Raw genomic sequence first — 258,196 nt, forward strand, 5'->3', positions numbered from 1 at the left:
TGAAATATGACTGACAGCTGCTGAATAGTTCCATTACAGCAGCGCAGGAAGGGAAATACAGTATTTTGTTAAGCGCTCAGAGCCTGAGCACACATATTAAAGAAAAAAAAACCTCTCAGCATTAATAATTTATCTCATTTTATAAGGCAATTTAGCAGTCACTTGAAGTTGCTATGGTGACAGGGGGGTATTTTGAGACAACTAATGACCTATGCAAAACCCACTCACTGTAAACTTCACTCAAGCTAAATGAGATTGCTGTCTGTACTGTGTGTGATACATGGCTGAGAACTTAATCCCCACGCTATGCTTGGCCTTTTTCTGCACAGGACAAATTAAGGTTGTTAATATCAATGTAAAACATCTGTGGGCTGTTTACTGTACAGGGAATATGAGCCAAGTAGCAACCAGGGGCCAGCCCAGCGCTGCATAATAGTCTTTTGTTTTGATTGCTAATGCAGAATTCATAACAGTTGTCAGGTTAAGGTCAGAAAAAAGAAATCTAGCGAGTGAAAGGAAAATTAATACCCATGATATGGTTTGAACGTAACTCAATATGTTTCACACTAAATCCCCTTCAATATCTCTTTATTTCTCAGCTTACGTCAAAGATTCCACATTGGAAAAGCTTTGAAGACTCGCTCTGTTCTGAGGCGAATCATATTTGTCCAATAACTGCTTGGCCTGTTGCAGCTGTCGGGGCTGAGACAGAATGAGTCATGTGTTACCCATTTAAGTCCAATTTCTCCAATGCAAATGCCTGACATGTGTGACTCTGCAGGGCTCAGAGCTGAAACAGTATTTTTGACACGAGGGGGAGAGAATCAAGGCCGGAGCTGTATGACCATTTAGCCACCTGCTTCACCCATGACCTGTACTGTTTTAAAAAGGAAAAAAAAAAAAGTTTATATTTGGGAAACAATCCACTCGTGTTGTTTCTGATATGGCTTTTAAAGCACGAGCAGCTGCCATGAAATTAAATGAATAAACAAAGGAGGACTGGAATTCAGTGGTTTTTCCTTAAAAGGAGTCCTCTTTTGGAAAATATGAGTTACATTCACTGAACTGTGGTAACTGTGTGATGGTGAAACAAAACATTTTTCATTCCTAAAAATAGATCAGCACACACACGGAGCAATGGCTGCTAATTTTATTAACACCTCTTCAGTCTCTCTCTCACCCCCCCTCCTCTTCCTCTGTACCTTGTGTGCTGAGCCTTTTGTCCATTAGCACAAATGTCAGGTTGACTAATAAAGGTGTGACTGCCAGTGATATATAATTGTCTCTGCTCATGAAGCTGTGGTGTTGAGTGCCACCTGTTGGGACACAACAGTAACAACATGGAGCCGGTGACAGTTGAATTACACAGGATAACAGAGGGTAATTTACTGTGTAACATAATAGCCTAGTTATTAATTAGCCAGTCTTGAGAGAGGTGTGGCTGTTGGTCACAAACTGCTGATAAAAGCTGCGCTGTTTCTTTCCGCACTCATAAATATGAATTAACCTGGTTGCATGTTTGAATACAACATGAAAGAAACAGAAGTTTAGCACAAGTTTTCGATTGCTGTTGTATTCTGCTGAAGCCTGGTCTTATTTTAAATACCATGAGCTAGCAGGGATTCAGTGTTTCTACTTGAATTTTCTTCTCATCAGGGTGAACCCCCCCCCCTCTTAAACAGCTGCTCTAGCATGCAACCCTTAAAATATCTGTTGAAACCCAAACAAATTAAAGTCTCTGAGGGTTAGCAGGTTTGTACTGTTAAGACAAGACCTTTTCAACCGCAGACTACTTTTAACCAACAGCCAATTTGTAGAAATATATACTATGAAGGGATAAAAATGCAAAAATATCTTCCTTTTTGTTCCTTAAACACTTGCAGTTATAGGATTAAAACAGACACGTAGCATATGAAGAATAAAGAAAAGTGATGCACCAGTTCTGTACACTGGTTCATTATTGACACTAGTTATTACATGGATCAGGTATCAGCCAGACATGAATGACTGATTTTTGTCACTGTGATAACAAAAATTGTGGCCACTCAAAATAAACCTTCAACTAAAATGTGCACAGTTTATGCATGAACGCTATCAAAATTAAAAGGCATTGCACAACTCCTCTCCAGTATCAGGATTTATCCACCAAACATTTTCAGCTTTCTGGCCTTAATTGGGGTAGCGCTTGAGGCTGTTGCCCTCAGACACCAACCTCAACAATCTCAGACGCCAGAATAATGAAGGCGAGATAGCGAAAACTGGAAAAGAGATGTGTGATGTGCAATGGTCTGCACCTTGCTGTGTGTGCATTGTTGAAATGAATAAATTCAAAGTCAAACCAACCAAAACTCAGAGTTTATTGAGAAAGGGGAAAGTTATAATTGCACATCCCTAATATGGGACTGCAAGATCTTTCTTGATACATAAGTTTCACTGAAGCGGGTTTGATTACATTTTCGCCTCCCTGAGCACATTTAATGGATTTTAATTTTCAGTTCTATTTTATATCTAATAGTCTTCCTTCTTTGTAATTTGTAGGCACTCATAACCAACAATATTTCAAACACTGATCTCATAGTTGATATAGATTATTGCTCAAATGTGGTCTATTTTATTCCCTTTTTTTTTTTTTGCTGACACTGCAAACAGTGAGCGTTATAGCAGTGCTAAGTGAAGCAGCTGCATAGAGAGAATCAACGTTCTGTGATCAGCGATCAGAGCCCCTCGGCCATCTCTGTCACTCTCATCTCCAAACAGCTGAGAGCCAAGTCTTGAACAGAGTCACTGGGTAACACCAGGTCTGGGGTATGATGTTGGATGGCCTCTCTGTCTCAGACAACAGAGGAAGGTTTGTTTCCCTTTATGACTGACTGACTGACTGACCGTCTCTCCCTCTTTGAACAAGTAAGCGTAAGGGGGAACACTCTCTTCTAAAATTGGTTTGATTTTTGTGTCAGAGCCACTTTTTTGTTTACAGTTTATTCTAGACTTAAAGAGCTTAGAAACCAGGAAATGGGATAAACACCAGGGGCATGTTTCACAAATAGTGCTTTAAAAAAACTCAACCCACAATGTTTTCTAATGTAGGATGTAACCAAACTCTTTTTTTTCCCTGCATGCAGCTGGATACTATCTACCCTACTGTACTTCTTTCCCTGTCTGAAATACTCATTGTGATATCACATGATGCAAACCGAACGACGATGATAGACAATTTGGAACAAAGACAGGAAAAGTCTGTCTCCTTTCCAAGGTCACAAGCTTTTCTACTGTTTCCTCTTCTGCACTGGCTGGCTGGCTGGCCAGATTGATTTGAATAGAAATCAACCCAGCATGCAGCCAAGTAGGGCAAAATTACTCCATTCTGTGTGTGTGTGTGTGTGTGTGTGTGTGTGTGTGTGTGTGTGTGTGTGTGTGTGTGTGTGTGTGTGTGTAAGCCTATGAGCATGTTTGTGTGTTTTAGACTTAGAAAGCCATGGTGGACTTGGTCTGACATGTTATTTCCTGCGTGGGGAGATAATAAGATATGTGATTAGAATACATTATAGTGGTTTTAAACTGAATAAATCCTGACTGAGGAGTTTATATTTCCATATTTTATTATAACATATCCATTGTTAAAATTAAAACTCCTAAATTTACAAAAACATAAATGACTGTATAGATATGTTGGTTAAAATTAACACATGACATTGTGCAAACTGCTTTTTGTGTTGTTTTTGGGTTTTTTTACACTGCTCTTGTTTTTGTATGTGTGTATATGTGTGTATATGTTCTTTTTTTTTTAATGTTTGCATGGTTTTACATCTATATGAACATAATCCAGGTGCAAATCTAAAAGAAATCTTTATGCATCCAGAATTACAGTATAATAATGTATCCACCTTTTACACACATAAAGTAGATCATAGGAAAAAAAGTATATGATAGGAAAACTTGAAAAAGAAATAAACATTTTAAAAACTAAATAATAAATAATATTCTAATGAAAATATAATAATAATGATAATATAATGATATAATAACAATTATTCTCACCCTATTTTGTGTGTAATTCCCCCAGTAAAATCCTTTGTCCCAACAGTGGAAGAACTGTAAATTTACCTTTTATTACAGTAACTAAGTATAAGTTAGAGAAAATATTATAATATAAATATAAGAAAATATTGTACTTCCTACTTGGCACTTTTCAGATTGTACAATCTTTTACCTGTAAAATCGTTAAATTAAAAGTAATTAAGTATTTAGTATAATTAACAGCAACAACATCAAAATGCTGCTTGAAGTGAATCATAATCCAATAATATGATGTAATAAACTTAAGTTGGATAATTTTAGTGCATTTTACTGATGTTGTTTCTGTGCTTTTACTCATTTAAGATGTTTAATTCAGGACGTTGGCTCTATTTTCTAAGGGATATTTTTACCTTGTTGTATTTTACTGTTTGTTTATTTTACTATTTAAAGGACTCGGATACCTCCACTTCCACTATGGCGCCATAACTGCACTGACAAAATCAGCACTGCAGTAGCAATGTAACCGTGCAGTCCATTAATCACCCTGCACCGCTGTTTACTCAGAGCTTGTAAATTACAGTTTTCTGGAATGAAAACAGCAGGAGAAGTGCGCCTCACGATGCTGATGTATCCACTGACTCACAAATGATGTGATGCTGCCCTCTCCTGTACATTCCCAGGGAAGAGGAAGAGGAGGTCTGTGATGGACTCATGATGCCCTCCATAATTAATGAATAATTCTGAATGAGTTCTCTGAAGAAGCTTTGACACGTATTCAACGGCAGCCAGATTCGTGCAGCAGCGCCATTACTCATTATCTGATCCCCTGTCAGGAAAACAGCTGGATGTGACTCTTTTTCGAGGCGGAGCTTAAACTTTGTGGACTTTGTTCTTCATCCAGTAGTTTTTGGTTTTTTTCTAATCTGTGAGAGCTGCAGTCGCCGGTTGTGTGGGAACTTAACTAATAACGGGAGAGCTTTAGTGGTGCACAGTAGTGACCTCCTGCAAACAGCCAGCGTGATGATCCTGTTCAAGTTTATAAATGCGATCATTACCAGAGCGTTATTTCTCCTCGTCTCTCTGGTTGGGGTCTGGAGGGTGACATGGGAGAAAAAGGACAGCAATTACTGGTTTCTGACTTTCCTCTTTCTGCCGCTTGTCGCTGAAATGATAATTACACTGAGGAGGCGAAAGGGACAAGATTACAAATGGTAAGATGAGGTGCTTGCATGCAGTGTTTGTACTGTGAATGTATTATATTTTATTTGTTATGCAGTATGTTATACAGTAAGCTATGTTGATGATAAACACTTGATCTATTTATTTTTTGTGTAAAACTAATCCCAGCTGTCTGAATTGTACTGTTTTCTCTGCTGAGTAGATTTACAATATGTAGTACTTAAATTTAAATTATTTTTGTCTCCCCTGTCTGCATCCCTTCCCCCACCTCCCTAAATGCTCTGCATCCTGCTTGTTCCCCCGTTGCTTTTGTTTTACTGATATCTGGGGACAGTGAGGATGGGGTGGAACGCCCTTACTGTTATCCCAGTTATGTATCTGCCCCAAATAGTCTTCCTTCATGTCTAAACTGAACCTGCAAACAATGTTCTGTGGTTCATTGTCTTTATACGAGTAGTTATTTAAAGACAACAATGACTGCATATATCATATTTGACATATACTAAAAACTAGAAATACCGCCTCACGGTTGTATGCCTCCATCAACCAATCAAGTTGCAGTTTACATCCATGTCTGTCCAGACTCATAAGTCAGTTATCACTTTATTGACATGTATGATTCCAGGGAATAATTTTCAGTGAGAAACACGCTGTCTTCACTTGGAGACTATTCCCACAGAGGATTGATAGAGAGCTTCCTCATATGGTGCAATGATAATCACCTAAAGCTCTGTATCAGCAAAAGCAATGAGCTTGTGGTGAACCACCGGAGGATCAGGACGCCCCCTCTCTTGGTTGTCATCCAGGGAAAGGAAGTGAAGAGGATGGACTCATACAAGTACCATGGGAAAGCAAAGTGCAAAGAAGCTACAAATTTTAAAACATGGATGATTCACACACATCTTCAACCTGGCAGCACAGAAGATCAATATAATCACCAAAGTTTCAAGGTGGACAACCAAGATTAGTGTTACCGATTCAGTATCTGACCAAATGTGCCCTTCTGTCCCTGAGTTAAGATGTTGAATAATGGTCAGAAAAGTGTTTTTTGCAGAACATTATGATGTCACAGTGAAGTTGACCATTGACATTTTGGATTTAAAATGTCATAACTTCATCATTTTATCCTATTAGACATTTGTATGAAACTTTGTCATAATTAGCGTATGAATTCTTTAGTTATGGCCAAAAATGTGTTTTATGAGTTCACAATGACCTTTGACGGTTAACCACCAAAATCTAATCAGTTCAGCCCTGAGTACAAGTGGACATTTGTGCCAAATTTGAAGACATTGCCTCAAGGCGTTCCTGAGATATCATGTTCATGAGAATGGAACAAACGGACAGACAAACCGAAAACATAGTGCTTCCACATCAAAGGTGCAACGTGTCAGATTGTAAAATTGTGAAGAAGAGGAACATCCACCCCTTCAGCTCCCTCTCTCCACACTCAGAGATGATGAAAAACATGTGTTTTGTTATTGTGTAAGTCTTACAAGAAGCAGTGGCGTGGGTGGGGGTATTTTGATAAAGTAAACTGAAAGCAGATTGTAAAGATACACAATTGTAAGGCTGCAACTAAAAATTATTTTTATTATTAATTAATCAGTCCAATCTTTTCCTTGAGTACTTGTGTGGCCTATATAGTTCACAAAATAATGAAAAAAGCCAAGATGATGTTCTCAAATGTCTTCTGTCACACCAACAGTCAACAATACAAATATATTTTATTTTTTTATCATATACAACAAAGAAAAGCAGCAGATTTTCACATATGAAAAGCACATTTTTAGCATTTTTGCTTGAAATGTGGTTGAAACAATTATTTTATCATAATCAAATTTATCAGAATCAAATTGTTGCAGATGAATTTACTGTCAGTTGACTATTTGATTAATCAACTACTTGTTTCAGCTGTACAAAACTGTAATATTCACTAATCAATACTAAATGGGAACTCAAGGTTTGTGTTAAATCGTTCTTTCCCAAGCATCTTTATGAAGTTGTGTTGATGAAGTGCTGTTGGTCTCTCTTACAGGTTTTCTCCGCCAATCTTTCTGTTTCTCATCAGTATCATTCCCTCCATCTGGATCCTGGAGCTCCACCACCAGCAGAACTCAGTCAAAGATCGTCAGGTACTCCGTGCATGCACACTAGACACAAAACCACACTGTCAGTGTTTAAATGCTCAATAAAACAGCCTTCATGCATATCATCTAATGACAGATGTTGGCAGGTGGGAGAGGATTGCAAAACTCTTTGCAACTAAAGCTACAGTTCACTGTTATAAATGCCATCAAGTACTGCATTTGCCTTTAAACTCGAAGCTTTATAAAGTTTGAACTATATTGAAAAGTACAGGTTGTCTGTGAAAAGCCTCTCAACTCTTTTCAGTGCAAAAAGCTTGACTCTTGGGAAAATGTGCGTAAATTGGTCACTCTGAACGAGACCCTGCACAACATGACGAACCCGAACTACCTGAAGGTAAGAGTAGCAGACTGATAAATCTATTTCTCTTCTGTTGCCTCTTATCGTAGAACATATTGTCTCTTATGATATGTCTACAAAGAACAAAAATGAACAAGGATGAGAAAGATGATTCAAGGGTTTTTAAATGATGGATTTCTTGGAAACATCTGACTGTGCAATATGGACAGACGATATGTAGGGTAGTGAAACTAGCCAGGAACTACAAAATCAAGATTCAACAGAACTGCTCATATTTCTCCAGAAACTGTTTCATCAGCACATATGATTATTCTAAAAATGACAATGGCAAGATACTGAACCTCATGATGTTTACTGTTTAACTGACAGAGTTAGTCCTTTTTTCAGTATACCAGTATTTTTCTATGTGTACATAAGGTATGGATTTTTGCAATACCACCATTAAGGGACGGATTCACACTTTTTAAGTTTTTCTTAAAACAATAGTCAGGTGCCCAAATATAGGTTACAAAATAGGTTTTTCTTGCCAAAATGTATATAAAAGTTTATCTGAAGCTAATATGAAGCTTCATCCATCCAAATTAGACAAATCAAGTCGATATCTTTCAACATTACAGTCTTTTTAGTGCCAAAGTCCCTCTTTTTAAGACTGTAAATGTAGCAGATATCCACTTGTTATGACTAACTCAGACTGCTTTTGCCTCCTATAAGCTTCAAATAAACTTTTAAATAAATTTTTGCACACACTGTGCATATTGGCCCCCATCACTTACATTGAAAGCACATTTGAGGTTGATCTTTTAATAGCCAGTATGAACAAGAGGAATGATTACAGCGAGGAAAAATCTGTGTTTTAATATGGGTGCCTGACTGTTGTTTTAAGATAGACTTGAAAAACTGTGGACTTATCCCTTAAGGGCACTCTGGGTTTTCAAGTTTTTCCTGGGAAACTGTTGTAGAACCAATTTCGTGTGGTAATTGCATTTATGATAAGGATAGCTGATACAGAACAGTGCATCATAATAATACATTGTGTTGGGAGCTTCCAGCCTCTCATGTTACCAAACAAAACAGTAAATGTCAGTCTATTCAATCATTCAATTCATTTGCTTGATTCTGGTTTTCTGCAAGATATTCAGGTTTATTTATTTTAACTGTTGAGTAAACAAGAGTCAACAGTCTTAATGGATTGGTAAACTAATTTACTGATGCTCTTGAATGATGTCTGTAGAAAACAAAATATTGTAAAATGTCTGCATGCTCATTCTAAGCTACACCTACTCCTTTTTTTTCTATATCCACATAGCTATGTGCTTATTTCACTGTGTATTTCTGTATGAGGTCACATGTGAACTCAGGGCCAAACTGTTGTTTAGTTCTTCAGTTTTGTTTTTTAACCTTTATTTATTCAGGGACGTTTCACTGAGAGGAAGCCTCTCTTTTGCAGGATTGCCCTGCCACATTCACACAGTTACACACATTCACACCCGGAGGCTGCCCAGTACAACCACAATCTGATTTGCCAGCCCTTGAGCAGCTCCACTGGAGCAGTTTTGGGTTAAGGGCCTTGCTCAAGGGCACTTCAGTGGTGGCAATGAGGTAATGCTTTTTCACTCCCCGTCCAGAATGATCCTGCCAGTCCGGGGATTGAACCGAAGAAGAACTTAAAATTCACTCCTAAATCGGATTAGAAGCCAGTACTGAGCTAATAAGAGATCCCTGGTGAGACTTACTTTACTTCGTAATCGAGCTGCAGAATTCTCAGTGTAGAGAGAATGCAGAAGAGAAAAACATGAACATCAGAAAGTTTGGAAAGCTTGATGCTGCCCACAGGTGTTAGAGTTTAGAGAGAACCCACCAGTGGGAGAGACAAAGCGTCTTCCCAAAAATACAGGCCTGGACTCTGGAAAGGAACGTTACACAATCTCTCTTATGGAGATTTTGAGACAAGATTAAGAGAACTAAAACAGTCAGTGGATTGTGTTAATGACAGGCAAAAAGCCAGGAAGAACATCAAACCAAATAATCAAAGATGCATTTGTTGATAATTGCTTGATTTGTTCAAACATCCTCCTCTTTTGCATATGAAATAGGCAATACCCTTTAAGACATTTTAGTTTCATCAGATTTCTCTGTGTTGTTCATTTGCCCATTATAATGATATACAATGGAAATAAACATCCTCATTCAGTGACCCTTAGGACCCATTACTTCTGCCATTTCTTGGCTTATTTACATGTTTATATGCTTCAAACAATCAGAGGCAGAGACAATGGCTTCAGTTTTGTTGTGAGACTGAAGAAAGCTGAGTCATCCAGGAATTAAATTCAACAAGTCAATTATGCAAAGTAGAAAGAATTGAGAGGCTATGAGGCTTTGCAAATATCAAAATTGAATATCAACAGCGCAGGAATGATACAAGATGGATAAAATGCCCTAAAAGCAACATGTAGCAGGAGAATAAAAGTGGTCCAATGATTGACCCTTGAGGAACTCCACAGGTCAGAAAAGCATAATGAAACAGCCTGTCAGGAAAAAAGTACAAATAACCTGCTAATGGGCAGTGGGAGCCTAAAGGTTAGAGAAGCAAGCTTGTGAAGGTCTGGCAGGATAAATATGGGTGGGTAAAGTGAAAAAGCAGCACTTATCCCTCCCTCATTACCACGACTGAGGTGCCCTTGAGCCGCCAAATCACACTGTGGTTGTACTGGGCAGCTTCCAGGTATGAATGTGTGTAACTGTGTGAATGTGATCAGGGCGCTCCTGCAATAGAGATGCTTCCTCTCAGTGAAACTTCCTTGAATAAATAAAGTTAAAAAATACGAAGAAAACCACTCACTGTATCAGATTCCAGACCATCTATTAAAATAATATGATCTACAATATCAAAAGCAGCACAAGAGGAAAAGCCCTATTTTTACTTTGCAGACAGACCTAAGAATAAACCAGTAATGATTATCAGATTAGTTTACAAAGTTATTGAATTGAGAGGACAGAGACTTGTACTACAAAAAGCAAATAAATGAAGCAACTGATGTGTTAAAATGAAAATACAATTACAGACAGTAGCACCTTGATATGAATGAAGTTTAGCTTTGGGGATGGTAGATAACAGACAACAGGTATACTTTCTGCTATTAATAACAAACCTGCAAAGTCTGAGGTCAACCACAATAAAAGGAAACCATTTAAAATAGTTTAGATTTTAACAATAGCATGACCACCACACCCATTAAGCTTCAGGGAATTGAAGAGTAAAAATTTGGTGGTCAAACCTCCCAAAGCTGGCTGCATTCCCCAGCCCTTTACTGTGTTTCAGTTCAGATTCAACATTTAGCAGATCAAATATTACTTGAGCTATAGGAGAAGTCTTAGGTGAGGTGTGTACAGCAAGCACTGCCAGGTTAGAGTCATCTCTACAAACTGCTTTAGAATAACATTTGAGTGGTCCATTTGCAATTATAAAAGAGATATTGAATCTAAAGTGCTGTAATAATATCAACAAGGAACTGGTAGCATTCGATGAGTCAAGAGCTAGCTGCACATTAAGGGATAACATGGTTCCTGAGTGAATAACTCCTGCGAACATCCTGGAAAACTATGAAATAACTTTCGATTTTTCTCCTTTTGCCAGAGTATTGAACAAGCTCTTTCAGTTGTCTGCTCCAATGACTGGATCCTAGCTCTTCATCAGATCCTGCTCATCCTCCTCATCCTGGGGAAGTGGCTCCTTCCTTTGGGAGGCGGAGTCACAAGAGACGAGCTCTCTCAACTTCTCCTGATTTTTGTTGGCACAGCGGCAGACATCCTTGAATTTACCAGTGAGACGCTGTCAGATGTCAAGTGGGTGGCCAATCAGTTTTAGTTTTATCTGTCTACACTCAGTCCTGTACATGTATATAAGCATCCTCACACTTAAAACGCATATATGTATGTGTACAATCCAAGCGCTTTTAAAGTAACGTTGCCTATGTTTTTACTGTATTTTCTGTGTCTTCTGCAGAGAGAACAGTCCTGCTCTGGTCTACATCATCTTAGCTGTATGGACCTGGAGCATGTTGCAGTTCCCCCTACATCTAGCTGGTCAGTTTGTTTTTCAGTTAAACCAATAGCTTTGGTGCTCAAGCAGTTACAGATGTGAGACCTCTCCACTGTGAGGGGGATAATGTGTTTAGAAATTGGCAAAGACATTAGTAATGTCAGCAGTGTCCCTGCCAGTGGTGTAAGCAAACAACGAAAAGTAGTTCAGCTGAAATCTTTGCTCTTCTATCTCCAGCTTTGTCAAATTATTAACCCAAAAATCTGTTTTCACTTCCGGAGCCTTGAATCAACCGCAAAGGCTGTGTCAGAGACATGGGAATGTCCCAACTTTCATAACTATAGTCTTTCAAAGCAAGCTAAACACGAAATTAAGTAGCAGGAAGGATGTATTTAAGGAGTCTGTATAAATGTTTATAATCTTGAAGAAAATCAAGCGCTACATTTAGGCTTTTACATAAATGATGTTGACAAACTATCCAGCGAAAAGCCTATCCGATTCAAGTGGACTGATAAGTGGGAGCCGTTATCAGGCAAGGCTCAACAAGCTGATGTCTTTAACTTATTACATTGAGCACAGAAAAGAATGTAAACCCACCTCTGAAGAACAAGGATAGGGTTTCAACAAAGAAAGAAAAGAAAGGAAGACCATCACAGTGTGATTAGAAACAGCACAACTTTGTTCTCGGAAAGTAAGAATAATTCATAACACAATCTTTAATAATTTACAAGTAGGCATTAAGACTCTTTATAATGATATTTTCATGTGTCTCTTTACCGTCATAATGCATTAAGAGCACTTATCTTGAATGCACAGCACTCGGTTGTGTTTATAATTGAAGCTATTTTTCCTCCGGTGTGTGCAGTATGTGTTTGTGTCCGCTCACGTGGGTGTGTCTTCCTGTTAGTGTCAACATGCGGTCATGTCCAGTATGTTTAAATGCCTTGCAAACACAGAGAGTGTTGGCATATACATGCAATATGTTCATAAATATGAGGTTCAAAGTTCATTCTTGGATCTTGGAAACAATCTCATCACTAGGTCCATTTAGAATCTGCTCTGCAGCTTTCGATCATGATCCTCATCAGCTGATGGGGTTTTCTCAGTTGTCATGGAATTATAAGTATTCAAACTTTTTTTTTTTTCCTGAGCAGTTTAAAGGATACGTTCACAATTTTTCAAGTGAGCCAGGTGCCCATATTAACACTCAAAGAGGTTTTCCTTGCTGTAATCATTCCTCCTTTTCATACTGGCTATTAAAAGATCCCCTTCAAATGTGCTTTTAATGTACCTGATTTTATGCAAAAATGTATTTAAAAGTTGATCTGAAGCTTATATGAGGCTTCAGCAGTCTGAGTTAGTCTTATCAAGTGGATATCTGCCACATTTACAGTCTTTTTAGCATCAAATTCCCTCTTTGTGTTTCCTCGGACAGTGTTTCTCTGTTCTCTGGCAAAGTATAGTAACAAAAAGAGGGACTTTGTCTGTTTGGACTAGTGTTGGAAGATGTTTAGTTGATTTGAATAATTTGGACGGCTGAAGCTTCACGTTGGCCTCAGATAAACTTTTGAATACATTTTTGCACAGAGGGAGGCTTGTGGTTTTTGGCCCCCATCACTTCCGTTGTAAGTGCATTATGAAGGGACCTTCCAACAGTCAGTATAAACAGGATGAATGATTACAACAAGAAAAACCTATTTCAATGTTCATCTGTGCTCCTGACTATCATTTTGAGACTGATGACTTGAAAAACTGTGAACCCCAATTGTGAACGTTTCACCCATGTTGGCTTAAAAACTGAGGTTCAAAGTTCATCCTTGAGCTTGGAAACAGCTGGTGAGAAAAAAAGTTTCATCTGCTGATGATGATCATATGATATATTCGAAAGCAGAATAGCTACTAACGGACTATGTGATGAGATTGTGTTCGCGAATGTTTGCGGGTGCATGGATATTTATGTCAGATAAACTTCTTCAATAAAAAAGCTGTTGTAAGGATTTGAATATAAGAAAGCAGGTCATGGAAAATTGATTCAATTAAAGTTTTTTAAACATGATTTATGGGTCAGTTCATCCAAATCACAAATACCCCTAGTTGTATCTAGTTTTGCAGATAGTTTTGGATTTACAGTGTCATTTAGCCAACTCACATGGAAAGGATTATTTTGTGAATGTAGCATATGTACAGTGTTGATAGTTGGCATTGAGAATCTTTTTAGTCCCTAAGTCTTTAATTTACTTTACAAGGTAATGAGTAAATCTTGAGATGCACTCAAAAAGGGCTGAAACATGTTCAAAAGAGCAAACTTCAGACACTCATGCATAGAGGAGCAGGAGCAGGATTTGAAACCCTGACATTTACTCAGTATGATAAGATCAAGAAAGATTTTTATCTTGAATTAAGGAAATGAAAAATACATAAACATGAATTACAAGAATTCCTTGCATAAAACATGTCAGCTGTGTCACCAAGTGCTTGTTTTTTGTCTCTTTATTTTCAATAGTGGTGAACAACAACTCAGACAATGAGGGTGAGCAGGGTGCTCAGGAGGTATCCCTCTGCGTTATAAACAGCACGGACATATGGAATATTGTGGAGGCCTTGTTTATCCAGGACGGGCCTTTCCTGGTGGTCAGGCTCACCGTCATGACCCACTACAACGTCTTCCACCAGATGCTCGGTTTCTTCGCCATCAAGAACCTCCTGGTTGTCATATTGAACTTGTACAGGTTGTTTGTTATATGCCAGGACTTCAGAGCTTCCAGGAGTAGCAACAGGAGCAGCAGTGCCGTCCCATGAGATGAGTGGGACAAGTCAGTTCAGGGGAAAAGGGGAATCAGGGAAAATGGTGAGATGTCACACCCAAAGTTTGTTTACAATAGACTGATAAAAACTGCAGTTTTCTCACAATGTCCTTAAACTCTGTGGAATCAATTAGTTGTGAATAATTAGCGATGTATATTGCAGAAATCTGTGAGCAACTATTTTCTTACACTTGCAAGTTGCCAAGTCCACATTCCACACTTGACTTCCTAAAATCCAACCCATGTCAAAGCTTGTACTTCCCCTCATTGTCATTTCAGTTCATTTTAAGCCAACCTTGGTTAGCTCGGTTAAAATACCAAAGAATTTATTCAGTCGCCTACTAAAATCTTACTCAGCTCAATTACAAAGTGGCCTTACTGTTCAGCTTAAAGAATGCTGCTGGTTTGACTGAATAACTGATGTGACATTACAAACAGCAGGCAGGGGACACAGAGGAAAAGACGGAAGCAGAGCAGAACAGGAAAAAGGTGTAGGGGGTCCCGGTGAAAAATATTCTGATATGATATACAGATGATGCACATTACTAAGCATGTCAGCACAATACGAAACTAATGAAAATATCCGAGAAGCACAATCTCGGCCTTGTCAACACAGCGGTAGCTGAAACCAGGATACTGTTTGGATAGGGATGGGAAGAGTTTCTACCCGCGTGCTGCCTGGCGTCTTGTTTAGCGGAAGTGAGGGCAGGGAGGACAGGAAGACAGGAAGTCAGAGAGAGATAAGAGAGAGAAGTGTTGAGAGAGGCTGAGATCGAAGAGGAGCGATTTTCCTGTCTGAGCCCACGCGGGAAGTTAGAACAGACTGTGAAAATATCCTGGTGATAGTTGGCTGTTTGATTAAACCCCTATATCAACACTGGACAAGTATTTCTTGTTGTATTGAAGGAGATTATAAATTCTGTTTTTTCTGACATTTGAATATGCAAGAAATCAAGAGGGCAAGAAGGAAATAATCCCTCCTCCAAATTATGATTCATGTGTTGTATCTCTTGGATAAATTGCCTATTTAAAAAAAAGGAGAAGTGTAAAATAAGGTCATGAAATCATTGTATTTGTCATCTCATATTCTATTCTTACTGTCACTGTCATCAGACAGACTGTAACTGACTTTTTTTAGACTTTTTGGTATGCTAATTGAGTAATATCATGAGAAGAAACAGAGGCTGAAGACATAAAACTGCACTCAGATAATCAACTCACTTTGACTTGTGTGTGTCGCACACCCTTTAAACAAAAGAGCAAATAAGTACCCGCTCACTGCTACCAGTGTTCCCAGTTCTTGTTTAATTCCACATGGAACGAAATATTGTCACTTTTATGTGGATTTAAATAAGAACTTATAACAATTCAGCAGTGTGTGGTGTAGACCTTTTTGTTACCCAGCAGCTACAAAAATGTATGGAGTCCACTGATGATTGCATACCCTTTAAAACTATGAATTATTGTAAGATTTATAACGTCAAAGAATCAGTATTATGACTCCCTAGTTTATGTGAAAATATTTAGTAGACAACTTATTAAACTGCATTTTAAATCTTCAAGAGACAAAAAGTCAGATTGGAGAAATGCTACATGTACTGTATGTATTTCTGTTTTGTCATGTTACCTTTTTTTATTTTTTTTTACCCCATAATGTCCTCAAAGTTGCATTAAACCCAGACCTGTATTTAATGTTTTACCATAATCATATAATAATTGTAATGATAATGTGAATGACGCAGACCAATCAAAATAATCAATAGCATTGCAATGTCTTGAAAGTTTATTGTTCTTTTTTTTTTTTTTAAAGTATTTGCAATATTACTTTTTCACAAGAGGTGGTTAAAAGAGGGGTATCAATACTTTATGATTAAATGTGCAACATATCCTACACAGCAGCTTTAATTGTTCAACCTGTATTGTCACTAATTGTGTTGTAATTGTGTGCGTATTTTGTTTTAATCTCCTCTTGTTACTGAATTTCTGATTTTAATAAAATGGCATGAAGAGGTTGGACCTTACTATAGCAACTACAAAAAAAATGAAATACATATACATTGTGCTGTCGTACAAACATAGATGTCTGTCTCCCCACTGTGGACATCAGAGTATTAACACTTGAATTGATGACGACATCTGGTGACAGCTCATGAATCAGTAGCCAGACTTTGTTGGCTCACACAGTTTTTGTGTGAAATACTGCGTCAGAATCTTATTTTATTTGAGCGTCGAGAGGCTTACAGCTGTGAAAGTAAAATAAACCAGAGCTGCTGTCAAAGTGTCTTGACGGTTAGTCTGTTTTCTCCGTCTATTAGGCACCAGAGATCGTCTCTAGATGTCACTATCAGTATTTTCTTCTCTCTCTCTGCTGTTCAACTTTAAAGGCATAGTCTGTGGTTCCTGTATAAAAATAATAAAGTGCCCTAACACTAAAATCCAAAACAGAACAGGAAATCTGCTATCACCACATTGATCAACGGTTTTTAAACAAAGAGATGATTACATTTTAATGTTTTATGATGCCGTTGAATGTCTGATTACATTTTAATACTTGTAACACAGAAGAAGAACAGACAAACAATAAAAAAGTGTATTACAGATGTTGAGCCTCTGTGAGCTGCCAGAAAAGCTTCAGTGCTGCTTGGCAAAGAGACTCGATTGGAGGGATGAACACTATTCTTCCAAAATATATTCCCTTATTTCCTGTTTCGTTGTGACAGGTCACTCCATAATCTCACTGCTACATGTACTGTATATATTTCTGTTTTGTCATGTGACCTTTTTTATTTTTTATCCCATAATGTCCCCAAAGTTGCATTAAATCCAGACGTGTATTTGATGTTTTACCATAATCATATAATAATTGTTATGATACTGTGAATAACACAGACCAATTAAAATAATCCATAGCATTGCAATGTCTTGATGTTTATCATTCATTATTTAAAAGATCTGGTGACTGTGAAGATCATTACGTATGATTCACATATGATTCACACCGTTAAAAAACAATTTAGTTTCCCCATGCAAGGAAATTCAGGTTCATCACAGCAGAAGTACAAGAACAGACACATGGATAAGAAACAAAAACAACAATACTATATATGTTCTTTACAAATAAAGCATGTAAAAATAAAAAAGGATACTAAATACTATATACACCAACATAACTATTAAGTGTACTGAGACAAAAATAGTCACAATTTTTTAAAATCAATTCAACACAGAAATTGCACTTGAGGGAATTAATTTGGTGATGGTGTAAGTGTCTTATGTCTAGCAGTGTTAACAGTATAAAACACAGTTATAGTACCAGAAGCAGCAAAACCAAAGTGTTTAAGTGTGCGTCTTGCATTACAAGACGCACACTTAAACACTTTGGTAGTGCAAAACGTTATTCAGGTTTTTCCTTTAATTTGTCTCATGTCTGTACTTTAAATATATGTGTATGGGCCTTTAAAGAAAGGGAACAGTGTACTACTGGAGATACTGGAGATATTTAAAGTCCGACTCCACTCAGAAATGTATTTTGCTTGTTGTTACTTCACATGAATGCTTGAGCTTCACTGTGCAGAATGATTTATGTGCAGAGTTTGACACTAGAAGACCGTTTTCACATTCACCTGCGAAAAGTGGAATGTTTTTTTGTGCTTGCTGAAAATCTTGAGTTTAAGGAGAGCATGATTTGTGACATTGCAGCTAGTTTGGAAGCCAATCGTGGTCCAAAATGCAACTTATACAAGTGTGATGTAGGAATTTGAATTCTCCAGTGCACATACACTGAGAATGGACTTTAACTAAACTTTCTTTAAATGGAAAAAACATATCAGACACAAATTATTATTCAAAGCAGAGTAATTTTATGTCTTAAAACACATTTGGAGGCAAATGTCTTTAAAGGGTATGTTCACACTTTTCCCAGTCTGTCTTAAAACAACAGTCAGGTGCCCATATGAACATTGAAAGATGATTTGCTTTCTGTAATCATTCCTCTATACTGGCCATTAAAAGATCCCACCCTAATGTGTTTACAATTTAAGTGATGGAGGACAAAATCCACATTCTTCATTTTGTGCAAAAATGTATTTATGAAATGTATTTCATCTGAAGGTAATATGCCGTCTGAGTAAGTCAAATAAAGTGAATATCTCCCACAGTTACAGTCTTTTTTAGTAAAGTCTTCAACAGACAGTGTTTTCTGTTTCAGCTGCAGTATAAGGATTGTAACAAAGAGGGAATTTGGCACTAAAAGACTAACTTTGAAAGATATTAGATGACTAATTTGGACAGCTGAAGCTTCATATTAGCTTCAAACATTTGACATTTTTGCACAGGAAGGCTGTAGATTTTGTACTTATGAGTGGGCTGCCTTCTTGTGGCAACATAATGTACTGCATCACCCTCCCTCTCACTCTCTTTTTATCTGTTTTTCTACCTTTCCTTCCTCTCACTCCCCCACCCACTCTCAGCCCAGTCCAGCTACCTGTTGCAATCCCTTATTTAATAACCGCCTTATTTCCTATCAAAAACACATCTCTGGGACTCATGACTCAGCCGCTCCAACTGTTCCCTCCTGAGTGTAATATGACACATTGAATGGGGCTGGGCTTGAGTCAGCTTTAAGCGAGACAAGCAGCAACTCCGGAGCATTACATACTCGGGTGGGGCATTTTTTTTATTTGGTATCCACACCCACTGACACTCTGTGCGCAAAGACGCACAAGTCACTGTTGAACCAGACGGACTGCGAAGCATTCTGCCGGTGTTTGTCCTCCTCTCTTCCCCGCTCCACACACTCTGATCGTCGGTCATGTTTCGCTGTGGGATCGCCTACCCCCGCTGCAGGTGGATCGTGCCCCTGCTCCTGCTCTTCGCCATTATTTTTGACATTATCGCCATCGCCGCTACCTCGGGATGGGTCGAGGACGAGGACGCAAAGTCTCACTACGCCAGTATGTGGGACCAGTGCCGGGGCAGGAATGAACACTGGGACTGCAAGTCGCTTATGGAGTTCTGTAAGTGCCAATTACACCACACATGAAACACGATAGGCGGCTCAGAACAATAACACCACAGTGAATGGCATAAAAATAGAGAATTACACGACTTCCTGAAGCTGATAGGATGAGCTGATTTCAGTGTTGTTGTTGGGGTGTAAAATTCAACAGTCACATATTGTAACCTGAAGGACTCGAGCTCTGATAACAAACAGAAACTCCAGGCTGAAGGGAGGAGGGAGGCCTACAGGACTCAGGAAGGCAGGCAGACTGAACTTTGGTCTTCATTGACTTTAACTGGCTCTTTATCACCTCCAGCTCTGAGCAAACACAACAGAAAGAAGGAGGGAGGTTTAACCCAGGTGGTGTCTAACAACCCTTAACAGCCTCTTTAGTAAAAAAAACTTTGAATATTTCCTGATAGGAGAAATATATTTTGAATTAGGGCTGTAACTAACTATTTTCACGATTAATTGATCAGTGATTTGTTCATTAAAACATTAGAAAATGGTCACAACGTCCCAGAGACAAAGGTTACGTCCTCAAATGCCTTATGTTGTCTGCATCTAACAATTATTTTAATGATCGATTAATCTGTGGGTTATTTTCTCGATTAGTTGTTTGGTTGATAAAATGTTGATCACTGTTTCCCAAAGCTCAAGGTGATGTCCTCAAATGTCACACAGTTCACAACCCAAAGATATTCAGTTTACTGTCATACACGACTAAATAAACCAGAAAATATTCACATTTGAGAAGCTGGAATCAGAGAATTTGGACATAAAAAAGCTCAAAACAATAAATCAATTATAGTTTTGATCGACTAATTGATTAATCTGCTCATCATTGCAGCTTTACTTGTCCTACCAAAACCCAAAATATTATATTTACAGTAGGCTAATTCAAGACAACTTTTAGATTATCAAGATAGATGCTGATTAATTTTCTGTCAATCAACTTAACAATTAATCAACTAATAGTTATTGCTTTACTTGAAATGTCTTTTTTTAAAGTCAGGTTTATTTGTTCAGCCCAGTATCACATACAATGTTTCAATGGGCATTATGGTAGGAAGAAACTTTTCAAAGAGAGGTACCTGCTCCTCAATGACCTGCTGTGGTACATTGTAAGAGAAATTCATACACAGAGATGTGGTTGTTATAACTCCACTAATAATATATGTATATATATATATATGTATATATATGTATATATATATGATGTATATATATGTATATATATATGATGTGTATGTTTTTCTTCTCAAACATGATACTACTTTATGTTTTTATCTTACTGCCGCCAATACTGCACTATACCAGTACTACCTTCACTACAGTAACTACTTCTAATACCACTGACAATAATAAAACATCTGACCTCTGTGTGTACTCATAAATGAATCATCAGAGGACTATAATTAAAAGTAGCTTTGAGTTTTAAAATAACCTCATTCTTGCAAAATTGCTCACAGAGTTTAGTCTGTTGGAGTCAGTTTGCTCGCTGGGAGCAAAAATTCTGTAGTTTTTAAACCATAAATCCACAAAACACCTCAGGCCGATTTTTAAATATTTGAAATAGTTTTTGACCTTCAGTACACTCCAGAAAAAGGGGATGAGAAGCAGATTTTAAGATGGCTGACTGGATGTCAGACATGTCAACACAGATACGGCTATTTATAGACAAACTGCTAATGAGTTTCTCCTTCATCACGTAAACTTGCTGACACTCTCTCAGATATGTTGAACAGTAACTCCTGAACAGAACAGACTCACTCTGTTGTTGCACTGATGTTCTCAGGCTCTATTTGTGTTACACACCCACAGTCACCAACAATGAAAGTGTTGTTGCCTTATCAGGTTCTGTGGAAGTCTCCTAGCCCAGCGAATGGCTCACGGCTCCTGTTGGGATCTAAAAACACACGTGTTCTTTGAGGAAATGTGTCTCTACTTCTTAAACTTTAGCTTTTATCAGTCATTTTGACCAGTTTGCACACTGACTGCAGGTTATCTTTCTCTTGCCAAAGGCACACACAGATATCAAAAGTAACTGGTTTATATTCTATAAACAGATGTTCCTGATAGTTGGGAATATTTTAGGGTTCCTTTTAACATTTGCTACAAACTCGGCACTGTTTTCTTAGCTATTGTAAGTCATTACTACATAACCTGAGTGTGAACTTCAAGTCCTGATCAAAGGCTGATTACAGTGAGCCTTTGTTAACATCATACAAGCTCTGGTACATTTATTTATTTTATGTAATAAGATTAACTGTCGGCTATATATCAGTAACAGGATTATAATAGTAATTGTTGTCGGTTACATAAAATCTTCTTATAGTGAAATGACCCATCTTACCTAGATGTTAATTCCAAAATATGAATCTTGTTATTTTTGTGTTTCAGCATTAACATGTGTTCCTGTGTGTTTGTTATTGTTCAAATTACAGCCAAAATGATTAGATAACTGATCGATTAGTCGATCAACTGAGAATTCACTCATGAAATGACCACAATTTTTTGAAATACCAAACATTCTCTGGTTCCAGTTTCTAATTGAAAATTAATCACTTTCAGTTTTGGACTGTCAGTCAGACAAAATAAGACATTTAAAGACATCTTCTGGGGCTCTTAGAATATATGATGGTAGGTCAGTGAGTAGAAACTTGTTTTTTTTTTTTTTTCTGGTCTCATTTGAAGTTTTAGATTTTGTTCTTTTGTGTGAACTGTGCACTGCTACTGTTTGTTATTGTTTGTTTTTCTTCTTAAGTTGAGGGGAGGTCTGTTGTATAAGCTAGTGGCTTCTGTTCCTGTCACATCTTTTATTTTTATTATCTGGATTTTATGCAGTCTAATGTGTGTGCAAATAAAAATAATCTCCTATTTTTTGACATTATGTAGACTTTTTATCAATCAATGAACTGAGAAAATAACCACCGGATTAATTGATAATGAAAACTATTATTATATATTACTATATATTATTATTTATATAAATGTTCAATGTGAACTTATTTGGCAGCAGCTGTAGAGACCCATAAAAGAGACGATTATCAGTGTGAACTAACACAGTTAAACACAGATGGTTTTTTATCTAGTTCCCAGAAGTTAAACTGGAATGAAATGTGCCAAAGATCAGGTCAGTGAGTGTTGAAGACAATAGGCTGCTGTATTTTTTTAGGTATTTTCTGGTCTCATTTGAAGTTTTAGATTTTGTTCTTTGTCCATGCTATGCACTGATGCTGTTCTGGCCGGATCTTCTTTTGACTAAGCAGGACTGACGTAGTTAAACAAAAGACGGACACAGCTGCCAGAAGACTGCTGGCTGGATCTAGGACACATTTTTGCCCTGCAGTTCCTCTGAGCATTTTTGGCTATCGTGACTCAGGCGTAAATACTGGTGGGGATATCATGGTGAACTGAAAACTACAGAAACAAGCACAGATAATGTGTGTGTGTGGGTGAATTGAAGGATGTAGTGAATATTGGCATCAGACCAAACAGACTCCCTTTCATGGTTGCTAGGCCGCTCCCTTTGCTGCAAGCTGCATTTCCAGGAACTGCCATTTCCATTTGAAAAACAGGAATAAACATGTTTAGGCGTGTATCATTAACAAAAAGTATGACAAGTAGATAATCCCAGCTTCAATGTGATGCAATGCTTGAGGGTTGGGCGATATGACGATACATATCGTGAGACAGATGGTAGCGATACCTTTTAATATTTCTGAATGTGCTGTAATTGGTCAATAAGCGTAATGTTGTAAAGTTGAACAGGACTTCTTTGTGGCAACATGGGAGTTTTAGTTTTCTTGCATCATTCTGATGAAATACTTTGATTGGTTAGGTTTTTAATTTCCTGGATTAGCCAAAAACAGACATCCCAGTTTGACTATTTTATCCATAAATAGCTTCTCAATTGATTTTCCTGAAGATTTATTACATTATCATATACAGTATAGGGTTGCAACTAAAGATTATTTTCATTATCAATTAATCTGCTGATTATTTTGTCTACAAAATAGAGAAAAATGTTATAATTTGTTAAAGCTCAAAGAAATGTCTTCAAATATCCTGTTTTGTCTGATCAGCAGTCCAAAATCCAAAGATATAAAGTTTACTATCATGTATGATGGTAGGAACCACTTAATATTTGGCATATTTGAAAAATGACTGACTGACAATTATTTGTTCATCAAAATAGTTGCAGATTCATTTTCTGTCGATCGACTGATCAATTAATCGACTACTCGCCGCCACTCTAAGTAAACAGTATATTGATATCAGAATCCAAATGTTGCTCATTATTACATGAATAAACAAACAAGTCATGAAGCTTAGTAACGCCTCTATCATTGACTTACAGCCAATTGATAAGAAACTGAAAGATTTTCATTTTTCAACAAGCAAGTATTCTACAGTATGAGTAAAAACACAGGCGTGAATGTTCCCAGCATCAAGATCTGCTGGCTGGGCAGGTGTCCCATTAAAATCTTTTCAAGGAAAGCACTGCAGGGTGTCAAGTTGATCCCTGCTGCTTGTATGAAAGCCTTTTTCTAAGAGGTTTGATGGATATTATCCTTGACTGTAAGACCAGGGCTCCTCTAAAATCAAGCTTTCAAAAAACCTCCCCAGTTGTAGAACACATTTGTCAGTGCCACGGCTTTATGCAATGAACGTGGGAGAGTCGGAGCATGTTTCAGTCTGAGTGTTTAGTAACTTGTGGAATTCATAGGGGCACATTGATTAAAAAAAAAAAACCCACAGACAAGAACATGTTGATGTGTTCATGTAGTCAAAGTGTAAAAGTGCAGTTAAATATCTGTAGTTGTGACCAGAAGAAGAAAACAGATGTTAGTAAGAAGTGATATGGACGGGCAGTTGTAGCGCTGTTGAGTGACACACTGGCACACACCCAGAAATGTTAACAATACAATACATTCCCCAACTTAAACCTGAAACACACACACACGGCATGAGAACACAAAACAACAAGCTGTAGTGTACACATTTTGCATGTTAAGTATGCATGTTGAGGAAGGCGTCGGTGTGTGTAAATGGACACCTTAATAAAAAGAAAAATGTAAGGAGGAAATTGACTTTTGCCCCTGGCTCATAGTAACCGAAAGGCCTCCAAGAGATTTGATATGAAGGCAACAAGTGGAGATTATTCCTTTTTTTGTTTTGCTCATAAGCATGAACAACCTGACTGGCTTGTCAGTAAAGTCTGCAGTAGGAATCCAAATGCTCACATGTCCACTTTAAATGGAGTCGATCATTGTTCATTCTTTCAGCTATACCTTTTCTGAATTACAGTATTTTTTAATTCACCACAGTGCGGATGATGAATTATCACTGCGTCACAAAACTACAGAGTGCTCGAATGCTAAGCTAATTATGTTCAGTTACTTTTGAGAGAAAAAAAGCTTCTTACGTTTAAATCTTTAAACAGTTTAAATCTTTCAACAGTCTAGCAAGCTGATTTCTGCCGTTGCAGGATTGCTTTTCAAACTGTTAAGTGGTTTTCATGTATTGCTGGAAGAGTCTTGAGAGTCTTCCAAGCATGCCTGATATCATTCACATGCCATGCTATCTAATCTGGAAGGGATAATTAAAACAGTCAATCACAGAGGCTGCAGTTCCTCACATTATGGTGTTTGTGCAGGGCTGTGCCTTACTGCTGAAGCTCAGAATGAGTCTGGTCTGTGTTTTAACAATCTACTATGAAATAAAGAACAACACTGTGTCGTTAGGGAGCTCGAATGCCTCTTAACATCATAATGGGAGAAAATTTAACCTGTCGAACTAGTTAGGTGTGTGCGTGCATGTTGGAAAAAACGCCTCAGGTTGAGGTGGGTAAGGCACTGCTTTAACACACACACACACAAACATACGGGTGATAATAATTTAGGGTGTGGGCTGAATTGGGTGTGGCAGTGTCTTGTTAATCTTTACATTGGGTTTGGCTGTAATCTTAACACACAGTATATAAAAATGTGAGGATTATCTGCATTACTTGTTGTCTGATCATCATTTTGTAAGTTGAAATTTGACCTGTGCTGGATGTTTCCATGGCGATCAATGCAAAGGGAGGGATTTTTTTACACACAGAACACTTAAAAAAAATGTGTTGCCAAGGCATGAGATGTTTCCTAACAGAGATTATTTTGCACTGTAAACGCTTCCCTATATACAGCGGGAACTTCCCCACTGAAACACAATATCTCACATCTCATATGGTGGTTTGTACAAAGAGTGCTGTACACTTAAAATCTGTCAAGTATTTCATATGGTTTTGAGGCCAAAGATCTAAAACAACATATGGTGGGAAGTTGCCTGTTTTAGCCTGTATCAGTGCTTCACGTTCCTTTATAATTACAGAGGCCTCATCCAGCGAGTGTCACAGAGTGACAAAGAAAGAGAAAGTGTTGTTAAGGGTGTGGCAGGTATGTATGAGTGGTAACTTGTGTCCCTCACTTGATATCACAGAGGTTGTCTACTAACTGGAAGATCGGCGGTTCGATCCCCAGCTCCACCAGCCTGCATGTCGAAGTGTCAAATATCGATATTGACATTGAAGGCTGTGCCATCGGTTTGTGTGTGAGTGTGTGTGTGTTTGTCAATGAGCTTTTGAAACTCCTCCTGATGAGCAGGTTGGCACCTTGCATGGCAGCCTCTGCTATCAGTATATGAATGTGTGTGTGAAAGGATGAATGTTGGCATGTAGTGTAAGGCATTTTGAGTGGTCAGAAGACTAGAAAGGTGCTATATAAATGCAACCTGTTTTACTAACCTTGTGCAATGTGTTCACGGTGTGAGTGTAACAATTAGTAAAGGCCATGCAGACACACCTGTTGCACAATAGATGGCTCATTTAGTTCCAGAGAAAAAGTTTTTCTAACACAGAATGATTATAACCATCAGACAGAAATAATAATATTTTTACAAATATCAGAGTTATAACACATAATACATCATACATAAAATATAATATAACAAGCGTTTTTACAAGAGCAGTGTCACTGTTGTGTAAAACATATTGTGTCTGTTATATTTTTGGAGAGAGAACCATTATTGTTACAGAGGACCAAAAATTATTATTTTTTGTCAGGTTTTTATTAGTGTTTCTGTCTGCTAACTCTTTTTTTTCTGTTTGTGTGTTGGACTTTAGCTTGGGCCCAGGCAGTGGCTGCTCTGATGATCATCGGCCTCCTAATTCTTATCGTCGCCTTCATCATCTCCTGCGTGGCTCTGTGCTGCACACTCAACATCACCCTGCTGCCCTTCATTGGATTGCTGTTGATTGTTGTCGGTAAGATACCCACACACATGCATAAACACGCAGAGACGCTTAAAGCAGCGTCAGGAGGACTTGGCAACAGACCATGAAAGTTACTAGTTTATACTTTTTAGAAGAACAAAGTTTAAAGCAGATCAAGTGCAGGACTTCCAAATCATCATGTTTCAGTTGTACTTCCTTAAAAAATGAAATGAGCTCTTATTACACAAAGAACAGTACTCAACCATAAATAAGTCAGTAACATCAATAAGTAATAATTGCTACTGATAACAAAAACACCTCTGGTGTTACCTGTACAGTTCGTGATATTCCATCCGTAAAGAACGTGTTTACGCCTGCATGTGTAGACTTTAAAACCTGAAAAGTGAATTAACTGCAGTGTCAATGAGCAGCCTCAAGAAATGTCTGGTTGGCTTAGTCCCTATAAATGTTTTCACAGTGAGGATTATCTTTATGCGCCAAGTCATTGTTTCCTGAAGGACACAGGCTGTTCAGTTATTCAAAAGAGAAATAAATTCCATTCACCTTCATTATTATAACCAAACTATCTGCATGGCTAGATACCGCTGGTTGTAAATAGGACTGAGTATTGTTTGCTGCACTGACGCCATTATAATATATGAGTTTCGGTACTGAGGCCAAAATGATACCTTGCTTTGATGAATATAAATATGTTTTTCTACAAAAGAAGCCAAATTTATCAAATGTTAATTGTTATCTAAACATAAGCAGCCAAGAATTTTACATGCAATACAGTACAAAATTGCCAAATTAATATTATAATCAGATAGGACTGCAACTGACGATTATTTTCATTATCATATTAATCTGTTGATTATTTTCTTGATTAGTCAACTAGTCGTTTGGTCTATGAAATGTCAGAAAATGGTGAAAAATGTCAATCACTTATTCCTGAAGCCCAAGATGTCACCTAAAATGTCTTGTTTTGCTCTGTCAGTTAGTTCACAACCCAAAAATATTCAGTTCACTAACATAAGGGACTAAAGAAAACTGAAATTATTCACATTTAAGAAGCTGGAACAAAAGAATTTGGAGGAATTTTTTTTTTTAATGACTCAAAAAGATTGATTATCAAAATAGTTGGTGATTAATTTTTTTGTCGATTGTTGCAGCTCTAAAATCAGTAAATATGATGTTGAAAGGCCAAGTTACAAAATTTTGAATCACACAAGGCATGATGCCAACTTTCAGTACTTTCAATAATAATCCTACAGAAACATTTCAGTCGGCACCAAAAAAAGTATTACTACTGTATGTTCATTTGTGATTCGTTGAGCCAAACCATTAAATTTATTGACTTTACAAGACTATGTGGAAGATAGTTTTGCGTTATGCTGATTTTCATTCATTTAAGTTCATCATTTGTGTTTTGGGAACATGAAATTCCAACAATCTGCGAGGGAGTGTGAGACAGCAGAGGTAGAGGTTAACAGTTCATGTAAAAGCAGAGGAGTAGGAAGGAAGTAGGAGGTGGAAACCAGGACATTCAACATTGTGGCTTTCTTTAGAAGGGATGGACGTTAAGTGGGAGTGATCGATGGATGAAAAACGTAACCTGAACTCCAAAGAAAAAGGGTGATGTATGTGGGATTGACGTAAAAAGTACAGCAGAGAGAGGGAGGGAGGTAGAGAGGGAGTGAAGAAAGTAGAAAGTGAATTACTGCGAAAAAAGGGAAGGTTGGGGATTTTTGGTGTGACAGTACCATGGAAACAGCTGGTTTAGTCTGTTTATCTGACTGACTCACGCCACAGAGAGTCTGAGAACATGGGACAGAGCCAAACATTGTCACACACACCACACACAATTGTATAGCTTTTGATTGCGAAACTGTGAGTTTAAACAGCCACTTATAATTTAGTTCTATTATCGCTACCCTTACAGTAGCTCTCCTTACTGATTCATCGTAACAGCACAGCAGTTAGTAGTTGAAAACAATACTCATGTGTTTGATCTGTGGCTCATATGAATCACCTTGTACCCCACCTATGTTAATTTGATATGTGCAGTACTATGCTTTTACCAAAAAAAGTATATTTTTATTTCCCCGTAAGTAGCCTTAAGAATAGAAAAATCAAATTATCCCCAAAATCATTTATATTATGTATCAGCTTAGTCCAGCTCAAACCCAAGACTTTATGTTTTAATGGCCAAAGCAATCTTTTTAGAGTTAACATACAATAATGCTCCAACTAATGATTATTTGCATCAGTGATCTGCCGAGGATTTTCTTAGTTTATTAATCTTTGGGTACAGAAAATGTTAAATGTCCATCTCAAGTTTCCAGAGCCCAATGTGATGTGAAAACCAAATATATTCAATTTAAAACAAGGAAGAATTCACATTTTAGTGGATAGAACCTGAAAATTTTACGCACTTTTGTTTAAGAAATTACTTAAATGAGTAGTCGATTATCAATATTGCTGCCAATTACCTTTCTGAAGATCCACAAATCAAGCAAGTTTCAGCTTTAAGATATAGCATTAATATATAACAAGAAGAGCTGACCACTAATCACTAGTGAGATCCACAGCTCGGTATTTTTTGTGGCCTTTCAAATATTTAAGTGATTAAAAAGAAGGAAAAATCTAGAAGTGTTTTTGCTAAAAAGGTGCTCTTGGAGTCAACAGCCGAGACAACTGCAAACAAGAGTGAAAAATCTAAGGCACTCTGAGTCTTGAGTATAATAAAAAGCCTTTAATATTACACGGCTGACATCACCGTGTTTCGGCTGAAACAATAAAGACACTTATGTTGATGCATACCTCTCTCAGGTACATTTAAGTCTCAGCAGGTTGCTTTTCATATACTTATAATTAACTGTGAGGAATGGTTACCTGGCAGGCAGGAAAATGCAATCAATAGTTTTAAACTATATGGTCTACTTTGAAATGTAACAAACTTTTTCTAATGTAATAAAACAGAAATTTTAAAGGGAGTCTTTACAGTTAAGTTGTGAGTCGATGATTAGTACAACAGTTGGGGTTGGGATGAAGTATCGCACCTTATTCACCGCCTGCCCTGCCTTTGCTTGAAGGCGTTAAGAGCTATGCAAAGTCATTCTTAAATGATTGTTCCAGCAAAGTGAATCACGGGAAAAGTCAATGCCACACCTTTCTCGAGAATAACTGTATAGAAACTGTGACAGGCGTCATTCAGAGCAGATCTGGTCTCTGTCTGAAAATACTGACTCATCCGATGTCACAGATGTTGATATGCTGATGCAACTCTTACACACTCATGTGAAGGTATTTTCTTCACCCTGATGTTAATGCCGGAGTAGCTTATTTTTCCTACTGGGTGCATAACTGTAAGTTTTTTGTTTGTTTGTTTTTTCTTCGTTTCCTTGTTTTGTCTAATCGTGTGTCGTATCGACTGACTTTTCTATCACTGTTTAGATTTGGGAATCAAACTGTTCAGAGCGCACTGATGAAATACTTATCTGTGTTTCTTAACGTCAATCACTTTTTGGCTCTTTCTCTCTATTGTGATTGGCAATAATTCAATACATCAATTTGTCATCTTTCAAGCTGACTATTACTTAAAAACTTATTTTGATAAACAGATACAGAAAATTGTTACAGATCTATGAAATTGGAGAATAAATTATCAAATGTATTAACAAGTTACCATTATCACACTTTGCCACAAATTTGTTGTACAATTAAATGCAATTAACCTACATTTTTTGCAATTGTTACACAGAGCATCATATACAGTACATACATTTTAATGTAAAATTATATGTAAACATCTTCTATACTGTTCATTGTCCACTAAGTAGTACAGTAAGTACAACTTTAACTTTGAGTATTATTTATTTAGTCATGAATATTTACAGTGTGGAGATAATATAATGTGGAGAAATACTTAAGTTTTCAGGGCTTTTAAATTTCTCCCGTGTTGACGGCTGCTGCAACAAAATGAACGTAAAGCAAAGTCTGTCGTTTCGCAACTCTCTTTCCTTGCTCACTGAGCTGTGCAAAGAAGTGTGTTCTTAACTTTTCTCATCTTTCTCTCTCTGCAGTGATCCTCCAGATCATCGCTCTAATCATCTACCCCGTCAAGTTCAACGAGCTGATCTTCGAGGGTCACTATTACTACACCTGGGCTTACGGCTTTGGCTGGGGCGCCACCATCGTCTGCATCGGCTGTGCCGTCCTCTTCTGCTGCCTGCCACGCTACGAGGATGAGCTGACCGGCCTGGCCAAGACCAAATACATCTATTCCTCCGCTTAAAGACAAAACTACACACCCACCTAGGGCTGGGCGATATGGACAGAACCAAATATCAAATACCTTGATATCGATGCTACAACAATATTCTAAGGATGACTATTGGTGCTTTCGCAACATATTTACGCAATGAGATTTTTGATAAATAATCAACAGTAATGTAGAAAAAAGTAGGTAAAGACAAATAATAGAACAGTCTGGTAGGTTCAGAAAATTACATAATTTTACTGTAATGCAGCCTTTAAAACCAGGAAAAGACACTTATGCCATATCATGATATTACGATATCCAAAATCTAAGACGATTTCTAGTCTCATATCACAATATTGATATAATATCAATTTATTGCCCAGCCCTACACCTACCCAGTTACAGCCATTCCCACTTTTCACTCTGAGCTGGATCTGTGCTGGCCATTGAACATTTTGACACTTTACCATTTCACCAAAGATCCATGATGGCCCCTCCTCTACCATTCAAGAGTGAAGTTAGAAGCAAAGGGCGATGCTTCCTGGAAGTGGACTGTGATTGGAGGTCACGTCAGCTTAAATGTAAAGACCTCTATTTTAGATAAAGTCATAAAAAAAAAAATCATATTCTTCATATTCCTGATTTTATCTGTACTTGTACCTGTACTTCTCAATGCAAGATCACCCAAGTGCACTTAACCTAAGGGATGTCATCATATTTAAGGCATTGCTTTATCTTACTGTAGATCTCATTAAGCCTCATTTGCTGTAAAAGCAGTCCAGAGTAAAATCTTTGCACAGGATGCAAAAGGAATCACTAATCATGGTTTTATTTAGTCCTGTGTGTTATAATTAGTTTTTGAATCCTTCAATATGTGTCTTTCATTCTGCGTGTTGTTGCTGTTTATAATGTAAACATTAGGCTGGATTCAGAATCTGAATGTAATCTCTACACATGGGAATGAACATCTAGTTTAATGGTCGTGTTTGCACCTTTTTTATGCATTTTTTTTTGATAATTCTTATCTGCTGTTTGCCTCCAGACTTTTTTATTTACTTATTACCAAAGGGGTATAACTGTGGGAGTTTGCTGTGCTGTCGTTGTATTTTTTTCTGAACACTACTAATAATACACTTTAACAAGTAGACACAGCGTTGTGATGTTTGATATGATATTAAGGAAGAAGACATGTTTGAATTCCCTGATTTGGCTGCAACTGTTGTTTCTCCATCACTCTAAACTAAAAGCTAATCTTGATTAATTTCTGTTGCAGCAGATTTATAAAACAGTCCCAATTTAATAAATATTCACTTCTAGAGAATTGAGAACTGGCTAAAATAGCAAAAACAATAGATGTGCAACAATCTTCTGTGGAAAAATCTATCCTCACAAGAATATTTCAACATTTTTTAAACAGTCTAAACTCATGTGAACTGCCTTGTTTAATTAAGTCACGTGTTGACATGTTGGTTTAAAGGGAACATTATAAAGTCAGAAGTTCATTATGTGCATTCCAAGTGTTAAAGTCAGTGCCTCTTAGAGAAAGCATTCAGTGTGTAGTTTAGATTAACTGGAATAATTGTTTCTTTTAGTGTTTTTTACACATGACTGGATGCTTGGATATCAAAGAAGAAGGAAGGGAAAATCTATATATATTCTTGGCAATCTAAGTGACCAAGAGTTTCAATGATGATCCTTTGGTTAACCACCTTCTGGTTTGATGATACACTGTACAATCCTCTGATATACTCTGTGTAACACTCGTGCCTTACCTTCTTCAGTGTTGTGTTGTTGGTCTTTGAATGTCCCACGAAACTGCGCCATCTGGTTTTACTGACTCACACTTAATCTCACACATCAGTCAGATTTCCGATCATGCCAGGATTTGTGCTCAAACAAGTTAGTTTTATAACATGAGAGAGTAGTGTGGAAAGATCAGACCACTGAAGGAAATAAAAGATTTATCTTAGATTAGTAGTCAAATATATTAGTCAAAGAACAGGACAACTCTTGTGGTGTTGTTTCCTCGTGTGTCGATACTGATTTTCAAACAGCGCTGTCATTTTTTAAATTCCTTGTAGGTTTAATTTGCATAATCAAGCTGCTTCTTTAGATGTGGTGGAAATACAAACAGGAATGCACAACAGGGACAAGCTCAGTTCCTGAGACTAGTTCCTAGAACCTTTTGGTAGAAAGAGGGCTAAAGTCTACAACCCAATTCATGTAAGAATGTGGCTTTTATCATGAAACTTTGAGGACCCAAGTTGTTGAGACAACAAATTGATTCATGAATAATACTAAACAAAACCTAAAACAATAACACACTATAACTATAATTGAAAAGATGATATAATTTTATAATTTGGTGGATGTTTTATCTGAGAATCAGGACAGATTCGTGCAGGTTTACACTCAAAAAACCTGCCCCCAGCTGTCTTCAGGGTGAGGTGATGAAAATGTTACTGATAAGCATGAAGCTGTTTGCAACATAATTTTTTCCAGTCATTGTTAGTCACTGTATGGGTATAAACTGTTTTACAGAGAATGTCTTATTAACATTCATCCACTTCTGGATGTCACCTAGATGTTTTTCTGCTGTAGTATGAATTGATTATTTTTGGTCGGCTGTGTATTTTTATGCAATAAAGAGTTTCCTTGATGAAGATGTTACCTTTTTTAGACTAATTCTTAAAACATCCATGACCCCAAAAATCATGGATGTCGAATTAACATGTTTATGTTTTGAGGGATAAAGCAGGTTAGAGAGGAACAGGAAGCTACTGTAGAACAAAGACACACAAGGAGAAGAGCGTGTGTGTGTATGTGCATATATAATGTATCAAATATTTTATGATATCTGTCTCCAGTTTAGTTTCTCAAGGGCCATTGCAGACAAACAGCAATAAAAATATCATATAAACGACCAAAATGTACTTAAACATCAAAACTGATCCAAATCGACATACAAGTTTGAGTTTTTGGAGTGTCCCTGTCTTCCTGGCTGTACTCACACACCTGCACATACACACAAATGCAGCCACACAAACACAGAGGAACAAAGCTGATAAACAACACATAGATCCACAGAGGTGAGTCATGAATTATGACATGCACACACCCAGAGAGCCCCACCCTGAGACCGACGAGAGTGAAATCAAACTTTGCCCAGCATGTCCTGACAGCTCTGGTTTCCCTGAGAAAGGGTTGGAGAGAAAAAGAGAGTGGATAAATAAGGGAAGGGAAAGAGAAAACATGACATGAGGGTGAGAAATACAGGGAGGGATAGACGAGAAACAGTAAGAGACTGCTGGAGGGAGAGAGAGAGAAGAAGCTGGTAGTTTAAAGAGGAAAATAAAACAAGCAAGAACAAGATAAACACTGAAGCAACAAGAGAAAGAATGTAAAATAATGCAGATCTAAGAGAACATTTAAATACTTGGAGTCTCTAAACTAACTCACTGTGCTTGCTCTCCCATCGTACATACTCTTTTAACAGTGTGGAAAACTGCCCCTCCAGTGCTCTCTGTGTCGATTGAAATGTTCGAGTGTGTTGCACCTCAAGCCACAATACAGGATACAATATCTCCCTCTATTAGACACTTGAGCCAAAAGCAAATAAACCCCCTAAAAAAACTAAACAAAAAAAAGGCCAACAACCGAGGGAGACATATTCTGCAAACCCAATTCAGTTCAGACTGCACATAAAACTCAAAAAAGGTGATATTTATTTATTAATTTATCTATTGCTTATGTAGGCAGTGGACTAATGTTATTAACTTCTGCTCTGTTTGATATTGATCCATCTTTTTGCTCTGTTTCATTGACTCATATTTGGGATCTTAATGATTATATCGGGACAGGGACTCTACAAAGGTGGGTTATGACTAAATATGTGTCAGACGGTTTTGTCCTATAGCGTTTTCCCTTTAAAGGGGATTAAAAATGAGAAAGAAAATACTTTTCTTTATGGTTTTCAATGTTTGTATTCTATTGTCGTCAATAAAAACAAACAAAAAAAAACTTATAACTAAACATCAGACAACCAAAAATGAAAAAAACAACAACTCAACTATTAAAACATAGTATCAATCTATTACTATACCTGTAACAATCAAACAGCAAAGCAAACACTTCTCCCAGATATCTAGATGACAGCAAGAGGAGCAGAAACTAGCAGACACCAACAGCACCCACAAGTGGATCTTGGAGAGAGCAACAGTCATTAATTAGTTAATTTCTTTTCTGTTTTTTCTTGTATTTGTTGTTGTGAGGGGACTTTCTTTAGACTCTGAAAGTAATTGTGCTGTTAATGGAATTATATGGTTACTTTTTCCATAAACATACAGTGCTGTAAAGGTCGGTAAGGTTGAGTAAGTGTTGTCGTTCAGCTTTACGGGCGTTGCTGTTAATCAGAGTTTTTAAGTGTTCAGGGTTTTTTAATGATTGTTGCTTCTAGAATAAATCAAGATTACATTTTAGTTTTCATTTCTCATTTTAGTGACACTACTCATGTGAAATTAGGGCTGCAACTAACAATTGTTTTTTTTAGTGTTGATTAATCTGTCAATTATTTTCTCTCAATAATCAATTGTTTGATCTATAAAATGTCAGAAAAAGGGCAATCACAATTTCTAAAGCTTGATGTAATGTCCTCAGATTGCTTGTTTGTCAGACCAACAGTCAAAGTATTTAATCTTATATCATAAAAGACAAAGATAAGCAGCAAATCTTACAGTAAAAAAACTGTAAATAGAGTATGTTTGAAATTATTGCCGAAAAGCAACTGAAAACAATCAATTGATTATCAGAATAGTTGCTGATTCATTTTCCTATAATTAATTATCATTTCAGCTGTATGTAAAATGTGTCTTTTTTGTTTTCAGCCTGATGTTGGAAATGCTTGTCAGTGTGAAATACTCGGTTGCTTCTCTGGAATTTCTACAAGAGATGTTTCAATCTCCAATATTGATTGTTAAAGCCACTGAAAAAGTAAAACACAGCATTTGAAGGAAGAGAGAATCTGTAAGTTTAAGACACAGGAGGGACCACCTACAGTTTGTACTGGAGTCAATGAGAGATGGACAGCGTTTTCTCTATCAATCAAAGGTTTAGATCCCAAACTATAACTCATATGGGAAATATATTTACATTTTGAGACAAAGGAGGCTTGTGACAACATTTTGAAGTATGATATGTGCTTGAAGAGTTAAAACTGTGGGAATGAGACATGTTTAGGCTTTTTTATCTGCTGTCTGTTTCAGTCTGTACCTGATGACATCACACACAGATAAGATGTTGTAAAAGCCCTCACTTTGGAATTAAATTGCTCTAAAAGTACAAAAGGTATCACAACACAGAATACAACTTTGAATATTGAAAGTTTGCTGAACATTTTAAAGTTTGAACAGATATTTGGCCCCCTAACGAAAGCTGAAGCGTCCCCTTTTATAGATTACATCAAATCTTTTACATGACTATCCATAAATCTACAGTACATAACAATGTAAACACAAGACTCACATAAATCCCAATGAATATGACATTGTAACATTTTATAAATTTACAAGATGAATAAAACCTACTGACCCGACAGATTTGTCTAATTTAACAGCACTTTGCTTGAACCATTAATTAAGCAGGTCACTGTGTACTGTGTGTGGAGTTATTATCATTAAACTAAAAAAACTAGGAAGGAAATAAAATAAAATGTAAAATAAATTGAACAAAACAAAAAAACAAACACTAGTATATTAAGAATATAAACCCAGTACAACAATAATAATGATAATATTTTACTGACTGTTCCCAATCGTTTAATAAAAAGTGAAATGTAAGAAGGTATGTGAGTGCTCACCTGTTTGTTTTTTCAGTGTGTCTGTACAACATTGACGGAATAATAAACTGAGCTGAAAAAACTGGCCCAAGGCTGATATAGAGTAACATAAAATATATATGATATATGGTCAAAATAGCATTGATTCAAGTATTCAGTCATCTGTCTTTCATGTCCTCTTATTGGACATGATAAGAGGACAATATGAGACAATATTGGGACAATATGAGAAAATAGCCACCTCCATATTACAGTGTGATTATCACCATCCTATGTTTAGATGGTTGAATGTTTGCTTTTTATTTATGTGTTTCTACATAAATGCCACTAGGGGTCAGGCTTGTTCAGTAAATAAGCTGTTGTGACTCTTTCATCTTCCACCTCTCCAAACCACATTGCTCTCTCTTTCTCTCTCCAGGGTAACTTAAGTTTTTAGATGTTTCTGTCCAGTTGTGGCTCCCCTCCCCCCCCCCCCAAAAAAAATTATGAATGACAATTAAAACAATGTGAACTTAATGTCATCCTTTAACCTCCCCACACATACACACAAAGCTGTGTCAAGTGATTTTAAGTGGGGGTTGGTTTCGATCCGCCTTCGCAGGTGCTTTCCACTGAGAAGAAGAGCCAGAAGAGCATTGAGATGTTCCCCTTCACAGTTCTCCTCAGGGTTCTCCCCGCTGTTCTGCCACCTCATACCAGGATGGGGCCCCGAGGCTTTTGGGGCTCTGATGGAACGATCTGGGTTCAGAAGTCACTCTGAGGGACTGGCCACACTGTCAGAACACAAGAGACGTATGACTCTGGAGGACATATATAGGTAAGTATTCTGAGGCTTATAGATTAATGTAAAATACCTGGTAGTAGATATCCATGTAAATGACCAATATGTCCGTAATGATCATAAACAGAAATAGTATCCACCTGTTGTGCTGTGCCTTTTTTTAAAAAGAAGATGGCAGTATACTGCACCAATGTAAGATATTATAAAAATCAAATAGATATTAAGTAGACTAAAGCAATTTATCAAAAGCTTAGTAACATTTTTTAGTTGTTTTTGATACTACACAGTAAAGAAAGAGACAGGAAAAACAGGGGGAGGATAGAGGAAGACATGACGAACATCCCATGCTTCATTCAAGCAAAGGTGCAACTTTTTTGGATACATGTGCTGTGTAAAGAGGTATGACAGCCACTCATGAACCAAAGTCACTTTTTTTTTTTTTTCTCTTAACCACAGTTGTAGTGTCAATGACTCAGGCTCCTCTTTTAGCATGTTTGTGAACATCTTGCTGCAACCTCTACTTCCTTTCCTTGAGAATGGAGTCATGTTACATCTATGTAAAAGAGGAAGGGCCCTCTTTGCAGACTCTCTAGCAGGCAATGCATATCAAGAACATTTTGTTTTTTTATCTTAGTAACACTTTACTTTAAGTCTCCCCTATTTAGCATTTATAAGCAGTATACAACAATTTAATAAATGGTGTGTAACACATTATAATGTAGTTGTTTGCAGATATAAGGGTTTGTTAATGTATTTGTCAACAACCAGAACTCTGGAGGCTGGTGTATAATGGAGATGATGAATGACAACATGGTAAAATACAGTTGAAATGATATAAAATATGTCTTCACACGCCTTATAATTATAGTTATAATTGCTGACAAATATATTAATAAACACTTAAAATGTCCTGGCTTATAACTACATTATAATGTATAGAAACCATTTATTAAATGTTTGTGTATGGCTTATAAATGCTTAATAGGTTAAAATAAAGTGTTCCATATCAACAAAAGCACAATATTGTGTAAAAACAGGTCGACGTATCAACATAGATTTTATGTTTTGACAGCTTTCTTACTATGGGATCAAAGTATACATCAATGTCCAGCTTTTAAAATGTTGTAACTGTTGTTAAGTTGTTAAACGTAGCTTGACAATAAGTTAGAATTCTTCTTTCAAATTAGTCTTGTTAATTAAAAAATAATAACCTACATTTGCACACTTTCGCTATTACTTCAGTGGACTTAAGTGTGAATTCAACTTTATTTACTCTTGTGGTGAAACTGGTGAGTTCTTAAGAAAGTCCTTCAGACTCGGAAACAACGGGTCTTTTTTTCCACATGAGACATTTTGACATGTCACAGTAGGAAAATCACAGGTGTAAACAATACAACTAATGATGGCTGAATTCCACTTAGCCACTTCAGTTTCGAGTTCCTGGTATTGTGCATATTGGCTCACTGTTACGGCTTCCTGGGGCACTTCAATAGAACAGAGACATTGTTAAAGTGATTAGTAACACCTGTGCTTTTCCTATTATGACGAGTTAAAACGTCTTCTGTGAAAAAGGTCATTTCAGTGGTGATTTTGTTGTTTTTTTTACTCTCCTCAGCACGTATTGGGTCTGACCTTCTCATGTAGTGTGGTGAGACATTTGGACAGTGAGGAATTTAGTGGATTGCTCATGTTATATCACCTGGTGATTCGGAACAACAGGGTGTCTATTCTGGGGTTTTCCATGTGCAGATGACGCTTATGTTTTGCTTTCATCTCTTTCACAACCAGCTACAATTGATTATCCCAACCTGTGACTCATCCGACATGTGAGGATGAAGTTTGGAGAGTTATATCATCAACATCATTTATTAGCCTCTACACTAGTTGGAAATAAAGCATCATAACTATTTAAAAGTGTCCAAAGACCTCTGCAGATGCTGGAGACAGCTGTGGTTAATTGGAAAAATTAGTGAAATTAGTTAACAGAGATATTAGGATATTGTATATCCATTCCATTTAACATATTGGCTAAAGGCCACTTTAAAAGGCACGGCTGATTCAGTGAGCTCATTCTTCATGAATCAACACCATCAGGTGATTATTAGAGTTTCTGTTCCCTGCATGAGTAGGTAGGAAAGGAGCTGTGGTTTCCAGTGTCTGGGCACAACACAGACAAATGACTCCTTCCACAGGGAAGAGAAAAGAAAATAGAAAGTGATGAGCGAAACAGCACATGGGGTTAGTACGTTTTAGTAGGATAATAACAGGTAGATGAGATAAAACGTTCTACCTTGACAGCAGTAAATCTGGATATTTGGTTACAGTGAGAATAGAGATAAAAGTTTTACATCTGATGTACTTCACAGCTAAGTCAGCCTTCCTCCCGTTTCCTTTTGTATATCATTCTCAAAGATTAGATTCTTGGTAAATCCACTTTGACACACTTTGAGTCTGGCCAGATTATACTTGTTTTTTCAATAATCCCACAGTCATATTATGTGAAATGTGATACTAGGAAAGCCAGGGTGGTCTGTCTGATGGTAACATTTTGAATTAATGCAGCATTATTCAGTTTGATTAATCAATTTAAACATTCATATAAGTTATTAATCAAGCAAAAATACCAAATATTTGCAGGTTTTAGATTCTCAGATGGGAGGATTTGCTGCTTTTGTCAATTTCATATCATAGTAAAGTAAACATTCTGAAATTTTACAGACTAAACAAGTAATTACTTATTTGAAAAACACTGAGAATAGTCATTTGTTTCAGTCTTCAACTGAATAATTTGCAAAATATGTTAGTATAGACACAAACAAGGACTAGAAGTATAAATATATACTGAAGCTATATTTCTGTTTCTCTATCACACACACACACACACACACACACACACACACACACACACACACACACACACCTTACACTTATCAAACACAAAGGTATTTTGGTATTTTCCCATTCATACCACCTAGATGCATCATGTCTTAATGATGTCTCACACTATCACGCTTTTACATGCAACAGCAGCAAGTAAAATGTGACAGTTGGGAGCAAAGTGCGCACTTTTCTAACCTCTATATTGGTTAAACCACAGTAAAACAGTTGCTGCACTTCGCCTCATACGATTGGCACCGTCACCAATAATACACCTTGTTAACCACCTATATGTGCGCTTGTGATTCGTCAAGAGCTCCATTGTTTCAACTACCCTGACAGTCACAGATAGACTGGGTACTGGATGTTGTAAAGTATATTTCCTCATGATTGGTTGATGATTGATGAATTACGGTCATATTACAGCTTTGCTCAGGTACATTGCCATTAGCTATAGAAACAGGAAGGTTTAGTGGTCACCCTGAGGAAACCCTGAAGTAGGTGAGGTTGAAACTCCATATTTACATTTATTTATTGACATTTATCAACAGAAAAAAGAACTGTAAATGAGACAGAGTTAACCTAAAAAGCTAAATTTCATATGTCGTCCCTGGACAGATGTTGAAAAAGCAATAGAAAATTAGAATAAATATGTTTTAGATGATGTTTGGAATATGTTTAATATCTTATTATATCATGATTTAAGGGTTCACTCTTTGGTAACATGTCCTTAATTTCTGATGAGTTCTTCTTATTGGCTGCTTATTTTAAAAAAAACAAAAAACTTTTTGGTTTAGTTTTGTAAGAAGGGGACTTTTTGTGGCAGATTACAGAGAATGGGACGTGAAGTTTTCTTTGCATTGTTATGTTATATATTGTCTCACACTGATATCATTGGTGTCATATGAATGAACACCAGTCCCTCCAGTCAATATATGAACAGTCTGTTCTCAGGTAAGCATCAGGGAATACTGTCTGATCCATCTCATATTCTCCACACCGAGTATGAGCTCTTACCCTCTAGCAGACGATATATAGAGGACCCCAATGTAAACTCAAATGTTCTAAAAACTCAACTGTACCTACCACAGTTGCTTGTTGCTTGTAGTATCATAATGTTGCTTAAGGCTGCAGGGTTGTGCAATAGATTCATAGAATGATGCGAGCGGTTGTGTAATATGTTGCTTGTTCTTATCACCGGCTGTGTGAAATATGTGCAGTATGTGTGATTTGTGGTTGTGATGTGCTACAGTATGGGTTGTTTTGTTTATATGTTGTTTGCTTTTTATTATTACTACAATGGAGGCAGCTATATGATAAGACAAAATATTGTGTCATGTGTGCAGCATTTGAGTCCAGTTTGAGTTCCCTATGGTGACAATAAGTATATGGTGTTGTATATAAGTCTAAGCAACACAATAAATAACAGAACTAAATTACTAACTAACAAATGTAAGACAGAGAGGGGGAGAAACACAGAATAGTTGAATAAAGCATCTACAGTCATGCATGCATGGACTAAAAAGCCCATGTGCTTTTGAAGTGTCCTTGAGCAAGACATTAAATCCCTCTAAGCACCAGAAAGTCTTTTTCACAACCTGCAACCTCCTCAAACAGAATTTTCCTCACAGTCAAAACAGCATCACCTCATCATTGCATTACCTATGCATAAATACACAAATGCATATGCAAATATACTACATTCATTCAGCTAATCGGTCCAAGTCTGCTTATGATAAAGTGTAGAATTTTTCTCTCGTCTTCCTGACTCATTTGCTGAGGCTGGTCTCATTGCAGGCTAATGATATATTTCTAAGGCTCTCATGAAATAGAATATGACGCGACCTGTCTGTCTCTCTCAGTGACGCTCCTTTGTGCACAGTAGGTGGGATATGCTTTTCAGTATTGAGTCAGACAGATAGATCCCCCTGGCGGCAGCGAGCTGTAACTAACCCCAGGTTGTGACTGAGAGAGAGAGGAAAATGGGTGGACGGAAAGTCCCCGTGTGGAAATCCCCTTAACTTGGGCTTTTTCCTTTTTTTTAAAACTATCGTTAGCGGACGTGTGTACTCTTTTGAAAGGCTTCGCAAACTGCCAGGGCTCCCAAATAGATCTGACACTAAAGGAAAGAGAAGGTTGAATGGCGCCGAGGACCGCTGCGGTGAGGCTGAGTGAAGTGGCTGAGAGAGGACTAGCCTGAGCATCCGGGAGGGCTTTGTTATTACCCCGACATATTACACAGGTAAGACACCCGTCCTACCTCCTTGTGCCTCCCCATGTGGACAACATTTCTTATCCGGAGAGGGGGATAGACTTTGTAGCCACATCACGTTTGGGCCTTGAGTAAATGTATGGTCGTGTTTCTGGGGACATGGAGGAAGCTTGAAGCCTGCTCACGACAGTGGCTTTGACAGCCATTGTTTACAAAGACGTCACCCTCAAGCGGATAACAGGGCATTTAAACAACCAAATGTAGCATCGGTGCGGCTACAATGTATCAATACTCGAGCTGTGAGACCAGATTGAACGCTACATTGTTTCAAAGGTAGTTGTCATTGGAATTACGTAAGCCTTTAACGTCAGCAAAGTCTCCTGTTATTGTGTTTTGGTGTAGCCAGCCATCCTAAACCGCAGCGTCCACCACTGTGCCTCTATCTGTCTGCCTAAAGTCTGCCAGCGGTGCCAACACACCAAACAGCGATTAATGATTCCTGTCAACACGGTCACTGACATCCAGGTGTCTGTTGACTAGTCCCTCATGTGACTGACCAGCCGTTTAGCATGGCCTAGTGTGTTGTTGCACCTGCTGCTGTTTTGGGGTAGCACAGCCACACAGGCCACTATATAAGAAGAGTGTAAAGGTGTTTGTAAGTGAGCAACTATAACAGTTTTCACCGAGTGCCAGCTGCTAATCACTTGACGTGAGGTTGTTGCTGGAAGTTAGAAAGTCAGCAAAACTCTGGGCCTACTTGCTGACCAACACTTTTAACTTCCTGTGAGCTGAGAATGTGCTGACACTTTCTGCATTTTGGGTGAAATATTCCTTTAAAATCCCTCAGCGTTGTACACTCATGTAAACACTTGATTCTTGGTCAGGGTTGGGTATTAAACCTTAATACTAAAGTAAGTCTGTGTGGTATTAAATATCAAAACTGACAGGTACTGAAAGTTGGCATTGACTGTTTGGTCATGTGTTTAGGTTTGTTTATTTATTCTTCTATTCTTCTACCAGAAATCAGGAAACTTTTCTAACTACAGATTGTATTTTTGTTTAGGAAAAGTTCTTACACATCTGTTTGTGTTAAGACATCGATAAATAGGGATATAATTAGAAGTTAGTATGTATCTCTGGAATAAAAAAAGATTTTTGGAGAAAATTAAGTATAAAAACAGTATCTTTTTGGTATTGTTGTCAAAATTCGCTTATCGTTTTGGCACCAGTGTTGAAAGATTTCCAATCATTCTCAACCTTACTTCTGTGACTTAATGTAAGTCGACTGTTTTGCCCTCCAGAGTTAGGTGAAGGCGAGGGAGGAGTCCTTCGGGCAGTCAGTGTGACCTTCCCAGCAGCCTGGGAAGCCCTGGGTGGCCTTCATTTCAAGTCTGGAAAACACCAGTTTATTGTTGGAAGGCTTTGAGCTCAGTGGGACACTGGGACGCCCTGTTGGGGGGGGGGGGGGACTCTCCAAAACCGTCAAGACAAAAAGGAGAATTAAAAGAACAAACGAGAACACAAAGGGTTCTTTGTTTGTTTATTCTATTTGGCCCACCAGAATCTCCAGTGAAAAAGCACCAAGCAGCCTTTACAGCGGGATGATCCTGTGTCTTGGGTGGTTTCCCGAACAAACTGTAAATTAAGTTGTATCTGAGTCTCAATTAATAAGGAAAGGGAATCTCCGCTGAAAATTTCCCACCAGTCCCACCAGACTGTTCTACTCTATCCTACTGTGAAATAACATATCCACTCCCCTTCTCTCCATCCAGTTTCCACATTGTTCGATCATCGGCGGTTGGTGCCTCCTCCTCCTCCTCCTCCTTTCCTCCTCCTTGTTCCTCTTCCTCCCCACCTTCCATCCACCTGGCCACCCATCCGCCATGTCGCAAGGTCAGAACTTCCTCCCCAAATTCCTCTTTGTCTCCAACCTGCTGAAGGCGGTGAAGATCCGTCAGCGAGTGCCCAATGACGTGGTGAAGCCGGCTGCCAGCGGCGGCCTGATGCACCACCTAAGGGGTATGCACAGATACACGCTGGAGATGATCGCCATGAACCACTTCCCGCAGGCCTTCAGGGAGGTGGTGCAAGCCGCCATCCTAGACCGAGCCATGCAGGCCTCCTTGGAGCAGGAGAAGAAGCTCAACTGGTGTCGGGAGGTGAAGAAGATGGTGCCCTTACGCACAAATGGTAAGAAAGCTAGTGCTGATGTTTAGGAGCTATAATGGAAACCTTAAACCAGTTTCTATGATTTTTCCGATTCTTGGGTGTAAGTTTGGAGTAATTTGAGATGTTAAATCACAGGAAGGGAGTTTAAAGTTGTGGTTTAGTGGTTGTGTATGTTTGGACCAAAAAGAATAAATGCTGTTGGAGCAGGAGGATCTGGAGACACTTGACACAAAGCTAGACAACTGGAACATTTCAACAGATTGAGCTGATGTGAAATTTTCTGTTCCTTGAATTCAGGAACAGAAGCAATCTTGATCACTCGGTGGGGAGGGGGGAGGGGGGGGGTGGGCGTGTTTTGCTTTTGTTTCATTTTCTATGATATAGGAGGTGCGTATTTATGAGTCAGGCCCATTTGATATGTAAATTCTGAGATGTCATTACTCACAAGCAGGGTTACTGTAAATGACAACAATTGATGGATACAGCTTCCGCTTTCATATACACTCATTTAGCAGCCCCCTTTTTGGTTTTTACTGTGCCGAGCTGAGCGCTTGAGTCCAGTCAACCCAATGCTACGTCATGTTTTCTATTACGTGGATGTCGTAACACGGGAACATCCCAGGCTACACAAACATACAGACATGGGCCTCATTACTTATGATCATAGCTCTGTACTGGGAAATTCTCTGGCGTCACATGCAGGAGTATTATTTACTGTTGATGGTGCCTCAGACCCGACTATTTCCACAGTCTTTCATATACAACCTTAGGGGTATGTCCCCTCTTTTTCTGTGTAGGTGTATGTAAGGAGTGTGAATGTCAGTGGATCTTAAAACTTCTTAAATAATTTTAGTTCCCCACCTGCCTGACTGACGTAGGTTTATGTCTTTGTGACTGTCTGATGTGTCAGAGCTCACTGGGCCTTATTAAATCAAATGTGTAAAAAATCCAAGTCTGTGTCACTGTTGCTGCTGGCCTATATTGTATTAATTTAAACACATCTGGTATGTACATCAGACTCTATTTTTAGATGAGGGGAAAAAACAGTCTTTGAAGGGAAACATCAGCCATGGCATTAACAACAGAAGAAGGAAGCGGAAATCAAGCTGGGTAACAAGTTTGTCTTAGACATGTGAGTTTCCAGGGGAAATAGTTTCTTTCTTTCTCACAGGAAGCAATAAACACTTGGCAGTGAGAAAATCCTAAAACAATCTCATTTCAGAATTTACTTTGAACACTTACTGGATGATGTGTGTTATATCCTCATGTTGTTTTTTTTTGTAAATAGTGAAACTTTTCACAAAGGGCCCTGGTGATTACGAAATGAGTTAGTAATGACTAAAGGAATTACTGTAACACTCAGAAATACACACATACAGTTCCTCTTCAGAAAGACCCCTGAATAGATGAAAAAGTTTTCTGCCTTTTTGCTACCAGTAACTTGGATGGAATTTCCTGGTTTGCGAAGATGATGTCATTAAGATGAGACAGAATTTGGAGCTGGAGCGTCTAACTCTGAAGGACCCAGACGTGACTTTGAGCAGAGGACGGACAACACACACACACACACACACACACACACACACACAGAGGACTGACTGACTGCTGCTGAGTCACTGGAGCTCAGCAGACACACATACAGAGAACGTGAGAAAGCAAAAGTCCGTCAGTGAATGACCAGTCAAGGCGGGTCATATTAAGCTTCTCAGAGTCAGCACACTGTTATAAGATCAGTCTCCACTTTGCGTGAATTTACCCGTTAGCCCAAAATCTTTTTCTGAGGTCATCATCTACTGTATGTGAATATACTGAAGATTAGAACCTCTCAACTCATTTCAATCTTCCCAAAACCTTCCCAGGATAGACTAAGAAATACAGCTGACCGGCATAAAAGCCAAACATAAGACGTTCACTCCCCGGCACTTAAAATTAATAGGCCAATATCCGTTTTCCTGGTTCGTGCAACTTTTCCGCCCAGTGAAGAAATGCGTTATTGAAATTCAGTGCGTCTTCTGTCTTGAATGTCTCGGACGCATCCGAGGGTTTTTCCCAAACAGCATCCCATGTCTGTCATGTGTCCCCAACAGGCAGGATTTGTTCAGCTACAATACACTGACGCCACATAAGAGCAGAGAGGACACACACACACACACACACACACACTGCCACAGTGTTCTGTTTTTATAAGCACATATATCAAGTTTTTCTTGTAAATGTGGTATCCTGATTATTTGATATTGAACATACTGCTGTTTAATATTCTCCATATCTTCAGTTCTTATCAAAGCAGAAGCTAAAATGGTCTTGTGCAGGGCTTGTTTTGTCAGACTAACCTCAATAAACAGCTTGCAGACAAAGAGTGGGATAGAGAATGATTGTGACACAGACCTAGAGCGTCATTGGAAAGCACAACATTGCAAACTTGTGGCAAGTGTCACCTGGATGGCTACCAGATGAGGATTAAGCCTGATCCTACGCTGGTGTGTTTTCAGGAAGTGTCGCAGCTTGCCACAGAGGAAGTATCTATATTTAGACTGATGGGACCAACAGACCATCTTTCATCTTCAGTTGTCAGGCAGCTCAATCCAGGGTCAAAAGTCTGCGTGTTTTTGTGCACAAGAGGAACTGATTATACATGTGTGTTTGTGCCTATTCTTGTATGCCTCTGTATGGATCTCTGTGAGGATGCCTATTCTCACTAGAGAGCTGTGCATTTTATGTTTTTGTTGAGCATGATGCAAGAGTGCCGAAATGCAACACCAGCTAGCTAGTCTGAAATAGAAGCGGATGTTTTTTTGGTTTTTTTTCCTCAACGTACAGTGGGATGTTCCTTTTGGTTGACAGAAAACAACGGAATCTGACATTACAGTCATCTCACTGTACACATAGTTATTTTTTGAAATCTGATCACAGTTCGGCCTATGGTGCAACACTTACTACAGAGTTTTTGTATGGTAGGCTGGCTAATCTCTCTAATGCACATAGGCTCGCTCTCAAAATGTGAACAACTCTCTGAAAGGTATACAGCAGCAGCATTATACAGATAAAGGTGTGTTTGCTCATTTCATTGTGTGAACCATTTCCAGGTAAGCATTAGTGAACAGAGGACAGATCATGATCATAAGCATTAATCACAGCCCTCATCGGGTGTTGATAGCAGTTGTTAAAAAAGATAACATTCCATCCTGTCCAAGCCACACCCCTGTGGAAAGTCCAGGACCAGCTGAGTTGCATTGATGAGTTGGGATCATAGGAGGGGAACACGCACACACATATACACACAAAAGGCAGAAGTTAGCGCAGGGAAATTCCTGTGTTTAGTGTGGCAACAGGGTTTTTCAGAGCTACACACATTGACTAACATGGCTGGGCTCTCCTGTTTCACAATGAGAAAAAGACCCAGCTCCGCCATAGGAGACTAAATAAAATTCCAGGATTTTAAGTTGTTCGTGCTTTTACACACACAAATGCGTTCAGAGAAACCAGCTCTTTATCTCTCCAGACGGTTAGTAGAATATAAAGGACGCAGTTTTCTTTGATATGAAATGAGACAAACAATTTGCTGGAGATTTTCCAGGTATCAAGGAGTTAAAAAAAATAGCTTTTAATTTTGCAAACATGTATTTCAGGTGAATTAAGGGATGTTATTCTCAGGCCAGCTGGGTAGAAGCCGAGCTTTGTCTGTAGAATGTGCGTACTTGCAGACATGTGAGGGTCATATAATAGTCTAGACACCAGATAGTGCGACAACCGGCCTGACAGCTTGGAAATCCCCAGACTCCTGTTACGCATGTGTGTGTGTACAATGCAGTTATGTGTGTGCAGTTGTGCATACTGCGTGTGTTCGTGCATGTGTCTCTGCACAGTTTTAGAAGTCGTGTGTCCCGTGTTCAAAATCAACCACCTTTAGTACTAATATTGTGTGTGTTTCTCTGCCTTCTTTGTTGTTTCTATAGGAGATGGGAATTGTTTGCTCCATGCAGCCTCTCAGTACATGCTGGGCGTTCAGGATACAGACCTGGTGCTTCGGAAGGCCCTCCATGGTGTTTTGAAAGAGACAGACACTGGTGTCTTTAGGGCCCGCTTCCAGGCAGAGCTGCTCCAGTCTCAGGAGTTCACGCAGACCGGACTCCGATACACCACCATGGTATGAAGATTAGCATAGCTCTACACTAAAAGCCTTTTTCATTACTTTGTATTCACATTTTGGCTAGGAGCAAGTGTTTTGCAGAAGCCTGAGCTAAAAAAAAATACAACCTTTGTGCTAGTTGGATAGTAAGATTTCAATCCTTGTCTTTGTCTTTTGCATCCTGTAAATAAATGTCTTGTTTTTATAGAGTGCTCTTTCTTAGTTTAAGCAAGAGTATGAGCAAAAGTCTTTCTCCTCTTTCTCCTAGCTACAATACATTTTATGAAAATATAATCCGTCACACAAGTTTACACAAATTCATGTCCCAACTCTTTGTGTGTGTATGTGTGTCTGCTGTCCCAGAACTGGGAAGAGGAGTGGGAAAAGATTGTGAAGATGGCGTCTCCAGTCTCCAGTAGCAACGGCCTCCAGTTTGACTCTCTGGAGGACATTCACATTTTTGTCCTCTCCAACATTCTCCGCAGACCCATCATCGTCATTGCAGGTACACACATTAGATCATCTTAAAGTTTATTGCTCCTTGTTAGCCATCAAAGGCTCACTGGTCTTGCATGAACATGTCTTTCAGCGATAGAGGAGATGAAGGTGTCTCCTCAGCCACATTGCTCAACATTTTACTGTTGTTTTGAAGTCTTTGTAGTGTTAGATTTCACTGTATCACCTCCCATCTATCTTTGTGAGCAGATGTAGAATGGATATTGTGCTTTATAAACTCATTTTTTCCAAGGTCTTGTTCCAGTACACTTAATAAAATGGCAAAATCAATTTTAAAGGGGTGATCAGGCATTAAGAAGTCCTTTGTTTTTCCAGAAAATGTCTACTAAAAACATATTTAACGTGTTTTTGGATGATTATTTTTTAAATCAGTAGTAACTCTACCTTAAATCGCTGTTCTTTCAACAGACCAGGTGGTCAGGAGTATGAAATCTGGCTCCTCCATCTCTCCTCTGAATGTGGGTGGGATTTATCTACCGCTACACTGGCCACCCACTGAGTGCTACAAATACCCAATAGTGCTCGGCTATGACTCCCAGCACTTTGCACCCCTCATTACCATCAAAGACAGTGGTCCAGGTATGAAACACTAACAGATAGGTTTTATGTAGTAAGAGAGTCAGAGAGAGGACTGATATGAAGTTGCTCAAAGTTTTTATAATTGTGTAACTTCTTGGTCTGAATTTCCCAGAGATCCGAGCAGTACCGCTGATTAACCCAGGGCGTGGGGGCTTTGAGGAGCTGAAGGTTCACTTCCTGATGGAGAAGGAACAGTCGCAGAAAGAGAGGCTTCTCAAAGAGTACCTGCTGCTTATAGAGATCCCCGTTATAGGCTTGGGCTACGATGCTACACGGATCATCAACGCTGCACGGTACTTACAGACAATAACTTCTGTGTCCTAAATATGAAGTAGACAAAGTGGAAAAGAAAAATGAAAAGACTGAGATCACAGTTATTAGACTTGTCTACGATGCTAAATGCAATTTTGCATGTTGCAACTTAGGAATGATGAAGTTGATGATCACATCAACCCTAAAATGAATCACTCTTATGAGGACCTAACACTAATGACACATGACATTAATGATGTTAAAGGCATACTATGTAGGATTTGTTGGTTGCTGTTTGTAAGCGCAACATTCAAAGTTGGTCCCTCCTCCCCGGCTCAACAACACCAGACCGAGCTGAGAGCGCGAGAGAGATAGAGAGAGCAGCGGTGGCCGAGCGAGCTAGAGAGTGAGTGAAGAGAGGGAGTGGCAGTAGCGAGAACAAAGCCGTGAATCAGAGAAATAAAACGTTATTTCTGATTATTTCATGGTGGTTACATTCTAAAGCACAAATAAACACGCCCACACCTCTGCACAACCCTGCGGGAAGGTGCCGCATTGCTGGGTGTGGTGTGAATGCAGCCAAAACGCAGGCTTCATCCTGTCCGTTGTGGCCTCTCTGCTCTGCGTGTGTGTGTGCGTGTGTGTGTGTGGAGCTCAGCCCTGCCCTCAGTCAAACAGACACAGACAGAGAGCAGAGGAGAGAGACAGAGAAGCAAACATCCCATTTCAACAGTGGTGCTGTGCCACTATTGACAACATTTAGAGGAAACACTGAAGCACATAAAAAAACACAGTGATGTAAACTGGTCGCTAAATTTTTGTAGAGTCCCTATCTCACACCCTGCGATCTGTTATTAGCTGCCGAAAGACTGACACCCACAAACATCCTGAAAACAGCAAAATAACAAGAAAATAAGAAAATACAGGTAGAGAGCAGGGTGTCTATAGATACATATACTCCCACACACTTGATGATTGAGGGGGATTATTTTTATATGAGTCTATAAATTGTTTTTTATGAAAATCCTACATAGTATGCCTTTAACTTTAAATTCAGCAAAAGGTATACAATTACAAAACGTGCTGTTGAGTTAAGAACCACATTGTATGTCTCTCTCAAGGTTGGATGAGGGCAACCTCCCTGAAGACATGAACCTGATGGAGGACTACCTACAGCTGGTCAACCATGAGTACCAGCGCTGGCAGGAGGATAAGGAGCAGGCATGGGCCGCTCAGCCGCAGCGCCCGCCGCCCTTCTCCGTCTCCCAGCTCTCCCTCATTGAAATCCGTTGTGCCACACCACGATGCACCTTCTACGTCTCTGTGGACACGCAGCCTCATTGTCATGAGTGCTTTGAGAAGAGACAGGCTACTACTGGTGGAGGAGCGAGGATAGAAGGGGTGGTGCAGACCAAGGGAGGAGGGGTACAAGGTGGGGTAGGAGTGATAGGGGGATCAGAGACTGAGGTGAGCTCCAGGGGAGCCCGAAGCAGCAGCCCCCCATCCTCCTCGTCCGGGAGAGGGGTGGTGTTATCCAGCCCCCGCTCCGCCCCACCCACCGCTCCCAGCCTCAGCCTGTACAGTGAAACTCATGCCATGAAGTGCAAGACACCCGGCTGCCTCTTCACCCTTAGTGTGGAACATGATGGACTTTGCGAGCGCTGTTTCAACTCCAGGCAGAACCATGGACCCCCTGGAGCTGGAACGGCTGCTACAGGACTCCCAGGCCCCAATGGGGGGCCTATAGCTCCCCATCCGGCCCAGGGCTCCGGCTGGACCCAGTGGGGTGGCTGCGAGACAGAGACAGAGCGCTGTAGTATGTGCAGACAGGAGGCGTTCAGGATATTCAATGGCCTGTGTCCACCCTGCATGCAAAGACAGCAGGCTCCAGAGAGGGGAGAGCCACAGCAAAACAACCCTAGGACTGAGGCCACATCTTCAGCTTGGAGCCAGACAAGGGACCCTGAACGGCCGTGCCTCACCCTAACCCCAGGACACACCTCAGCCTGGCAGGCCCCTCTGGCCCGGCCTTGTAAAAGATCTGGCTGCCAGTTCTTTGGGACGCCAGAGAAGTTGGGTTTCTGCACTATTTGCTACGTAGACTATCAGACCAACCACCGTAAGTCCTGAAACTATATTGGATAGCTTCTGACTGTTATGTTGCTTATGTTGTTGTCTTGCTTGTAGGAATTGTTGTGTAATGTTTAATTGGATTTTCTATCTTTCTTATCTTTTATTTTTTAATTGAACATTGTCTGCCTGCTTCTATCATGTTAACACTGTTTAAGAACTATTTTTACTCAAATTTCAAACATATGGGACATTACTTATGTTGGCCAATCTGGTGTTTGTTCCAGACCTGACCCCTCCCCCTGCCCCGGTCCAGAGCCGGCATGGTTTGGAGGCAGGCTTCCAAAATCCCTCACGGTGTCGTGGGCCTGGGTGTGGTGCAGTTGGCAAGGCAATGCTGGAGGGCTACTGCGACAAGTGCTACGTCAAAGAGCAAAGCACACGGCTTAACCAAGTGGCACATCGCACACCACACTCCCCTCCACTGGTCATGGTAGGTGTCTGGCGTACCTTCTTAAAGGTGCAGTGTGTAGGATTTAGCGGTGTCTAGCGGTGAAGTTGCAGATTGCAACAAACTGAGTACCCTTCCCCGTCCCCTTTCAAGCATGTAGGAGAACTTACGGTGGCTACTGTAGAAACATGGCGGTGCAACAAGCTCCGTGGCAGGGGTCCTGCTCTCTATGTAGATATAAAGGGCTAATTAAAACATACTTATGAATATTATATTCCATTTCTGCAAGTCCGTTGCACTAGATGCCACTAAATTCTACACACTGCACTTTTAACTCCTTTTCCCTCGCTGTACTTCGTTATCTGTTGTTTGTGTCCTTTTTTTGCCTTTATTTTTCTTTGATCCTTGCTGCCTGTCTTCTCAACTCTTGCAATATGCTGCTGGTCCACAGTTTCAGTCACCAATTGAACTTTCTCCTCTTTCTCTTTGCTCCCTTTGTACAAAAAGCGTGACCGAGCAGCTAAACCCAGATCTTCACAGCAATCCCAGACCCAGACCCAGATTCAGTGCCGGCGGAGTGGCTGCAGTAATGTGTCCCCGGGTTGCACAGACCTCTGCCCAGAGTGCCACACGCGTGGCCAAGGCAGAGAGGCGGGCAGGAGGGCGCAGGCGCCCAAGGAGAAGTCTAAGCAGCGGTGCCGGACGCAGGGCTGCGACCACTACGCGAACCAAGAGAAACAGGGCTACTGCAACGAGTGTGACCACTTCAAACAGATTTACCGCGGCTGACCACATACGCACCCATGCATCGATGATGATGACACATCGCTAGCACGCTAGAGCCGCTGCCCTGCCATGGGCGCCCCATGCCAGTCAATGCACCTCTGATACTAACTAACCAACTAACTAACTAGCTAGTGACTAACTAGTAACCTTATGGCCTGAAAATCAAACCCCCCATGTAGAATGTGAAGAGAGAGTGTGTGTACATGGGGGGGAGTAAGTGAGTGTGTGTGTGTGTTTGTCTGTTTGTGTGTGTGTGTTTGTGTGTGTGTGTGTGTGTGTGTGTGTGTGTGTGTGTTCGCAGTAGACATGGCCTCCAGAATACCTCTTTGTGCAATTATTATCATCTGATGTGCTGTGTACACTTACACGGTGAGAGGTTTGGCTACATGTCAGAGCAACTGACTTAACTCTTGTGTACAATATGTATTTAGAGGTACGCAGTGAATCGTGCCGGACAAAATGATTGTATGTTGACATAACGAGAAGCATCTGACATTGCTTTCTAGACCACAGCCAAGGATTTATACCCCTGTCTGTCTCTCTGTCTGTCTGTCTGACTGTCTGTCTGTCTGTTTATCTGTCTTAACCCATCTGTGTATCTGTCTGCCTGTCTGTCTAGCATTTGCTCTGTAGAGAGAGGAATGCAGTAGTTGGGGATGTCCAGCAACAAATGTGTGGAAGTAGTAAGCAGAAGTGAGCCAAAACTGGGCCAAAGCAAAGCAAATGAAGTGCTTGAAATAAAATGAAATGGTAACCACTGTTGTTTAGTTTAGCTCTCCAAAATCACTCTTATGTCCTCTAAAAATTGACAAAGATTTGCCAAAAAAGGCTTTTGCAATCAATACTATAAAATGATCAAGAATTAATTTTCTTCCATTAGTCAATTGCAGTGTTATATTTTAAGGCAAATTAACTTTAGTATTCTTATCTGTTTATATGAAGTTAACATTGTGAATTGCTTGATATGGAAACAGTGCAAGACAGACAGGGCAGGCCCCTGCTAGTTTTGGTGCTACATGTACAGAAATACAAGCCTCTGCATTGTAGCCAACATGCTGGCGGTGTCAGCGGACAGAAGGCAGAGAACACAGTAGAGACAAGACTCATTCTTTTTCTATTCCTCCCGTCCTTCCTCTTATTTCCCCTCTTCTCCTCCAAAACAGATCTGTTGCCTTGGACGTTGTTTTCCTGTTTACTGACCACTTAAGCACCTAGAAACTCATACGCAGATACATGCGCACACATACCTACACATGCGCACACAAATGTAGTAGCTCCAGTCCTGTCAGAAGGGGATTGCCAACAATAGAGAGAACTGAGAACATAATGACGGATGCAGTCTGACTGGAACATTATCCACCTTAGCACCACACATACACACACACACATGCACACGCAAACGCAAACACAGCTCTGTGAGATTGTATGCGCCCCACCCCAGCCTGAGGTGATGTGTAGGTAAACAAACCCATAAAGAAATGCATTCCTCTCTGCTCCACCCCACTGGATGTGCCAAGGCGACAATTTCCAAACATCAGAGAGCAATCCCATTGCCTGCTTTGGCCAATCTTGTTTATCTGAATGTGTTTTGTGCTGCCGCTACAACAGCACAGTATTGGGGCTGATCCTCGATAAGTTTTGCCTTTAAGTAGTGATTGAAATTTTATGGACCAGAGGAGCCTGATCAGTGATCCTGGATCAGTGCTCCCACCTATAAAATGCTTTTGTGAATATGGATCTTGGTCCATATTATAGGACCTTCCAACCCGATGCCTCATCTCCAACACACACACACACAACGCACATGTGTGCGTCTGGAATACGCAAAACTGACATTCCTGTTTTCTTATTTTAATTTGTTTTGGGATTTTTTAATGTATTTTAATATATTTGGTTTTGTTTCTGCCAAAAAAAAAAAAAATACACGTGCCATCAATCACCAAACAGTTGTTGTTACCTCCTTAAAAATGGCCAGCCTGGACCATTCTAAACTAACTAGAGTGCCACAGATAGACATCTCCAATTGTGTGTAGCTGCAGAATAGCGCTTATCAAGTGCTTTCATGTTGAAAATCCCCTAAATAGGCACCATCTTTCCATGAGTGTTTATTTTATCCTCATACGAAGAAATGTTTATCTGCAGAGCATATCTCAAGCGTAAAACATTTATCAAACTAACTCAAATGTGATATCAACTGGAACAGTTATTTCCCTTATAGTTCTGCTGAAGATTTCAACTGCTGTAGGCAGATGTCCATCTGTGGCTCTTGTTAGACAAGCATAGACAAACAGGCTCTCGGTCTGCCTTTTCATTCAACTGTATCTAAAGCTGTCAGGCCAGCCCACGTGTTGACGGCCTGTACGTAGATCTCTGTGTGCTTTAATCACCTCTAGACAAACCTTAATCAATTAAAGGCCAATTAGTGGTCAGCTCATCAAGATCTCCTTAACATGATTTTGGGAGGTCTGACTGAGTTTGACTGGGAGGAGATCACATAAGTTGCACATGACTTGTCTAAGCTGCTGAGGCATTTAGGAATGGTACTCCGACTCGCTTAGGGACATTCCAACAGTAGGAAGAGCATCCGCTTAAGAGCAGAAGGTGTAACAAAACATGCAAACAGTGTGGAAGTTTCTTTGTGTGACCTTTCGACAATAGGGTATTGTATGAAAAAAAAGCCTGGTTTTATTTGTTAAGTATTTATTCATATCAAGATATCTGTATTGTGTGATTCAATAATTATTTATATGTCGTCCTGAAATGAATTATTTTTATTAAGAAATCTGAAATCTGTCTCATGTGTTTTCTTGTCTCTGTAATTATTGTGTGTGTGTGTGGCTGGTTGGGAGGGAGGGAAAAAAGTGTGTGTGCTTGCACTATCACAGAATATGTGTATGCGACACAAACATGCACTATCCTACATGCACTTGCACATACAGAGTGCTTGTGTGTGCTTTTCAAGATTTCAACATTGCACTCTTATTACACCATTGCCCCTCTTTACTGTGCAGTGTATTGCCCAACACTGTTTCTGCTGAAAAGCAGTTGCTCACTATTGGCTGTGAATCCATCTTCAGTGTAGGAAGCACAGTGGGTGCTGCAAAAGCCATCAGATAACTGATGCCTGGTTTAGATGTGGCAGAGTGTACCATTTTCCAGTGCCTAACTGGGTTAGCTCATTTTCTCTTCTTCTTCTTTCCACATCCGTTGCTCTTATTTCTTTTCTCATTTTTACACATTTCCATACAAAAAAAGTTCAAATGGTGAGGTTTCTTCTAGGTGCTTTTTTGTAATCAGTATTCAGTTTTTTCCAGCCTCATGTAAGGGCGTCATTCTTTTAAAAAAAATAAAATAAAGGGAACTCCCACCCTCATAAAAACAGTTCACTCAGGAGGAGTGGATCATGCAGTGGGAGGGGGGAGTTTGGAGCGAGGCGAGATATGGCAGTGACAGGTGGGGAATTGGTAATAATTATATATGGTAGGCCAGAGGTGACATTTAACATGTGTGGGGCTGCAGAGTTGTGCGTGGGCTTTCTCATCAAACTACAGCCTCTACCACAGTCAGATTGGTAGGCTGATGTGGTTTCCTGGAAATACCCCGGCATGCAAACACTCCCTTGTGTAACTGTTCCTTTGCAGACGAGTGCTGTTTCACTTGTGTGAATACTTCACTGACGTTGTGCACCTTCCCATGCAGAGTCTATAAAAGTTATTTAATGAAGCAAACATGTTTGTGACAAGATAGGAATGGAAATGTAATGGAGGTGCACCCCATATTGCCTTTTTTATCACCACATATCTGTGGTTAAATGATGCTGACAGAGAGTTCACACAGCAACAGTGCTGTCACAAGAAATGTTGTTCATTCAAATTACAGATACTTAACTGTGTCTCCATTAAAAGATGCATTGCCTATAAAGCTGGATGATATGATTAGAATGAATATCAAGACATTAATAAGAATATTTTTCAGATTTTTGCTGTATGCACAAACACAGTCTCTAGTTAAGAGAATTGTACAAAACAACAATAAAAATACAGACATGGGGGCGGGTAGGGGGAGACAAAGCAAAACAAAAAAATCTATAGAAAATATAAAATGACAAAAACAATCACATATACAATATAGAAAATGCATGCAAACTTACATATAAAACAATCAACTTTATGTTCAATGAAATTAACTGTGTTCCACTATACTGGATGAGATCTGACAAAACTCTTCACAAAACAAAAACATCAGTACTTCATTTCTTAAATTCAGTTTGTTTGGAATAAGTAATTTGGACTGAAGAGGTCAAAATTCCAGAAATACTTGGAGTATAAAGAACGACTTTATTATTCTTGTAAAATGTATTGTTCTTATAAAGTTGTTTTTGCTCGTGTTGCTGGAGTTTTTAACTCTTCAGACTACTTCCCTTTTCTGTGCATCTTTGAACTCGGTGAAGTTGTGGACAACAGAATCTTGCAAACAAATCATTATATATGATTAAATGACCATGATAGGATTCTGCTGAAGATTGATAAATGGTAAACCCAACCCTATCACTTACAATATATAGTAACATATGAAAGTAATCATTTGGGACTAGAAACTAGATAGATTAGATTAGATGGATTAGTTGTTTATGCAAAAGGATACATGTCTAAAAACTGTATTTATGGCTCGATTAACCTGTATGACAAAAAACTGCTGTTGGGCCCATACTGACCCCCAAAACAACCACTCTGTGCATTGTGTATGTACCTGCCAGTACTCAGACTGTATACTGGAGTGATCCTACCTACCTCCAAGGTTTATGTGCAGTAGTGAGTTTGTGGCTATTTCATATAACACAACTTTATTATTATGCACCACATGAGTGCAGTATAAACCACAATAAGAAGGTCTTCAATCTAGATTGTCACAAGACAGCGTCTCAACATGAGATAACAATGTAGGACCTGCCTTTGTTGATATTGTCTTCTAGTGGTACAAATTCCTTAAAGAATTAACAGTTAAAAACCTTTTTCAGGGCAAAAACACTGCACTACTCACATTTACACAACAATTGCACCTCTGATTTTAAATCCATATGTCCTAAACTCTGTGTTTAAGCTGTCACAATAAACTGTCAATGAAAATGTCAAATCTAGATCGCAGCACAATGTCTATTAATGAATGAAGCTGCCAAAGTCTGACTCACTGCATCTTCTTTTGAAAACTTAAATGTTGCAAAAATCAAAAGTACAGCTGAGGCTCATTCAACAGGAAGTTATCTGTTATTGTGAAATAGGAAGAGCGTGTATCCATGGTTACCTTTGTTCTGACCCTTTCATAAGCAGCAACAAACAGAGAGCTGAGATACATTATTCCACCAAGGCAGTAATGTGCACACACACAAACTCAAAATCATTATATTTGTAACATTTATAACTATGTCATTTGAAAGTCCCCCCAGTCTGTGTCATTTTTGCCAGGAACTTGAAGCAATTTCCACATTTAGGTTATAAAGGATCCGGTGAGGAAATACACCCTATGTGTCACTCTCAGCTCTTTGCTTGTTAACATCATTGCTCAAACTTGTATACTGTGTATTTTCAAGTACTTGACACAACTTTTGTCCAGTTTATTCCTTTTTTACATACAACAGCATGGAACGTGACTTGTGTCAGCTTCCACCACTTCATTTCTTCATGTGAAATGTCCAAAATTTCACAACCAGATGCTCTAATTACAATTTAAAAGTATTTCTGAGTAATAACAAGCAGTCACACAGTTTTTCACCTATTATCAGCAATCTAATCTCTCTCTCTGTGTGTGTCTGTCTTAATGTGCAAGTTGGTGTATGCATGTGGGAGGGCTCAAAGGTGACTCACCAAGATAAGATGGGAGAAGTGAAAGTGACATGGAGCGAAGCACATCGGGGCTGAACACTGAACCAGGACACCAGGTGATCTTTAACCCTGTAGCTGCAGCACTTTCAGCTTTCATTGTTTTGTAGTCTTGTTCTCAAGCTGTTTCTCTGTTTTAGTTATTGCAATCACTTCTCTCTAGACGCTCACGCTCGAATCTGCTGCAGCAGCAATTTCCACACTGGGGATCATTAAAGTTTTAACATGTCAAATCTAATTAACAGAGGAGATGTGTAGACTCAAAATTACCCAGTTGTCCAGAGAACTGTAAAATAATTATTCATATTCTGAATGTTTTTCTTAAAGCTGCAGTAAGCGATTTCTGACCACTAGGGGGCAGAGAGACTACAAAATGAGATACCATGAGGCAAGTTGTTAGGGTTAATGTGTTTATTTTTTGATACCAATACCTACGATACCTTTGAGTTTCAGTGTTTATGCCAAAGCAATACCGTTTTTTTCTTGTTTTTCTGACACCTTACTTTGAGGAATATAAAAATATTTTTCTCTTTTTTAAAAAAAATATTTTGACAAAATAAGGAAAACTTCTCAAATGCATCAGTATTTAATTTTGTCTTAATGAAAAGCAGCCATACAAGAACTTCCCTGCAGTCAAATATTAGTTTTTTCTCCTTGTTCCTTCAGCTGGATGTTTGAGCTTCACTGTGCAGAATGATGTACAGTATGTGCAGAGTTTGACAATAGAAGGCTGCTTTCACATTCATGTGTTGAAGAGGGAAAGTTTTTTTTCACCTTATTTCTAACAAGTTTTTGAGTTTAGTGTTGAAGCAAGAGATACCTTGTGTCCAGCAGTTAAATATCTGAAATAAAAAACATTTACATAATCATAGATTCTCAATTTTTCAATAAGAGAGAAGGAAGAGGTGCAATTTCAAGGATTTTTTGGGAGGTTACTTTTTTTGATGAAAAAAAAAACATATCAGACAAGTATTTTGTATTCAAGCATGTCTGAAGGGGATCTTTAAAAAAATATGAATGACATACAGTCTACAATTTTCTATTAAGTTATGATTTAAATCAGGAAATATTTGAATCTGAATCAAAGCATTTGTTATCTTTTGATACTTTTGATACACATTTATTTGGTGGTTCTGACACATTTCAGTCTGTTTCCCAAAAGTATTGAGCTTAGATACTCAACCTGAGTGTTTGCAATTAACTGACTACTTACACATCTAGTAGACACAGAGCAACATGAGCAGAGTGGCATTTCCGGCCACCTGACAAATGTAAGCTCAACATTAACTGGCATTTTAGCTCTGGTTTGGTCCATGAACTTTCTTTTTTACATTAGATAGGATATTCGGTGAGACTGTTAAACCTGGAATTAATAAAGTAAATTAAAGTGGAAAAAAACTGCAAAAGCTGCAGAGTTAAGGTGTCATTTCTCTGTGAGTTCTGCATTCTAATGATGAGGAACGGCATTTTCAGGTAGGCTTTTGAAGTATTTTTTAAATTTAAATCCACACATTTAGCTTTACAGCTTCGTAGACTTTACATTATAAGAATAACACCTCATTATCACCTGTAATAGTGATGCCTTATTTAGAGTATGTTAAGTTGCAATACACTATATTCACCACAGGGTCGCAAACATAAAAATAGTAATTGAGACTACAAATAAGGACTACAACTCCCAGCATCTGCCTGAGTTTACGGAAGTGGCAGCCGTTGGCAGATGGTTGGCTCGTTTTATTGTTCACGGTACGCGCTGAGTTCCGCGCCGGGCGGTACGTCATATCACAATAACAAAAAGTGAACACCGCCTTCCGGACACGCGGGTTTAGTAAAACAAATACACTATCGTTGCGAATCGATGACCGTTACGACGTGTGTGATATGATGGTTGATGTTGTAGTTGTTATGCATAGCCTAGCATGTTTAGTTCGTAACATGGTGTAATATAACAACGATTTTAAATCAATGAAACCGTTAGATTCAGACGAGGAGGAAGCGGAGCAGCTGGGTGCTTACCAAAAGGAGCTGAGGCGTAAGTTAACATTTTAACTCGCGAAATTTGCTAACTTACTTCACGTAATGAGCAGCTAGTTAAACTGAGAGGAGTTCGTGACACAGTTTAGCACATTACGGTGCTACAGCTGGGTGTCTTAAAAGGTGCTCTGTACAACATTAATAAGTTATAGCCGTATTGATATAGTAGTGTCACTGATATTACTGTTGTTTAAATGATGGGGCCGTTAAAGTCACATCACTGCCACCTGTTGCTCTTTGGAGAGACTGATGCCAAGCACTCTGGTAGAAATTAATGTTAGGTTAATGCTTCAGTTTCAGATAAGCTTGCTAGTTACTTCCAAAGACGTCCAAAACCTCCAAAATTGTCCTTTTCCAGAATTGCTATACATGAGCTAATCCATCTAGCCAGAAGTGGAGACATTTTAACTTTGTGAGGAAAGCACAAGTGTTACTAATACCATTAAAGATTCCCTCCAGACATGTTTTAAGATGTTTATAAAATACTCTGCCTTGAATAATTTATGTCTGATATGTTTTTTCCACAAAAAAGTTCTTGTCAAAATCCTTAGAAATGGCATCTCCTTTTTGCTCATTAAGAAAAACCCACTCTATGAATATGTAAATATTTTTCATTTCAGAAGTTTAACTGTTGGACACAAGATGTCTCCTGTCTCACTGTAAAGTCCATTCTCAGTGTGTGTGCACTGGAAGTTTCAATTTTCCATATCAAACTTAGTTGTAAGTTGAATATTGAATCACAATTGGCTCAATGAGCTCAGAGAAACTTTCCGCTTTCAGCAGATGAATGTGAAAACAACCTTATGGTGTCAAACTCTGCACATACATCATTCTACACAGTGAAGCTCAAACATCCAACTGTAGGAACAAGAAGAAAAACACATTTTTGAGTGGAAAGGGACTTTAATGAGCCAGCATGCACGATACCAGGATGCTGAAACCAAAGTAGCTAAATGGAATGCAGCCATCAGTAATTAATGCCATTTAGAGCTGATTAGTTGATTAATTGATAAGTTCACAGACAGAAAATAAATCTGAAATTATTTTGATAATGGACTAATTGTTTCAGAAATTTTTTAAGCAAAAATGCCAAATATTCTCTGGTTTCAGCTTCGCAAATGTTTGGATTTGCTGCTTGTCTTTGTCATATGTGTGAGTAAATTCAAAATATTGAGCTTTTGGTCTGCTGGTCAGACAACACCAGCAAATTGCGCCATTTTTCACAGCAGAAGAGATCAGTTGATTATGAAGATAATTGTTAGTTGCAACCGTAATGTAATTAATTACACCTGTGCTTTTCCTATTGTGAAATGTCAAAATAGCTGCCGTGAGAAAGACCTATTTGTGTTGTCACTGGAATAAACCTGGAACTTCCCTCTAGAAAGGAAGTGAGGAACTGTTTGTTTACCAGAAATGGTTTTGTGAGTTCCTGCACCTAGATGAGGTTTAGATTCTGGTCCATTCAGCAGCACTAGAATGAACTATAGGATTCATTACAGTGTGAAAACTTATGGCATCACCAATCCAGTTCTCTCTGCAGTTTGGGTGATGAGTAAGTCTTTTGCCTGTGGCTCTCTCTCTAATTTATAAGTTAAACTGTCATGGGGTACAGAAATAATATACTGTGTGTGTTTATATTGTTTTCAGAGCGCGCCAACCAGAGCATCCAGCAGCTGAGTAGTGCTCTGGAGCAGCTGAACCCTGATGGAGAAGAGGTGGAGGAAGTCAGAGGCAGTGATGGCAGCCTCTTCACTGCCATGGCTGAAGAGGACACGGCTGCATGGAGCCAAAAGACACAGAGCGAAGCAGGTGACATTTAGTAGGCTGTGTCCGAAATCACTCCCTCATTCACTCATTCACTACTCGCTGTGTAATAGACACTCAGCAGTTTACTCTATAGTGAGCAATAAATTGAGATTTTAGACACTTACTAATCATCATCATTTTGCATCATCACTGACAGGTGTAGAGTCACAAGACTGTAATTTTTGCATCTATAAAATGTGGTACATTACATTAGTATTTAGTACTTTTTTCAATTTTATTGTGGATATTTTAGAGCACTATATATATAGTGGATACTCTGCGGTTAGTTGTGGCACGATTGTCTGACTGGAGATTTTCCTGCTCATAATCTTGTTGTCAGACAGTCCACAAAGTTAAAATAAAATGCTTTTGGTTGTGTGTGTGTGTGTGTCTGTTTCGGTGTCTGTTGTAGTCAACCAGCTGAAGAGCCTTCTGCTGAAGCAGTGCAGAGAAATGCCCGCTCCTCTCTCTCCTCCAAAGAAACACACTCCATCCAAGGTAGAGTGTGCAGCTTTGCATGGCTCAACATTTAAATATGTCAGGCCTAGGGAAAGCCTATTACAGAAATATTTGTCAGGCTAGGATACATTCTCCATAGCTCAATGTGGTGAATGTGGTGCCTTATTTCTGATTTTCACACTTCTTTTCAGAGAGTGCAGCAAGAGGGAAAGTCCAGTTTGCCTGGCATTCAGGATTTGGTCCCAATGATTCACAACCAGTCAGAGTACATCCAACATCTGGAAGCTGAGGTCAAATTCTGCAAGGTATGCACCGTAATGTTTGTGTTTTTATATTTGCAGACATTTTTACTAGTGTGCTTATTTAGTTGAGTTTTGATTCATTTATCTGCGTGCATGACTTCAGGAGGAGCTGCAGGGGATGAAACAGCGTGTCAGAGTGGTCGTGGTGGAGAATGAGAAGCTGCATTCACAACTCAAATCAAAAGTGGATGAATCTCTGAAGGATTACACATTTCAAAACTCTACGGTAATGTGTGTGAAAATCATGTGTATGATTTCTGTTCTTGTGATATATGATGTGAAATATATGTTCATTTTTACTGCCATCTATATAAGGGTGCATACATTGTAATATATCAAATAAATTATAAAATACTTTGGTTTCCTCTGTCCTTGACATTACTCTGCAAAAAATCAGAAGATATCAGCTATCTTCAGGAGATTCCAAATGTGAAGTCATTACATCCAGCATGGCTTGCACAGTGATTACCATCATCTTGAGAAAAGTACTCATCCTCTTAAAACTGTTCATCCTGTCCTGCTGTTACTCAGGTGAATGAAGGTATCTCAGCCAGCAACCACATAGCCTCCAATACAGGACACCGAGAGCTGCAGAGAGCAGAACTCACAGCATGGAAAAATGAGCTGGTAGGGAAGATTAATCCGTTCTCTCCTGTCCTCTAGTTACTGCTTAGTTCTCATCCTCCCATCTCAATCCCACGTTATTCTCAGCAGTCATGAAATTTCTGCAATATCATAGATTTGTGTGCTTTGTATTCAAGACGAGAGTAGTTGGGATAATTCTCTGAGGAAGCCTGAAAATATCAAAGCCTTTGAAGAATATGAATATATTGAATTTCAGTTGTCAGTTGTATAAACTGAAAAACAACCAGTAAACCAGAATGTCCTACAGATTACTAGTGCAGTGTACAGTTGTTCATCAAAATCATAACCCCATCCCATCCTGTTTAATCCCATACATAGATTCAACGTTGTGTTTCAAAGATACAAACATTTTGCTCTGAAATCATTTGTGTTCATCAGGAACAATTGAGAGTGATCCACCAGGCCCAGATTGAAAGCTTGGAGGCTCAGGTCATCTCTCTCAGGTCAGTGTACTGGTCTAGCTGTGAAGCCAGTGTAGCCAGTAACTATAGCTTTTTCTTATCTTTGTTATTTCTTAAACAATAAAAGACCAATACTCATCTCCTTTCCTGCCCCCTTTCTATCTCTGTTTCCATCATCAGGAAGGATCTGTCAGTCAGTCAGAAGGAGTGTGAGGAGGTGAAGGTTCGTCTGAGACACAGGGAGAAACAGGCTGCGGATGCACTGAGGGCGGATGGAGCGCCCCGTGTGGCAGGATTGTGTCTTCAGTGTGCACAGCACGAAGCGGTCTTGGCTGGGACTCACACAAATCTGCATGTCCAGGCTATTGACAGGCTTACCAAGTCAGTGGGGAAACACACAGACACATTCATACTTTGCAGTTTTTTGTTTGTCTTAACTATGTGATGGTTTTTATGCCTGTCCATCCTTAAAGGGAACGTGATGAGTTGCTGGTGGCTCTACGTGCTGTGCGGGCTAGTCAGCAGGAGGCGCAACATCGGGAGTGGTCAGCCTGTCTTCAGGTCAAACAGGCTGTGGAGATGGCTGAAGAAGCAAATCTTCACAAAGCTAGGGTTAGAGAAACATAAACACAACCACCAAACCTTTCCAAATGTGCTGTGTGTTTGCTTTAACATCCTTTTTTTATTTGTGAAGGTCATTCACTCAGCTAAGAGATTCCTCCTAAGTTGCTGTTTGTATGCATGCAGGTGGAGGTGCAGTGTGAGCAGTTCTCAAGGGAGCTGGCTCGACAGAGAGAACAGCTAGAACGACAAGCCCAGGCCTTGCAGGAGAGACTGGCTGAGGCCAGAGAGGAGGGCCGGACTGAGGCCCGCAAACAGAAAGAGGAGCTGGCACATACAGTAAATCTCACTTATTAACTTTTTGTGTTTATAGAGAACTCATTGGTTGATCTATAGTTTTGTTTAAAGGTATGTACTGCATGTAGTTCTTATCCCAGTTCCGGTTGCTTTGAAATACTTAAATATTAACGAACAAACGGAAAAGCACCATTCATACCTCTATGGTGTTTAACAACCACAAGGGGAACTATTTAAATTGTTTAGCAAAATTATGAACTCAAATTATTAATATTCTTATTTGTGAGGATGTTTTTCTTGTTTTGTTTTCAATGAAATCACAAAGGAAAAATTGTGTGTTTGTATCAGGTGTCCAGCCTCTCTCAGCGTGTAGCTGAGTTGGAAGGGCAGCTAGACAGAGCTCACAGAGACAAGAGCTCACTGACCAATCAGCTGGAAGACACTCTTCACAGACTTACCAGTCAGGAACAAGACAATACCAAGGTACACTGTGTGCAGTGTGGAAGAACACCTTATGTCAACATGTATTGTTACTTGACTGGTGCTTACATCGATCATAGTTTGCACTTAGGAGTTTGAATCTGCATGATTAAAGACAACTGGAGACTCTTTTAGCTTTGGGAGGTCAAACTTAAAAAGATAGTTGTAACTTTGAAGGAACAGAGGTAGAGAGCACACAGATGCAGTCTGTACTGTCTACTTGTAATGCTCCTGTAAATCCACTGGATGGCAGCAAAGGTTTATCTATTTCAGTATTTATTTTCTGGCTGTTGTTGGAAGGGTATATTCAATGTGAGTACATAAATAAATTAAGGGTCAGTTCAATAAGCAAGCTTCATTTGAAGAAGCTTAGATAAGGTTTTGATAATTCTTGTATTGTAAAATTACAGGAGTATATGTACAGTTCTCATTCACGCGAATGTGAGGGTGTGTCCAAACTTTCGATTGGTACTGTACATGTAAACTGTAGCAAAGCAGCAACAGAATTGTCTAGTGGGCTGCAGATTTGGCTTAAATTGGAAGACTTTAGTTCAAGCATTGAACATCAACAAATATTCGCCCTGCTAAAATGTCTTGAAGACACTGAATTCATATCAACCCAGTTTCTGTTTGGTAGTGGTACTGGATGAGGGCAGATGAGAACTATTTTCAGTGTCACATTTTTACATAATTACAATTGTATATTTTGATAGATTATTCTAATAGATATTATAACCAACAAATGAAAACGATAAAAATGATAGTAGCCCATAGTGTAGCAAATTTAAACATGAATGACATAGTATTAGTGAACTTATAAAGAGTAGATTGTGATTTTTTTTTTAGCAAAATAGGTCAGTATTACAACATATTTAGATCAGTGAGCTTTAGCCTGGAAATAAATGCAGATGGTTGGATGACTATTGAAACGTAGAACCTTTTAAGATAAGGGTAAGATGATGAAAAGAAAATCAGAAAAAACAGTAAATGAAGAAGCAACGGACATTAAGTAATATTTGTTAAGGGCTGGCAGTTTTTAATCAGTCTTTGTCATCTGTAGGTGTGTGTGGATCTGCGATATAAGCTCAGCCAGGCCCAACTAAAGAAAGAGGAGGCAGAGAGAGAGCTCCGAGAGCTCAACTCCAAGACCAAGAGGCAGATGGAAAAGGCTTCACAGGTACGTTTGCATTCAACCCATTGATTAGTTTAGATTTATTAGATTAGTTAATTAATTTTTAAGTCAGCCAATGATCGGTTAGTTGGGTCAGTAATTTGTAAGCATTTACCATTTTTTGAGGAGGCTGTATCGAGGTAAGAAGTAAAATCAACAGCTCCTCAAATATTTATTTTCAAATCATGTCGAAACACAACAAAGATTTTTTTTATTGGAATGCCTCATAAAAAATATGAATTTCTCTGATATTTTATGATACTGTAAACAAGACAATTTTACTGTTTTTTAAGCAATTAATTTTTAATTTTAGATGATTAAACCTAAAATGATTTCCATGTCGTGCTCAACCTTTACATGAGGTTGTAGTCAGCCTTAAACGTCGTGTTTGTCTGAGGGCATAAGGTGGGTTGTTGTGAAAGATTTCCTCACCTCCTCTTCCCTCTCTCCTTCCATCTCTGCGGGACAGGAAGTGGAAAGGCTGAGCTCAGAGCTGGTTGGCTGTCGGCAGCATCTGGAGGCGGTCCAAAAGGACGGGAGCCAATGGCAGGCCGAAGCCCTGAGCCTAGCAGAACAGCTGGCAAATGCCCAGCGCCAACTGCACCTCACCAGGTAGTACCTAATCCTATTATACATGCCACCACACTCACACTCACACACACACACATATACATATACACACAGCGCTCCCCTCTGCCCAGCTCCTGCCCAGCTCGGCCCAGTCCAGTCCAGTTCAGACCAGCACACCAACTGTACCGCACCAGGTAACAGCTAATCCTATTATACAACCCACACACACATAAACACACATGCGCACCGCTGTGCCATGGTCCCAGTACCAACTGGACCTCACCAGGTCACCTCTAATCCTGTTAAGCATGCCACAACATAATGCAACACACACACTTATATACAAACACACACACACACACACACAAACACACACTGCCCGCTCTGTGCCACCAGGCCAGTGCCCAGCCCAGCAACAGCTCCAGCAGAGCCAAAATGGCGCCTGAGCCTTTCTTCTGTCCCTGGCGCACGCACACACACACACAGAGAACAGTGCGGCTGATGGTCACTGGACAGCCTGGCCTAAGTGCCACCTGCCAGTGCCCTGCACCCGTTCTCACAACAGGCGCTACCGGCCCCCCCTCCCTCTTACCTCTATCTTCTATCTTCTCTCATCATATCTATTTCTGCATCTTTCTATCCCATTTTTTCCTGCCCTCCTGTATCACTCCCTCAGTTAAATTTTTTTTATCGTTCATACCTCCAGCTGTCCTGGTGTCCTTAGCTCTTCTTCCTTGACATCTTCTATCCTTGAAGCAATTTCTTTTCTTTTCTTTATTCTTTTCTCCCGTTGATTTTTTTTTTTTCCTTTCCTTTCCTCCTGCATTCCTCCCTTCTCCTTTCCTTCCCTCTGTCTATCCTGTTATCCGCTGGCTGCTGTTCCCTTCCACACCATCCACTGCCAGGGCCATGCCAGCCCATGCCAGCCGCCCAGGGCACTCTCTCACCCCCGCTGCCCACAGCCGAGGTGTCTGAGATGGGCACAGATGTGGCGGTGGTGCCCTGTGGCGCTGGAGGCTGCGGGATGCAAGTTTGTGTAATCTGTGTGAGTGCGTGTGTGTGTGTGTGTGTGTGTGTGTGTGCGCCTGTATATTTGTGTTTGTATCTGTCAGCCTGGCTGTGTGTGTATGTGTGTGTGTGTCTGTCCACTGCTGCTCTCGGCTCTGATCTGTGTTTAAGTGTGTTTGTCTGTCAGCTGGCCAGCGCTAACACACTGGCCGCATGGCGGGCTGTCTTGTGTTTAAGGGATGAAGCAGGAAGTGTGTGTGTGTGTGTGTGTGTGTGTGTGTGTGTGTGTGTGCGTGTGTGTTTGTGTGTGTGTGTATTTTGCAGCCAGCTGTGGAGAATGACATGCATATTAATGTGGCAACATGATGACTTTGACCTGTACTAGAGGAGCTACTGGACAAAACCATTTCACTGCCATGTGTGCGGGTGTATGTGCATGACAGAGTTTATAGTTTTATCTGTCCGCAGATGCATACTAGATGTTTGACAGCTGTTGACTTGGCTGAACATGTAGCCATTCAAATTCAATTTTGGTCATTAGCAGTGAAAGCCACTTCTGATACTGATTTAATATAGATATCTTTTATTTTTTCTTCAGTAGTACATGAGAAGCATGTCCATATTCAGTATCACAATAAAAAAAATGGCTTGACAGAAACATTGCTGTTGAACAAACCAACATAAGAGTTCACAGTGTGTGGAGACTATTCTGTATTTTAAAAAAAATGGAGGTGGGGATTATTCTCTTTCAAGCCTTTATTAGATGGCAACAGAGATGACAGAAAACAAGGGGAGAGAGAGACAAGGGAAGTGAACCAAACTACGGAAGCTGCAGTTATGTGGTATGTGTCCTGACCAGTAGGCTACTGGGGCACGCCAGGGACTTTTTATTTTGAACCACTTCATCTTCTACGCAGCTGTCTGTGTACAGGTGCACAAAGATCACTTCTGCATAGTAAATATCACAAAATCACATGTAGCATTGAGTGCTAGAGCTTTTAAAAAGCAGGGCTGTCATCAAGTAATTCACAGAAAACACAGTATAGAGTATAGATAATAAGTCATTAAAATGATCAATCAATATAGTGATATTTGAAAGCAAAAGCCGTCAATGAAGCTAAATAGCAGGGATGGAACAGCTTATAAAGACTGCATGTTTGTGTCTGTGTGAGAGCCCCAAATGTTGTCACAAGGTAGAATGATTACAAAAATAGCTTTACTTTTTTAAGGACTTAAAACTTAACTTCACTTTTTTAAGGAGCTCATGTTGATTAAAGCTTAAATTGGATTTAAGATTAGATAAATAGATGCTTTATTGTCATTGCATGTTAAACACAATGAAACCTGCTTTGGTGGCAATCCACTCACTTAACAGCATAAATATATAAAATATATACAGTATATAATACACAGTATATAATAATAATAATAATAATAATAATAATAATAATAATAATAAGGTTAAGCATGTAGTGTTGAGAGTTGAGATTAGGATTAGGGGTTATGAAAGACATTTTACCAAACAATGCTGGTCATCCCAAACTGTATGTATATTTGATCATGTTCTGCTATGACTTAAAGTGCAAAACATTGGTAATAAGTAATTATGACCTACTGTGTACGTATCAATAATCATCCACTTGATTCTAGCAGTTGGTTAATTGTTTCTTTGCATTTAGTATCGTCTAACGAAATAGACTGGTCCAGCTGGTCAGGCTACCAGTCTTCAGGCAGTGGTCTGCTAGGAAAAAACTAATTTGTACTATAAGTCAACTGATCATGTCTGAAGGCAAAACTAACTCCAGCCTGCTGTCATAAGGAAGGGTGATACGTGACAGTTGTTCAGAACATATTCAAAGCTTAAGAGGGAAAGTTCAAACCTGGCTTATTTTCTCACAGTCCACCTCAACAGTCGCCACGTTAAGTCACCGTGCTTGTTGGATTGTCAGTTTTGGAAAGTTACACAAATTGTTGGACTCTGGAAAGGTGTGGGCAGAGCGGGTTTTAGATGCTGTCGGACTATCCGACAAGCACTTTGGTTGAAGTGTACTGACGCCTTCAAATACATAAAATACATAAAATTTAAAATTACTTTTTTATGTCGCTTAGCAGTATGAATGCTGAAACAAGGAAGGTCTACTGAGGGCACACAGAGAAGATTTCAGTTTCTATTCTCAATGTTCAGCAGGTTATTGTGCCCAAACTTGGTGTTTTTAAAAATGGAGTTATATAGTTGAGATATGTGCAGATGAACGAGGGCATTTAGCAAAGCAGGGTAGCCGGAAGCTTTTGGAGCAGTGTAGAAAGCAAGCATCAAACACAGATACACGGTCACACACACACATCCACATGTCACATACACACACCTGCTGAAATTTGGTCAGAGCTTGGTTTGTTTTTTTCCCCTTTTTTCCCCTCATTTCTCTATTGTTTTTTTCTCATGCCTTTCCAAACTAAACAAATAAACCTCAAGCGATTGTCCCTCCCTCCACCCCCCGTACCTTTGTCTCTTTCTGTCCATCTGCGGGCCTTCTGGGGTTATACAGAACGACATGCAGTTCATTCGTAGTCGTGCTTCCGTTTGCCCTCTCTTGTTCACTACAGAGCCATGCATGAGTCTTTGTAGCTGTGGTGGGCTGGTTTGTGTAACTGTGTTTGCTGTATGTGTGTTCTTTGAGAGTTAGAGTGTGAGATTCACAGTAGTGAGGCTGAGAGGCATTTGTATGACCAGCCTTCGAAGGCAGCTCTTTGATTCTATCTGTGCAACTTGCTCGCTCCCCTCTTTCATTCTGTCCTCCTCTCGTGGCCCAAATGATCACAGCCCGCCTTCAAACGGGGGACATGAAGCACAGACAGCCTCTGTTTGATTTCCGATAGCCCTACCTTCCTTTCTGACTAACACACACACACATATTTGTTTGTACAACTGCACGCTTGCAAATGTGCACACTGAAACGCACGTCATTCGTATAACCGCATGCCTGTACACACAGACGCAATCACACACACACACCCTCACTCACACACAGATGCATGCACGTATCCGGGGGTCCCATGGCGGCTGGTGCGCTGCGCTGCGCTCCAGGATTGGATCATCAGCCAGCTGTGAGTTGGACAGCCCAGGATCTGTCCTAATCCCCGTCACTCTGTTCACATCGCCTCACATACACACACACACGCTCCAGTCCCAGCCCCAGCCCAGCAGAGGGCTTTACTAAGTTTGTTTTGTTTGTTTGTTCCTGTCTTTCTTCACTTTTTCTTTTCTTTCCTTGTCTCCAACCGGCCCTCTCGCTTCCCGTGTTGTGATCACAGATCCCAAAGGCCACAGTAAAAACTGCCCAGCATAACTTCTGTTTCAACACATGCCAGATAACCATGAATGGGTAGATGTGTGTTTGCATGCGTTAGTGTACCCGTGGTTAGCTGAGACCTGTGTGCATGCTTTGTGTTTTGGACGAGTGGAAAGTCTGCAAGGCCCCAAATCTTCCAGTTTTGTTATCCCCATGAAATCAAGCATCCATGTTCATGAGGGTGCTTGCTTAGAGCTGTCGATGGACCTGGAGCTGAAAATACTTCAGTGAATAAGTTAACTTTCTCACCTAGAACTTGTCTAACTTGTGGATTCTTGGGACAGGAAATATCTGAACATGACCGTTCATATAATCTGATCTGTGGCTGTATGACATGGACACTTAGTTGAAGAAAGTAGTAGAGCTTTCAGATAAAACTTCCGGGTAGTGAATCAGATCAGGAGGCGTGGAGGCTGCTGGACCCAGTGCAACGAAACTTGCAGTGAGGGTCAACTGTGAATGGCTGCTATAGGTTTCTGACAGCAAAGTCTCCAACTCCTACATCTGGAAAAGGTTTCCTGCATCATGATGTTTGGGGACATTGGATTTAATAAGGCCACAGTCAAAGCCTTGATTGCAGAGGCAGCTGGTTTGAGTTGTGACCAGAAGGTCATGGGTGCCTGCAGTGGCTGCACCACAAGAACTTGCGGGTGGACATTGAAGGAATTAATGTAGAGCTGGTTAACCCAAAGTGAAGAACTTGGCAGGCGATTGGGATGTCTTACACAGGAATTTATTGAAGCTCGATTGAGGAGAACAGAGTTACAGTACAAGTGAAAACACTTTGCAATGCCGCTCAATTCTGCCGTCTACTTCCAGACAAGAGTATTTAAACCCTTCACTAAATCCTTACTCTTACTACCTCCAAATATGGTTATTCCTCACACATCTATGCCTTTATTGGTTATTGAACTATAACGTAAACAAGACAATATGCTGATTAAAGTTAACTGAAGTCACGTAGTCTGTACACTTGCTATCCATTCTACAAGGAGATCAGCCTGACTGTCTGCACAAAGCACAGCATATCTCCACCTGACCTTGGTTACCATGGGATACAGCCAGCCTTATCGAGACAGCTGCTTACCCCTGCCAACCTCAGTAGACAGAGAGATAAACCACTCTGAAAGAGACAGTTCATGACCTACTGCTCCCTGTGAGCTGAAGGAGGCCTTTTGGGCTTGAAGCTTCTGTGACCTTTAGAGTAAAATCTTTGTTGTGGGAGGAGTATGGAGAGGCAGTTGGGAATGACTCTCAAAGAGTGTGTAGCAAACTATGAGATGACTCAGGAAAAAGAACCAGGGCTTTCCCCGGACTACTTTCATCAAGGGGGGAACTTCTAACCTTGACTTAAGATGTCGGCCTTGGGACACTGAGGAACTTCTAAACCTGAGACAGCATGAAGAGCTGAGTAGAACTGCTGCTCCTTTCAATTGAAAGAAGTGAAGTGTTTCAGGCATGTAATCAAGATGCCTCCTGGATGTTTATGGGTGTATTCTGGGTGCATCCAATGGGATGAAGACACTCCAGAAAGTCCAGAACTTGGAGGGATTATATGTCCAACCTATGCCACAGTGACCTAAGTGGCAGCAAATGGAATGGATATCGACTAGGGCTGAAATTAATGCTTATTTTCATGATCGATTAATCTGCTGATTATTTTCTTTATTAATCATTTAATGGTTTGTTCTCTGACATGTTAAAAAGAAATGTGAAAAAATGCTATTCACAATATCTTAGAGCCTATGGTGATGCCTTCAGTTTGATTGTTTTGTTTCACCAACAGTCCAGAACCAAAAAATATTCAAATGACTGTTTTTATATGTCGAAGAAAAACAGCAAATCCTCACATTTAAGAAACTGGGGACAGAGAATGTTGAATTAATTTTTTCTGTCAAATGAATAATCAACAAATGTTGCAGCTCTAATATATACAAAACTCTGTAATACATGAGAAAAGACCAATTGGAGCAAGGTGGACAAAGGCTGGTTATACTAGAAAGGGTTTGGAGCTGCTCAGATATTAAAGTTGTAAGTTGAAATCTTTTTGACTGGATGTTTGTAGTACCAGCACTTGTGCTTTCACTGTAGTGCCATTTCATAGCTTTCTAAAACGCTTTTCTTGTAAATGAGGTGTCAGAAGATAGAAACATGCACACCAAGACAATACAAGATGAGGCCATCACTTATATTAATAGTTATATTAATAGTGTGAGAACAGTGGGTGAAACAGACAGGCAGGAGAGCAGGTAGACAGAGAGTTTTAAGGCCACAATCTCCTTTCTGTGACCCTGAAATCAGAAGATGGATGCTGAGACTGAGAGGCGGAGAGATATTCAGACAAAGCTCCAGACCAACCGCTGAGACTCTTATATACAAAGTTCCCCAAACTCTATTAAACATGTCACGCTGCTGCTCTCTCTCTGTACCTCTACCTAGTTGTCTTTTTTTTTTTCCCCCCTCTCCCCTCAGTTGTACATCGTGATAGCAAGGTCTGGAAAGGCGGTGAACAGAACTGCGTGTGTGTGTGTGAGGGCGGAGAAGTGTAAATGAGGAAGGTGAGGCAGCAGATGCCGCGTCCCGCCAGAGGCTCGCTTTGAGCAGCGAGTGAAATCTGGGCGCGACAAAACTGCTGCAAACCAACTCGGCGGGAGGCCCTTGTCCAATCACGGCCCGGAATAAAAGGGCCGGGGCGCCACGCGGGCTGCAGACGCTCAGGAGAGGTGGGGGCCATAATGAACCTTCAAATGCTGCCAGCGAGCGCACACACACTTGAGCACAGCATCTTTCTTTCTACCTGGCAATAGCAATGCCTAAGCACCGTCACCACACACACACACACACACACACACACACACACACACACAACCTCTACAGCAACTGCGTGTGTGACTTTTTGTATGTGCGGTTGAACACATGCTCGAAGAATCCTCGCTTCATGATGTGTGTTGACTCATATTTGTGAGCGTGCAATTACACGAGTCTGCGTGCATGCCTTTGTGCGAACGTTAAGTGTTGATACCTTTGGGCTACACCTGTGTCTGTGAAGTTTGATGTGTGTGTCTGTGTGTGACAGCAGCGGGGCAGTGCCAGGTATAAGGCTTGCTGTGTGCTTTTGTGTGTCTGCGTGTGTGTTTGTGTGTGCTTGTCTGGTCGGCAGCCATGTTGTTGGGTAGCAGATGGCACCATGGTTGGCAGGGGAGGGGCTGCTTAGCACAACTAATCAGACAGTTACGGATAGGGCAGCTGGGAGGGCCGTCGGCCAGCCGTGTGTGTGTGTGTGCGTATGTGTGTGTGTGTGTGTGTGTACCACAGAGTGCCATGATGTTGACAGTGGTGGGCCCGTTGGCCTGGTGACGAGACCTTGCCACGTTCTTCTCTCCTCGCTGTCGGAGTGCCCTCTCTGCCATCCTGCCTTCTCACCTCTCTCGTACTTGCACTCTCGCCGTCTCTCTCGCTCAATCTGTTGAGACCGACTTGGTCCTTAATCGTTCTTTCAGTTTCTTTGACTTTCCATCTTCTTTTGTCTTTTCTGTCACACCGTCTTACTCTCTGCTGCATCTTTCTTTCTCTGGTCTTTAATTGTGAGTTTATCTAGTTGATGTGACTAATTAAAACAGAATGTGTATTTCTGTCAAGCTGGGTACTAACTAATGCATATGGAAACCAGTGGAAACATTTTAATACAGTTTAGTAAAAAGCAGTACACAACATTTAAAAATGTTCTTGAGCAGGAACGTTTCTCCTTTCAAAATAAAGCCTCCGACTTTAGCTGCAACCCTTGATCTAAACAAATGTTTCCTCTCATTGTTGTTTCTATCCTCCTGCTTATGATTCTTGTCTTTCACTATCACTTTCACCTTGTCTTAGTGTTACCAGTGTTACATCAAATACACTACGCATCTAAGACATCTTGACAGCCAGGTCTAGATCTAAGCTGGTTGTCAGCTGATTTCTTGTAGCTCGTGCATCTGCGTAGCTTCTCCAATTCACCTTCGGCACTAAGCTTTGTATGCAACATGAGTGCTTTTTACCAAGTCGAACGTGATCTCTGAAAAAGACCAAAATTCAAGATTGTCTTTTTTAAATTATTAATTATTTCAGTTTGAGTGCTTGGATTACATTTGATATTGATTTTATACAACTAGAATATTGAAACAGTTATGGATATAAATTTAAATCCATTTCAAGACTAATACAAGGATGGATAGTTTCATCTGGGAAACAGTTGCTAATACGACAAACACACCCAACAAATGGCTTTCTTCCTTGTTCCTCTGTACTTCTTACTCTTACTTTTACTTCTGCATTATTCTTCTTCTACCATTTGCTAATACAGGTATCTCTCAGAGGATAAATGATACAATGGGAACCTGTAAAGCAAGCTTAGCTAACTCTGGTATTGCATGAACTACTGGAGACATCATGAAGTGAAACATGTAGATTCATATGTAGAAACATAAATACAGCAGTGGAAAATCACACTACAAGTACTAGGGTTATTAAGCAGAGCTGTAATCTGTCTATCCTGTGGGGCTGGGAATGGATAGAATAGACAGATCGCTGACTGGGAGACCTCAGGCAAGATGGAGGCAAATCTGTCGGCTACAACTGTTGCCACCCCAGCCAAGTGTGCCCTGGGACACTGGCCTACATACACACTACTGCTGGAGGACAGAGAACGAAAGGGAGAGCACCAGCCCTGTGCCATCCATCCACCATCCATTCTTCACCTCATTCCATGCTCCTCTTTTCTTGCCCGTCCTCTCTTACACTGCATACACGAGGCCACCGCTTAACCTATATATATCTGATGGTTTATAGAGTATCTTGAAATGCCCTGAAAATGTTTAGAAGTACCTGAGTAATTTAGGAGGCGTTTCCTGAAAGGGTTTATTAGGAGTTCAGCGGTAGTTGTCGACATTTTAGAGGATGTACTGCTTTTTGCCGTGTTGCGGCCGTGGTGTGCATCGATCTTGTGCACGCTGAATGAATTTGTGTAGTTGTGTGTGTCATCTGGTCAACTTTGTGCCTTCACATGCCCCCGCTGTGAGGATGGCACCATCAGTGACTACACTGTGCCCACTGCCCAGTAGACAGAGCTTTCATCCAACATGACAGAACCTCTCTCTGCTCCTCATTTCCCCTCCTTTCTCTCTTTTACCTCTGTCACTCTTTTACCTGATTGATCTATCCTTTTATCTTTTTCATCCTCTTAATTTTTTATCCTTCATATAGCTGCCCTTTGTTCTCTCTCTTTTTTTTTTTTTTCTCCTACTGTCAATTCATCTCTTTTTCTCTGCTGCCCTTTGTGGGCACAGCAGTGCCAAACGGTGCCTCGTGGGTAGCAGGGCAGCGCCCCCATCGGCAGATTGTATCAGGAGATGATCACAAAGACAGAAGCAAGAGATTGGAAGGAAGAGGATAGGATAGGTTCAAGGTTGCAGCTGAGTGGAGATATATTCTGGAAGGACATATGGAGGAATACTGGAAGGGAGGAGAGTGGTGATGAGTTATGGAGTGTGTTGTATAAGGGAGGTGAAGGACCAGAGAGTGCTCCCTCAAACTCCTCCATAGGCACTTTTGAAATCAACCACAGCTCCTCCTCTGCTCCTTTTCTTGCATGTAATTTGAAAGAAACCGCAACATAAATAAATAATTGCAGAGATGAAGTTTTTATGGCTGGCATATATGTACATTTTCACATTTAGTCGATAATTATTACCATAAGAAGTCCTAAATAAAGGAAATCCACATAGATTGTGATGTTTAATATAAACAAAGGCTTGTACATCTTTCGAAGAGATTAACATACTTCCAGAGATCTGTTGCTACGTTCAGCTTTTGCTTATATTGAAGCACAGTGTAAAATGCCAAAAATACCAAAGCTATATTTATGCATATTGATGTGCTCCTTGTTCTAAACAAAGCTCTGCGTGAACCAGGTTGAAAGACACAACCTTGACTGTGACGCTGTTCAGTGCAGTTTGTTAGCAAGGAGATACAGGCAAAGACACAGGCGACTAAAAATGGAGGAGATGACACTGGAAATGAGTCTGGAAATGGAAAGGAGGACAAATAGATAAAGCTAGCTGTGGATGAGAATGAAAAGGAAGTAGATATGGAAATTGTGTGGAGAAGAGGGTTTAGGATAATACAGAGGAAGTTTTAAATGTAGAGAGAAGTGGGTGGATGGCATAGAGGAAGCAGAGGGGAGCAGAGGAGAGGTTGGCGATGGTTTGTACATGATGGCAGGCACCGGGTGGGCACATGCCCCCCTACGGTGCCATCTCCAGCCCTAGTTCCCCCCACTGAGTTTAAAAAAGCCTCTCTTTGTTTTCCACCTCAATGGCCGCCTCTCCCTCACTAGGCATCTGATCTAATGGCCCAGGAGCAGAGAAACCGAGGAGAGAAGAGGCGAGGAAAGGAGTTTGCATAGGTAAGGTGAGGAAAAGAGGTGAAGAAGTAAAAAGATAATAGAAGAACTCGCTGATGATTATTTAGGTGGGTAAGGAGAGAGAGATGGCACGTGTGCCAGCCTGCCAGCTGCCCCCAAGTTTATAACCGGGTAGGAGGGATGAGGGGCGTTTGAAACGACATCAGGTATGTCTCAGGTGTGAAGTGAATTCCAACACTGGTGGATTGTGCTCACACCAGGCGAGAACACTCCATGTGGTTCAAACATTTAGTTTGCTCACCTTTCTCTCTCACTGCTCTATTTTTTTTCCTCATCTGAAACTTTCTTTGTCATCTCTCATTTTTTTTGTCTTTTAGATAAATATATGTTTAATGCATGCATGCTGAATATTTAACATTAATTAGAAATGTACACTTGTAAACATAGTAAAATATTCTATCATTTGGTTAATTTTCTCTTCCCCAATCTGACTTTTATGTTAATATATTTGACATTTATACAATAATATGCATGTAACATATGTTACAAATGCTACAAATGCCTAATGAGAAGTAACTTGAAGCCGGTAACCTGGTTTCCTAAAATTAATTATTTTAATAATTTACCTTCTCAGCTGAAATTGATTTGACCTGCAGCCCTGCTGCATATGCTACTCACAACTATTTCTGTAGGACACAGATTTGACACTGACGTTGAATCCTGGGTTTCTGGATCGGGTCAGTATGGGAGCATATTGTACGTATGCTGTGTGTTTATTTTTAAAAATCACAGATGCCTGCGCTGCCAGTCCGCTCTTCCTGTGTTAAAACCATCAGTCATCTGTGCCAATTAAGACTTTTAAACTTCTCTCACTTTAGTGCAGATAGATGACAGAGGCCAATCAGCAGCTAATTACTTCAATCTAGAGCTGGGTTTTTTTCTTGAGGGGATGTGTGCTGTAACAGCAAATGTTTATTTCTTTGAGGGTCTTGTGAATTCATCACTGTCTTGTGTGAAGAGTGAAAGACAGCTTTTAAATTGTGTACATTTCAAGAGAGTAACTGTCCATAATTATATGCTTGTGTGTGCTGGAGGACAAGAGGGAGATTTTATTTTTTTTTTTGCTAATGTAACAGTTGCAGTTTTCTCTTTTTCGGGCACGATTGGCTCACCACTGACCTTGGTGGTGGTGGGGGGGCTTTACCGCTCCTTGAAGAAGAAAAGAGGCTCGGGCCGCCCGCTGTAAACAAAGTTGACTTGCCGACAGATGGATTGAATGACAGAGAGGCTAACTGAGCCAGGAACGGGCCTGGCAGCATCGCACTGAGCAGAGAGAGAGGGAGGGAGAGAGAGAGAGAGAAAAAGAGAGAGATAAAGGGGGGGGGGGGGGGGAGAGGGGAGAGGGGAGAAGAGAGAAGAGGTGGCCAACAGGAGAGGAGGTGTGAACAGGTGCAGGGCCGCTGAAGGAAGAACCAGCAGATGGAGAGAGACACAGCCAGTTTAGTTACAGGAAAAAAAAAGGGTGGGAGGGAAAAGAGGAGGGAGGAGGGAGAGATGGAAGCGGGAGAGAAAAAAAAAAAGGATCGGAGCAGAGATGAGAACGCTCTGGACGGATAGATGGACAGATAGATGGAGATATGGGCCGAACTGGGTGTTTAACGGCGATGCTGCATCAGGCTGCCTCTCTGTTTGATGCGTTTGTTTCATAAAGGTAAAGCGGCGGCGCGGAGGGAGGGGTGTCGAAAGACAAACATGTGGGAGCAGAGTGATTGACTCGCATCAGTCCGAGGTTTGATAAAAATGTGCTAAAAACACATTGAGGTGCGTGCGAGAGAAAATTGTGACACTGCGTGCTGTCTGCTACACAAAACAATTCAGATGTTTATTGTTTGCAGCATCAATAAATAACAAGCAGCACAGAAAAATGTTCAATATGTCACTTTATTTTCTCCGCAGTGCACTCGACCATCGTTGGCAAGTATCCGTTAGACGGGCCTACACGAGGCCTCCGTCTCACCGTCTCTCAGTCACACACGTAGAAACGAGAGCACTCACACACCAGCAGAAATCATCTTTGTAGTTCTGTGTATCAAACTGTTGAATATTAATGTCGTCTGATTGATGAAGTCCATCATAAATAGCTGTGGATCTGCTGGAATTCCTCCACAAAAATGATTCATCACAAGTGTCACCGTTTTTTTTTTTTGAGCAAGATACAAGCAAATAGTTAACAGTTGTAATTTGATAGTACAGTATCAGTTCATAGCAGTAAAATCAATATCAATATTCAATATTTTCTCAATATTTAAGGGTAGTCTCACCAAATAATTGTTTGAGCTTTTGGTGCATCAGTTTAAATAACTAATTTAAATTGAAATGTAATAGATTTTCATATTTTTCAGTTTCATATTATATAGTTAAAGGGATGCCTTTAATTTAGAAGCTAGAAGAATAATTTAGAAGTTAGATTGTAGTTATATATAATAGAATGTCTGATTATAAATTTTATATTTAAAACAACACTCATATCAAATGTCTCATAATTAAAATGTTTGGAAAATAGTGGATTTATGAAGTCAAACGGTGCACTGAGTGTAGCTATTAGTATTAGTACAGATGGTCCTCTGTGATAGAAATAGTATTACTCATCTTCCACTTGATTCTCCATCTCCTCCTCTACTCTTTTCAGGGATCAGCGATGTCTTGCAACAATCAGTCGTCTTTGTTGCGAACAAAGCTCGTATGTTTGCATGTTTGTGCTATAGGCTGGGTTCACAATCTGTTCACCTGTATGTTAATTTCACACCTGTTATTTTGCAACACAGGAGCATTGCGGAGCGAAGATATGAATATGCATCGATTTGAGGAATTGTTCTCTTTAGTTTTCCATCAGTAACTATATAGATCGTTTATATAAATATTTGTTTTTACTCTCTGAAAAAAAGGAGCAAATCATCCAAATCATGTGCTTGATTTTGGTAAATGCTTCCAAAAAGTTACTGAAGTTTGAAGAGAATAAATAAATCATGTGGATGATTCTTAGTCATTTGAATATTTTGTGTATTTTACATGTATATTATATACATTGATATCCTTTAATATGTTTATGTGTGTGTTCATACACTGTATGTATGACTTTAAATTGTATGTATTTGTGTCTGAGTGATAATGTATTTATTAGGAGAGTATAGTCTTTTACTTTAGCCCAAACAGCGGTCAGTGGTGTCTGGCGTTGGCGAATGTCTCCAATTCCTCCAAGTCCACCGTCTGACTCCAATTTGTGCTCGTTCTCTGATAAACCGCGGCATTTGGTGGTTCTGGCGTGGGATGCCGGCTGCACCACAGGGTGCTGCAAACTCCGCGCTTGGTCAGGCCCTGGCACCCCACATCTAATGGGCAACAGCTTGAATAGTGCCCACTTAGGCAGGCAGTGTGGACTGGGCCCCCTCTTCTTCCTCGCCGCTCAAGCCAGCTAGCTAGCCAGCCACCGCCTCTGCCACCTCCCACTTACCCAGCAGCCACTGTACCTGGCCGCAGCCCCAGAGCCATTCCAGCCTACCTTAGGCCCCTGGCCCATGCAGCTCTCGCCATACTTATCAAGCTGTCCTACAGTGCATCAGGCCAGGCATATACAAACAGGCCCAGCTATCTCCTAACTGAACATTCAGTCTATTGCCTCCTAGGCCCAAACAAGAGTTCCTGCCACAGGCAGCAACCCAGAGCCCATTCACCAATTAGCTGGAAGGCAGATCATTGTCCAGGGAGAATTATCCAGCTCCAGCCCCACATATCTGCCTCTGCTCTTCTCATCGTCCTTAACCAGTCCTTATCCAGGGCCTGGCTCTCCGCTGACATCTCTCCTTTGCTTTCTCTTTTTTTATGCTTTAATTTGACAGTACTCATCATCAGCCATTTTGTGACAGCATTTTTGCGAGTAAACATGGTGCATTTGATCGGGGATACAAAATGGCACCCTGAAAAGAGCCCCACAACCTATCCCCGACTTCCCAGCTTTGATTTGATCCTTGATGAGGTACATAAAGTTTCACTCTTCGTCAGTGTTTTAGGCTCTTGTCTCAGGGATTTGAACACTCGGGCCCTACTTCTTTGAAATCCTTGCGTTTGTTTGTTCTGTTAAGTTGTGTACAACTTTATGGGGTTAAACTGAAACTGAATGTTGGTTCAGTAGATCAGCAGGACCAAACAGATGCCAAATGAGTATCTCTCTGTCTTTTTGCTTTTCTATCATCTTCTGTTTTTTCTTCGCCCTCCTCTTCCTCATCACCACTCTATTGCTGACTGCTGGAACTTTTTGGCGGCCTGTCTGATGCTAATTGGTGGGTAAACAGGTCTGGTGTGAGTCCCTCCCCCCCCCCCCCCCCCCCCCCCCCCCCCCACCATCACACACAAACACACACACACAGACATACACAAATACACACGGCCCCCTGGAACCTCTTACAGGACCAAATGGCTGGCAATGCCTGCCCGCCATCTCCCGCTGAGCCCTGGTGTGCGCTTTGGTGGCTCAGGCTGCTGTTCAAGCCCAGCGGGGGTTCATTCACTCTCTCACACACACACACACACACATACGCACACACAGTCATACGCGTACAGACACACACACAGTCTCCTTGTGTCCCCTGCACACCCGCCACCCGCTTTCACACCCCAGACAGCAGGACAGCAGGAGAACACACACACACACACACGAAGGAACAGACAGACGCGGTCACTTTAGAGATGCAGGCCAAGCGCTGTAGGGGAGAAAAGTTTTCACTTAAACTGGAGAATTCTCTCTTCATTAGCGCCTTTGGACTTCAGGAAGAGTTCTGTTTATTTGTTCGGGTTTTTTTTTTTTTTTCCTGTCTTTGTAGTTTTTGTTTTCTTTCCTTCTTTGTCTGTTCCTCTGTTGTTTGGGTACGTTTGGACTTAGTTGAGTTAGAAAGTTTGGTTGAAACAGAAGTAAAATGCAGTTTTGTTCACAGCCCGCAAGGATAAGCACCTCTTTTTTGTTTTTCTGTATCTTACCTGCTCAATTTTGATATCGAGACAAGTAGAGATTAAAGTGATTCGATCGCTATCAAATATGTCTATGCTAGTAGGCATAATGTGTCGCTACTGAGTCATGCAGTTAAGCAAAGTAATATTACAAAGCAGAACAATATCTTTTTTTTTTTAGCATTTTTTTCAACTGAACTAAAGTCCTGTTCAGAACTTAATCTTTGACTTTTCAAAATCTTGGATAAAGCTTTTCTTCTTGACCAGCCTGTAGCGGACTAATGTATTTGTGTGTGTGTATGTGTGTGTTGTGGACAGCTGCAGTATCACTCAGGGGTCTTCAAACTGACAGTGACCTGACACCTTTTTACCCTTCTACCCCCCCCCCCCCCCCGGAGTCTTTTCTGTCATTCTCCTCTCTGTCCTCAGTGTCTTTCCCCTCATCACTTGTTCTTTATCTTGTTGTAGAGTGTGTGTTCTCCTCTCACTTTCTTCCTCACTTGTGTTTGTCTACCTGTCTGTCTTTTCCACATGATCTCCTTCATGCATGTGCAGAAACCTTTTAAGTATGATAGAATTCATTAGGAGTGCACACATCAATCAGCTGATCCTGATATATTCTGGTAAAAGGTCGCTGGTATTTGGCTGGTAACTTTTTTAATTTAGTACTCTGTATAATTAGAGGCCACTTAAAGGCACAATCTGTGATCCACAAGTAATCTAAAGGGCAGCCCTACCACAAAAACACAAAACTGGAACATGTTTGTCTTTAATGCACAGATGTAACAGTGATTAAGTTGTTTACTTCGGTCTTGTTGGTACAGGTCCATATTTTCAGGCACAGTCAGCTGAAAAACACATCAGACTTTATATTTATGTATCTCTTCCTCAGAATCACATGGTAAAAAAAAATATTGTACGTGCCTTCAATGTATGAGACATAAGTCATAGCCTTTTGCAGAAAATGTTTTTCATGCGCCGTCACGAACAGAAGACGAGTCATCAAGCAGAGAAAACCATTTAAGCTGAGATGATAACGCACTTCTGTCTGTTTGTTTGTTTGTTTTAATGTCCCTTATCATCCTGTCCTTTTTCTCCAGACAGGACAGAGAGAATGCAGAACGAGCTCACGAGGAGGAAATGACGTCTGCGACTCAGGCGTCACGGGAACGGGAGAGAGAGCTGACCGTGCTGCTGGAGCAAACAGAGGCACAATACCAGCAGAGAGGTCAGTGTTTCCACCACCTGCACTTCAACAGTGAACACAAATACTGCCTATTTGTTCTCCTTTCCACCTCTCTTAGCTGACTTAATCAAATATTTCTGACCTGTATCAAAGATGATTAAGTGTCCGCTAGGTGGACACTTGTGTCAGGTCCTCAAAAGCTCCCTCATGTCATGTTTTCACTGCATGCGGCTGCACAGCTCTGTCATGGTTCAAATGTCCACTGGAAACATTTCAGAAGTGGAGCGTCTGTCCTTCAGCAGACAAATTTTTGTTTAGAGTTATTTTGCCAACATTGTTTGTGTTACAAACATATTGAATATATATTTACAGCTTATTTGTGATCGATGTGATAACAAATACATCTTCATTTTGTACCTGTACTGTATGTCAAGAATAGTGAGCATTAGCAGAAGAAAAATGAATAGCAATCCCTCTCCCGACCTTTAGAGGAGAAGATACATGCACAAACCAGAAATAGCATTTCATAACAGTAGCAAAATAAATAATAATAGTTATAGTAAAGGTGATAAATAGTAGTAAAAAGACCTGGCGCATGAAGACAGCAGAGTGGTTAAAATAGCATCATATTGTCTCCAGCAGCTGTGATCGAGCTGGAAAGTGACGCAGATGTGTTCGGTGAACGTTGGGGGTCAGACCTCTCAAAGAGTAGCGTTAAAAAGTTTTCAATGAAGAGCCTCACTTCGGTGAATATCTCCATGTTTTGTATTGTCAGCGGGTTTACTGTTGACCACTGATGATACACAGGCATATAGGCTGTCTCATGCAGAGGGGAAGGTGATGTGGGGGGGAACAGAACAAAGCAGAACTGGATGAAATGGAGCACACAAAGTCAGAATGTCTAGAAATGCAAGAAGCAAAACAGCAGAGTTGATCAGGGTCTGCCACAGAATCACAGCCCTTGAGCTGGGAGGGTTTCAGTGTCTTCATCAAGGACACTTCAGCAGGGTGGATGTACACTGTCTTAAACCTGCATCCTCCAGTTGAAGGATGGTTTATCTTCTCGCTGTGCCACCTTGCTCCCCACCAGCACAACATGGCCAGAGCGGGGAGGGGACGGACATAAAGACAACTCATGTGAGATGACTGAGACTGAGCTGAAGTGACCTCAAAAGAGCAGAACAGAGCAAAAAGAGCAAAACAGAAGCCATAATAGGAGAACAGAGAATAGCAGGGCAAAGCAGAGGGAAGGTGATGGGAGCAGAGCGGAGAGACCCAGCACAGAGCTCCCTGTCTGTCTGCACAGCAGAGCTGCTGCTGCTAGCACATCTGTTGCACCATCTGGAACCCCCTCCTCCCCCCCCCCCCCCACACCCACCACCCACCCTCAGCCACTCTCTCTCCCTCATACCCTCCCTTTTCCTATCTTTTTATTTACCTGTGGTTCCCTTCAACAACTAGGGAGCCTGCTGGTACGCAGAACAAAGATAGAGGGGTATAGAGGGAGGAATGGATGGAGGGAGGGGAGGAGAGGAAGGGGAGGGGGGGGGGTAAACAAAGGGTTTGTTTCTGGCGCGTGTCGGCAGCACACATGTTGTCTAAAGAGAGCTGACATCAGAGCACAGCAGGAAACTGTGGATAGGGAGGGGATGGAGGGGTGGACGTCCTTTAGTAGCTCGCATCACTTCCTCTCCCCGTGCAACCCAACAGACGAGCTGGATAATTAGCTTTCTTGCTCTCCAAATCCCGCCTCTCTGTCCATCCGTTTGTCCTTCCATCCATCCGTCCCCCTCTCTCCCTTCTTCTCCGCTCCCTCCTCCCACCTTTTTTTTTTTTTTTTTTTTAGATTTTTTTTTTCATGTTTCTTTTTTGAGTAAATGCGTACAGAGCAGCCTCTAGATGATATCAGATATTTGTTTCTCTCCGTCCCTCCCTCCCTGCCACGCTTCTTCCCTCCATCCCTCCCTCCCTCATTTTTCCTCTGTTTGTTTCCAGTGCCAGTTCTGCTGTGTTTCTGTGTCCCAGGGTTCTTTTTGGCCTACGCATGGCCAGACGTATTCAAAGCCTGTTCAGCTAATTAGCATTCTTCATGCAACTTTTCCAGCACTGACCAAACTTTGTTGAGTGTACGTATGTGTGCACGTCTGCGAGGTTGTATGGTTTAGTTTCATGCTCTGTAGCATCCAATTTCTGCCCTCTGTGCATTATCTATGGCAGTGATGTGGGGACTTTGAGTGGAATAAGTGGTCTCGTGACGCCAGTAAAAACTTAATATGTTACGTTCCAAAGTAGGAGTGAAATATCTTCGGGTGAGTTGGCCTTTACACCTCTCTCTCACCTCTCCTCCTTTATATTTACATGGCATTTATAAGGCACAGAGAGAGAGAGAGAATAATAGAGAAGTCAAATTTCAGGCTGCAGATAAAACGTATGTGTTATACCATAGAGATCTACCATCATGGCTTTTCCTCTACTTTCCTTTTTTTTGCTATCTCTCTCTCTCCCCCCAATATCTACTGTATGCAAAAAAAAAACAACTCTTCACAAGTCTGAGCTACTTTTCAAAGACTGTGAGTCCTTGGTGTTTTTGGTTTCGGTCGACTGTAACAGAATGCCGGAGCAGGTGGATCATTCCCTCCATCCAAACGGCAGCCATTGTTATTTTAAAAGAGCAGACATATGTTGGAGAGCGGAACGTGGATCATTTCAAAGGAATGATGAAAGCCCAGTGTTGGATTGTTCAGAAAGAGGCCCCCATGAGTGGATGAGGACGTGGCAGGAAGGGGTGGAAAGGAGAAAGAAAAGAGCTTTCAAACAACAATCCCCTCTCTTTCTCCGTCTCGTTTCACCCTTCTCACACTTTATCTTTCCATTCTGCACTTCTGTTTTTCTCTGTACATCCCCCCCACCCCGGTTGTTTGAACACATTTCTTGTGATTCTAATGTGAACGTCAACAAAAGCATTTTTTGGGAATACATTCAATGAGACATATGTATCTCGCTTTTGCTGCGGCCCATAGATTTAATCTTCGCTCTGTACGTAATGTTGATGTTGTTTTCTGGTATGTGAGACTCATTTGGTTGGCAGACTTTTGCAAATTGACTTAATGTGTTGTTGTCTAAGCACTGTGAAACATTTATTTCACATTTAAATGGTTTTTCCCCCCCTGAATTTAAATGAAAGTATGACCAAAATTAAATCCTGGGTCAACAAAGTAACTTGAAATTTTGAAATGTATTCAACAATTTATTATTCTTAATTCAGACACATATTCTGCGTTTTACACTGAAACAAAGAGGTTAGCTGGATTGCTTTTCCTCTATAATGTGCACAGATTAGAAAGGATCATTTAAAATCCTTTAAAAGCTTGATGCTGCAGTTTGACCACTTGTGTTGCAAAGTAGACATTATCTTCAGCCCTGTGTAACCGACAGCACTTTTAAGGCATTAAGTCACTTTGCTGGGACTTAAAGGTGCAACATACGACTTTCAGCCCCACTAGATGTTGGACCAGAGCACCAGCATCTCAGACCAAAACAAATGCGTGCGTTGTTTACTTGATAAAGTTGGAAAAGAAAAAAAAGAAAAAGAAAGCTACATCTGTACACAGCTCATGAAACTCAGATCAAACTGTCAAACTAGGCAGCGCTGATCAAATATGGATCAAGATTCTGTTACTGCATCGCCTATTTCTCACCTCATATCTTTTCAGATATCAGCTGCCATGTTGAAAATGGACACGGGGAGCACGGGGGGGGGGGGGACTCACATGCACTAACACGCACGCGTGGCCGGACCAGCTTCCAAAACAAAGAGCAGAGAAGCTCGTATAACAACGCACACAGTGGGAGTGTAACTTCATTCTCTGCTCAGGACGCCATTACTGCGCTATATCTTTACATAGCAAATAGTTGTTTGCTGACATCTGGTGGAGCTGAATGTCGTATATTGCACCTTTTTAAGGTTTTGTTGTGCTTTTCCTTGAGAACAGTCAGCCACCAATATTGTCTGGTGGTTTTCTTGATTGAGGTAGTGGTGAATTTTGTTTAGATATTGCGTTATACATGGTTAGTTTTACATGAGGACTGGCTCATTTTTGTTTGTTTCAGAGTGAGGATTTATTAGAGACAGACGGATATAGATATACTAGATACTATATACTGTACTGCACATGTGGCATGCATTTCAAAATGGTTAGGGAGAGTATAAACTGGACATATACAGTGTCTATATAATGCTGTGTTATTAAACATGGTTTGGTTATTAGAAAGAAGAGGAGGTGGGTGATGGCGGTGTCCAGTGACAGCAGATACTCGATGCACTGTTTCGAGTTTGACAGCTTCTGAACTTCTGTGTAGGCGTGCGGGCTGAGAAGTAAAAGTGTCTAACTGAAGTGAGAATTCGCTTGAACCCCTTATCTGTTTCTGTGCAGCCAGGATTTCTGACAGCTCCTCAGAGTGCATGAAATCACCACAGTGGTTATCCCCAGAGTAACCGACAGGGCTCCTGTGATCCCTTTGCAGTTGGAGAGTTGGATGGTCTGCTGAGCTCCCAGAATGCCCTGATCAGGAAGCTGAAGGAGGAGTGCTGCACACTGGGGGTCAAACTGGAAGAGCTGACAGAAAACAGCAGGTCATTATTTCCTTTTTTTATTAACCATGTTTCATGTTTCCATTTTCTTTCAGTCCTTCTAACTCAGTGGCTTTCATCCTAACTTATTCATCATCTATTTTCCCATGAAGACATTCACATATAGTTTACAGTTAAATTTACTTGTTTAGATATACACAACTTCTCTCCTCCAGTTGTTTATTCACTCACTCGGTTGGCTATTCCCTGTCGGACATTCATGTCATCATTTCACGAAGCATCATCCATCCAGGCTGTTTGGAGAGATTGTGTCAACATACTACACACTGCTTTCCAGTCTGACCTGTTTTCTTGTTAACCTGATGCTACAGTAGTCACAGCAGGCCTGCCCAGCTCTCCATCTGGGCTGCCTGTGTGTGTCTGTTTGTGTGCTCGAGTGTGTGTGTGTGTGTGTGTGTGTGTGTGTGTGTGTGTGTGTCTGTATGTGTATGAGAGTGACCCTGGGCCCAGTGTCCTGTCAGCTGTTGGAGCTGTGCTGCACATTAGTCACATGACAGCCCCCAATCTGGCCCTGCCAGACCGCACTGGCCTCACCAGCCATAGGACACGTGCCCACAATACAGACACACACATAAGTACACTGTGTATTTGCTTATGGATGTATATTAAAAGACAAAAAGACATAAAAGACGGTAATAACTACCAAATACCTTGAATGTGTTTTTATTGGTAAGGTTTCACACACAAGTACATGCTGACACACTGGCATGCACTCGTACCCTGCATCTGCTGTATGTGTGTGTTATGTAGTTTAGCAGCAGTGTGGTGTTGGTGTGTTTTGTGCCTCGGGCTGTTTGAGCTCCTGGAGTCCAAGCCCAGTGTAGCGGTTAAAGTCCTGCTGGACAGCCTCAGTCAGGCTAAGTGAGGTTACACCGAGACAGTTGCAGTAAGATAAATAAGGAAACTCTGACAAATTGTTTTTCAGTTGTTAGTCGCACAGGCTGTGAGGATTATGAGGCCTACTGCTGCTGATTGAGTTTGTGAAGCTGAAAATGGAGTTTGGGGGGCGTCCGGTGGCCTGAATGGTCAGACGCAGATCGTATAGTTGCAACATCTCAGGTTCGATTGCAGCAGGGGACCTTTATCGCAAGTCATATCGGTCTCTTTCTTCTTGCATTTCCTGTCTGTGTCTCTACTGTTGCAATCAAATAAGAAATCTCTATCTTTAAAAAGTAAAGGGGGTTAGTAAAGAATGCCATTTCAAATTTTACATTTACATTTTGTCAGTTGGCAGTCGCTTTTATCCAAAGCGACTTAGAAATGAGGTGAAACAATCAAACGTTAGAGGACAGCTACTTAACGAGAGCCGTTGTACTAATTCTCAAGTAGCTGATCAGGTACAAGTGCGATGATAAAGAGCGCTAGACAGAAGGCTTTTTATTGTTGTTTTTTTATTTAAATTATTAAAATAAGGAAGTAGACAAGTGCAAAAGAAATACTATAAACTTTATACCATAAAAGTACTACTCATCCTTTGACAGCAGATTGAATGGTCTCAGTATATGACATGACATCACCTGTAATAACCTTTTATGCATAATAATATTTACATAATCAATTATATATTTAGAAAATATTTCTAAACAAAATGTATTGTATGTAATTATATCCACAGTGTTACCACAAGACAAACATTTTTTTTTTAATTATTCACTATTCAGCATCTATAAGGTACATTTTCAATTGTGCGTGTGCAGGAGTGAGCTGGAGCAGCTGGGCCTGGAGAAGCAACACCTAGAGGAGGCGGTGAAGAGTCTGAGAGCTCGCTGCTCCAACATGGAGGAACAGTGTGTCCAGCACGGCCGCATGCACCAGCGCATGAAGGACAGGTACGCAAACACACAGAATACACACACACTACCACACGTACTGTACAAACACCGGAATAAATAGACATTTTCTAACATTTTGGTGCTTTTTAGACAATTTTTGTTTTGTTTACTAACAAAAAAACACAACACAAATGTGTACAACTATAATTTCCTCGATCAAAAAGATTGTTTTTGAACATTCGTACCTTTGCCACCTTGATCTAATGAACTTATTTGAATGAAAAACTTGTATCACACATCAAAATATTTTTTTTATTATTGTTGTTGGAGTTTAGTTTTAATTTCTTTCCATTTGTGGACTCTGGCAGCAGTTTTCTTCACAGTCTGTCCCCAACCAGTCCATCTTCTGCACATCTCATGTTTGATTATTTTAATTTTTGTTGACACAGTGGTTTTTGTGTCATCAGCAGTTTATTCTCCTGCTGTCTTTGTAGAGGCAACATTTTCTACTTAATCAGGCTGCATACTCACACTCTCCTCTGATCAAAAAACACATATATAACGCTCTGGAAAGAATAAACTAGTTCCAGACTTCTATGAATCACTTGCGGTGGTCCACAGAGGACATTAACCGCATTCATGTGTAAATATCTAACAGCTCGATAAATACTGTATAACAAGCACCGGGTGAAATGCAGAAAAAGGGTTAGAAGTTGTGTGTTTACATATCAGATTAATCATTAGTGGCTGTGTTGATTGTTGAAATAGACAAACTTGATAAATTAGCGGTGACAACACTCCTTCATTCGTTGTTTCCTACATAATAGACAATTCACTCTGTAATGAGCAGCAAATAGAAATGTCAGACACTGATGAATTATCGTCATTTTGCACCATCACCTACAGGTGACGGTAAACAGTCATTTACAAGTCTATCAAACTCTAAGCATTGATTTGTAGGTTTTTTTTTTTAAATAAAGTAGTGAACATGCTGTGGGCACTGCATTTTTCACTCTGTTGTAGTAATCTTTGAGGGCGACGCAGTACATAATGCATACATTTTACACTCAGAATTGGGAAACTCAACTACAATGGCGGAAAGTAAAAATCATCCTCTACGTAGCATATAAAGACTGATTTTTGGAAACATCGACTTATAAAAGCCGCAGCTAAAAGTGGTTCTACTTTGGTTTATGCTACAGTATCTGTATGTGTGTGTGTGTGTGTGTGTGTTTGTGAGAGTGAGTGAGTACATGTGTGTGTGATGCGGGGGTCTCTTCCTCCCTAAGTGTGGAGCCCAGTTGGTGTGTGTCTCCACAGGGCGCCTGGCATACAGCCTGGCTCTGCCAATGTGGGCTAGGGTGTGTGGGTGTTGTTGCCCCACTCTGCAGGATCTCTACCCCAGTGCCCCCCCCCCCCCGCCCCCCACACCCTCCCTCTCATACCCAACTAAACACACACACACACACACACACACACACACACACACACTTTTCTCCTGCTCCATCACTGACACTACATATTGTCTACCACCCACCGGTGTTAACCTGTCGACAGTTAGACGCTGCCAAAAAACAAAGTTTACCCGAGTCACAGCTGTCTCCTGGTTGTGTGCGACTCTTTTTGTGTGTTTCATAGACAGAAAAACAATCTAAGTTCTCGAGGAGTGTGAAGTATGAATATTCTGTATGTTTCCGCGCATATGTTATGGTGGTATTTTTATGTGTGTGTGTGTGTGTGTGTGTATGGGTTGCTATTGCGTGTTCTCAGGAGGTTTAGCAGAGTAGGAATCTGGCTGCCAAAAGTGGATTGGCTGGGAAGTTGGCACCTAACTTCTCTCTTCTCCCAACTGAACCACGATAATCACTCTTGGCATTTAGTGAGTTTTATTTTCTGCTTTGACAGAAAATATGATGAATCCTCCTGATATTTAAAAAATCTCTCGAGTTCAGTTCTACATGAGGTCACTTTTGGACTGTTAAGCCACTTGACCACATTTTTGTATTACATTTTGAGAGATATTTCATTTGATAGAGAATGTGTTTGATCGGGACTGCATTTGTTAGTTTTGAATATTTCTTTTAGGTGATTTATTGTAAGGAGGTGCAGCGCAGAGACGAGGGAGAGACAGGGGAGGCGAGAGAGGTATGATTCATGTTTGATTGGTGGCATGGTAAAGCACCTCGGTATTATGATACACTGTGTCGCTCTACTTGATTTTTCTTTATGTGGTTGTATTTCTATGAGCCTACTCAGGAGGCGAAAGTGGAAAAGTGGATCAAAAAACTTGTTTCTTGCCACAAATATATTCTTATCGTATTGGTTTTGGCTTAAACAAGCAATAAAAGAAAGTACACGCAGTATTTTTAGGGCTTTTTATCGCAGCCATGATAATTTTGCAGTTGTGATATCTGACTTAAGCTGTAAGGGCAGGAATGAACTGTAGATGTGTGTGTGCGTGCATATTCGTGTGTAATCAGGTACGCAAGTCTCTCTACATATGGTACTTTTCTCGTACTGAATTACACGCATGTTCTCATAATCCCCAGTGTGTATGTGTGTGTGACTGCGTTTGTGTGTATGTGTGTCCATACATTAGCTTTACATTAGATGGTCCCTGCAGGCCCTGAGCGCTCAGTGGGCGCCCTGCCGTGCCGCTCGGGGGTTAAGGTGTACGTGTTAACAAGCTGGTGTAAGTGGGTTCAATATCCAGCGCCCCGCCCCTCCCCACAGCCTCTCCATCGGCCCGCAATCTGTGCTGCGAAGAACGGCAACAGCGCACCACGCACAAAACATTTGGAAAATCAGCTTGATTTATTTTTACATGGGCGAGCTGATTGCCAAACTACACAGGGGTTTTAGCACACAATGTTTTGCTGCACCAATTAATTATTTATTTCACTATTTTTGTGGGTTTTTTTTTTTTTTGTTTGTTTTTGCATGGAAATGAAGGGATAGAACGGAGGGGTGGAGAGCGGAGCGATGGAGAACAGCAAGTTAGGGAAGATACAAAGCCAGCTACTGTAAACCATTAATTTGAAGGTTAGATGTCGTTTTTATGAGCTTTCTGACTCAAGAAATAAACCAACATATTTTCTTTTATTAAGCATTTAAGCAAATTTCTTTTATACCTGAGGAAACAAGAACTAAATAATCAATCTCTTTTCACTTGATAGTTTAAATTCATGATAGCTCATGTCTCAGTGAGAGCAGGTTATGTTTGTCAGAAAGCTCAGAATTAACATACAAGCAACGTAATTACAGATGCAAAAAGAAAAAATGCAGGAGATGTGATTTATGCATCTTTACAATTTATTTAAAGTTAAATATCTTAATAGCAAAGCCAATAAACCTGTTTTGTTATTTTCAAATGAATTTGACAAATCATTGTCATGTAAATGACACTGTGATACAATTCTGGCAAAACAAAAAGCTTTAACATAAAACATCTAAATGAGTGCAGATCAGTTAAGAGGAAACATGTCAAATCTTAGTGAGAATCAACTGTGAAGAAAATTCAATTATGAATATTTTCGATGTCTGTGCAGGCTGTTACAGCTCTGAAGATATTTCCTGCTAATGTACAGTTTTTAGTGAACTTGAATAACAATAATAATAATAATAAATGATATTATAAATATCCAGGTGGCATCAGCAGCTCTTTTTGATGCAGCCAAATTATTGAGATAAGTAATGAAACAAGAGCGGGCCACAGTCAGAGTAAATGTACAGCTGTCTGTGACACTGTAGTTCACCTTTCTGTATATTTTACACTGAAAATCACTTTTAGAAAAGAAATCAATAATAAAAAAAGTATCTCTATATAATGAGAAAGAAATAGTGTTGAAAGTCTACACCCTGTTTATTTGTTAGTGAGAAGTAGTTTGCCGTGACTTCTCTGCTGTTTTAACTGTTCATCTTTAGGATTTGTATCCACTGTTTCTCCCCTGCCCTCTTTTTATCTCCTCCTTTCTTTTCTTTTTTACCTCATCCTCTTCTTCTCCTCTCCTTTTGTCATTTCACTTTCCTCTCCTCTTTGCCCTTCTGATAATGTCCAACTCCTCTCCTCTCCTCTCCTCTCCTCTCCTCTCCTCTCCTCTCCTCTCCTCTCCTCTCCTCTCCTCTCCTCTCCTCTCCTCTCCTCTCTGCTTTCTGTACCAAACACCACACAACCTTTTCTCACCCCACAGCTGTTCGCAGGCTGTTTCACCAATTATCACTACGCATGTACGCACTTAGGTCACATACACAGACGCGCACACACACGTACGACAGACCAACATAACACCGACTTTTTCTTAACCACACATAGTGACAGTAGAGTGTGTGCGTGTGTGTGCGTGTGTGTGTGCATGGACTGTATGGTTGTGTGAGTGTTTATGTGAGCACACAGCTCACTCTGCAGCCCTTTAAGGAAAGCAGCAACATATACGCAGATGTGCCTGTAGATCCACAGGCTTCACTGGGCCATATGGCCTCCATGAAGAAAGATGGTGCGTGCGTCTGGAGGAGAGCAGAGGAGGGAGGGAGGGATGGAGCGAAGGATGGAGGGCCATGTGTGGCATGAGCTGTGCAAGCAGTTGTTGAAGTATGTACGCCTGTGGATGTGTGTGTGTGTGTGTGTGTGTGTTTGCACCAGAGGCTCCAGGAGATTGGTTAATGGAACAAATGGTCGCGGCGGGCCGGGGAAGAAGGAACAGGCTTGCTGCTACCGCGGGCGGACAGCGAGCCCCGGGCGAGGGCTGCTTCATCTGGGCTCTTGCCACACAAACACACACACACACACACACACACACACACACACACACAGGCATACACACACCCTCTGTCAAAACCCTCATCTCTCCTCACCCCTCCCACCCTCAAACACACAGTGTGCTGCCATGCCCCAGAAGCAAAAGGACGCTCCTCGCAAAACTTTTCATTTGCAAATTAAGTTGGCAGAGGCTGGTTAGAAGAAAACAGGACAGCTTTCATTTGTCTCTGTGCATGTGTGCGCGCACACACACACACACACACACACACACACAAGCGCGCGGAGTATGTGTGTGCGTGTGTGTTAATGTATCTTAGTGTATGATGAGTTGAATCTGTCAGATCTGAGAGGTACCAGGAGATAGAAGGACGATAAAAGAGTGAGATGTGTTGGGGATGAGGACAATGAAGAAGGCGGGCGTCGAAGCGTTCACACACTTCACACTTCACATTAATACACTTCAGACTGTTAAATATTGACTGCGCTGATATCACCTCTTTACATTTCACAAATACATTTTTACACATCACATATGCACTGGAATCTTCTTTTCATAGGTTTTTCAAAATCAGACAGTTTTTTTTTTTTTAATGTTTTCACACAACAGCACTTCCTCCACTTCATCTTGTTTTTGTTTTTTTCACTTTAAGTTATTAGTAGATTTAAGTGTGTTAGAGAAACGGCAGAAAAAAGGTTCAGACATGATACGATCACACAGGCGATTCAGAGGTATCTGTGAATTTGTTAACTCTTAAAACACAAACATTTTCTGAGCATTCTGTCAAAAAAATAGATGTTGAACTTGGATAAAAAAGTTCAGATTTATTTGCTATATTTTTATATATATATATGTATATATTGATGCATTTGATTTACTATTTAGGGACACAAATGATTTTCAGATGAGAGCTACTGAACAACTGTATTAAGAAAGAAGAGGAACAGTTTAGTTCACTGCATCTCTTTTTTTTTTGTTTCTCTCTCACGCTTGTGTATTTTACCTCTGGATGGCGCTGATCAGTCGTCCTCTTCTTCCACTTCATCTTCCTCTCCTTCACTTCTCATCGTTTCTATCTCTGCATTGCCCAGCTGGCTTCTGTAGCCGAGAGCAACCGCGGGGCGGCCTGCTGAAAGAGCATTGTCAAACGGTGGCTTTACAGCTCTATCACACACACACACACACAACACACACACACAGATGCACAGATTTGCAGCTCAGATGTCGGGCTATAGCCAGAGGCTTGCAAGCTGGAGCGTTAACTGTGCAAAGCGTCACATCTCAAGCCCCAGTCAGTGACACTCGCTAACACTGCTTCATAAAACTACAACTAGAAAAGTCGCGCAGAAACACCTGCCCCTTCTTTAGAAAAAATGTTAAAAGTAACAACAGCAGAAACACTTTAATGCCAGAAAAGCAAAACACTCAAACAGAGGAGTTGAAAGGAGTCAGCAGGCCTCATGGCAGCAAACACTTTGACATTGAATAGATGATGATAACAGCCTGCAGCAACACTGAAACCTCTGTTAATACAGTGATGAAATGAAAGCAGAGACAACTTCTGTGCTCATCCAGAGCTGCTTTCCTGCTTTGTTTCAGATCAGGGGATGAATCTATTTTCTGACGTCCCTCATTTATACTTTCCAAATTTGTTTTACTGTAAAGTCTTGTCATAATGTTTTTTTTTTCTCTTTTTGACTTTGTTTGGGTTCGTGTTGAACTTCTGCACGCTGACGTTTGTGCAGAATTCAAGACAGTGAAACTAATACTGGGCTTCTGAATGAATGCAGGTTTGTAACCGTCATCCCAACGACTAATTTTAATCTTGTTTTATTCCACCATAAAAGCTTTCACATGTAGAGAAGACATTTGGAACAAAGTAGTAAAAAAAAAGTATAATTTTTTTTTTTAAACTTCTCTCACCTTGAATATTTCTTTTATTTATTTCCTGTTGGAAGAAAAGGATCCAGTTTGATGGTGTAAAGTCTGACTTGTGGGTGAATACAGGAAGAAATCGTGTCAAACAGATTATAAAAGAGAGAGCAGCAGTTGGAAGTTTTTAAAGGGGTTTCTGATCATAAGCACATGCTGCTGCATTTTTCATCAATCTCATTTGTTTCTCATATTTTTAAATGTGCACAAAAAATTTTTTACACAGCATTTGTGCTTTATACTGTCACGACACAACTATTAAACAACGGATGAGTCTTAAGGGCCTACACAAGTGTTTGGTTCTTGTAGCTTATATATAAGGAATCCTGTAGAAATGCTTAACATTGTTTAAAATGATACCACAGAGCTTTCGATTTCTAAATATTTTCCTAAGGTCCAAGTTTCAGCTGGTTTCATATGTGATCTTTTAGTCATTTTTATCATCAAGTGCAGACTTCTTCCACCTACATTCCCACATAGCAACCGTTTAACTCACAACAGTAAAAGCACAAATTTATTATGATGGATTTAGTTTCAAATCTCTGTAAGTTAATGTTCAGTTCAATCTGGCTTTTTGATTAAAAAAATTAAAAACGTAATATAAAAATATAGCAGTAATGTAAAAAATATGGGATTTGTATTAATGGGAACACTGGTATGGTTGTCTTTAAAGTTTAGATTTCTTAAAGACTTTAGTAAATTGATGATTTCTTACAAAGTTGTCTGGGTTCTTCTGTATGTTAAAATGTTTTTTTTTAGCTTTCACTCAGCGTAGACTCTGTTCAAACATGCAGGACTGATGCAGATGAGCTGCAATGTTCATCTTCAGCGCTACTGGAGAACAGTGGTGATAATTCTCACACAGGCTGCATCACAGATGAGTTTTAAAATTGATTCAGCAGTTATGGCATGTTTTGCTGCTCTGGTGCAGCGTTGCGGGGTCACTCGACCCAACTTCAGTAACCCTACATTTGTCTAAGCACCAGTATATTTTTTTCATGAATTGAATCATGCATTAGAAATGTCTGATTGCTTTTACACAGAACCCAGGTCACTCTAGTTAAAAAAGTACAATATATCAAACCTAAACTTTGACTGTAATTTAATTTAATCTGCTCACATGGTATTGATTGTTTAGTGTTTTACTGAATTTTCATCTTTTTCTAAGCAGTGGATGTGTGGAGCATGTGAATGTTAAGGAGGACTTGGCTGATGATCAGATGAATGGGATTTTTTTCTTTTTAATGTTCGCAAAAAAAAAATTATAATTAAAACACATCTTTAAAAATACCCATTAAATGGATTTTATTTCCTTGTGCATTAGATTTAATAATTAAATGTGACATTTATTACAGTCTTGCACTGTCTTAATGCGCCGTAATACACTTATTTCATATATATATATATTTAATATATACCTGTATATTCAGACATTTACATAAGTGATCTCATATGTGTCTCCTTTGAATTCACACATTACAGAAATGTTTCCTCAGTAGGCAGATTGTGACTTTTAACATAAATGGACTCTGAGTCTTTTCCGACATGATGCTGACATGTTAAATTGCCCGAACACGTAACGAGTTAAATGCATGTCTGAAAGGAGCAAGTCAGTCAAAACTGAAAACTAACGGGCGACAGTAAATGAATGTACAACATAAAGAGAAGAAAATCACATCAAATACAGAGAGAGAACTGGATTTAGGCATGTTTGTCTCATCCAGATCAAAACCCATAGTGTCACCAATCGTGTTCCCATGTCAAATATGCATGTTAGCAAGAGCAACAACTGGCATGACAGGTTGGTGGAGAGGGAGAGGGGCATGGCCTTCAGGCACACACACACACACACACACACACACACACACACATTCTTGAGTGCAGTTGTGTGCCAGCCAAGATTTAGCTCGAGCGCTGGCGTGTGAGGGTGGTGATGGTGGGTATGGGATTGGGCGAAATATGGTTTTGTGTGTGTGTGTGTGTGTGTATGTGTGTGTATGGCAGCTGCAGCCTTCATGCCCCTGGCGGTGTTGTTGTAACCAGGCAAGCCAAGGCCGTCTGCCTGCATTCTTACCCCCCCCTCCGGCCCCCGCCTGCTACATGCACACACACACATGCACGCACGCAGGTTGAGTTAGCCAAAGGTTAGTGTGTTCAGGGTTCAGATTTTTAGATTATTTTTAAGGGTTTGAGTTTCTAGCAGAGTCCTGTTTCATTTTCCTGATTTTTTCCTTTTTGTGCAAGTGTGTTCAGATGTGTGTGCGTGCATGTGTGTGTGTGTGTGCGTGTTGTCCTGCATCTCTCTTGTTGCAGATCTCGTTACAGGAACACAGCTGAAAGTTGCTCTTTAATTATAGCCGACGTTTATTTTCACACTTAATATTTCCTCCCTTCATTTTCCACAGATGAAGTAAATTTTTTTGTACTTAAATGTTAAGTACATTGTGCTGTAATGTTCCTCAATATAATCAATGCTGAGTAGTTATTTTTGGAAACATACAGAATATACAGTAAGACGTTAGTTTACTCTGATCGTGTATTTGCTATCCATTAAATATTTTCTTAAAGTGACACGCTCCACTAGCTGATTTGTGGAGTAATAAAAACTCACACACTCATACGGGACTGTTGAATGACAGACCTTCACGTCGCTTCCAGATCTTCTGTTTTCTATTACCGTCTCTCTGTTTCTCTAACATGACGTTAGCACTTTCCCTTTGGACCGTGCCTTTAGGACATATGCTCCCACCTGTAAATAAATATGCAAACACAGACAAAAACACACACACACACACACACACACGACAGAGTTTAGACGTTAGCTGTGGGCTACGACTGATGTATACCACAGAGAGGTGACTGTGTTTGTGTGTGTTGTAATTAATCTCCTTAGTAGCAGCAGTCAATAGAGAGTGCGGTGGTTCGAGGTGCAGATTGTGAGCAGAGTTTGATTATCGGGCTGTCAGGGGAAATTACTGCAAACTGCCTCCCAGCAAAACCTGCTTTTATTTTGTGTGCTGGAGAGAAAAACACACACTTACTACCAAGACTGCTCTGGAAACGGTTTCAGGTATTTTTCCTGAGGATAATTAAGGAATTATTAAAGTGTAGGTGTTTGTCTTTCGTGTGTGTGTGTGTGTGTGTGTGTCAGTTAACCGTGGGATCCAGCAGGTGGTGTCCTTTCACCAGGTCAGCGGGGAGGCTACCCTCTTCTAACCCTCCTCCACAACCCTCCTATCAGCCATCAGCCAGGCCAGCAGCAGGCGGCAGGGAGGTGACGGCTGGAGCTGGATCCTTCAGCCTCTTTGTTTCTCCGTCCCTCCTTTGCTCCACTCCTGCACCTCGCTGACACCACAAACTGTCAACCCTTGTTTTTGTTTTTTTTCAGCGACTGCAGATCCTCTCCACCTAAACATCTATTTATCTGTCTCGCTATCAATCCATCCACGGATCCATCCAAGCTTCCTTCTCTCCTCACCAGTTCCAGGCAGTGGGCAGAGGCGAGCCAGCCTGCTGTGTGTGTGTGTGCGCGTGTGTGTGTGCGCGTGTGTGTTGGTGTAGGGCAGTGCCCGAGCATTAAGCCGTATTAAGCCCTAATTAATGAGTGTGCCAGTCGATAGAGGCCAGTTATTGGATTTGCTGCTTTAGCTGCTGGAAGGAGCGCTACCTTAATCACACACACACACATCCCCCTCTGAGGCAGGGTATGCAAGGTGAGACAAGCGGTGGATTAGAGAGAGAGTGTGTGTTGTATAAGGCCAGAGGTTGGCGGCTCTCTGGCCAGACAAACTGTGTGTGTGTGTGTGTGTGTGGTTGTTGATATGTGTGCCAGGGTCAAAGCTTTACTTACTGCATTACATAAACCTTCAGCTTACAACCTGCAGCAGCTTTAAACATCTCAGACCACGACCTGAGCGACTGATTTACTGGCTGCCTGTTCAGCTGACTTTCTGTCAGACTGGCATGTGTGAAAGGCTGCTGGCATGTTGCGGCATCCACGCCGCAGTGTCTGAACCTCAGCTAAAGAAATTTGTTTCACCAGCAGTGTTGCAGTTGTTGCCTTTTCTCCTAAATAACTGGATTTAGGATGTTTTACAACATAGTGTCTCAAAGTTTCTCTACAAATGGAAAACCAGTGTTGCAAATAAAATGACATCACTTTGACATCATGAGGGTTATTTCAGCTTGGAGACTAAAAATTTGAACAGAAAGCCTGTGTGACAAACTGGGTGTGTGAAGTTTGAAAGATGCTATCAAGGTGCATTATGGGAAATGTGGGATCCAGTATTTGTTGAGCTTGACTCATACTAGGGACTCAAAGTCGGGATATCTCAGCCTCTGCTGCATCGATTCGGATCATTCTTGTTTAAATCATTCTCTCTTAAACTTTTCCTCACGTGCCTCTTGTCGTATCTGACCATACCAATAATTTTGGATTTATTCGCCCAGGTTTCAGGGCTGTAACTAATGCTTATTTTTATTATTGATTAATCTGCAGATTATTTCCTTGATTAATCAATTAATTATTTTGTTGTAAAATAATGTATGACAAAGAAAAGCATGAAATCATCACATTTGAGAAGCTGAAAATTTTTGGCATTTTTGCTTAAAAAAACAAACAATGAATTGATTATAAAAATAGTTGCCAATTAATTTTGTGCAATCGACTAATCGTTGAATTTCAACTAAGTTCATCTACTATGATGTTCTGCTGCTGAAATTTTCAAAACTCACCTCCCTGTTTAGTGGAGGCTGAAAATTCTGAGACTGATTTCTAGAAAACGTAGCCACGTAAAACAAAAACTGTCAGCGCTGCTAGATATATCTGGAGGTATTTGAGAAATCCTTTACCCTTTAAAGTCAGTATAAGATCAGATCATGAATGTGCAGTATGATTCCTCAGTGAAGGTTGATTCCATTTAGTTTATATTATCAGGACGTCATGTCAGCAGGTCAACAGACTGAATCAATAAGTGAATAAATCTTCTCTACAACGTCGTAGTCAGCTCTCTTAAAAGTGTCAAACTCTTCTTGGTGAACGTTGTTGAGGCAACCCTGAACTCAGAACCGGGGAGTCATTACTGAGACTCCTCCAGATTATTTAACAGGAGAAAACTGTTTTAATGTGTTTGGTGCATCTTTATTCACCAACATCAGTGGTTGTGATTGGATAAAGATGGTGGTGTGGAGCTGAAGGCCTTCAGTCGACACGTTCTCAACACTTAGCTCATCAAACATTTACAGATCAGAACGACAGGCTCTGTTCCTGACCTTTAGGTTCTCCGCTCTGTGTGTGTGTGTGTGTGTGTTTGTGTGTTTGTGTAGCCGATATCTCCTGCGCTCAGTTGTGTCTGTGTCTTGTGCCTTCACTCACAGCGGGGCTCTTTCTGTGTGTGTGTGTTATTGTGTGACGTGGCAGGGCCCTGCTGTGTGGTGCTGTGCCGTGCTGTGTGATGGCGTAGGAAGGAGGGAGAATGAGAACGGGAGCAGGGAGAGACGGGGTGGCTGGTCAGGACAGCTTGGCAGCCAGCTGTAGTTGCACCAGGCGGCGAGGGAAGTCATCGCCCTCAGCCTCCAGGACTGGACAGAGCCTCCAGGTCTCGGATAAACCGCCCAGTGGGCCTTCAGTCTGGGTGGAAGATGGTGGAGACGGAAAAGGAGGGCAGGGTATAAGCAGGGAGTACTGATGGTGATGAAAAAGGGTGCTGAGAAAACTTGAGGCCCCGAGGAAGAGGGACAGGCAGAAGCAGGATTAAACCCTGCGGTGGAAGACGACACGGTGCGGGGCAGAGTGAGGACAAGCGGGGCAGAATGTGGGGGGAGAGCAGGGAGCAGATTGTGGGGGAGAGTTGGGATGTTCGCCTCCCCCGTCTGTCACACACAGGCAGCCCTGCCACTGCCAACATGACCAGCAGGGCAGGGGCATCTGTCTCCCCCCCAGCTACCTCTCTCTGTCTCTCTGTGCCCCAAGCCACAAACTCTATTCATCATCCTCCTCCTCCTCCTCCTCCTCCTCTTCTTTATCCCACGCCTCATTCCTGCCTTTCTTGTTGCCTTCTGAACCTGTTGAAACAGTGAAAGACAAAGTCAAAGATGATTACTTTGAAGAATATTTCATATAAAAACACAGTGCAGCCTTTTTGGCTTCACAGCCGAGCAAAGTCTACTCAAGACCCTTCATCACAGGCTGCATGTGTCTGAGTTCTGAACAGAGTTCCCTTCTCACATTGTCGTCAAACTCTTAAGAAGGGAAGACTTGACACATCAGAGTAAAACTGCAGTTATATATGTATGTTTCTTTTCTTTCTTAATCATCTCATAACTCCTCAGATTGAATCTTGTGACCCTTTGAGGGTCCGGACGTCCAGGTTGGAAACTGCTGACATACTGGATTGTACTGTAATGTGTTTGTGTGACAGCATCAAAGTATTACTTTGTACAACTTAACCATCTTGTAGGATGTTGTGTTGAGTGACTACTGTTAGAGGAATATGGATGAATATGGATGGCTGGTTGAGTTGCAGATGTGGATTCCAGTGCTGGAGGGTAGGAGTATGTGTGGGGGCATGACTTAAACCACTTTCAGGGGCACACACCAGATTTTAGACCACTTAATTGGGGATGGCTTACGCACTTGGGGACAAAAGCCGTGTCCCCAGTTGGTAAAACGCTGATTTTTGGGTCAGTGGTTATGGTTAGGGTAGGTCTCCAGGAAATGAGACAAAATTAGAGAAAAAGTCCATGTAGATACTCCAAAAGTGACTTAAATAAGCCGTGTGTGTGTGTGTGTGCATGTTTTTATTACCTTATTGGGACCTTTCTGGTATAAACACCAACCTTGTCGGGACCAGTAGTCCTCATGGGGACCAAAGCCTGATCCTAATGAGGCAAAACTTCATTTCTGAGGTCCTGGTTAACAAATTGATGTTAGGTTAGGGTTAGGCATGAGTTGGTTATGTTTGGGATTAAGTTAGGCTGTCTGCAGGGAATGGAAGTCAATGCAACATCCTAACAAGGATAGCTGCACAAATGTGTGTGTGTGCTGCACTAGAGGAGGGATGACTGACTGAATGGATGAAATAATGGGCTGCTGGTGGGAAATATCTTAACAGACATTCCATCTCCACCCCCCAAAACACACTCAACACACACACTATTCATACACTCAAAACCCAGCTGGAAAACACCACCTCCCTCCCTCCCTCACACACATACACACAGACACACACAATATTGACTGAAACTGTGAGAGAGGAAAGTACCCTCTTGGCTGACATAAAACCAAATGTTGTAAATATTGAAAGAGAGCTTTTAATATCACTGGACTTTGTGTTGATCAAATAATCAACAGAGTTTACATGGACGTGACAGCAGAAGAAGTTTAATACTGTGTTTGCAGACGAGGAGGCGATGCAGTAATGTGATCTGACCAAAACCGATCTTAATGAATGACTGGATATCAATCAGATGTGAACATCTGTTGTTGTTCCTGATGTTAAAACCCTCTAAAAGGAATATTCTAATATAATAAACATTTGCAAAAAAGGCGTTTGGTGAATGAACGTTTCCTCTTCTATACAGAATAAGGTGTGTCCAAACTTTTGACTGGTATTGTACGTTTTGATAAAAAATCTGAAAAAAAATAATCAGGTTTAAGTTTAAGTGTTCGTTATCAGGATAGAAAAAGTCACAGAACTGGTTGAATTCTGGCAAAATAGTGATTGTCCAAAGACGACCATCACAAGCACTGTGACCCGGATCCAAACTAATAATATAAAGTATAAAATACACACTAACAGGGGGTGGTGATGGACATCAAACAAACTGAGACTTGTCACTATTACCCATCTTAAAATTGTAATAATAACTTTTTTTTTTAATAGGATTCAGAGCTTTATGTCACTTTGTTTTATCAGGTTTTAGTTTTAGTTCATTGTATTGTAGAACAACAGTTTCAAATGACACAAAACTCAAAATTTAAGTGATTTTAATTCACATCAGTGTCCCTTTTACCCTTGATAATCCACAGATTTGATAGTTTTCATTTGATCTTCTTAATACTGAAAAAATGGAGACTCCTGACTGGCATCAGCTGATGCAAAGTATATGAGGGAATTTAAAATTAAAATGTAGTCTATTCACCTCCGTTATATTGGAGTGGAGGCAAAAATCTCTTTGAGTGAACTGAACCTTTAAGTTTACCGCACTGTTTGTGTTTGTTCCTGATTGGCTCAGGAAAGACATCATTCATCATCCCGAGCAGAAGATGTTGACTGTCTTGAGAGCCTGTTGAGAACAGCTGGGTTTATTTTCACTGCATGAGTGTGTCTGGACAGTCAATCAATCAAAATCTTTTATCTATCAGCCATATGACGGTTTTCTCCTCAGTTGATTTTATCACTGTGTTGTCAATCCTGTAGCTCTTGTCAAATAGTCAAACAGTCTGGTGAGAAAGATGTGTGTGTGTGTGCAGTTATGAAGCAAAGTGTTGATCATTACTGGGACGTCCCAATTAGTTTGTCCCCTCGAACACAGCCGCTCCTGTAGACAATGAACTCTTTCACTGCACACCGGGATTAGTCACCGTGTGTGTGTATGTGTGTGTGTGTTGCAGGCTGCAGCAGTTGGACCGTCACTGTCAGAGCAGCGCCCAGCAGGTGTGTGAGCTGCTGGCCAAACAGAACCAGCTGATGGAGGAGAGAAACACACTCACTGAGGAGATGCAGAACCTACGCATAGAGGTACACACACACACACAGAGGAGTGTGTGACTCACTCGCTCTGTTACTAATTTAATTTGTGACGGTGTCTTTTCTCCTCCGGAGCATGTTCTAGTTGTCAGTTTACTAAAATAAAATCAGTAAGATGACTTTTGTCTCTTCATGACTAATGATTCTGTCTGTGAAACAGTTTTGGATTTGCTGAAACATGTTGACTATAGATTCCTTGATGCAGGTTTTTATTGAATGTCGTGTGTGTGTGTGTGTGTGTCTTCCTAGCTCCCCAACACAAGACGAGTCAACACTCTGTCCACATGAGTCTGTCCTGCCTGTCTCCTCTTCCTCGTCATCACCACTGCTCTGCTCGGATATTTTCAGTGTCAGAAATCTCCTGTTAACCAGAACATAAACTGTTACTTATCTTGTTTAAATGGGTGACGTGCAGGAAGACTGATACATGTACAGTATGTGTTTTCATTTTATATTAAGGTGCAGTGTATACACTTGAAAAACTTTATTACTAAAATGTTTACAACATTTTTTTGTTATCAGAACTGAAAATCAGGTTTCTATTTTATATTTTGCAACAGACTGTTACTGCAGTATATAGAGCAGTTAGAGGCATTAGGATGATGTTTAATGTTTTTAAATAAAACATTTTTTGAGATTTATTTGCACTGTTACACCAATGAGCTTTTGGAATGGCCTAAATTATTAGTTAAATACAGGTGTCTAGATTTTCTTTTGATAAATCTTATAACTAATACAGTATATTTGTTTCACGTGTTTTCTTTGTACATAATGTTTCATTTTTATTCTTAATTTTCTCATTTTAACCAAACTGAAAGGCAGTAAAAACATTTTTTTTTAGCAACAAAGCAAACAAAAAAGCCCACACCATCACAGCAGATTGACATAGTGCTTTATTGAAGCTGTCTGTAAGAAGGAAAATAATGTGCATCCCTATCATATACATTTTATGTGTAAAAATACTAAGGATGTACAGTGTAAAAAACAGCTTCATGTTGATGGTAATCTGTTGTTTTCACATCCTCGTGGCCTCACTGGCCAGCATCCTGACAGCATGAGGGACAGAAAAAGGCTGTTTGATCTGCTTTTCTCTGAATCTTTCTGGATCTGCTGGGTTTCCTGACACTGTCTCAGAGTCGACATCAGCTCTGCTCCGCTGTCATGTCACGGAGCAGAGCTGACTTCAGTATTACAGTGCTTCAGGGAAACGTGGCCCACTCAGAAATGTCTCACACAGCTGTAAAGCTACAGTAGATGGACATGGACATGAAATTAAAACTCAGTTACACTTTGTAATATTTGTACATGTTTGCCATTTTTTGTTTGCTGTTTATAAATAAATGCATTTCATGCTTGTTCATGTTAATAATCAAGATGATAGTAGACTAGTACCAGAGAGAGAAGAGAGGGGAGGGATTCTGTCGCGGACATGAGGTCAAATACTATCAGAAATCCTTCCAAACACTTGAGCCGTTTACTTATTATCTGCATTAAACGCCAGGCGGAGCATGGTTTGTGATTTTTTTTGGCTGCCACCGTCGGTTCATTAACAACGTGCAAGATCAATACGGAGCAGCTGAAGTCTTTGAAAGGATTTTACATATTATTCAAATACTATTGGAGTCAGATCTGTTGTGTGATAGATGTACAGTACAAACAGCAGCAGCTTAAGAGTGAACACTGTCAGTGCAGCGTCAGATATCTCACATACTGTAGATTCACACCAGTCAGGGGCACCAGTAAAGCTGTGCGGAGGCTGAAACTGAATTTCAGCATCCAGTTGAAAAACCTCTGTTTGGTGATAACAGCTGAGACAAAGTTAAATTACATGTGCCCACAACTGATTCATAGTTATTAAGGGAAAACTCACATTGATGAAGAGGATTACTAAGCTCCACATTCTCCACTTACAGAAGTAGGAGGAAAATATTTCTTTTTTCTTGTGTTTTTTTTTTTATGATCTCTGACCCTTAGAATCAGCCTCTGGCTTTGTTGCTGCCAGTAAATGAACTTGAATCAGTAGAAGATTGAACAAGGAGAGTTAGAGGGCTCACCAGAGGGAAAACTTTTTAAAACAGATGAGGAGGAGGAGTCAGTGAAGATGCGATGATCGCTCAGTGGATTTTTCCCAAACACTTTAGTTTATAAAGACTGACCAATTTACTGAAAATTCCCACTGATTGACTGCACTGACTTGTCTGTTTTTGCCCCAGCTAGGACATCTCTGGCATGAGGGACACGATCACCCAGGTTTTGCCAACTCTAGACATCAGAGCAACATCAAAGATATCGGTCGTATGTGGAGGGGAGATGTGCTTTCAAATCCTCATTTTCTTAAAAACATAAAAAAGCTAAAAATCTTCCTTTAAAGCAGGGCTGAATCAGATTCCTCTGAATCATATAAAAAGTGGTGGATGTGAAAGTGCTGTGGCCAAAGCAACAAAGCGGTATTTTATGAACTCTGGTTTCTAATGGTTTTGGCGTTAAGCGTGCACATACAGCTATAACTCCTCAGTCGCTCGCAGACCTGGGTCAAATCAAAGCTGAAATCCTTCCAAATACTTGGGAGCGTTTGCTTGAGCCTGTCGAGAGTGCCAGCTGGGTGGGATTTGTACTCATTTTGAACTATTCGGCTGCCTCAGCTGTGCCAGACAGGCTCAATCGATCACAGAAAAGTATTTTTCATAAGACTTCTAAGTGCCACTTTGACTCAGGACTGGTAGTGCGGACAGAGGAGGACTACAGCATGCAGGCCAGCGCCATCCTTTTATACTTTCTGCCATAAAGCGCCTTTGCTAGCTATTAGCAATTAAATGGATGTGCAAGAGTAAAGCATATGGACTTAAGAGCAGCGGAAAAACAGGTAATGTGTCGTGTAAGAGATATCTGTAAAGAAAAGAAAAAAAAAGAGGAGGCATTTATTTTTAGAACAAAGTCTCTGAAGACTTAAACTGCAGAATGAAACACAACTACACCCCCTTACAACTAAACTCCAAAACAAAATGACATCAAATAAATTAATTAGAAAAGAAATTCAAGTTATCCATCGATGATAATAATAAAAACATTCAAATAAATAGATGGAGTACATTTGTCTATACCTAATAAGAGCACATCCCCTGGTGCTCTCACTTGAATCTGTGTCATCCAGATACTGAAGGTGACGTCTTCCTCAATAAAAAATGCACGTGAACACAAATGTTTGGTTTTTTTTTTTAGATACAGTTGAGCATATTTTTAAAAATATATGTCCTCACAACTGGCGAATTGGTTCTGAAGTGCTGGATGTCAAAGTTTTTGACTTATTTAGAGCTAAACCGTAAGGCTTACCCGGCGTTTGAAGACCGAGAAAAATCGAGGGGATTTGAAATCTTGTTGGTCAGACTGGAAGACATGACGACTCAACAACCACAAACAAAAGTCCAGACCGGAGAAATGACAGCACACGGTAAAGACAGAGAGACATGCGGGGATGGTGCAGTGGTCGGGACCCAACTCTCATCATCTCCACTCTTTAAATAAAAGGTAAATTGGGGGAAATGCTCTTTCTCATCTAAAATCCTAATAACTAACAGGAAAACACAGACAGACCTTATTACACTCCCTTCCCTACATATCACATTTCATATCCAAACACTATTGTACCACTCTTTCGACTTTTTTCCACTACTCTGCTCTCGACACACTTACAGTAGCAATTACAGTTCAGTATTGAGTCTTTTTCCATCCTTACCGTTTTACATTCAGACTTCTGTGCTGCACTTGTTCTCTTTCTGCTCAACTTCCACTTCGCCTTTCTTTCTGAACTCTGCCTCAGCCTTCACCAACACACACCTGTGGTAAGATCAAATATGGGGAACATTTGTGTCAATATCCAATCAGGTAAGACGAGTCTTGATTTGGATTACGTTTGGGAAAGAAACTGAATTAGAGAAATAGATTCCTGGCTCTCTATCCCCATCCCAAACTCTTTTTTCCCCCTCAATAAGTTCACAGTAAACTATCATCTGTCTTCAGTGTGTCCTGTCACTTCTCCGCTGTCACATTTTGGTCACAAAACAACACAAAAAATGTCATTTAAATAAACAATGGAGCAGGAAGGCTATCTGCTTTCCCTCCTACATTCTTCAGCCATTTTTGTTTCTTGAGGTGCCTTTTTTTCCTCTCAGCCCTAAGAAATAACAATATTTTTTTCTATAATAATGTAATAACAATAGAAAAAGTTAAATATAAAACCGATGAGTAGAACAATAAATAGAACATATATATATTATAGCCATTGCTGTGATTGGTGTAAACCCATAACTGTTGATGCATACCTCCACACAGACCATAATGTCTTTTTTAAACATCCTTCATAAGAAACTCACAGGAAAACAGCTGCTATCTCGCTCATCAATACATCATAACTTATCATAAATATTTCATATCGTATCATTCTTGGAGCTTTTCACCTGTACTCTCTCTCTCATCTCATCTCAGCCAATGCCCAACCCTGCCTTCCCGGATTTCTCTTTTTCACTCTGCGGTGAATCTGTTCCTGCTGCAGTTTCACTTTCCTGCACAAAGACAGAGAGGTACAGCCGTGTGGTTCCCAAAGCCATGATAACAATATGTCACAGTAAAGCTTTCCATCATCGACACAAAGTACCGTTTCGTTTTTGTTTTTTCCCTTTTGGGACAGTAGATTTAAAACTCACGAGGGACTTAACATTAAAAAAAAAAAAAAAAAAAAAAAACCTCTGGGGAGAACATTCAAGTCAACCGTTTTCCTCTCATTTTCACCTCTGCGTTGACAGATAAATCAACCACCTTGCACTGCATTATGGGTAACGTAGTAAAGCTCAGGGTTTGGGAGCTTCAGCCCTCTGAACTGCTGTGCTTTGAGGTGCGTTCTTTAAACACAAACCCATAATAATACCTTGCACTTGCTCTCTCTCACACACACACACACACACACACACACACACACAAACATGACATCCTTTTATCTTCTTAATCTATTGAGTTGATGTGTAATAGCTGTACATTAGGAGCAGTAGCGACACCTGTTCTGCAGCTGTACAAGCATAGACGATGTGTTGCTGGCGCCTGTGTAATGACCTGCAGCATTAAGCTAATAGTGTAGCACCGGGTTTTAGTAGTAGCAGTAGTAGTATAGTTATAGTAGGAGTGGTAGTACCTGTAGTAGGAGTGGTAGTAGTTGAAATAGCAGCAACAACAATAATGAATTGCACTGAGCAAAACCTGAGTCAAATCCTGCTCGAGTCTGTCTACAACATGAGGTGCGTGGGATTCTGCTCACTGTTGACGACTGCGTTCTTAACGTCAGGCAGCCTCAGTCAATCCCAGAATTATCAATGTGAGGATTTGAAATCAGACCCGAGTGACTGTGTGAGTCTGAGTATCTGTCTGTTTGCAAAAGCCTGAGATACAACCAGTTATGGCAGTTTGGATTTAAATGACTTAAAATGCTGTATCTCCATCGTACAGATAAGAAGCGACAAAACGTCTCTTTAAAAATGCATCAACTGTTGTCTATCTTGATCAGAAGTGTCTGGTTAGTTTGTTTCTTTTTTTTTTTTTAGACGTGGGTTTGACGGGACCCTCAAAGCACAGCAGGCCATCGGTGATGCTCCTTTCATTAAAGGGACATTACACAGTAACTGATCCCATCACAGTTCAGATCACCTAGAGTTGCAGTGCAGGATTAGAGGGTAATTTTGCTTGGAAGTTTGTACCTGTGAGAAAGCATCTCTCTAAAAAGGGATTCACAAAAATGTAAAAAAAAAAAAAAAAAAAAAAGAAAAATACAAGAGAGTAACATTGGAGAGGTGAAAAAGAGAGGAGGAGAAGATGGGCAAAATCCTTCAAGTCAGGGTTGTTCTGGGTTGGTCCAAAGCTGTGGGTCTTTTTGTCCCACACTGATGACCTCAGAGACCAGCTGTGATGACGTCAACATTATGGACAGTTCATTCCCGCCCACTGGCAGAGTAGGAGAACTGTGGGAAGTGCGGTCTTCTCTCGTTGTCCAGACAGTCCATCCCGTCCTCGTCAACTAAGAAGAGAGAAAAGTGGATTCTCAGATAATTAATGACTGGATTCATCCCTGCTTTTAACATTAAATGTCACTTTTTCAGGTAATATAAATACATAAAATCAAAACATGCAATCTATAAGCTGCCAGGTTTTAAAATTTCTGTATGATTAAACATTACAAAGTGTCGTGTTTGCGATACGTTTTTGTCCTGTAGATTTAAACTGAACATGCTTCCATTAACAAGTGTGTCTTTGATGTGCCAATCTCCCGTTAACTAACTGATGTGTGACCTACAAAACAAGTGGAACCTCACATTAGTGCAGAGAAGCACATCGGTTCAACTCATGCATAATTCAGTGCCGAAGGATTCTGAAACCTGTATCTTTATTTCAAAAGCCTGTGAAGAAATGCATGTGGCCCGAGGACTATTACAGAGACACTTGAATAAACAGAAAATGGCACTTTTGAGTGTTTGTTCCCCCAGTTAATTCAAGAGGAAATGTCTCACCTCAAGAAAGAAATGGCAGCGCATATACACACACAAACAAAATATAACTTGTTACTAAGAAATTGTGTAAAACTGTGATTGTTACAGTAAAAAATGTGAGTAAAAAAGCTCAATTTGATCACTATCGGCAATGTTATTAACATCATGGTCATTTAGAGAAATTAATTCAAGTATAAAACTGATTTTTTTGGGATGTCAGGTGCTGGTTTGCTTTTTTAACAGTAATATATAACGTAACTTATATTTGATTGTTGATAAACACACACACACACTCCAAACCAGTGAATTAATGTTTTCTGTCACTCTGCTTATTTCTACACTTGTCTCCCCTGAGAATATCTGCATAAACAAAAATGAAAGTGAGATTTTATCAAGTTTTAATGCGGGCATATGTTTGTGCATACATGTGTGAGTGTGAGAGACAGTTATAGAAGATACTCACATTTCTCTGGTGGAGTTATTGTGATGGTCTGGGCTGTGAACTCCTCGTCAAAGTATCTGGTGTCTGTCTCAGACGTCACCTGAGGCTTGAACGGAGGAACCAGCTGGGACAAAGAGGTGAGGAGGACACACAGAAAGGGAGGATTAGATTTTTACAACAACACAGGCGACAGCAAACTGTTTTAAACCACAGAGCAGCTGCTTAAATGAAATCAAACTTCACAAAACTTCCTGCAGTTGATCAGAAATTGTAATAGTGGGTGCAAAGGCTCAGAGACAGCAGGGTCTGCGCCTTAACTCATTATCAAAGTAGCTTTCATCTTAAAAATACTTAAATCTCTACTGTATGTTTCCTAGCCTCCTCCTCAGATTCAGAACCACTTGTCTGTGCTTTTGGCCGCATTTACATTGCCTGGTACAAGTGACCCAATTCTGATTTTTTTAACTCACATGTGGCACAGATCGGATATGTATTATGAACGTGTAAACAGGAAAAAAGCACATGGAATCGGATATTCTCAGATCCGTTTTGGGCCTCAATCATATGTGGAAATAAATCTGATAGTAATCGGATATCTGCCAATACGACATCACTAAATAGATTCACACGTCATTGACAATGCAACCATCTCATACTTTTTCGCATTTTAATGACGTGACGTTATTTTCACACGCACAGCTGGCACAACTACTATCCACTGGAAAAAACAAAAACAAATTTTTTACTTCCGTTTCGGTAACCAAACCCTCATTTATGCATGTGGGTTGTTTCAAGTGTTAAGCAAGTGTGAACACAGGTATTGGATATCAGTCACTTGTAAAAGTAGATCTAAACAGGCGGTCAGAAAAATCAGATATAGGCAGGAAAATCGGAACTGGGCATCAAGACATGCAGTGTAAATGCAGCCTTTGTCATCAGAAGACTTGATTACAGTACAGATATAGATTGTCAAACATGAACAGGAGGAGAGGATGTGAAGAAAAGAGGCAGACACATCCAGAAAGGAGAGGAGAGAGCAAAGTGAAGAAAGGAAGCTCAGTACCTGTGTAACATGCTATAGGTGTTGTCACACAGGACTTGAGTCACACTTGGTGGTGTTATATGAGCAAACACATGCACATGAAACTGCGAGACCTTCAGGATACAACGTCACACCTCTCCATAATGCCCTGCGCTTTATACGTCTGCCTGTCTGTTCTGATGCACTCATCATGTGTGTTCATGTGTGATATATGCACACTTCCATGAGTTAACCCTGATCCTCTGTATAAATAAAATTCATCATAAAAATTAAAATTCAAAAAGTTTTAACTTATGAAAACACAGGAAGTTAAATAACTTAACTACAGATCTTTATGTTGAGATATTGGCACAGCACAGAGTGCAAACATATGACTGAACCGTCATGCTGCTCCACACCTTTTTATCATAGACATCCTGCCAGTCAATTCCAGAGAAGAAACTGTGTCTCATAATTTCTTTTGCATCATCTGGTCCTCCACCAAGCCTAGAAGAGAAGAGTGAGGAATGTTAATTATTATAAAACAATATTGAGAACAGAAGAAGCAACATTTGATTTGAACCAATAAGATAAACAGAAAGTGATCAAACTTAGATGTTTCCGTCTTCATCGAGTATATTTTCAAGTATCACAACAGCTTCATTCATATAAATAGATGCTGGATAAATTATCCAATCAGAGGGCCACAAATATTACGTAAATTGGTGAATGAAACACCAAAAGAAACACATTGTAAAGAAGGCATTTTTTCCTCATATCATCAAAACATTTGAAATTCTGTGTGTATATGCTGTATATATGGAACAGTTGTGATGTTTGTTCATATCCCAGATGAAAATAAATATACCAGAAGGAAGCAAGACAGTGTATCTAACATTTTTCATTTTTATTTTTTTTATTTGCTTCCCCATTGTTCAAGGACATTTGACAAAATCACTACAATTAATCCCTCTGTGTGTCCAAAGTGATTTTAAATGTAAGGGACAAAAACTCTCTGTGTGTATCTGCGTGAAACACACGCACAATTACCCACATTAACCCTTGACACACACCGTTTGTTGGGGTCTTTAATGAGCAGGCCGGACAGAAGGGACTTGGCGTCGGCAGACAGAGTGCGCGGGAACTTGATGTCCTCCATGAGGATGAGTTCAAACAGCTTCTCGTGGTCCTGGTTGTAGAAGGGCAGTCGGCCACACATCATCTCGTACGTCACCACCCCCAGACCCCACCAGTCTACCGCCCGGCCGTAGTCGTTGTCCTCCAGGACCTGAGGAGGATACAGAGACAGACACTTAGAGTTTCTTTAATTTCTGCTTCTTTTTTAACGGGGCCATTTGTTTTATTGGACATCTGCTTTTATTCTGCATTTCTGCATTTATTTTATTAGACATTACAGACTGCCCAAGGTATTCAGTTAAGACACAGACAGATGAGCAAGGAAATACGGCAAAGGAGAGTCAATATGCCATTTTGCTCAAGGCATAAATAAAAGAAACAGTAAAAGCTGAAATGAATAGAAGTGGATGCAGAGATAACAAGGACTGAGGTGTATATCGGAGTCTCCTCTTTCAATGCACACACACATACACACGCACACAAACAGAGGCAAACATCATGGGATGGCAGGTCTTCAGAGGCCACTGTTACAGTAAGGGAGTCAGTGTGCTGGCGTGGCCCACCAGATGCCCCCTCTGGTCCCTGCCAGCTCTCTTTGGCACACTGATCCTTTCCTGGCAGGAACAGACAGGAACGTCCCTGGACGGAAAAGGCAGGAACAGCCCTCCACAGTCCAGCCTCCAAGCTGGCGAACACAGGTACTGTACTGTGAGACGTGTGCGTTTGTGGAGGAGAAAGACGACCCTCCTGTATCAAAGTCTTATACCTGGGCTGCCTTCCTATTTCTATTCCCTGCCTGCTCTCCTTGTGCTGTCCTCTCCATCCGGTCTTATCCTGCCTTCTCCGTCCTCTAATCATGTCACTTGTTCCTTCTCTTTCATCCTTTCAGGTGCGTGTTTGCTCACCTCTGGAAGAGTGAGGAAGGCAGGAGGAGGAGGGAGGCAGACGCAAGAAGAGAGGTATTTCAGGTGCTGTTGAGGCCCACATTAACATAATAAGCTTATTAACATGTAACACCATGATGAGTGTAGATGTGTGCATGCGTGTGTGTTGTGTGTATGTCTGTGTGTGTGTGTGTGTGACTGACAGACAAACAGGCAGGGCTGGAGAGCAGCCAGAACAGCATATGTTGTACATCTCGCCAATAATAATAACATCTTCTCACTGTTAATAATGGACCAGGCAGGGTGGACATGAGCACAAGATAACAGACACAAATACACAAACATACACACACAAAATGTTTTTGACACAACCATTATAAAATCACATGATAAATATATATAGCGAGTGTTAAAATATCAATAGATTTGAAAATATACTGTACACAGAGGTAATATCTGCCATTAGCAACAGCAGAAGTACATACAAGGCTTTGCTTGAATAGAGACTTGTTTTTATCCAAACTGCAGACTGAAAATACATCACCAGAAAACACAAAAACACTCAAATGTAATGAAAAATGTACTGTTTTCTGAAATACAATCTAATATTTTAGTACTTGTGCTCCGATGTTCCAGATTTCAGGCACATGAACATTTCAATAGTTGTGTCAAAAGATGAGAAGGAGTTGGTTTGAGGTTATAAAACTTTTAAGTCGATCACTTTTAAACTGACACTTTTATAGTGATGGATATCCATGAGTATGAAATTTAAAAATGAATCTGTGGGATATAACTTCTAATAAATCAATCTGATATAATGTAAGTAATATTGTCAGCAAAGATTCAGCAAACCATTAATAATAATTTTAAAAACTATTTCATGTTATCTTTATACTGTAGATGAGGGACCCTGAATCTTTCAGCTGACAATTCTGTGGGAGACTTGCTATAATATACCTAACAGTCAACACACAAAGATGAGGGGTTCTTAAGGTAGAGAGATCATTTTACTTGGCAGAAAATGATAATAAAATGCCAGATGAGGGTTCAGATGAGGTTCTGTTGTACACCCACAATTGTAAATCATGTTAAATGTAATGCACTGAGCCCAGGTGAGAAGAATCGCCAAACAGCTGCCTGCGAGTTTCCACAGCAGCTCAACATGACAGAAAGCTCGTCATTAACTGACTGAACTCACACACTCGACACTAAACTGCTAATGATGCAGGCGGCTGCTGCAGTGCCTGCAAGTCAACATGTTCGTGGAAATGAATAAGAGAGTTATGAGTGCTATTTTATGTGTGAATGTGTGTGTGTGTGTGTGTGTGTGTGTGCATTAAGCTGGTCACCCTGTTGGCATCTGCAGAGAAGAGCTGGGGGAACGAAGTCTGCCGCCAGCTCCAGATATACTATTGATTGGTACGGCTGGAGGGATAACACTGGCTTAGACTGCTGGGAGACTGTCAGAGACACACACACACACACACACACACACACACACACACACACACACACACACACACACACACACACACACACACACACACACACACAGCAGATGGAATATTTATCCGTCCTCATCAAATTCATAAAGTTTTGAGAGTGCAGCAAACTAGGAGATGTTTGGTGTTGTTTCAGTCCCTGCAGCTAGAGGAGGGACACACGAACACACACACACACACACACACACTGTGTGCAGTTTATGAAATTCAGAGGAGCTTACAAGGCTGTTTTCGATGCTGATCTACACGGCTGTGTGCGCTGTGTGCCGAGTCTTTGTACAAAAAAGGTACAGAAATGTATACAAATGCAAGCTGTCCAGTTGGATATGTATATGTATGCGCATGCAAGCGTGTGTGTGTGTCCTGGGACAGAAGAAAGTGGTGGCAGCTCGGTTGCAGGCAGGGAGCAGATTAATCCACACAGAGCCAGAATGCTGCCCCACAGCCTTAGGCATGGACGCATGGGAGTGTGTGTATGTGTGTGTGTATATTTTATAAAAAAGACAGGACAAATAAATAGGACAAGACAGAAGAAGTAACAAATGAAAATCAGCAGGAGGGAAGAGGAGAGAAGAGAAGAGAAGAGAAGAGAAGAGAAGAGAAGAGAAGAGAAGAGAAGAGAAGAGAAGAGAAGAGAAGAGAAGAGAAGAGAAGAGAAGAGCTCAAATTAAAAGCAGCCATGAGGGATAAGGTCTTGTCCTGTCCTGGTCCCTGTTGGGGCAGCCATGTGGCAGCTCGATGCTGCTCACAGGACGGGGGCTTTGGCAGCCTGGACAGGACTAGATGGGACGGGCACACACAGCCTGTGGCTGTATCAGCCCAGATACCCAGCAGGCTACAGGGAACACAAACACACACATCTAACACACTGGGCACAGTGAACATACATTCACATATTGTTGGTGTCAAGCAGAGACCTTCTATCTCCAGTGTCATCATTTTGGAATTTGATTTATGCTGATATTTTTGCAGTGTTTTACTAATGGCTGACTGTGCCGCTATGTTTGTGAAATATTTACAGTTACAGTAAAAAAAAAAAAATCACAATGCCCAACATATACAACATTCAAACAAAATAAAAGCAAACACATACAAATAAATGGAAAAAGCCCAAATCTATCCCCGTCAACACTTTTAACAAAAAAATAGCCACAAGGAAATGTGTCAAACACAAAAAATAACACTCCCCATGTGTTCTCTGATCCTGCTCCATCCCTTCACAAGGACCTACACTGCTTATTGTTCATTAATCTCATGTTAATCTTTTTTTATTTTTGACTATCCTTGACACAAACAGTAACACCTCAATCTTATTCTTTACAGGTTCAGCTGAAGAATTATTCACTTTACAGCGTTGTGTTGCTGAAGCATCTATGTACGAGTTCCTTCAGGCACAGAGCAGACACAAACCCTCTTTATTCACTTCTTATCTGCCCTTTTCACTGACGGCAAACACAGGAACTGTCTGAATTTCACTCCTGTAACCCTGAAATATTTTCTCTCCCTTCTCATCTTCCTCTGTCTTCAACTCCCACCCCCCCCCCCCCTTTCTCTTTTTAATCCCGGCTACTTTGCATCTCTGTAACTTGGCTCCGAGCAAACTGTGTTATTTTTACACGCGGACGGGCGAGCAGAGCGTGCGGGCGGGCGAGTGGCGGCGGCGGTGGTGTAGATTTCCAGGTTTTTTCCGAGCACCTTCCTCCAACCTCGCCCATCTGCCGCCATCTGCCTCGCTTTAGCCCGCACTTTCTACTGCAATCACACACACAGCACACACGCGCGCGCACGCACACATACACATAAATGCACACAGACGCACATCCTGTGAAAAATAACCAACAGCCTCCAATCAGCTTTTGGCACGCAAAGGAAGGGACTCTAAAAAAAAGCACAAAATGCTGCGCCAAATTGTCCTCCATACTTTTTCAAGTGGGATATACACTATGCCTCTCCCCTCCTGCCTTCATCTCCACATCTCCATCGCTCTGTCTCCACCACCCACAGTCCTGCACCATTCTTGCCAGTTGATCTACTGGCCTTCGAGTGAAGCAGCGCTGATGGCTGGACAGCGGATGGCTGCAAAAAACTATTACAAGAATGTAGTTGTGTGTATGTGTTTGTCTAATTCAACCAACACCACCTTCATGCGCATAAGCCCCATATTTATTGTTCACCACACTGTTCGCCTGTGAAATCTGCAAATGAAAATATACATGCATTAATTAAATGCAGATATTATAGGCACAGGCTTGTGAGAGAGTGCCTGGATCATCACTTCATGATTCAAAGGTACGGGTATACTGAATGTGGTTTGTCTAGCGTTGAATGCAGCTCCTTCATCAAACTACCCAGAGTATGCCCATTTATCAAAGATCATTAATAATCCCAGTTGTTAAACTAATCAGCCGGAGCTGTTGTTAGATAAACAGGCGCTGTGCATTGGGAAACATGAGTCCCACAGTTCACAGGGGCTGTCCTAGTGGAACCCTGAGCGGTGCAAAAAATGCTGCCTAATGGATAGGCCGCCTGTGGATCCCACAGATGCTTTTATGTACTACAAAGCCTTAGTCAATCTGCTCATTTACAGAACTTAACATACAGTCCCTGAGATTCAATTCAATTGATGAATGCAATTTATAAAAGAGTCTGCATTCTGTTGGGGATTTTGTCGATTATATAAGTAGAGCTGAATGCCATATACGCAACATATCTATGCAGGTTCATGTTATTGTTGTACTATTTCACATCATTTTTGTTTTTTTGATTGACTAATATTTAGGTGATTGTCTAATGCTTTATAACTTACTAAACTGAAGATACATAGTACTATATTTACCTGATGTATGGAACTATACTGTATTAAGAATTAAAGGTTATTCTATTGTTGCAGCTGTAACTTACTGCATATTTGGGCTACATAGTGTGGAGATCAAAGGAAAAAGACTGAAGGTGTGAAAATGAGGTAGAAAAACAGTTACTGTAAATTATTTTACAATGACTGAAACAAACATTGTGGAAGATGAAGACAAAGAATAAGAAAAGAATGAGGGTGCAGAGGTTCATGGCAGGAAAAACAGAGAAAAAAAAAGTAAAAATGAAAGAAATAAGACAAAAGACAAGAAGAAAACAGAAATGTTACCTCAGGTGCGAGGTACTCTGGCGTGCCACAGAAGGTCTTCATGGTAGCAGCGTCTGTGATGCCCTCTTTGCAGAGGCCAAAATCAGTGATCTTGATATGGCCATCTTTATCCAGCATCAGGTTCTCCAACTGGAGGATAAAAAATACACAGCAATTCATACAATGTAACTTTCACCATCTGAATCTCAATAATCTGGTGAAATAAAAGAGAAAACTGTAATGCTGAGAATGCAGTTACATAAAGATGGGAACTGGCCTGAATTAATCACAAGAGCCTTTTGTCAGAGGTGCTGAATAATATTTAATTCTTATAATTTGTGACTGAGAATCAACACAATACTTGACTACTTTGTTAACTGACTAAAATACTGATTGTGTACTGTGGAGTCAAGGTTTTGCCACTGATGAGGAGAACAGAGGTAGAGTGATAAGGAAAACCAGGCTGTATTACCCCACGTAGTGACAGGACACACTCTCAGACACACAAACTCTAAGCAGAGGAGGGAAATAAACTTCAGGCATATAGTGGAGCCACTCAACCTTTTAATTTTAATGGCTGAAGTGTTTTTCTCGCTCTCTGTCTGCTTTTTCTCCTTTCAGTTTTCTTGGCTGCTGTGAGCAGGGCTGGGGCCAAGGCTGCCAGGCAGACGCTCAGACAGAGCCATCTACCTCTCCTACCTCTGTGGCATCAGCACCCCCCTCCCCCTCTCCCTTGCCTGCCACTGCCTCCCGCACTACTCTTCTTCTACTGTTTTATGTCTGTGTGAGCTTGTTCCTGTCCCTCTCTTTAATTACCACACATCCTGAGCCACTTGTCTCCTCGGAGAATGGATGAAAAAAAAATATTTTAAAAACTGTGGAAACACAAAAGGTGGGGGGGCTAAAAAAAAAAAAAAAGTTTTCTAATCACTCTCATCCATGCCCTCCAACCAGCCTCCCCTCTCTGTTTCTGTTTACCTTGAGGTCCCGGTACACAATCTTGGCTGAATGCAGGTAGTCGAGAGCCGAGACGATCTCGGCACCGTAGAAGCGCGTGCGCTCCTCTGAGAACACCCGCTCTCTGGACAAATGGAAAAACAGCTGCGGGAGGAGGGAGGGAGGGAGAGAGAGAGAGAGAGAGAGAGAGAGCAGAGGAGAGGGTGAGTGGAAGAGGGAGAGAGAGAGAGAGAGAGAAGGAGAGAGAGGGCGGGGGAGAGAGAGGAGGGGGAGACAGCAGGGACGGCACAGCAATAATTACTGATTTATTGGAGGAAATTAGCACAACACAAACTGGCTGCCCGCACCATATTGAGATGATAGATAGCGGAGGGGAGGGTGAGCGTGGGGTGTGTGTGTGTGAGGGGTATGCGTGGAGAGGGGTGGGGTGGGGGAGTCTCGGAGGAGGGCGGGTGGAGGCACTCAGCAGCTGGCGCCTCATCTAGCAGCCCCCCTCACCACACACACACACACACACACACACACACACACAAACTCACACACACATACCTCTTCCACGTTACCCTCTGGGCTAGGTTGGCACAGTGCTGGCGTGGAGTTCGGCGACGGGGGCCAAATCAAGGGTTTAATCAATACACCAGTCTAGTTAAAGACAGGCCGACCGCTGCTGCCGCCGTCGCCAACACTACTCCCCCCCTCCCATCCCAACTGCCTCCAGTGCAACACTCATTAGTGGCCTAACTGGCCTTGCCCCCTGAGTCTCCGTCTTCATTTACTTCATTCTCACATCCATCCCTTTCTGTTTTTGGCAAGAAACTCATTTTTATCCTTTAAAGAGTACACAACTCGTTTTTCTTTCTTAGGTGGCATGACCTCCCGTTTCTCCTCAGTCTTGCTTTTTTAAATCGCTCACCTCACATTTCTTCCATCTCTCCCTCTCTCTCTAACTCTCTCCCTTGCCATCAGTTGTCAAGTTGTCACTGCCACACAGCTACACATGTGGCACCAAAATGACACCAGCCTGCTGTGCCGCACCAGTCAAGTCGTACAAATTACCCATGAGGCCAAAGGGCACACATCTCCCCATTAATTGTTCAGGGAGGTTTGCATATGGCCGCTGGAGTGATGCTCACAGACCACCTTGCTCAAATGGTGTCCGTGTGTAACGTGTGTGTGTGTGGGGGGGGGGGGGTGGTGGTGTGGTGAGAGGGGGTAACACGACAGGTGGGCCTTCATCAGTGTACTGGCAGCTGTGACTGTGGCAGGTTTGTAATGGGTTGTGTGTGTGTGTGCGCGTGTGGCATGTGTGGTCACAATTTGTCCGTTGAGGTAAAAATTTGCTGTGTGTGTTTGTCTAAGTATGTGTGTGTTTGCTGGTGTTTTCTGTGCATGCGTGTGTCTGTGTGTGTGTTTGCTCAGGCCTGGCGTTGGCTGAACTGCCTAACTAACTGGGAGGGGAGCAGGTGACAGTTACACTGAGGGAATGAACCAAGATTGCAAAAACGGCCCGATTAAAAATCTGAGAAATGGAAAAGTGGGGGAATCCAAACTCATTTCGTCTCCGACTGTCATTCTGGCTATATCTGCCCCATAGGTGTGTTCATAAATAGACACAAGCAGGAGAGGGATGGAACGGAAAAGAGAGATGAGGAGGCAAGCGAGAGGCCAGTTGGTTGGCAAATTAACTGTGTTAGAAAGCTATTGAACAGTCTAACTTTAGTCACTTATTGAGTGTTTGCACGTTTTATCATTCCTCTGCTGCATTCCTGCCGTTGATTTCACTGCTCCAATTAGACTATTTTACATCAATGACACTTCTTTATGTAAAATATTGTGCATTCAGCTGTGAGAGACAGTTATAAACCAACAAATGCTTTGCAGAAAAGCTTTGAAATAGTATTCAAAACAACAATTTTACATTTTGAATCAAGTATAGTTTTGTTTTGCTTAAGGCCTGCATCTGCAGCAAAGGAAAGAGATACATTATCATATAAAACACGTGTAACAATCCTGATATTTAACTTTTATTTAAATTAATATTTGAAGGATTTTTTGAAAGAAGATCCTAGGAATGTAAATTATGAAATACTGTAAATGTGTAACTATACCCAAGCTTCAACACATCTTTGAGCTGACAGTAGAATAAGTGGAGTGCCTAATCGCTGTCAGTTACTGTGGTAGACTTTTGGTTTAACTGGCTGTTGAAAGCAGTCACACAAAAATAGGTAACCACATATAGCACATCAATCATGAAAGTATACGTGTGTGTGTGTGTGTGCGTGCGTGCGTGTGTCTTACCTCTCCTCCATTCACATACTCCATGACAAAACAGAGGCGGTCTTTAGTCTGGAATGAATACTTCAATGACTGAAACAAGAATCACACACACACACAATGAGTGCACATACAAAAACACAGACACACCTTATGTACATAACTTAATGTATTCATGATCAAACATGATACCACTTTGTGGACAATTTGGCACTGGCAATATCAGTACTGTGTCTACATTGGAAAACTAATTTTTCATGATATAGTGCACTATTTTGTCCAGTTGTCCTGACTCAAATTACACAACAAAAGTAGTGTACAAATGATCGTTACCAATCGAGTGCTAACTACCATGACATGTTTTCTGACACAACAGCTTCCTGTATTTCTGTTGCATTTTTTTTATTTTGCCAAATGATACATTATGCACTAGTCTTTTACATGCACTACCTATATAGCGGACAGTGAACGAGTTAACAGTTTTGTACACAGCAAGAGTCTGGTCTCATTCTAGCTAAAACAGCAGAAGCAACAAAACGTGATCCTTCATAGCTTCAAACAGTTTATGTCTGTATTTGCTTATTCAAAGCAAGTGTGTGTGTGTGTGTGTGTGTGTGTGTGTGTGTGTGTGTGTGTGTGTGTGTGTGTGTCTTCTTTTGACTGAAAAAGCAGCTAAACAAAAGAACAGTTGGTCTGAGCCTCTTTGTGGCTGCAGATGTGACAGGTGTAAACTCAGATGTGAACTGTAATTGCTCTCACAACAGTGTGTGTGTGAACATACATATACAGTGTGTGTGTGTGTGTGTCTGTTTCCAGGGAATGGTAGCATAAGGAGTGTGATAGAAATGAGCAGTGGCTGATGTGTAAATGTGTACATCAAAGAGAAAGTGCAAAGCTAACAGATGTGGCTGTTAATGTACAACAATTTGGTGTGTAACTCATAATTAGCCTCGAGAGACTCAGGTGTGTATGTATAGGATCAATATGCCATGTGCACACATGTGACATACACTCTTATAGATAATAGTACATTTCCATATGCACACATGTCTGAATCCAAACCATTTGTGCTTTGTGTGTGTAAGATACTTACGGTGAGAAAGGGGTGTCTGGTGTTTTTCAGTACTCTGCTTTCTGTGAGTGTGTGAGCCACTTCATCCTGTATATACAGCGATACGGCAAAAATATTTGAAATCAAACAACTCAATAAGAAGGCAGCTGAAGAGCACTCCATGAAATGCATTAAAATCTTCAGAAAGTGATAGCTGATGATTCAAAAAATTAAATGGCCAGAAAAAAAGGCTTTAATGCCACAAACTTACGTATTATTTGGTCCATTTCAAATACAGTTAAAAGGCACAAAGATTAACCAACAGATAAGCAGTCTGTGCCAGACTAACCTTGGCTATGATGACTTCTTTTTTAAGAATTTTCATGGCGTAGTATTTCCCGCTGGCCTTCTCTCGGACTAGAATCACTTTACCAAAGGTTCCCTTACCCAGTAGCTTCAGGTAGTCGAAGTCACTCATTGTCTGTGGGGGAGGGAAACAGGAAACATAAATATATTTAGCTCCGTTTGCCTCAAGTTGAATGGCTGATTGGTTATGGCCTCTAGAAGTTTTGTTGTCCTACGTTACTAGCAGTGTAAGGGTGGGTATCGTTTGAAATACAATAGCTGAGCTTCAGTGCTTATAGCAAAACAATATCATTTTCCATACTGCTTTAAGGAATATAAAAAATATTTTCTATAAGACCCTTTATTCATTTAACAAAAGACGCCAAACTTATCTAAAGTCTAAACACAAGCAGCCATGAACTTAAATAAGATTCGTTTGCAAATAATGCCATCGATTCTAACTTTCTGTTTCTGACATGAATACCCTAAAGCAAAATTACACCCCACATTACCTTTATATCATGGGGTGTAATAAACAGTGGAGCGTCCAGGAGCCTCTAGCTGCACTATAAACCAGTTGTTCCCTACCTTTTTTGCTTTTGACCCTTTAAAATGAAGCAAACTCTACCTTGGATCTCTCGTCACACATTGCATTGTCTACCAGTTGTGACCAATTAAATAAAAAAGGATTTATTTTCCTTCTTTTATTTTAAAAACATTTAGAGGCTTGAGGAGAAAAAAATCTGCAGTAATTCAGAAGAAATAAAACAAAAATTTGAGGAAACCCAGGTTGGGAACCACTGTTATTGATAGCTTTGTTCAGTACATGTGTCTTCTATAAATTGTATCTAAGTCTAGCATTTGTGTTTGATACTACACAAACCAACCATTATAAACCTATTCTGCATGACTATTTTTACTTACTAGAGCACTGTAATTTGGAAAAAAACAATTTACACCCATGTTGTTTACAGGAGCTATTTCACAAATCTGTGTGTGAGGACGGTTTTGTTTTTGTTTTTTAAAATGCGAGCAGTCCAAGGTAATAACCCATTACATGGCAATGAACAGTAATAGTACAGCTGCAACCATTTTTGAATTGTGTGTGTGAGATTGAGTGTGTTCATATTTCCGTGTGCGTGCTTGCCTGTTGTTGTTCTGTGTTACCTTGCGTTTGTGGTGTGTGGTGGAGATGTCCATCTCCTCCTCGACCATGTTGTCAATGTTGGAGGTGGGGCTGCACTGAATCCTTTCCTCCTCTTGTCTCTGCAGCTTGTCAGCCACCATCTGGATGGCCTCTGTCCATTCATCTCTGGGTTTTCAACATACATACAAGATAAAGTTTAGGGACTCAGGTATAAGCTGATATCAAATTCTAGCCACTGCACCTGACACATGAAAACGACTGAGACATGATCCTTCATTTCCATTCCATGAAATTTAATATTCATGTTGTTTGCCTTTAACTAACTGAATCCATGCAGAAATTGAACATTTGAAGGTTAAAAACAAAGGTATCAAGGGACTATTGTATTACAGTAGATTATATTCTTGTTATTGCGCCCCTGTGCTGTCCATGTGGCTTTAAGTGCTGCCTAGTTTTGGTGAAACTTGAAATGCTGATCTGATGGAACAGCATAATACATACAGTACAGTACATATGGTACAGTAGATACAGGACGGTAATAGCACACTACACAGGTGTAAAATATGATACTGGTCACAGATTCTCCAATAAGATAACTAATGTACTTATTTAAATTGTTTTTTTAAGGCACTAAAATGTTTTCAATTAACATAAACACCTATTTGTTCAACAGAGAGGAAACATGGTCAACTAGAGAATTAACCAAATGAGCAATGATCATGGAGCAGAACTAATGCCTACCAGTCTGTGTATGTGTATGTGTGTGTGTGTGTGTGCGTGTGAGAGAGTGAACGAGTGTGTGCCTAAACGCACACCCATGCATTAGGGGAAACAATGCATTGTTGTTCGCTAACATTGTTCCTCCCCATTGACTTTCCATTAGCGGTGTTGTTCAACATCTGCTGAGAGAAACTGTGTGAGTTTGATTTTGTGTGTGTGTATGTGTGAGATCATCATCAGTAGCAGAAGGCCAGCCATGCATCAGGATGTGAAGACATGTTACTGTGTTTAACGATGATGAATATAATGGTTCATACACAGGGCCGAGCTTCCCTCTGCTCTGATAAACAAGAGAGGAGGTAGAAGAAGGAGAAGAAGAAGAACATAAGAAGGGAAAAGAACTAGAGGACCAAAAGATTAGACTACATTAGAGTAGAACAGAGCTTAAACTTATACATATTTATTGTACAGAGCTTATACAACTACTTATTTATATTGTAAATTTGGTTAATTTCGTATTTATAATCAAGTTATTTATCTATAATATTTCTGCTTTTAAATGTAAAATGAAAATACGGTTTCCTCAGGACTAAACTGTATACAGGAACAATTCTCCTTTGAATTTTTTTCTCACTGATCTTCATTCAAACAGTGTTAATCCTGAGCCACATGCAGGGGTTACAGGATAGCAGAAAACACTGAAGAGCCCAAACAGAAGACTCTGGTGAAGCAAGTTGGGATTTACGAGTGTGCACTTTCAAATACACTTACCCAGTGTAAGCGGTGAGGAGATCATAATAATGAAACCTGTGTGACTCCCAAACGATCACCCCCGTAACTTTTGTTTTGTTTTGAGTTAGATGCCCATATGTTTCCTAGAGGGATCTGGAAGAACATCTATCTGAACCTAAACAGAGCAGTGTGTTTTTAAGATCTGAATCCCTTTCTACTGCAAAGACTTCTGAGCGTACCCTACACACTCCAAAACAAGGGCAAACTCAAGTTACACTCCATCTACAACAATGGAGCACTCAATTTGTGGCATCCATGATGTGTATGTGTGTGTGTGTGTGTGTGTATGTGTTTGCGTGTGTGAGTGTGCGTGTAGCTACATGAAAAGCAATGGGAACTCTCTCAAGGTCAGGCAGCAGATAAATGCTCTCTCTCTTTGTTAGAGTGTTTTGAGTATAATGAGTTTTTTTTGCTAATGAGAGATAATGGGCCTGCCTACAGTCGGGCGCCATGCCAACACGTGCCACCCTCTCTTCTCACGGCTGGGGCTGTGGTAGCTGGAGCCCTGCCAGCACTGGTACAGTACAACAGATACAGTAACACACACACACACACACAAACACACACAGGCAGAGACAGACAGTTGTGGCGCACACACCTAAACTTCAATGGTGCACACTCTTGTGTATGGTGACACAACTTGTGCACACTTTTACCATAAAACATACACACATCTGGAGCTCACAGTTGTCTACCTATACACTTGAATATTGTTTATACTTGACTTTATAAAATGATCAATGGAAAGTTATTCTTTTGTGTTAACTCTGAAATGTTTATTTGATTATCTGGACGCAAAACTCTTAGAAAGAAACATATAAGGCTGACAAAGTTGGACAGACAGCTGCAACACACACACGTACACACACACACACGCACAAACTCAAAGGATGCACAGAAGCATCTGTGGTCTTCTGGGCAAAGCTGTTCATTTTCTGGAGATAAACACCTCAGCTCCTCAGAAAGGAACTGAGCAGCTGGAGAATTTATGCCGATGCTACTTGAAAGGTCTCCTTTCCACTCTGTCTCTCCTCTCCCTTTCCCACACACACACACACACACACAAAACACAGTCGTTTTACAGTAGATACCCCCCTCAGACATACCTCTGCCCTTGATGATACTTTTACCCACATCATTTTAAATCAATGTTTAGTCTGGTGTCATTGTCATTTAAAAGCTTTTAAGTCAAGTTTGGCACATTTATTTGTTTTTCTTTCTTTTACTTGAATAGAACTGGTTCATAATCTTTTGTTATTTTTCTTGCAGGTATTAAGTTTTTAATTTGAGCTGAAATGGAAATACAGTAACTTTAACAACCTCCAACTAAAGTGTGATTTCAAAAATGCCTCCTGAAGTATTTGACTTGTCATAACTGTCAGCTTTTAACTGAGTTTAAATGCAAATTTTTCAATCAAACTGCTGCTGTAAGAGAAATGTCAGATGATCTACAGTAATAAAAGCAATATGCATTCAAAAACCTGTTTTGTCTGGGGTCTATTTGTCCAGGAGCATCACAGCTCTAAGAAGCTACATAAAAAGTTTCTTTCTCACATCTGGCTTTAAAGAAAGCTCCAGCTGTACAATATTAGAAGTATCTAACTTTGAATAAAGCCAGATTCAACCTGATATATTTGACTAGAGCTTTCATTAGATGGATTCAGGTAGCCACTTTCACAAAGGAAGACACTGCTAGACATCCTCTTTGTCCTTTGACCAACAACAACTGCAGGATGCTGTAAAAAAGTGAGTTTTTGGGGAATTCGAGTGCAGGCTGACCTCTCATCAGGCGTGTCCACGTGGAAGGTCCTCTCGATGACCGTGGTCCACTGGAGGCAGCGTATAATGAAGGTGTTTGGCTTCGGCCTCTCCGTCTTCATCAACTGACATTCTGCAACAGACAGTCAGAGGGACAATGCTGTCTTTTCAGTACAGTTAAACAAGTATAGATGTCTGTGCATTGAACAGCAAAGAATTGGAAAAAAAACATAACTAGGAAGAGTTTTTAACTATACATAGATTAAGATTAAGATCTGGTAAGAGTGCATTTAGTTACTTTAGTTACTTGTTTTTTTCTCTTCTTTTGTTATTTGTTTTATTGCATTGTACTTTTTTTCCTTGCTCTTGTTCTGTATTTATAAAAATCTTCTCTACATGCTGTATGCATTTTAATGTAAATATAAATAAAATGATCATGTCCTGTCTTGGGCAAAGATGCACAACTTCTATTTGAAAAAATCTGAGCAAACGCAATTAATTCCCCTCAAACTATAGCAACAATAGGAAAATAATGCAGGCCACTACATATTGAAAGTTAAATATTTTTAGATACAGTTGTTTGGAGGTGAAGAAACCAGAGAAATTCATGTTGAATATCAAGTTGCTGTTAACTGAATCATTTAAAAAAAAGATACAGCTGGCCTTTGAATTTGGTTGTTTAAAAACAGGTAAAAACTTCAGCCACGCATGATTCAAATAAAGGTGCTTTCCTGTGCCAAGGGATATTATGTGTTGCAGCACATACGCATCTGGCAGAATATCCGAAGAGACACATTTCTGTGAAAATGGGCAATACAGTAGGCCATTATTACACAAATGCGTAATACAGTACACAAGCGCAGAAACGTACGCACACATAGCCAGATGGGGCTGTGAGCTCGCTGTGGGAAAGAATGCATCTTCATTGTCCCTCAGCAGTCTCAGTGGTTATTGGGGACAAGAGCTGATGTAAAAGAGCATAATGATCCATCTTCTGTCCTCTCATCTCCCCTACTATCTCCTCTTCCTCTTTATACTACATATATCACCCTCCATTTACCTCTCCTGTTTTCCCTTCCCCTCCCTTTTGTCTGCTGTCATTCTCTCCTCACCTTCTCTCCTGCCCTCATCTCTCCTCGACTCCTTCCTTCTCCTCTGCCTTCCTCTCCTTTCCTCCCACTGTCTCACCTCCCATCCTCAGCTATCCCTTACTCCAATTACGTTCTGTTTAAGTGTGGCACAGCACAGCACGTCATGGCTCAGCCTAAATATAGACAGGAAGGTTAATGACAATAGCACTCAGGTCGTACACACACAGTTTCAATGTAAATTCACACACACAGACACACACACACACATTCACACAAAGAAGTTACTACCTGACTCGTGAACATGGCCTGCTGTGCTGCCAGAAAACAAGGTCATGCTATGTTCGATGCCAAAAAACACTCACGCCCTCGCATGGACAGACACTCACACACACCTACACATGCGCATGTAAAAAGTGATATTGAAGTTTGAATGTTAGCTGAAATTGGGTTGTTTGCCACAGCAGGCAATTGTGAAATCTGTGTAGCAGTTTAGTGGGTGTATGTGAGTGCATGCATCAGTGTGTGTGTGTGCGTGCATGCGTCTGGCGTGCGTGCGTGCGTGCATGTGTGACAGCCTTGTATGTATGAGTCCCTCTGCAGGGAACAGGCCTGTACCATCTCTGTTCCATCTGACCACTTCTGTTGTTCACGCACACACATAAACACACGCACGGGCACACACAAATAAACAAACATGTACACACACACACACACACACACACACACGCCACCTGGCCTCCCAGCTTTGGGCAACAGATGTGGCAGTGCCAGTGCTGTGCCAAGCAGCCGGGGCCGGATGTATGGCCTGGCTTGTCCTCCTCACAAACTCTTTTCCTCTCCCCCTTTTCCTCGTTCTCCAATCCAGTCTTCGTCTCCTCCTCCCTGTCTGTTCAGAGCTGATGGTCCTCCTTTCCTCCCTCATCTTCCCTTCCACTCCCCCGTATCCATCCACAAAAGCCTCAACCTCCAATCCCTCTATCTCTCTCTCCATCTCTCATCCGTTGCTCTGCACCCTAATCATCCTTCCATCTCTGTCCTCTCTCTTCTTCCTCTCTCCTCCCCACGTCTCCAATTTTCTCTTCCTCTGCCCCCACCGATCGACTCCCATCGCTCATTCCCTGTACTTGTCCTCCCTTCCGGACTTCTATCTTTCTTTCTCCTCCTTCTTCCTTCAATGTACCATTCTTTATCATTTTCTCGGAGGTATCAGCTTGTATTCTACCATTCGTCATCATTTTCTTTTCAGTTTCATCCTCATCTCGCATCTATTTTCCTGTACTGTCCTCTGCCTCTCCTATCGTCTCGTCCATCGCCAGTCCCCACTTCTCTGCTCTGCAGATATTTCACATTGTGCTCCTCCAAACCCTTTTCAACTGAAAGACCTGATGAGATTTAACTGACTAAACCTATAAAATTTAATTTTTTATTATACATTAAACAGAAGACAACGGTTAATAGCATGTGATTAATCTGATATCCTGTGGAGTAGTAACAGTGGTTTCCATAGATACTGGACATGCATATACATGTCATCTGCATCAGGCCTTGTGCCAAGAAGTGAAACACCAGCTTAGCACCTATCAGATTATGTTAAATGTCCACTGATCTATGAACATGAAATAATGAGTAAACAACTACTGTACATTAACATGCATCCATTTATTTATTATGACATTAGACATCATTAGACATATGCTGCATATATGTAAAATGTTTTATCTGTTTAATCCTGTGGCAACTGTGGATCCACCAATAATCTGGTTGTATTTTTGCTTTAATCTTTCTAGAAAACCAATAACTAGATAATCCTGTGTCATTCACCAAAGTAATATTTCCATAATTAAGCACTTTAAAAAATGTCTTTATCTCATTTTAACTTGTTTATTGTAATTGGTCTGGTCTAACCCAAAAACAATCTCCTGCCTCCTGCTGCTGATTTTAGGCTTCTAACTACTGTAACTCTAAGTGACCAGACCACATTATACTCTGTCTTTTATTGATTATATTTAAAGCAAAACTATTTTGTTGTATGCTTTTATTTTCTTCTTGTCTTTCATCCTTTGTTTGCTTGTTTGTTTTACTCTTATTTTATTTTATCTGATATAATGTACTTTTTAAAATTGTTTTTATTAAAGAAGAAATGTTAAAGAAATTTATTATCTGATTGACATGTTTACCCAATACTAGAAGAGACAGTATCATACTTTTTAAGAGTAATAATCACCAGTGTGAATACTACACGTAAACACATTCATTTTATAAATCATTTCTAAATAGCAAAAAATACAACTGTGATGTACTGGCTCGACCAGCTTTACTGTCTTTAATGTAATGAGTAATAATTGATTATAATTGAAAAGGTTTAGTGTCTTAACCTTTGTCAAGGTAAAAGTGATTGTGTAAATTAGTAGTAAGCCAATTTTCACTTCTGTCTACTGCCAGATTATGGGACACAGGGAATCTAGGTGAAACGTCAGGGCCAATGTGACAACAGACTCTACTGTAAAGCTAAAATACCTGGAAAGCAGGCACAAAGTTTGACTACCATTCTGCATTTACTGTATGAACAATGGGAGGTGATGTGGTGGTAATGAGAATGAGAGACATTAAAATCAATCTTGTTAACTCTTTAGCTGGGTAATTACACATGTCAACAACGCTGTGGAGCTTGTTAACCAGGTGCAGACAGATGATTTACTGATAAATGGTTAATTAGGTCCCTCAGTGAATTGTGTAAAGCATAGCAACGCTGTGAAGACTGATGAGTGACTGACTGACTGATGTTTTGACGCACCATGAGTGATACTGATGCAATAACTGTTGTACCATTTCACTATTGCGCTGTACTGTATGATGAAACCACAAGAACATTTCAGCAACACCTCATAGCAATTTACATGACATAGGTGATTGGCATTTAAAAAATATTGAAACACAAATCAATTAGAGAATATTGGTTACTATGGTTACTATATGGCATAGTGTGAGGAGACTGTCCTTCAACTGGAGGACTTGCTGATGTGTTCTTTAGCTAGATTGATTACAGATCACCTCTAGGGGTGCTGTTCTAAACTGTTTTAGGGAGAAATGTTCCCTACAGGAGTTATTTAGGTATCACTGTATTATAATATTAGTTATGAGCCAACAGTCAGATGTGCAGGGTTGATAACGTACTTAAAATGTAATGACTACATAGGAAAAATATCCTTGTTCTTAGACACACTGCTTCCACTCTTTCTGTATACCTGTTGGGATGGATACAGTAGGTGCTTTGCATTATATGTCATGCCTGTTTGGTACATCAGAAATTTAAAAAATGCATCCTTCAGATAGGATTTGATATTTGTATGATAGGTAACATACTTGCTACAGAGAAGTTATTTAGGGGGTAGGGAAGGTCTGCGTCCTGAGGTTTCTCTTTGTAGCCGATGAAAGAGCCGTCTGTCTTCAACAGGAAGTAACGCGGTCGCCAGTTCTTTATGTATTCACCTGGAGTGGAAGATGGACACAAAGAGAGAAAGAAGGAGAACATTTGAGTAAAAGATGTTAAATTATACACTTGATACAGACACAACTAAATTCAGAGGTCAACAGTGATGATGATGGCAATATTGCACTTGGGGGTAAAGATGATTATGATGATCAAGATAATATACAGAAAGTATTAATAGCAATAATGATTATGGTGATGATTTTAAATACAGATTTTATTCCCTAGACAGATAAGAGCCTGTCTGTTCAGCCTGACTGACTCTGACTCTCATCTGTCCAAATGATATCATACACATATACACACTATATACACACACACGCACACACACATACACTGCATCTCTATGACTCCCACATTGCCTGCCAGATTCAGATCAGATTATCATGTAAAAAATGACAAAAACATGTTTACCAGCACAACACTCAAACTAACCATGCCAGAAACATCATCTGGCTGATACATGGGCAGGTGTCGAGGTGATGACCCCTCTACCAAACACACATACTCACACACACACACGCAAGTATACTGCACACACATATACACACAAACACACATATGAACCCACAATTTAAACACACACATATACACAAACCACCGGTCGCCATCAAAGAAGGAAGAGGAGCTGAGGGATGAGATGAGATGAGACGAAATGATGAGATGAGACAAAATAAGATTACACATGGAGAATAACCCTTCTTAGACTGAAGCAACAAATAACAACATCTGCTGAGCAGCTGGTGGCAGAGTATTACCCAACTGGCTGGCACAGACTGGCACTAAGGTGGCACCACAGCTTTATCAGATGACCCGCTGCAGGATTACACGAGTGTCAAACATTTCCACACCACAGAGGAGGATAACACTTACTGGAAACAGCATGGATACGCACATGGATTTAAGTACACACGTGTGCAGAATCAGATTCACACATAGTTGGACAAGTACAATGAGTATGAATACGGGGAGGGAACCGCGCGCACACATGCACGAGCGCACAGAATACACGGCTAAAGAAATACTGACACTCCGCTCTGATGAAAGAAAGTGACAATCTCGACACTTTCCGAAGCGAGGAGCTGTGTAGACATTTCACTTTCTCTTTTCAAACAACAGAAATAAAAACTACAGAGATATACAAATGTTCCCTGCTTCTCAACCCATTTTAGTCATTCCTTGACATGCACACATGTGAGCACACACACACACACACATATACACACACTTACACTCCATGAAGACTAATAGACAAAGATGTAATTTGTGCACACACTCACAAACAAACTCATACACAACACATATCACACGAAGCTCGGTAACAACTTTGATTACCTTTTTTAGGCTAATTCGTTGGGAGAGAAGAATAGGCAGCATGTGTATGTGTGTGTGTGTGTGTGTTCTATTTGTGACATCCATTTAAAGCTGAAATGACAGCAGGCCGTGCTCGTTAACACGTCGCAGAAAAACACCTGCTCCGCCGAAGGGACCATGCGACTCTGGGCCCTGCCAGTACCTCTGGGTGCTGCTGGTGGTGGAGGTGTGTGTGTGTGTGTGTGTGTGTATGTGTGTGTGTGGTGTGGGGGTAGCGGCTGATTTGAACCACCGCACAGGGACACAGAGAGACACAGATATAGACAGATAAGAAAATGCTGTTGGGTGCCAGTGCGTCATCAGGATTACCAAATCACACCTCTCCTCTCGTCTCCTCTCTCAGTCTCTATTTTTCTCTTTTTCGCAAATCCACCCACTCTTCCCCCACCTCCCCCTATTTCCTTCCTTCTCCTGTTCTTTCAGAAACAAAAGCATATTCTTTGGATCACTTGCTACTGATAAACAGAGTGCTGCGAGAGGGGCTGAATGGGAGATGGCATGGAGAAAGGCACAGGGAAGAGGAAGGAAAAGAGATGGTGGGTAAGGGGGTGTTAAAGGAGCGGGAAGAGAATTTCTCGTCAATTGACCAAACCAATATCATATTATAAAACTGGGGATCAGATTTGCAATTATATTTAATCAGTTCAGTTCATTTTGATGTGTTTTGTTGGTTTTTGTTTCCCTGGAGAGAGAATAAAAGCCAGAAAAACCTCTTTCATTTCAAGTGAACTAACCAAACCCCATGTATTTTTGTGTTTTATGTACAATATCATGTACATAATATAATGCAACCTGATAAAATAACCTTGCAATGAACACTTTACTATAATTATACTGTTCATATTTTGTAGAGATTGTGGCACAAAGGTGATGTTTCAACTTTTTGGAAATATTTGAGGATATAGTTTGTGTTGTTGTGGAACTTTATTATTATTGTTATCATTAAGAGGTGTACAGGTGTTTCTATTACTGTGCTCTTGTAGGTTCCCATCAAACAAAAATTTGCAGAAATTAACAATTTCCAGCTGTGAGGTCAAAAAGCATTGATGGAAGAAACTAGACATCTGGAAAAGAGAAACTTCAAACTAAATGGGAGAGAGAGAGAGATCGACTGACTGACAGAACGGAAGAGGATAAAGACAAAGTTAAACTGATAAAACTGTTATAAACTGGCAGTGATGACTGGCTTGCTGGTCCAAGTCCAGTCATTTCTCTGAGTCAGTTTCTAGATGAAGTGTCCAACCAATGGACGCCTGTGGCTGGCCACTTCATCACTCAGCTGTCCAGTACAACTGAAAACATTTAAGCAATCCTGCTGGCTGGACCTAGACAGTGTATATAAATGTGTGTGTGTGTGTACATGTCCACTGGGGGGCGGGGGAGGGAGCAGCCAGGGGTGGCACAGACGGAGAGAGGAGATGGACAGTTGTCCACACACGGCGTTCCAAACAAACACAGGCACACGCTCGCACATACACGCGCCCGCACACACACACACACACACATACTAACACAATTCTGTTTCCATCGTTCCAATTCTCCGAATGATCCAATGGTGTTCTGTCAAGCAATCCCGTCTTGGCCCTGCCTGTAATGAGTCCAGCGAGCTCTCCCACTCTGGACAGCTTGTCTGGGGAGCCACATATCTCTAGTTTGGACTGCTGGAGAAAACAGAACAGCCGGTCTCCTTCCCACACCATCTCTCTCGGACTCCTCACTTCAGTCTCATTTAGGTTTCTGCACAACTTTACTTTTCCCTTAAGGCCAATTAGTAAATACTACACTATACAGTGCTTAAGACAACAGGAGTCTCTTGTTTCTTTTTAGAACTACAGGATATCAGTAATACAGGAGAATGTGGGTGATCTGAAAGATCTAAGGAACAGAGAATGTTTCAGAAGATAAGATAAACATTTTTGTAGTCTATTTAAATTCCTGACTTAAATTTGTTCAAAACACAGAACAGTTCTAAAGTGCGAGTCCTCCAGCTAATTTGATGTCTTAATTGGATGTACAGGATATTTTTCTTAATTTTTCCTGTTCCTCTTTCCTTTTCTTGGTTGGAAATGATAAGCCTAAATAGCATTGTAACTCTGATTCAGAAAGGTCTAAAATACATACAAACAACCACATCCACTGTATTTGTCTTAGTCAAATGTTTGACTAACAAGGGACTGTTGTAAACAAAAACAGATGGGATAAATGTGGCAAACTTTCCCCCACTTGTCTGCCCCTCAAGACCTATTACTTTCAGCCTTTTTGAGCCCGTAACTAAGGATTAAAAACTAAATTGGACTTTTTAAAAGTCATTTTAGAATTTCTAGGATTAATAAATCTTGTTGGCACATCCTCCAGTTGCAGCTTTTGGTTTTGCAGTTAGAGGCACAGATGAATCAGCTGTGACTGTGTCCATTCCAAGCTTTCTGATTGGACAATTACAACAACGCACTGACTAACTGTCACTCAATTAGGGGACTGATTAACTATTCATTTCAGGACAGAGGGGGGGGGGGGGGGGGAGAAATGCAGAAATGAAAAATAGGAGACAGGTACAAATGGTATGGCTGAACTTCAGCCAGCAAAACAGAAATGAGGCACGCAAACTTGCACAAACTCTCCAGTCTCGCTCGATCTCTCTGTCTCACACTCACTCCTTCAGGACACCCGCGCACCTCTGCTCCCCTGCTCTGCCGAATTCCACATTACCGCACAGAATGAGAGAGACGAAAAATCAGGGAAAACCTTGATGACAATTAAATAAATAACTCCATAACTATGTGAGCTCACCAGCCATTTGTTAATCAACCCAAACAGGGATTTAATTTAATGCTTTGGCCGAGGCTGAAGCCGATATGCAGATGGCGCAGAGACGGGGCTGTGTGACTGGCACTCTGGGAGCTGGAGGGGTGGCGGGTGGTGGTGTATCGAGGTAGGAGGAGGCGGGTGGAGAGGGTGGAGGGGAGGTTCTGCCACGTTCCAGCACATACACAGCAGCTCACCAGCAGGGAGAGGAATGTGTCGTCTGGCCACATAACAACACACACACACACACTTGCATATTATATGCATACACACACGTTTAGTGTTCAGAGCAGCAACACAGAAGGTTTGAGTGTATCAGGACAGAATATATAAAAAGTTTACTGACCAAGTGACTGAGTAACCGGCTGGCTGGTTGCCAGAGTGAACAGCTGACCGACCAAAGGAAAAGTTAACTAATCATGTCTAGAGGTTGACTTATTCCTTAACTAACTGAGTGACAGGCAGGTTGCACATGTACTGACTGGATACCTGACTACATCATGTGTCAGTGCTGATAAGATTCAATGAACTGATTGGTTGATGGACAGATAAGGAATCAACAAGAGTTTTAATTCATCATTTAAGTCATTTAGCAAGCAAAATGCCAACATTTACTGGTTGCAGCATCTGAAATGCGATGACTGGCTGCTTTTCTCTCTCATCATTGTAAACCAGATATCTTGGGATTTTTGACAATTGCTTGGACAAAAACAAGCAATTTTAAGAATTCACCTTAGGCTTTGGAAAATTGATATTAACATTTTATTGGCCAGAAAGATTAATTTCAGGCTTATCATGTTTAAACTGCATTAAGGTATCTAAACTTTGTCATACTGTACATTTCAAATGGGGTAAATAAGCTACAAGTATCTCAGTAAATGTAATAAAACCTCTGTAGGGAGAGTTCAATTAAATGTAAATCTCTACAAAGTGTAGCTGTATGGAGTCAAACTGATGGGTGGGTCTGAACTGATCTCCTTATTGATGAATGTCAGGACACCTCCAGACACAACAGTGTGGAGAGGGCTTTCATGAGTTTGTGTATGTGAGCATGAGCAGCTGAGTACAAGCAGTAATACATAGTGAGGAGGAGGAGGAGGAGGAGGGAGAGAGACAGGATAAACATCAGGCAGGTAACTTAAGGGCAAAGGAAGTGGGGGAAAGGGGACGTGGCTGTGCGCAGCGGAGAGGGCACTGGGGATAACAAAGTGGGGAATTGTGTGATAAGACCCTTGGAGAAGACATCGGTCTGAGAGTCTGTCTTTAAGTGCAAGAAGCAAGCAAGAATGCCTGCTGAACAGCTGCACAGGACACTTACAGTCACTCTTACAGTGCTGAGAGAGAAAATGACTTTTTGTACCATCTGTATAGTCTATTTCACTGTGGATGCGTGTGCGTGACCCCGACCCCAGCAGTTCTAACTCCAGTCTGCTCAGACATCTTAAGACGAATCCAGGCTCTTCAAAGCCAATCCAATTACAGTGCATTAGTCTCATTACCACATTGGGGCTGGACTGGTGTTAGTGTATGTGCATGAGTGCTTTAAATACAGTCACCATTACTGACACTGACAGAAAAGAGGTGCCGTGTGCTAACTGTATTTTGTAATGATCAGACCACACTAGAATGAGGGGGGGGGGGGGGAATTTTGAAGAATCAAAGAACTAAATTCAATTTGAAGCTGGGGCTGCAGCTGGGTTGTAAGGTTTAGTGCTGGAACAATTGTACAAGCCTGTGGCTCAATATGTGGATTGAAACGACACGCAGGCAAGAGCAGCCTAGAGGCGAAGAAGATGTTAAAATGAAGGATGGGGGAAAAAGAGGGCTGACATAGAGAGAGAGAGAGAGAGAGAGAGAGAGAAAGCTTTAGACTGAAAGACAGAGAGAGAGAGCAGGGCCTCAATGTGTGCGGTTAAGGCTATGACAGTGAGACAGTGACAGAGAGCTGGGACAGAGCAGGGCAGTCACAGGGCAGCCAGATTGAGTGGAAACCCATGGGAGTGTGGCCATCCCTTGGGGGCCACTAGGAGATTTTACCCAGCCAGCTGCACACTGCCAGGACCTCCTGGTATGCTGTGCTGGATGCACACACACACACACACACACACATACACACAGGCTGCCCTGGTGCCCCTCTGCTCCCCCAGCTGGTACAGAAGGAAGCATGCGCACACACACCCACGCATGCAAGCGCACACACACACACTTGCAACATATTCCTGGTTTCAAAGTTGTGAAACAATACTGTGAACATGACATTACAGCTCATGGAAAAAATGTTTTTTTCTAAATTAACCCTTTTCTCTTGTATAGTTCCTTAATTTCTACATTATTTTAACATATTCTTTTTTCCTCGTCTCCTCTCCTGCAGTACCACTGCAGTCCAGTAGATGGTGGTGGCTCCCTGGAGCATGATGGCCACCGCTGTGATGCTGATACAGAGCTGGAGAGTGACTGACAGACGCACTGCAGCCAAGACGCCTCTCATCCTAATCTCCCTAACAGCACTCTTGTATGTGTATACAGTATACAGCGTATATATATATATGATGGGGGCCATGTGTGTATGTGTCAATTGGTGTAAGTGTGTGTATTTGTGCATGCAGGCATTCGGTGAGCTTAAATCTCTGAGCGTATATGTGTGTGACTGTGTACTGTACATGAGTGTTTGTTCATGTGTGTTGTTGGTGGGTAGGCAGGGACCGTTGCTTCCTAAAGCACCCTAGGATTAGTGCGGTGTTAGCATATTAGCATCTTAGCTGGAGGGCTGCTGCTCAACACCACCTGTGCCAGACAGGAGGCTGTGGCTACCCAGCTACCCCCTCCTCCTTTCTCTATCCCCCACCCACCCACACACACATATGTAGACACACACGTACACAAAGTGGGTGGGTGAAGGTCACTTAGCTACAGCGACTCCGAGCTTACTGTCTTACTGTCTTGATACATTACTGTAACTACTTCTTCTGTGTCTTTAAATGTTGCATATCATTACAACAAAAGATAATTATCTTGTCTTCATTTTTGTTTTCTGTAACATTAAAATATAGTTAACTTTACCTTATTTTCAACATATTAAATTCAAGGTCAACATCCAGCAAGTCCTGCGGTTTGTGTGATATTATTAGCAAATGGAGAACACTTTTACCTCTAAGTATGTCATTACAATTATCTATCACAAATACCAGTACGCAGCTGTGAGGGATATAAACACATCAGGAAGTGCTGAAGGTGGACATACTGTACATAGAGTCATAGTGACATGTAGAACAGAAGTACTGGTCTTGGATCAACTGGTAGATCCCCTCAATCACATCAATAACTGGGTCTGAGAGACAAAGTTGGCCAGCGATCAGCTCCATGCCTATCCACCTAGGAGTATATGTCTACATATGGTCTACATATGGTAGTTATACTGTGGGGAGTCTAGTACAATCAATATTTATTAATACAAACACATCTTTCACAAAACGAAATACCAGAGAACATGACCATCATGTGACCGGAAAATGTAAAATTTTAGGCTGCCCTACAGAGAATTATTTTGTAGACATGTTTTGTTGTAACACCAATATATATATAAGTTTTGTGCTAAAATTGTATAAACAAGAAAAATTCTGTCACCTTTCACATCTTTTATAATAATATTGCTCCCTGAAGCAGACTGAGACCTTGTTTCAACACCCAACAACACAAAAAGGATTGACATGTAACACCAAAGAATAAAATATCCAAGGAGGCTGTTGAATTTTAGAAACTGTACAATTTAAAGTCAAGTTTTCCTCCTTAATAATACAATTCAAAGGATTTCGTTACAGCCCCTCTGCCCTGCTTGTGATTTCCTGCTCTGTGTTCTTCTGTTTGGAGAAGCTGGTCCTTTGAAGCGGAACCATTAGTGGCAGAAGACACACCTGGGTCCAGTATGACCTCCTGTACTGTACATAAGGCCGGGTCAGCCTTCAGTCAACTCTTATCCTCACATATTACTGGTGGCTTTGGTTTTCCCAGGAGAACAACCCATTTTCACCCATCACCCACTATACACTGAGCGGTTTATATCATTTAGATTCATAGTTAGTTTGTCAGAGTCTGAGAGCAGAGCTGTCAGAGACAGTTTCAACCACAGGAAAATTAAGCTGAAAATGTATGAAAAAGAAATGTCACTAAGGAAGTCAAGGTTCCGTTATATATGGTAACACGGTGAAAGAGGAACAAGACTGGCTATCAGATTCAGTATCTTACAAACGCATGAATGCATAGACGTCATATGCTACAGGTCAGGAAGTTCAGCACATACTGTAGCTATACAGTAGAACGCTTATATGTTATGATTATTAACCAGACAGAGAAAACTCAGGTTCTTGTCTAGATCATAGTAAACCCTATCAAGGATATTACAAACAGCTCAGTGAGATGGTCCATATCCTCTACACTTCACATGTCCATCAACACACACACACACACAAATACACAAACGACTACCATTGAAAAGACTGATCTGTTTGGATGTCTTAAAGCATGTCAGGAAGGTAAAAATACAATCCACGCAAACCGGTACAAAAAAGCCCCTGTATTCAAAAAGCCAATAAAATTAGGAATGCCATGCTGCTTGTGTTCAGAATGCAGTATATCCAATGTGATTAGGAAAGGCACACACAGCCAATGAGCGAGTTAATCAAATTGCACTGATTGCTGCTATATTACCTCTCTCTGTTCTCTCCTTTGGACGGCACTGTGTGTCGGCATCATTGATTTCCTAATTTATTTTACATCATTGACATTCACATAAAATAGAATTTATCTATTAAAAAAAACAGTATATTATTTTTTAAATATACCTATTAGTTGGAATTATATTAACATCAACAATACATCTATAAAATACAGTAGGGCCTGTGATAGTGTCATATTTACAGTCCTTTTAAACAGAACAATTTGTGCAACTTTGTTTGACTGTAATAATAACTGTCACCTGTTGTTAGTTGGTGAATATTTGTGAATGGAGATGTCGACTCCCATAAATATCATAATCATGATGTTAAAAATAACAGCACCTGACCAGTCATGAAAAACTTTATTCTTATATTCATATAGTGCCTTCGTAATGACACAGAGGAGTGGGTTTCTCTGAAGTTCAACATTTAAATCTCACATTCATATTCAAATTCTTATCCTGTTTCGCTCCCTCATTGGATGGAAAAACCATCCAATCACAGGAACAGAGTAAGGCAGCTGGACCAATCAGTCAATGAGAAAAGCTGTCGATCAGAATAAGATGGGGAGGATCAGGAGACAGACACAGCTGTCCAACTGTTGCCTACAACAGACAAGGAGTGTGTGCACATGCGTGTGTATATGTGTGTGTGCGTGTTTAAAACAGGCTGGGTGGGACCTTAACCAGCCCAACCCTGTCCAGTTGAGCAGTGGTGAACAGGTGCAAAGCTTTGTGCATGTAAGTGTGTGTGTATGTGTGTGTGTGTGTGTGTAAGTCGCTATTATTCCAGAGTGGTTGGCTCTGTATTATTTATTCAGAAATGCTGGGCTGGGGCTGTGGGCGGCAGCTGGCGTTACGCGTGCATGCGTGTGTGTGTGTGCGCAACGTAAGACCCCCTGCTCTTTTGTGAAGGCCCCCTCCTTTCCTAAAGCAGTGAAGCATTGTGCTGTATGTCTCCCTGTCTGCCTGTAAACTTATACACATGCATATGCACACTATACTTTGTCAACACAAACACACACACGCATACACACTAGAGTACAAAAAGCCCAGCCCAGCAGGCAAGAGTAAACACTTAAGTACCATACCCCAAGTACTGTCAAGTACACCCCCCGCCCAAAACACCCTACACACATACACACACGCGAACACACACACACACACGCGAACACGCACACCAGTCCAGCCGTGCCTCCCTCTAAAGGTTCCATTCATGTGTTGTACTGAAGGGCCGACAGTAAGTGCTCTCCACCTCACTAACTGCTGCTCTCTGCTCTCCCCTCTGTCCTGCCTGGCTACCTGTCTGTCTGTCTGTCTCTCCACCTGCCCGAGTGTATGCCCATCTGTCCGTCAGGGAGCATTCACATTGTGACAATGTGGAGTTTTGGTTGACTCAAACTCCTCCTTCATTTTTTGTTTTTTTTGTGGACAGGTGAGAGCGATGCCTCCAAGTAACCACAATGTGATACCTCTATCTGTTCTTCATTTAAAGTGATTTCAAGCTGTTAGTGAAAGGTAACAGAGGTATAACATGGTTATATCTGGATGAATCGCAGTTTTATGGATATAAGGAGACATGTGATAGGCCGCAGTTAATCATGCTTGTAAAACCTGACGTAACAAAATGAAACAAGGGGAAAACACGGCCTCAACTGATTTTCTCATAATCAGTCATGCTCCATCATGCGTAACAAACACGCCTAAGTTACAGAGACTGGAATTTAGTTTTGGCTCATCTGCTGCTAAAAATCCCTGATGTCTGACAAAGAAAGTTTACCAAATCAACATCCAATAAAAGAGCTATTTGTAAGCCCATGTGACTTTTGTTTACAAGATGCATTAAGCAGTGTAACATCATGAACTATATAAGAGTGAGTTTGGACTAACGAGATCACAGTGTGATTGCAATAGTCTGTCTGTCACACTCTGAGGTGACAGACAGCCTCTATATATCAGTCCGTCTCAGACAAACACTTCTCTGTCCTTCCCTGAGAGCTGGTGTTTGTCATGTTGTGATGTCTGTCTGTCTGTCTAAGAGGCTGTTTTTGACAACATGTCCACCTCAGCTGGCCGACATCAGGCACTTGAGGCTGAGACCATTCAAAAGAAACAAAGATGACCATCTATGTCACCTATGTTTTAACCACTAAATACAAAAATACACACTTACTGTATATAAATACGTCAAATACTTAGCTTAACTTAGAGCATCTGTATTATTTTCAAATATGCAAGTTGCTTTATATACAGCAATAAGTCACAAACAAAGCTATAGTTTACATCAGGGGTTGAAAACACAAGTCAGTCAGACTAAATTCAGTATTTGAAACTCATTATGCTGTTTAAGACCAATGACAGTAATGTGAGAACTAATTGACGACTGTGTGACAAGATGATCAGGGTTAGCTATAGACCCGCTCCACTGGACTTAAGGACTCTGTGTCTTGCTCAAGAACTCGGGCTGCAACTAACAATTATTCTTATTATTGATTAATCTGCCAATTATTTTCTGGATTAATCGATTTATTGTTTTGTCTATGAAATGTTCAAACATAATGTAAATGCCTGTTCTAATTTCTTAGAGCCATAGATTTTGTCATTGGTTCATTTTTTTTTGTTTTTGCTTAAAAAACTGACTTAAACAATTATTCGATTATCCAAATAGTTGATGATTAATATTCTGTCAATCCACTAATCGATTAATTGACTAAACATTGCAGCTCTATCAAGAGCACTCAGATGCTAGGCGTTTCTCAATTATTTTATTAAAAATATAGATCTTTACAAGGGAATTTTCATTTTTTAATACTGAAACTGATTTTGACAATACGCTAAAAACTTGATGATAAGTAGTTACACTGCGACCTTCTTAAAAGAAAAGAAACAAAGATCTCTCTGCCTCTGCATTATTGGTGAGATATACTGAAGAATATAATGTATGTGAAATCCTCAATAACATTGGTGCTCTCTGAATTTGCTTGCCTCGCCCTGCAAGATACTTAATGAGCAGGCCGTTTCCCAGGTCTATTCAAACTCGAGATATTGTGTAGAAACACTCAAACCACTGAGCAATATCTGAATATGGCAGATGTTCGTCCTCTTTTCTTCTCTGTTCTCCCCCTCCACCTCCTCTCATGCAGCAGCCTGCCGTTGAACCTCATGTTCCAGCCGCTATGCTATGAGACATCTGCACCTCACTCACTGTTTCTTTCTTTCTTTTTTCCGTCTCATCTTTCCTCTGTATGCACACACACACACACACACACACATGCATGCAAAGATAGAACTCTTTTCTTGATGACAGATGGCAAGTCAACAATTGTACAGCATCAGTCTCTGAAAACACATACACACACAAACCACACGTACACACAAACACAGAAACAAACACCACCTCCTTGTCCTCCTGTCCCTTTGTGTCCAATCCCCTGTCAGATGTCTTGATTTGTTTCTTACAGCTGAGTGTATGCATTAGTGTGTGTGTGTCCCTCTTTACCTTCGTATATTAAGCACTAGTTTAATGAGAGCTTGGTGAGGAGCGGGCCCCAGCCAGTGGACCATATGGGGGACATTTAGCCCCTTCAGAACATTGAGCCAAGCCTCGCTGACATGATTACCACTGCCGTCCGCTGCTCTACACTAGTGTCAGAGTGGGAACGGGGAATTTTATCATGGAGAGCTAATTAATGACTGGAGATTGGCAACCAGAGACGGAGGAGGCTGAGGGAGGATAAAAAATTCTGTCACTGTTTGGTCTCTTCTTCCTCTCGGTTTTTATCGGGCTAACTAACTGAGACTCTGTGAAACATGCGTGCACGCAAAAGTCGTGCACGCAAGCAAACATGTACACAAATAGAAAAAAAAGGCACTTGACGTCGTTACATGGTGTCACATTTTCTGGCTGCTTAAAATCAGGCACATATTTGTCCTTCCTTTCCTAGAATATCCTAATGTATATCACATTTTATGCACTTGTGCGCTGCATGTACTGTACACACTGTTCTCACTGTTCATCTTAGTGAATACGTGTATTTATTCATGGCTCACATTTTCAGTGTGTCTGTGTGGCACAGCAGGCTGAAGCTAGTGGCTTAGTTAATCCTGTCAGAGACAGATTACAGGTTGGAAGATATAAATAGACTGACTGTCCCTTTAACCTGGCCACTGTGACATCAGCATGCAGCTCAACTATGAAGTCAGATATAACAGCCAACTGTTACAAGACAACAGGAGCAAACTCAAACCAAACCCACCAAGTGCAGCCTACAGTAGCCATTTATATACCCCTGTGATCAAAATGACCACATGTTGTTTCAATAGGCCATATGTAGTATACTCAAAAACCTACAAGAAATTACTACTATATCACAAAGTCTGTGCCAGTGTGGCATTAATATAATGGCTACACTGGCACTCTACATTAGCCAACATATTAACCTGCTGCTAACCCATTAATTCAACTACACTCATCAACTCTGCAGGGCTCCAAACTTACCTGGGACACTGCTGCCCAAAACATGTAGAGAGGCTCTAATATTCAGATCTAATATTTATACTTTAATATTTAAAGTATAACATCATTCATAATAACACTGTCATTTGAAATCTACTGACCGTTGAAATGAATGTTTTACACCTTCAACTGTATTAATGTGATGTATCAGTTGGATTAAGACAGTAGTTGTGTTAGAAGTAGAGCCTGACCGATATACTGATCATCACAGATATATCTGTTTTAACGTATATGTTGTCCAATATGCGCCAATATATTTTTTTATTTTTTAAATTTATATAGGCATCATTTTATGTATATTTGATCCTTTTTGTTAATTAAAGTTTAATATATACATACATATGTCTTTTCTGTTCTATGTGTTTTTTTTATTTATAGTTATTTATAATTATTAAGTTCACAGTGAAGTTTACTGTTTCAGTGCACCAATGTCATTTTATACAATAAAGTTTTGTTAAACTGTAAAATATCTTGCCTCCATTACGTATCTTTGTCACAAATGTTTGATAACCATATTAAAAGGATCATTGCAAAAAATGTGTGTTTATGTATATATCCTATGTATATCGGCCAATATATTGATATATTTTTTTTACTCCCTAATATCAGTATCGGCATCGGCCCCAAAACTCCAGCATCGGTCAGGCCTTAATTAGAAGTAATGTAGAAGATTAAATTAGGCAGCTGGGTTCACATTTATTTCCAGTATAGCAGATTTTGGATTGCCACCAGTGTCAGATCAAACAGTAAACTGTCATTGTTTTTTGACCAAGAGGTTTTTCTCAGACAACCACAGCAGTACAGGCATTCTACTGTTTCACACACACACACAACCAAAATGATCTCATAACTGTGGTTAATGGATGCCCAAATCTCTGCTCATCTATGCTCAACAGATAAGCAAGGGAAGGAGCGGGCCAACTGTAAACTTCAGTAAGTGACACTGCTTTACAGTACATTAGTGATGACTGCGTCCTATCTGACATCAATCAGACTGGGTAATTGATTCAGAAACACTAAATAAAATCAGTGCTGCTGCTGCTGCCTTCATGCTCTCCGCATAAGTTTCTGTAACAGAGGTTGCTTTCTAGAACTGATGTTCCATTTTATAAATTAAGTAACACAGAGCTTTGTGCTGCAGCAGCACAATGAAGAGGAGAAAGGGCATCAAGGAAGTACCATGTTTCAGGGCAGCGATGGTTGTTCAGTTGTCCTTGGCAACCAGATGTAGACCACTTTCAACCATTATGTGTGGTGTGGTTGACCCTGTTTACAACCACTTTTTCTGTGCCAATGACAAAGACATAGGAAAAAAACACATGAAACTCACTTTTGTTGTACAATTATCTGCTCAGGTAACAGTTCAACAAGAGAAATCAAGTGTGGAAAAACAATAATTAGTCAATATCTCAGAATCATAAACAGAATAACTAAACATCATACTTTACATCTGGAGAATAGTGTTACTGACATATGTGTTCAAATTTAACCATCATCATTATATTATGAACAATTAGTGGCATTGCAACCTTTCTGTCAACTTTGGCAAGCAAAAACTGATGTCTGCTTAACAGCTTGAAATTTCTAAAACAAACTGTCAGATTCTGCTTTTTTATTATTTAATAGGGAGCCAAGTGAGTGTACATTTGATGATCTATGCTGCCTGAAACGGAAGAGAAATAGAGAAATAGAAGTTTGGAACTCTGAACAGCATTTCCCAAAAATACACTTTTCTTTCATAGCTTTCAAAAACAATGTTTTAGTAAAATGTAGCTATAGGAAAAGTTATGGGTCAATATTTTATTGGACGGCTAGAGAAAAGTGTAAGTGTCAATAGAAGGCCAAACGGTCACACAAACTCCGGGGTCCTTCTCCTGCCAGCCAGCACTTATATTAGCCGTTAGCCACTAGGCACTAATCTGTTGGCCTAAATCAGCCAAACCAACCCCCACTCTAACCTGCCTCCTCTAATCAGCCCAAAGCCTACTCGAACAAGCCCACAATACCTCAAGATGTTACACTACACACTACCCTTTTGGTCTAATCTGTGTGTCTAGCACACTTAAACATAGAATCTGGTTTCAGCTTAAACCCACATTGCTTTGTCAAGTAAGGACAGAGCTGCTGAAGCCAATGCATGGCCATAGGTCACTACGGAAACATTTAAGAGTTGCTGGTGGAAAAGTGGTGGCAAGAAACCAGTTGATGAGGAAACTGAGATGGGCGAGAATCCCAGAATTCATAAATTTAATTATAGAGGAGGAGGTTTGTGTTTACTGTATGTATCTATGATGCGTCCATACACAGTTTATGGTGGGCTACATTAGGACAAATGAGGTAATATAACAATATTTATAGGAATCCTAAAAAACTATCTGTATGTTGCGGTTTTACAAACAACAATAAACAAAAAGGTCTAATAAGTTTAAACTACAAAAAAGGGGTGAAGCATAAATTTGTTACAACCTGCAACAACATCCTTCTCTGCTAATTTTGTTTATTCAGTAGCAGCAGATGATATACAGTACAATATGTTTGGTCCAAACACTGCTTGAGATCACACTCATCACTGCATAAAGTAATTGAAAGTGTAAACTGAAATTCCACATTTCTTTTAATCTAAATACTCGTAATGATAATAATAATAGTGTAGTACAATGTATGTGTGAATGCATGTGCACACATCCATCCTGACTGATCAAATGTTCGAGGTCAGCACTTTAATGATCCTGAGCTACAAACTAATCCCATTACTCAACCTCTCCTTCCTTCACCCCTTCTCTCTTCCTCTATCCAAGTTTTCCCTCTGCAGTGATCAGCACTCCATTCATTGATCCATTCATTCATTAATACAAGACTGCCTCACTCTACATTCATTCACTCACCCATCCATTAATCCATCTCTCTGTTTTGTGTGGCCTTTTCCTACCACTTACCACTGATCCTATTGACTGACTGAGTTTGCAGAGTTACACAGCTTCCAGCCACTTACTATAGATCAGAAATTGCACATTATACTGTATATTCCTGAATTTATCTGAGTACCCATAAGTTTATGGAAAATTCCAAGCTACAACATTCAAAACTGCTGAATAGGCAATGTATCTTAAACAACTGGAAAAACATATTCAATGTAATGTCAAGTGAAAGTAATTCTGACACACTGGGCCTCATGCAAGAACCACTCATAAGGATAGATTCGTTCTTTAATGGAACATACACATTTTTCTTGCTTTATTTCTATCACAGTACAATGCCGCTCTACTGACATCAATGGCAGCTGTATTAATATTTTCTTATTTTTTCGAGTCCCTGACTTCTGACACTGCTAAATGTTTTATGTTTTTGTCTGCTGACTTCTGAAAGCAGTACCTTTAGGTCTGAGGCGTGAAATTATTCTTTTTACTCTTTAGTAACATTTTTTGTGAATAAAATTCATCCACAAATGGAGAAGAATAAATTCATATGGCAACTTTAGGGTCGTCCATTATGTTCAAATCGCTCCAACACGCACCTACTCATGAACAGGTGGCATTCATCAGGATGAAACAGGTGATTTACGAATTTGTGCATTTAAGAGAGTTTGTTGAATCCGACTTTGTCAGAAACTTTTATAAACTCTTCACGCCTCTTCTCTGACTGGTTGTCAAAAGTTGTTCTAAAAAATCAGGAATAGATATAGAAAATACAGTCTGTATTTTTTTTTTTAATGGAGAGGCTGCTCACCACTGTTTAGTTTCATACTGTGCACTTTATTTATCACATCCTCCAGCGTATGGAGCAGATTTCCTGCATACAGAACACAAGAAGAAGACATTCTTCTCTGCAGCCTGAATTTGTGATGGTATCAGATGAGACAGGTGTGTTTTTGCATAAAATTCTTGCCTTGTGTAACTTTAATTTGGAGCGGAATTTAATTTCAAGGTTTATTCTCTCAATTCAAACAAAAAAAAAAAATCACATTCAGACTGAAAACAAAGGTGACACACTCTCTGCTGCTTGTCTGTGTGTATGTTACCCATCTGTCTCTCAGTCTGTGTCTGTACCCGCTAGTTGCAGGTCTCCTCTGTATTGGCCTGTGTTCTATGCTGGCTGTATCTGTCACAAACTATCGGTCTTTCTGCCTGTCTTTCCTGTGCTGTTTGTCTGTAGGCTCTGCAGACTAGTCTGTCTGTTTGCAATGTGCTGTCTGTCTGTCTGACTGTCTGGCTGACTGCCATTCTCTGCAGTGTAGAGTGAGTCATTCTTAGGACAATGGAGACAGTTTGTAAAGCCACACTGGAGCGTACACTTCCTCCGGATGTGCAAGAGGATGCCATTCATAACAAAGCCTGCACTGTCTGCCTGTCTGCTACTGCCCTGTATATGCATGTGAGTTTGAGAAACAGAGGGGATGGAAAGAGGAATACAGGGAGATGGAAGGAGATACAGGGACAGACAGAGAGAAAGGGAACGTGAATTGCAATAAAAGGGGTGAGTTGTGTTGACAGGCTCTACAGCAGAGACAGGAGAGAGGAGGAAGAGTGGAGGAGAGGAGAGGAGATGAGAGGAGAGGAGAGGATAGGAAAGGAGAGGAGAGGAGAGGAGAAGGGCGACGCAGCAGACAGTGGTGGCGGCAGCAGCAGCAGCAGCGGCTGGTGATTGATATCAGAGATCTGGCACTGCCACCTGATCCAGCCAGCCAGCCAGCCTCCAGCAACATTGAACTCACTGAACTCACTGAGCCAAGATGGCTGCCTCACTGCACTGCACCCAATGAACCTCACAGCAGTCTAACGTATACAGTATAGCTAATACAGTTCCCAAAGGAAAATATAAAGAGGACGGGTGAGTTACTTCGCATTTCAGCTCAATGTCTATCGTATGATCATGCAAAGATGCATTAAGTGACTGGTCGGGACAAAAAAAAAAAAAAAAAGGATTTTCATAAAGGAAGACATTGAATATCTAATGAAGCCACTTCCTGACTGTCTCCACACTGAATGAACATGAAAGTGCTAAGGTCCATACTGTGATCAGAATTCTACATGGATGTGATGCGCATACAAACAATGTAAAGATATGGAGACAACAGCTGTAACACAGCCACAGCAAGGCTTGCAGAACAAACATTTCAGTCACTGTGTGGGATGCAGCAATGCAATCTAAAACTGCATCATGTCCAATACAAAACCATGTCAATATGAATGTACCCATAACTCCCATGAGCCGCTTGAATTTTTAACCAAAATGCTGTCAAAGAAATCAATAATAATTTCCACTGCAGCCATCAGGATTCTTGAACTGACAGAAGAAGAACAACGAGTAATCCTTGTGAAATAAAATACAACACGCAGTTACTGAGATGCTGATTCTAAAATTAGATGACCTCTGTGTTTGACAAAGTTTGGGAGGGTATTTGTAGTGGAGTTTCTAATTTGTTACAGAGTACCTTCAGCTTAACATGCGATTATAGACCCTAGTTAGTAGGCCTTCAGAACTCAAACACATTTCATATATTTATTTTAAGCCACCAGTAAGATATGTATTTGTAACTGTACAAAACAAATAGTGAAACTGAACTAGTGGTCATGTAAATGTGAGACTTTGTTTGAACTTCCCTATAGTTCAAGAAAAAAAGTGGTATTTCTCAGAAGTTGCATTTAGGGAACAACAGAAGCCTTGACTTCACTACATAGACCAAGTAAATTATTTCTTCTTTTTTTTTTTTAAATAGCTTACATTCTTTAAGATGCATGACGAATCCAAATAACACAACTGTAAAAGGAAGAGTATGCACAACATCCACTTGACTTTAACTTATGCGTGAGTGCTTAAACCCTCCGGAGAGGCAAAGAATCATTGATCTTACATTATTTAAAAAAACGAGCCAGTAACAAGACTTTGACATAGCTGAATCTCATCTGATTAGTAGCTTTTGCAGAGAAACACCTCTGGAGGCCAGAAAGTGTCAAAGAAAAGATGATTGTGTTCTCCCTGTTTCTCTCCTTCAGTGTTTCTCCTCCTCTCCTCCCTCCTGGCCATCTGTTGTGCTGACTGCTGTGTGGGCTGATGCTGGTGGAGGTAACAGTATCCTCGACTACAGTGGCTGACTGTGACCTCTGTGGCCTCACAAGGGCTGACAGAAGGTAAACTCCTGGCCTGGGCGGAAATGAACTTCAGATTCAGATTTTTAAGGTGGAATAAAAAAAGCCTTGTAACTTCTGTCAACTGAAAGCAGAGCAACATCTGATTTTCACCCCCAAACACACTGCAATGTTCTTCCGAAGCACCTGTAGCTTGAATCTATCCATCAGATTTTTCAATGTATCTTTTTAATCATTCAATCTTTATCATCATGAAAAGAACAACACATTTCCCAAACACTGCTTATTTTGTTTAACTTGCAAGTCTGTTGGCTTTCTTTTATATCCACTGTTCCTTATTTCCAAAAATAAAAAACTGATGCAGCCGAACACAGTCTCTCCTCTGCTTTAATGAAGACAGGAAGGAAATCATCGCCAGGGTACTGAAAGTGAGTACTGAGAGGCTCGGCCATCTGAGGACATACTGTACTGTTCTTTGCAGAAGTGATGTTCCTGCAGTTTGTCTTTGTGTTCTAGGATGACAATTAGGTGCTGGTGATGAGCAGCCTTTGAGGTCATATACGATAAGTAGAAATGTTTGTTTCTATGCTATGGTTACATACATGCATTTCACTTGAAACTATGTTTCTATGTGAAGCACTTTCACCTGGATTAAAAGGAATGGAGAAAGAAGGAGGAATTAAAAAAAGAACATTAAGCTTGTTACATTTTACATCAGAAGCCAAAATAAGGAAAGTGTTACTTCCTTCCTTATTCTGTGTAAATGTTTCCTATTGACAGTCTTAAATACTCTAGACTTATACAGCTTCAGACCACTTACTGTGGATCAGAAATTGCACATTATAGTGTATGTTTAATACAGAGTTTTAGTGTCATCAACTATAAAATGATGCCTTCTATACTCCTGAAGTCATTGCTGTTGGACATACACTACTTACTGAGGACAATACATATACACACACCACTGCCAGTGATCAGCATCCACTGACATGTGTAAGTTGATCACTGAGTCTACTGTGTGTGGCGCTGCGCCGTACACGTCTGTCATGTTTGGCCAATTATTCTAATGGTTTGTGGCTTGTCGCACAAAAGCAAGACACAAACACTCTCGCACCCACAAACACACACAGTTCCTTCATAAAACATGCAGAGGAGAACATCCCCATGAGGGTGCATCAGCTAGAAGTCATCACTGATACTTTGTGCTATGAATGGGAAACACTTTCTTTCAATCAGTAAGTCATATCACTTTATTAGCCATTAGTCAGACCACGAAAGATAAAGAGTAAAAAAAACAATCAAAGATACACTACAAAATATATTTTTAGGAACATCAACCATCTCATGAAGGGTTAGGGTTAGAGTCACCACAACTGTGCAGTCACTATTTATTCTTTAACTAATCCAATCCACACATATATATACATATAAGATTCCTTATCGCTTCCTGAGTTATGGCTACATTTATGCTGAAGAATTTACTATAAAATCTTGGCGAAACAGTAGCATTATTAAAGCATCATATTACACACGCAAGTCTTTACCATAGGCGAGCTGTAAAGTGAACAGCAGCATACAAAAAGTCATGAACAGCCAGACCTTCACTTCAGTAGAGCACATGTGAAATTTATGTATGAGTGTGTTGCCCTGAGCATACAATTTACGATAACGTCAACATAAATCTCTGTGGTGCATCAAGTCATCTATAAAATGATGACTAACACGTTTGACTTGACTGCTTACTTTAAGACCATCTCTGCGTAAGTAGAACACAAAAAGTAAAGATTTTCTATCTTCTCTATATCTAATTACCATTAAATTATTTAATTTGGCTGCAAAATTGTACCATTTTGGAAGCATATACTTAACAGCTGTTGTAGACGAGTACTGCAGAAAGAACATATAAGCAATTAATTTAACATAAAATGATTAATTATAAGATTGAAGAGGAATGAAGATAACATACTACCCTGACTTATCCCATCATCACTTACCTAAACCAAAACACAAGAGCTCGGACCAGATATTCAGGTACTCCTCTTTCACTCACTTTATGAAAAAGTTTTTCATGATTGATTTAATTAGAGACATCTAAGAAGTATATGAACATCTCTTTCATACAGAGATCTACTGCACACTTTTTCTCTGTTCTCCTCCCATCTATTTCAGTCACTCATTCAGTCTTTTTAGTTTCTCTTTCTGTGTCTCTGTTTTTGTGTCACTCAATTCAAAGCCAAACAATGTGCATCATTTGAAGAAGAGTTAGAAAGTACAGGGCCTTCCAGACAGTCAAAACACAACTAAATGTTATGTTGTTAGTACAAAAGCTTGTGTGTTAGTGTGTGTGAGTGTGTGTGTGTAGGTTTCACTACCTTTCTCAGTCTCTCTTGCTGTTTCGTTTCAGTAAAAAGCTGTCTAATGACTAAGACTGCAGTCTTTGCTGTATCACGACCTGGACAGTGAGTCAGCACCCCGACCCTGCTCCTCTCCACACACACAAATACAGACAAAGATTTAGCATATGATGCAGACAAACATTCATATTCCTGACACAAACAAACACCCCCCCCACCCTTCCCCACAACCTCTATCTCTTTCTCTCTCACACACTGACGAACACTGGTAGCGCTGCGTCGTGACTGGGGGCGATGTGTTCCTCTTAATATGCACAGACGACCGTCTGAGGATCACACTGGCATGCTGGCACACATAGACAAAGATCCTCCCCTCAACTTCAGCAGTAAAGACTGTGTACTGCATTTGTGTATGTGTGTGTGTGAGAGCGTCCACTTCACTTCATGTAGTGTCCAACATATTCTCCTGCTGTGCCACAGTGCTAGCCTACATTACCCAGAAGCCTGCTGTCTGTTGTGTATTCATGTCACTTCCTGTTCAACAGTTTGTGTTACACATTCCTAGACACCATCACATAGTCAGGAGGATGATGCTCATTGGCCTAAAAGTCTGGAAATCCCCCTTGTTCTACCCCTGAAGCTCTCTCTCTCTCTCTGAAAACACACACATTCACACACACACACACACAGATACATTTTTGCCAGAAGGAATCAGCACCAGCAGACACACGACCCCATGAAATTGTGGTTTCGGGGACAATATTCAGTATGTTAAAAAAAATGAAAAGCCCTAAAGGGTATAACAGACAGTGCTGCAGTCGTCACAGAGCCACAGAGAAACCTGTAACACTTTGTGACTGTTTTTGGGTCAGTTTGACCCAGCAACAAATGACAGTTCACCTGTTGCAGCAACCACTCACTGAACATAAGCTATGAGTGTCTGAGAAAAGGGAAGTACTATCTTTGCTACATGCTCTTCCACTATTACTCATTCTTTTTCTTATTTAAACTGTAAACAGGATGTGTTGTCAATACCCCCCACGACTCCACCCCAACCAACCTCTCAACCCTGTGTCATATGACTCCCAGTAACACCATTCAGAATTTCCTATCAACTTAACACACTACTACGTTGAATAATACCTGAGAGAGACAGAACTAACTTGATTTCACAGACTATTAGACATACTACCCTGACAGAACAGTATGCACCAGCAGTGACCACAGGCCTCGTAGATGTTATTAACTGCACACACACTTGTGCATACAAATACATGCACATTCCCATGCACACACTCTTTTTTAGACACAACCTGACTGAAGCACATAGAGGCTTAGCAAACAAACAGCCAGCCAAGCTTATAATAAAGAGACACATCCCTGTGAGGGCAAACACATATACACTCGCACACTAGATAATCAGACATCCATGTGATCACACACACACACACACACACTCAATCGCAAACACTCACATCCTCCCACCGGCACATGTGGACAGGCACGGCCAGGCCCTCAGTCTAGACAAGAGGCAGAGAAGAAGAGGAGAGAAAAGAGAGGCAGAGAGCAGGGCAGCAGAAGAAGAGAGTACTGGATGTACTTACCCCGTTTCTGGAGCCATCCCTCTCTAACGATGGTGACATCGCTCATGGTTCCTTCACGCCGAGTCTGATGCCGCTACACGCCTGCTCCACAGAGAGAGAGAGAGGGAGGAGGGGAGGAGAGGAGGAGAGGAGAGAAAGAGAGGGAGAGGAGGAGAGGAGGGGGGGGCCGGCTCTCCCAGTCTCCGCGTCACTCTCCCTCCCTTCCTTTCCCGTTCACCCTCTCGTTCGCGCAGTCTCTCTCTCAGACACACACACACAAACACGCGGTGTGTATGTGTACGTGTGTGTGTCGTTTTGCTTCCTGTTGTGGCTTATCTCCCTGCCTCCCTCCCTTCTTCTTCTTCTCCCCCTCCTCCTCCACCTCCTCCTCCTCCTCTCTCGTTCCCTCTCCAGACCTTCCTCCTCACCAGCAGTGACTCAGCCTGGAAGGAAGTGAAAGGAGAAAAAAAATAAAGAAAAAAGAAGGCATGGATTTATTTTTCTTTTCCTCTGCTGCTCCCTCTCTCCCCTCTTCACTCTCTCTAAAGCCCTTTCATACAATTTGACAAGACAAACAACTAGTTATTGTGAGGACAAACACTCCCTCCACCCAATCACACACCCAGTTCCTCTTTCTATTGCTAACACTCTCTCTGGTAAACAGGATGAATTATTGCAGAGCTCTTGATAAAGCACAAACTGACCTTGATTGCCAAACAACTATCACTGAGCTCCACCTCTCATTCATTCATAGATATTTTCTCCTCTGGTGGGCAGGTTGTGCTGTGTGCAAAAGCCAGTCTACCTTCCTGTGCTTGCTGTATTTCTACCTGTCAAATTATTTTGTCGACATGTGTGTATGTATGTGTGTGTGTGTGTGTGTGTAGGCTGATTTGTCAGTCTTGTATGTGGGAAGTGGGAGAGCATCTCAGGACTGTGGAGTAGGGCTTGGCTATAAATAGCAACAACGGCAGTTAGGGATGCTCTCACACTCTCTTTCTCTCTGCCCAAATCTCTGCACCTCTCTGTCGTCTCACTCCCGCTCTCCCTCCCCTCTCTCTCTCTCTCTCTGCATAGCTGCCGCGTTCACCTCAAATGCACCCTACTACACTGTATTACACAACGCGCATCAACACTATACGCCGCTCAGCTTGAATGGAGATCAGCACTACGGCGGCTAGGCTAGCAGTCGTAGCTATCTAGCCAGAAATCAGTATTCACATCAGCTAGTGTCTGCACTGCTGCCAACACTTGAAGGGACTGCAGCGTCATATCGAAGGCTGGAACAGACGCACTCACACACACACACACACACACGCACATCCTAGTAGGTGACACAGAGCTTTTTTCCGCTGTTAAGGCAACGGCAGGGTTACCGATCTTAAACCAGACACGCAAATACAGACTAATATAGCACATTTTAGTTCTTGGTTACAAGGGCTGCTACAATGCTCAGCTCATAGTTTCACTTAGTTTACAGTATTTTAGTATAGCTTCAATTTCCTCAAATTTCAAGTATTCAAAACCAGTGGAAGTTCTTTGGTGATGTCTTGTTTTGTCCCTTTCAAATGCTTAGTTGCCATGTGGAGGAGAGGAGAGGAGAGGAGAGGAGAGGAGAGGAGAGGAGAGGAGAGGAGAGGAGAGGAGCAGAAATGTCCAGGCAACCCCTTGTCACCAGGGCAGCTGTTGCTATGGAGATATCCAGTGCCATGTTGAACCAACTATGCCAGGGGAAGCACCTGCCAGACAACATTTATTTGATGATATTTCATTCCAGATAGGAGGACAACGACATGGGCAAAAAATAATAATAAACAAGAAAGGGAGATAGTGTGAAAAGAAACAAAGAATCACAGGAAATAGAGAGAAATGGAGAGAGAGATGGAGGACAATGAAGAAAGAGGGCAGGGACCAGGCAGTCAGCTAACCCACTATTAATCAGTCTAGATGTATGAAGCAAGACTGCAAGGTAATAATGGATGGCAACTGGAAAAAACAAATACAAGCAAAACTTCTTTTGCACTTTGCTTTATATAAATCTTGTCAACTCCTTGGTTTCTGCTAGGATTACAGTAGTGAAGAGGAGCAAAACATAAACTAATACTTTAGAGCAGCATTTGAAATATCCTCTCTGACAGGACACCAGCAAGTTTACTTATAGTTTTCATTTATTTTTGTTATTTCTATCTTAAAAGGACCACACCAGAAGTTTACATGTTTTAGATCTCTACCAGCCATAGCCCTACCTGCAACTGCATCACTGCTGTAGACTGTATATAAAGATCTTTAAATACAGTCTATTGTATATTAATATACTAAAATACTGTATAAAGTGAAAGGAGAAGAATAAGTATTCAATTTGGTGGATTACCAAGAAAAATTGAAGTCTTCTGAATGCTGATTTTTATACTATTATCATGAACTGATACCTAGGGAGAGATAATCAATCTATAAACCTACATGAACGGTTTGGAAAGTAGCACAGGATGCACTATATGTAATGGGCTAAAACATGCAAAACAATTGATGTAGTGTTTTAATTCGATCATGTACAGAGAGGAAACTTTTAATAAGTTTAAAAGTTAATAAGTTTAGAAATTCAAATTTCTGTAATGTCCATAGATACTATTGACCACTATTCCACTTGAAATCAGCTCAGAAAAAGGAGGAGTGGTCCTTACTCCCATTTTCCTGTCAGGACAGCTCACCTCATCTCACCTCACTTTACCCCTCCTCACCCCAGACTGTGGTCTCATACAAACCCTGGCTGACATCAACAGCGGTGAGACCACAGTCCTCTTCCTAAAATGCCCGCCAGCCTTTGGCAGGACCTAATGTGTTAGACTCGGCTAACACAGGATGCGTTTCAGCCACGGTTTTCAGTTGTCTGTCTAAACCGCGTCTCACACCCAATACACCATCACTGTATTGATGCATATAAATGCAGTGATGGTGTGTTGGGCTGTGAGTGCTGACAAAACACGTGTGACCACACAAAACCTCTGTACATCCGGTGTTGACACTGACAAAGGACTGAAGCTGATGCTGTTGACATGCTGCTAACAGTTTTCCATATAAAAAGAAAAACAGATGAAAGATCAGAAAAACAGTCTACGGCAGGTTTGTGGTTGTAGAGCTAAAGATGTCTTCCTCCCTCGACCAATAAAAAAACCACTGGTTTTGAAAACATGTGAAATATCACATGATGGGCTGAGTATTGTTGGAAACTTCAGATACTTCTGCTGATGCAGTATGTGAGTTTTCAATACCTTACTTTAAGAAATATGAGCATATTTTTACTGCAAATCTCCTTGTTCCTAATGTTAAATGCTGTCATTGCCATGTAAACAAAAGCAGCTATACAAGAACAAATGTTGGTCTAAACCAGGAACTATCTGATCAATGAAAAAGTAAACAAACAAGACCACAAATCTGACCAAACATCAATTGCCAGCTCACAGTACTTAACAGTTTTCAATACTCAGTGGTACATAGACAAACTTCGGTCAGACTAAAAAGCAGGCTACTGAGCCCATATCACAGGCTTTCCCACGCAGAAGCATCATAAACACTGTCTATATAATTATCATCATTATTGTGTGTCATATATCCTTTTAATCATTCATATGACCACTTGTGCAGTCACAAATCAAGCCAGGCCTAGTTTGCTGTCTCTCTCTCTCTCTCTCTACAGCAGCTATAAAAATCAACATGACATATTATTTGTCAGACACAACCGTTGCTGCAAATATGAGTGATATCTAGCTGCTGGAATGAATATGGAGGTGTAAAATGTTGGTTATGTTGATCATGCTGCTGAGTAGCATGGATGAGCAAGACACAGTTAGCAGCACTGCATCATCTACGTCACTGAGCTTACTGGCTGTCAAGCTGACGCATGTTGCATGTTAGCATCGCAAAACACTGTCTACATGTAAAAACGTGTCAATAATAAGAAAAACATTACATTTTTTTCCGGTTTACGGAAACTGTCGTTACCCTTATTCGAGACAGGGACGCAGACTTCTCAACCTAGGACCAAGCATTATTCCCAAGTGACCTGCCAAACACAGGACCGCCCCCACCTTTGCTAACGTTATCGCGACATTAAAACACACATTATCTAGCTGGCTTTAGCGGCGCTTGTTTGTTGTTTACTGTCACAACAGTGCGGGCTAGCTAACATTATTACCTGTAGCGGCAGGTGCGGTGGTATCCCCGTGCACCTGCTGTTCATAAACCGCTCGACTTATATTTCTATATATTGTTTTTTTTCTTTCCTCCCTTCTGAGTGAGCAACGTAAATCTTAGCTAAACTGTCCAGCAACGGCCAACTGCTCAGAAATGATCGTTAAAAGCGTCACCAAACGGATTTCCGAGAAGCTACACGACTGCTGACCGTTACCGCATCCAACGGTTGTTTTGACTTTCAGGAAAACTCGTGACGTCACCTCGGAGGAACGGCAAACCCCTTTCTCTCGTGCACAGGCGCGCGCGCGCGTACACACAAACACACACACATCTCTCTTTCACACACACACGCGCGCGCACACACACACACACACACTCACATCCTACCGTTTCGCCTGGTCCTGTCGTTTTCGGTTTTAACGGTTTCAGCTCGGCGTCTGCTTGTCCTCCACTGTAGAGCTCTCTCATCATCCCATTCCCAACATCCCGTGTGTGTGTATGTGTGTGTGTGTGTGTGTGTCTGCCGGCTAATAAGCCAACCATCGCGAGAATCAGGTGTTTTTTAAGCCGCGATTTTGCTGTAGCCAGACGGGAGGAAGAGGCCTTAACTGGGTCTGATCCTGTAGTTAGAGTAGAGTAAAAACATTCAGGCTCATGCACCGCAGGCTTGTGGTTGACACTGACGGAATAAGTAGGCTACTGTGTTCCTGTGGATACTCAGTAAGTAAAAGTAGTAATGTCACAATGGGAAAGGGCTGGATTACAAGTTAAAGGATAAGTTCACAATTTTTGTGTCTTAAAATAATAATCATGTGCCCAAATGAACATTCAGACAGTTTTTTCTTGCCGTAATCATTCCTCTTATTCATACTGATCATTATAAGATCCCTTCATCAGGGGCGGCTTAAGTGATTTGGGGCCCCAGGCAAAATATCTTGCTTTGTTTTCACCCTTTCTCTAACTAAATGTTGGAATTGGCAGTGCTAGAAGAAGTACTCAAAACGTTTTTGCTTTTTTTTAAAAAAAAAAAAAAAGTAAATAGACAATTTAACTGATAGACAATACAACTTGTGACGAGGGGTCCCAGGTTGACCTGGCTTTATTTTAAGGGGTCACAAACCAAGACGGTTGGTAACAACTGTCTTATGCTGTAGTGTAAAGCCCTTTGAGTGATTTGTATTAGGGGCTACATGTATATAAATATTTTTATTTTTTATTCTGGACAAGTTGGCTGCTATAGTGTTAATAAAATTCCAAAACTGGAGACATCATGAAATAGTGAAATACATTGTACCTCATTACATTAACTCAAATACAGGCAAATGTTGATTAAAGGGGTAGCCTGCATTTTTGTGCTGCAATTCCACAAAGTTGGGGGACAGAAAAGTTAATTATAAAAAAGAATGGTCAAAATTGAACTCTTAAGAGTCAAGATCCAAAAACATTAGATCCTACATTTCCTTTAATGTGCCTGCTTGTGAACGCCCACTTCTTTCAAACTCCACACCTCCGTTGTGTAATGCAGGCTTTCTGATGTAAACCTTAAGCCAAGATAACCCCTAATGAAATAATCAGGGGTTATTTTCTAAGACTATACAAAGCTCCTACAGAGCCGCAGAAGACACTACACAACTGTTCTATAGGCTGAGTAGTGCTTCTCATGACTGTGTGTGTAAAATTAATGGTGTTCTGCTTTAAAAGTTACCAGAGAAATGTAAAATTTAAATGTCATTTTTTGTCAATGGAATTACGTCAGTGAAGAAACTGAACTTTTTGTTTTGTCTTTTCCCTTAGTTCCTCGTGTACTTGTTTACATATTCAAAGAAATATTGTACAGTAGTTTTGGAGCAGCTGAGCAGAATGTTTTCAGAAGGGTCTGACATCCCCGCAACTTTCAGTATCGTAAATGCTGTTTGCAGCCGGAAGGATCAGACAGCTGCTTAGCATATGACTGAAACTGCTACTCAACAGCTGATCAGTCTGGCGTAAATCTAAACTTTCAGTGGACATTTTAGGCTCAGATTGTTGATACAATGCATTTTCTGAATTCCTGAGCAGGTCGTTTTATGCCAGCAGGGTCAGCTGCCCTTATATTGTATTTGGGGTGATGGTGAGGTCTGGTTTTATAATCCATCTTCCTTTTCTTCATTTAGAAGTGATATATTGATGTAAATTTAAATGCAGATTCTTTGTTTTCTGGCATTCTGGCCCAATGATGCCCTCCCTCATCTGCTCTCTTTTATGTTCTCCTTCCTCTCTCTCTCTCCCTCTCTCTCTCTCTCTCTCTCTCTGTCTCTCTCTCCCCAGATGGTGTGGAGTCGGGCAGCAGAAGCAGAGGGTATAGGTATGGGGCCATGGCTGGGCACAGAATGCAGACACAGGTGGACCTAACGTGTCAGATAATATATGTGTGTGTACTGTTCTGGCCTCTCTTAACACACAAAAACACACACACACACATATTTTCATCAGCTGGCCTTTTGCGCACAGCCCATAGGCAGAAACCAGCAGCCAGGGAAGGTGTGTGTGTGTGTGTGTGTGTGTGTGTGTGTGTGTGTGTGTGTGTAGGGGAGGCGGGGGTAAAGAGACAGCTTGAAAAGGAAAAAGACAACACAGGGGAGCCCTTCTGTCGCTATTGCTGTGGCCAGACGTGTCCCTGTGACACACACACACACACACACACACACACACACACACACAAAACAAATCCTACTTGTAACTTACACACACACTTACACACTTATAAAACAAGTAAGTTCCAATTCATATTTGGTGATAAGCATTTAGAGTACATAAATTCCTATAGACATCTTGGTTTTTGTCTTGATGAGGACAACACTGCTCTTTGAATCAGCTAGTTCGGCTTTAGATGAAGTCATCGGTAAAACTTAATTTATTGATTTTGGCTTCTCCATGTATATTAAACTCTACCAAGCCTGTGTCTGCCCTGTGTGGGGCTATGCTGCCGGTGTGTTGGGATTTAACTTTTAGTTTTACTAAAAGTGATTGCTTCCTTATGGAAGATGTTGAAATGATGAAAACACTTTGTCAAATGGACATTTTTGTTCGATATGAGTATTTGGGCAATGCCTGGTCATTAAGAAAAATGTCTACCGTTTATATTGTTTTTTTTGTTTGTTTGTTTGCTTGTTTTTTCTGTGTAAAGCATGTTTTCCCCATACTACATACAGTATGTGGTTTGCAGCAATGATTGTTTTCTGTTTGGAACATGAATGTCAATCACTGGAAGTTGTTATTTATATGTTGTATTATTGCATGTCATATAATCCCATGTGGGATGGATCATTTTTAATGATATGACACGAAAATAAAAATTAATTCATGTGTTCGTTTCATATAAAATGTTACGCTTCCTACAGAAGTGTGATGGGGGAAAAAATAATAACATAATGTAGATATTTTTAAGTTTTCAGCATAGCCCCTAATGAAGATGTGTCTGTAAAGGTAATTAAATCACTCCACTGACCGTGTTTTGAATCCATGTTCTCCTGGCCACACATGTATTACTGGAGGGTAGATCAAATTTATCAGGAACATTCTGTGTCCTCATGTTAATCATCAGCACCTGCATACATCTGTAATACTGAACACTATTATTCAACAGATTATTCTAACATAAGCATTTCATTGTCTATCTGTGCACATTATGACATTCATTAACTGCCTGAGAAGGGCTCCTCCAGTCTTTAAAGTCTCCCTACCCTCTCCCACCCTGTATTTGTGTGCAATCACAGACATTATTTCCCAATCTGGGTTATATAGATTAGTTTTAACTGTCTTCAATGCCTTGGATAATGTCTAATAATGGGTAATCTGTAGTTTATGGTGGGGCTTCCACCTTAATACTAACAATTTTTTAATGACCATCAGACCTAAAAGTGGAAGTATTCTCTGAGATTTGGTAATATTAATTAATGAATCATCATTTAGAAGTAAACCCTCTCTTAATGTCAAAAAACTATCTATATGTTGAGATATATCACTTATAGTCAGCTTTCTCATGCTTAAAGTGGGACAAAGTTTGTATTTATCTGGAGAAGGCATGTTTGTATGTTTGCATATTAATGATGTTCTATGGGGAAATCGATCAAAATATACTGTAATAACTATGAAAATAAGGAAGCAAGTTGCTTTGAAATCATTTTTCCAAAAGAAATGTTACAAAAGATTTTTAGTAAAAGACAAATGTAGAAGAGCTTGTTCTTCTTTGCTTGTACTGTAATATTGTCATAATAATAACAACAATAATAACAACAATAATAGCATTTCAGTAAAAGTTCAAATTAATAGATAGAATAAAAATGCAAATGGGAGTCAATATAGCATACAAATACATACATTATTCATAGCATGTGTGCTGTGTATGAAATACTTGGGTTCATACAGTTTCTTTTCAGTGTATAGGCACTGATATGTTATTCTCTACGTGACCTCCATTTCAGAGGGACTTGGATAAACAGTAATCTTATAATTAGTCCACTAGTCTATTTTCTGTGTCCCCACGAGGCGTCATTATGAACAATCCTTGCAGTGGAAGAGTGAATCTGTCCAATCAGTCAGATCAGCTGTAGAAGAGCACCATGTTAAGGTGGGATCCTCTAGGTATGTTTTGCTCATCAGTGCATGATCACACACACAATTGCAACACATGGTGTATATTTGTGGACTTCAAGCATGTTAGGTTTCCATGTGTCTGTGTGTGTGAGAGAGAGAAATGCTCTAAAAGGTAGATAATAGATTGAGGTTTGTGGCAGTGAAAGGTGCTTATATCATGTATCAATATTATATATTAAGTATTGTAAGTAAAAATACATAGTAAGTAAAAGTGTGACTGTATATTCAGGTGGTCTACAATTTCAAAACATACCCTACAGTGTATTGTAATCCAATACAACAACACCACAAAAAATAGCCCCAGAAATTACCAGAGAGTTGAGTTACCGCTGTGAAAATCACTGCAAGAAGTTTCCTTAACTTTCTTGATCTTTCCTTTCCTCTCTTGTCCTGAGCTTTTCCTCTCATTTCATTTATTGCTTCCCTTTCCTTTCTCCCTGTTTGTCCATTTTCAGGGGCATTTTTGACTTTATTCAAAGATGGACAGTAACAGATGACAGGAAATGAGGGAAGGAAGAAAGAGGGAATGAAATGCAACTGGCTCAAACCAGGTAGGTTGCGTTGACAGTATATGTCATGCATCACAATGCCTCTTTGTCCTTCTCTTTAATGCTCTCTCTGTGGAGAAAAACAGATTGTTTTTTTTTTCATGGGACTTTTTGAAAAGTATAAACTTCAGAAATGCGTTTATTCCAGGCTTGTTAACGTGAATTGCATGATTGTGTCAGGTGTTCCTGTTATGGTTTCTGTATGAGTGTGTGTGTGTGTGTGTGTATGTATGGCCTGTAATCTCTCTTTTCCATTGGGACCCCCATTCAACGGTGGCCCCCCTGGCACATTGTGCCATCAGTCCTTACCAAGCTGGACCCCTGACTCCCTGTGGGTGAGATGGTGCGCTGCAGAGTGAATCACGCGCCCCTTACACTCCGAGGTGACACCAGAGCGCAGAAGGTCTGTCCAGGTTGAACGGCAAAAACACACACACACACACACACACACACACACACACACACACACACACACACACTAAGCTAAACTTCCAGCTCTTGGTCTATAATAACATCCCTACCCCCGTTCCCATGCCTCCTGTCTCTGCCCTCCTGCCACACACATACCCCAGACCCCCCTATGTCCCTTCACCTACTGCAACACACCCAACCCCACTCCGCCCCTCCACCCCCCCCTACCTTAACTCCAGCCCCAGCTCCCCAGCTCCCAAAGCCCAGGGAAGCAGCAGCCGTGCTGGCCGGCCCGGCACCCCGAGCCCCTTTAGCCTATCCCTGGTCCCTTTGAAGTGGCTTCAGGAGAGAGGTCAGCCTCGCCCTGGAGACCCGCATAGAGGTAGGGACAGCTGCGGTCAGACAGACCCCGTGCAGAGGAATACGTACACACAAGAACAGACACACACGCACATACACATATGCACACACGAGACAGGACAGAGCAGCTGCAGCCACGGTGTTGAAGGTGTGCTGTACAGCAGGACAGCTTGGGAGCCAGTATGGTCCAGCATGGCTCTGCTCTGCTCTGTTCTGTTCTGGGTCACCTATTTTGCACTCAGGTGTGAAATGTAGTCTGCAGAGTACCAGATGACCAGATGAAATTTATATATATATTTAAAGCAGCTTCCAGAAGTCATGGCAATGCTGTTAAGCTAACAGAAACATTATTAATCATTGCCACAAAAACACTAAATTGGAAATCAAAAGACCCCGTGACAGTTTTTGGTTGCAGAAATGAATAATTCCATAAAACTAGAGAAAATTACATATTGGCTGAGAAAGAAAAGTAAAACCTTTTACAACATGTGGCTTTTATTGCCTATAATGAAAGACATCCCTCTCAAGCATATTGACTGTGCCTGTGTGTAAATCAAATTTCATCATGTAAACAATATAATCAATCAAACTCCCCATGAATGGTCCCAGTACCTCTCAACTGTTGTACTGTTATTTTCATCTAAATGTTTCTTTTTAATTAGTTTTGTCTTGTTTTTCCTCCCTACCCGAGTTGCATTAGGTGCACTATACACTTTGTGTTGTTGTTTTGCATGTAAATGAGTGTGTTAACATTCGTGTTAGTATCCGCTTTTGGGTCTTATCCTGGTTTTGATCATATTCAGGATATGATATTTACATGGAACGTGAGAAACCTGGTTACTCATATCCCTGTTTGCACGATTCTAACAGTATCTAGATGTCTGATCATCTGTGTCAAGTTGAAACTCAGCCACTCATTTCCCTACCAACAGAGGATGTTTAGAAACCTGGATCAGGTGTTTACATGCCACAGTGTCCTGGTTTCTATTGGAGTACTCCAGGTACAGTAGCATATCCAGGTTTCTAAAAAGCAGGATATGGTGTTTATATGCACATAACCAGCGCACTAAATGCACTCAATGTTTAATTTTGAAAAAGCAAAATAAAATATTAAAAAGCAAACTGAAAAAGCAGTCGCTAGCCTATAAAGTCAAATTATTAAGTCAAGTTATGTTCTTATTGCTTCAGAATTGTGTAGAATAAATCTCCCTTTGATTTAGTTTACTACAGAAACATAATATTGTGCTGTCATGTAATCATATGCATTGCCTGAAACCATCACCACAATTACAGTCTAACAGTGTTCAGAAAATAATTACATTCTTGTTCACATTTTGTCACTTGCTGATATTTTATCACCAAAGATATTAGATTTAGATATATGTACTACTCTAACATCTCAGTTAGAGTGACTCCAATGTATAATGCTATCAAGTACAGGGGGTGGACAAAATAACAGGAACGCCAAGTGTATTCAAATACAACTTTGCAAACTACCTTCATAAATTTCAACATTTAATCTCTGCTATTTGACTGCACCATACTGTAAAGTGTTCCTGTTGTTTTGTCCCCAATATGTGAAGATGATAGCTTAGTGTAAAAATATGTCAATGCACTTCAGCACCGTGAGTGTGTTCAGCTTGCTTGCTGCATGCAGGCAGGAAGATAAGGTTAGGTTTGGAGGTTAGACCTTGGTTAGCGAGTGTGTTGGTGTGTGTGTGTGTGTGTGTGTGTACTGTACGTGTCTGCGTGTCTTTGTTTGCTTATTTATGTGCTTATATCCATGCATAATGTTCATATATTCACATATGCAAAGTGTGTGTTTGTGTACTGTATGTGCACCTGTGTGTATATGTTCATACCTTCTGCTCATGTGCAGACAGGTTGCACTCCCCCGACCCTCCCTCAAAAAAAAAAAAAAACACAAACACAGACAAAACACACACTCAAATTGTCCTCTACGCCCAGCCCCCCTTACACATATGCCTCTACCCCCAGGTTGGAGCAGTCTGGTTTCTCAGGTTGCTCTGCAATGTGCAGCTGCTCTGCCCTAAAATGAAGGATTTGAGGCCAGAAGAGCGAATGCAGATTCTGATTAACTTTACATACTACTGCAATAACCTCGTCATTAAAGGGATAATCTGCAATTTTCTTGTTTTTCTTGATTATGGCATCACCTTTAGTGTTAAGAAGTTATTGGATTTCAAACTGAATTTTCCACTGGTTTTAAAACAGTCTAGCTACTAACAAATGTTTAATGTTTAGGTTATTGTTGCATATTTATTACAGTTACTGGCCACAACCAAACAATTAGAATAAAATATATTGCCAAAAGCAAGTGATATTTAGGTGCCTCCATGTCTTGAGGGTTGAGATGTCAACCATGAACTGCAGTGTATCCGGTTCGAGTTTGACCCGGGACTTTTGTGGCTTCTCTCTCTCTTCCTTATTTCCTGTCATCTCTCTCTACTGTCTGTTATTAAGGCACAGACATAAGTAAAAATACTTTCTGAAAAAGGCAGTGACAGCTTGCAATATACCAATAATTAAATAAACTAAGATAAATATATACATTATTTACATTAGCTATCCAACACCTATCTGTTTGACTGTGTACAATTCCCAAATAACCAACTGTCTTTAAAAAACTGACATTTTAAACTTACTGTATACTTCATTTTAAGCACTTGCCCAGCTTAATATTACATACATACTGTATGTGCATAGGGAATGCAGTTAATAAAACATTAGTCAAAAAAAGAGTCACATCTGCATCTCTTGGAGTACTTTTCAACTTTGGAATGCAATTCCAATCTTTCTTTTTCCTCAGATTTATTGCTGAGGAAGCTGGACTTGGACTGAACGCTATAGTCTTTTTCTTTGTCTGATCAGTCATGATGTCTATTGCTATAAATTCCTATAAACTATACAGTTTTTTTTTTACAGAAGAGTCAGGGATACAAACAACACATTTCCTGCCAATTATGAGGTTGAATCACTATTGTATGGGATCTGATGTCAATTAAGAGCAGCAAAATGAACATTTTTACACATACATACTGTAACTGCATTGCATTACACTTACCCAAATGCACATTAGAAGCTCCTATTACACAGTATTCAAGTCCAAAGTATGAAACCAATTCATTCAATTGCTTCTGACTCTGAAACATGGAGGAAAATAAAGTTGAAACTAAATACATCGAATACAATACAAATATATCAAGCTGAAAAGAGTTCACAGTTCAGTAAAACATGTCAGCTTGGAAACTTGTACATGAAAATGATTATTTCTGATGCTACTTGCAACAATGGCCCAAGAGGAAGTTCTTGTACAGTCTACATCGGCAAGTTGTATTTCCAGTATCTCTGATAGCATGTGACAGCAGGATTATTTACGAGTGAGGGGAAAAGCAATTATGTGATTGACCGCTGCTTAGCGGCAGCTGCTGCAGTAATGTGGGAGTCATTTTGCACCACGGTGATAAAAAAGAGAGCTGAGCCACAAAGCAAAGACTGTTGATTTACTGCTCAGGTTTGTTCTGACGCTTTCTAACGTCATAAGCTCTTGGCAGTGCCTGTAAGAATGAGACTGCAGATTTCAGTTTGTTTACAGGCTGGCTGCACTCTGTCAAACTGAGAGAAATTAGATGAGGTGGTTTATACACTTTGTTATGTTGTGTTTTATTATCTGATGTGTGTTATTGTCATATATGGATAATGTTTTGAGTAAATAGTAGGTGTGCGTTTCTCTGTATTTGTAGACAGATGTTTCCTGCATGAGGCAGTGGGAGCAGCCAGAACTACCATCCTACCTTCAGCCTTCAGTGACACAAACATCTCCAGACTCTGGACTGTGTGACATGAACATGCATATGAATCCTCTGTCTCTCTCTCTCTCTCACACACACACACACACCTCGTCTCTCGCTGCTCTTCCAGCTGCATGCTGAAGTTCCACTGGGTGCCATCAATGTAGATTCTGCTCAGTGGTCGAGTCAATGAAGCAGTGGGAGGATGACAGAGAGAGAGGGAGGGGAGAACTTTGATCTGTTTTTGTTCCAGAGGAGCGCTGCCATTGCTGAGGTGTGACCTTGACATATGCCTGAACTCTGCAACACACATACTGTATATATACACAAGATGCACAAAATACATTCACGTATGGACAAAAGATTAGAAATAAGATGTTCTCCCAAGCGGCACAAAATCTTGTTTTCATAGGCTGCAGAAAAATAATTCATTTGCCTATTTGGGCACCTTGTTCTTTGTTTTGTCCCCGATTTTTTTTTACCTTTTAACCCTCCTTTCTTGACGTCCCACAACATAAATCTGCATAAGTATTAAACTATGTATGCAAAAACTAATGGGACATAATGGGATATAATAATATAAAAATGTTGTTTCGATCCGTGACTCCCTCTGGTCACATGTCAAAGTGTCTTTGGACAATATAAACTAAATGACTAATGTTTATGTGTGTATGAGTGTTTTGATATGTGCACATTGAAAGTACTGGCAGACACCTTTGATAGACCATTTATGTTATTATTTTGAGAAGGAGGCAGGTAAATTATACTATTATAGTAACTTCCTCTTTTAACCGAATTGTGTTGGTATATTGGAACGCATGTGAACACCTACCTGCTGTATAACTGGTAGTTTTGTTGGCCACAATATTCAAATAAGCCATCATATGTTTAGTCTACTGCCAAGTGGCATCTATCACAGCTGGAAGCTGAAACCAAAGCAGAAGTACCTTAAAGAGCAAAGCCACCAACAGCTGCTAGATGCTGGCTCCAAAAAAATGCCTCCGAGTGGCTCCCATTCAAAAAGCTTCAACTTCTCTCTAGAAATACTAATTCGGTCATTTTTTTCAACAAGTCATGTGGTCTGCTGTAGTAGATTATGGTCACATGATAAGATAGGACAGGGTCAGATAGAATTGGACAGGACACGGTAGGATACGACAGGACAGGATAATACTGTATAGGATAGGATGGGAATAGGACAGGACAGGATAAGACAGGTTGGGATAAGATGAAAAACAACTGCTGAAATCCACCTTAACCTGTCTGGTGACAACTAAATGACCCTCCACACCAAACCACCCCAATCAGTCTCCGACTTCCTTGCTGCATGAACCACTCCAGACCACTAGGGAGAGCTGCGATAGTTCTGGTTCTTCTGAGGTTTCCAGCTGTTTGCCTATCTCTCTCTCTCTCTCTCTTCCACTGTGATTCCAGCCTGTGAAGTAAGCACATCTGGATGAAGCGAATTCTGTGTGTTTTAGTTATTTATAGAACATCTGGAACAGAGCAGTGGACAGCGGTCCCTTAGGAACATGGCAGCTCTCCACTGGGGCTGAGGTTGGTTTTTAGGAACTATTGTGGAATTTGTTGAATGTCTAATGCAAGCCAGAAGGATTGTCTCCAGAGGGGGGTGCAGGAAGAATGTGTGTCACTATTTCTCCTGTGTGTGTCATTGTGTGTGTGCAAGCTTTAGAGGAGGGTAGATTTTAGACAGCACATCTGTCAACATCTGGGTGCACAGACTGTGTTTGGCTTGCCAACAACTGGGTGAGATCAACATCAAAAACACACACAGTTTGAGAACAGCCAGAGGATAGAGCAGCAGTAACCCCCCTCCCACACACACAAACACACATACATATCCACTTCTAAAGCTATTGATGGCCCCCGAGGGCCCTCTGTTTCCAGTCCTGCCACTTCCTATTTCTGGTCTGTGCCTCCTTTACTTCCTTTGTAAGACATAGATCTCTCGCTCTCTCGCTTTCTCTCCCAACGTCTGTCTCTTTTTTGTCTACACACACACACACACACACTTGCTCACAGAGACACATTAACACTTTATGTGTAAATGTGATTTTCCCCAGGCTACTCACTCCTCGGGGAGGCTCAGGAGAAATCGTCTTCTCCTTTTCAGAACAAACTGCTGTGTAACATCTGTCTGCAGGAAGAGAGAAGCAGATGTGAGAGGGATATCTGTCATGGGAGGAGCTGTCTCTCAGTTATGTTTTTCTCTCAGCAATTTGCATTTCCCAAATGTGTCATAGCCTGTGTTTGATAGAAACTTGTCAGTGCAGACTAACGTGGAGAAGCTACGACCATTTTTCTTTTCTTTTCTCAACAGAAAAAAACATAATATCCTTAACATTGTTACACCATTTAAATCCAGCTCACTTGTATCAGTAACATCTGACGCCTATCAGTCATAAAGGTTTAACCCCTGTGAAATGATTTAGAAATCAAATCTGTTTTGATTGGATCTGTGAGAATGGATTTTGTTGTTTTCAAAAAACGATAAACAGATTTTGGGATATCACTGATGCATAAATACTGACATATGACCGAGGTAATTCACGTGAGAAATAGATTATACCGATGTCATCTGTGGTCTTTCATCACAGGTTTTAGGAGATAATATCCAACTCAAAAAATATACTAACAAATACAACATCATCACCCCATGTCCAGTTGTTGTTTACTCAGTTAGTCTGATGGCTGGCTGGAGGTCCTGCACAGGGGAGGGCTGCACCGTGTTGTCCCAGTGACAGCTCACCATATGGGGGGGAGAGGACGTTCTCTAAGCCCTGTGGAAGTCCACACACATGGATCTCACAAACAGAGCTAAAGCGCACTGGCAGATGCCACCTCTGTGGTTACCATAGTGTGTACACACAAACACACACATGCACACATGGACACACGTGTACACACACACACAGCCAAATCTGCCCCAACGTCACAGCTACAGCCGTCCAGATGATCAAGCTAATTGTGTCCTACTGTTTGATGGTGAATGAACATGTTGTGTTTTTATTTCCAAAACTGCTCTCCTGTTTACCAAAAAAAAAAACATTTTGGACAAATGTTGACATTTGGAAAACAGTGGATTTAGAGGACACAGACAGAGCAGAGGATGACCTCACAGTAACCTAATTCTTCAATGTAGATTTATGATAGTATTTCCTTCATTTCAATGTCTTAGTACAGTACGCAAATTTAACTGCCTCAATGCAGAAATTATGATTTCAAAAGCAAACACGAATGTAGTGTATATACTGTAGATGACCTTACTGTGTGTATAAGTGTGAAAGTGTTTGTCAATGTAAAGTGAACTAACCTTCAAACTGCATTAATCAATATTTTCAATGATAGTAACAATGGATCAAATACTTGTAATGTGAAAATTGTCATTGATAGTGATGAACCTACAGAACAGAGAATTATCACCTGACTCTGCAGCTCCCCTCGGCTACATGGAGGATTTTAGTGTCTTTCAGCTCATTGCTTTGGTTTTACAGCTCACAAATTTACTGTTTTGGTTCACTCTCACTGCTGTCATCAACCTCATTTCCAGACACAGAACGCAGATGTTATCAGCCTTTTTCTATAGTTGAGCATTGAGCAGCTAAAAGCAGTTGGTGAAGACCTAAACAGAGCTAAAAGGAGCGTGAAGTATTGGACTTAACATTTGTCAGGTCACCAGAAACATGACTTCAAATGAATGCTAATGTTACTCCATGTCTGCTGGATGAGTACATAGGCAACTGTTTTCTAACACATTCCCTATATCAGTTTTATAAGATAATAAGTTTATAAGTTGTACTGTACATGTTGTGTTTATAGCTTGTTTCCACTGACCCAAGTGATCACAGAAATCTTTCAATTCAAGTTTAAAGAAGCGTTCTGGTAGTTTTATATGTCTTAGCCCATTTCTTAACCTTAAATTTATTACATCTTAGGTCTTATTTTCATAATGTTGACTACCATTTCTATTGATTATGATAAAATTGTACTCACCGAAGTAATTGCTGAGATCTGGGAACACAATGACATTGCTAAAATATAGTCAGATGAAGCAATAAACATTGTGCCGTGTTCAGGCGATCACAAAGTTGTCAAGGAGCCAACATTTTGTTTTGACGTTAAATTGAAAGTTAGCATCCCCCAAATGTTGATAGCAATCTTTCATTGCACAGGAAAACTGTGAACACCTCAGATTACAATACTTTCAAGTACAGCAGGTCAAAATTAAACCTGGTTTGGTCTGTAACTGGGACCTGATGAGTTTAGTCCCAGATTACAATTCACCAGAATGATTCTTTCCCCAAACAATCTTCAAAGCATGTCATAAGGTTTTAGATTAATTTCCCACCTTCCAGGGAGCCACTGGTTTCAGTTCACATCTGTTCTGTGTGAAAATCAACTTGCAAAGGCTTGAAACTTGCTTGAGACAGGTAATTCATCAAAGTGGCATTTAGTCTGGTTTATTTATTATCATTGCCGCTGAGCTCTGTGAAGAGGCTTATTGTAACAATCACATCAAACGACATTCCTCTCATCTTTCTCTCTTTCCATACGTCTATCACTTTCTCTTACTCCTCCTCTTTTATTCTTTCTTGCTGTCTCTCCTTTTCTCTTCTGCAAAAAAGCAGTTGCAATTTACTAGTCCTGAATAATGAGTGTGTGGCTCCCTCCATTTAGCCTCAGGCTTACAGAACTAACATCTGGGCTGTTTGGCAGGCTGGCTGCCACTGGCCTTGTTGGAAAGCCTCTTCAATGCTGCTCCAGATGCAAGCAAGGGAGGCCCAGCACACACAGATGGAGACACACATACACACACAAGAGCTGGCGCGCGCACACACATACAGTCCACACAATATTAGGAACATCCATACATTCATAATACACACTGGCACCATGCACACTGTACACATGAGAGAGGCTGAGCATTCATGCACATAGATCCAATCACAAATACAGATGTGCGAAGAGGTAGATACAGTTAGCTACAGACAAACAAACACACACACAAATCCAATCTCGCACCCAGATGGAGACAGAGCAGCAGCTGATGTGGTGGGCAGAGTCGGCGCATTGTTGGCACAGGTAACATGTTCTCAACAGCTGGCGCAGGTTAGGCATTCCTGGGAATTGGAGCCACAAGGCAAATGTTCCCGCTGGCTCGGGGGCTGGCGCTGTGGCAGACAGGCTGGCAGGCTGGCAGACCGTCGGCCATACACACACATTTTAAACAAAATGGATTAATCTGGGAGAAAAAAGATGGACAAATACTGTCACAGACATACAAAAGTATTGCATTGCATGGGTATGTTTATTGTGAGTATGCTTATAAATGTGCAACAACATAGAGCAACATGTTCACTTGCAAACAAACACACACAAAGAATTTGATTTGGTCTCAAGAAAAATGCAGTAAACTTTTTGCATCATCCTCTGCACAGTTTCTGCCATCCACTTGCTTTCTTCTGAGTTCATCTTTGTATGTGTGTGTGTGTGTGTCTGGATGTTTTGTTTTGGTCTCTCTCCTCTGTGTGTAAGTGTATTAGCCCTTTCGCTGCCTGGGGGCTAATTTCCTGCCGCAGCTGTTGGCTAGTTCCTCTGACATCTGGACTGAGGAGAGAGAGAGAGAGACAGGCAGGCACACAGATAGATAGAACAGAGGCTACAGTTGCTTTTTTCATTTCAACATGATCTCTGAGATCTCACAATAAAGATTTGAGGAGATCACACTGCTGTTTGTGCACTCCTGGCCTGGACATGGCTGTAATGCCTCTGCTGTGGCTGTATTTATTTAAAGCTCTGTCCATGTTAGTGTTCCCTCTCTTTCATTGTTTGTCTGTGTATTCTGCCTGTACAGATCTAGCAGCTGTAGTAAGCATGAACATTTCCATAATTAGCTTTTGAAGATCTGGTTTTTGTAATTATGTCCTAGCAGGATAGCATATCATGAACTGCAAATTAGTTGAAACAAAAACTGAATAAAACAATGTATGAGGTAAAAGCAATATTCAAAACAGCTCTTTTCAAAGCATGTAATACAAAATTCAAAATACACATAAACTATTTTTGTTTGCTTACTTCCTGAACAGTGGACATTGTGGCTATGCAGCTCCACACAGCTGCAGCTTGTCTTAGTAATCATCAAGGAACACCTGATATGCAAGAGCTGTGTAGCGTTTCATACTGCAAGTAGTTTCAGTCAAGCAGTCCCATAAAGCACTGCTAGCGGTTGCTATGGCAGCTTTTGTGGTATTCACAGTCCTAGCAGAGCAGTTATATTGTTTTCCTGATGTTTATTTTGATATGTGTTTATGAATGTGAGAAAATCATTTTTGTATTATGCACACCTTAAATTTTATAATACTCCCGAGGACACTTTTTACATTGATTATGGGTACTTAACTGAATGCCTTACATCACTATCATATTACAAAGAGGTATGCTCTATTATTGCTGTAATGAATGATTATGTGATGGCAGATATGGGTCCTCCGTGTTCTTGCTACTTTATAAAAGTGAGCACATCTCACAACCTTGTTCTGATTTGTTATACATTTTATTTTGCCATGTCCTTACCCTCTTCTTCTCTTTCTTGACCTTCTTGGCTGCCTCCGCTATTGGGCTGATGTTATTATCAGTCTCCATCTCCTTTTACTTTCTACTCAGATATGCCCATGAGGTCAACAGTGTGCTCCAAACTAAATAGAGATGTGACATCTTTGACTGTCATCTGGGTTGCTTTATCTTTTTTTTTTAATATATATACAGTAATTTTAAACATATAGTATATACTGTATATGTACACTGTATATGATCATGAAGTTCTAGTATTTCTTCTTAATCAATTCATGATTTTACATTGTCTTTGTTGTAATTAATTAATTCATGTTTTAATTTTAGCCGAGCTAGCAGCACTTTTGTCCAAATAGAAATATCTCAACAATGATTTAATGAATTGCCATGTAATTTGGTACAATTGACTTTTCCACCAGCTGGTGGCGCTGGAAGAAGAAATATCTCTTCTGGAAAAGCCATTCGTCTGGTGGCTTATCCAGAAGAAATATCTGTAGTCATTTCATTCAAGCTTGTAACATCTGGGCAGTTCATTAACCAACTGGGCATTTGTCAGCACTATCTATCTTGGCTAAGCACGAACAGTCATCAAGTTACAAAAACAAAATCCAGATAAACAACAATGACAGTGACATATGGTAATGGCATATTCATCGGGGTTAGTGAGAACAGGAATGTTAGTGATGTAAATTTCTTGAGGTGAGATGCAGAGAGAGTGGTACATACAATGATTAGGCCATTTCTAGAGTGTCCATTAGTGTGTGTTGGTCTGATCTTGGCAGGCTTTACAATTTTGTCCTTCAGGCAGGTGCTGTTATGGAAGGGTGTCAGCACATTTCCAAAATCTCAAAGTCCTAATGGGTATATTTCTGTTTGACATTATAGTAATGTCCTAAGCATGTGTTGGGCATGTGTATGACTAGAACTGTAAGGTCATAATGGGGTGTCCTGAGCTAGTGTTTTACAATAGTGGTCTTATTGACAAGGAGTTGATCCAAGTGTACTTGCAAAGTTGGACAGTGGTGTCTGAGTCTGCAAGAAAAATAAGGCACCCTGAGCTAGTCTGTCTTACTATCAGTACAGGGGTGGACTGTGTTGTTAGCTATGACCATGAGGAGTGAGCTCTGGAGCGCTTGTGCTTTAAGTTTAAGGCAGAGAGGCATTCAGAGGTGCCGTCACTTTCTGATGGATTATGACCATGTTCTGAACTGTGGTCATATATGTCTGGTCATGCTTCTGGGCCAGAATGTCTGAGCATGGCCTTCTACTGCTTTTATTGTGTGAAAGCCTATCTTGATGCAGTTGGTGGGCATGGTGGTTATGCTCAGTGTCCCCATGTGGCCTTTAGTCAACCTCTTTTGAGTTGTTGTGAGGTTGATCTTTTGAGGCAGTAGATCTGTGTGATGCTTTAGTGTTTGAGCTGGCAGAATCAGTTGTTTTCCCCCTTGCTTTGGAGGTGACAACAGTTTCTCAAGCTACCTGTATCTTCTCCCTTATCTCGTGCATTGAGGCGTTACCTTGACATAAGTACTATGTGATTGTGTACACATGGAGGACTGAAGGTGGAGTTTTTTTCTAAGCCTGGTACATTCTTGCCCTGAAAGTAAACATGCTTTGAATGTTTGTAGTACTCACTGGGATGCTCACGATGCGAAAATTTTATTTGGAGGGTTGCAACCATTGATGTGGTTTTGTCAGCAGTAGAAGAGAATTCTTCTATTAGTGCTTGACAGAGCTTGTTGTAGTCATTGCTGACACTGGCAGGTTGTGATTGATTAAACTTATGGACAGCTTTAGAGCTGGTCTTCCAAACAAGTTTAACTTTCTCCCTGTGGGTTGCATGGGCCAAATCAATTAGATTGTGGTCTAGTTCCCTTGAGTAATTGTCAGTGTTGTGATTACTGTTGTCTGGATCAAAATGTACAATGTCCTTAGCTAGATCTAACTCTACTGAGTGCAGGTCCTCTGTGCATTGCTTTCTTTTTAGCTGTCTGAACTTCATGGGGGAGACAAGCATTTTGTACTCTAAGGGATTCTACCTCTTTTTCTAGGGCTGCTTTGCTCTGAAAGGCAAGGCTGGTTTGCCTATGGAAGTTTAGAAGCAAGCATCTTAACAACAGAGCTTTGGATGCAGTCTGCGCATAATACCTGTCATTCAGTAGCGAGTCTATCTCTTTCCTGTCCCTTAAAGTTGAGTCAGGCTGGAACACATGGCAGCTAAGTATGTAACTTCTATGTTTCACAGGGCTGATAGCATGCTGTGGCTCTATCTCAGGCTCTGTTTCTTACCCAGGCTTGAATGCATGGCAGTAACAGCCAGGTACAAGCTCTCTCTATTTCATAGGGCTGGTGGCATCCTGTGTCTTAATTAAATAGGGGTGAACTTGAATTAACAGCCCATTCTGACAGATTGACTAGATTTCATTGAATATGTGGTATTCGAATGCTGAACCAAAATTCTTACAATTCCTACAAAGTAGGTTCAACTTGAATGGCTAGCAGCAATAGCAAGCTCTTAATGTAACACTAAAATTAAAGTGGAAGTCATCAGTAACTCAAATGTCAAATTGCTTTAGCTAAATTTGATGAATAAATAAATTCTCAACACAATTCATTTGTTAGTAAGGGCAGCTGGACATCTACTCATGTGGCAGACTAGTGATGTTGAATCTAAAAATTTGTTATTGGCCAACATTATGCTAAAATGAATATTGCACAATTATGAATTATTGCAAAGAGTACTATGCCTCACACGGGGCACCAAAAGATGTAGGAGCAACAGTGTAAGAGGCTATCAGAAACAATCAATGTCTATATTAAATAATAGAATTTAACTTGCATTAAATTCACCTCGTGGCACCACCCTTCAAAAAAGGGAAAATTGATAGCCAATTTATTATTTAATCTCATCAAATAAATTATCAATTTGGAACTCTGATTAATAATTAAATTAATAACTACAACCGAAATTACCATATCAATAGCTAGTAAAGGTTACAGGGTTTTGGAGTTCTAAATAGTGGAGGTTAGCAGCATTCACTCTTGTGAATTAAAGGCCCACAGTTAACTTGCTTTTTATATCTGGATGGGGACTGTGTTTATGTTTCTTTGTTCCACCTCTGTATGTTCTGCAGGCATGAACACACGTGTGAAACAAAGAAAGTACGTAAAGTAGGAGCTTTGAGTTTCCTCTCCACGTGTATTGCTATGTTTAAGGCCAATTCAAAGTATATGTACGTGATCTGTGTAGGATAACGGTGCCAGGTTAGGAAAGAAATTAGTTTACATGCCATGTACACTGTTTCGCTATGCTATGCCCAGTTAATGTTACCACTCCATGAAGGGAGAGAGTGCCTTGGACAAGTTAGTTGTGCTGCTTTGTTAGCTGGTGATTCTGTCAGTTGTGGATGAGCCAGGCTGGGAAGAATTATGGTTCCTATGCCGAATGCAGTCTTTGCTGTCTTGATGTGTGTTGGTCCTGTTGCTTGTAAAGTTAGCTGGCAGACTTTGTGTCATACATATCTCATAATCTACTTGATGGATTACTATGAAATTAATTTATGACAGACATTCAGACATTCATGTTCCACTCAGAATGAACTGTAATACCTTAAATGATCCTCTGACTTTTCCTTTAGAGCCATCATCAGGTCAAAAAACACACTGAACTAAGATGGTGAACACTGTAAACAATGTTAGCATGGTCATTAACAGCATTTTAGCATGCTGATGTTAGGATTCACCTCACATTCACATTTATCTAAATAGAGCCTCACAGAACTGCTGGCATGGCTGTCGGCTTTAGTCTTGTTTATGTCTGATATTTGTTTATTTTGTATATGTATTTTTTGTTATTAGTTTGTATGCTGTTTATACAAGTGTAAAATAATAATGTTAATAAAAAGAAGTTTCTTTAGTGAGCTCTGGGCTTGTGAGTTACAGTGAAAGCTGACATTAAGCATTGAAGTTCCTCAAAACAAGAAGTGCTGTGAATGTCAGTCTGCTGTAAAGCTAGTGCAACTGTTGTGAGCAACAATGGATTGTAGTGTGGTGATCAAAGCAAAATGTGATGCTTCTTTATGATTTCAAATGCAGCAGTTTTCCTGTAAATACACACACACAAATTACTCTGAAGATGACAAAAAATAAATAAATTAATAAACTGCAAGGGAAAAGTCCCCAAATGTCCAGCAGGGGTGTTTGTCTGGCCAGATGTAGAGTCTCCCCCACCATGCACGCGCGTGCGCACACATACACACACACACACACACACACACACACACACACACAAACACACACACACACACATACACACTCTCTCTCTCAGCTCAGTGAGAGGGCGGCCGGCTGGCTGTTGGCTTGGAGGCGCCATTAACCAATTTAGCTTCCAGATGTCCATCATACAGCCACAGCCAAAGCTGCACAGCTCTCTGTGAGCTTCACACGCACGGTGCGAACAGCCCACACACACACACACACACACACACACACACACACACACACACACACACACACACACACACACACACACACAAACGGTTAAGCTGTGATGTGCTGATACTGACACACAAACAGATACATATAGAATGGCAGAGACCTCTGATGTACAAAAGACGCATTCACTTTAACACATCACACACACAGCAGAGCCAACTGCTGTGGTGCTGCTCACCCTGTGTTTGTGTGTGTGTGTGTGTGTGCGTGTGTGTGTGTGTGTGTGTGTGTGTGTAAGAATGATATTTGATTGACAAGCACAGATCCTGATAAAACTGAGACTTGTTTTTTGATCATTTCTAAAATGATCCTCCACCATCTGGAGATAAGCAAGTTAAATACACAGTTGTTTCTCCTGATGTCTAGTCCCTCTGAGATATGCACACACACATGCATTAAGATGTGTGCTCTCATAAACACATGCATGTCTAGAAAGGCACACATGCACACACAGAAACACACATATAAAGCATGCGCTCACACAAACACATATTCACTTTGCTCAGATGGACAGATGCTGCACCTCTAGAGGCACAGAGACCCAGCAGCTGTTCCCCAGCCAGTCAGATGGGCTACCATTGATAGTTCATGAATATTTTACACTCAGTCAAAATGGCTGCATTCCAGACCGCCTACAACAGCAGCCTCACTGGTCCAGATGATCAGATCATTAAACTATATGGACGGACTTCCTCCCACAGTCAGCTGAAAAAAAAGTTGCTTGAATATTTTTTAGAGGTTCTGACAGACAAAAAGTTTGTGCTGGTTTTGTGTTTTTCCATGGTAGTGGAGTTTGCTTAGGGAACGCTGAGTTTGTAGTTTGAGTTGTCATGTGGTGTATGTGGATATTCATTTATGTTTTCGCCAACTTTCTTCTTTCTTTGGATCTCTCTCTATGCCAGGCAGGTGTGTGAGATTATGCTAAATCTATGAAAAACTCCTGCAGAAAAAGTTTTAAACACCTCCAGCTTTGTGTCAGAAATTTGACATTTAAAATCAAAATATACTGAATGCAAAACAATTAATCTCATAAAAGAACTTTAAAAAAAACACCCACCTGGGATGAACCACATGATATGAGAATATTTATCCACCAACTGATGAAGCATCTTTTATAGCCATGCAGCCTATAAATCTCCACATTGTTTCTATACAAAACACTATCAATGTGAGATTTTCACAGCCACACTTGAGAGGAGAGGTGTGCACACAATGTGTATGTATAGTTATTGTTATTTTACCTGTAACATACTGATTCTCTTCTAAACTGAAGGATTTACTGGACGGTCTCTTCTTCACAGTGGCAGCTTAATCCAGGGGCATTCAGGGTGTTTGGATCTATAATAGGTTTGGATATGTTGCTCAACTCGGCAAGAAAAAAGGAGAGGGATGTCTGGGATGGAGAGAGGAAAGAGGCCAGCCAATTGTACTAATAGACATTGCTTCCATCTCTCTCTCTCTCTCTCTCTCTCTCTCTCTGTTTCTGTCTCTGCCTTGGAGGATGGATTAATCTCATCGGCCCCAGGGCTGAGATTCAAACATCTGTCTGCCCTCCCCTTCCCTTCCTCTTTCTCTGTCAGCCAGCCAGTGTCTCCCCTCTTGCATGCCTCTATTACGGGCATAAATAAGCTGTGGGACACACTTTATGGCTCAAGTTAGAAAGACTTCTATGGATAGATGAATGGATGGATGGACAAGATGTTTACCAAGTGGTCTCAGGCTGACACAAAACACCAGAGCTCTACAAGCAGAAAGGAAGCAAGGGTTATTTGGGCATCCCTAAGCTGAAGATTCCCTCTTAAGAAGTCTGCATTGTGGAGTACTTTCTCCTCATTTCAGTGTTCAATAGAGGTCCACTGATCTCAAATCATATTCTGTTATCATATCTGTAAGAAATTCTCAAAGAAAACGAGATAATGATCTTGGATTCTGCATTCTCGGTTGCCCTTGTGAGCTGCTTGTTATGGGTATATTTCATTACTTTGCCCCCCTGCGGCTTTGTAGCCAAGCTAAACAATACACTACACAGGATATCTCTGCAAATTAACATTTTCATTTGAAAGAGTTAGCTCTTATTCATTCAGAGCAACACACAATGAGTGCAAATGAGCATTTAACATCTTGATCACCAATTTTACCACAACAGTTGTAACAATTTTTATGTTTCCAAAGAAACAATTAGAAGAGCTGAAGAAGTTTAATTGTAACTTAATGAAATGTCAAAGCTTTACATCAAGCATACTGGTTGTAACAGACTGTTGTGTATTTAAAATGTTAAGGAAATCTCCCGTATAGCATTCTGAGACGCAATTTATGTTGCATTTCAGTGGAGAAAAATAATGATCATCATCAGAATCCCTTTTCAGAGGTGCTGAAGAGTTGCTTTCTAACAGTTGTCTGTGTTCAATGCCTTTGAGTATGAAAACCCTTTGACAAGCAAAATATAATTAATGCTGGCAAGGAAAGGTGGAACCTGTGAAGCATACAGTCGTAATGTCTCAGCAATGGCCAGAGGTTTTTCTGAATCACTCCTTCTGCCAGATTAATAAAATGCTTATTCTGTGCTTCAGACAAAAAAAAGGTCTTACTCAGGACTATCCTGAATATTAGTATCACATACTTTTGGGTGAAATATGTACCATAAATACAATGAATAGATATAAAAAGCAAGTTAACTGTGGCACAAAAAGCAGCACAATTACAACTGTTAGTCAGGTAAATGTGAAGAAATTGTTTAAAAATCTGTCTGTCTTCTTATAGTACATTCTTTATTCCTTTTTCATTTTCATATACTGTACTTTAATACACATAATTGTCCTTTTTTCACCCTGTTTTTGATTCTGAATATTTCTTTCATTTGAGTGTTACTAGTTGTTTAATTCCATGCATTTTACACCTCCACTTAACAATGTTTTTGTTGTATGTTTTATTCACTCTCCTCTATGTATATGCTTTTCCAACACATTTTTGATGAAAATGTTATTAATAAAGCTTCATCATTAAACTGAGAAAGGGCATCATAGTGTAAAACATGGGATCTACAGCGACCTCCAGAGGCAGAAAGTAGAAAACCAGCTAAACATAATACTGTATGTACATTACAGTAAAACCACATACACACACTGGGGCTACATGCAACTTATAAATGTACACTGTTAACTTAATTGGTGAATTTAAACATTTTAAAATAAATACTGTGAGAATGTAAACTGCTGTAAATCATAACAAGATTTGAGGACATCCTGACTGATTCCCTCTAAATATACCTGACTATTTGTGGATAGGTGCATTTAATTTCATATCAGTGTTAAATACAAAAAAGAGACTGAAACCCTAAACAAAAATGTTGTTTCTTTTGCGGTGGGCATGTGAATATAAGCTCATTCTTTTTTGCAGTCTTTCCTCTGCTTTGACAAACTTTTGAGCTGCAGGGAGGGTGAACTAGTAGTATATATATGACTCAAAAAACATCAGGCTGGCTCTGCTTTTTTGGCTCATACACTGACAATAAACACACACTGGGCTGTATGTGTTCTGGCATCTGTCAGTGGAAAAAAAAAAAGAAAAGTGGATCAGAAAGGGAAATACAGGAGCGGCGAAAGAAGTTTAGAAAATTGCAGAGGAATCTCTTGAGTTGTTCAGATACAGAGACAAACATCCACACATAGATTTCAATGCATTCAAGGCTATCTGAGCCTGTAAGAGCTACAAAAGAGATATGTGACATCACATCTTCCTGCACACTGAGAAATAATTATTCTTAAATTTTTATTTATTAGCCTAATAATCAGTGAAATCTGCAATTACCCTAAATATGGTTATACTATTTTATATTTATTGCTCAAATTAGCTAATAGTTTTGAAAGTCTGCCCTTAAATCCAATTTTCTGTGCCGGCCTAATGTTGAATTGTTTCTGCCTGTGGGCCTAATTGTATATTCGTGCATGAACAAGGGGCTCATTGTGCTGCGCTGGTAACATGGATCCCCAAATTGATAGACACATAACAGGGTCATCATTCATTTGCATTTTAACAAGTCCTTCAGCTATGACACCGGATCGTGTGAATTCATTACCATACAGGGATGCAGTTCATCCAGCCATCTATTAGTAACGCCAATTAGTTTACTGGGACAGGTTTAGGCGATGCAAATGGGCCTCGCAGACTCGCTCAGGCAACCAGAGATGCCCAAACTTTTTCATGTCAAGGCTCCCATGACAGACGTTTGATAAAGGTTTTTGTCCCAGTGACCCACATCTGAGAGGATTTAAAAAAAATTGTTCGATATGATTTTACAGCAGCAGAGTGAAACATCTGATTACTTGTGATTAGTGTGTTCTGGTATGCTAATATATTATTGATTTTGTTTATTTATGACTACCTCCCCTACAAATGATCACATTTACTTCCCATTTAAGCTGTTGTTGGTGAGATTAACTTGTTCATTGTGTTTTTGGGACCTCTTGAAGCTCCTTTGAGTCCCCTGGGTGCGCTCCGGATTGAACATCCTTCTCCAAAAAATTATGAAACAGGCTGTCATTTTTCTGGACAGGGAGAAGCACTGCAATGTTTCTCTGTGCCATAGATTTGCTGTTCTCTTCTGTTGGATGACATACAGGAAACTTACAACCCAAATGTCTCCAGCTCTGCTGCACTGTAGACTGGAAAAGACATTCCTAATAAAAAAAGAGATAAAAATTTACCTCAGGAAGATATATGAGAATTAAATGCTGAATAAAGCTGCAGATAAACTGTGATGACCACTGCAGCCATAAGCCGATCTGATTTTTTTTAAAACTTAGCTGTCAGTGACGGAACGGACCAGTCAAGTGTGAATAGATGGAACAACCTGTTTATTGTAAACTGCAACTTACTGGTTAAACAGGCCTTGCCACACATAATGTTGGTGTTTATTCATCAAGGCACTGCAAGTTGTACTGTAAGTTTCAGATAAATGTGCCAGTCATGTTAGGAGAGTACTTGGACTTAAAACCTGTCCGCCAAGACAGGAACCTGTTACGTTCATCAAATGCCTACCTCATTTTGTGCACTGTTTTTGCTGGCAAATTGCCTTTAAAGTGTCAATTTAATTGAAAAAGTGATCTATCACAAACTAAAGGCAGCCACATATGTAAACTTTGACAAACTGTGATCATGTAGTGGGACAAAAATATGTCTTCATATAGAAGGACTACATGAACATCTTATTACTTATTTTCTTTTGGATTTAAACTTGCAAAACTGCATTTTCATCACTCTCAGATATCAAGTTGGCTCCTTTGACTGAGCAAGGGCAACAAATTGGTCTCCAGTTATGTTATTTCTTTTGATAAAATACAAATAGTGGAGGATGCGTTCACAGAGGAAGTAAACTTTAGTGTCTGGGTAAAGATGAGAATTATAGAGAAAATAAACGGGTTCATTGCCAAGAAGGTCTGCACATACAAAGAATTTGCCTTGGTGTTGTGTTGCATAACAGTCAAAAAATAGAAGGTAAAAGAAAACAGAAGTACCTATACAAAGTAAGAGAAAAAGAGTAAAAATATATTCTATGTTAAAAGAGCCGTTGAATTTTACAAGATATTGACTGAGAATGTGCAAACGTTCACAGTATTAAAATAAAAATTCACAGTTTAGTCCATAAAATGTCAAAAATTGTGAAAAAGTTCATCACAATTTCCCAGAACTCAAGATTACATATTGATTCAAATTGTTTGTTTTGTCCAATATCATAAAATGTTTAATTTAAAACGATATAAAGCAAAGATAAGCAGCAAATCCTCACATTTGAGACCCTGGAACCAGCAAGTGTTGTGTGACATTTTTTGCTTGATGAACTAATTAACCAATCATCAAAATGGTTGTGATTTAATCGATGAATTGATAGATTGTTTCAAGTAATTTGGTTGACTACAGAGTGGCCTAAAAGTTAGCCATTAATGCATAATAATGAACATATTACTTATCTCATGATGACATTTCACTCACAAATCAAACAGTAACCCTTTTAGAGACCATGCTGTTTTTACCTCTGGAGGTGATGCAGTGCACCTGTTCATACCTTTAAGACCCGTTATCTTATTTTATTTGTTTTTGCCAGCAACAAACAGTCCAACCAATGTAGCCTCCATAATTTAACGCGTTACTGCTCAGCACCGCCGGAAACCAATATTTTTTTTCCCCCCGTCTCAAGGTGGTGCACCTGCTCACATCAGCTCCGCCTCCACCCCCCCTCAACAACCCCCCCCACCCACCACCCCACGCCCCCCACCCCCACCCCCCCCACCGCTCCAGTGGACTACAGTACCCAGTGCGCACCGCGCCGCTCTCCACTCTCTCGCTCTCCGCTGCGCCAGTCCGCCTCACTGACTCGCAGAACCAGTTGGTTTGGCCCAAGCTCCTTCTTTCCTGCCTTCTCGCTGTGTGTGTGTATGTGTGTGTGTGTGTGTGTATGTGTGTGTGTGTACTGCTGCTGTTGTTGTTGCCTGGTGTCAACCTACGCCGACGAGAGAAGAAGACATATCCCTCCCTCTCCTCTGTTAGAGGGCCGCTTCCAATTTGCCTTCACTTTCCTCCTCGCCGGCACCATTGGCTTCCGCGCCGTGCCAGTCAACTCGCCTCCTTTCCCAGCCCGAGTTGAGCAGCAACAGCTCGGAAACATCTGGCCGCCGCAGAGTGCTAGACTCCCCGTCCCTCCCGCCTGCCTGGTCGCCTCGGCAGCCTGTTATGGAAATTAGTCCAAAGTCAATCTAGTTTTGTCACCGAAGGAAAAAAAAAGAAGAAGAGAGGAGGATTTGACGGAGGAAGCAGGGAAGACGTTGGACCTTGTTGTCTGTAAGTGCTGCTTCTAATAACCGGAGTCCGATTAAAGGAGGCTCAGGAGAGAGAGAGAGAGAGAGAGAGAGAGAGAGGGTGGGTTACGGAGGGGAAAAAGTAGCTAAACCTTCCTTAGCATGACTGTGTTGTCTCCACGCACTAATAGTTGCCATGTTAGCTCTCCCTCCGTGGTGTTTTAGCAGCTGTTGTCATAGCACCGAGGCCTTCAGAACAACTGTAAATAGCTCAATATTGTAGCCTGTTCGCGTTACTTTTGTTAGCCACGACCGGGCTATAGCTAGCAGCGAGGGTCAGTGTGTCCGTGTGTCTCTTTCTTTCTCTTTTCTTGACATGTCTTCTGGTAAGAAATTAATTATACTCTTCTTGTGTTGTTAGTTTGTTCCCGAGTCTCGCAGCCTCTCTTGTCAGCGGCGGCGACGTTACTTAAAGTTTTATGCTAATTTCCTTTTGCTGGTTAAAGCTTATAAACAGTCATTGTCATGGCTGACAGTTCAAGCGTCTTTAAAATGTTGTTTAGTTAAATTTATACAAGACGGTTGTGATCATATTGCTGACTTCTGTGAGTCCTGGACTAGTATATGACACTGTCACGCTATTAACTTACAGTCTGTCAAAAGTAAAACAGAAATTGAACTGTGGTTGCAGCCAAACAGCTTCTCACACGACTTTCTAACACTGCAAATTAAATATGCCAACCGAAACTGCAGCGGTGAAGTTAATTAAAGTTTAAGTTAGATAATTGAATGTTTCAGACTTGGAAAAGCAAGGCTTATTTTTTACCCTAGTTTATTAAAGATTATGGAAGTTGGATTTTGTAGCCAATTAGGAGCGTTTTTGCAGCAAGAACCTATTTAAGTCATTTTTTCCCCCTAAATTGCGTTTTTTTATTGGACATCTGTAAGTAAAAGTTTTACATAGGCTATTGAAATATTCGTAATTGTTTATAAATGTTGTATATACTCACATGTTGCTCTGAACGACGCATTACAAGACAAGGAAAATATTACAATTTAACCTTTACGTTTATTTGTAGTTGTGATAAAAAGTTATTAAGTTTTACTGCGTGTTTGTCTTTTAGTGAAGACAATATTTTAATGGGCATAGTTCGCCACCGTGGCCATATTAATCTTTTGGACTTAAATAGACAAAAATAATATGAATAACATTGAAGATAAAGGTAGTTTTATCTCTACTGTCTTATGCATTAAAAAGCTGGACATTCACACGCTCCTAACGTGCACACTTTCACTAAAACGAAAGCGAAATAAAGCTGTTGTAATAAGTTTCTCTCCGGCTTATTAAAGCCTTGTATACCTTTTGTTTGGGATTTGCACTCATTAGGTTCTTTCTTTATGATTTGCTCCCATTGTTTCCACATTTCATTTCTGTTCCTGTCAGTTGTGCGAAGGGTCCGTGTAAAGAGGGGGGAGGAGCAGGGGAGTGGAGGGGGGGGGGGGATTTTTTTTTGGGGGGGGGGGGGGGGGGGGGGGTGGATGGATAGATGAATGAATGAGTGAGTGAATGAATGAATGCAAGACGAGGCAGCGGCGCTGAACCGTAAAGAAGTGGAAAACAATATCAGCTGCGTGCGTCTGTCAGTTGCAAATGTGCTGTGTTGGCCTTTGTTTATAGTTAGTGGAAAGAGGCTGAGACATATTTACAAAAATTCACAACACTAGAAAATATTTAGGAAAAAAAAAAGTTTTTACTCAGAATCCCTCTTTATATATTGTAAACTCTCCCTTTCCTTCATAGTTTTGGTCGCAGTAGGTGGTTGGGGTTGCATGATTTGGTGAGTTAAACTCTTTCGTTTTTAGTGTTTTCCAAAAACCAAATCAGCATCCCACTGCATTTAGTAGACCCGTGTTTTTTTCCCAGGGAGAGAGAGAGAGAGGGAGAGAAAAAGGGGGAGAAAGAGAGACAAAGTTGCGTGGTGTTGGTGTTGGTAGAATGAAAGAGGAGTCTGGTGGCAGGAGTGTAGAGGAGGCAGCATATGGCTGTAGAAAGAGCACAGCTGGAGGTAGCATCTCCATCTGAGGATGATGTCAGAGCAGCTGACAGGCTGCCATCCACCCCACCTCCTCCTCCTCCTCCATCCCTCCACCCCTCCCCAGTCCTTTATTGTGAGTCTCAGCGGCAGCCTGGGAGAGTTAGTGCTGTGTGTGTGTGTGTGTGTGTGTGTGTGTGTGTGCGCTGTGTGTTTGTGGCTGCCGATCAGCGCCAGTTAGAAGAAGGAGGAGGAGGAGGAGGAGGAGGGAGGGAGGGAGGGAGGGAGGGAGGGAGGTGGTATCTCGTTCCCCCTCCAACATCTCCTCCACTTTGCATCTGTCCCTCGCAGTTTGAACAGCGTGTTTTTTTTTTTTTTTTGCCTGCCTCCCTCTTCTTCTCTCCTCTTCTACCCACTCATTGATTCAAAGAGAGCGAGCGAGGAAGAGAAAGAGCAAGAAAGAAAGAAAGAGAGAGAGTCAGAGAGAGAGAGAGAGAGAGAGAGAGAGATACACACAGCCATTCCCAGCCAGAGAGCCAAGCTATTCTGCTACAGTGGAGTTAATCAAGTTGATGCATACTGCTGCAGGTATCGTTTTGTGTGTGTGTATGTGTGTGTTTGTGTGTCTGTGCATGTGTGTGAGACAGAGTGAATAGAGTCGGAGCGTTCGGGGGTTTGTGGAGTAGTTATTTTGTTTTGTTGTGGGGATCGCCGGTGTGTCAAACCAGTGTGAGCGCTGTGTGAAACTGCTGGTGAGTGCTTGAGTAGTAAACTCGTGTGTTGGTGCTGCCTGTCTGAGGGGTAATTGCAGTCCGGGAACACTCTGCTGTGTATTTAGTTTGTTGTCTAGAGAGAGAGAGAGATGCATTTAAAACTCTCGTTCTGTTCCTTATTTGTGTCGTCAGGCATTTTTGTCCGGAAACTCATTAATTGAAAGCAAAGTTACAAGTGAGGAAACAATTTTTTCAATAGAGCTCAGTTCTTGTTTTTCCCAAGTAATAGAAAAGTTCTTTCATTATTAAAAATAATGCTTTTTAAAAAACATTTTAATAAAAAAAAAAATCTAGTCATTTTTTAATTAGTTAAATTTGAGCACAGTAAAATACTCTAATTTTTAGTTGATAAAATAATGTAAATAAAAGGAGCAGTTGTTTAATCCTCGTCATCTAATCTGTTTTTTTCTCCCAGTTAAATCTAACTCGCTGTAAAATTACTTGAAAGCATGTGCGGTCTACTCTACCCACTTTTTTCCCCTCCTGTCGGCTGGAGTAGAGGAGACTAATTTAGAAGTTGCAGATTTGAGCTGCCTGAATTGGCTAGACAGCTGTAATCGCACTCCCTCCTAGTCTTAATCTCTTTATCTGGCTAGCAGCTGCCATATGGCCCCCGTCAGCTGGATCAGATGTGGGTAAGCCTCCCTCCCTGGCCGTCCCAGCCTCTCCCTCTCCCTCCCTGCCTCTCTGTGTCTCTCTCAGACCCCTGCCTGAGCTGGCTGGCCGGGCCGGGTGACGGGCTGCTGCCCTCCTGAGCCTCCGCCGAGGGCTCCCTCCCCACCGCCGCCACTGCCGTCTTTATTTTTAGCCATCTTTAAGGATTAGGATTGATGCTGTGACGAGCAGGGCACTTACAGTGATTGTATTGTAAATCTTCTCTTCTGGGTGGTGGTGGTGGTGGTGGTGGTGGGCGGAGGAGGTGGGGAGGTGGGGGGGGGGTTGAGGAAGAGGGCAGCTTCTACCACGGGGCGGATGTGCGGGGTTTTTCTTGTAAGATTCAGATGGGAGGGAGTGCGTGAGTGAGGGATAGTGTGTATGTGTGTGGAAGGAGGAGGTGACAGAGGGGTTTGGCTGGACAGAGGGGGTGGAAGGGGGGGGGGGGTGGGTGAGGTGGGAGGTGGTACACCCTTGTCCCCGTAAGCCCCCTCATTAAAAGCAGTCTGAATGAGCCGGAGGGCGAGCGCATACACACACACATACACACACATACACACAAACACACACACACACACACACACACTGACATTCTTGGTTTAGCTTCATTCAAATGAGGTGATTTAACTGCTTTGGTTAACACAGTGCAGAGCGGGACCGATGTATTTTCTCAGGCAGGACAAATCGACTTGGTTAACAGGTGGGACTTAATGATTTTACAGATTTTATTCTCGCTATCTTCTCCTGTCGTCTTTCACATCCGACGATACAGTAGTTTATCGACTAGATAAATTTAAGGATACTTGAAGAGCATCGCTGCAAGTTTTCTGCCTTTTTTCCTTCTTTTTTTTTTTTTTTTGCACCTTTAATCTTACACCTAAAGCCGGCACTCGCAGGTTAAACGAGGGACAAGCTGTTTTGTTTTCGGCAGTGCTATTTCAATTGGCCAGTTTTCCTGCTCGACTTAGCCTGTGGAGGTGGTTGGTAGGTAGGCTGGTACTAAGTGTGTGTGTGTGTGTGTGTGTTGTGTACGTGAGGACAGTGTGTACAGCTGAAAGCCGGTTACCTAAAAGGGCTGTGCCAGGCCAGGCCAAAGTGGGTTAATAAAAATAACCAGCGTAGGAGCAGCGACAATCCAGGAGTGCAGGCAGAGGAGGAGTTAGAGAGATACAGAGAGAGCGGAGAGACAGAGTAGAAGAATCTGTCGCTGGTGGTTTACCTGTGATTAAGTCTTTCTCTGTAAAAACTGAACTAGTGATTATTTTATTACAGTTTTGAAATACTATTATTTTTGTCCGTTTGCTTTTTATTTACACTTCATAAAGTATTAGAGAAATAAAATGAACATTTTGAATCATACGGAGGAATGTATGCGTGACCCTACAGGCACCTGCATGGTGTTTCTGAATTTGAGCAGCAGAGGTATTTCTGTTGATGTTGGATTATCTAGTACACATGGAAAATATTAATAGAGTTTGAATATGTAAGGTATCTTTGCTGCATGTTTTGTCGTGTTGTTTTTTTTGTTTCTCTGGGTTCCTGTTTTTTACTGACCTACCTTCTCCTGGTGTGTTTATTTCGCTTGCTTGTCGTCTTGTCTGTGGTCTGTTTTCAGCATCTCATGCCATATGTGTTTTTTGTCTCTTCTGTCTCGCATTTCTCTGTTTTTTTTTTTATTGGCCACATTTGAGATAATTTTGTTTGCAGAAAATTTGTTGTCACCACAAAAGCCTAAGTGATGATATAAACAGTGCCATGATCTCTACGCTTAACTTGAATTTTACCACAGACACATTTAATTTGGAAATTAAATCAAGTCTGTTGTTTTGTCTCTCATTAGAATCTCTGTTTATGTTTTCTCTGAATTTAAATGGTCTTTTGTAGGATTTCATCTACATTTAACTGTTCTTTTTTCTTGCGTATTTACCTTTATTGAAGCAAATATTTTATTTAAAACTTTTCAAGGCCTCGTCAAAAATAGTTATAAATTTAAAATCTGACATCATGGATACTGAGACTTTTATCAGACATAAATCTAACTTTGACTCTGTCTCTGTATGGCTGCAGGTTATGAGGACGGCAGGATGGAGTTCCCAGACCACAGCAGACATTTACTCCAGTGTCTGAGCGAGCAGCGGCACCAGGGCTTCCTGTGTGACTCCACGGTGCTGGTGGGCGATGCCCAGTTCCGTGCTCACCGTGCTGTGTTGGCCTCCTGCAGCATGTACTTTCACCTCTTCTACAAGGACCAGCTGGACAAGAGAGATGTGGTGCACCTCAACAGCGACATCGTCACAGCCCCGGCGTTTTCCCTGCTCCTGGAGTTCATGTATGAGGGCAAGCTGCAGTTCCAGGATCTTCCCGTAGAGGATGTGCTGGCAGCGGCCAGCTACTTGCACATGTATGACATTGTCAAGGTGTGTAAGAAACGTTTGAAGCAGAAGGCCACAGCGGAGGCAGATAGCACGCGCAGAGAGGATGATGGTGGATCCAGCTGTTCCGATAAGGCCGATAGTCTGTCAGACGGTTCTACAGGCCGGCCTGCTACTGCTGACCTGCTGCACAGTGATGAAGAGGAGGAGGGCAAGGCAGAGGGAGGACCACTGTGGCTGAGGCTGCCGTCCGCTGACAGACCAGGGACACCAGCCATTGCTACAACCAGCCCAGGCCACAGCGAGGCGGAGACGCAGGGTGGGGAAGGGCTGGGGGAGGGAGGGAAGCTCCTCTCTCCGGCCGGCAGCCCCACCAGCTCCACTGGATCTCACTCCCAGAGGTCCCACCGCTCTGTGAGCTCTCGTGGAGGGCACAGGGGCAGGAGGGTATCAAATGATGCGGCTGACTGTGTCCTGGACCTGTCAGTCAAGCCGATTGCCGGTAGCAACCACAGTAACCATCACCAGTCCTATTTCAGCGGAGCAGCTACACCAGACAGCCTCCAAAGTCCATTGGCTGTGAGGGTGAAGGTGGAGAGGGGCGTGGCTTCAGAAGAGGAAGAGGAACTGGGCGGTGGGGACTACGAAATGGAGCACAGCGGCATTACCAAGGCAACGGTTCCCAGCACCAATGGGGGCCTGACCCACCACGGGGTCGGAGGGCCGCTGTCGGCCCAGAGGAGGCTTGGCCTGGAAGCGCACCTGTCCGCTCTGCGAGAGGCCTCTCTGGCCTCAGAGCTGGAGCGGGACGAGAAGCCCTCGGCCACAGCAGATGACGAGGACATACTGGGCGGTGAAAATGAGCGCGCCCAGGCCGAGGCAGCCAGCATGGATAACTCCCTGCTGCCCTACGTCTCCAACATGCTGTCAGCTCAACACACCCAGATCTTCATGTGCCCGCTGTGTAACAAGGTTTTCCCCTCCCCGCACATCCTCCAGCTTCACCTCAGCTCCCACTTCAGGGAGCAGGAGGGCATCCGCTCCAAGCCCGCCGGAGACGTCAATGTGCCCACCTGCACCATCTGCAGCAAGACCTTCTCCTGCATGTACACGCTGAAGCGCCACGAGCGGACACACTCCGGCGAGAAACCCTACACCTGCACCACCTGCGGCAAGAGCTTCCAGTACTCACACAACCTCAGCCGTCACGCAGTGGTGCACACGCGTGAGAAGCCGCATGCTTGTAAGTGGTGCGAACGGCGCTTCACGCAGTCTGGGGACCTCTACCGACACATCCGCAAGTTCCATTGCGAACTGGTCAACTCGCTGTCAGTGAAGAGTGAACCGCTGGCACTGCCCAATGTCAGGGATTGGGCGATTGAGGACAGCTCCCAGGAACTGTGGAAGTAGATACAGACTGCTGGGGTGGATAAAGGGAAAGAGAGCGGAGAGTTAAAGAAGGGCAGAGAGGCGTGGGGAGGTGATAGGCAGGTGGCAAAGTTTGTTATTCGGGGTTTAAGTGAGTCATGTTCTTGTATGTCGCAAAATCTCATTCAATTGCACTTTAATAGCACATGAAAATGTTACTACTGAGTTTTTTTTTGTTGTTGTTTGGGGAACTTTGTTTTTATTCTATTTTATTCTGAATACTTATTTTTTATTGGCACAAGTTCTGTTCGGTGGCTTTCATTGCGTCTAAGGACATGGGTCCCAGTGAGAAGGTCTCGCCTTTTTGAAGAGTTTCCACTTTGTGTTTCATCTCTGACACATCACTCCGACGCTGGCCAACATATTGGTCCCAGTTCCACAGACAGCAAACACCACGGCAGGAGTTCAGGTCGAACACACTGAAGTGAAAAAGCATTACAATACACTAAACGGGTACTGTGATCACCACGAGTCGATAACCACCACACACAGTTTGAAGAAATGTGTGTGCGTGCGATACTGCACTACTCTGGCAAAAACTTCACCTGACGTGCGTGAGCGTGTATGAGTGTGGTTTGTGTGTATTAATTTTATTTTCTACTGGCATGGAGGTGTTGTGGCGAAGCGCTCCCCGCTTCTCTTGTTTAGCTCTTTGGTGTTGTGTGTTCAGGGGAAAGCTGACTGACTGACAGACGAACTGATGGCACTCATGCAATGCACAGTCTCCTTTTTTCACTTCCAATCAATTTGAAGTATTTTCTAAAAATGAAAAGACCTTTACAAATTATTATGATAATTATTATTATTGTTATTAATAGAATTCTTTTCTTAAATCTAGCTGGCAGTCTTTAAAACATCTCTTGTTGAAAAGGTATTTAATTTAAGGTTGTTGTATATTGTTCTGCTATAGTTTTAAATCTTAATTTTTTTTTTTAAATTAATGATTATTATTATTATTATTTTGTTACTTTTTTTGTAATGGGACCTGCTGTTGTTGCATGACGTCCAAACTTGTATATTTTAAAATAAAAATGTGAATTTGCTGTATTACTGTACACATTGTAATTGATCAAATATTTGACAACGGGCTTTCCTTTTCTTTTCTTTGTGAATACTACTCCAGGGTGCGGTCTGTTGAAAAACTGAATATATTTCTCACGACTATGGAAAAAAATGCATGAAATTTTGATTTTGTCTTAAACCTTTAAGTTGTGGTTTTTGCATCGGGGGGAGGGGTTGGGGAGGGGGTGGGAGTGGGTGGCGGAGAAATGTTTGAACATTACACTTTTGACAGTGAAAAGGTTAAGTTGGAATTTTTATACTCGTCATAGGTCTGTCGCTGGGCTCCTAGAAGAATGTTACCGAATGTGTTTCCGTTGGATGTTGAAGCGATATGATGAAGCATTTTAAAGCCTGTGTCTATATGCACTGATCTCTCTGCTGTGTGTGTGTGTGTGTGTGTGTGTGTGTGTGTGTGTGTGTGTTTATGAGCGTGTGACTTGGCTATTATCAGTCAATTTAACCTACTGAAGATCTACTGTACGTCCACCCAGCACTTCCTCCTCCTGCTCCTCCTCAGGCGTTAAATTTCTCCACTGCTGTATGCTTGTTTTCCATCTCTGTCTCCGTCCTCTCCAGCTCTAGGCGTGGTCAAGCCATTTCTTAATAATTTCTGCTCATTGGGCACTTATTTCAGGTCTGTTGAGTGCAGTTACGTGGCTCTGACTTGGCTAAAGTGTGAAGGACACAGAGAGAAAGAGAGAGAGAGAGAGAAAAAAAGAAGGAGAGAGGCTGAAACTGAGCTGTCCTGCTGAAAGTTGAAGGGTCAGATATCTTTGTCACACTGTTGTGTCGCGTTGAGCCGAGATGTGCTGAGCTGAGCTGAGCGGGGCCGTGCTGATTCAGTGCAAATACCCACCCAACTCAGTGCAGTGCTTTTCACATTGGATGCAGCGGTGTGAAGATGTTTGTGTGTGTGTGTGTGTGTGTGTGTGAGTGTGTGTGTGTGTGTTTTCCACTTAAAACATAATCCTTACTTTGAGATGGGAGAGAATTGGCATGCCTGAATGCACCTTTTTAAGCTAAAAGACATGAAATCAGAATTTTTGCTGAAAAGATGCCTTTATTAAAAAAAAAAAAAAAAAAACATTTCTGACGCTATGGAAGTATTTGATACTGTAGAGCATTGAAAAAATAGCTGTTTAAAATCATGTATAAATTCATGGAATTTATTGAATTTATCAGAAAATGATGTCTTATTATATTTTGATCATGTGATTGGAAAAGTCTTTTCTTTTTGTATGTGAATGTTGTATTTTGGGTTGGGGCTACATCAGTTTAATTTTTCAGTTTTTTTAACCTCTTTTTGTGATGATTTTAAAACTACTGGTCAAGCGTTTATACAATCCAAAAACATTTGACACAGAGATACTGAAAAGTGAACGCTCCACATTTCCCCCCCCCCCGCCCTCACTGGCACTCCTTCGGTATCAAACCCTCAGATCTGTGTGTATACGTGTGTGTTCATGCCCCCGTGGACGTGCATGTGGTGGGTGGGGTGGTTGTGCGTACGTGTGGGGTTCTGTGTGCCGCCCTGTCATCTGGTGGCACCTACAGGCTCTGCCAATGCAACAGTGTGGGTGACATTGCGGCAGTTTGCACCGCGTCGTCTCATTTTTTTTTTTTTTTTTTTTCCTCAAAACGTTCTTTCTTCACTGGCAGCGTCTCTGCATATGGGCTCTCTCCATCCTGCTGTTGTTTTCATCATTACTTCTGTTTTTTGTTTCTGTTCCTCTGGTTGTACTTGACCGCCTTAAACTGCTGTAGTCCGGGCTGTTTTATTATTTTAATTTTTTTTTTTTTTTTTTTAAGTGTGAGTGTGGGGTGGAGTTGTGGGAGTGAAGTCAACTGCTCAAGACGCTCTGAACTAACCACCCTGACGAGACATCTCCATCTTTTGCTGTGCTTACTTGAAAACAAAGGGGGGAGATTTTTTTTTTTTTTTTTTTTTTTTTTTTTTTTAAAAGCAAGGTATAAAAATAAATGTCAAGACAGACGGGCGGGAGGGTGGGGGGTGGGGGGGGGCGGTTTTAGGAGGGTGGGGGGGCGTGATATGATTGAGTCTGTTTTGAAAAAGGACAATCACTGTCTGGGAAAAAACAAGCAGATTTTGATTCAGATATATTTGCTCCCCCTCGAGATTAAAAAAAAAATTCTTTACCTTTATGTTATTTTTTCAGATTTAGTCATTTTTAGCTTTGACAATCATAGTTGGGTTGATTTTTTTTTTTTTTGTTTGTTTTTCTCAAGGGGAGTAAATTCTAATTGTGTTTAGTTTTGTAATTTTTGGTGTGCTGTTGTTGACATTTTTAAATTGTGTGCAAACTGCAATAAATTATAAGAATCTTGAAATTCAACCTACGTGTGAAGTTTTGTTTGGTTTTTCTTGTTTCATGGATGAAATCGAAGCAGTCACAGCTACTTGACCACTTTTTTTTTTTTACATCATAATGTGTAATCATACCTAAAGCTTTGAGCAAATTCTTAACTGCCATTAAAATGAACTAAACATTGAATTTCTTCACCATAAAGTTATTCTTCACATTGTTGCATAGGGACACATTTTTTTTATAGCACACACAGAGTTACAGGTTCCAGAAGGGCCAGTGCGGGAGGTTTTGGCGTCCGGTTACTCAGTGGTTTGCAATGTGGGTGGAAGTTGCGTATGTGCATGTGTGTGTACATGTTTGGACACAGCATGGAGGCCTGCACACTCGCTGTGTGTTTTCTGTGTGTACTTCACTGTGTGTGTTTTCGCGTGCCTTCACAACTCCTGATATATCTACAGCACTGCTGGACTGGCGAAGGTGTAAGCTGCATTTGCGGGAAAAAAAAAAAAAGTGTAGCAGCTTGTTGAGAAAAAAAACCCTGCCATAACACACACACACACACACACACAGTCATATTTCCAACACTTCAGAGGACATTGACTTACTTTCATTTCCTGGAGACTTATCCTAACCGTAACCATAACCACTACATGCCTAACCCTAACTCTTACCCTAACCTTAACATAACCCTAACTAACCTTAACTTTAAACCAAGTCTTCACCCTAAAATTAATGATTTACGTTAAGGGAACTTGCTTTTTGTCCCCATAAGGGAGGCAAATCCCCACGACATGACTGTTTAAACAGATTTACGTCCCCACAACATGAGGAATACCTGGACCACACACACACACATATACACACGCACACATCCTCCTTCCAAAGCTCCTCAAGTCCAGTTTTCCAGTAAAGAAATCAGCTTTAGCTAATGTCTTGCTGCTCAGTAAACCTGCTCTTACAGATGCATTAAAAGCCCCTGCACTCAGAGGCCAAGGAGCAGCGTTCATTAGGCCACAGATGGTCTCTTCAGTAAGCCCCCAACACAAACTCACGCGATAAGCTCACTCCTAATCTTTATGACATTGTTCTCCGTCTGATGAGTGCCTAAAATTGGTTTAAGAAACTTTAAGAAGTGTCAAAAAGATCTTATTTGCAAGTGAGCAACTGTTTAAAATGTTTATTAAACGTGTATCACAGTTTTGGGAGATATCTCACAAAAGAATTTAATTCTTTTTTTCCTTTCTGTACAAAACGTCTGTCTTTTTGATGAACCTGCTCTCAGCGCTGCTTTCGATCATGATTTCAGACAGACAGCGGACATTATGATAACTGCTGCAGAAAATAAAGCAACCCTATCCTTTGGTTATGCGCTGCTTGGTGATCATTAATTGCAATCTGCAGTGTTGTAAGTGAACATCTGCTTGTAGACAACTGCTCTCTCTCTCTCCCTCTCTCTCTCTCCGTGTCTCTCTGCGAGGAGGCCGTGCGAGGTTTGCTGTGAATGTAGGTCATTAATTTGTTTCTGTCCTTTGTTTACTTAAGGAAGGGGGACAAAGGGGCAGCTGCAGAACCATTTGGTTGTGCCCAAGGCGGGCCAGCTCAACATGTTGGGAGGCTGAGACCAGCTTGGGCTCCTGTCTGGGGCCCGGGCCCCTGCACTCTGCTGCTTTGCGTGAGGGAGCGGCCTCTGCCAAGCTGCCAGGGAGGGCTCCGTTGAGGGAGGGTGGAGGAGGAGATAAAGAGGAGAGTGTCATGTGGACTGAAGCGTCCTGATGTTTGACTGTTGTGTCATATTTTCAAACCAGCTCCAGCTCATCTCTCTAAACTGACATCTGCAGGTTTGGCTGAGAAAAAAAAAATCTCCATAACTTTGTTGCAACTTCTCAAATCAATTAAAGACAGCTGTTTCTGCATAAAAACTAAAATGCTTGTAATATTGAGCGTATTATTACATGTGTTCCAATTTAGTCCACCATTGACTCTACCTGTATCCACTATGGTCAGATCTGAGTGAAAATTGTTTGTTGAAAATTGTTTTTTATTCCATATTATTGCATCCAAATGTAATTACTGCTGGTTTCTCCTGTTTTTATCCTTTTACCATTGTATTTATATCTCTTATTTGTATTTTATAAGTTTTAAAGTTAGTTTAAATGTTTGTTTTTAGTTTTTATTGTCCCATAAAAACTGGGTGCCCATGCAAAAGAGAGTGATTCTGCTCTCAATGGACCACTCCGTATAAATAAATGTTTAATAAACGGATGTATCTATCTGCTTGTAAAAGTATGTGAAAAATAGTCAAGGATTGCTGTTTTTATGTTGCACCCAGGAACGAGTGCTATGAAATAACCTTGATTTTCCTGTGCGTGAAAAATGAAGCTGGTTAAATGTACAGTGAGAAATAAAGCTCCGTAACAAAGGCCATAACAAACAGGATTCTAGCTTTTAGCCTTGACAAGACAACTGCTCCTTAAAGCAAAGCTAACAGCATTCACTCAAAGCTTCAACCGCACACTCACGGGGAGAAAAGCCTTGTGTATCCTTTTCACGTCAGAGACTTGTTGATTCTCCGTGAAAAAGGACACACTCCCAGGCAAGGTCTAGGCATGGAAAGAACTGACGGCAAGAGGAGAGAGAGGAAAGCAAGGACAAATGTGTGTGTGTGTGTGTGTGTGTGTGTGTGTGTGTGTGTGTGTGCAAGTGATCGAGGATTGTCTGCATATTTAAAAGAGCCCCTTTGTCAGGCACTCAGCACAGCAGGACAGAAGGCAAGCAACAAGCGGCCCGCCTGCAAGCAGACAATACAGTGGCACTACACTGGCTGGGGAGGGAGGGAGGGGGGGATGTGGGATGTGGAGGAGGGGTGAAAGGGGGGATATTTTTTTGGGAAAAACGGGAGGCACAGTGTCCCAGCAAGCCATCCAGCCATCCAGCCATCCAGCCAGCCACCCACTGCACCCTCCTCCCCTTCTCGAAAACAAAAGGCGACGCAACTCGAACTTGAATATCTGTGTGTCTCTCTGTGAGAGAGGGGGCCCCATATACTACTTACCCATAACTCTCCTCTGCAACCCCCTCCCAACACACACACACACACATATATATATCTACTTTTGCTCATAAGAAAAAGCACAGATTCAGTCATCCACACACTTGCACAAACACACTGTGGTTGCGCACACACACGAAGAGCACAGGTTTATATAACCTGTCATCTAGCACGCACACACACACACACACACGCACGCACACACAAGCATACACAAACACAAAGGCCTCCAGCTGGTCTGTCTTTAGGGCTGGGCTACGATGGGATTAAACAGTACTTGTCCTTTGTGTGATTCTTGTATGGAAGGAGAACAGCCATGAACTCTCATCATAAGAGAGAGAAAGAGAAAGAAAAAAAAAGAGAAAGGTATGGAGGGACATACATCTTTCAATCAAAGGGATTCATTTGAAGAGGATGCTTCTGGGATAAACAGACAAATGAATTGAATTTATACTAAGTTTAAAGCAACAATGCAGCCCCTGCAGAAAGAAATCGTTTGTGCCCTCTTTTCTCTCTCCCTCCATACTTCTGCCATCCTCTCCCAGCTGTGTGTGTGTCTGCCAGATAAGGGGCATTACCAGGGCGTGTTCGGGGTGTTGTTGGAAACTGCTGGCACCGGGACACATGTGCACGACTCAGCACTTTATCATCGCCATGGTGACCTGACGGGGTCACGCAGGGAGGGGTCCTTTAGTGTCACCAACACGACCTGCTGGGCTGCTGCTGTCTGCTGTGTAGATGTTAACGGTGTTACTCTACTGCATGTGTATATGTGTGTTTGCCGGACATCTGCTGCACCTGCCTGCTGAGTTGTACACATGTACAAGCACAAACACACACACACACACACACACAACCAAAAACACACACATGACAAGCGAGCAGCAGTCAGCCAGCTGTGGTGTTGTGGAAGAGTCAAGTTCATGTCTTTCCTCCTGCTGAAACACAGCGGAGACATGATGAAACACACACACACACACACACACACACACACACACACACACACACACACACACACACACACACATTCTGGGTAATGGTTTACATCCCATAAGCTGTGCGCTGTATCTTATAATTTGGAGTGTAACAAATCACAAAATTGGATGTGTCACAGTGGTGTTGAGATTCAATACATTTTCAAATCAGCAGAAATAAGGAGCAGTATGTGTCTTACATTCCATCTTCAGTTTATAATATCCTTAAACTTTATAAAAGTACAATGTTTAAAACTTTTGAATAAAAAGTTTTTTCCTGACTTGTTAGGAGAAGTTTTTCAGCAGCATACATAAATGAATAACAAAACTTTTAATATAAAACATAAAACAACCTGATATGGAGACAAAAACAAAAGGAATCAGTTCACCTCAACAGCCACAGTGTTACATAACTGTATAACAGATTTTGAAGATAATAGATTTCGAACAATGCCTGGTGAATAAGTTGATTTAATTTGATTCAGTCATAAACTAAATACAGGCGACATAACACACCAAATATTCACAAAGCAAGAAAAGAAAAAGAGAAGAAGAAAATAAAAGAAAAGCAAACAAACAAGCAAACAAACAAACAAAAAAAAAACTACATCCAAAATTGATTATAATGCAGTGAGATACAGTACAGTATGCAATATGGTGCAATATATTACAATACCATATGATATGATAAGATATGATATGATATGATATGATATGATATGATATGATATGATATGATATGATATCTTATAATATGTTACAATACCATACAATATTATACGGTATGACATGGTACGATATGGCAAGGCAAGATACGATATAGTGCAATAACGTACAGTATGATACAATATCATATATAAGATATGATATGTTTTGATATGATGAAACATAGTATGACAATAAGATATGATATAATATGATCATATAATCTACACTATGATATATCATGTAATAAGATACTGTATGAAATGATATATTTTAACAATACGATATGATGATGTGATACAATATTTGGCACGATATATTGTGTTATATGGTACCGTACGATACAATACTGTACAATACAATACAGCATAACAATACAATATGTTGATATGATACAGGATATGGTACGATATATATCGTGCACAGCAGCACTATACATTACAATACAATACAATACAACATGATATGATGATGCCGTACAGTATTTGGTACAATACATCATGTAATATGTTACTGTACAATATAGTACAATGTGATACACTAATAATTTGATATGAAGATATGATACAGTATATTGTATGATATATTGTGCAAATACAATAAATAGTTAGATAGATTACCCTATGATATGATACTCTACAAAACAATATGATACAATACAGTCTGGTACTATTTGTTGGGGTCCAGTATTTTACAGTATGATATGATATGATATGATAGAGTGAGCTACAACATGATATGATATCATGCTATATGGTACTTTATAAAACAATACTTATTGTAATGATGATATTATATGATACAACACAATGCAATATGGTACGATTGATTGGTACCATTCAATGTAGTGCCATATGTTACAGTATGATATATCATATATGATATGATATAATAAAAAGCAATACAATACATTTGACTAACACATTTGACAACAATTTTGTCAACCTCTAACTTAGAAAACAGCAGTGCAGTGCTGTTTGCATTTGTACTTTCATCCATTCAACACAATGAAGTCTCTCATACTTCAGGTCATGTTGATCCCACTGACTTGCAATTTTTGCAAAGATTTAAGATCTCATTTTCAGGACAACTTTGGAAACTTCTGCCCAAAAATTCAAGTCATCATAAGGAGCAGTGCTGATGTGAAAGAAAAAATTAGACTCAGCATATTGAACTATTATCTTAGCCTGCCAACGCAGAAATTGATTGCAGGAGCAGGAAGGAAATTTATGCAAACAGTATGTCGAAACATGTCCGTTGCGCCATCTATTTGTCTATTTATCATATGGTCGACGTTTTCTTGACACAAGGAAAAACGCTGAAAACACTCCTGACAGCAGAGAATGTGCATGAGAGGAGTTAACTGGCACACATGCATGTATGTGTGCGGTGATTGTGTGTGTGTGTGTGTGTGTGAATGTGTGTGTCTGAGTGTGTGTGTTCTCTCACCCTGTGATGCCAACCTCTCCGCTCCCTCCCAGCTCTGGCCAGGCACGACCCATCTGTCACATTCCTCCTTCCATCCCTTCTTCCATCCCTCCCCCATCCGCCGCACTCTGTCCATCCCTCCCTCTGCGTACCCATCTTTCTTTTCCATCCCTCCTGTTTCTCTATCTGCCTCCATCCCTCCCTTCCTCCGTCACCCTCCATCCGCCCTCTCCCTCGATCTGTTCCTTCGTCTTTTTCCGCTCCTGCCTGCAAATGCCAAACTCTGCCTTCTCTGTTCTCTTTTTCGCTTATGAAGTTCCTTTTCGGTGTGCGCTCATCTCCCTTTCACTGCTTTTCTTTCACCTCCCTCTCTCTCTCAGCCCTTGTGTTTCTTGACACAACCGGGGTTTAAATTCTTCAAGGACAGTTGATGAAAACGAAAACATGTGGCCACTCCAGCTTGTGTAATAATAATAATAGCCATCATCAAAAGATAAAACAATCAAGCCCCAGAGCTTTTTTCCGTTGTAGCCCGAGCTTCTTCAGGCCAATGTGGGACCCTGCAGGCCCATGTAGAGCCCTAAGGCCCAGTGTTACTGCTCCATGCGGAACCAAACTGATCCAATCTGGGCTAGAGAGACAGGGGTCCTGCCTAGGGAACTGGCACTGTCTCTGTGTATGTATGTGTGTGTGTGAGTAGTGTAGCATCAGGGGTGTAGCCTGGGGTGTACTGGCATGGCTGTGCATTGGATTATTGAAGGCAGCTTGGGACCATCTGTATGGTGGTGGGGAAGAAGTAGACAAGGAGGAGAGGAGAGGATAGGAGATTAAAAAAACAGACGAAGAGCAAGTGGGATGCAAAACAAGATGCTCTCTTACAAAGTTCCATGCATTCTTTCTTCATATTTGCATTTTTTTGCTTATTTTTCATCTGTACAAACAAACTGAGGTAATGTTCCTCTGTTTCATCACCATCAATATCTTGTCAGTTCTGCTCCCTTCACACAGTGGTACCCAAAAAAACATTTTCAGGACTCCTCAAATGGATCACAGATAGATTTGAGGTGTTGTGAAAAGATGGTTTGGATAGATAGAAAAGTGCAGGATAGATAGAAAAGAAGAAACAGTTCTGCTGAACTTTAATTTATTTTTAAACTTTTTTTTTTTCTTGTTAAATACTGGATAGTTTGACCTCTTGTGGCCTCTGAAAATACTCAAATGGAACTATCTGAAAAAGGAAAATCACTCCTAAGTGGATCTGTTCACAACTAATTAACATATGTGTCATATGACAAGGGGTTACAAGTAGATATTGGTTAATATAAGGTGTTTTTACCATAGACTGCATGATGTAAGATGGACGTAGCAAGGTGTGACGTCACCCAGTGGTTTGCATTGGAGCAGGTTGGAAGACCAGAGTTTCAGCTTATGGTCGGCGTCATCTTTTCCGTTTGGAGCCAGGACCTTCCAAATAAGGAGTGAGGGGTGTTGCCTTTCATGTTCTGGAAACTACTTCGGACCAAAGCAAATGCTAGATTACTGAAAACGCGGAAGTGTAAAAAGAGGACACTGACAGCGCACAGACAGAAAAGACAGAGCAGCACAAGCAACAGCAGCAGGGGAAAGTGAGAAATATACAGAAATACATTATATTCCCCCCCAGGAACAAATCTTACACCAAGCTGAAGTCAAAACAGCCCTGCATATTGTGCTAACAGGGCAGGTATTATAATCAAGTAACATTAAACTTTTCAATAACTTCTAACTTACATTAACTTCAACTTCTCATTATATGCCCACACTGGAGACATCAAAGCTACCATAAGTCTTCAAATCTTATTAACAGAGCAATAATTTCGAAAATGACCATCAGCACACTCATTAGTGGGCCTGAATTTTATTGATTGAGACCATAATGACTCATTAAAAATTGTTGAGTTAGAATTTCTAGAGAGAAGTTGACACTATTTGAATGGGGGTCAATTGAAGCCATGGATTTAGTGGCCATTGGTGGCATTGCAGTTTAAGGTACTTCCACATTAAACTTCAAACTGTGGTAGTTGCTGCTTGGTTGTTATGCAACAAGACTAGGAGCCTACAAATGCAACATCAGCCTACGAAGGCAATGACGATGCTAACACGGTGATGTTTAAAAGGTATCAAGTTTATCATATTCACCATCTTACAGTAGTTTAATGTGTCTGCATGCTAACATTTGCTAAATATGAATAAACAAGCTGAGGTTGATTTTAATGTATTTAGTTTTGCAGGTACTGATCATAAAACAAAGTCAACAGAGGTTGGGATGAAAAAAATAAAACCTCCACTGATGCTGATTTCCAATAGCTTTGTACCTACATCTGATGTGTGTATAACCAAGTGTCTTCTAAAAAAAGGTTGGGAACCAGTGTAGGATCTGCTGTAAATGTTGGAGTGGAAGTATCTCAGCTTCAGCAGTTCATTCATTTACACCAAAGGGGTCACACGCTCAACTGTGTCCCACACAACAATGGGCTAAAGCATAAAGCAACACAATCAGTGATGATTAAATGTGATACGCATGAGTCTGCGGGGGAATTCTCACACAGAGAGGTCAGAGGTCAGGGTCAGCAGCAAAACAATTAGTTAGAACTCAGTGTTTTTCAGTGTCTGAAGGGAGGCACTGATCTATCTTTTTCTCTCCTGTTAACACTTCTGATTCCTGAACTGAACCGAGTATAAATCAGTATTTACAGACAGATTTTAATCCATTATATTGAATGGTTACATCACTAATTGTCACAAAGTTTTGTTTAGGGAATTTCCCTCAAAGGTAAAGTCTCTGAGGTTGTCCAAGGAATCATATTGGTGACTCCAATAATCTTCTTTCTTCTTATAACCAAGCAATTATAATGAGTCAGAACATGAGCTGGTGAAAGATACATGTCAGTATTATAAGTGGAAAGCTTTCACTGACCCTGTGCAGAGTTGTTTGGAGTTGGAGCCTTTCCCAGCACACACCGAGTGAGAGGTGGATACAACCTGGACAGGTCGCCTGGTTATCAGAGGGCAGACACATAGACAAACAACTATTCATGCTCATACCTACGGTTTCCAATTAAAATAACCTGCATGTTTGTTTGACTGCGAGAGGAAATCGGAGCCGGACCTGAAGGCAGACACAAGGAGAACATGCAAACCCAACACAGAAAGGCTCCAGTCAACCAGTGGATCTGAATCCAGTAGGAACTTCTTCTCTTCAGATACCAACACCTCAAGTTCAAGTACTAATCTGATACAAGTGCTCTCATTTCGTCACGTTTAAAATCTGTAAACTAAATAGTTGTAGAACATATTGGAATATCTTTTATGTAAAGTAACATGAGGCCAGAGATTGCAGAGTCAAACCGTGACTTAATGAACATAACTATTAACAGAAATTAATGAATTTTATAAAGACACTGACAAAGAAACTGTTTTAACAGTGTTTTTCCTTGTCAAAACCTGGTGCCTACATTAACCGCAATCCAACTCAACCACCGACGGTCCGGATATCACTCATCACATTTTATCAGATTTTGCGCAGCTCTTCCTGGAGCCACAAAATGCTTTATAAAACTTTTTCACATATGCTGAAGTACTCCTCAAGAGCTGTAAACAGACCTTGATATGTAAAATTGCTGGAGTTCCCCTTTAGTAAGGTCAAAACAAGAGCTTACTGTTAGTCCTGCATGTTGTTCGAACAGCTTTTACTGTAAGTCCAAAAATGCAGGCGCTATAACTCTTCCACCACTTCAGAAAGTTTTTATTCATATAAAACTGAAAACTACCTCAAAGCTTCTGTACCTCACACACAGGAAATACTTTGGATGAATAGTTGTGTGTGTGTATGTGCATGTGACATATATGGTTGTGAGTTTGTGTGTGTGTGTGTGTGCATAGAATAAGTCTTCCAGAAGGTCTTCTCAAGAAGGCAGACAGGCTGGCAAGCAGCTGTGGTTGTAACTCTCTTTCTCACACACACACACACATACACACACATATGCAAACACACACACACAAGCCTAGGACACACATGCACATGCACTCTCTCATACACACACACACACACACACACACACACAAAACACAAGCTGTTGTTGCTTAACGACTGGGCTGCTCCGGAGCACATCTGCACTCTGCATTATCATTAGCTCTCTCCCGCATCCCCAGGATCGCTGACAAAGTGAACAATACCGACAATCACCTCCATCAGCTGCGGCCATATGGGCGCCATCCATAGCTGTAGCCCCCACTGGCTGGCTAGCTGGGTGGGTGGTGGAGGGGTTGAGGGGTAGAATTGGTGGGGGTGGCGGCGGTGAGTTGGGGGGCACAGCAGCAATTGTACCAGCATCTGTTTGGCACTCAGTTGCTCACTCGGCCATTTTTGAAGATGAGTCGGCCGAGCTGGCGACCAAGAAACTTTCTTTTTGCTGTTATCACAACAATCCGAGTACGTGTGTGTGTGTTGTCTTTTTTTTTTCTAATTATCTCCCTTTTCCACCCATTTCATTTGTTACTCTGCCTTTGCTGCCTCACTCTCGATCTACCTCTCTATCTCCTCGTTTCCTCCTTCCCTCTGCTCCAATCTCACCCTCCCGTTTCCCTCCCCTGGACAGTTAAATGTATTGCCAGGTACGCTCCTGTCGGCTGCGTCTTGTAATTGCCACCACCTTAATCCTCCGTCCTAATGGGCTGGGAGGAGGAGGGTAGGAGGATAAGGGGAAGGAGAGATGCGTGTGTGTGTGTGTGTGTGTGTGTATGGTGGGGGAGTCGGCCCAGATGGCACAACAAGGTGCGCTCCACCACTCTTCTGCTAGATCCCCAAATCTCTCCTTTCCTGTGGCCCTCTCTCTCTCTCGTCTTCTCTCTTCCTTGTCTTTTCTCCCTCCTGGACTTTGAACCCAGCTGGTGGAGGTGTTTTTTTTCTGGGATCAGCAGCAGAATCCTTCACTGCTGTTCTAATTATCTTTCAACTCCAAACCCCAACTGTATATCATTCTTTTATATCCACATTCCTCTCTAACTTCTGTCTCTCTCTTTGCATTTCTCTCTCTCTCTCTCTGATGGATCACAGGCAGAAGCTTTAGTCGCTCCTCAGAGACTTTTGGAAAAACACGACACTTCAGTGTGCATGTGTCACCTTGAGATTAGCGTGTGTTGATGCAGTTTTTTTTTTGTGCCTATTTGTGTTTCTGTATAAAACATGAAAATGTTCACTACAGGTGTAGCTATTAATTGATTCTTCTGTTATTTAGCCATTAGCTCCACCTCTACTGTGCAGTTGCTTCAAACCCAGGAGGAGTTATTTGGAAATACTTGCGGCAAACTACTATGCAGAATCAGAAGGAATCATAAATTCACTATGACTGGATGCAGAAAACATGAAACTGTGCACATAAGCTGATATATTGTTGCACTTTTTATGCAGTATGGTATGATAGAGAATCAGGAAGATCCATTTACATCTGAAGTTCCACACTGAAGTCACGTGATGGCAATTGAGCCAACTACATTTGCTCATGAAGACGAAGTTGAAGATGCAGATGAAAGCTCCTGTAAAAAACTAGCAAATGGACATTCGATTAGATTATTTTTGTCAAATCAGAAAGTAGATTTCTACATGTGAGAAAGCCCGAAATAGAGTTTTTATTACCAGAACTGGTGCAGTGAAATGGTCTTTAAAGCAACATTAATTGATGAGCACAATAAGCTGAAAACACCAAATTGACCTAATATCACCTTATAAATCTGACGTGGTGAACGTGTTACTGTAGCTAACATTTGCCTGTTTGTTCATCCAGCAGATTCGGAGCAACAGTCGCTGTCATTTGGAGTCATGTTTATGTCCAGTATTCACATTTGTTATAGCTCTGTTTTGGTTTCTATCAAGTGCTCAGGGAAATATCTGGCTCTTTTGCTGCTAAATGCTCTGCTATGTTCACCAGCTAGTCACTAACTTTGACTGTTTGTCATATGGTGTTGGGCATGTAGTGTACGATATTTGGTTTACGAGGTTTGTAACTCAAAACAGCTGCTTGCTGCTACTGGAAACAATGTTGAAAAGAGTGATGAGAGTGAAAATTGTAAAAGTTACCAAAACAATGAGCTAAAAGATGCTAAAACGCTGAGGGGAAATGTGTCTGGTGATGCAGTAATTCTCAGTACAACAGTTTTCACATTACACCCTGTTATTTGACCCATTGAGCATATTTAAAAATTCTTTGATGCAGCCTTAAAAAAGCCTGAATTTCTCATTTCCTTGAAAAAGCAAACTCACTGTATCAACCTCTAATGTTATCAACGATCACCAAAACATTATCCAGAGCATTTGTATTCCCTCTTAATGTGAATTGTTATGAACTTCACCACAAGGGGAAGTTTGGAAGTTTTTCACATTTTTGGTGTGTGTGTGGTGTCATTTCTTTGAGGTGCCAAAAAAAATCCCAATACTCTGAAGATCCATTTGCCATCAGCTGTTAACTGCTGGTGTTTTTCCCAGCTGCCAGCTGATCTTCACCATCAGGGCCACAGATCAGTGCATGGACTGTTTTCTTTTTCCCTTTTAGCTGTTTGTCTGCCGCTTCTATTCTGGTGAGGAAAGAAAAAGACAAGCCAGCCCTCAACCTCTGCCCATACAGGTGTGTGTATACATATACTATAGGTGGACCTGTACATATTAATACACAGAGAAAATGTTTGTGTGTGTTTATGTGTCAGGTCGTGAGTCCACCCCGCTCTTCCTTAAAGCCCCCCTTCCCACCCTCGTCCAAACAGACCAAGCGCCTCCTGGGCAAATATTTAAAGTCAAAACAGGCAGGGCCCATAAAAAGCTGAGAGGTGGTGGTAGTGTGGCTACATCTGTCAGGGGGGAGGGAGGGAGAGATGAGAGAAGAGGAGAGAAGTGGGGGAGAAGAGGGGTGGCAGCAGCTGCCGAAACGAGTCTGGACACTGCTGACGCCAACACCTGTCCATACTGGAGACACGCGGCTAGCAAATGTCCAGCCACAGCCCCTCAAACACACACACACACACACATACAAGATTACACACACACAAAAAGCAGTGTGAGACTATAGATCTAATTGTGGAATAAGCTATTTGGCAAACACACACATAAAGACACTCTGATACAGACCCGGACGCGCACAAAAACACACACCTAACCCAGCCCTTTGTAGCCCACCACACCCCTTTCCTCTGGCTGACCCCCATCTGTTGCCTCCCTGGGGAGTGTGTGCGTGCATCTGTGTGTGTTTGTGTGTGTGTGTGTGTGTGTGCGGTGTAAGGGTAGGAGGTCAGGGGAGGGGACAGGCAGGCGTTGGTCCCGGCTGCCCATTGATCAACAGCTGCTAGGCTTCTCATGCTGAGCTGGACGGCTGGGAAGGCGACAGCAGCTGGGTTGGGGAGAAGGTAAAAGCTCAGGGCCAGAGGCTGGGACCTGGGGTTGGAGTGGAGGTCGGGGCTGGGAGTCAGAGCTTTACAGGCTGAGACTGGGAGCAGGGTTGAAGCTGGGGCCGCAGTAAAGGGCCAGACATGAGTGAGTGTTCAGCTGAGGGAAGGGAAGCAGTAGGGGCAACAGGTGAGGGATGGAGCTGCCAGAGATGGGCAGCGAGACCTTGGACTGCAGCCAGATGCTGAGGAGGAATGGATGCCAGAAAGCATCCAGAAAGGAATGAGGTTAGATAAAGTAGAGTTATAGGCTAGGGTATGCTTGAAACAAACCAGTTCATATGAAGTGTTGTCCGGACATGTCTAAAGGCCACACTGGAAGCCCGAGTGAAAAGCCTGCCGTAATAGAGAAGAACGAGATGCTATGAATTGTAGAAATTGGGATAACAGCACAGACAGCCTCTCCTCAAATGCATTAATGGTGTTGCATTTGAAGCACATTGTACACATGAAAAGTGATGGAAGTAGTTGTGTTAAAAATGAAAACAAAGAGCTTGAGAGAAAAGTTAAAATCCTGCGTGCTTCCTCAAACAGTGTCTGAAACTTTGAAGGTGTATACTGACGCCTTCAAAGATAAGGAAAGCAGAGAATAATCTGCATGCAAATGAAATCTCTCTCCTTTGTGATGCAGTTGATTAGTTCCCCTGATAAACTGATAAAAATATGATAAAAAATGATGTTTTTTAAGTACATTTTTAGGTCAGTAATTGAAACTTCATTTATGTCGATGAAAAGAATGCATTTTTGGGAAGACCAATGGCGCCATGCTACAGTGCAAGAAAGCAAACAAAATATGGAGAAAAGAAAGCACTACACACTTTAGTCTAATGCAGATATTTAGTGATTAAGTCAAGCTTTTGGTCACAACATTGCAGTTCCTAAGGTAATCTCAACGAATGCAACATGTCAATACAGATAAATATGAAACTGTTGTGTATACTATATGTAAATAGTAAAGCAGGAATAACAGAGTAGCACACCGTTACGCTGTTATGGGACAATCAGAAGAACCTGTTTTGGACTTTCTCTTAACACCAGAATAGAGAACATCACCAAACTGGTCTGTAATGTACATGTATATACATAACATGGTCAGACCGAAACTTTGGCCTTTTAACAGTGACCACGTGTAACAAATTATTAGTCACAGCAGTCTTCAAAGAGCTCTTACTTAAGCTCATACTTTTTAAAACTAGCAATCTTACTTTTACTTGAATAATATTTAAGTCAAATAACAGCTGACGGGATAGTTTTATACTTTCCTCCACTTTATGATTAACTAAACTTTAGGTGATCCTGTGTTCTTGATCAGAAGGTTAATAAAGAGAAAGGAAGGACTGATGAGAGGACTGAATATATGCATAGCCGCAGATGTAAGGAATATTGATTGTTTAGTTATTTATTGCTTTTAATCACATGGGAAACTATATTTTTGTTACTTAGAAATCAAGTTTCTCAAGCAAAACAATCATTCGCCTTTCCCGAGAGGCAGGAGGGAATTCACCCTTGAAGTTTGTGCTACAACTGTTGGTGATCGTTGTACGGAGGATATATAGGTTAGTGTGTGGGGTTAGAAACCCAACAGGAGCTGATATAAGAGCTGACAGCTGTTAACAGTGTCGGCCGTCATACATCTGCTGCGTTTGGGCTCTTTTACAGAGTGGCACAGTTCAGGGGCTGAGGAGGAGGAGGGGAGGGAAGGGAGGGAGGGGAGAGGAGAGGAGAGGAGGGGCTGGAAAGTGGAGGAGAGAAGAATTGAGGCAGGTGAAGGAGGGTCAAGAGAGATAGTGAGTAAAAACAACTTTATAGGCTTTTACAGCCGTGCATTCCACAGAGAGGTTAGAGTCACGGGTCAGTAGCACAGCAGCGCTACTGGATCAGGTAGAGGTTCACTGGGTTGGTTCAAGAGCACTGTAGAAGTGGTGCAGACACCCTTAAATCACTCTCGTGGGTATGAAAATGTGAACAAGCCTCTTTTAAAATGCTGGTAGTGATCGGTAAGATATGGCAGATAAAGGACAGGTTGGAGATTTTCATCAAGAAAAATAAAAATCTGCAAGTTTCAGAGTGAAAATGGAACGACATTGACCTGACCTTTACCCTTCTCTTCTTTTCACATTGGAGTTTTTGTGGTTTAGGTGCAGGAGTCAAGACCTTCAGCAAAGGAGCAAAATGTTCCAAACTCCAGTAAAAAGACAATATTTCAGATGCTAAACTTGTATTTTCAACTTGCTTTAGGGTGGAATGCCCCTTTTAAATGAGAGAAGGTCGGAAAATGTGTCTGACACGCTGCCTGAACAAAAACACACTTGTGACCTAAATGCTACTAGCTGTTGACCTTTGCACACAGGTCAGACCACCTTAACAGAGAGACAGAGAGAAGAACATATTCCCACCGACCCCAGACAGCGACAACATGAGATAAGTCATCTCTGACGAGTCACTACTGAAATTAAAACACTTTGTTTACTGTCTTTGTTTACTGTCTCTCCTGTCGGCTGATGTTTGGAGGCGTAATGACTCGTCACTTTATTGTTTGATAGTTTGAAATGTGTCTGATTTCTTCTTATTGATGGCTTTAGACTATTCTTAGGTTGTCTTTAAGGTGTCACCTTATGATCTTTATATGGTCTTTATAGAGTTTTAGTGATTTTAATCTTGTAACATTTTGTGTCATTTGTTTTATCTTTATCTTTAGATCTTTAATTCATTGTTATTGCTGCCTATCTTGTGCAGGACACATGAGAAAAAAGACTGTAAATGGGGCGTTACTGAAAGGTTCCTTTCAACACTATGGAACATTTGACATATTTGAGCTCATTGTTTTGGTGTTACAGCCCGCATGTTTACTGTTTTGGTTCACTCTTACCTCCCTTATCATGTTTCCAGCTGCAGCAGGCAGCTGTTTCCAGTGGAAAAGTTCACATAAGCAGCTTGTACCTGCCCACTTGACTACCTGCCCAGCACCAATCGGCACCTGAAGTTACCGACTTGCAGGTGAAGATAGTGGAGCGAGAACCAGATATTTCCCTCAGGAGTTGGTGGAGACCAGACCAGAGCTGTGGACATAAACATGTACAATGAAGGTGCAGGAAATGTGGAAATAAGGCAATAAAAAAGCAGCATTTTCTGCGGCAGAGCTCAAAGACAGAGGGAGGATGTGATGGGTGTGATGATATGAACCATGATATACAGTATGTCATGGCTCAGTACCACGCGATTCCCTTTCTTATAGAGGCCTTTGTGTCCAGGTCAAAGGTCACGGACACACAAAGCAAAGACATTCAGTTCAAGAAAATGTTCAAAGAGACAGAGAGCTTCCTGAATGGCAGCGTGAATCTTTGTGTGTATGTTTGTGTGTGCACGTAGGTGAGTGCATCAGTGTGTGTGTGTGTGTGTGTGTGTGTGTGTGTGCGCGCGTACGTCCTAACACCACAGTTGGCTGAAGGAGAAAACTCATTTGCTTGTCCATTTACTCTGCTTCCCTTTGCTGCACAATGCAGCGGCAGCCACTGGACAAAGAGGCCTCACTGTGGGATTCAAATGAAGGAGGGAAGAGGGGGGCGAGCAGCGCATAGAAAGGATGAAGGGGTTGGTGGTGGGGTACGGAGGTTGAGTTTGGAGGGTAGAGAGGATTGAATGAGTTGTACAAGATGGGGGAGGAGGTGATGGATGATGAGGGGTAAAGAGGAAGGAGGGGCAGCTGGTCACAAAATTAGCGCAGCCCCGACCCAAATCGTGAATCGTGGGGCAGCGATGCCCACCGGCCTGCTGTGATGCTGTCCAGCCTCACATCAACATAGTCACACAATACTGAGGAAGACCAGGCCCTCTGCCAAATGCCACTGTGTGTGTGTGTGTGTGTGTTTTTGTGCTTCAAGGTGACACAGTTTATTCAACAGGATGACCTCACCCTGGACAGCTGTGGAGTTTCCAGGCACTGAATGTCCAGTTTATGGAAAATCAGGCAACGTGTTTTTGCGCTTGTCTCACTTTAATCGCATCTGGATGAATTCTTAGTGAGTGAGTGTTTGTGCGTATTTAGAGGTTGTTGGTGCATTCAGATGTAGTCAAATAAAGAAAGGAAGCTTGGTGAAGGCAGGGAAATGAGCTGCAGGTGAAGCTGTGGTCAAAGCCATCCTGTGGTCACAGAGTATTAATAGTACACACGTTAGCACTCTTCTGCCTAATTTGAGCTGTGTCGCCTTTGTTTGATTTTCACTAAAATGAAATATAAAACCATATAAAACCACCTCTCTGTGTCTATGTGACTTCATGATACCAATCATAAAACATTTCTGAGGCAAGAAAAATCTTCACTCAGGTTGGCAGTTCATTGTCAAGTGTTTAGAGTTCAGTCATTTACAGTCTGATGCCTCCCTCTAGTGCTCATGAAGGAAACTATTCTCTACATTCATATTTTAGATTATTGCAAGATATTGATGATACATCCCTCGAAAAAATTAAAAACGTGACCCAAATAAATCAGAAAGAGATAACAGATTTTTAAAAACCCCAACGACTGTTCATCCATCCATCCAAAGCACCTGTCTTACTGTGTAAGATACGATAACATTAAGATAAATATGTTAATTTTATTACAAACAATTACAAAAGCCCAGATGTTGCCAAAACATAAACACAGAATAAGCAATTAAATACAAGTTAATTTAACTGGTTGCCTCTTGTTAAAGGTATGGATAATGTCTATTTGTTGATATTAATATAACCAGTAAAAAACAGTTCTTTAAAACCAGCTGTATAGTATTACACACCCCACATACATTTGTGTTTTCTTACAGTACGTATATATTTACGTCAAAGCACCTTTTCTATAACAGTATAATTACTGCAACTAAGGCTACAATTAAATCAGAATGGGATATTTAATATATTTATACGTACAGCCTAAACTGCAAAACTGTAGCACATTTGCAGAATGCAGCAGCTCCACTTTATAATAATAATGCTCCTTTGTCGTGGAAATTCCCTTTGGCTGTATTTACTTTGCCTTTTTAACTCTTTAACCCTCACGTACTATCCATATTCTGACCCTTCACAGTATCACCTCATAATTAGTCTCTATACCAAATTTGTGAACCACAAATATATATTTTCATTTATAGGTGCTTTATCATCATAATAAATGCTTTATTAATCCTTAATTAAAATTTGAGAGAGCAGAGTTTAATTCTTTAAAGGACCAGTGTGTAGGATTTAGTGGCATCTAGCGGTGAGGTTGCAGATTGCAACAAACTGAATATCCCTCCCCTTCCAAGCGTGTAGGAGAACCTTCAGTGGCCATGAAACTCGCAAAAAACACGCAAGGTCCTCTCTAGAGCCAGTGTTTGGTTTGTCCGTTGTGGGCTACTGTAGAAACATGGCAGTGCAACATGGCGGGCTCCGTGGAAGAGGACCCGCTCACTGTGTAGATATAAGGAGCTCATTCTAAGGTAACGGTAAATCTAAGGTAAATCAATTCCTACTCTCAGGTGATTCTACACTAATTAAAACATACTTTTGAATATTTTATTCCATTTCTGCAAAGATGCCACTAAACTCTACACACTGCAACTCTAAGTTCTACGCTATTTGTTTATGAAAAAAACATTCACAATCACACTATATTATGTTCTTATGTTAACTAAAACACAAGAACATGACAGCCGCAATGATTTCAATCAGTTTTACTGAAGGTGCAACAACATTTTTGAACAGCAATTTCTAATTTAACCTTAAATACCCTCTACGTACAAATATTTCTATCAGCTGCACAACATTTTTTAAACAATTGAAATATTTTAGTGTATTCTGGGAAAATTCATAACATTTCAAATTTGACCTGAACAGTATGTGATGGTTAATTAATCAGCAAGGTTTGCAGTGGATCTTGATCAAAAATCATTACAACAACTTATTAACATGTATAACTGCAGACTTGATGAGAATCACATTTATTAAGTCCAACATTTATAACTGTACACTAGCAAACACTAAACAACAGCTGGAGGGATTTTTCACAAACTGGCAACCCAAAACATGTACTTCCTGATGGCTTTGAAGTGATTTATAAAGCATCAGTAAACTATTTATTAACCATTAATAAAGCTATTATTTATTGTATTACTTATGAACCTTTACAGAATGTGAAATCAACACAACTAATTAAAGATGCAAAGAAAAAGAACAGCTAACACATTTGTGCGCAGCCTCCAGAAAATCTGTTTTATTGTCATAGAGAAAAAGCTACTAACCTGTATTTATGATGTGTGAGTATTTATCGAGGTAATAAATAGATCATATATATATATATATATCTTCCAGGAAGCGATTTTGATCTGTATCTATTTTGGTAAACACAAGCTGAATGTTCGACTGCATGAAACTTTTAATATCTCACACAGAAAATGGGTTTAATATACTTTAATAGTCAAAGTTTTGTGGTGTTTCTGACTGTTTCCTTCCAAACTGTGACCCTCGGTGGTACTTTTGTGAAGTTTATCTCAGCAGCGCTTCACACAGTAATTGCTGGTTTTTAATAACCCACTTAAAAACTAAAAGAAAACACAACCCCAAGCACAGACTACTAAAACCGATGTAGCAGTAGAGAAACCAGCCTGTGATCTCGGTTCAACAGTTCAGCCAGTTTCACCAGTGTATGTACGTATAACAAATCATGTAAGACGACAACACGGGCCTCATTTATTTGAGGCCAGACATAACTTCTGTAGCTTGAAACGTAACAGCGACCACAGATTTTGCTTGTGGCCCAGACAGGAAATAATCTGCCCCCATATTTGACAAACAAATGAGGCCATTTCATCAACATTTCTGTCAAACTCATACCTGTTTGTCTGTGAGGCTTTCACACTTCCAGGCTCATCTTAGTTGTGTGTTTCTTTCTGTTCTGTCATAATCTAAATGCTACATATACATATATACGTACTTCACTGAGGCTGTTTTCAATGTGTTTGTTTGAAAGCTGCAGTCAAACTTGCTCCGGTGTGAAACTACATGTGACAAACAAATACTCTACTCATTGGAAATTAAATTGAATGAGTTTTATCATTTTAATGTTGTGGCATGAATGCTCGTATCTCATCACAAAACAATAACCTCCTGGTTAAAATGGACATTTTGATGCGTCACAGTAGGAAAAGCACAGGTGCACATAATATAAATGAATGATGGTTGAATTCTATTCAGCTGCTTCAGTATTAAAGTTGGGACATTTTAACAGAACAACCTGTAATAACTAATAATGTTATTAGTAACATCTGTGCTTTTCCTACTATGAAAAGTCAGTCTGCCATTAAAATAAAGGCCTACACTGAACATCAGGTCCAAATATAACAACATTGAGAAACAAATACAGTCATAAATCAAGAACAACAAACATGTTGCCAAATTAAACTTTTCTTAAAAACACTCATGAATAATCCTTGAAAGCGCATAAACTATCACAGATTAGATCTTTCTCTTTTTTCCTGGAAATATGCAAATATCTCTTTAGTAGTAAGACTAAGATTTATCGATTTGATTTTGATGGACTTAATCAATGAAATATTCTCTTATACAGTAATAATTTGAAAAAAACGGATGGAAACTAGTTAGCTAGATGTGTAATAAGCCATGCAGTAATCCACCTCCAAGTAATGAAACATATCTGGTTCAGACTAGTATCTGGAACAAGTCTGACAACTGTGGTGTTTGAAAGGAAAACAAACACACACCAGAGGCTATATTTAAAAGGCTCATTTGAAATCCAAAGTTATGTATTACACTTGTATCACACTAAGTAACACAATAGTGCACATTGTGTGTTAAACCCCTTAAAGGACGGATTCACAATTTTTCTTACAACAGTCAGGTGGCCAAATGGACGTCATATTGGCCATTAGAGCCAGTATTTTAACACCAAAGTTCCTCTTTTTGTTATTATACTTCCACTGCAGCTCAACAGGGAAACACAAAGAGGGAATTTGATGCTAAAAAAAACTGTAAATGTGGCAGATATCCACTTGATATGACTAACTCAGACTGCTGAAAACTCATATAAGCTTCAAACAAATTTTTAAATACATTTTTGCACAAAATAACTGTGTGGATACACTGTGGATTTTGACCCCCATCACTTACACTGAAAGCAAATTAATAGCCAGCATGAACAAGAGGAATGATTACAGTGAGGAAAACCTCTTTCAGTGTTAATATGAACACCTGACTGTTGTTTTAAGACAGATATGCAAAACTATGAACCTTTAAAACCTCACCGACATGACAAACTCAGGCTTTGCAGTCCAACATTGTTCAAACCCACAGAACTTTATTTTAAATTCGAGTCGAGATACCAAAGTTTCCAAAGACACCAAATATGTCAGGATTAATTTCGGGAGAATGTGAAGATGTGATGATTTACAACCTGAAATATATACGTCACTGGAAATAAAAGGAGTAAGAGTTTAAATGAAAACTAAAACATTAACAGGATCTGCTGGCTGTGTTCGGAGGGTGTTTGTGTGTATATTTGTGCGCTTGTAGCCTAAAACACATTCATTTAGTCTTGACCAGATGCCAAAGCAGAGTCTGTCCTGAATGTTCAGTGGACCAAGCAGTGATGGGACACTGAAAGATTGTTGTCACAGCATTTCTAGTTTCATGTCTCCTAAGCTCCACTAGAGGACAGACAGGAGCAACATGTTAGTGAGACTTTATCTTTATCAGTGAGAACAGCATCACTCTTAACAAAGTTTACCTTAAATAAGTTGTTGAAACTATACATGAGGCTTTGTTGGGTTCGTAGCGTCCCAGTGGTTTGACATGACAGCAGTTACTGTACATACAACCGAAAGACAGAATTAACATGAAGATTTTATACATTAATACCCTTTAGTTGATGTACAGTATGTCCTGAGATAAGTGGTTCAGACTGTACGGCTCATGTTTACGTCATCAGAGAAGAGACGGACTTGATACCATTTTATATAACTGACAAACAGAAGAGTTTTATTCCAAAGTTACACACTGATAATTTGATTAAATGCTTCCCTGACACTGCTTATTTTAAAATAGTGAATGCAAAATTTCAGGTAACAAAACATGATGTAGCTCAACATGTGTATATTTAACTGTGTTTTGGAATAAAACTCTCCCAAAAATGTTTCCTCATGTTCATGGACGGCGTGTTTCGCTGCCGCTGCAAAACAGGTCAAGACTTTCTAACATTTGACACAAAAAATGAAAATACATTCAGAGTGTTCCTGGCTGCTAATAATGCTTCTAGTAATGTGCAAATGATATATTTTAAGAATCTGTTGGTGCATTTAAACTACCACAGTATGCTTTTGAATTGGGAATATTACTTTTTTTGATTACTGTATGTCTTTACAACACTTTTTTTCACCAAAAATTGTTCAGCTTCACCAAGAGTTGTTTGGTTTCCAGTTCTTCTTCTCCCCCTCTAATCAAACTATTAGGGGCTCATTAAAGGAGCATTCTGCCATTAAACTGTTCACATCAACATACACATTGTAATTACAGTGGAAACTGGGACTTGTCAGCTTTGATAGATCCAACTTGGTGCTTTATAATAAAAACCATAAATGGACAACTCAGCCAAAGTCTGTCATTAAATGTAAATAAACCCACATTTAATGGATGTAAATAGTCTTATATGGTTTATGCACAGTATTTTTAACTCTGACAAATTCTGTAACAATACAATCGTCGTAAATGTGAATACTCCCAAGTCGTCAGCATGGGAATCTTTCCCATTTCTACCGACCATCCCATTTGTTGTGAATGCAGCATTGATGGAAAATGTCAGATCCAGTGTTAGAGGAGACCTGTATAAGTGACTAAAAGTCAGAACATCTTAGCCTCTGCTGCTTTGATTTTTGAGAATATATCCCATTTTAGTCCTCCTACTTCATAGAAGTGCAGTACTGAATCACTGGATTTAACATAATCTAAATATCTTCACATCTAGCAGTATGCAAAACCTGATTCACACCATGAACTGCAGGAATTTTACACATTACAGTATCATTTTCCATCTGTGACACCAAACCATCAGGTAGCTCTGATTGGCTTGTTTGCCATTTTGCTGGATGACAAGCTTTAATATCGAACATACAGTCCACTCCAAGACTAGACATTTCTTATTTTCCTTGTATTAATGACCTGTTGTTTAACAACGTCAGAAGACTGGATGAAAAGATGAAAAAGATGACCAACTGTCTTATATCTATCAATCCATATTCATACTTTTCTTTGTTGAAAAATCATCATGACTCTATTTTTGTTTGTCTTCCCCGTACTCTGTAACAGAATAGTGTACTACAAATGCAAAGAAATCAATAATGATAACAAGAAACAATCACAATGATGTAAGTGAAGAGACTCTGGCCTGCTGGGTTGATTTCCATTTGAAAAAAAAAAAAAAGGGAGTTACACTGCTTAAAGGAAAACTCACCTGTCAAAATAATACCTGAAACATGTGTATCATCACAATGCAGAAAGATGAGCACCAACCTTTCAACCAACAGCACTCAGTGGAAGTGATTCCTCGCTGCAAGAAATGTAAAAGCTCTTTTTTTTTTTTTTTTTTTTTGGTTGAACGACAAGGCAATATAAGACGTCTTTACTCCAAACGTGCGTCTGACGATGAAAAAACAAAACATAAAAAGACAAAATTTAAAATATTAAAGGATCCCTTTATCATGTCAGGATGTGCTGTACATCTGGCAGAATAAAACATAAAGCAGGTATAGTCCGAAGCATCTAAAGTGCGGAGGTTAAAACTTTTAAACTGATTTACAACAGACTGGCACAGCGCATTTAAAACACAGCATAGATTAACAAAAATACACAAAGTTTGACCTAACATACATGAACAGTTCCTCCGGGGAGTTAACCCGTGTCTGTATCTGTATCTGTGGGTGTGTGTGTGAGTGTGAATGTGTGTCCCCCTTCATGTCCTTTATCAGACCTGACGGCAGCTGGTGTTGCCGAGTGTATTGTGTGTCTGAAATAAATGGCTACGATATAAACAGGGACAAATAAACGAGGGACTTCAGTGTGAAACTGTAATCCTAAAGTTTTAAAACGGCTTTAAAATCCAGATGCAGACGCTGGGAACCATTCATACACGGAGTTCAGTCTGATGGGAGTCTGATCCAAAGAGGTCTGGCCTGTTACATGGGAAGGGTCTGATGATACAGTGGTATAGTGTTAAAAACGGACATGATGCTCATGTCTCTGTTGGAGTGTTGAGACAGGTAGGTAGGCTGTGTGTGAGTGGGGGGGTTGGAGGGGGGTGAGGGACGAAGGGTAGAGTTGATTCGCTGCTGTGCATCCTCTTTGCTTGGGTTTCTCCTCCCTCTGTCTAGAATAGCTGGATCATGGACTCCCGAGACTTGCCTACTCCGATCCACTTGACTGAGGGAACAAAGAAGCACAGGTGGGTGTTAATTTACTCTCATGTAGAAGCTGGAATTATATCAGACTGGGTCCAAGTTACATTTAGTCTAAAAGAGGTCACGTAGGGTGTTCTAATACAGCAGGTCTCTGGAGGATCTGTGTGTCTACATGCATTGTAGTAACCAGTTTACCTTAAATATTGGTTTATGGTTGATCAACCTCGTTGGAAACTAAAATGTTTTATAGTTGTTAGTCTCTCCTGCGAGGCTTTTACAGTGTTGCACGCAGTAGTTCACATGAAGAGTGACAGAAATAGTTGTGTCATGAAAGGAAAACAGAGAGCTTGAGAGAGAGACGTTCAAACCTTTTCTCCTTTCCACACAGCTGACCAATCACAGCGTCAAGTAGGTGTGAATGTCAGATTGTCGGTTACAGAAATGGCTCTACACAGCTCCTCTAATCAGACGTTGGAAAAGGTGTGGGGGGGGGAGGTTTCCAAAGCTATTCGACCATCTGACAAGTGCTTTTGATGTAGTACAGTGGCCCCGTGACTCTGTACATACATGCTGCACATCAGTCATCAGATTTCTTTCCTTATTCTGGAAACTTTGTTTTGTTTTTTTCAGTGCAGTAAAAAAGACAGACAGACAAAGTGGGGCTTTTCCAGACAGCATTAATGTGTATAACAAGAACTCATCACTCTGTAATTATCTTTCCTTTCATCCCTACTTTGCTGTCACTGCGGTGCGTTCCCTTGTCTGAAGTCTTTGTTATGCACAACTAAAAAGCTTAGATTAGATAAGAAACTTGTACAAATGTCCAAGAAATAGTGATTCTCCAGGAGAAATTTTTCAGGGGAAATCAGGTCTCTTAAAAGTTTTTTTGTTTACTCAACATTTAAGAAATCACTTACTTGAGAAAGCCGACTGTAACTCAATTACTTAAGTGCATGTATATCAAGAAGGCTTAATATCTATGCATGTTAATTTTATATGTATTCTGTATATCAATGATTGTGTGTGTCTGATGTCATACCAGGCACTCCCACGCGCTCCTCAACGAAGCGGACATATTTCTGGGCGTTCTCTGGCAGCTCCTCAAAGGTTCTAGCAGCCGAGGTGTCGCTGTTCCAGCCGGGCAGCGTCTCATACTGGACCTCCACACACTGCAACACCTCCTGATTAGCTGGCACAGAGTCAGTGAAAAGAAGGGACGGAGAGAGGGGGAGGGAGGGGAGGTTAATAGCACACAATTAACTTTACAAGAGACGCCAGTCAAACTGCTGTGACAGCAGATCAATAAGTTTCTGCCTTGAAACGGAGCTCTCTATAAATAATGATAATGATCGGAAGAAGGGAAAAGACTGACAAAAGGTCAGACGATATCCAATTGATTCATCAAACCAACTTCTTTACTGCCAACATCATTAAAGAAAGAGACAGAAGAGAGCACTTTTCTTGGCAACTCCATTATTATTTTAACAGATGCTGGAATAAAATGACATTTTTCCATTTAAACAGTTTGACAAAAAGTGCTCACTCATGCACTGGCTCACCTGGAAAGTGAGGTATAGTTTGGTTGCCGACTTTGTACGCTACGCCCACTTTGATCTCCGAGAACACGTCAAGTATGTCCAGTTTGGTAAGAGCTATACTGTGGGGGAACAGAGGGGACAGGAAGGTGCTTTTAGTGTGCACTACCCGAACAGATGAGTCACTCTTTTTAAAAGAACTGGAGCAAAAAGGGAACTCTTTCTTCTTCTGCCCTTTTGTCTAAATTAAGCCAGAAAAGCTACCTTTACCCGCTAAAGAACTGCACTTCATAAAGAACAACAAACAAACAAACAAAAAAAAAAACAGTCTCACTCACGCGGTAAAACCATTAATCATGTGTGCATATTTGATGAGCACCAGATCCAGCCAACCACATCGCCTCTTCCTGCCTGTGGTCACTCCCACCTCCTTCCCCCGAGTCTGAAGCCGTTCTCCAATCTCCTAAAAAGACAAGAGGATGAGCGCAGAAAGACCGTCACACTCAATACTTTGACTTTTTTTCTACCGATCACTCTACATGACTTATGTCACAGTCAAATCAAGCAGTCACAGAAACCAAAAATATCCCACCAATAAATGTTGACCTCTGCATTCAGGCTTCAGTTTTAGTCATGAACAGGTGTCACAGACAGATTTATTGACCTTAACAAATGAAATTTACTACAGATGGTTATTGGTGGCAGTGTAACGGACCTTCCTCTGGGTGGCGCTGTTTGACAACAAAACTACTCACAGTCACCTTCTGTTGTACACATTACACATCACGTCAATAAACGATGTTTTGACCAGGTAGACAAGGTAAATATGACATTAAAACAAGTTTATTTCCCCAATGTCCTTGATTACTGTACAGACTTAAGCCACCTGAGCTGAAAGTTGTACAACTTTAAGCTTTTTCCTGTGACATTTTATCAATATTTGTAGGAAAAAGTCATTTTGAAAAAGCTTTATCCTCATCTTTAAACATGATTCTAAGTTGCGGCGTGCGTCTTCTTACGTTGCTCTGCTCTGACGGGAAAGCTCCGATGCCCACTCTGGTGGTGTAGGCCTTGACGACCCCGTACACCTCACCCACGTTCTGAGGCGGCATGCCGAGACCCGTGCACACCCCGCCCACCGTGCAGTTGGACGATGTCACGAACGGATACGTCCCTGCAATGACACAATGAGTGAAAACTGATTATACCTTTTCCTTAAATTCATAGAGGCTGGTTGAACAAACATGCAATTAAAAGATTTAAGTGGGGATATTTTGTCAAGAAGGATATGTTTGTACTTTGATGTTTGTGATTCATTCTTCTCTACATTTAAGCACTTATTTCAGTCTTGCTGCACCTAGCGTAGTGTGGATTTGTAGCGAGGGCTATGAGCTGTTTCCGGATAAGGCACCGTGTTGACATAGCAGATATGTTTGTTTCAGCACCTGTCCTGATATAGTTGGCTGACTAGCCCAGACTAGACCTGTCCTCAGAGATGTGACCTTCTCCCCTAAATCACTGGACACCACTGAAACCACAGCTCATTAGATGTTCAAATACTTTTGGACATGCTCACTGGTTCATGGCGAAGCCTGCAAGTTCATTTAATTACGTAAAATGTTCTCAAATACTTTGCTGTGAGTTTGGATTCAGGTGAAGTGTCTTGTGGTTAGTTGGACTGTTTAAGAAGAAAGAACCTCGCCCAAAATACTCAGTGAAGTTGAATGCAGTTTTACTAGTCTGTCTTTTTTCCTGAGAATGCACCTGAGGTTATAACCGCTCACAGATCCAACACTGAGCCAGCTCCACCTCAGGTGTTTTTTTTGTTTTTTTTTTTTAAAAAAATGGTGTGCTTCAGAAATTGTCTGCTTCACTGTTGTGCAAGTGCAGAGTTCAAACTGCCGGAAGCTGGCCACATGCAGAGCATCTCAAATGTTCAAATAGATTGTTGTGTAATCAAAAAGGGACACAGGTTTGATCCCTGCAACAGCCAGTGCATCCATCAGCAGTCATGTGTTCTCTCAAAGCTAAACACTGATGCCACTGATGCTCCTGAACTCTAAATAAAGTTATGGCTTGATGACATTTGCCACCATTTCTTATGACGTATAGATAAACTGCTAGCTATCAGAGAGAGAGCTTGTTTGTCTATCAGTCAGCAGGACGCTGTGCCCTGATACCACCAGAGTTATTACAAGCGTGGTGTTGTGATAATAACCAGTGTTGGACCTTCGAATGTAATTTAATCTGCTCAGTGCCGTCACTGCTTTCAATAATGACAGCTCTGCTCTGTTACAGTGACACACTGGAACATCTAGAGGATTAGGATGTTTAGTCTGGTGTATCATTATCTGAGAGGAAAAAATAAAACTAAAGCAAATCCCAATTTAATGCTTTCAATATTTGAATATTTCTGAATTTTATAATTACTCTGTAATTCTGATCGACTCACTGACAGACTGCTGATACAGGGTGCCTTTCGTGCTCATGCACAGTCGGGTGTGGTTTTATCTCGTGAGCGTGCACGTCAAGCCTGGATGCCAGAGCACGTCAGTAGTAGTTAGTAAACTTACCATCGTCACTAGTCTGAGCTCCAAGCAGGCTTTTTGTAAAGAGCATCACAAAGCTTTAAGTGTTTCATCACTGGGTCACTGTAGATGCACTGAACAGCGCTTAGAAACGACATGTACACCGAGAGTACAGGTTAGCAGAACGAAATTAGCTTATTATCAGATAGGTTAATGGAAAATATGCAAACAAACAAGTTAAGAGTAAAGCGTGTGTCACTGCAGTGCACATGCGCACTCACACATATTATACACACACAGTGAAGTACTGACCAAAGTCTATGTCCAGCAGCGCCGCGTTGGCTCCTTCCACCAGAATCTTCTTTGGAGGACCATGGAGAGCCTCGTACATGTAGTGCACCCCGTCTCTCACCATGGGCTTGATCTGCTCCACGTAATTCTACAAAACAAGAACGTACAAAATGTTACTGCAAAGACAGAAATGTATTAAATACGTCGCGAAATATTTTTTTTTGTTTATTTGCATTACCTTTAATTTGACCAGCTCTCCTTCGATGTCAATCTTTAGAGTCGGGTACATGGCCTCGTACTGCTGGGCCAGAACTTTATACCTGCAACAAGCAACACTGATCAGGTTTGATTAATACAAACATCTCCTCTCCACCACATAGACTTGTATGATCTCATTCTACGTCGTGTTGAGATAGACTTTAAACTCTCACTCAAACTAAATATTCAGCCATTTTTCCAGGCGTTATAGATTCATTCACACTTTAAAAACTAAATATTTGCAGGAACTACAAAACCCCAGGAACTAAATTCAGGAATTAAAAGTCTAAATGCACTTTAATGTCTGTGTTTCCCCTGAATCTGAAGAACTAGACTGGAGGAGAACTAGACCGGTAAGAGGAAATGCAGTTTTTTATTTGTCATTCACAGTCAAATTACTGTTTAATCCAACTCGATAGTTCCTTGGCCATAAAAAAAAATAAATCTCTAACTCTGAAACACGTAATCACATCAAGAGCTTAAACTGTAGTTTCACCTGAGCAGTACATTAACTACTAATTAAACTGACAGTAAATTAAAAAAAACAAACAACACAAAAACTTGTTGTCAGTTCCTCTTATGTGAAAATTACGTTTCAAACTGCACTTTCATTTTTATGTTCACTATTCTGATGCGATAAAAATGCCCAGAGTGACGTGCAAACACAACTTTTCACTCCTGTGGTTCCATTGTACCTGGAGCTGAATTTAGTTAATGTTTGACTTCCCAAAAACAGTTCCTGTATTCCTGATAAAGTTCCCTCTGTTTAAAACAGGCCATAAAACTAGAGATAACTGTGTGAGGTAAAATTTTATGAAATTCATAAAAAATGTCCTGGTTTTCCTGGAAGTTTCAGTGAGGGAAAAGTACTGTAAGGCATGAAACAGACAACGATGTTACACACTCACAGTATTACGATTAATCGTCTCTGTGGAGTTTTACACACACAAAAGACAAACTGAGTCAAAACCCTTAGAGATCTTATCTTGAAATGTTGAAGCAAACCTTTCAGAGAACTGAGTGAAGTCAGCCAACAGGTCACATATCCTGAGGCCGCTACGTGCTGCCTTGGCCGAGTACACTGGACCAATCCCCTTCTTTGTTGTCCCGAGGCTGGGCAGGTCGAGAGAGGAGAGAAAGAAAGAAAGAGAGAGAGAAAGAGTAGATAGATAGAGAGAGAGAGAGACAAAAAAAGACTAGCATTAGCATGTGATCTCAATCTAGAAAATGACTTTTTGCAGTTTAATCATCCACTCGATTACCCTGAAACTCTTATAAAACCTCTGGACCCTTTAAGAGCAGATGGCAGTGTAGTTTCAGCTTAACGGCAAATATAAGAATCTACGGTGGACAAATGACCTGCCATGTCTGACTGGAACTACTTTCTTACATCACCAAAATGGGTGTAAATTACAGTAAATTGATACATATATCAAATACAGATGTTGATTGAACATTGTGAGTCACAAGCGACAGGTGAGGCTTAATCTGTATAGTCCAATGCTGATACTGACTTGTGAGAAAATGCTGAATAGCATCACTGGACTATTTTCTGCATCTCAAGCAACCCTGATCTTAAACCCCCCGTATCAACCCGAGCCCTGACACTAAATATCTTTTCACACTTCTGTATCACTTGAGACTCTGCAGACTTGTTACTGACAGAGCATTGTCCCCTTGTCAAACTAGCTAAACATTTACACATGACACGCCCGACATATCCCCTTGGCAACTCGGCCTATTAAAAGGAAGGCTTGGGCGCTGGACAATTTGCTTACTCAACATGCAAACGACAGAATGGAAATAGCCAAAGATCATCTTTGGTTATTGAGTTTCATCATCAGCAACGGCATATGTGTAACATGCAGTGTGCAATCACCATGTGAGTACGGAGCACAACTCAAAAGACTACATGTTTTTGAGACATTATATGGCTATTTATATTTAAAAATGTGACAGAAAAATCCACAATAATTGTTAAATAATACATTTTAAATCTTAAATGTGGCAGGAAACATTAATAAACCATCACACTGAGTCACATGTACACAGTTTTCTAAAATTCTGTTATTTCAGTTTTGATTGAAGAGTGTAATATGCAATAAACATATTAAGAGCACATAAGTTTTCCTAGCAGATGTGACACTGATCCTCTAAAAAGATGGAATCAATAAATCCCGTCTTTTTCAATGAAACGAGCGTATTGTGTATTAGGATCAGATTTGATTCTATTACGGCTCACAGACTGGCTGTTGTGGTCTGTCGTTAATGCATTTGCAAGGAAATTCTACACCTTTTTTGTGTCTGTGTAGATGTTTCTACAGCTATAATAAGAATAGTTGTTGTAAACAATTTGAGTGATGCATCAACTTACATGAGCTGGTTTCGAATTGCGTTTGAATGTGACCAAATATTTTCCTATTTTAAGTTTGTTGTATGTGGAATTACAGGACTAAAAGTCTCCTCTTTGTTTTCATAACCCAGACTTGTGCTATTTCTAGTTTTAAGAAACCCGAGTCCCGGCTAACCTAAACTGTCTTATCTGACTCTTAGCAACTGCATTCTGCTCTGACTTCCAGCAGCGGAGCTCGTAGGATGCCTGGAGAAACTGGAAATCCACCAGCCCGTAAGAGCAATCTGCTGAAAGCTTATAATGACTGTGCCATTAAGGCACCCTAGCGGACAAGCATTCTCACTCTCTCACACACACACAGTATCTGGCTGGGTGTTTGAGGCTTTGGTTCTGAGCTGCTAAAGACAACCCAGCTTTCAACAGGAATACACATGGTCTCTCTTGAGGTTAACATGCTGAATGCTCCACAGCCTCGGCTTAACATTCCTCACATAGACCGGTATGGTTCACTGCCCGGGCTAAAGATGTATTAACACAAAATTGTTTTGAAAAATGGTGTGTAGTAAGTCAGACTGATAATGAGAGGATACCTGGAATGTCTACATGAAATATTTCTCTCTTCATAGAATCTAAAAGTCTGACTGCTGGTTCATTAAGTCTCTTAGTGATGAAGCGGAGACTCTCCCATCTGTGTGTCCCTGGCTTCAGGGCGGCTGAACTGTCTGTCTGTCCTCTGAACTCTCTGAGGACGCCTCCAGGCAGAGCAGTGATGAGATTATATGCATGTGTGTCGCTGTGGAAAGACATCTCTGTACATATGGAAAGTGTAGATAAATAAATGTTTAAATTAATGAAAGAAATGTAGATATCTGTTCAATTCTAATTAAAGGTTATCTTTAAAAAAAAAAAAATGAATGTCAACATTTATCTACAGGGATCTGTTTTGAAATTGGCTGCTGCCTTTTTTGTTCAATATGGGAATACATCATTAAAATAAATGTAACAAGGGCTGAAATTAACTATTATTTTTATTATGATTAGTCTCCTAGAGCACAAAGTGTTGCCAACAAATGTCTTGTTTTGCACGACTAACTGCAAAATCCCAAAATACTGGAGTCACTAAAATGCAAGACGAGTAAAGGCAGCAAGTTTTCACATTTGAGAAGCATCAAATGTTTCTGCTGTTATTTCTGCTCGAACGACAAATTGATTATCAATAGTGGTATACAAGGTGCTAACATAAGAAAAAGCAGAGGCTAGAGACTGGACCAGCCACCAGAAGGTTTTTTGTTGTTTAAAAAATTCTCCTTTGTACCAACAATTGTGACAAAAAGTTCAAAATCATCCAGACAGCAGAACATTGACCTTCACATGACAAAAAACCGTGAATCACTGCTAACATGAATCAAAAGCAAAGGAAAGCAAAAAGTGTTGCAGTTTCTTGTCCGTACTCTGCTTTAGTCTGTCATGTTTTGTTTCCAAACACATTCTGAATCATGAGACAAAAGGTGAATGCACGTCCCTGAGCGTTATATTGGCTTTTTCATAAGAAGTGACTCACAGGATTCCTCACATAGATGACTGATCTGATCTGTCCTTCCTTTGTATACATGTGTGTGTGTGTGTGTGTGTGTGTGTGTGTGTGTGTGTGTGTGTGTGTGTGTGTGTGTGTGTGTGTGTGTGTTGCAGCCATTGTTAAGTAACTGGTTTCTTACTTCTTGCCTGCTTGCTCTTGTCTCTGCTGTTCCTGAACGCGATCGACCGCTTGGTGGAAGTCAAACACTGCGGAGGAGGGAGAGAGGGGACACACACTCTCACACACCTAAGAGAAAGCAGGACGTCCACACATACGCACACATTTTTTGCATGCGTACCATTCAAACATTCACTCATAGCTTGATTTAAAAAAAAAAAAAAAGAGTCAGGACTTACCAATATGTGCTCTGTCTGAGATGATCAACCTTTTCTCCCAGCCTTTTAAACCTGCCGACACAAATACAGGTTGAGTCTCCACACATGAAAACGCAGACTTGTTCTGTTATTGTCTGTTATATAAAGTATGTTTAACTCACTTTTTCCTTTGCGTTCGTTCTTTTCTGCCTCTTCAAACAGGCCTGGAAGGTGGATCACTACACCGTTGCCTGAGGTGCATTAAAAAAATAGAAAATAAAAAGTTTATTTTTAAACTTAAACTGAGAAAAGATGGGTGTGTGTAAAGATACAGTTGTTTCATATGATTTTATTCACATTATTTACACAAGTGGTTCCCAACTTTCCTCTTAAAAGAAAGCATCATCTACTTGTGACCTCTACTCATGTTATATACAGATCCACAATCCATGAGCTGTGAACAGTTTCACCAAAGAGTGATGTTCCCTTGAAACGAGGGCTAATTAATCCAACGATGACTTCCCCAATTGATTGTTTTGTCTATAAAATGTCAGAAAACTGTGAACAAATGTCTTTGTTGTGTTTGTTTTGTCAGATCAACAGTCCAAAAGGCAAATATATCGAGTTTACTTTCATGTTTGACACACCCAAGTTTCAAATCCTCACATTTGAGAAGCTGCAGCCACCAAATGTTTGACAGTTTTATTTTAATTACTAAAACATCTATGTGAGTTAAGAGTTAATAATAATAATAATAATAATAATAATAATAAGAGTGAAGCTGCGACTGATTGTTGCAGCTTTACTTCAAACCTTCTTATATTGTTTCACTTTAATCATTTTTACAAGAGGTGAAACTCTCCAGTGTTTTCAGAGGGAAATGATTGATTGATTGATTGATTGATTGATTAATTGACTGTGAGAGAGTGGATACCCTAAAGGAGCCAACAGCCCTTAAGTGTACAGTCATGGTGCTGTTGGGTACTTTGGTTAAAAGCTTCAGTGCTGAGGTTAAGTGTTGCCTTGAGATCAGTACGGCTCAGATGAAAATGAGCTGTTGTTGTAACCACAGTAACCAAAAAAATAATAAACGGCTGCAATTTAATACTGTTTTACTGTATTATGTGTCATATTTTCTATTTTTAAACATTCAAAAGAAAAAGATAAAATCCCTGAGTGAATGTAAACACTTAGGAATCATTTCTTCTTTCTTACACTGCTTCTATTTATCTTGTGACTCCGTGCAGAAGTCATGACGCTCCGGCTGGGAGCCACTGATTTATGACTGCATAGAGAACAAACTGGAATTAGTAAAATAACAGAATGTGAGTCACATGTTTCCCCAAACTGAGGTGAACTGGACATTGTGTTTCAGGTTGATTCACTACAATAAGTTTATTATATTCACCAAATTAAAACTAATGTAGTTTTAATACAACATCCCAGCAATTGACCTTTTTTTCATTAAGGACATTTCGACATGTCACAGTAGGAAAAACACAGGTGTAAACAAATAAATTAATGATGGCTTTTTTATTTAGCTGCTTCAGTTACAGGGTCCTGGTACTGTGCATGCTGGCTCACTGTCACACTGTCTTTACTGGGACACTTAAATAGAACAGAGCCATTGTTCATTTTATTAGTAGCACCTGTAATTTTCCTACTATGACAAGTTAAAATGTCTGATGTGAAAAAAATCCTAGAAACGCCACCTTCATGAAGGTTATAATCTGTTTCTGATGATGAGGCTGTAGCTTGTGGTGCCACTGATATTTTACTTTGTTACATTGAGAAGTGTTTATAAGTGCATTTATGTCGATTAAGTTAGACTAAATACCGTTATAAGAAACATTTTTCAGTATAAGACAATTTAACAGCGACACAAACTACAGTAAACCCCAAATTGAAGCACCAACTCTTAAAAATCGTTTCAACAAAAAGAATAGAACATTATAACCTTCATGACAGTTGATTTATTACAGCTCTGTTGTATTAAACTGCAAGTTTTACCTACTATGTAGCTAATAAACTGGCAACTGAGTGTGTATAATTAATCAACTCCTTCTCAGTCATTGAAAACTTCTGAATCTATGAATAAGCATTTAACTACTACTACAATCAACCCATCTTTAAATCTGCTGTAAAAAATATTATTTTTAATATGCAAACAAATAAAATAATTTTAAAAAGTTACATCTAAACCAGAGTCGACGTCTATCGTTGTGAAAGCAGCCGCAGGTGAGCGCTGACAAGCCTAACTGATGTTATAGGATGTATTTATCTGCCTGTTCACAAGAGTATTCAAACAGCTGGCCCTAATTATCTTTTTAATTGGGTTGCATTAACTGGAGTAGGTGAGGTAATTACTTCCACCGAAATTCAACATAAAAATGTAAGGAAAGAAATTGAGAAAAATGTAGGAGATGCAGACACGCAGTAAAACATTTGCAGCTCAAGAACAGGAAAGACCTGAACTTCCAGCGCTGGAGGCCATGAATGTACTTTTACACACTCAGGGGGGGAGAATAAAAATAAACAGGAGTGCCTCTCCACTCTGCCTGCACTATTTAATTATTATATTGTCACTATGAATACAAATAATAAACACTTTTCTAGTTGTCTCACAGTTTGATGAGTACAGTTTGTACAGTTTATCAGCATGAAGTTGCTTCATGTAACTATGAAGTAACACTCACCTGTTGCTACGACAAAACTAGATTTTCTTTTCAAAATGTCACACAGATGTCAAAATAACCGACTAGAGTCTTGAATTTAAAGATATGTTGTTTCCAACTATCACAACGTCCCATTGTCTGTTCCAACAATAACCACATATACAAAATACAGCCTCATCAAGGAAGAGACACTAAAGATCTATATTTCCAGTTTGATCTCACTGTGAATGTGAGGAATTAGAAAGAAAGAAAAATGTCAGCCATGAATGACAAACTAGCCTGCTGTTCTTTTAAAAAATAATCTGTACACCTCCCAAATAATCACCACAGCTCAGTCACTGTATTTTATAGTTTTTTTTTTCCTCCTGGAAGGCTCAATGTGCAGAGCGTGAATTATCTCTGCGAGAGAGTTGGTACCCTCAAGGAGCTGACAGCTTTTAAGTATAGTCATGGCACTGTTGGGCACTTTCGGTAAAAGCTTCCACCAAATTGGACGTATTGTTAAGAAAACGCTGTGCGTAGTGTCTCCTGTTGAGATTAATGGTGCTTCTTTAAATGAGAACAGCTCGGAAAAGGCTTCTGGTAATAGAAAGTGGAGTGAAAAACGGTGAGAAAACTCACATGAGTTCAGGTAAGTCAACACTAAAAAAAAAAAAAAACAATAAATGGCTGCAATAAGTTTTTGATTGTCCAATTTAATTTTTTTCCCACTTTTCCATCAAAATAAACAAATACACTTCCTGGCTTTTTATATAAAACTTAATAAAACTAATATGACAAAGGGTGGGACAAGTGCACCATACCCTGAGACACCATTCATAAGTGCAGGTCACATTTACTCCACCACCATACTGCAAACCTTCCTCTCAGAGTGCTTGAGTCTGCAGTATGGCATTAATGTGTCATATATATCAAAGAGGAAAAAGCAGAAACTTGATTAAGTATCGACAGATCGTAGAGCCGCACATGTTAAAGTGCAGATGTGTGGAGCGTTAGGAGCCAGAGAGAAGAAGTAATACTCCATTAGCTAATGAAGTTACTGCAGATGAGTGGATGTGATGTAGCCTGCAGTCTGGCTCTGAGTCAAGCTGATCACACTCACTGTAGCAGTCGTCAAAATGGAGGCTGTTCTGCTGGCGGCGGCGACGAGCGCCGGACTAAAAAAAAGGAGGCTCAATCAATTCATCAAGAAAATAGGGAGCGAAGACGGCCTTGGAAGGAGAGTCGGTGCATAATTGTGTGTGAGCAAATAGAGTGTGTGTGTGTGTGCAAACTAAAGTGTGTAGATGGCACAAACGCTTGCATCAGTACAGTGTGTATTACGCACCAATGAAAGCGGTGACCTTGGGGTTGATGATGCCGCTGGGGAGGAGGTGAAAATCGTACTCCACTGAGTCAACCACCACTGTGTGTCCAGCGTTGTTGCCGCCCTGCGGAGAGAAGAGACGAGAGACCAATTAGGAGAGAGACGAGCAGGGACGCAGAAGCACGAGTCTAATGGAAGCTCTGCAACTTTGTTTGTCTGAACTGGAAGGCAGGCTGAATAGTTTAGCGAGTAGCAACAAGCATCATACATAAACCTCCGGCCAGTGACTGTTTGTATGTTTGCTGCTCTGCTCCGTTGCTTAGAGACTTCTGCTCACTATGCACTCAAATCCAAACTTCAGTTAAGGTTTCGCTCCAGTGTAAACTTACTGACAAATGCGTGAGCAACAGAAATGTCAAGTGGATTGTTGGTGCAATGGATTAAACACAAAGTAAATAATAATCTACCTTGCACGACAAAGCCGCGGACGTGTCCTGGCAAGACTTGTTGCTTCCAACACCTACGTAAACAAAATCTAAGACTGACTGCAGTCAGAAGCCCCCATCATACTCCAACAGAGGATCGGCAGCTCCATCGATATGTTGTTTTACAAGCCGCTAACAAGCTAACCTGCCTTTTCTGGCACTTGTCAAATATCAAAAGTTTGGCAGTCACTGTCACTTAGCTCATAAACAAGGAGCTTAAACTGGGTGACAAATGTCATGCTCATTCTACTCTTAAATACAAGCAGTTAGGGCTGCAACTAATGATTATTTTCTATTGCAATCAATTAATCTGATGATTACTTTCTTGATTAACTGCTTAATCATTTTGTCTGTGCAAAAAATGTCAGTCATTAGTGAGAAATGGCAGTTATAATTTTCCAAAACCCAAAAGATATTCAGTTTACTATAATGCGTAACAAAGAAAAGCATCAAATTCTGACATCTGAGAAGCTGAAACCAACAAATATTTGCTATTTTTGCTTTAAAAAAAAAAAAAGTCTAAGATGATTATTTGATTATCAAAATAGTTGCTGATTAATCAACTCATAGTTGCAGCTCTACAAGCAGAGACTGAAATTACCTTTCTGGCTCAAATACTATAATCTGACAAAAGTACTTTTTATTTTGGGTAAAAACAGTTGCAGGACATTAAATTGAAATATGTTTTTTGTATAAAACCACGCACATGTCCTGAAATGAATAAAATGTTCCAAGAAACAACATTTTAATGATTAACCGTTTTCCAAAACAACAGAAAAACACGAGTTCAAAGAAGTCGAGATGCAAACACTTTGAACTATTTGATAGTGAAGCACTCTGATTGGATGATCGATGGGATCAAACAATTCAACCATCTTTGGACTAATTATTTAATCACTGACAGTATGTGCTCGCTGGGTGTTCTGGACGCTGCATACAGGCCTGCACATGATTTACAACAGCTGACTATGGAGATAAAATTGCAACAGTGGAGCCCAGAAGGAGAACAGTGAGTCCTAGGACGTCACAATCTGACCTGTTTTGCTCCTCTCTGCTTCACACTTCACAGACGGAGATGCAAAGAGCTCTGCGGCTCATGAAATTAAAAACTTCTGGAGAAAGAATAAATGATGAAGAAGAGATACAGACGGGGGGAAAAAACAGAGCATGATAATAGGAGTGAAAAGAACACAATTCAAGTGCAAAGACACTGAGGTGAGAAAAGAGTGGACAAATGTCAAGGAAGGAAAGTAGTTTAAGTATTTAGAGTTTTTTATACAGACTGATCAGACAGATCTGTGCCTGACACGTGGAGGATGCAGAAAGGACCAAAAACACACTATGGCATCGCTCGTAATCCATACACACAGCTGTTGTGTTCACCGTTTAACGTACAACATGAAACAGGAGGAGTTCAGTGATGTTACGCGTCGTTTAACACTGAATATTGAGGGGGAGCGGATCAGTTTTCACTCAGCTCCTGGAGTCAGATCTGATGACATGTCTGGTCAATTACAAATATTGTGGGGCGGGGAGGAGGCAGCTGTGGATTTGTACATGCCTCTGCAGCCTGCGTCACTGTTCAGGACCTGAGGTGCCAACTCAACTTACACCGTCCTGTGACCAGGACGTTTTTACCACTGCTGTAGCCTGCGGGTATAAATCATGCCCAACATGTGCTTCGACCACATGGGGTTATTCCTGGTCACAGCCTGAAGGTGGAGTGGGGGAACAGGTGGGAGGGGGGAATAAATGCCTCTCCTTTTTAGATACTTTTACAATCCATCCCACCCCCAACAGAAGGTAACTCCGGGCCTTATACAGTCCCGTGATGGGCCTCTCATTCCAATCACAAGAAACTTTAGATACTCGATCACCTGCTACTGTTCTGTGGTTTGTGAACGGCTACGGCAGCGTAGATTATCCGACTGTGTATTGAGAGTACAATGAAAAGGGATTTGCCTTAACACAGTGGTGTCAGGAAAGATGATCTGCTCAAACCGAAGGGCTGTTGTGATACAAACAATTTCACCCCACACGACTGGAGCTCAGTGATTTTCCAGACACAACAGATGGAAGCATTCACAGACACAAAGTGAGAAAAAAAATAAAAGAAAACTAAGAGGTTTGGTATGAAATCAGACTTTTTAGTTTCTCACTTTCAGTATAAAGCAAAGACGTGAGAAAAGCCTGAGTTTACTGTTGTTGGTGTTAATGGATCAAGACATGTTACCTGATCTGGAGCTGTGACGCTGCTCCTGACCGGGGATCAACATGGATCTGACACTGCTCTGCTTTGGTATAAGAGGGCAGACGTTGTTATTACGGCTGAAATTAGAATTGGTCGACTAACTGGTTGATCCGCAGAAAAATTAATCGAGAATGACTGGTTTATTAAAACAGACTGGTTGTATATAAGACTGTCTCTGAGCAGCATGGCGCCATGGCGAGTACAAAGTCCACCTCTAAAATAGATTCAAGGTCAATTAAATTCAAATTAAAGTATTGTTTAAAAAGAAACTGAAAGCACTCTGACATTAATTTGCGACAGATGACATGGTCTGTCATGTGTAGGTATTTCTCCTGGGCAGGGTTAGGTTCATCACAATAGACTGTTAGCCAACCAAGCCTTGGTTTCAGCAAACATCTCCATAGCAACCCTGTTGTGTGCAATGACTCTGCGTGTGGTACAGGTGCCTCCACCTTAAATTACCTATCATTATGACACAGCTAATAGCAAATAATTGTACCCTACGCCTGACAAATACAAGTATAACACACCAACTGAACCGACAGTGTAAACTTGAATGGACTTCTCAGACATTTGCTCCAACAGGCAGATCATCGGTTTAACCTGATGAGCTTGTTTCAGAGCCTTTCGGTCAGTTTCAGGTATGGTTTGTATTGTGTCTCCAAGCAGAGGAAGGGCTGATTTAACCTTAAGGGCAATTACATTCAACTGTAACTCATCTGTAAAGAACTTTTACAGATGAGGGCTATAAAATAATTCAGTATAATCAAGTACATTAACTTGGCTTCAGTCCTCTGCTGATTCTTTGATTCGTCAGCAGACTGTCTTTTAAAAAGACGACTCAGGATCAATGCAGAAAAATATTAAGCTACAACCAATGACAATTTTCATTATCAAATAATCTGCCTGTTATTTTCTCGATTAATCAACTGGTTTGTCTCTAAACTGTCAGAAGACATGCCAAATATACGTATGCAAATGTCTGAGACGTGTTTTCGTGGGTAACACACCCTCTTAGCTACACACCCATCTCTCCCTACTGTGACTTCTAGGATCTTAGAGGTCTGGACTGTAAGTAACACCACGCAAGAGTGCTGGCAAAGCCTGTTTTATAAAAAGATCAACGCTATCTGCTCCAACACTTCCCTGCTAACTCTCTCACACACACACACACACACACACACACACACACACACACACAAGCCCCCACCACCACCTCACCCCCAAAAACACATGTACACCATAATGTATGGTTAGACACTGTGCAGTAACGCTGCCAGAGTGGAGTTTATTTTTACATGTTTACCAGCCTTGGCAGGACTGCAGGAACAAGGAATATCTGAGACACAGGAGAATCCTTGTTACGTCAACTTGTTATCAACAGAGACAGAAAATAGTCCTCTGAACGCCACAGAGTTAGTACTAACAGTCAAAAGATTAGCAACATTGGCTGTGTTATTTAATGAACCTGAAGAATCTGGTATAAGTTTTACTTTTTTGGTACCAACCGAAAGGTAATCACAGCATCGAGTATTGAAAAGTGTTGGGCGTCAAACGGTTGAAGAGGTTCCTTTATTCTTTACTTGTTTTTGGATCAAACACATCGTGGTTTAAAATCATTATTTTTAGGCGATTTTATTATATGATAATTTATTGAAGAGTTCTTGTATGACAGTTTGTATTCAGAGTAACATTTAACATTTGAAAAGTTGACAGTAGAGAGATGACAAGAAACAAGGGGATAGAGATACAGGAAATGACAAGCAACAAAGAACCGCAGATGTTGTGGTTATGTGGCATACGCCTTAACCAGTAGGCTGCCGGGAGCACGCCAAAAAAAAGGATTTGGTAGAAAAATGTTTATTCATGTTCCTCAAAGTATGAAAAAGCACAGAAAAGTTGACTGAGTCAGTTAAGAAGGAACAAACTGTGGCCAATTTACATGATTGTCAATCAAGCCGAATAAGCTGACTACCACAATGAAGCTGCATGATGACATGAAATCCAAAGTATTGTGAGGGCAGAACTATTAAACATGAATGTCCGAAATTGGCAGTAAAAGGGTTAAAACATCTAAAAATATTGCAATAATCTTGTCCTTCTGACTTCATATCCTGTTTCAGTCTTTCACTACTGTACATGAACAGACAGTGTTGCAGGAAAAGTGTCAACAAAAAACAAGAAACAGAGCGCTACAAGGGTTTGAAGTCTATTCAACAAAAACAGGAAGTTCTTCACATTGTTGTGCTAAAACTAAACTGAACACAAAACGTCTTGTTGCCCCAATAATACTTTTTCCACTATTGCCAAAACATATGAGTCTTATGATTTCCAGTCCAGAGAGGTGCACTGAGTACACTTGTCTGCTGTAGCTGTCTCCGAGCTAATAGTTACATGTCGTTAGGGTGCAAAATTAACTTTATTGTCCACTGGCCAAATGGCTTGTGTATGTTAAAGTTTTACCAGCCATTCAATAGATTACTTTTTTTTCTACCAAATCTACCAGCCACTTGCATATTTTACCAGCATTTGGCTGGTTGCTGGTGCTAATTTTGTGCCTGGATGCCGTACATCAGTAGACCAGTAGACCACGTCTGACCAGTCTTCAGACTTGGCCAGACTTCAGCCTTGCTAGGAACAAATGTAGTCTAAGTATGTGGCTCTGGGCCATCATAGTAGGACTTTTTAAAATATTTTAGGCAAGAGTTCAGTCCTCCCTCTACTGCTTTCTGTCTTAGCTACTCCTGAGATCAGGGACAAACATCTACCAAGTACAGACTAAGCAAAGAACAGAGGAAGCCATTGCCTCATCACGAGTCCAAAACAAAGTTTCACGCACACGCCTATTGGTATTACATCATGATTTCAAAACCACCTGTTTTGCATCAGGAAACCACACCACAGGCAAATCCAAAACAAAAACGACAGGAGTTGAACCACTGAGTCCTTCTCCTGCAAAGACATGCGCTGCTGGTCTGTGACAAGTAAGAGAAGGCAGCTAAAATTACAGTTTGATGAGATTAAAATAATCACAATCATTTGATGTGTTGAAACCCTGATGGGGAGTAACAGCATGACATTAGCTGTACAGTCACATTAACATACCTTTATACACACGGCATGGAGCCTAACGCCAATGTGACAGTAGTTAACTGTAGAGATGCAACAAATTACTGATTAGTTGCCAATTATTAATTTAATTGCCAACTATTTTGATAATTGATTAATTGTTTTGAGTATTTTTTAAGAAAAAAAGGTTAAATTCTTGGGTTCCAGCTTCTCAAATGTGAATATTTCCTGGTTTCTTTAATCCTCTATGAGAATAAACTGAATGTCTGAGTTGTGAACTGTTGTGGACAGAAGAAAACATTTGAGGACGTCACCTTGGACTCTGAGAAACAGTGATTGATATTTTTCACCATTTTCTGACATTTTATAGACCAAAAAAAAACATTAATTGATTAATCAAGAAAATAATCGACAGATTAAAGTGACAGTAGTGAACAGTTTACAATTCATTTGAGAGAATACATACTTCAATACGCCCTTAAAATCCTGACGTTAGATCAGAAAGCAACAGCTGTTTGAACATTCGGCCCATGCTGAGCTGTATGTTATCAACATGCGTATAGTGTCGTTTTGCAGCATGGCCTCCCAGTCTGTCTGAAATGATAAGGTGGTGTATGTACGGGCCCCCCGAAGCAAAACAACGTAAGTGTTGTATGTAGTGTGTAAATACGTATGTGGGTACAACCAAGTGCAGCCAACAGAATCAACACAATACTTAAAAACATGCATCTGAATGGTCATTAATTGGTTGATTGAAGAAAGCAAGACACTCCTGTTAAACTACAGACTAAGTTAGCTCTTCTCACGTTTTATTTTACTGTACTTTATTTTTTTTTTACAGTATTTGTGTATTTGTATTAAAGAGCTGCAGCAATTAGTTGATTAATTGATTAGCTGATCGACAGAAAATTAATTGGCAGGGATTTTTGAGCAAAAATTCACTGGTTCCAGCTTCCCAAATGTGAATACCTTCTTGTTTTCATACTCCTCCAGTGTTTCCCTTATATTCATTCGCTGCTGCAAAATTATGAGTGCCGCTGCTAAAATTTCACAAGATCATTAATATTAATGGGCTACAGTTAGCGTGGAATAGTCATCCTCCTTCTCTTCATTCTTCAAAGGACGTGTACGTGAAAGGTACTGTTGTAAGAGTAACGTAGCTCCGTTAAGGAGTAGGGCAGTGCGTAATGTGTGTGCGTAGCGACACATTAAGTGACGGTGAATGTGAGCAGAGCAGAGGAAAAGGTTAGCAGTAAGTTGTCAGTTTGGCAGTAAAAGTCTTGTCTGTTGTTTGCCCAACTGCAGATTAAAGTGAAGGGGGTTAGCCCCAAAATTAGCGACAGGTTAGCCTAACTTGGCTAGCCCAACCCCGCTGCCCAGAGCAGTCAACCGAGGGAAAAACTGTCCTCTATGATAATAAACTGATTATCTTTGAGTTTTGGAATATGATCAGACAATTTTATGGACCCAACAATAAGCCATATTGTATTGAATTGTTTTTTTTTTTTTTTTATAAATGCCTTGTAGTGAAGCCATAGATAATTTTCCACCAGTATAAAGTTCCAAACTAATTAACTAACTGGGCGATGCAAACAAACTCAACTATGACAATATTTTCCACATGATGTGGCAGCATTTTTGGGTCTGACGACTGGTTTAATGTAACATTTAAACTATGAAAGCTGATGAAAAGAAAAAAATAGTAAGAGCTGCAACGATTAGTCGATTGTCATAAATCGCCAACTATTTTGATCATTTTTGGTCATTTTTGAAGCAAAAATGCTAAAAATCATCCGCTCAAGCTTCTGAAATGTGAAGATTTGCTGCTTTTCTTTGTCATATATGACAGTAAACTGAATATATATATATATATATATATATATATATATATATATATAGGTTTTGGACTGTAGGTCAGAGAAAAGAAGACATCTGAATATATCTTCTTGAGCTGTGTGTGGAAATAATAACAGCATTTTTCACTATTTTCTGACAACTGACCAACAAAACAATTAATCAAAGAAAAGAATTGTTAGTTGCAGCCCTAATAACAATTAGTAGCGTGGGAATAATGGTCAAGTACAGTTATTTCACTAAAACCTTACTGTAGCTAATGCAGCCTTCAAGACCAGGAGACCAGGAGTGCAGTAAGTGTCAATGGATAGATCGATAGATCCTTAATCATGTTGGAAGACTTAAGGTCAAAGTTCACCTAAATCATCTTTCCCAAAGTTAAAATGACAAAACATTAGAGATAGAGAGAGAAAAGAAAAATATTTACTTTGCAAAAACAACACAAGTCAAGAGACTGAATGTGGCATGTGGACATTGTTACAGGCAAAGCTGGTGAAATTTATCAAAATACAAAAACAAAGAGGCAAAAAAATCAAAAGAAACTACTTCAATTAAAGGCTAAATTATATACACTCATATATGAAATATGGAAATATTATGACCACAACAAGATATGATGGATAACAGTCACATTATGTTACCTCCCTGCTCTGTAATTAAACTTATGTAAATAATTGATCTGACAGAGTGACTCATAAACCAAACCTGCAGCCAACATTAGTGGACCACTTTAGCTGGCGAGGTTAACCGTCTGGCTTTAACGCACTAACGGTGCCAAAAAAAAAAGAAAAAAGCTCCAGTGAAGTGATGCACCGGATCTCTTCAGCTGGCCAAAAGCTACCTTCAGCTACCTCGTCATGTGCACACGACAGGAGACAGTTTATCAGAGCAGTACAGGTGTCTGAGCAGCTAAGCAGCTAGCAGGAATTCAAGGTGACATTAGCCAAAAACATCGAGAACAACCACAGTGGCTGAAGATGTTGGTTAGCTAGCCGGTTCAGAGGTTTAGCTAGCTGGAAACTGACATCCAAGTTAACGCAGCGGAGAGGCGGTGTTCCCAGCTGCGGTTACCTGCAGGATATCCGGGGACGCACGCATTACAAATGAACGCAGCATGTGTGGGTGTGTGTGTGTGTGTGTGGGAGGGGGGGTAACCAACCTGACATCTGCATACTATGTCCGCATCTTGTGCCAGGAGATCCACAACTTTTCCTTTTCCCTCGTCGCCCCACTGAGCCCCGAGTACCACCGTTACTTTGTTGCCGACCGGCGGTCTCGGTGCTCGTTTCGTCGGGCTGCCGCTGCCGCCGCCGCCGTTCAGGGGCTCCGCGGGCTCCTGAGTCCCACTTTCAGACATTTCCGCTGGGTCCCTGGCGTGACTTCACCACTTGTGCGCCCTTCCGTAACGCGTTGCTCTGCACCGACGATAGTGGACAGGGCTCGCTTGCTTCGCCAATGTTCAGATGCAAGGAAGTAACACGCCTCGCACATGCGCACAAATTACAATTAAAGGACAGGTTCACTTTTTTTTTCTTCAAGTCTGTCAGGTCTGTCAAGTCTGCCGATATGAACACTGGAAGAGGATTTCCTCGCTGTAATCATTCCTCCAGTTCATACTTGCTGTTGAAAGATCCCCTTTCAATGTGAGCGATGGGGGCCAAACACAGTCTACACAATCATTTTGTGCAAAAAAATGCATTTAAAAGATGACCTGAAGCTTATATGAGGCTTCAGCAGTCTGAGTTAGTCATATCAAGTAGATATCTGCCACATTTACAGTCACTTTTTTAGCATGAAAGCCCCTTTTTGTGTTTCCTTGATGTACAGAAGAGTGACAAATTAAAGGAAAAACTGGTACAGGTGTGAATGTTTGACCCCTACAGTGAGGGGATCTGGTGGCTCCGTTGTGCTGTGGGGGGCATTTTGCTGGCATGGTTTGGGTCCACTTGTCCTCTTAGAGGGAAGAGTCACTGTAAATCAATACAAAGTTGTTCTGGGTGAACACCTTTATCCTTCCAGGATGACAATGCCCCGATTCACAGGGCACGACGGGTCACTGAATGGTTTGATGAGTAAGAAAATGATGTGAATCATACACTATGGAACTTCACATTGACCAGATCTCAACCCAATTGAACGCCTATGGGAGATTTTGGATCAATATGGTAGACAGCGTTCTCCACCACCATCATCAAACCATCAAATGAGGGAATATCTTTTGCAAGAATGGTGTTCATCCCTCCAGTAGTTTGCTTTAATTTGTTCCTTGTCTGTTAACAGAAAGAGGGACTTTGGCACTAAAAAGGCTGTAACATTGAAATACATCTACTTGATTTGACTAATTAGGACAACTGAAGTTTCATATTAGCTTCAGATAAACTTATTAAATACATTTTTGCACAGAAGGAGGCCTGTGGATTTTGTCCTCCATCACTTACTTTGTAAGTGCATAATGAATGTCAGAATGAGGAATGATTATAGCAAGAAAAACCTGTTTCAGTGTTCATTTGGGCACCTGACTATTGTTTTAATTTAATATTTACTATTGTTTTTAGTCCTGCGTGAAAGATCCTACTTAAGTAAAAGTACATAAATATTTGCAGCAAAATGTACTCAGAGTATCAAAGTAAAAGTACTTGTTCTACAGTGACTGATATATTATTATATATGACATAATTAGATTATTAATACTGAAGCATCAGTGTTTAAGCAGCATGTTACTGTTGTAGCTGCTGGAGGTGGAGCTTGTTTGAACTACTTTATATACAGGTAGCTAGTTTAGTCCAGTAGTTCCCAACCTACCCACCTGCCCCATAAAGTATGTATGAATGAAACAAGCGGATGAGTCATAACATATCAACACTGCTGTTTTCCATCAAAGTATTCTTACTGAAGCTCTAAATTGGAGAGATTTCTTGTATCCTGAAGTACATGCTTCCCTCTGGTGGTCACAGTAAAGTCTTGCAAGTTCCTTATTGCTCTCACATTATGGAGCATTATGGCTATATGGTGGTGTATCGAACCAGTTTAACATGTTTATTCTCTTTCCTTAAAGCTGTTGAGAGGTTGCAAACATAAAATAAAAAGCAACATAAAACAATATTTATTTTGAAATACTGCTGAAACAATGAGTGTGGAATACAACATTTAGTTTGTCAAAGCAATAAGAAGTGAGGTCTGATAGTTCAACCTGTCCTGTCATTCTCAAACTTTTTTCTTTTTTTGAGAGCTCCACATTCTTGTTTGTTCCTGTATGTACCTGCTGCAGATGGAGATGCACAGCGTCCTCGCATCACGACTGTCCTTTCGTCTCCTTTGAGCTCAGTATGGGACAGATGGTCAACTGGGAGGACAAGGAAGAGCACTGGGAGCAGTGGGTATAGATCACGACTCAGGCTACTCCTGACAAAAGGGCCTTTAATAAAAAAACAAAAAAACTGATGTCATTCCTGCAGGTTTTACACGCTGATCTTGTTTCATGAGAATGGTCAGTTCACACTCACTGTAAGTGTATCTTAAGTAAAAGTTGAAGTCACACAGGAGCAAATGCATCACATTACATCAGACAGCAATATTGATTTCATGTGAGTGCTGTCACCTTGGTGACAGAGTAATATGTATTTGTTTGCATGATGTGATGATGCTAAAATCTAATTTCTTCACTTGCAAGAGAAAAACTCTGCCTCAGACTGACAAAACACCACAAAGTAAGCCAGCGAAATATACTGTTAAAATATGAATTCAAGTAAACTGAGTCCAAGCTGCTGTAAAATGTAACTATAAACTACTTTAATTAGCAGTAATGGAGGAAAAACTTAGATCATTTACTTAAGTAAAAGTATACAGCATAGTTTAAAAATACTCTATTACCAGTAAAAGTCATCTATTCAAAATTCCTCTTGAGAAAAGTACAGAAGTATAACCAGCAAAATGTACTTAAAGTATCAGAAGTATTTGTTCATCATTAAAGAATGGTCCCTTTCACAGAGTTAAATGTATATTATATGTGTATACATTTGGAGACATCACACTCAATCTGAACAAGTCTAATAAGTCACAATAGCTGAAAACATCTGTGACGGTGTGCAGGACCTTTAATCTGTAATAACGCAGCATATTTTATATGTTTTGTCTGTGAAATCAAGGCAACTACTGTTAAATTAAATGCAAAAAAAAAGAAAAAAGTAAAAATAAAAAGTAGAATATTAGTAAAGTACAGGTATAAAGTATACATATGACTGTGAAATGTTGGCATTGAAAATAAAACCTGACCTGAAAAAGGAAACACCGACATTGAAGCACTTTTTTTACAAAAAATTACTATCATATTATCTTATTTTATTTAGATTTAGAGTTTTTGCAGTATGATGTGTTTCAATGTCAATCATCAGATTTTTTCTTCATGTTTGTCTTTTTTCAGTGACAGTTTTTTGTTTTTTACACTCGTTTTTTTTTTTTCAGTGTCACTGGTTTTCAGTTTTAACTTTCTGTTTTTCAGTTTAAGCTTTCTGTCACTGTTTTTGCGTTTAGAGGAGGGTTTTTAGGGGAGGGGCAAGGAGGGCATGATTTACATATAATCTGCATATACATATAATCTACATATGTAGATTATATCTTCCCAAACCAACTAACCCTCCTTGCTCCTCCCCTCAAACCCTTCTTCTAAATGCCAAAACGGTGACAGAAAGTTGAAACTGAAAACAGTGACACTAAAAAAATACCCAACAGTGTAAAAACAAAACAAAACAAACAAACAAAAAAAAAAACTGTCACTGTAAAAAAGACAGACATGAAGAAAAACATCTGAAGATTGACATTTAAAAACACATCGTAATGCAAAAAAATATATAATATATATAATAATATAAGATAATAAGATTGTAAGTATTTTAATGCCTGGATTTTACTTTTCAGTAAAACTTTTTCTAATACAAGTAGCATAAATTGCAAATACAAGTACTTCAAAGTGTACTTAAGTAAATGTTCTTTCCACCACTGTTAATTGGGAGGTAATAATGTCACTATTCATCCTCCGTACATTGCTGTCGTTCATACCTGCTGTTGTCCACTAGAGGGCAGCAAAAGTCTGACATGCGCAGACGCTCTTTACTCTGTTTGTTTGTTGTTACTTCCGTAGCCTGTCTAGCTAGGCTAACACCACAGGGGACTGGAACCATAAAACCTACTCACACACACCCACTTGATAACAGTTATTTTAAGATGTCCACCCCGCTGCTCCTCAGGGCTTTCGTTAACGAGCGGCTGACAGCTGCTGCAGAGGAAATATTTGAGGTTTTTGAACGAACGATAGCAAAATATGAAGAAGAAGCTTCCAGCTCTCAGCAGGAGATTGAGCGTCTCAGAGGACTGCTGCTGGATTTAGTTTCAAACCAGAAAACAGGTCTGTTTACTTTTCTTTACTCACATCTGTCTGTGTCCGTTAGAATAATGTTTTCACCGCTTTATATTTTCATGTTTCTTTATTTTCTGTAACGTTGTAAATGTGGCATTTTTATGGCCCTGAATTAAGTAGCTAAGCTCTAATTAGTGCTGCAGTCAGTATTTTTTCACAATTGGTTGTTTGAAAAAAAAAAAAAAAAAAAATCACATTTTGTTCTGTAAACAGTTATAAGTATAACCCTTTAGTAATGTGTTTAAATGTGTTTTTCCATGATTTTTACTATAGGCAATGTCTAATAAATACTGAATCATCATTGTAATCAAATTTGTATTCTTTCATTGTCAACAAGTTAGTTAATTAATAGACTAACTAGTACAGCACAATTTACTGAATTGATTCACTAATTGAGGGTCTGTAGTATCCAGATGACAAAATAAGAACATTTCTCATTAACTTTAAGACAACTTTTAAAATCTTACTGATATTGGGGTGATACCAATATATTTAAGAGCTTTAAAGATTCCCACCAGAGATGTTTTTAGATATATAAACATACTTTGAATAATCATTTATGTTTAATGTTTCCTTTTATTTGTCCACAAAAAAAGTACAGTTATCTCATCAAAATCATTAAAATTACATCTAGTTATTCTCCCGCATGAAAAAAATCCAAAATCTATGCATAAGTAAACATTTTTCATTTCAAAAGTTTAACTATTGGACACAAGATGTCCCTTTCTACATTGTAAAGTCCAATGTTTCCACATCCCACTTGTGTCAGTTGAATATTAACCCACATTTTATGCCATTACGTGCACGTTAAACTGAGAATTAAAGTGAGAACAGAGAAACTTTCCCCCTTCATCAGGTAAAATGTGAAAACAGCCTTTTAGTGTCAAACTTTGCACAAACATCATTCTGCACAGTGAAGCTGAAACATCACAGTGAGAGAACAAAAAGCAAATCACATTTTTGAGTGGAGCGGGACTTTAAAATAATCCCATCACAATATACTGGCTGATGTTGATCCCTTAGATTTGTTTTTAAATAACTGTGACCAAGGTATGTACCGAGCGTGGCATTTTACATTTGAAAAAAACCTCTCAGCACTTTCTGTCGGACAAACTATGTCACAGTGACACAGTTTCTAAATAACCCCAACGTATCTTCAGCATGGCTGTATTGCAGTTTCTTGTTACTTATCAGTGAACATATACGCTGATACCAATACATCTTTTATAAGATAATATCGGCTTTGAACATGAACCGTGTCACAACATCCATTTATTGTTGGGAACACAGTGATCTTGTCAGCACAACATCATGGTTCTTGTTCCCACATGATGATATATTCATAAAATGTAAGATCCTTTTCCAAGTTGATAATATCTTGTTCTCACAAGAAACAACAAATACCATCTTCTGGACTAGCTGCTGTCTGCTAAATGACTCAATTGTTCAATTTAAATAAGGAAAGTTTTTATTTGACCACTTAAAGTTTAATATTGTCAACATAACACCCTCTTGAGATCATAGACACTATTATTTTGCCTTTCTGCCATAGAGGATTGAACACAGAACAACTGATCATTAAATATTGTTTGTATTTTATATCCATATAAATGTATTACGACTAAATTCTCACATTGAGATGTTTTACTCCACAGGTGTCATAAATCTGACTTAAATCTTGAAATAATAAATAATAAATAAATAATGAAATAATAAAAAATATTTTTAATTTTTTTTTTTTTTTAAATTTATTTATTAAATGTCTAAAACAGTGCCTCAAAATGAACAACACAAATTTAACATTTTATCAAGTGATTTTAATACTTTTTAGTGGGTTGAATTTTGCAACATGTCAATATAAGATATAAGAATATAAGGAAATTATATTCTTCCAGCTCATATCTGGCATCATATAACCTGTTTGTCACTATTTTGGGGATAAAACTGAAGCAGAATTTAAAACAAAATCTTTACTCTTTTCTCCAGAGATCTCTCAATCGTTGGTTTGTAAAGAGGAAACTCCCCCTGAGCAGCAACACTGTGAGCAGGAGTCGAGTCTCAGCGTCTGTCAGAGGGAACCAGAACCCCGACAAGTCAAGGAGGAAAATCAGGAACTCTGGACCAGTCAGCAACAAGAAGATCAGGTTCAGGAGTTTAAGGAGGCTGATGTCCTGTACCTGCCGCATTCCTCTGCTTGGGGACAAAATGAGCAGGAGGACACGAAACCGTCTTTGCAGCCTCAGACTCAGATCGGTGAAAGTGAGGAGCAGTTTCAGGAGTTGCAGGAAACAGAAGAGGCACACTTCATGCTACCTCTGTCTTCACAACCTCTGATCCAAAATGAAAGTGCCCAAGATGGAAGAGAAAGGGCAAATCACACACAGACAGAACAAAGTCAGATCTGTGCTATCTCTGATTCATCTCATTTGAATTCAGTTATACCCAACTTTCACTGTTATCTCTGTGACAAATCTTTTTCCTCCAATCATCACTTGATAAATCACGCTTTCCGCATGCATTCGAAGGACGCAGGTGTCCTCTGCGCCGTGTGCGGAAAGACCTTGGAGGCCACCGAAAGTCTTAGCGTGCACCTTAAATCACACAAGGGCTCGAAATGTTGTCACGTGTGCGGTAAACAGTGCAACAGTACGACCATCCTGACTGAGCACATGGCCAGCCACGCCGGGGTAAAACTACATCGCTGCCATGTTTGTGGGAAAGAGTGCAGCCGGAAAGGGGATCTGAAGATACACATGAGGATCCACACGGGTGAGAAACCTTTCCGCTGCTCTCACTGTTTTAAAAGTTTCACCCACAGCGGACATCTGAGGAAACACATGCGAAGCCACACAGGAGAGAGACCGCACCAGTGTGATGTCTGCGGCAGAGGGTTTCTACAGAGTGCACACCTGAAATACCACTTACGGACTCACGCTCGGAAATACTGACTGTTTTCTAAATATTTTTTGGGGGGGGGGGGGGGGATTTTATGCCTTTTATTATAGCGACAACGGAGAGAGTCGACAGGAAATGAAGGAGAGAGAGAGAGATTGGGTGGTGACATGCAATAGAGGTCTGCTGCCGTAATCGAACCGCGGATGTTGCAATTATGTGGCAGGCATCTTAAGCAGTAGGCTACAGAAATATTGACTGTTTTTATGCACCTGAGGTACTTTACATGTTCCTCTTCACTGTTAACATAACCTGTGTTGTTGTGGGAACTCAATAGCAACTAACAGGAATGTGCTTTTTTCTCAGTAGAGTCACTATTTTGATTAATAACACTGCTGTTAACAGGAAAGATAAACACTATTTGAATGATGTTAAATCTGTGTGGCTTGTTTTAATGGTTTATCTCAACCTATGCTTTAATCACATGCTCATAACTGATCATTAAAACAACCCCTAGAGACAGGACACCCACTAGAGATGACTTCTTGTCTTAGGATTCATATCCCATTGTGCTGGTCTGACTCGCATCCAGAGAGAAATCCTGACAGCAGCACCAAGAACTTCTATGTTGTTTTAAAAGAATAAATGAGTCAGTTAGTGTGTTTTTGATTTGGAAGGGTCGGGTTTTAATCAAGATGCCCACACAAAAATATGCTTAGCTGATATTTTGACATATCACAGTAGGAAAAGCACAGGCGTAAATAATGAAATTAACGATGGCTGAATTCCTTTCAGCTGCTTCAGTTTCAGAGTCTTGTTATTGTGTATTATGGTCACTGTCTTCAATACCAGTTTTCTTGTAGCGTGCGTTTAGTGGCCAATTGAGTTACTGCAGCTTCAGACACCTCATCATTGGAAACACCTGGATTTTTTTTCAGGACTTCAGTATCTCTGAGATGGCTTCTGTTTGCTGAATAGCATGAATAAAGTGTGTTGTTGCAGCATCAAACTCTTTATGGTCAGTAAACTGTTACTGTGTTATTGATGGGAGCAGTTGCAGCCACTAATATGTGATATCACTAAAACAATTTAAGACATGTTTCCTGACATTTTATGCTTTTCCCAAAGAACTTTGACTTTACATTGACCAGTTGTACTTGTGAATTTTAAGAGAAGTCTTTAAAGAGTCAAACAAAACAGGGGGATTCATAACCAATTACGTGACTACTCTTCTTTGGCAGTAGTGCTGATAACAAAGATTTTGGCATCATTTTGCATTCCTGAAGTTTAAGTTTCAAGTGTCTGTGGTATCAAAGTATCAAAACCCTCTTCATTTAGTTTAGACACAGATATAAAAACTTTTCTGTTAATTTTAGGCTGACAGATACGACGTCCTCCCCCAGACATGTAAAAGCCACTGAATGTGACCTGAAATGAACCTGTAAAACAAAGTAAGGACACATCTGCAGCTACATCTGGCAGTAGTTATGTGTTTAAATGAGAGCAAATACTAGTGTTAATAAGCCTTTTCTAGCCAAGATTGGCTTCATGTGCTCAACCATTAAATGCTCATGAGATGTGTGTGATTAGCCATTATTGCATTACTCACTAAAATGTAAACTTATCTGCACAATTAGTGATAAAATCTTTGCCTGCTTCTGCTCTGAGGAATGTGATTTACCAGTAGGTGGCACTGCAGGAGCTTTTAATTTATCCATCTACCCTGCAACTCAGCTGCTTATTGCTTAAAATGAGATGTCTGCTGAGGTTAAATTATTAAGAAGAAAATTATATTTTTTCATCCTTTGATTGTGATTTTGCCACAAACTCAGTTGTGAAAAAATATTTGTCGATTGTTGACAAAGTGCATTAAGTGATTATTGTGATATTTGGTACATCTTGTACGTTCTGAGAGCAAATTTAATTGAAGAGCAACCAAGTAAAAATCGTTACAAGTCAGTAAATTTGCCATTGCCTTTTACTAAAGGCTCTGTCTTTATGTATTTATTTAATGTCCAAAGCTCTGAATTCCTCAGACAGCAGGTTTAGATTACTCTTCATGGAAAATCAGCTGCAAAATTACATTCACACAGTCGCCAGGATTTGAACCATTTTTCCATGATTTCTTGGTATAATCAAATAACCACAAAGACCAAAAAAAAACTGGACTTCGATCTCTCCCTGGTGGCCTCAGAATCTAAGATAGAAGAAAAGGAGCTCACTCAGGAATCTCTGTGTTTGGGAAGCTGCTTCAGGCGATTCAGATTGTAGATTGTAAAGCTAAAGAGCTAATCGGGCCTCAGTGACCCTCCACCCTAAAACCAACTACCCTAATCTGGTTATGCAACCACCCCTACAGACACAGGATCACCAGCAAACACCCCTGGACCTTTGGGAACGATTTCTCACATGTTAGCTCATGTCTAATGGGAAGTCAATGACCAGATTCAAATCTAATCAGATATTTCGTTTACAAGATCCTCAGCTGGCCTGATCCACCCAAATCACTGCTAAATGACTCTATACCTTATCTTATACCAAACTGCTTATCTTATACCAAACTACTAAGGAGCTACAGTATATTAAGTTAGAATATTGCTGGATTTTGACCCAGACTGTGCCTATTGGAGCAAATTGCCCCATACTTTCCTGAAGAAAAAAAAGAGGGCAAGAGGTTAATCTCCTGTGAAGTTAAATTATGTGAAACTTAGCCAAGGGAGCTGGAGGGATTTTCTTTATGTGGGTCAGGCTGTCTCTGAGATTAACACAGAAAAAAGAAGGGGTTACATAGGCAGTTTTTTTGTATGTGTGTGCAGTGTGTGTGAAAAGTGACAATTTGCACCCACAAACTGTTACGAAGAATTTCGCTGGCACTCAGCAACCATCAGGAATTCCACTAGCTCTCGGTTGCATAACTGGGTCATTGAGTTACTCACCCATGAGGTCTTCCCACAGGATCCAAAGTATTTGAAGGGATTCCAGATCTACAGTATATGCAGGTGTGGATGAAGAGGGATTTTCGGGTGTGGGGGAGATGGATGGATAGGGAGATCTGACAGACTCATCCTCATGGGTTGAGTTCCATGTGGAGGAGGCAGCAAACATCTGGTGAACACCCTCTGG

At 40.5% G+C, this 258,196-nt stretch overlaps 8 protein-coding genes across 23 annotated transcripts; 6 read left to right on the plus strand and 2 right to left on the minus strand.

Moving 5' to 3' along the window:
* The first annotated feature begins 4,774 nt into the window (after positions 1-4,774).
* Positions 4,775-17,372, plus strand: LOC121911891 (transmembrane protein 26-like). The gene is made up of 6 exons (XM_042433824.1): positions 4,775-5,228; positions 7,235-7,331; positions 7,591-7,680; positions 11,279-11,487; positions 11,648-11,727; positions 14,187-17,372. Exons 1-6 carry the CDS (start codon positions 5,038-5,040, stop codon positions 14,480-14,482), a joined length of 963 nt encoding a protein of 320 aa, XP_042289758.1. The 5' UTR covers positions 4,775-5,037; the 3' UTR covers positions 14,483-17,372.
* A 1,605-nt stretch (positions 17,373-18,977) lies between these two features.
* Positions 18,978-31,208, plus strand: LOC121911307 (p53 apoptosis effector related to pmp22). Its single transcript, XM_042432656.1, has 3 exons — positions 18,978-19,502; positions 26,655-26,795; positions 30,830-31,208. The coding sequence occupies exons 1-3, from the start codon at positions 19,298-19,300 to the stop codon at positions 31,039-31,041; spliced, it is 558 nt and encodes a 185-aa protein (XP_042288590.1). The 5' UTR covers positions 18,978-19,297; the 3' UTR covers positions 31,042-31,208.
* Positions 31,209-42,478: 11,270 nt separating this feature from the next.
* On the plus strand, positions 42,479-56,452 carry tnfaip3 (tumor necrosis factor, alpha-induced protein 3). Its single transcript, XM_042434141.1, has 9 exons — positions 42,479-42,741; positions 44,484-44,901; positions 48,837-49,027; positions 49,373-49,514; positions 49,934-50,104; positions 50,217-50,397; positions 51,478-52,475; positions 52,714-52,919; positions 53,385-56,452. The coding sequence occupies exons 2-9, from the start codon at positions 44,595-44,597 to the stop codon at positions 53,664-53,666; spliced, it is 2,478 nt and encodes an 825-aa protein (XP_042290075.1). The 5' UTR covers positions 42,479-42,741; positions 44,484-44,594; the 3' UTR covers positions 53,667-56,452.
* Positions 56,453-61,378: 4,926 nt separating this feature from the next.
* On the plus strand, positions 61,379-108,439 carry sdccag8 (SHH signaling and ciliogenesis regulator sdccag8). 3 transcript variants are annotated; one of them, XM_042434271.1, is made up of 18 exons: positions 61,380-61,571; positions 63,221-63,382; positions 63,792-63,877; positions 64,030-64,143; positions 64,244-64,366; positions 64,672-64,767; positions 65,164-65,228; positions 65,367-65,567; positions 65,660-65,798; positions 65,934-66,086; positions 66,393-66,527; positions 67,585-67,701; positions 68,165-68,307; positions 85,122-85,249; positions 89,732-89,840; positions 91,556-91,687; positions 106,931-107,057; positions 107,316-108,439. In XM_042434271.1, exons 1-18 carry the CDS (start codon positions 61,505-61,507, stop codon positions 107,352-107,354), a joined length of 2,136 nt encoding a protein of 711 aa, XP_042290205.1. In that variant the 5' UTR covers positions 61,380-61,504; the 3' UTR covers positions 107,355-108,439. The 3 variants fall into 3 exon arrangements, with proteins under 3 accessions (XP_042290206.1, XP_042290207.1, XP_042290205.1); XM_042434272.1 differs by lacking the exons at positions 106,931-107,057; positions 107,316-108,439 and adding an exon at positions 103,736-103,818 and having other exon boundaries at positions 61,379-61,571; XM_042434273.1 differs by lacking the exons at positions 89,732-89,840; positions 91,556-91,687; positions 106,931-107,057; positions 107,316-108,439 and adding an exon at positions 89,641-89,727 and having other exon boundaries at positions 61,379-61,571.
* Positions 104,303-163,417, minus strand: akt3a (v-akt murine thymoma viral oncogene homolog 3a). 10 transcript variants are annotated; one of them, XM_042434283.1, is made up of 18 exons: positions 162,941-163,298; positions 158,770-159,191; positions 157,184-157,297; positions 149,905-150,010; positions 135,196-135,321; positions 130,763-130,874; positions 127,492-127,636; positions 126,329-126,460; positions 126,022-126,087; positions 124,953-125,021; positions 122,676-122,798; positions 121,719-121,847; positions 116,130-116,344; positions 115,476-115,563; positions 114,057-114,159; positions 111,521-113,124; positions 110,800-110,900; positions 107,942-109,952 (listed from the first exon to the last, which is right to left on the minus strand). In XM_042434283.1, exons 6-16 carry the CDS (start codon positions 130,861-130,863, stop codon positions 113,039-113,041), a joined length of 1,257 nt encoding a protein of 418 aa, XP_042290217.1. In that variant the 5' UTR covers positions 130,864-130,874; positions 135,196-135,321; positions 149,905-150,010; positions 157,184-157,297; positions 158,770-159,191; positions 162,941-163,298; the 3' UTR covers positions 107,942-109,952; positions 110,800-110,900; positions 111,521-113,038. The 10 variants fall into 10 exon arrangements, with proteins under 10 accessions (XP_042290212.1, XP_042290217.1, XP_042290214.1 ...); XM_042434280.1 differs by lacking the exons at positions 149,905-150,010; positions 157,184-157,297 and having other exon boundaries at positions 111,521-111,625; positions 112,808-113,124; XM_042434279.1 differs by lacking the exons at positions 149,905-150,010; positions 157,184-157,297 and having other exon boundaries at positions 111,521-111,625; positions 111,718-113,124.
* A 26,713-nt stretch (positions 163,418-190,130) lies between these two features.
* On the plus strand, positions 190,131-197,999 carry zbtb18 (zinc finger and BTB domain containing 18). 5 transcript variants are annotated; one of them, XM_042432602.1, is made up of 2 exons: positions 190,131-190,624; positions 196,109-197,999. In XM_042432602.1, the coding sequence occupies exon 2, from the start codon at positions 196,126-196,128 to the stop codon at positions 197,821-197,823; it is 1,698 nt and encodes a 565-aa protein (XP_042288536.1). In that variant the 5' UTR covers positions 190,131-190,624; positions 196,109-196,125; the 3' UTR covers positions 197,824-197,999. The 5 variants fall into 5 exon arrangements, with proteins under 5 accessions (XP_042288536.1, XP_042288534.1, XP_042288537.1 ...); XM_042432600.1 differs by lacking the exon at positions 190,131-190,624 and adding an exon at positions 190,662-190,967; XM_042432603.1 differs by lacking the exon at positions 190,131-190,624 and adding an exon at positions 192,211-192,419.
* Positions 198,000-224,477: 26,478 nt separating this feature from the next.
* On the minus strand, positions 224,478-248,282 carry adss2 (adenylosuccinate synthase 2). The gene is made up of 13 exons (XM_042433586.1): positions 247,928-248,282; positions 239,131-239,233; positions 235,311-235,379; positions 235,171-235,221; positions 234,954-235,020; positions 231,891-231,998; positions 230,866-230,947; positions 230,649-230,775; positions 228,828-228,982; positions 228,147-228,271; positions 227,833-227,930; positions 227,313-227,462; positions 224,478-226,295 (listed from the first exon to the last, which is right to left on the minus strand). The coding sequence occupies exons 1-13, from the start codon at positions 248,123-248,125 to the stop codon at positions 226,243-226,245; spliced, it is 1,386 nt and encodes a 461-aa protein (XP_042289520.1). The 5' UTR covers positions 248,126-248,282; the 3' UTR covers positions 224,478-226,242.
* A 3,578-nt stretch (positions 248,283-251,860) lies between these two features.
* On the plus strand, positions 251,861-255,509 carry LOC121911600 (zinc finger protein 37-like). The gene is made up of 2 exons (XM_042433228.1): positions 251,861-252,169; positions 254,168-255,509. The coding sequence occupies exons 1-2, from the start codon at positions 251,989-251,991 to the stop codon at positions 255,127-255,129; spliced, it is 1,143 nt and encodes a 380-aa protein (XP_042289162.1). The 5' UTR covers positions 251,861-251,988; the 3' UTR covers positions 255,130-255,509.
* Positions 255,510-258,196: the final 2,687 nt, after the last annotated feature.

The sequence above is a fragment of the Thunnus maccoyii genome, chromosome 14 (genome assembly GCF_910596095.1).
Source record: "Thunnus maccoyii chromosome 14, fThuMac1.1, whole genome shotgun sequence".
Lineage (NCBI taxonomy): Eukaryota > Metazoa > Chordata > Actinopteri > Scombriformes > Scombridae > Thunnus > Thunnus maccoyii.

Coding starts and splice junctions, on each gene's coding strand:
- LOC121911891 (XM_042433824.1), top strand. CDS start 5,038: ATGATCCTGTTCAAGTTTATAAATGCGATCATTACCAGAGCGTTATTT. Junction 7,681..11,278: donor CGAACCCGAACTACCTGAAG/GTAAGAGTAGCA, acceptor TCCTTTTGCCAG/AGTATTGAACAAGCTCTTTC. Junction 11,488..11,647: donor GAGACGCTGTCAGATGTCAA/GTGGGTGGCCAA, acceptor TGTCTTCTGCAG/AGAGAACAGTCCTGCTCTGG.
- LOC121911307 (XM_042432656.1), top strand. CDS start 19,298: ATGTTTCGCTGTGGGATCGCCTACCCCCGCTGCAGGTGGATCGTGCCC. Junction 19,503..26,654: donor CAAGTCGCTTATGGAGTTCT/GTAAGTGCCAAT, acceptor GTTGGACTTTAG/CTTGGGCCCAGGCAGTGGCT. Junction 26,796..30,829: donor ATTGCTGTTGATTGTTGTCG/GTAAGATACCCA, acceptor CTCTCTCTGCAG/TGATCCTCCAGATCATCGCT.
- tnfaip3 (XM_042434141.1), top strand. CDS start 44,595: ATGTCGCAAGGTCAGAACTTCCTCCCCAAATTCCTCTTTGTCTCCAAC. Junction 49,028..49,372: donor GACTCCGATACACCACCATG/GTATGAAGATTA, acceptor CTGCTGTCCCAG/AACTGGGAAGAGGAGTGGGA. Junction 50,105..50,216: donor CATCAAAGACAGTGGTCCAG/GTATGAAACACT, acceptor TGAATTTCCCAG/AGATCCGAGCAGTACCGCTG.
- sdccag8 (XM_042434271.1), top strand. CDS start 61,505: ATGAAACCGTTAGATTCAGACGAGGAGGAAGCGGAGCAGCTGGGTGCT. Junction 64,144..64,243: donor CTGAGGTCAAATTCTGCAAG/GTATGCACCGTA, acceptor GCATGACTTCAG/GAGGAGCTGCAGGGGATGAA. Junction 91,688..106,930: donor CACCAGCGCATGAAGGACAG/GTACGCAAACAC, acceptor TGTGTGTTGCAG/GCTGCAGCAGTTGGACCGTC.
- akt3a (XM_042434278.1), bottom strand. CDS start 158,815: ATGAGCGATGTCACCATCGTTAGAGAGGGATGGCTCCAGAAACGGG. Junction 115,564..116,129: donor ATTAAAGACCCCAACAAACG/GTGTGTGTCAAG, acceptor CTTCTCTTCTAG/GCTTGGTGGAGGACCAGATG. Junction 114,160..115,475: donor AGGATGTCTATGATAAAAAG/GTGTGGAGCAGC, acceptor TCTTTGTCCCAG/CTGGTTCCTCCGTTCAAGCC.
- zbtb18 (XM_042432598.1), top strand. CDS start 194,702: ATGTATTTTCTCAGGCAGGACAAATCGACTTGGTTAACAG. Junction 194,742..196,108: donor CAAATCGACTTGGTTAACAG/GTGGGACTTAAT, acceptor GTATGGCTGCAG/GTTATGAGGACGGCAGGATG.
- adss2 (XM_042433586.1), bottom strand. CDS start 248,125: ATGTCTGAAAGTGGGACTCAGGAGCCCGCGGAGCCCCTGAACGGCGGC. Junction 235,222..235,310: donor GAACGAACGCAAAGGAAAAA/GTGAGTTAAACA, acceptor TTGTGTCGGCAG/GTTTAAAAGGCTGGGAGAAA. Junction 227,463..227,832: donor AACTATACCTCACTTTCCAG/GTGAGCCAGTGC, acceptor ACTCTGTGCCAG/CTAATCAGGAGGTGTTGCAG.
- LOC121911600 (XM_042433228.1), top strand. CDS start 251,989: ATGTCCACCCCGCTGCTCCTCAGGGCTTTCGTTAACGAGCGGCTGACA. Junction 252,170..254,167: donor AGTTTCAAACCAGAAAACAG/GTCTGTTTACTT, acceptor TCTTTTCTCCAG/AGATCTCTCAATCGTTGGTT.